General features: G+C 43.0%; 1 long non-coding RNA gene across 2 annotated transcripts; it reads right to left on the bottom strand.

The window, feature by feature from the left end:
- Positions 1–82831: 82831 nt before the first annotated feature.
- Positions 82832–249858, bottom strand: LOC142020833 (uncharacterized). Of its 2 annotated transcripts, none has more exons than XR_012647513.1 (4): positions 249788–249858; positions 214110–214212; positions 130000–130160; positions 82832–82926 (listed from the first exon to the last, which is right to left on the bottom strand). It is a non-coding gene; the product is annotated as an uncharacterized LOC142020833 (long non-coding RNA). The 2 variants fall into 2 exon arrangements; XR_012647514.1 differs by lacking the exons at positions 82832–82926; positions 130000–130160 and adding exons at positions 166907–167103; positions 167205–167255.
- Positions 249859–288358: the final 38500 nt, after the last annotated feature.

Here is a 288358-nt window from a genome sequence, read left to right as displayed (position 1 = left end):
TAGATGGTGTAACAGAGATAGACTCAGTGAATTTGGGATGATTCCTGATGAAAGGTGCTCTACAAAGCAGAGTTAGTAAGTCTGCCACTACACAACATTATTAGTGCAGTTTATTTCTCCTCCCACATCTCTTCTTCCCTGTTTGCTGTAATGTGCTCTAGTGGGGAAGCAAATTGTGGGATAGTTCCTGCTCCCTGCTTCGTCTGGTCCAGGAGCGAGGTGATTCCTTTCCTCTTCTTTACTGAGCATTGAACAATATGTCAGGAACTATCTAGCCTTAAATGAACCAAAAGGTTTTTTAGGTTCTGATTCTGAGTAATACCTTACTCTGCAAATATTTCTAGTCACCTAGTGAGCCACTTGTACAGTACACAAGGCTGGAAATAGAATTCACCAGGCCCTGACCAACAGGGGAGAGTTTGGCTCTGGGCATGGAAGGGGTGGGGTCTTGGAAAGAAGGGATGGGGCTAGGGGCAGCTGTGTGAGGCTCTGGCAGCAATTTAAATGGCCTGGGGCTCCAGCAGCTACTACTGCCATAGTAGCACAGTGACAGCCTGGAGCTCTGGGCCTTTTCAAATTGCTGGGTCCCAGGGCAACTGTCCTTTTGCCACCATGTCCCACAGCCCTGTACACTGTTATTCTATGATCACAAGTTTCTAAATGTTCTAAACTTAAGAAAACAGAGTAAAGACAAACATATACCAGCATGAAAGGAGCATGCAAGGGTGCTAAAATTAGGGCCTAAAACGATAACACCTTGAACAATAACACTGTCATAAACACTTTGGCTGGCAGTCTATTGCTTTTTTTTTTTTTTTATGTTCTCCAAGGTTATGTCTTCACTGCAGTTAAGCACCTGCTACAGTTCCATGCCAGCTGACTCAGGTTTGCAGGGCTCTGGCTAAGGGCTCTTTAATTGCAATGTAGACACATGGGCTTGGGCTAAAGTCTGAGCTTGGAATGTTCTCCACTCCTGGTACAGAAAGGTAAGTTTAGAAATGGATACAATACCATAGAGTAGACCAGAGCTGGATTCTGCTCTCCCCCACGTCAGTGTAAATGAGCTAATATGCCATTGTGCTCATTGGGGTCACCACAGGGCTCTGCATATTGCTTTGGCCATGATACACCCTGAACAGAGTCAATACATCAGAATTATTTGTGAGCAATAATGGTGCTGTCATGTAATAGATATATATCACTACTGGATCTGCTCTGCAAAGTAATTTAAAAGTATGTGATAGTCATGAAAAGCATCATGGGTAATGGAAGTACACTGTTATTCTATAATCGCAAGTTTCTAAACTTTCTAAAGTTAAGAAAAGAGAGTAAAGACAAGCATAATTTTAACAAGCTAATTATTATTCCTTTCATTTAACAACTACACTGCAACTGTTTTTGTCTTATTTTAAGAGCTGTGATTTCTCATTGACCTTAGATTTGTGAAAATTAGTTAGAATTAGGTATAGTCTGTCAAATGGGAACACCTGTTTAGTAGGATAAACATATTTAAATATCAACCTTTCTGTGTGATTGGTTTTTGTAGATGAAACTACTGATTAGGAACAGGCATTTCAAACCCTGACCTTCCAAGATGGTAGCTAATGAATGGTGAACATATGCCATTAAACTTCGTTATTATCAAACCATCTCATTAATTTAAAAGGGCAGTGTCAAGAGCTATATTTTGATTTATTTTTCTTTTTGTAACACATCACAACTTGTACTTTTCCTAAGGATCTTGAGAATAAAGTTTCTGGGCCATATTCTTAGCTAAAGTCAACAGAGATGCAAGAATGAGTTCAGCTGCTCAGGAATTCTTTTTATTAATCTTTTTTGTTCCTGTTAAAAAATATTGATTCACCAAAACTGGACCTGTTCATGGGAAAGGTCAGTTAAATGTCCATTCTTCAAAATGACTTTTCACTTTCAAATGTAATATAATTTCTATGTAGAAATATTTTAATATCAAGAGTAAAAGCCGATGTGGAAACAAACTCTTTAAAATTATTAAAAAAAAAGTTGTAAACTGACCCAGACTGAAATATTTTTTTGATTTGTCAGTTCTTAAATATTTTCAAGGTCTTAACTTTTTTACTTGATTCAGGACAGGGAAAAGTTCAGACTCTCAAAAATCCTCACAATGGGAAAACTATTTCTATGGATAATAAATAACACAACCTGAATGGGTCAACCAGATTCCTATTGACTTTTGTAGATGTCTTAACTAAGCAGTGTATTTTTTGGCCTATAAAATGTAATAATTTCTCTGTAGTAAGTCAGGATACATTTTCTGAATAATGTACTATAATAAAGTCCTTTTGTTAAATGTAAGGAAGAATCAGTTTAATGCTGTAGCTGAATATTTACTTCCACAAGCAAGTATAGCCATGTAATCACTATTTGACTGTGTAAGTTTCTAATAAATCTTTTCTTCAGGCTAAGGCTGAAATGTAGAACAAATCCATATGCAAAATTTGCTTCAGAAGAAATTACACATACTGGTTTTAGATATGCAGCTGTAATCTTGTCAGAGCAGATTATCAAATGATTGGAGCAATAAAAAAATGAATTGGGGTTTAAAGTTTTATGAAAAAGTGGTTATATTGTGGGATCAGATTTTTTAATGGACTGCAGGCATTAAACAGACCTTGTATTAGGCTTCGAAATTAATGGGTCACTATATAACATTCCAGTCTTCATAGCTTCATAAGATTAATGCTTGCTTATATAGAAAATTCAATGGCTCATTTAATTTCATATGAATGTTTAAAATTAAATTGCTTTTGGATTAAGTCTAAACTCATTATTCATTTTAATGTCTGAAAGAACTTTCATTTTTCTTTCATTTATTTAATCAAGTGCATCATCATTAAGTTTAAGCTATGAACCTAGATAGCTGAGAAATAAAAGGAAGTTTATTAATTTAGTTTAGAAAAAGATCAATTTGTTAAGCTTTATTTAATACTGGCCATTTTAAGCTCAATGTGATTTCAGGAAAAATAGTGATTTTTTTAGCTGTTCTGCTTTTTTTTGATAATATTAAATGCTTAGTTTGCTCTGAGATAATTTCTGCATCTGACATGCTATTCAGGCTGAGTATTTAGAATGCACAGCTTCTTGTTAAGTACACTTTTTAGTCACTTCTCTCTTTCTCATATAGAAAGACTTATTCTTCTACCACTAAAGTAAATAGGACTTCAGCTAGTGCTAGGTTCTTAAGTGGTGTAAATCAGGTTAACTCAGTTAACTTCAATGTGGCTACATCTATTTACTTCATCAGGGAACCCGCCTGATGTATGTCTGCTCGGGGTATGGACTGGGCTCATAGTGGATCTTTCCTGGTTTTTTTTTCCGATGACACAACCTTGGATAATATGCATAAAAAAGTAGTCTTTTGAACATTTTCAAAGAAGAAGACTCTAACTTAGTTATCAACAGATCACAGGGATCTGTTTCCTCTGCTGCTCCCTACAAATTCACTCTATTACCTGCCATGAGCATTCACGTTCATTACAGATTTATACAACACAGACTAATTTTAAGATACTGTATAAAAGCCTCTTTAAACACACACATACATTCCTTTTTAATATAAACCTTAATATGTTTTATGCAGAGCAATGGTTGAGGGAGCACAAAACCCACCCTAGCATTTACCTGGGACTGTTAGAGTTGAACAGAGAGTCAGCTGATGAATAATTCAAATGAAAGAAAAGCTTGAAGGGTCCTTATCCTACATGACACAACTTCAGCTTCTGTAGATAAGGGTTCTCAGCTGCTTCAGACAGAAACACGTTTCAGGCAGCAAACTCCACTTCCCTCTTTCAAAATAGATGCTACAATGTGCCATGTAGTAAGGACATATCTATATCCTATAAAAATAATCAGCAATCATACCCTGTTCTTTTATAGCTTTTTGCATCAATACATCTCGAACAGCTTTGCAGTACTAGTATTATCCCTGTTCTATAGATGATAAAACTGAGGTACAGTGACTGGGACAAGGAAACCAGCAGACAAGTGGCACAACCAGGGATAAAGCCCATTTGTCCTGAGCCCTCAAGAACACTGACCTGTCCCCTCCTTCTCTTTCTCTCCTGCTCTCTTCCAAAAGGAATATGCAGCATTTCAGCAAATTGTAAGACTGCAGTTACTTGCTCTTGAACCTTTCCCAATTATTACAGATGCAACCCAAACCAAAACAATAACAACAACAAAGAAATACTATATGTGACAGTTCTTATTTGTGGAGAAGTTTTCTTTTTTTTACTGGTGAGCTGCTGTAGAGGTTGGCTAGCATAATAGTAACGTCTTTTATTTGTTTACTGATTTATTTAATTAACAGGAGGAATCTGATTTCTTTATATGATTGACTCTCCATGGACTGCCTCCTGCCAGTATCTGATATCATTTACATATCGCGTGGTATGAAACTTTGGCACAAAGACTTGCACAAGCCTACAAAGATCTGTAGCAAGATTTCTTAGCTCTGTGATTTGCTTTAAATTATAAACCACGTGTAAATAAAATACCCTTTTACAACGCCAACTTTTACAGCATTTAAATCATTGTTAATCCTGCAGACTGGGAGTGAGTTTAAGTTGGATTTCCACTGTGTCTTGCTGCATGTTCTTTTACATATGGAGTGACCAGATGCCCCATGTTTAAAAGGGCAGTTCCATCTTTAAGCCCTCCTGCAAGTATCCTGACCAGTAGAAACACATGCTGCTGGCGGTGGGCGCTCTGCTAATCAGCTAGCAGCATCTGAATCTCTCCTGGGTGCCCACCCAAGGACTCAGCTTATAAGGAATGGTCTTCCCCTCCCGTCAGCAGTGGTGGGGCCTGCTGCTGTCTGGATCCTTGCTTGCAAGCTGCCCACTCACCAGCAGTGAGTTGGGGGTAGAGGGGCTGTGGCTGATGATGGAAGTGGGAGTACAAGGCTGGTGCCTGAGAAAAGCTGCAGTGCGTGGTGCAGGCTGCTTGTCCTGCTGCTCCATGAATGCAGTCCCTGCTGCATGCCCCCTCTTGGCCAGCAGGCTGTCACCCCACCCCACCCCACTGGTTTCAGCCAGCACTGGCTGCTTGCTGAGGTGGCTGGTGAGTGTGGTCCATCAGTGGCAAGTGATATGTCACCGCTGCTGCCCACCCATTGGCCCTTTGCATGCTTCTCCTCTCCTGTTCTCTCCCTTGCTGCATTCATTCAATCATCCCTGCCCCTAGCCCTGCTGCTCCTCCACATCCCTCCTGGTGGGTGTGTCCTGTACAGGTAGTGGGTATAACAGCCAGGGGAAGGCAATGACTTGTCAAGCTGCCAGGCTAGCCCTGTGCACACTCAAACCCTCCGATTCAGTGCAGCTTCTCCAGTCTCCTGGGGCCATATGGGCTTCACCCCTGCCTAGGCTGAGGCTGTGCGCTGCCAGCCTTCCCAGTCCTGTGGGGCCAGGAGGGCCACTCACACACACACACCATCCCTGTGCTACAAAGGGAAGGGGCCAGGCTAGGCTCATGGGCTGTCCATGCTCCTGCGAGGCCCAGGCCAGGCCACGAGCTGCAGGTGGTGTGTGTGTATGTGTGTGTGGGGGGGGGTGAACTGTGTTCCCCTGGCACCTCTTCTTGGGGATTGGTCTAGGGAGGCTGCCTGCCTTGGGTGACACCTGTGCTGGGCAGGCTACTCCTATATTGCAGGTTTTAGCTTCCACAGGGGCTGTGGGTGCTGGGGCAGTGTCTTGGATGGAAGGGCAAGGCTGGAGGCCTGCCTCCCCCAGCCCTAGATTCACCTACTGCCCATGGTGTCCTGTTCCAGGCACTGTGTGGAGAACTAGTCACAGGTCTGACTGTTCACTCACCAGCACCCTGGCTGACAGGCTTCTTTCTCCCACCATTTGCTCTGACTGGGCTTGCACCCAGGGAAAGCTCAATACCCTCTAGCACAGGGCACTGCCCACAAGGAGCCAAACCCTCCATGTGCCAAAGTCCCATTCAGTGCTCCATGGGCGAGCTTCTCTACCGCTCAACTAAGCTGTGTGGTGGTGAGGAAGAAGCAATTTCCAGCTGGTTTTATGCCTCAATCCTGCCAACTTTGCAGCAGGCCCCTATGTAAGGACACAGCACCCTCTCCACACACTGCCCTCTGCTCTAGGTCCTGCCTGCAGGGCACTTGGGGCTGCTTGTCCCTCAGGCACCCTCACCCGCTGTGCCACCTCTCAGGCTGGGTTAACTGAAGCCTCTGCAGGGGGATTCCTTGAGCCCTAGAGCATAAGGCAGCCTGAGGACTTAATCCCTTCCTGCCCATCCTTTAGTCAGGGGACAGGAGGTGGCTGGGTTATATCCGTGGCCAGCAGCAGCTTGGAGGTGTTAGCTGCCATTTGATACCATGTTGGCAGGAAGGGACAAGCTGCATTCAGGCACAGGAAAATGGTGGGGAGCGATGTGAGGGAGCAGATGACCTTTCCGATACATGGACCAGGTCATCCCTATGCCGACCCCATTCCCTGTGTCTGGAAGCAGATCCCACCCCTTCCCTGCCACACAGTGCTGAAAGGCTGCTGCTGGCAACTCACTGGTGTGAACCCCGACAGAAATCTGGGGAAGGAGCCCTGTGACTCCGCATGCCCCCCAACATTTTGCCTTGAGATGACACAATGCCAGGTACTAGGAAAGGGGGACGCAGCCGGGCATGGGGGTGGAGAGCACTCAACAGGTGGACTTGAGTCAGGTCTGTCAATTATCCTCTCCCCATGTGAGAGAGGTGTATGGGAATATTTGGGAGTCATCTTCCCCCAAGCAAACCTTAAGCAGAAGAAGGTACTTAAAGACTCCAGCTTTGCACCATTGCCGCCCGCATGCTAATGAAGCGCTGAATATGCATTTCAGCGCTTCATTAGTAAACTTCGAAAAGGCCATTTGCGTGGCCATTTCAAAGTTTGGGGCACGTGTAGACATGGCCTAAGTCATGAACAATGATAGAGCTCCAGAAACAGGTAGCATGATCTAGCTGATAAGCCAATGGACAAGCGGTCAGGATCTGTGCAAAATATGTGCCAAATCAGCTTATGAGTATTGTACATATATCTGCTTGACAGAGCTTAAGAATAGTTGTGGTATTTGCTTACAACATCATAAAGTTATGCATTGCTCACACTGCTCAGAATTGTGCTGTTTGAGCAATATTTGGAAAGCTTTAGCAAACAGTTGTATCAGCTGAACCTTTAACATCAATATAGATTCTACTAATCGCATGCATGTGCTAGCTGTAAGATTTATCACACATTATTGTGCGAACTTCTGATATTTTGCAGTCTTTTACAGTGAGACAGCTCAAATAGAGCTCTTTAGTGGCAATTTTCATGAAAATAACCAAAGGCAAAGTGAAGAATAATTTAAAAGTAATGAGAGGGGGCTAAAGGTAAGTGAGGAAATATACTTCCAGCTAGGTTGAGTCTCTGATTGGAATCCAAAGAAGCAATAATGCTAAAGGAACATTATCGGATTCAAATTACTGAAGAACTGATGTGATGTGTGGTCATCTTTTCTTTTAAATACTTCAGCATTCCCAAAGTGCAGGGGTGCACTTAAAAAGTACTCTGGGGCAGATCCACAGCTGATGTGAATTGGTGTATCTTGTGGTTGTGGAGCTCTGATATTTTACAGCAGCTGGAGATCTGTCCTGTATGTTGTTCTAGTCGCTTGACTTCAGTTGGTTTTAAAAATTTTCACTACATCTGAAATCTTTTATATTCTTCTTACAAAAATAAAGGGTAAACACCATGCTGTGTCGACACATGCCCCTGCCTTTTGGAAGGGGCATGTTAATGAGGCACTTCGGAATAGGTTAATGAGGTGCTGACATGTATATTCAGCACCTCATTAGTATAATGGTAGCCAGTGACATTTCAAAAGTGCTGCCTTTGAATTGCAGACTGGCTGTATAGACATGGGTGCTCACAATTCATTTTTGGAATAAGGGAATTTTGAAGTGTGGGGTTTATTTAGGAGCACCCACTTCAAAACAGCCAGTCTGTATTTCGAAAGCAGCACTTTTGAAGCAGGACTGGCAACTATTATGCTAATGAGGCACTGAATATGCATGTCAGCACCTCATTATCCTGTTCCAAAGTATCTCATTAATATGCCCTTTCCAAAAGGGAAGGGCACATGTAGACACAGCCTATTTGAAATATACCATATGCGTGTGTGTTTGCGTGTGTGTCCAAATATCACACACAAACCCTGTAAACCCTGTGTAAATTACATCCTCAGGCCATGACATGGTCTCTAGCTGCCTTTTTCTTTTGTCAGACACACAGATTCTGGACTTACAAAATCATCCCCTGAGGAGTGGCATGTAAAAATATCAAATAATCAATTGCCAGACTGGTGATGGACTAATGCAGACTTCATTATTATCTTCTTTCTTACAGTGCTTTGACTTTTTAGGAGCAAATATGCACTGCTCCCACCTGGACTAGTGCAAGACATGTAAAGAATAGTTGCTTTAACTTCCACTGTCCTCTGTGAATTATGACGCAGTAAGCACATTTTTAAATACAGCTTTTTAGCTGGTGAGACGCAGCTCTCCTCTGACAAATTGAAGCTCATTTATGAAAGTACCTCTAAAAATGCCAAGGGAGTAGACTTATCAAAGAGAAGACATCAGGTTGTCACTCATTCTTCCTACATGCACCTGTGATTGAGGAAAAATGTTTTCTTTAATATAACTTGATATTTGAAGAGAATAGGACATAAAGAAGTCTCCTCCCTTCAGCATTTACATTGTGCCTTAGGGTAGAAAGCTGATCTAAGACATTTTGATTTATTCCTATTAGTGAAGTTGTACCCAGATATGATCAGAAAATTCATTATGATTCCTATAAAATTCTCAGTTACGCAGTCAGGGAACCCTATTAGGCATAATTATAATACAGGTCCACAATGTTATAAATTTGTGGTAGTTCATGACATATAACTTTTGATATATCAGCCTTTTTGAAATTAGGAGGGGTTCCCACACCCCCTTACTGACTGCCCCTAAACTAGAAGACTGAAAACTGATACACATAAAAGGAAGCTCTCATGCATAGAGACTATATGGAGATAGCTAACTTACGAACATCAGTGCTTTCCCATTTTCCAACGTACAATGCTACATCATGAAAGGAAAACTATAATGAGATTATCTTTTTGTCTTTATTCAATCAGCTGTATCATTGTGATTAAAGATGTAATACAGTTGTCAGCAGGGGGGAATATGGGTATGTGTTGATATGGGGAATCTAGAAGAATTCAGCACATCATTGGTTAAAACTGACATAATTTTATATGCAGGAGAGAAGCTTTGGATAAGGACTGAGGACATGAAAGATATCCCAACATGCAAGAGGTCCTGTGTGACACATTCTTCCACATATAATAAATAAGAAAGAAGACAGGAGATAAGAATTTATAAACCACAATGAACCTGATTTGTGTGGAAGGTTTAAGGAGTAAGTTTAATAATAATAGTTTTTGTTGTTGTTACTATAATCACAGCAGCAAGGCAGATGCACAAAATATAAAGGGACAATGGGAAAACAAATTCAGAGTTCGTAGTGACATCAATGATGGTGGTAGGCAGTGAACACACATCAGAATTACCAAACTGGATCAGATCCAAGGTCTATCTAGTCCAGTATTCTGTCTCTGTCAGTGACCAGTAGCAGATGTTTCAGAAGAAGGTGTCAGAAATATCCTAATTTCTATTAATTAGTATTTGACACAAGCCCTGAAGTGAACCATGCTACCACTTAGATTTTGGATGAGAGCTCTATAAGCATGATCAAAGCTAATACACTCTCCAGCTTCAATGCCCTCCTTAAACTTTTCCATGACTCTTACAAAATACCAATGGCTAACTGGCTGGTATACCAAGACCACATTGCTCTTTGTATGCCCCCATTTATACATCTCCATCTGTTGTCCCTTGTCTCGTACTTTTAAACTATTTTTGTTCTGTATTTGTATAGCATTTGGCACATTGATGACCTGGACCGTGATGACTAGAGTGCTTACGCACTACAGTAAAATAAATAATAATAGTACTTTTTCAGAATGTTTGCTGGCGTTAGCAATTATAACCTTGGATCTTCTTTTTCTCCATTTAATGTTCAATCTGCTTTTAACTCTTGTTAAATCTTTAATTTCAGTAACACCCTGTGGCATTAAGTTCCACAGTTTAATTATGGTGAAAATATATGACAACAAATATAAAAAAGTATAGGAAACACGAAGGTGCATGGGGAAGAAGATGTGGTCAGTTCTGTAGTTTGGGAAACAACAACAAAAAATGGAGGGATAGAGGACTTGTGAGTTTTTGAGGAACTCCTCACCAGAATGTATTTAACAGCAGCCAGTATGTGGAGAGGAGCTATTGTCGTGTAATACAGTCACATACAGGCATACTGAACAAGGGACATACAGGTCAGTGGTATGAGAAAGGAGGAGTGGGTTTGAGGGAGGGAGTACAAAGCCAGTTGAAGGTATGTCTACATGGCACTTAAAAAGCTGTGGCTGATCAGGCTCAGGTTTGCAGGGCTTGGAATAAGGGGATATTGAATTGCAGTGTAGCTATGGCTCAGATGGTTGTGATCACTAGACTGTGGTCTGAGTCTATATCCACTCCTTGGAAAGTTTGGCACTGCTGTACTGATGTTATTTGTCTTCTTCTCATCAAAATCATATCTATTATGTTCTTGGACTTCCCATCATTCGATCGCCACATCCACTTCCTAGACTCCTTTTGTTGGAATCTCGTGTTGCAGATCACCATCTCATGCCCTGTAGCAAACAATGCAGAGGCAGTGGAGAGAACATGCGGGGAGTTGGGAAGTTGTTTTAAAACAAGTAGAGGTATGAGACAAGGAGATCCAATATCGCCAAGTATCTTCATCACACCTCTGGAGAGAGTGATGGACAAGATCAAGGAAGAGGTAGAAGGGGTATCTGTGCACGGGGAAAAGAATTAAAAACTTGAGGTTCACAGATGACATAGTTATCACTGAGGAAGATCAGGAGAAGCTAGCAAAAATGGTGCAGGTGTTAAACGAAGAAGGGAAGCGGTACAGACTGATTATAAACATCGATTAAAAACAATGGTATTTGGAAATAAGGAAATAGGAAGGAAGATTAGTTAGTGTCAGTAATATTGAACTAGAAAATGGAGAGAAGTTCACATATCTGGCGAGCAACATAACGTATGATGTAGACTGTAAGAAGGAAATAGCGACTAGAATAGAAAAAGCAAGTGCAAGTTTGAAGGTGATGGATAAGATTGGGAAAAGCAAAGCAATTAGCTTCAGAATGAAGCTGAGCATCTTGAAAACGTGTATTCAGCAGCACGTTGTATGGATGTGAGACATGGGTGATAACAAAAGATTTGAAAAGAAGAATATTGGCATTCGAAAGGAGTTGTTTTAGAAAGATTTTGGGAATAGGATGGATGCAGAAGGTCACCAATGAGGAATTATATAGATACAGCCAAACAAGAACCTGCTGCAGAAGGCTATAAAATGGAAGCTATAACTATTTGGGCATATTTGCAGAATGAACGATGAATGAAAAATCAAGACCCTGGTATTCGGCATAATGGATGGTCTGAATAGGAGAGGCAGACCCCACAGAGAATGGATAGATGATATAGTAGATTGCTACGAAGCTGGTCTACAGAAACTAAGCCACTCTGCACTGGACAGGGAAAGATGGAAGGAAATAGTGAGGGAGGCATCAGACACCAATGGGCACTGATCCCACGGTTATTGATGATGATGATATGGCTCAGATTCTGGGCTCCAGCCTGAGTATAACAGCCTGAGCCGACCACTTTAGTCCAAGTCCCATGAACCTAAATCAGCTGACACAGGCCAGTTGGTGGGTGTTTCATTGCAGCATAGGCATGCCCTCTGACAGCAACTTGTCTGTACAGATAGGCTTGTAAAAAGGTAGGAGTAATGCAACCATTTGAACTCTTAGCAGTTCAGTATATGCCACTTCACTAAGACCAGGTCTACACGAGACCTGAAAGTTGATTTGAGATACGCAATTCTCACTTCAGCAATTACATAGCTAGAATTGATGTAACAGAAATCGACTTTTGTGACTGTCTTCACGAAGAAAGTTAGACAGGAGCATTTCTCCCGAAAGCAAGGAGTACAGGGGTTGACTGCCGACCTCAGACAGATCAATTTCTTGCATCTCTTAGCAGATTCATGAAGTCGAACTCCGGAAGATTGACCTGACCTGACCCTGATCAGGTCAATCTTCCTGGCTGGGTAGAGAAGTCCTAAGCCATAATGACTAAGTCCCCAATTCAGCAAGATACTTAGGCACAAGTCTAGCTTTATTTATTTTCATTCTTGTGCTTAAAAGCAGGCACATGCTTCAGTATGTTAATGGCCTAGTGCCTAAAAGACTAACGATATAGGGTCATTTCAAATTTTAGGGCTAGTTTCTTAGGTCTTTTTGGAACATATAGTAGTGAGCCACTGAGCCCATGCAAGTTAATGACACTAAAACAAGGATGAGTTTGTCTGAATATGTTTAGATACTCCTCCTGTATTATGCTTTGTTCCTTGCCTTGATTTTTGTATTCTAATTTCTCACTTCACTACAAAATGTATGAGACAGAGTCTCCTCAGGGAGCAGCCAGAGATTTGAAATTCACTTTACTTTTGCCTTTAAGTCTGTCAGATAATCAGATAGCCAAGAAAGTGCTAATAGCTTATGCTGTGGTGAAATGTGTTTTTCTGTATATAATTACCTTGTATTTTGTTCCCCTTACCCCGATTGTCAGCATTTTAATTAAAAGAAGAGGTGAGAGAACATGGGAAAACCTGACTGTGGAAGAAGCCTACTTTTGTTTTAAGTTAGCCTATCAAGTATGCAAATATAAGGCCTCGTTTTGCTGCCTTTATTTGTTTTAAGAATATCTTACTGTGCAAGTAGTGGCATTGCAATCCATGAAATATCAGTTCAAATTAGCTAAGTGTTCAATGCCTGATACACCACAAGTAATGCATATTAGGCAGATGTTGTGCTGTGATTATTGCTTAATTACACTATTCTGGAGTGTCTCTCTGTTACTTTGTACCATCCCCCTGTTGTTCTATCCAACTATTGTTTCTTGTCTTTTAGGTTGTAAGCTCTTTGGGGGCAGTAACTGCCTTTTCCTTATTATTTATGTGCAGTGCCTTGCACAATGGGCAATTATCTGTGACGGGTAAGTTAAAACTGGATTGTGATGGTGGTTTTCTCAACAAAAAGAGCTCTCAGTCATGCTTGTAGCTGTTCCCATCACTTCACACTGACTCAAAAGACATGCCAGGTTTCAGAAAGACAACCCTGAAATCTTACAGACACTCAACCTTGAAATGGAAAAAGAAGGAAAAAACAACTTGGAAACTGCAGAAAGGGAGGATCTGTTTAGTAAATGTAAATACAGGTTGAACCTCTGCAGTCCAGCACTACCAAGATCCTACTGGTGCTGAACCAGAGGATTTGCTGAACCACAGGAGATCCATATTGTCTAGTGCATTACCAACACTTCCACTGCTTACTGGGCTCGTAGAAGACATGGAGGTAAAGTACAGCTAAATAACAGCACAGAACGCTGAGAGCCAGAGCTGATGGTTGGAAACAAACTTTATGGAACCACACGAACTTGGCCAACCTGAGATAAGTGGTCATCCCACTAGCTAACCACACTCAAGGCCAGGCTGGGGTGTGGGTGCGGGGGGAGGGGGCTTGGCTCCACACCCCAGAAGGGGTGGACCTATTGTGGAAGGGGCAGAGCCTAAGGCATTCGGCCTTCATTGACACTATCCCCAACTTGCTCCCTCCCAGCTGCACACAGATGGAGCAGTACTGTCATGGCAATTTAAAGGGGTTGGAGCTCTAGTCAGCACCACTGCTACCCACCAGAGAGTTTGTTTACCTGAGCATGGGCAGGAATGGTCCTGGCTCTAGCTTATACCTCCGGACAGGCCAGCTCACCAAAGCATAAAACATCTCCACATGAAGGACAGATGGTTTTGTGTGTGACCAGGAGCAAGGACAAGTAACAGTCCAAGTGAATGCTGTCGTGAATTCAAGCCCACTGGGGCCAGAATTTTGCACTGTGAGCATATCATTGTGTGTGCAACTTTCTGCCTAAATATAATCAATGGTAGGATCTCGAGCTAATTGTTTAAAAATTCTGTGGAGAGGAGCCTAAATAATTAAAATAACCAAGCAGATAAGAGAGATTTGCATATTTCCAGTATGATTATTAAAATTAACTAATCAGCGATTTTAAAAATCTTTGTATTCAGCGTTGAACAGCCAGTGAGAGTATGTGGATTTGCGTATACTATAGTTATTGAAAAATAATCACGTACTTATTGTACAAATAAGATCAACCAGAATGAAAGGAATTGCATAACTGGAAGAAAAAAAAATCAGGGTGATTATGAATCAGTAATAATACAACATCCCTGCACGCTGATTGATGGAGATAATTCCATTTCAGATTAATGCCACATTAATATTAATGGAGTTTTAAATCAACCAAATCTTGCACAATGAGAACATGTCCCCCAGTGTATGCACACACTTTGCAAAAGCACCACTGATGTGCACACCTGGCTGGATTAGGAGCACCTCTCCACATCTTTTCCATTCAAATTACCTCAGACAGGGTCTCATATACTGTGTGTGAAACAAGATGTGGTAATAATGGAAGGGGGTTCATGCCCATAAATATGTTCATGCTCTTGCCCTTGGCCAAAATTCTCATCAGCAGTTCTTTTGAGTGAGTGATGACTTATGGGATCTGAGATGGGGTTTAGACAGGGGCAGGGAGTGTGAGCCAACATTTCAGTGACCAATTTCCAGCCCAAACTCACGTTTCTGGGTGTGTGCTTACTCTGCACCAGTCTCTTTCATTTCATTATTAATGCTAAGTCCAATATTTATACCAGGAGTGAGCAACCTTTGGCACACCAACCACATGCAGTTCATCAGGGACAGCGGCTGGCAGGCAGCCAGACAGTTTCTTTGGCTGAGCATCTGCACGCATGGAATCCAGCAGGTCCCATGATTACCAGTGGCTGTGGTTTGCCATTCCCAGCCAATGGGAGATGCCAAAAGGACACAGGCTTGACACTACTTCCTGCCACTCTCATTGGCTGAAAATGGTGACCCATGGCCACTGGGAGCTGCGAGATTCTGTTCCTGCTGATGCTCAGGTAAACAAACTGTCTGACGGACTGGCAGAAGTTATCTCTGATGATCCATGTGTGGCCTGAGGGCTAGAAGGTTCTTCCCCTCATCATCTTCTCCCCTTCCCCAACCCCAGATCTATACTGTACTTCTCTAGCTATACACCAGTATAGATATATTTAATCTGCAGATTATTGCCATACTAAAATCAATTCAAGTGTTTTTTTTGTTAGACAAACCTTAGATTCAGCCTTTTTCATGGTTTTTAGGATGCCAGGTTTTCTTTTGCTTTAGAAAAAGTAGGTTGCTGATATTCTTGGTTCATCTTTGCTCACAGAGGTAAAATTCGAGGCCTCAAGACTCCTGCTGGTAGAACAAGCTCTCAATTTCTCACTGTTGAAATTCAATCTGATTTTTATCTTTTTCACTAAAAAGCTGTCAACAGAAAATAAGCAATCCCTATCAAAGAGCTATGTTAGTTTCTGAGATACAAATTCAGTTGATGGAAAAAAACCAGTAATTCAGATTTTCAGTCTTTTAATTTCCCTTTTTTAGGAAATGGAGCATAAAAACGTTAGGGTGGGATATAATTGCAACCCCAACTCCTTCAAAAGAAACTCTTCAATAACAATAAAAACAAAAAAGGAGCTGATTTATAGTAAGATTCCTAATAATTTGTTGTCAGCGGCTACGTCTACACGTGCACGCTACATCGGAATAGCTTATTTCGATGTAGTGACATCAAAATAGGCTATTTCGATGAATAACGTCTACATGTCCTCCAGGGCTGGCAACGTCGACGTTCAACTTCGACGTTGGGCAGCACCACATCGAAATAGGCGCTGCGAGGGAATGTCTACACACCAAAGTAGCACACATCGAAATAAGGGTGCCAGGAACAGCTGCAGACAGGGTCACAGGGCGGACTCAACAGCAAGCCGCTCCCTTAAAGGGCCCCTCCCAGACACAGTTGCACTAAACAACACAAGATCCACAGAGCCAACAACTGGTTGCAGACTCTGTGCATGCAGCATGGATCCCCAGCTGCAGCAGCAGCAGCCAGAAGCCCTGGACTAAGGGCTGCTGCACACAGTGACCATAAAGCCCCGCAGGGGCTGGAGAGAGAGCATCTCTCAACCCCTCAGCTGATGGCCGCCATGGCGGATCCCGCTATTTCGATGTTGCGGGACGCGGATCGTCTACACATGCCCTACTTCGATGTTCAACTTCGAAGTAGGGCGCTATTCCCATCCCCTCATGGGGTTAGCGACTTAGACGTCTCACCGCCTAACGTCGATTTCAACTTCGAAATAGCGCCCAACATGTGTAGCCGTGACGGGCACTATTTTGAAGTTGGCGCCGCTACTTTGAAGTAACATGCACGTGTAGACACGGCCAGCATCTGACATAATCTCCTCTTTCTTATGCTGGTGCAGTATCAGTGATATCAATGGAGTTACTCCTCATTTACAGCTGTGGAAGCAAGATGACCTATATATATGCAAACTACAATGCATGGCACAATGTTGCATTCTGAATCCTGGTTTGCTGTCTGTGATAATATCAGAACTGAAAAGATCCAAATGAGGTGTTCTTAATATGCCAAAAATAAAAAAATAATTTTTCAAAAGTGCAACACCTGTATCAACAGAGGTGAATGTGCACAGCAGGTCATATTCAGGTATTTTTAATATTTGTGCCTTACTTTTAAGTAGATTTATGTTTTGTTTAAAAAAGGATATTTATAAAGCAAACAAATTATTATCAAACTTTGAAAATAGCTATTCTTAGTTTTGAGGGATATGCTATCCAAATTTTTTCTTACCACCTTATTGTGCTGTCCCTTATATAGAAGAGAGATTCTGAAAACAGGCAGCTTGCAGTCTGAAATTCAATCTATGCTTTCTGGTGAGATGTCTTTTTAAAAAATAATATTTGCCTTTTACACAGTGTTCTTGATTTTGACTATGCCTGTCAGAACCAATATGTAAATTCTGGTTTCTTCTTCTTGATCTCTTTGTCAGATTACTGAACAGTAACCTTACTCAGTTTAGGATCTAAAGTCACTTAAGATTTCTCTTTAGTTCAACCCACAGCTTCATTAATGCCATTTCTCTTTCCATAGCTCAGGGACCACTGATGTGTATGGAAGATAAATTTCTGGTGTGTGATTATGCATTATATTAACTTTTTGAAAGATATAGGTTGCCCTAGATAATTAAGGGTTTGATTCAGTTACTCTTATATTGAGTTTGCTTCTCCTAATCTAGTAATGTTCCATTGAAATCACCATGGCTATGGCTACAAGAGCAAGTTTTGCTGACAAAACCCTGGTTTTGTTGGCAGAACTGATGGAACATCGACACACACAATGTTTTTTCAACAATGTGTCAACAAAAGTTGGCACTTCCGCTGACAACCTTCTGCCTCTCCCAGATGAGGAAGAGTACCTTTTGTCAACAGGTTCTGTTGACAAAAAAGCTGTGTGGATGATCTGGTGGGCCTTCTCTCAACAGACAGGGCATACCGAACAATGGGCAGCCCTGTCCGCTGTGTTTCTGGGTTCCTGTTTTGTCAAGAGAGCAGCCAAGCAATCCGGCTGCTCTGTCAACATAGCAGAGTGTTCTTCTGAGAGGCTTTTGTGTGTGGTCGCACTCTGTTGACAGAAGTTTTGTCGGAAAAATCTCTTCCAAGAGTGACTTCTGTCGACAGACTGCTGTAGTGTAACCATAGACCAAATGCCTGGAAGGCAGTTCAATCTAACACCAATATTTAACAAATGCTCTAGAGGCAATCCTGGAAGTTACAGGTTGATAAGTTTAACTTTAGTTCTGGGCAAATTGTTTGAAACTATAGTAAAGATCAGAATTGTCAGACAAATAGATGAGCATAATTTGTTGGGGATAAGTCAACATGGTTTCTGTAAAGGGAAAACATTCCTCACCAATCTATGAGAATTCTCTGATGGGGTCAACAAACATGTGGACAAGGGAGATCCAGTGGATATATTGTACTTAGATTTCCAGAAAGCCTTCAACAAGGTCCCTCACCAAAGGCTCTTAAGCAAAGTAAGGTGACATAGGATAAGAGGGAAGATCCTTATATGGATGGATAACTAGCTAAAAGATAAGAAAAAACAGTAGGAATAAATGGTCATTTCTCAGGATGGGGAGATATAACTAGTGGTGTCCCCCAGGGGTCCATACTGGGACCAATCTTATTCAACGTATATATAAATGATCTGGAGAAATGAGCAAACAGTGAAGTGGCAAAATTTGCATCGGCTACTAAACTGCTCAAGACAGTTGTGTCCAAAGCAGACTGTGACGAGCTTCAAAAGTATTTCACAAAACTAGGTGACTGGGTAACAAATAGCAGATGAATTTTAATGTTGCTAAATGAAAAGTAATGCATATTGGAAAACATAATCCCAACTATACATATAAAATGATGAGGACTAAATTAGCTGTTACCACGAGAGAGAGAGAGAGAGAGAGAGAGAGAGGGAAAGAGAGAGAGAGAGAGATTGAGATCTTGGAGTCATTGTGGATAATTCTCTGAAGACATCCACTCAATGTGCAGCAGCAATCAAAAAGCAAATGGAATGTTACAAAGCATTAAGAAAGGGATACAGCATAAAACAGAGCATATCTTTTTATCTCTGTATTAATTCATGATACCCCCAGATCTTGAATATTGCATGCAAATGTTGTCACCTCATCCCAAACATATATATTTTGGCATTGGAAAAAGTTCAGAAAAAGGCAGCAAAAATTATTATGGGTATGGACAGCTGCCATATGAGGAGAGATTCATGACTGGGAGTTTTCACCTTAGAAAACAGTAAGAAGAGGGGATATGATAGAGGTCTCTAAACTCATGACTTGTCTGGAGAAATAAAATAAGGGAAAGTTATTTACTTGTTCCCATAACACAAGGACTGGAGGTCACCAAATGAAATGAATAGGTACCAGGTTTAAAGCAAATAAAAGGAAGCATTTCTTCACACCACACAGTCAGCCTGCGGAACTCTTTGCCAGACGATTGTTGTGAAGGACAGGGCTTTAACAGGGTAAAAGAAAAAGAGCTAGATAAATTAATGAAGAATGGGTGCATCAATGGCTATTAACCAGGAGGGGCAGGAACGGTGTCCCTAGCCTCTCTTTGTCAGACCATAGGAATGGGTGACAGGAGATGGATCACTTGATGGTTGTTTGACAGTGCCCCACTGAGCCTGACAGGTGAAGTGGCACTCTGCCAGCTGCATGGAATAAACCCTCCTGCTTGATTCTACAGGTGTCAGATTCTGTGCCTATAGGGATGATTGCACTGCTTGTCAGTTGTCACCTGTGAACCCAAGATGGAGTGAGAAGAACTGGCCAAGTGGTGGGCTGAGGCACAAAAGCAGCAGCAGGCAGCACAGCTCCAGTAGCCGAAACAGCTGCTGCAACAGCTGGGGACCCAGCAGCATTCTGGAGCTGGTTGCCTAGCCTACAACACCCTTGTTTCACTTCCTTTTTAACTGTGCTTAATATAAAAGCAGAATAAAATGGAGCAGTAGATTCCCTAGATAGATGAAGAACTACAACTTTAGCTCCTTGCTACACAGAATAAACAAATCCTTCAGGAGGTCTGAAACAAGAATCCCTCCATGTTTTATAGTGTATCTCACCACGCACCCACTAGATCACCACATGATATGCAAGAATGAGATATTTTGGGATGCCTGCGCTCAGTGACATTTCCCAGTGGATCAGCACAAAGTTATTTAACACAGGTGTTTCATTTTGTACTTGTAATACGCTGAGAATGTTCACTGTATAGTGTTTAATGGCCCTTAAAATCACACTTCCCCTATGGCGTTTGCTGAGGTAGTGTCAGTATGCTAAGCTGCATAATCTAAAACCTGTAGAACTCGCTGTATCAACAGCTCCTCTGTGATTCTTTATTCATCTAAGCATATTGCTTTTTACCATCAGCATTTTTCACACATTGGAAAGACATGGTGGCACACCTTCCCAGAAGGGATTAGAATGACCACGAATCTCATAGTCTTCTGAACAAAATGTAAAATGTACTACTTCCACCTTGCTTTTTCATAACAATAATAATTCCCATCACCAGGGGGACTGAGATAGGAATACAAAACTTCCATTTGTATAACTGATAAAATGTTTCAGGTGCTCAGGTATCCTGATAAGCATACTACAACTGCACAGAATAACAGATACACCATGATAGGCAAGCTTCTGTAAATTCAGACATTTGGCTGGATTTAAGTATCAGAGAGGTAGCCGTGTTAGTCTGTATCTTCAAAAACAACAAGTCCTACAGTGTCTGTTAGTCTATAAGATACCACAGGGCTTCTTGTTGTTTTTGGTTGGATTTGTGATTTTTTCAAGAGAAAAAAGACAGTCTTGTGGTTAACAATGTGGACTTGACCTCATGAAATCTGGACATAAGTCCCAGATCTGCAACAGATACGTTCTGCCTTGTCTGAGTCATTTCGGTGTTTACAGTGTCTAAGAGTTGCAAATGAACGCAGAGTGGGATTTTCCAAAGTGTCTAGGGATTTCAATGGGATTTAGCCACCTAGACACTTTGAAAATCCCAGTAGGCATCTATTGGCATCTTTAGACAACTAAGTAACTTGAAAAGCATGGTCCTTAATCTCTCTCTTTCTCTCAATAAAATGGAGATTCTGTTTTCTTTTTACGACTATTTCACGTACATGGAAATTGTAAGGCAGGGACTATCTGTCATCATCTACAGAGCTGAGCACAAGCTTGATTGGGGCTTGTGGCTTTACTATCACACAAATAACATGTCTCAGAAGTTGAGCCATGTTAGTCTTTATCTGCAAAAACCACGAAGGTTCCTGGGGCACCTTAAAGACTAACACATTTATTTGGGCATAAGCTTTCCTGGATGAAACCCGCTTTGTCAGATGCATGGACATTTATTTGGACGTGATTTTCATGGGTAAAACCTGCTTCTTCAGATGCATCTGACAACATGGGTTTTACTCAAAAAAGCTTATATCTAATAAATAAATAAAAAAATCTTTTAGTCTTTCAGTGCCACAGGATTCCTTGTTATAAATGACAAATTATAGCTTTTAGTTATGTCCAAACTAAAGCAAGAGCATGTGGCTATCAAATGGCTCTAAAAATAAATCTTTCCCCCAAAATCCTATGCAGGATAATGGCAAAGATCATGCTGAAATCTACAAGCCCATCATTTCTACTTTGCCATGTACAGGCAGACTGCCAACATTTAACAGGCACACACAACACAACTGAGAGCATCACATGGAGTTGGGAAACATGTAGCCACGGGGGGCAGCAGATCTGAGGTCAGCTTTTGAACTGGGTTCTGCAAATAATCTGAAGGTATAGAACTCAAACTGACATTCTGAGAACTGAAAGCAATGAATCTTTAAGATGGCATGAAGAAAATGTGTGAGAAATGCCACTAAGTCCTCTGTCCCACCAGAAGAAATCAGAAGTTGGAAACATTAATAATTGTAATTCATTTAGCACTGCAAATGATAGATATTAATAACCACAGCTAAAAATTCCATGGGCAGTGACACTGCACAGAATACAATCTCTAATCCTTTACAATGCAAGGCGCCCAGTGTTGTGTAACTTGTGCCGTGCTCTTACTTCCCACCTGCTGAGAACTCTGTGCTTTGAGTACACTGTCCAACCATCTGATGAACCTTCACAGTAAAGCTCCTAATGTTTCAATAAATCTCACTACCTGCTCTGTCATACCTTCTGGGGATGGGGTTTCAGAACACTCACACATAGTATTTACATGGCTTCCATTACCATACTATCTCTGCACTCCACACTCTTTCATGTATTGATCTTCACAACATAAGTGAGAAAAGAAAGTGCTGTTGTTTCCATTTTACAGAGAGAAAATGAGGCATAGAGACACTTGCCCAAGGTCACACAGGGAGACAGCAATGCAGCAGAAAATTGAGCCCAGGTCTCCCAAATCCAATGCTAGGTCTCTAATCAATGGACCTTCCTTCTTCCCTCCAGACCCCTATATGCTTTTTGTCTAGCCCCTTCCAGAAAGGGCCATGGCCTATGTTTTACGGATTGGCTGCAGGAGTTATGGCTTTTTATCTTTTTGCTCAATTATCCAAATGTGCATAAAATAATGCCTGGGACAGGAGAAGATGGTGCAGCTATTTTGTCATTAGCGAGACAGTCTGGTTAGTTGCTAATTAGGATGAGGGATAAAAATTTGGCCACTCACCTGATTTTTTGAAAATGTGGATAAAAATGTATACAATTAACAAAAGCTGGATATATTAAACTGAAAATGCGTGTAGTAGAGGCAATGAAACTAATCAAAAGAATAACATACTTGCACATTTCAGTTCAAAATGCACAATGAAAGCTACAAAAAATGCATGTAACAGAGAATATTGGGAATTGCATACAACTGACTGTTTCAATTTGCCCACAAATCCTTTCAGTCTTAGTGTCTTCCTGACTCCTAAATTCCTCATGATGTCATATTAAATTCTACTAGATATTATAATTAATGAAAATACTGTGCCATCATTTAAAACTCTTCCTTGAATTCCACACTTGCTCTGTTTGCTTTCATTTGTATTTTCACTGCTCTTTCATTGATGGGAAAAAAATGATGCTTTGGAGAACTTTTTTACCTATGCAAATAAAATAACTGGGATCTGTGGTGAATAAGAAAATAATTCTAGCTAGTTAGATGTTGTGATTAGGTTACAAACAGTGCAGTTGATCAGAAGCAATTGGAAAACATAATGTAGAGTTCTGTGCAACAGAAGGTAAGTGATGGAACAATTTGACATGTACATGATAAAGATTCATCTGCAGTGCTCCTGAATAAGACAAAAATTAAAAGGACGTTCTTACATTCCAAACCACATATGGCACAGCTGGAATTGAGAAGACTCATTACAATTCCTTCTCTAAAGTTGCGCTATTCCATATATTATTGGGATTTAAGCTTTTTAATAATATATTCAATTTTCCCCCATAACCAGAGACACGCATGAGCCTAAATGGGCTAGAATGTCCATTCCAAAATGGTAATTTTTATGTTCATTGACATTTACATTTAAGGAATAGTTTCCTGAGGAGGCACTATGACCGTGTCTACACTTGGCCAAAATTTTGAAAGGGCCATGCTAATGGCCAAATTGGAGAATACTAATACTAATGAGGCATGAGCATGCTGCCAGCTGCGGCACTTCGAAAAGGGATTTTGATGTTTGCGGCGTCCTTTTTGAAAAGGGCCCATGTAGATGAACCGCACAAGATCGAAATGCATCACTTTTGAAGTGCCATGGCCGGCAGCATGCTAATGAGGCACTGAATATTCATTTCACTGCTGTCAAATGTCAGTTACGCCACATCAGCATGACCGACCTTGGGTGCATAGCTCAGGCACTCTGCTTGTAACCTTGGCTAAAGAAAAATGGGGAAGTGTCTCAAAAGAAACAAGAAAAAGGGAAATGCGGGGGGCCTCGTTGACAGCATGCAATAAGCGTGGAGCCTGGAGGAACAGGAGTGGTTATTAACACTTGACTTAATGAATATGATAATCAAGCTAAGGCTGGTGGGCCCTCCCCATTCCACTTCCCACATAAGGGACCAAGTGAAATGTGTTGAAATACCCCTCCCCTTTCCACATCCCATATAAGGGACCAACTGAAATGTGTTGTACAATGATGGGTGTACAGGCATACATCATCTCAGGAAGAAGTGACATCAGAAATCCCATAAAGGAGCATAACAGCAACCCCCAAGAGGGGGGATTCCCAATGCCCTGGAGAAGCTGAGTGTCACTTGCGCTGAGGACTGATCACTCTACGCTGCCTACCCTCCCCCCCATTGGCCTGCTCACAAGATAAACAGAGTAGTGCACAAATACCTATTGGTACCACGAAGAAACCTGTATAAGTATAGCTCTAGCAACATAATGCAACAGTTTGTTGTTTTAATTTTGTACCTGCTAAATTGCGTAAGTAAAAAAACATTGCTTGTGTTAAATTTGTCTGCGTCTTGTTATTTGTTCCTCGCCCATATCCTTGCTTTTACCCACTACCCTGACCAGTGGTTAAAGGGAAAGGTACCCTTAACTGTGTATCACGGCATGTTTATGTCTTAGTTCATGGGCCTGTAAGGGCCACGTGTAAGGCTGAGGCAAAGACACCCCAGGACCCCCCAAAAGGGCTCCGGCCCAATGACCAGGAAGTTCTCAAAGCAAGCTGCCTTAGCTGGGAAGCGTGCCCCGCTGAACCTCTGTGTTCTACAGGACAGAGTGTGGTGTGTTTGTATGTCGGTACTGACAGGTGGGCTGCAGGCAGACCCGCTACTGGGGCCCCGTTTTAGTTAACCCCCTTTTTAGTTAATCCCCTTTTTCAGTTAACCCCTTTTCAGTCAACCCCTTTTCAATTAGCCCCTTATTCCAACCAAACCCAGTTAGAGAGCACTAGACAAACCTGGGAATCTGTGTGTGTGACAGTAGAACCCTAGAAACTGCACACGTCAACCACCTCATTAGTATTCTCCAATTTTGCCATTAGCATGGCCCTTTCAAAATTTTGGCCAAGTATAGACATAGCCTACGTGAGTTCATGATGCACAAGAACACAAAGTCTCTTCTAATACATGCAGGACCAGTTCTTGTTAAAGTCAATGATCGCTCTGCTAAGGCTGCATTTGGTCTAAACTAAGGAAAGCATGGGTGCTCTGTGTTACAGAAAGGAGGCACCTAAGCTACATCTACATGGTGAGTGCTATTTTGGGATACAAAGGTTTTCCGAAATAGCAATGCCATGGCTCTTCACAGCGCCTGAAATAGCACTGCTATTTTGGGTGTGCTATTCCGGTTCTGGTACCCCTTGTTATACATAAGAACACAAGAACAGCCATCCTGGGTCAGACCATAGGCCCACCAAGCCCAGTATCCTGTGTTCCTACAGTGGCCAATGCCAAGCGCCCCAGAGGGAATGAACAGAACAGGTAATCATCAAGTGATCAATTTCCTGTCGCCCATTTCCAACCTCTTGCAAACAGAGGCTAGGAACACCATCAAGGCCCATCCTGGCTAGTAGCCATTGATGGGCCTATCCCCCATGAATTTAGCTAGTTCTTTTTTAAACTCTGTTATAGTCTTGGTCTTCACAACATTCTCTGGCAAGAAGTTCTGCAGGTTAACTGTGCATTTTGTGAAAAAATAGTTCCTATTGTTTGTTGTAAATCTGCTGCCTATTAATTTCATTTGGTGACCCCTAGTTCTTGTGTTGTGAGAAGGAGTACATAACAATTCCTTATTTATTTTCTTTACAACAGTCATGATTTTAAATAACTGTATCATATCCCCCCTTAATCATCTTTTTTCAAAGCTAAAAGTCCCAGTCTTATTAATCTCTCCCCATACAGCAGATGTTCCACACCCTTAATCATTTTTGTTGCCCTTTTCTGAACCTTATCCAACTCCAATTTTTTTTTTTTTGAGATTGGGGGACCACATCTGTACACAGTATTCCAGATGTGGACATACCATGACTTTATATAAAGGTAATATGACATTTTCTGTCTTATTATCTATTACGTTTTTAATGATTCCCAACATTTTCTTAGCTTTTTTGACTGCCACTGCACAGCGAGGGGATGTCTTCAAAGAACTATCCGCAATGACTCCAAGATCTCTTTCCTGAGTGGTAACAGCTAAGTCAGACCCCATCATTTTACATGTATAGTTGAATTATATTTTCCGAAGTGCATTACTTTCCATTTATCAACATTGAATTTCATCTGCCATTTTGTTGCCCAGTCACCCAATTTATTAAGATCCTTTGTAGCTCTTCACAGTCTGCTTGGGACTTAACTATTTGAAGTAGTCTTGTGTCATCTGCAAAGCAGTTTTGCGTCATGTATACGAAGAACAACACAATATTTGGATTAGCCCCTTATTTTGAAATTTAGTGCTGTCTTGATGGCACCAAATTCAGAATAATATATTTTGAAATAATTTATGCAATTTGTGCAGAGCAAATTGCGTGAATTATTTTGAAAAAATCTTGCAGTGTCGATGTAGTCCTACGAGCTCAGCCTTTAGCAAACCTCTCAAACTAGTTTATAGCTTCATTTGGTGATTTTTTTCTCTTCTTCAAATTCATGTTTTTTCCCCAAAGCTGAATTACAGAGCTGCAGATAAACCAGAGCTATGCCATAGAAATACAAGGACAATCCTGAAAAAGCAAAGGTGTCACTACTCAGTGCTCTATATACAATTGTCAAGATCTACAGATGATGTATATCAGCATAAATTTTACCAGCTAACCCAAAATTCTATATGTACACTACATTTTTTTCCTGTTAACACAGTAGGCCATTATGTTTCCGTCACTTGCTCCTGCATGCATCTGATGAAGTGAGTCTTTGCTCGTGAAAGCTTATGCTCCAATAAATTTGTTAGTCTAGAAGGTACAACAGGACTTGATGTTTTTGCGGATACAGACTAACACAGCTACCCCTTTGATACTTGTCACTTGCTCCTGTAATTCAGATCAAGGTAAGTGGAGTTGCAGTGATGTAAAACTGAGGAAAGTGAGAATAGAATGAGACCATACTATTTAAATGACAGCAGATAAATCCATTTTGAGACTGCTAATCCCTGTTTCTCATTGTCAAGAAATAGCCTTGGTTTTCTAACAAAAATATGATGGGTTAGGAATAATGTAGCTGATCATAATAAAAGGAAAACCTGACCAAGTGTTCTGCATGCTGAACACCTGATGATAGGGTATTTTTCTTAACCTACAGACAGTACCGTGACTCATGAATAAAAATTGTAGTCAAGGTTCATGCCTCTCTCCCTCCCTTTTTTCTGACCACACTTATGCAGTTAAATTTGCTGCCTTGCTTAATTCAAAAGTTTATTTGTAATGAACAGAAAATAGGTTAGCATGTTTGCATGCCCAACACAAGGAGTGAGATCGTGATTCTATTGAAGTCAATGGCAAAACTCCAACCAACTTCAGTGGGGACAGGAGTTCAACCACAGTTTCTTTTTATTTATTTATTTATTCGTTTGTTTATTTATATTTGGTGCACCCTATGGTCTAGACTTTTGGGTTTGCTGGCATCTCTGATCATGCTTTGATTCACGGCAGGCATTTTATTATTTGTCTGAAAAAAAATTCAACAGTCTTTCAAGAGTTTGCCTGAAGTGCACTGTGCAATTTATTTCAGATTGCCTGGAAGTGACAACTCATGTAAAGCATATCAAATAGTGATCTCTTGCTTATCTTGAGTGAAAAAAGAGAAGTCGCTTCAGGTAGGACAGGGGTGTCCTGGCATTGACTCGCTCAGTACAGCCTCTTTCATTTCATTCTTTCTGTTGTACTATTCAGATGTTACCTTTTCTTTTTGTGTCCTTGCTCACAAAGAATGTTGACATTATGCCAGTGGGATATGCGGCTCCAAATGCCAGTGTTATATCAAACCTTAATATTCATTTAAATGAAAGTGCAATAAAATTAAACAAGTGACTTGCATACACCTAATAAACAAGAGTTAAGTTTACCAAGCTTGCCATGTATAGTCACAGACAATTGTTACTCACTATAATGGTAGTAAAAATCCAATAACTTCCAGTTTCTGTTTAAGAAATAAGTTGTTTATCTTGCTTTATTTGCATTTCATTAGGAGAGGCAGTTAAGAGTTCCTAAAAGACTTTTCTCTGGGAAGCAGGGTGGCAAAAATTATCTTTCTGCTGGTTTTATATTGATGATAAGTTACAAATATATTACAGCCCAAGCAAAGCTATAATATGATGTGACTATTAGCATGTTATTGTATCATAAATAGAATAGCTGGATGAAAATTATACGATGGCATGAATATTAGATAAGGATTGATTAAAATGTTTACTCCAAAGCACACAGAGCTAAATGGAACGTAGAACTTTATAATATATAATATTGATTGTAATTCCTTATAACTATGGGTGCTGGAGGTTTCAGCATGTTGTATTGAGGTATCTTCCTGCCTTAAAGAAAAAAAAAAAGAGACAAATTCTGTTTTTAGTTTTACTGCTATAACTCTACATTTGCACTCGTATAACCTGAGAACTGAATTTGGTGCATAGTAGCTGTGTTCCTTTCTCATTGACCTTGGTGTTAGTATTTGTGATATATACAAAATTTAAATATTAGCAACTAAAGATAACACATACTGTGCTACCTCCTTTTTGTTACAAGAGATAGTTTCCCAATATGGGGCACCACAATACGATATTATGCTGTCATATAGGGTAATGTCTAGGGACTGAGAAAGTGGTATTTTCAGGAAGTGTTTGATGAGGCATGACAGTATATGTGGAAGCAGAAATAAAGCCTGAAAGTTGCACTGTCTTGGCTCACTCAGTTTTAACAGCAAACACTCAATAGTTCCTAACTCCATACTGAGCTATTAACATGGGTATTAGTTAAAGAGCAAATAATCTTTTCTCTCTGAACTTTACTCTTTTTGATTTCCAAATAAAACCTTATTTTAATCTATTTTGATGATGTTCTCACAGCAGAGTTCCTTATGTAAAGTTATAAGTAATGACCAATGTAGCACTTCATGAAACTGGAGTTTATACCTGGAGTACCAAAAAAAATGATATAGAATAAAAATGCTTAATGAAAAAAGCCAACCAATCCAAAAGTCAGTCTATTCTTCTAAGGAGATGAAGAAAAATAAGGGACTCAAGGACCTTTAAAGTTGATGACAATTTTTTACTTTGGGTATAGTTGTCTCTTCATTAAGATCTAAATTACAGATATGGGTCGTTCTGCATACACTTACAAATGTGTGAATTTTGATCAGTGTTTAGTTCTGTTTAAGTCAGTGCAACTCATCTCTGCTGTGTCTACAGTAGCATTACACCTTCAAAACAGGCATGCAAATAAGGACATCAAAAATGTAAATGAGGTGCAGATTTACATATCTTGCACCTTGTTTGCATATTCTTCTTTCTTAAGAAAAAAAAGCAGTGTAGACATGGCTTTTTCGAAAGTAAACCACATTTTGTTTCAGGAAGAAGGATTCTTTTGAAGATGGGGTTACTTTCAAAACAGCCACGTCTACACTGCTTTTTCTTCTTTTGAAACAAGCTCTTTTGAAAGAATATACAATGAGGCACCAGATATGTAAATCTGCACCTCATTTGCATTTCCATGTTCCTCATTTGCATGCCTCTTTCAAAAGTGCAATTCTAGTGTAGATGCAGCCCTCATAGGTAGATATATGTTGATGCTATGGGCTCCATTTATGTGATTAAGTACTTTGCTCATTTAGAATGGACTGACTGGGGCCTAAAAGTTTTCAGGGTTGCATGTCTTTGTAACTGGGGGAGGGCAGAGTGATATAATAAAATAATTAAAGGAACAGATTGGAATACACAAAGATAAAGCCAACAGGACTGTGAAAGATAATAGTTATCTGTAGCAGTAATCATGAAGTGAAAACAATATAAGCTTTCTGATAACATTTAATGTGAGAAAGTAAATTGGATGAAGAGAATACAATTGAAAAATTAAAAAAACAACAAAACGAAAACACATTAATGATCAAACACAGAAGTAAAAGAAAAAAATAAAGACCCTTTTGTTATCTTTACCCTGTAATTGAAATAATATTTATTTTTAATGGTTACTGCAGCTAACTGAAAGTCCACAACTAAGGTTTTGTCTACACTACCAATAAAGTGGCAAAACTTTTGTCATACATTTGTGCTATAACGCTCTCCCACGGTTAGGAAGTTGGCAGCCCCAGCCAAAGTTCCCTTTGGCTGGGGGGAAAATTGATTTATTTTAGCGGAGGTGCCAGTATGCTGTACTGGCACATATCACCAAAAAACAAGCACTGATTTCTATATATATTTAGTTTTTGTGCCCGTATAAACCATATTCCATTACTCTTACTGGACAGAGCAATTTGTTTGTGGCATTTCAAGAGTGCAAATATTTGTGGGGCCAAGTGAGGTGTATAAGTCCTGGAGGTGTGTATTTACTATATTCTAGTACTCACTGATTAGTGAGAAATTAAAAATATCACACTAAAGGGCCACATAGGCCAGTTAAAGCTAATGCTGAGATATTATGATGATTGAATTGGACTGGAGTTACTTTTGAGATAACTGTCCACTAACATTACAGAGAACATAAAATATGCCACAGTACTAATGCTGGGGGTGGGGAGCAGGTCTGTTTGATTCTGGGAACTGGAATATGTAACGCTGCCTTTTATTTCTGTTACTGGGTCAAATTTAGAGAAATTGAGAGGTAATTTTTTTAGCCATCTGATGACTCTTGAGTGGCTTAGAAGAAATTAATTTGAGGGGCCTCAATCCAGCTCACAGTGGATAAATATCCACATCTCAAATTCTGCCAGCACAGTAAGCACTATAATTGGTAATAAGGAAGGGACAGACAAGGTATGGAGTTTCCTGTTGTACTGCTAGTTTATGCTCAGTCAGGAACGTGTAAAAAGAAGTCCTGAGAGAAGTTTTTCCTGACATTGGCATTGGTATGGTTGTACTTCAGATAAAAAGGACTTCTATCTCCAGAGCTTTCAGTCTACTGCCTTTGACAGCCAATAAGACACACACTCACACACACAAAAGAAATCAGGAAATCAGTGTTAGTGAGACGGAATCCTTCACACTGTGAAATTCTAACCTGCAAAATGATTGAACAGTGAAGATTTAGATAAAGCTGATGAATTTAAGTGTAGCTTCACACATAGTTATCTTCTTTAGCAGAACTTCATGTTTAGTATCACTTCCACCAGACCAGCCGAATTTGCTGGTTTTGTATTCTCTAATGGATGGATGTGTAGAGGCTCCATTGCAAGCACACCTTTATACACAAGGCTGATATTTTCCATGCCAAGTGTTCATTTTCCTTGAAAAATAAAACAACTCCTAATGAAAGCAGAGATTCCCTGGAGAACAGCAATTTCACACCTGCCAGCCTAAGAAAAGAGCAAATCCACTGACCATTAGCAGTGCAAAGATCAACATACCTCCTCTGCCTGTTCCTTCTCTTCCTCCTCTGAATTAAATTCTAAAAGTACAAACACTGAGAGGAGTTTACCCAGATGCAGTAGTGACTGGTGAGACAGGTTCTGAGGGATGCTCTGCTCTGCCCGCTCCTAGCCCTTTTTCTGCCCATGACCCACCCATTCCCCTCCCCTGTTCTACCCATGTCTCCCTTCTCCCATCCCCATACCCCATACTCCTGCTCCCTCCCCCCACTCCTCTTCCTCCAGAAGCAGTGCACCGCTTCCGGTGAGTGGGAGAGCAGTCCTGCCCTTCCATAGGGTGTTATGGCCTGAGAACAGCACCAGCTAGGAAGCCCTCTCTGTTCTAGGGCCACACCACTCTGGGGGATAAATAGGACCAACCCTCATTCAACGGAAGCAGCGTGGTGCTGACTATGAGTGCACAGGGCAGGCAATCAGACGTTGGGCTGCACGTGACTCCCTGTGCACCCTCAACACATTGCCCCTGCTCAGAGGAACTCTACAAGAGCCACTAGGTGATACAGAAGATGACTGCAAAGAAATCAAAAGACAGCAGTATTTCCATTAAACAATACAGGTCATCACAAACACACTGCTCTAGGGTTCTGCTCTGTGCTCCAGCTCACCAGTTCAGTTTAAAATACAGAAGAACCTCAGGCTGTGTCTACACTTAGGAAAAACTTTGAAATGGCCATGCTAATGACCAAATCGAAGAATACTAATGAGGCACTGAAATGAATATTCAGCACCTCATTCACATGCTGCCAGCTGCAGCACTTCGAAAGTGTCACATTATGCTCGTGCACGGCTCGTCTACACAGGGGTCCTTTTCAAAAGGACCCTGTAAACATCTTAATCCCCTTATTCCTAGCTGCAGGATCCCCATGTAGATGGGCCGTGTGCAAGGAAAACGCAGCACTTTCGAAGTGCTGTATCTGGTGGCATGCCAATGAGGTGTCAAATATTCATTTCAGCGCCTCATTAGTATTGTTGGATTTGGCCATTAGCATAGCCATTTCAAAGTTTTTCCTAAGTGTAGATGTAGGCTCAGAGTTACAAACAGTGGACTTACAAATGACTGGTAAGCCACAAACTTCTTTGGAACCAGAAGCAGCAGGAGCAGTGAGAGAGAGAGAAATTGAGGAGAAAGGAAAAACAAACAAACACACAAACAGGTACAGTACTGTGTTTAAAATAAACTACTTAAAAATTTGACTAGGTAAGTGAACTGTTTTTGTACTTGTTTCATTTCAGTTAAGATGGTTTTAAGCAGCTTTTGTCTTTTGTATGATAGAGTTTCAAAGCAAAGTCAATGTTCAGTTATAAACTTTGAAAAGAATAACCATAATTTCTTGTTCAGCATTATGAACATTTCAGAGTTAGGAACTGCTTCCACTCCCAAGGGCTTCGCAGCTCTGAGGTTCTACTCTCAGAGAGCTTCAAGGACTTAATTAGCCCTAGCTATCTGCCAGATCATCTTTGACCTCTCATGCTAGCTGTATTGAGCAGGAATCATGAAACTATCATCTGATAAGGGAAGGCTCAAGAGGACGGAGGATAGCACTTTCACAGGCAAGAACTTAAGGTTCTATGGCTATGTCTATACTTGGCTTCCCCTTTCAAAAGAGGAACGCAAATGAAGCACGAGATGTGCATTTTTGATTTCCCTCATTTGCACTCCTCTTTGGAAAGACAAAGCCTATAACTTCCTCTCATTAAGTGATGAGCTTTCATGTGGCAGACCTGAAGAAGTGCATCTGCATCTGCCCCACAAAGGTCATCACCTAATAAATTATTTTGTTAGCCTTTAAAGTGCTATGTGGCTGCTTTTTTGCATTGTGAAGATAAAGACTAACACGACTGCCTATCTGTGACTCTTTTACTTATGACTTTAGAATGACCACTAATTTCAATGCTTTTGCAACCAAATGTAAACCATATTTCCTTCACTTAGCTTTCTCTCAGTAATTTCTCCAGACACAGATGCCCATCACAGTCATGTACACACTTTGGCTGGGTCTACACTTGCCCCCAACGTCGAAGGGGGCATGGTAATCAGGGTGAGGAGAGATTACTAATGAAGTGGTGTGACTAATACACATTACTTCATTAGGCTAATTCTCAACTTCGAAGTGTCAAACTTTGAAGTGCTGGCATGCCGTGTAGCTGTGGGCACACTGAAGTGCCCACGCTACTTCGAAGTACCTTTACTCTCCAAAATTTTGAGGAGTAAAGGCATGTCGAAGTAGCGCAGGCACTTTGAAGTGCCCACGGCTACACAGCATGCTGGCATTTCAAAGTTTGACACTTTGAAATTGCTGTGGGGGGAGAATTAGACTAATGATGTGCTGCATATTCACCGCAGCACTTCATTAGTAATCGCCCATCACCTTGATTAACATGCCCCCTTCGAAGCTGGGGGCAAGTGTAGACAAGCCCTTTGTAAAAACAACCAAAAAACTGCAGCTGAAGATGAAGGAGCAGAGACAGATAAAATGTTTTGGTAAGTCTAATATTTCTGAGTCACTTTGATACTGCACATAACTAGAGAAAAAATATGCAATTACTAGCTCTCAGCTGGTGTAAATCAGTTTAGCTCCACTGAAGTCAATGATTTCAATGGGAGTTAGTTACCTAATCTGTTTAGGTGCTTTTGAATCTGATCTGCAATACCATATGATATCTGCATCTTTCGTCTTTTAAAATACCTTTTGAAATTCTAGCCCTTAGGCTTTGCTGAAGATGCTCCCCACAGTTTATTTCCAGTTATCATTTTTTAGTCCACTTCTATTTATTTTCATTTCTCTAAACCACAGGTTTTGGATAAAGAGAAAATGGAAAGTGACAAGAGGAACTTGTTGTAGAAAAACTCCCCAAAGCAAACAGAATGTGATGTGACTCTTTTCCAGCTTGGCCAGCCAGATGAATCGAATCATGCAAGTGTTCTAATATGCTTATAGACATCTTATATGATCTTGTAAATAAAGCTCTACAGGTAATGTCATCCTATTCACATATTCTTTTTAACACGGTGTTTGATCAGCATCTTCTCCACATTTGTAGCTGTACTTGTCTGTATGTTTTACCTACTGCTCTGTAGCTATTCATTCATCATACACAAGAAACTACTGTTACCTCCTGACAACTCTTTTGAAGAATCACATGTACAGCACATAAAGTTTCGTTCAGTAAATTTTCACTAAACTCCTGCTTTTTTTTCTAAAGTGTGTCAACCAAATAACTGTGCTACATTTGTTCTCACTGACTCTACACTGAATTGTGAAAATGTCTGTAAAGACCTGCTGGTGAATTTTTGCTAACACTTTTTAATATAGTATCATCAACGAACATTTATTTCAAATCTACCAAGCTAGATATTGCTTTTTAATTAAATATAAGATAATGGTTAAAAGAAAACACTGAGCATTTGAAAGATAAATCTAATAGTCATGTAATTAGCTCAAAATTACATAAGCAAGAAATGCCTAATTTTATTCTTATTAGCACATGAACCTTGTAAGGGATTTGTAGATATTTAATTAACATTTATCAAAATAGCCTACAGCAAGTTAAATTTCAATTAATTGTTAAAAAGAGTGACATCTAATATGCATTAAATAGTAACACGCTGCAACCGTTTGATTTAGCTGCTAAATATTCTCTAAAATATGTCTATATCAATATGGCCAAGATGGTAAAAAATAACTAGTGATCTTGGGTGACATAATTTTAGGTGCCCAATTTAAGATGCCTTAAAAGAGCTGGTTTTAAGTGGATGGGCATTTAGGACACACTAAGGCAGTGGTGGACAGTCTGTAGCCCATCAGGGTAAGCCAGTGGAGGGCTGTGAGATAATATGTTTATACTGAGCATCCAGAGGCATGATCTCCCCTCCACTTCTCCTAGTGACTGCTGGGAGCTGCAGAAAGTGGCAGCCAGCATGTCCTTGTGGCACTGCTTCCCACAGCTCTCATTGGCTGGGAGTGGCTAACCAAGGCCACTGGGAGGTGTGAATGCTCAACGTAAACAAATTGTCTTGTGGCTTACCAGAGGATTACCCTGAAAGCCAAATGCAGCCCACCACTGCTCTAAGGTGTCTCAGGTTGGGTTCCCAATAAATTGGGTCTCCAATGTTCATGGTCACCTTGCAAATTGACTAACTAGGGATAGGTTGAGATAAGGGTTGGTTTTAGTTTGGCAAAATGTTGCCAATTAAGGTCCAAGTCCTGCTAAGCCTGTTCAAGGAAGGAGCCCATTACTGAGCAACTCATTTTCAGAATCTCATACATTGAATAGAATGATCTTATTCTCTTCAGGTTTGTCTACACTCAGAGGAAGATCGCCGTCGCCACGGTCAATCTTCCAGAAATCAATTTAGTGCATCTGGTAGAAATGCACTAAATCGAACTTAATGGGTGCCCCCATCAGCACCGGTATTCCTGCTCCTCACAGTTCTTAAGAGCCTTTTGCTTCTTACTCCATTTTTTGATGGAACACTTAGAACTAATCCTTTGAAAAACCAATTTACAACTAGTTCTGTGATACTACAAGATAGAGTCACAAGTAATGCCACTGTCATGTGCAGCCCTATTCTGGATTTATGCCAGAATGAGAACAGACTTTAGCTTTATGTCTTCTAACACTTATATAAAGTATTAAAGATGTAATTAAGGATGTGCTTATCCCCCTGGGTGAAATATAGTGATGATTATTCATTATTTCATGACCAGATTTCTGAGTCATTGAAAGAGAATTGTCCTTTGTAGACTCCAGTATTCCCAGGCCAATGTAATATGTTTTCATAAAGAAACTTTTACACCAAGAATCAAAAGAAGTCATATAAAGACAGATATAGGAAAGAAAAAAATATATTATTCAGCTGACTTCAGTGAGCCTGATAGTGGCAGATGAATAGTATGAAGGACAGAATGGACATAAAATAGAGGGAAAATAGAGAAATTGTTGAAGGAGTTAAGGTACAATACAAGATGTACAACGTAGTTCTTTGTCAATCTGATGGAATTGGGAGAGAATGGGAAATAACGTCGCTGTATCCAGAACAGAACATACACAGTGCTTGTGTGACTTCCATTACAATAAGCAGTTATGGGTCTTGATCCTTCTCCCACTGAGAAAAGTCTCAGGGAATTTTACAACACATTATGATGAACAGGGTAGAAAAATGCTAAAGAATTAAAATGACATATAAGGGGGGAAAGCCATTTCTGTGTGAAAATGATCTTAGACAATTCTTATATCAGAATAAGAGTGACTATGCAGGGGGTGTGTCTACACTAGCTCCCTGTTTTGAAGGGAGCATGGTAAGTAAGGTGTTGGAAGATTATTAACGAAGTGCTGTGGTGCGTATGCAGCCCTTCATTAAGCTAATTCTCCCCTGCAGCAACTTCGAAGTGTTAAACTTAGAAGTGCTGGCTCACACGTAGCTGCGGCTAACCTGCTGTTACTTTGACATACCCAGGTAGCTTTGAAGTCCCTTTACTCAAAACTTCGAAGTACTGGCGGGTTAGCCGTGGCTACAGTCAAGCTGGAACTTCAAAGTTAACACTTCAAAGTTGCCATGGGGGAGAATTAGCTTAATGAAGTACTGCAGATGCACCATAGCAGTTCATTAAGAATCTCCTGACACCCTACTTACCATGCTCCCTTTAAAGTAGGAAGCTAGTGTAGACACAGCCAGGGAGTTATTATGGAATAGCTCTGCTGGAATAGTTATGTCAGCATCACTATTCTGGACAATTACCCCACATAGAAAAAGTCCTTGATGAGACTATCTAAACAAACAAAGTATATCCATCTAAGGAGAAATAATTTAATATTTTTAAGAAATAGTAGGTCTATCTTCTCTAAAATCCAGCAGAATTTTTCTTGAATGGGTTTCATAACCAACTTAGTCTTAACAAAAGGAAGTAAAAGAAACTCATAGTTAATATATTTTCAGTTTCATAAAGGCTAATATTAAAAAAATGACTTTCATGAACCTATAGAAATAAACTTGTCTCCTTTCAGTTTCCTTCCTTCCAAAGATAAGAAGCAAACCCCAAATTAAAAACAATCCATTTATCACAGGAAACACACTTTTGGGACGGTGATATTAATTATACAATAGGTAGGAACTGTGGGTCCCCCTTTTCAGATTGATAATGGATTGTCTTTTAATGGATTTTCCTCCAATATAGCTCCTCTAAAATATATTAGCCAGATCCTCAACGGCTGTAAACAGGTGTAACTCCCTGGATGCTAAGCATATGTACACCAGTTGAGAATGTAGGCTCAATTATCTTGTCCAAAAACAAAACAAAAAAACTGACTAAATGGATTTTCTTCTGTTTTGATCTCCTATTTTTTATTTAAGAGTAAATAGATTATTAGTAACCCAAGAGTAGTAGATTGCTAGTAACCCAATAATCCATGGCTTTGTCACTATGTACATATATATAGGCCCCTGTCTCATGCTGAATAACAATAACCATTCCCAACATCGGATTTCCTTCTATAAATTACCTGTCTGCCATTCTGGATTTTCTTCTTAAATTTAACACAGATCCCAGACTCAGAACCTCAGGCTGGACCCTTGATGTCCACAGTTCACTATTATAGTCTCGCTATCTCCACATCTGAAGAAGCGGGTCTGTCCCACAAAAGTTCATTACCTAATAAATTATTTTGTTAGTCTTTAAAGTGCTACTTGACTGCTTTTTTATTTTGTTAGGATACAGACTAACACGGCTGTTACGATTCAACAAATGGAAAGTAGTGATGGAACTTCTAGTATTTGTACATGAAGAAATATTTTAAGAGTGACCACTAAAAATGATGTAAACAAATAACAAAGAAACTAACCACACTGTACTACAACAAGTGCTACATGACTGCTGATTTATTTTGTTAGTTTGTTACAGACTAACATGGTCAGCTCTGTGTTACTAAACAACAAATGTGATTAGAAAGAGATCTGTGTGATGAATTCTAATGCCAATTTGATAAAAAACACAAAACAAAAACAATAACAAAAAACCCTAATACTGTCTCCTAGCACTATGAACTGTGCTGTCCTGAGAATGACCTAAGTATTATATGCAACAATTTCCATTCAGATTGCTTAATGATGGGCATGCATTGCTCCAAAAGGGCATGCATTATTTCACAAGTAGAATATGACCCAGTGATGTGGTAATTCATTTAATTTGCTTAAGCTATTTAATACAGACAGAGTATACAAGTACTTGTCAGTCCATTAGCTGCTACAATTCTGGGGGTGATTCTCTGTCTAGTTAAGTACATTCTTTCCCTGAAATATTTACTACACAAGTAACACATATGAGGTGGCTAATTTACTAAATAAAAGAGTAAACATGATCTATTTTATTACTTCATTCCTTTGATACAAAACTGTGAAGTGATCAGGAATCTTCAGTGGTAAATTCATTAATGAATGGCAAAAAATCAAGCATTACTATGTGCTATAAGTATATGGCTATGAATATACTGAAATAATCCTACATTCTCTAGCTTATTCTGCCATAAATAATGATAGAATGAAGTAGTAAAACATTTTATCATCATGGATAGCACCCTTCTACCAGCAGCTATTTATGATAATAACAAGAAAAAAAAGATTTATGAGTTTGATAGTGTCTGGTGAATGGTCGTTATGGCAGCGGTAAAGTGTGTGTCTGGCGGTGGAGTAGTAAAAATATATAGTAATGTGTCTTCCCTTTTCATTTTCTGGCTTTTGAGGTTTGACATCAGACATGTTATATGTTTGGGAATCTTAACAATTTCATAACAGAGTGTGTGTGTGTGTGTGTGTGTGGCATCCTATGGGTTTTAATATATAAAGGAGAAGGGCGTGTGGGGTAGTTTTCAAATCTGTATCAAAGACCTGCAAGAACTGACAGTAGATTTTGTCTGCTAAGCAAGTGCAGTTGCTGATGGAGAAGAATTTATTTGTTAGCAGCTGCACATAAAACCTTCTCTGTTGCATTTTAAATGCAAAAAAAAAAAAAAAAAAGAGGCTGCTGATGTAGAAATTTTACCTGCCAGAGAAGTACAGGGGTTGCCAAAGCAGTTTTTATTGTGTGCTAACTGAAAAGATGCTACCTGTTAGCAAAGTGCAACTACTGATGAAGAAGATTTTATCATCAGTAGTGGAACTTCCCTGGCACATACAACTTTCTCTGTCAGCAGCTGCACACATTTTTTTTTCCATTTTAGGATTAAAAACTGACCAAAAATTTAGGTTACTGAAGAAAACTGTGAATGATGGAGACTATTTTATCTGTTTGCTACCTGTTGGGGCATAAATTTCACAGCTAAGTATTTTAGACCTATAATGTTAATGAAACATATTATGGTGGGAGACAAAACAATACTACACTTCTGAGAAGTAAGCTTATTATAACATTCTGTAATACCACAGTGTAATTGCTCAATTTTTCACAGGATGCTAAATTATTACTATTGTAGACTGAAGAACAGAGGTGACTAATGCAATATCATGGCACAAAAGAGTACCTTAATTTAATTTTCATGCTTTTATTCATGTCTCAACTTTGGGCTGATCTTCCTAAAGCAGTTACCTGAGTTCTGTCCCCCTTTTTGTGTGAATCTAGTGCATGCACAAAGCCATATTTGTATCCATGCCATTTGCACATAGAAGGCATGCTTGGGTGCCATTACCCACAAAGATCCATTTATACCTCTAGTCAGCTATATGTTACAAGCCCAGTTTAAGTGGCAACGTGCCAAGACAAAGCTCCTTGTGTAGTGCACCGTGGTTATTCCAACACTACATGAGAAACCTGAACAACAAGAAGTCTTGTGGCACCTGATAAATGAACAGATATTTTGGAGCATAAGCTTTCGTGGGCAAAGACCCGCTTCATCAGATGCATGAGTGGGTGGGTGGTTTCAGAGGGGCATTTAAAGAGTGGGGTCCCAGTAAAAGGGAGAGCCAGAGCTGACAAGGTCTATTCAGCAAGGTGGAAATGGCCCAGTATCAACAGTACTTATCGAAGGAGGAAAAACAAGTCAGCTCAGATGGGGGATGTGAGCCTTTGTCAGCATCTAATGGGGAGATATTAACAGAAGCTTCTTTGCTCTGGGTGTTAATATCTCCCTATTAGATGCTGACAAAGGCTCACATCCCCCTGTCTGATCTGACTTGTTTTTTCCTTCTTCGATAAGTACTGTTGATACTGGTCCATTTCCACCTTCCTGAATAGACCTTGTCAGCTCTGGCCCTCTCTTTTACTGGGACCCCACTCATTAAATACCCCTCTGAAACCACCACCCCCACTCATGCATCTGATGAAGTGGGTCTTTGCCCACGAAAACGTATGCTCCAAAATATCTGTTCATCTATCAGGTGCCACAAGACTTCTTGTTGTTCTCGAAGCTACAGACTAACATGGCTACCTCTCTGATATGAGAAACCTGGACAACATAGAAGTGTCATATGAATACACTTGAACAATATCATCAATATTGCTTCAGGAGAATCCCAAATATCTCTTGAGAGGATAGGTGCCCAAACACTAGGATAAATGGAAGATTTGAACATGATCAGCATTGAAGCAATTATTCATCAACAACTTTGTTGGACTGCTTGCATGGTTCAGGTATCTGATCAGCACTTCCCAAAACAGATTCTGTTTTCTGAGTTGGAGAAAGGACAGAGGAGTGTTGGTGGGCAAAGGAAGTGATATAAGGACATGCTGAAGGCACACATGAAAAAGTGCAGTATCAGTGTTGACACATGGGAGAAAGTTGCCCAAGACTGTCCCCAGTGGAGCACGGTAATCCATGAGGGGGTGGTGCAGTTGGAGAGATCCTGTCACAGTGCAGATGAGGAGAGGTGGAGAAGAAGAAAAGAACAGCAAAAACTGTTTCACGCTCCTCCAACAACTGCTAACACTTGCCCCTTCTGTGATAAGATCTGTGGCTCCAGAATTGGACTGATCAATGGACTCACAAATAGGACGGTGACATCCTACTTGATATTGAGTGACCCCCAAGAGAGAAAAGTGGCAATAGTTGAAAATTTAGTATCTGATGTTAATTTATCTAGAGATATATGTATTTTTCATGTAGCCCCATGTCCTTCTGGAGACATATATACCCATTGATCTATGGTTCTCTGGTATTCAGGCCCTTGGTTAGTTTGTTACAACGGTGGAGAAGACACATTTTAAACACGTTTTCTTCTTCAGAGTGAAAAAAAATATATAACTACAAAGGTATCCAAAATCTCCCAGACATTTGACAAACATTTGCATCTGTGAAATGTATTATAATAAAAGGCATTTCCCCTTCTTCTGTTATTTCAAATTCCTCCCACGTAAGCTACTGCCAGAGATGAAAATGGATAAATGTCCGCTTCATGCTACATAGTGAGCTACCATTTCATTAGTTTGAAGTTTTGAAATAATATAATCATAATGGAAGAAGGGAAATAAAATTCTCAAAAACTTCTCCGAGGAGTATTAAAAAGATGAGATTTGAATAAGACTGATCAAATGTTGGAATAGAAGCTGCAGATAGGTCATAAGCCTTTGCTTTTTTGATTGCCCATATTGTCTCGAAACTGTTCAGGAGAACAAAGAGTTTTGTGGATGAAAGACCGGTGTGAAGAAACATGAATGTCAACTTGAGTTCTGAAAGACATTCTGCTAATGAAATATTCTAAAAGTCATTTTCAAGGTGGTAGAAAGTTCTCATGCTGATGTGCACCAATGCTTCTGCTAAAATGCATCAAATAGTAATGCAAGTACTGGCTTTCAGGGCTGATAAAATAAAATAAGGTTTATCTGACTCTAAATGTTGCACAAAAGTATTTTGTGTTTTACACTTTACTTGCAAAAAGATTTAAAAAAATAATTGGAAGGTTACTTTAGATTTCAATTCAGGCAGCCAAAGCAATTATGGCTGAGTTTATTTTCAGGCTAAAATGAATAGATCAATATCAGATAGTACAAACCTGGATAGTCTAAAAATGAAATGAGAGATCTTAAATGCATTTGGTATTTGGAAAATATGAAGTTTGGATTGTTATATTTCTGTGAACAACATAGTTGCCTGGCTAAGCAGAATAGCAGAGTAAAGAACATATTTGGGTTCTCTTAGTAGAACATGATTTCTGAATGTGACATAGTGATATTTAATAAGTGTCAGCGTATTAATCTGTAAGAAAAATAGACTTAAAATGGTAAACATATTTCTAGCATAGCTTGGTGAACAGTGCTGATTAAATTTTGGAATAGGAAGGCTTTAGAAAGAATAGAGGTAATTCCCACATTCTTCCAGAGTTGCCTTCAGGATCAGGTTACAAAAGGGCTTGCACATGCTTTGCCTTGTTTTCCTGCAGTGTACATGGCCAAAACGAGAAACCAGGGTTATTAGTCTCAGTTAGGCTGCTAAATAAATGGTCGATTTAAAAAGGTGCCGAGCACACACTGACCTCTCTGCAAGCTCCTTCCCACAGGAATCTTGATTTCAGTGGGAGCTATTCAAACAAGGCTGTGAGACTGTATGTCTGATTCCAGAGTCTTAACAGGGGTGGGAAATCCCTGGCCCAGGGACTTGCCTGCATAGGTGAAGAAGAGGGGTGCATGGAGGGGCACATGCACCCTGGGTGCCACTGCTCCCCACACTCATCTTGAGTGCCACTTCCAATGATCATGGGGACAATCTGGCCCCTCCCCCACTGTGGCACAGTGCGAAAGCTCTACTCCTTGGCCGTGCTTTGTTCAGGGAGAGGAGGACTGCCCCTGCACCCGCTGGAAGCAGCATGGTGCTTCCATGGGAAGAGGCAGGCAGGGCCAGAATGAGGTTTTAGGGAGGGGGAGGGGCAGGGGCAAGAAGAGGGGCAGGGCAGGGACAGTGGCACTTGGCCAGTGCACCCCCCCTGCATCTTCCATTCCGGTCTCTTTTGCTTGCCTAGATCCAGACCCTGAGGCTTGGCAGCTCCCCTCCCAAACATCTGACCCATGGCAAGATGGAGCCCCAAGCCTCAAGGGCCAGATGAAACAAGTGGAACTCAGACCTGGCCCGTGGGTTCTGCTGGGCTGCGCGGGGGATGAAGTGGTTCCATGTGGTGGAGAAGCCAGGGGAAGGGACAGGGGAACGGCAGCTTCAGTGCTTCCTGGAGGCTTTATCCCACCAGCCTGATTTGCTGGAATTCTGGCAAATCAGAGCAGCAGAGGGAAGTGCCTGGGAGCAGCTGGGGAGGAGGAGGCAGAGCCACATGCATCCAGCGGTGCTGCCCAGGTAAGCTACACCCCTATTGCCCAAAGTCTACGTCCCTCAACTGCTCCTGTGCCCTTCGAATGCTCCTGCAGCCTCCGTTCCACCCAAACCCCAATCCTGTCCCCTTCTGCACCTTTCCACCCTGACTCCTCACCTCACCCTGCACTTGCTCTCTCCTTCCCAGACCCCTCAGCCCCACCCTGACCCTTCCCTTCCAGACCCCACTCCCCAATACCTCCTACCCTGCTGCCCAGACCCCGACCCTCCTCCTGCATTCCCACCTGTTGTGACCCCCACTCACAGCCCACTCCTATCTAGACCACCCAGTTCCCTGTCTGCTCCTGAATCCTCCCTGCTGCCCAGACCCACACCCCAAGTCCACTTCATAGCAGCCTCCTCCCATACTGAACCCTTCATTTTTGGACCACCTGAGAATCTAAAGAGGCCCACAAAATGTACTATCACTGCCCTCCAAAGAGGAATGAGGATAGCATCTCCCTCCTCTTTTTGCTTTGTTTTTCTGTTGTGGATGACATCAGTGAAGGTGGGCTTTCTTTTTCTCTCTCACTTGTGTGGACCCTGAATGATTTGTCTGTGGGTCAGTGGCCCCATGTGAAAAAGGTTCCCCACCCCATGTGAATGAACTGCAAAACTGAAGTCTTTTAACTTGTGGTCACTTCTACTTGGTAGCATTTCAATTTACATTTCCTTTGTTTCTGATCTGAACATGTGGAATAAATTGCCTAGTTTGTAGAATTTTCATCACTGGAGATATTTAAGAACGGGTTAGATAAACATCTAATAGGGATGACTTAGATGGTGCCTGGATCTGCTGTGAGGGCAGGGGACTGGACTTGATGACCTCTTGAAGTCCCTTTGAGTTCAGGTATTCTGTGATTTTTTTTTATTCTATCTGATCCAGAAACAGGGTTAGGTTATGTCTGTACTCCAAAAATGATAACAACCAACATATTACGCCAGGAGAGCCTTGGAATCTACAGGCAGCCCACAACCACAGAAGGGTTTTTTATGTAGTTGTAAGAATACAACCTCCCAGAATGACATCAGCAATTTCAGCAGAAGCAGGTACACAGAGCTGTGGCCATACTGGGGGTTATGTCACCATAGCTATGTCTGTCAGAGGTACAATTTTTGCGCATCCTGACTGATGTGGCTGAGCTGATCCAACTTTCAAGTCGAGACCAAACCTGTGTCTGTCAGTTAAAACAATGTAAGAGTTCCTTGATTCTACACTTAACGATTTTCATTTAGCATATTGGTAGGGCTACAGTAAAGATCTGCTATGGTCCCAGACAGTTAGCAGTGATACTAAGTTTTGTAAAAGATAATACATATTCTATGTTACTAGAATACATAGAGTGTTCGCTCTTAGCACATTCACCCTTGGAAAGAGAAGAATGACTAGTTGCTGTTGGCTGTTAACCTTTATGACTTAAAAGAAGCTCAGTACATAGGCTTTGCTGACTGGCCTTTGATTTTCTGTCAATGCAGTTTTGCCAGAAATTTAACCTTAATCCCCTGTCAAAGTAAGACATTAATCTATTCAGCCACTCAGTCCCTGGATAAGCCTTGGAAACTGTGCAAAATATTTACAACAAAGATATTATAACCCTTTGAATATTTCAAAGGATAATTACAAAGCATAGCATTCCCCATTAAGCTATTTAAGATGTGACAATACTGCCCTGAATCTGGATGAACAAATGAAAAGATATAGCCTATATTTTAAAGTTATTTAAACTTTGGTTGAATACTATCCTTAAATGAAATGCTTAAGTCCCTTTATACGTGACACCATCCATCACAATTTTATAGTTAGACACATAATAATATATAATCTTAGCTTGCTGTCCACTTGTTAAAATGGGAATAGACTTCAAGAAATAAGCAATTTCCCAACAGAAAATTGGAAATTCTGCCAACCAATTCCAGGTGACCTGCCATCAATCAGTGTTATATTCTCTGGAGCGATTGCTGCTGGGTATTGCCATCGCTGATGGGCTTCACCTGGTGACTAATGGTATATAACAAATACATTCAAGAACTATAGAAATCCTACGATTCTGTAATTGTCAGTTAACTTTCACCAAAGACCTTCTTAGGCAATTCAGAAATAAAGTGAGATTTTTATAACCTCCACACTCTTTGCTCTCTTTTTTTTAAAAAAGTCAGAATGGTTTGATCCCAAGCAACTTAATTGCCTTAGGTCATAAAATATGTCTTTATTATTGAATGAATTAATGGAGGTATATTTTGCCTTCTGCCCTGAGAATGTGCTAATGTGACAATAATTCTAAATCTGAACTTAAATAATAAGTTCAAACTTCCAGTAAAACTCAGTGTGTGATATTAATATTTATGATTAATGTTTGAAGTGTACTGTTCCAGGGAAATCATTTCCTTTATTTGCTTGAGAGTAAATTTAGAATTCATTAAGTATTCAAGCTGTTCAGTTACCCACATGCAGCCCAGTGTAGCTGTGAATTTCTTTCAGAGATGGGAAACATGCTCCAGATAAGAAATCTCAACTGTGTTAAACCAGTACGAGCTAGAGAAATTATGATGGATTTGTGATATGAAATCTGCGGGATAGGGAAATAGGTTTGTTAACTGTCATCACAACTGGAATCTATTAGGACTTGAAGCTCTGATTGTAAAGTGCACTAACTGCATTCTCATCTGAACTTATTAAAAAAAAAACAGAGAGAAAGCTGAAAAATTCAAAGCTCCTGATACCACAATCAGATCAGTTTGGAACATTTAATTTCACCCTAACAGAGCCACTTTGAAATTCTCAATCTTGAGTTCAAATTCTGCCTTTGTCACTGAATGCAGTGGGGCTGAACACAAGTATCCACCCACACTGCTATGACTGCAGCTTTAATCCCTGACTTCAAAGGAGTAACCTGTCTACGTAAAAGATAAGCATGTAAATGTTTGCAAGATCAGAGCCTAGTTTTGCAAACCTAAAACTTCAGATGTATAATTAACCACTGTGGGAGAATAGTGGATAACTGAGATGTGCCCAGAAAATAGCTGCTGCTTTTTCCTTTTGCAGATCAGCCCACTTCATACTACAGTAGTGCCTCGGTTTACGTGAGGGTTCCATTTCCAGGCACCCTCGTGTAACTCATATTTTGTGTGAATGGGGGGGGTGGCTTCTTCCCCAGTGGACAAACATTCTGCAGATGGGGAAGCAGCAGGTGCACCTGTAGCTCCTTTTGAAAGCTGTGGGGGGTTAAGCCTGGCGGTGGGTTGGGGCCATGGGAGGAGGCAGAGGGGATTAAGCCTGGGGTGGGTTAGGGCTGCAAGGGCCAGGGGGTGGAGCTGAGCCGGAGCCATGGGGGGTGGTTGAACCAGGGTGGGGGTGGGATTGAGCTAGAACCACACGCGGGACTGGCGAGCCAGAGTCGTGCTTGGGTGGTGAGCCAGGCCGTGGGCGATTTGAACTGGGGCTGCATGCATTGGGGTCTGAACTGGAGCTGTGTGTGGGGATGGTAAGCCAGAACCGTGCAGGCCAGGGGGTTGAGCTAGAGCCACGCGGGTGTGGAAGGCATTGACCTAGAGCCATCCACGGGTTGGTGAACCAGAGCTGTGCTTGGCTGGTTAGCCGTGCTGTGGAGGGTTTGAATCAGGGGCAGGGGGGAAGTGGGGGTTGAGCTGGAGACGTGTGTGAGGGGTGGTGAACTGGAGCTGCAGCCAGAGCCACAGCCGGGTGTAGGGGTGGGGGGTGAGTCGGGCGCAGATGATGTCCGGGGCTGCGGGGCTGAGCCAAGGCCAGGGGGAGCAAGATTTTGAGTTGCACTTAATTCACATTAATGCAAGTTAAGTGCAAGTCGAACTTGCGCGCTTCAAGGGTTTTCTTAAATGTCACCACAGAGTGGTAGCCATGTTAGTCTGTATCTTCACAATACAAAAAAAGCAGTCAAGAGCACTTCAAAAACTAACAAAGTAATTAGGTGATGAGCTTTTGTGAGTCACACGCACTTCTTCAGATTTGGAGCATAAGCTTTTGTGGGCAAAGACCCACTTCATCAGATGCATGGGAGTGGGGTGTTCAGAGAAGGATTTAAAAAGGATTTTGCCCAATCATGCATCTGATGATGGATTTTGCCCACTCATGCATCTGATGAAGCGGGTCTTTGCCCATTAAAGCTTATACTCCAAAATATCTGTTACTCTGTAAGGTGCCACAGGACTTCTTGTTGTTTTTGAAGGTACAGACTAGCATGGCTACCTCTTTGATATGTTCTCCATTTTTAATATTAATAATGATCCCAGGCAGACCACTTAATTTAATAGACACTTGCAGTAAGTATTTTTCTTCACAATTTCTCCCCTTTCTTCTGTCCTATCTAGCTGATTCATCAATTTTTATTTCTTCTATCTTTCTGTTAAAAATTCTCCTAGTCTCAGATTTCATTTAGCAGAATTTTCCAGATCTGAAGAAGTGGGTCTGTCCCATGAAAGCTCATCACCCAAAAAATTATTTTGTTAGTCTTTAAAGTGCTCCAGGACTGTTTTTTTGTCTTGTGTATGTCACCATGTTTGCATTGACAATGTAGAGCATCTGCTAGTTTTATTTGTATTACTGTATTGCCTAGGAACTTCAGTCATGATGCGAGGTACTATACAAATTACAGAACAAAACAAAGGTCCCTGTCTCAAATAATTTCCAATTTAAGGACAAAACAAAAGAGAACAGATAGATACTGATAGAAGGGGGAATACACAGAAACAATGGGTATGTCTACAGTTAAAATGCTACTGTGGCACTGCTGCATGAGCGGAGCTGGCTGACTGTAGCCTTCAGTATAGACACTACATATACTGATGGAATGGGTTCTGTCTGTCAACATAGGTAACTGACCTCCCCAAGGTATCTAGGTTGATGGAAGAATTCCATTGATCGAGCACTGCCTTGGGTTAACACTGCCTAGGAGTGTGAATTTTTTCTAGTGTAGACCAGGCCAATATTGGTGGTCACAGCACACAGGAGCCTAAATGTCATTAAGTTGTTGTGTGTATGTGTGGTGGGATATTTTTTTTTGGGAGGGGTGGTATCACAGAAAAGGAGAGGGGCAGTATTGGAAAGTGTATAGTAAGCTTTGTAGATGCCTACAAGGAATGCCTGGTACTTTAATACATTTCTACTAGGGAAAAGTTGCATTCTGACCATAATGTGCAAAGGAAATTAAGCCACCCCTAAAATGAAAATAGAACAAAATAATAATGGTGATCCTGTAGCCACACTTAAAAAGTGCCTTAGTGTGCAGAAACATGGACAATAATGAAAAGGAGGAAAGAATGGAAGATAAAAGTAGGAGAAAGGCAGCCTGTAAGTCAGCAACTTGTTTTCCAGATAGTAAGCTTTTTCATGTCACTCATCACAATGGAGCAGATGAGATGGATGCATTTTTACATGAAAGAGACACCTGGGTTATGTGGGGGGCTGTCCATATTGTATCATAACAGCATTTTGAGGTTTTTGCAAAGATGGCAATGACAGGATTCTGAGTCCTTGTTATATTCATCACCTGCAGTGTTTATGGCCTCTCTCATACTGTCAGAGTGGCTCTCTACTGTGAATGCCGACCTCAGACAGACACCCCTAACTGTTGTGTGTTCTGTGATTGGGTTTCATCAACCTAGTTATGAACATAAACTTCTGTGACTCATTGGAGTCACAGTCCCTTTAAGTCCTCTAGTCTATCTTGTCCCCAGACAAGTTGGACTTACCAATAGTTGGTCACCTATACCAGAGATCACAAAATAGTCAGGTTACTTCACACCCCAAGGGATCAGTCACATACCACAGCTCAATTTGTATCTCTGATCTCACTGGTATCCTTTCCTGTAATAACCTAACAAGAAAGGTAAGAAAAAGGAAATGACAATGTTATTTTACAGGTTAAAGCCAGAAAGTAGGTGTTACCAATGAGTTATCATCTAGGGTTCCTCAAAAGGATAGTGATGGAGTAATCTGCCAGTTCAAAGGGCCTCTCAGGGCAGACCCAGGGTCCCTTAGAATCTCTGCTTTACTGTATATCTTTGGCCTTGTGAGAATTCAAATAATAAAGAGATGAAAACTTCCCTTGTGACACTCTTTTATCATTTGCATTTAGCCTTCCAGTCTATGAGATGAGCTCCCTTGCACACAGCATTTCCAAGGAGCGGTAGGGCCACTCACCAAACCTTTGAATGGTGCTGTACTTTAATGGCCTGTTTAATCTCAGTAGCCCTCTTTAATGCAGGTGGGGAAGGTGAGGTGCATGGGGAGTGTGGGGTGGGAGGGAAGGAAGGATGATTTCAGAGCCTGGTTTCACCAGTTGAAAGCAAGCAGTAACTTACACCTGCTTGCTGTGACACTGATCTCATCTAGTGGCAGCTAGAGACCAATGAGCCTGGCTCAGTAGCACCTGGTTTTATCTTTCACATTTTCCATGCATCAACTTACAAAAATTCAACAGAGCCTGAACAATAAATACATCCTGATAAGATTAAGAACTATTCTGAATACAATTAACAATAGGTGAGTTGGTTTGGATTCTAAGTATGAGTTCGTCAGTTCTTAGCTAACGCCTGTCTCTTTGGCTAGAGCTGGCACTTGGTTAACCAGTGTCACAGCCTGCATCTTATTTATATACTGACCAGAAAATGACAGCAACAGCTGAAGATTTGACTTTCCAAAACCACCTGGCTAAGAAATAAATTGCTAAGCTACTCTCAAACGCAGCCTGTTTCCTTGCTCTTTCAACAATGTCAACAGACTTATTTATTCAGGGTTCACTTGCTGATGGGCTGGTCAAGTGGAGAAAAGCAAACTTTCCTAAAGGCAGCTAATTTTCCTGCAAATACAAAACCTAGCACGGTACATCACATACCTACCCTGGACATTTGTTTCCATTTAACAGAAATAGATGCAGACAGTCTACTGCCAGTCAATGACAGAAACGGTATTAGGAGCAAATTCTGGCTATGCATTTAGACCTGATCCTGGATAGGGCTGTGCTCCTCCACTCTCACTTAAGTCAGAAGGTTTTCATAGCACGAGGAAGGTCAATGGGCCATCTTCATTGTGATTTGCTAACATCCTCACATCTGCATGAGAAAGGTCTGTATTATTTATGCCCATTTTATAGTTGCACGTCTCTGACATGCAGAGATGTGAACTGACTTGTTCAATTCTTCAGCTGGAGTGAATGACAGAGAAGGAATTAGAAACCCAGACCATTTCTCCCCATGTGCCCTGATTTAAGTTGAGTAGCTTAAAAAAATAGCTCAGATTCTGAATTGGATTTTTTTTTAATAACTGAAATAGTCTCATGACAGACAAGGAAAAGAACAGAACACATTATCAAGCAACCTTTTGGATACTGATTTAATTATTGAATCTCCTTTAAGATCAGTGGATTTAATTTTGGACTTAAAGTTTGGAACAATCAGGAATCACACAACATAATCCCTTAGGTTACCTCAAGTATACATTAAAAAACATTGTATTGCCTTTCCTAATTAGAACAAGGTTCTTTCTGATCTGGCATCTTGTCAGTAACAGTGTTCAGGTGTCTAAATAAAATCAAATTCTTACTGATATAGGTGGCAGCACTAGCTGTGGGGTTGTGCATGATCCTCATGGGGTGGAGGAACTAGTGATCTCCCCATGTGACCTTCCATATGACTCTATCCCACCCTCAGCCTGGGGCGCCTTCACTTTCCTCCCTTCCCATGATCCATCCTGCATAACCAGGACAGGAGTAGGGTGCAGGATAGCCATCAGAGAAGCTGCTGGCTTTCTGCTCCTTTACCAGTTAGGAAAGAATCTGAATTGCCAGTACCACCCTGGGCCCCTCCACCTATCTGTGTTACCTCTGGCACTCTTTGTAAAGCAGCAGCCTGCTGGAGGATACAAATGGGGAGGTGGGGCTGTGGGGAAAAGGAACAGAACACTAGCAGGCCCTCCAGTGATCAATCCTGTTCTGGGCCATGGAGAGTGCTCCTGGCGTCCTGACACGTAGTGATAGCTAGACAGGCTTTGTTCTGTAACTTTATTTAGGTAGTTATATAGATTTTGTTTCATAAGCATTGTTTTAAAGCAGCTGCTAAGTATTAAAACATTGTATTAGGTATTATCAGTTATTGAGAAATTGTTTATAGAATAACTTGGTTTTTTTTTTTAAACTTTGTAAGTCTGTAAGAAATCCTGCTTGTTCCTTTATAAGAAGAATTGCTTTCTCCAAAATGAAATGTCCTTTGGCTAAGTTAGGAATGCATGAATGTGGGAAGACAAGAGACAGAAGATTCCAGCACCAGATGGTCAAAATAATTAACAAGGAGTTATGAATTTAGGCATTGGTCATATTTAGGATTAAGCAAGATGAGCAGGATTGATGACTCTAAAGTGAAGGCATACACATGAGAATGAGATGTGAATTAGATAAATCAGATGGACTGTATCTACACTACCCCCCTTTCAAAAGTGCTAATGAGACAGTGGGATATGCTAATGAGGCCCGCCAATTAATATGGAGCGTCTCATTAACATAATGGCGGCCATGGAACGCTATTTTCAATCACACACGGCTCATCTACACAGAGTCCTTTTCAAAAGGACCCCACAGACACTGAAATCCCCTTATTCTTATAACCAAATAGGAATAAGGGGATTTCGACATCTTCAGGGTCCTTTCGAAAAGGAGCTCGTGTAGATGAGCCACAGGATCGAAAGTGGCACTTTCGAAGTACCACAGCTGCCATTATGTTAATGAGGTGCTGTATATTCATTGCAGTACCTCATTAGCATATCCTGATGTGTCTCTTTAGCATCCCCCTTTCGACAGGGGGGTGCTAGTGTAGACGTAGCCATTGAGTCACTCCCAGGATATTCATTAAAGAACTGATAATAAGCTTATGATAATGGAAGCAGCCTTGAGGGACACACCAGTTAACAATTAGATGACTCCAGCATGACATTGCAAAATCCCATAGACTGAAGTTTGGACCTACAAGTATAAAAATGGGATTAGTAGCTATGAAGCTTCAGGTTAGTCCCATGAAAACAACTTTGGAGCTTTGGACCATGGCTGACAGAACCCAGCTCCTTCCTCATGTCCAGCCTAATCAGCCACTTGGCTGGCATGAAGACCATTTTGTTTTGCCTTTTTTGCATTGCTTATAAGAGGGCATAGTTTATGTTTGTATTTTCACTGGCAGGAAGTAAATAAAATATTACAGACTGAACCTCTCAAATCTGGCAAACTCCATAATCTGGCATGATTTTAATTAGCTGGATGACCACTTATCATGGAAATGGCCAAGTTTCCTGTGGTCTCATAAAGTTTGTTTACAGCCACAAGTCCTGGCTCTCAGTGTTCTGTGCTGTTATACAGCTCTAATTTACCTCTAAATATTTTCTAAGAGTCCAGCAAACAGTGTAAGTGTTGGTCATGCACTAGAAAATATTGACCTCCCATCATTTGGCAAATTCCCTCATCCGGCACTGGTCAGGTCCCAAGGGCGCGGGCTGGATTAGAGAGGTTCAATTTGTATTAAAGAAAAATATTAGTCTTATTCCTGATATTGAGTTGACGTTTTAAGTCATGACATTAGTATTCTCCCCTCCCACTTTATTTAACACCCTGGATTCCTGAGCACTTGATTTTAAATCAGTTTCACAACAGTGGCCTAGTATAGCTTTACGGGAGCCCATAAAGTCATCTCACTTCAAGCCACCTGAGGATTTTGTTCATGGTGATTCATTTCTCCATGTTATGTTTAATAGGTATAAAAATGATTATGAGCTATGAAAGGTATGGTGACTATGATGGAAGATATGCAGTAAATATCCTTACTAAGGGTCTGACTCATATGAGGTCTGCTAATGTGCGGAGGAACTGCCATGAGGCCCAGCAATTCAAAAGGGCCCACGGCTTCTGGCCCCCAAAAGCCAAGACCCATGGGTCATTTAAATTGCTGCTGGAGTGATGTATGAAGCGCTCTGGGCAGCTCTAAGGGCTGTCTGGGAATTGGGTAAGTATGGTGTGCTCTGGGCAGTGCTGAGGACTGACTCCCCACTCCCCCGTCAGCTTGCCCAGGGTCCAGCAATTCTGTTGGCCCCCTGCACGCGTGGGTGCTAATCCATGGGAATAAAAACTGCAGAATCAGACCCATCTATTTACAAATTATAAACAAGAAAATCAACTAATATATTTGTAGCAATGGATAATTCTACTCTAACAAAAACTCCAAAAACACAGATCACTGGTGGTGCATACCAATTACAGCTGCTCTCGCCTGAAGGTATGTGGCCTTTTCAAGCTTTACACAGCTCCTGCAAAGGCTGTTCCCTGTTGCTCAGACACATTTTATACTCACATCACCATCTGTGACACTTCTCAGCAATGAGACAGAGGTAGTAAGAACAAGCACTTCAGTTCAAACTACCAAAACAAAGGCACTGTCTTTAAAAAAAACACTGAAAAAGCCATAGAAAATAAAGCTTCTCGCTCCTAGGAGTTTGGTGGGAGGAGCTTTGTTTGCTGTCTGACACATCTCAGACTATATTAGCTTGGAAACTAAGGAAGGCCACTAATGCCATGGCATTGGATTATTAGTCACATCTCTGAAACATGACAGTGATTACTGATAAATCTTTAGATACAATACAGAAGCGGAATTTCTTCTTATTCCATTATATTGTATGGTGGAATGAATTGTATTACATTATTCATGAAGTATTTTTTTTTGGTTTGGAGGAGGGGAGGGAAGGGAAGCTAGTTTCTGTCACCCTGACACCATGATTGGTCTCACTGACTTCAATATCACTGCTTTATATCCATAGGGATGTTTTCCATTGTCATTCAGTAGCAGACAATCTTGCCGCCACCAGCAGAACAGTGTTACTAACCACACAAAAGGAAAAAAAAAGCATCAGACCTTGAAAAAGTGCCTTTGTTTGTATTTAGGGCAACAAACAGTGAAACATGGTTATGCACTTTAAAAGCAAGAGCGTGCCCCCTTGAAAAATGCAATGAGTGGGAAAAATGCTGAGGTGGTTTTGATAAATGCTCATCTCCACTAGATCTCTAAGGCAATTCTGAGGTTGAAAAGCTTATACCCTCTTTGAGATTTCTTTTCTCCTACTTCTCTACAAAAGAATGGTATGACCAATTAATATGTTAAAATGAATGGAGAGTGGCTCTCTGGAGCAATATTAAGTCGAGACGGGCAACATTTTTCAACTAAAACTTCTTTCCTTGAGGAAAGCATGTGAATGCATGTAGATTTTGCTGAAATACTTTGAAAAAAAAAGAAATCAGGAAAAATAGTTCTGTTTCAACATTTTATAAGTGAAACAATAGTTCACTTTGGTTCAAAAATGACATTTTTGTTTTGAAATTTCATTCAATATCTTTTTTAAAAATTTAAAATAAGATTTTTAAAGATACTCAAAATCAAAACAAAACTTTTCCTTACAAGTTGAACAAAATATTTCTTTTGGCCCAAAATAATTTGTTTTCAATTTTTTGGAATTGCCAGAAAACCAGAAAAAAAAAAAGCTCTTTTTTCAGCTTTTGTAGTCATGTGTAGACTAAAAAAAAAGTAGGCCTATATACAAGTGTTTATACAGTGGACTTCTTCCAAGGCAATCAAGTAAGGAAAACAAAACCATACTTCACTTTTCACAATAAATAAGAAAAGGAAATTCCAGTGGTTCAGTGAATTCCAATACATACTATAGAAAATGATTCAAGTGTCCGGAAATATTTTAAAACATGCGCAATTTTTATGCAAATAAAATGCACATAACCTCTGTGAGAACTGATGGCTGCTAAGCACATTGGAAAATTTGGCCCCAAAATGTCCAAACCATGTAAAACTTAATAGGAATTTCATAAATGATTTAATTTTTCTGGTGTCACTGTTCCTGTATTTCACCCCATAATTAAGGCATACGTCCATCTGCCAAATCCAAAGTCGGTTGAGCAGAGTTCTGCCAACAGCCCATCGCCTCTGAATCAGCTTGCTTCTAGACTTCATGTGTGGAATCTCTGCAGTTTTGAACAAACAACTAGATCCATAACAATCCAGAATTAAGAGTTCCACTGCCTATATTGCCTGATAGAAAGCTACCTCTCTAAGCTCTCCATTCTGCAGTTTGAGAAACCTCTCATTAAAAGGACACTCTCTCATCTCCTCTCTCCTACCCAACTCCAGGATGAAGGAATGTTTGAAAGTCAGAAGGTGAGTAGGTCTTAAGGAGCATACACACTATAGAATGGGCATTTCAAAAAGTGATGGATTTGGGTCTCATTCTTTAATCCCATAAATGTGTGACTTACTATTATTGCTGTGGAAGTCTTTTAGAAAGTCATTCTGTGTCCTTCTGCTGGACACAGGTTTTTTGATTTTTTTTTAAAGTGTAAGCCTTCAAAGTCCAAACAATAAGCAGTGAAACAAGGTGCATTTCTTTAGAAAGAGAAACTGAACTCCGAGGCTATGTCTACACTGGAGGGTTTTGTTGACAAACTGTTGACAAAACCCATGGGACATCCAGCTTCCCAAGGCATTCTGTCTACAGTACATTGACAAAACATGGCACCTTTGTCACCAGCATTCTGCTATTCCCTGATAAGGCTGAACAGCTTTGTTGACAGAGATCTGTCAACAGAAAACTGTTCTGAACATTCCAGAGGACCTTCTGTCAAAAAACAGGGCTTCCGGTACACCGAGCAACCCTGTCTGCAGTACTTTCGGTTGGCTGTTTTGTCAAGATAGCAGCTGGGCAGTCCAGCTGCTCTGTCATCAGACTGTATCATGTTTTTCAATCCGCTTTGCAGTCAGGCCACAATCTGTCAATGGACGTTTTGTTGGAAGATATCTTCCAGCAGTAACTTCTGTAGACAGATCACTGTGGCGTAGACATAGCCATAGAGTCCTTCCATGGCACCATCAGAGTTCATGCTCAGTACCTATTATACAGTTAAAAATTATGAGCTTGTTAATGTCAGAAACATATGCAAACTAAAGTTGAAAGAGTCTTAAGTTCTACTGCTGTCTGACAACTCACCTCTCACTATTAAATATTTTCTTTTCCTTCTGTCTAAATTAAAATACAATGGGAAGATTAGAAATGGACGCTGTCCTTTCCTGTGTTTCTATACAAGTCCCTTAATTTCTGTTCCTTCATCAGCTGTAATGCACACATCCAACAGACAGTTGTATAAATTGTTGTAGAGGTATTGGTCAGAAGGGCAGGTGTACATGCTTCATAGGTGCTTTTTATAAACTGACTACTACTATTTGTAAACTAATACAATTCTACAAAATGTAGAAGAATCCTGGAGCTTTGGTTTCCTGTGTAGCTCTTGTAGCCATGACCGTCATTATCCTGTCCTATGATGCCATACATCAGCCACACACCTTATCACGTCTTTGGATAATTATGTTTCCAATGAACAGGGCACAACTTTGAACTGCTAAGAGCTTAGGAGGATCCTGAACCTCACCATTTTTTCTGCATCCTTGATTATAGATCTGGTTATAGTTTGACCTCAATGGCTTTATTCATGGTTTTCACTGTCATCAGTAAAAGGATAAATTTTCTTGGCCTTGGGATGTTTCTGAAACACTAAAATCTCCCATTGGATACCAGCTTGATGGGGACAGTTTTCTAATAAATTTTAAGTAAAAGAGAGTAATAATTTTATCTGGGAATAATTTGGAAAGGTCTCTAGACAGGAGTGTGCCAGAGGAGGCTGGTTTCTAATACAGGCTCTGCTTTTGGTTAACAGTACACCCTTGACTATTTTTCTTCTATTTGAAGGTGGAAATCTCACAGTATTTTGTACCCTCTTATTTTTTAGAAATAAAGAAACAAGACAACTGAGACAGCACTGGAGAAGTGAAATTAATTAATTTTCTCTTTTATACCAGACTATAGAGAAATCAGAAGAAAATTTTCACTTTGTCTTTTAAAGAAACCCTGATGCTTCCTCAGGACCATATCCCAGATGTTGTTTTAATAAACTTCTGACTTCCTGGTGAAGCTGCAGTGTAGTTATTTGCCTTCCTACATGTATGCATGCCATAATGGGAAGATTTGGACTGTGCTGTGTCTTAATAAGCAACAGACTGAGGACTGAGAAATCCATGTGTTGATTTGAAATTTTTAAGAAGAGTTCTCATAATGAAGCAGCTCTAGTGAAACAGATCTTCTAATCAGACATTTAATAATGTTGCTTTGCAGTTTGGAGAATGTCTTTCATTTAAATTCACCTCCAAGGAGCTGTATGTCAGGCAATTATTCTTTAGCAGAGGATTTCAAAGCCCAAGTAAATTAAATGGGCTCTGTTCTTAAAGCAACAGTGACCTGAAAGCATCACTACTTAAGAAATAGCAAACCTGGAAGCACAAAGGTCTTTATTCTCTTCTCTGTGCACAGGTGAAATTTCTATAATGTTAACGGGAGCAATGTGGATGTGTTTTCAGGTCTGGCCCGAGTGTTTCATGAGCATGGAAGACATAGCTGAATTTCAGTAACACTCCCATGACAGAACCTATTCAAAATGAGAGCTATGTTCATGTTGCAGAGAAATGGGACCTTTGGAATTATTTATTATAATAGATGATGGCCTTCAGCTGGAACCATTCCAACTGTGATCTCCTCAGATGTGATCGGGCCTGGTGAGTAATAGGATCATAGATGTGATTGGGGGTGCAAAGGGTAGACTTACTAGAAACACTAACATCAAGGCAGTCTTGAAAAGGGAGACCAGATACTCCAAGACGATTCAGGTATCTGGGCCAAAGAGATATTTTTTTTAATCTCTCAGGGATGGTGATATGTTCTGCTGTCAGGGCAGACGACTGGGCTCAATCACCTCTGAAGGTTCCCTTCCATTTCTATGAGGTAGCTATATCTCCATGGCTACGTCTACACATGAAGCCTACATCGAAGTAGCCTATTTCGATGTAGCGACATCGAAATAGGCTATTTCGATGAATAGCGTCTACACTTCCTCCAGGGCCGGCAACGTCGATGTTCAACTTCGACGTTGCGCAGCCCAACATCGAAATAGGCGCAGCGAGGGAATGTCTACACGGCCAAGTAGCACACATCGAAATAGGGATGCCAGGCACAGGTGCATACAGGGTCACCGGGCGGACTAGTGCGTCCGGGGCAACAGCTAGCCGCTCCCTTAAAAGGCCTCTCCCAGACACACTCAGCCTGCACAGCACGCGGTCTGAGGAGCCATAGGCACACAGACCCCGGGCGCCGCAGTCATGGACCCCCAGCAGCAGCAGCAGCAGCAGCAGCAGCAGCTAGAGGTCCACCCAGCCCTCCCGGCAGGAGCAGGGCTTGCCCTGCTCCATGCCATGTGGGAGGCAGCTGAGCACCTCATTGCCCCAGAGGAGGAGATGCCCCCAGGGCAGCAGGGCTCAACCCCTACCCCTGCAGCACCCCCCCAACCGCTTCACACGCTGGCGGCTGTGGAGCTACCCCACCAGCACCGACTGGTGGGAGCGGCTGGTGCCTGGGGAGTGGGACGACGACCACTGGCTCAGGAACTTCAGGATGAGCCGGCAGACACTCCTGGAGCTGTGCCAGTGGCTCACCCCCACACTCAGGCACCAGGACACCACCATGCGGCGTGCCCTCACAGTGCAGAAACGGGTCGGCATCGCTGTCTGGAAGCTGGCCACTCCAGACAGCTACCGATCCGTGGGCCAGCAGTTTGGTGTCGGCAAGGCCACCGTCGGGGCTGTCTTCATGGAGGTAAGCGAACCCACGGGGGCAGGGCAGGGCAGGGCAGGGCAGGGCATGGGGGCCAGGGCAGGGGGGCCAGAGCAGGGCAGGGCAGGGCAGGGCCACACACACCCTGCTCACCCCTCATTGGTGCTGTCCCATGTGCTTTCTCTGCAGGTTGTGCGTGCCATCAACGCCATGCTCCTGCACAGGCTCGTGAGGCTGGGGGACCCAGATGCCACCATAGCTGCCTTTGCCACCCTGGGCTTCCCCAACTGCTTCGGGGCTCTGGATGGGACTCACATCCCCATCCGCACCCCGCATCACAGTGGAGGACGATACCTCAATCGAAAGGGCTACCATTCTGTTGTCCTCCAGGCCTTGGTGGACAGCCGGGGGCGTTTCCAGGACATTTACGTGGGCTGGCCTGGCAGCACCCACGACGTCCGGGTTTTCCGGAACTCGGGACTGTGCCGCCGGCTGGAGGCGGGGACCTACATCCCCCAGCGGGAGATCCCTCTGGGGGACACCACCATGCCCTTCTGCGTCATCGCAGATGCGGCCTACCCCTTCCGGACGCGGCTCATGCACCTCTACACGGGCCATCTCTCCGCTAGCCAGGAGCGCTTCAACGAGCGCCTGAACCACGCACGCCAGGTGATGGAGCGCTCATTTGGCCGCCTGAAGGGACGCTGGAGATGTCTCCTGACCCGCCTGGATGCGGGCCCCAACAACATCCCCCAGATTGTGGGTGCCTGCTGCGCCCTGCACAATTTGGTCGAGAGCAAGGGGGAGACCTTTTTCCAGGGCTGGGCTGCGGAGGCCGGCAGGGCACACGTCCAGCCACCTGCTGCCCCCAGTCGGCAGGTGGACCCCTAGGGGACCCGGGTCCGGGAGGCCCTGCGGGCCCACTTTGATGAACAGGCCGCGGGGTGAACTCTGCCCAGGCCCCCTACTGCCCGCCCCTTCCTCCCCCACACTCCTGCCCCAATGCCTACACCATGGAGCACCCCACCGCCCCCCCTTCCACTTGTCCTGGACAAATGACGGCACGCACTTGTGGCTGAACGTAAACCTTTTTTTTCTTTCCGAAGCTTTTTTTTTATGACTGTAAATAAATATGTGAACCACAAACCAAAAACTATGTACAAACATTGAACAAAAGCAATATGTACAAAAATAAAACAATACAAAGAAACAACTGTCCACAATAATAAAAAGAAAACCAGGGAGGATAAAGGGGAGAACTATTTACATGGGGAGGACGGGGCAAACTGGGGGCCGAAAAAAACAGGGTCCAACTATATAGAAGGGGGGGGCCACGTCCCAGGCCCCTCGCCCCTATAGCCCGGCACCGGGCGTTGGCGGCCGGGAGCCCCGCCGCGGTCGCAGCCTGGTCCGTGGCTGGGTGGGAGCGGGCTGGACCGGAAGGTACGGTGGCCGGCGAGTGTCAGGTGGCTCCAGGGGTCCCTCGGCGCTCCGGCCCTCGCTGGTGGGTGGCGGGGCGACGGCGGACGGGATGGCGACGGGCGGAGCAGCTGGTGGTGGGGCTGCAGGAGCAGGCAGGGCGGGCGATGTTGCGGCCGGCACGGCATGGGGGGCCAGGTAGTCCACTAAGCGGTTAAATGTGTCCATGTAGGCCCCCCATGCCTCTTGGCGCCAGGCCAGCGCCCGCTCCTGCAGCTGGAGGTGCTGCTCCGCGACCTCCAGCTGCCGACGGTGGATGGCCAGCAGCTGGGGGTCCGTCGCCGTCGGTGGTTGGTGGCGTGGGGTCCGCCATCTAGCCCGCCGTGGGGCTGGTCAGTCCTCGGCCGAGGGGCTTGCCTGGAGCGATGGCCCCGGAGGGGTCTCTGGGACCACTGATGCCTCGCCGGCGCTCTCTTCCGGTCCTTCTGATGGTGCAGGTGCGGGACACAGGAGAGGAGCGGGGGAAGAAGAATGGAGACAGGCATTAGTGTGGGCCCTGAGCCATGGCCTTTGTCCCCCCAGCCCTGTGCTGCAGGTTCCCCATCCCCGTCCCCGGGAGATGCTGCTGTGATGGATGGGGTTCAGGGGTCCCCCTGCACTGCACCCCGTCTCCTGGTGGGAGCGACTCTCACTTCACCCTGCAGGGTCTGAGAGCAGGAGAGGTTTCTTAGGCCACAGATGCCCAGTTTCTTCCAGGAGTGACAGCACCAGCTGTCGGAAGAGACAGTCCTTCCAACCCATCCTGGGGAGAAGACCCCAAAGGTTGCCCCTCTGGGATGCAGCTTTCCCCCTCCTCAGGCTGGCTGCCTTCCAGCTCTCCCTTCCCTTAGCCTCTACCTGTGGGCCCCGCCCTCGCCCCCCAAGTCCAAGCCAGCTCGGCTCCTCCCTCCTGTTTGTTCAGGGCAGAGGTGTCACCTGCCAGCTGTAGCCCCAGGATCCTCCTTTGCCCCTGGGAGCTATTCGGCTCTTGTTGCTCATATGTAGCCTGAGTCTCCCTTTGGCACTCCCCCCACTCCATCACATGCTGCTGCTGCGGGGTGTCCCACCCCCTCCTCCCGGGGGCCCCTCGAGGTTCTGCTCCCCCCTGGCCCGGGGATGGGGCATGGCACTGTCATGCGGGGTGGGGGGGGCAGGGGCTGATGGATGCAGTGCTGTGAGGGCCATGGCCCTGGTGTCCTTGGGGCCATGGCCACGTGAGCATGTGGGGGGCCCTGGACACATATCTTTTACCCCCGCCCCTCAAGCCCAGGGGTGTCCACCAGAGGGGGGTACCTACCTGTCGGTCCGCTCCCACGGTCCGGAGATCCCCGGGGGGCGGAGGCCCTGCTGCTGCTCCGGGATGGCAGGAAGAGGATCTGCAGCCCGGATTCTGCGGAGGAGGAGCCCCCCTCCTCCTCCTCCTCCTCCTCCCGCGATGTCCGGGGGGTGGCCTCCGGGGGGGTCCCCCGGGTGCGGGGCTTGCCTCCGGGGCGGACTCCGTCTGCAGGGCCTGCTGGGGCTCGTCGGCCGAGGTGTCAAGGGTGGCCAGAGGGGAGGAGGTGTGCCGGGAGCCCAGGATGTCCCTGAGCTCCCTGTAAAAGGGGCAAGTGATGGGGGCGGCCCCAGATCGGCTGGCCGCATCCCGGGCCCGGGAGTAACCCTGCCGCAGCTCCTTGATCTTACTCCTGACATGGTCAGGAATGTGGGCAGGGTGACCCCGGGCAGGCAGGCCGTCGGCTAGCTGAGCGAACGCATCCGCGTTCCGCCTCTTGCTCCCCATTACCTGGAGCACCTCCTCCTCACTCCAGAGCCCCAGCAGGTCCCGCAGCTCGGCCTCCGTCCAGGAGGGGCCCCGCTGCCGCTTGCCAGCCTGGCTGCCCTGGCTCCCCTTGCGGGGGGTCCCCTGGGGGAGCTGGGGAGGCTGCCGGCCAGCCATTGCAGCTGTGTGGGGCTGAGGGTGGTGCAGGCTGGCCGCGTGTGCAGGCTGCAGCCTGCACGTTCCCTCAGCTTCCTGCAGAGGAAGGGAGGGGGAGGGGACCTTTAAGGGGCCGCTCCACGTGGCCACCAGTGAGCTGAGGGGCTGGAGAGAGCGTCTCTCAACCCCCCAGCTGATGGCCGCCATGGAGGACCCGGCAATTTCGACATTGCGGGATGCGGATCGTCCACACGGTCCCTACTTCGACGTTGAACGTCGAAGTAGGGCGCTATTCCGATCCCCTCATGAGGTTAGTGACTTCGACGTCTTGCTGCCTAACGTCGAAGTTAACTTCGAAATAGCGCCCGACGCGTGTAGCCGTGACGGGCGCTATTTCGAAGTTAGTGCCGCTACTTCGAAGTAGCATGCACGTGTAGACACAGCTCATATGTAAAGACTAGTGGGTAAAACTAAAGATAATGTTAGGCTGCTGCTACACTACCATGGTCACATCAAAGAGGGGCCATGGTAATGAGGCATTTCAAAGCAAACTAATGAGGTGCTGAGATGCATATTCAGTGCCTCATTACATAATAGCAGCTGTGCAAACAAACGTCAATTTTCAGATTGACAGTGAAGTTGGGGACAGCTTCAAAATAAGTGCCCTGCTTTGACATTCCCATAATCTGATCTAGTTCTGTTGGAATAAGGGAATGTTGAGGAAGGGTGCTTATTTCAAAGATGCTCCCATCTTCACTGTTAATCTGAAATTCGACATTTGTTTATGCAGCCACCATTATGCCAATGAGGCACTGAATATGCACGTCACCACCTCATTAGCTTGCTTCAAATTGCCTGATTACCATGGCCCCTCCAACAGGACCATGGTAGTGTAGCAGCAGCCTTAGTCTTCCCAACAAACTGAGTCTAATCTTCCACACTGGTTATTGAGAAGCACCAAAATAAAAAAAAAAAAACCCCACACACCCCCCTGTGATGAGGTGGGGGGTTTGTGTTTTCTAAGGAACTGTGTGCAGAGGGGGTGGCGCTCACTGTTGTTGGGTATTACTGGTTTAACAAGGTGAGTGGAGTGAGAGCTTGTTGTTACAGGGACCAGCATGGAACTTGGGACTCCAGCCACTGGTCTGAAGAGAAAGGAAATTAGTAACTGGTGATGAGGAGATGCAGTTTGGAGAGCACAGATGATTCTGGCCAGTGGGAGAACAATAGGCCATGGAGAAAGGACCGTGGTGAACCAGCCAAGTTGAACAAAGAATGGGTGAGAAGACTGGGGACACAGATGACCCTGTGTACCTACAAAGAAGATAAATGAGAGAGAGAAAACTGAAGGGCTGGGATAGAAGAGGCTTTGCTGGAAAGAGGGGATGGAGCTTCTGGACTATGGAAAGAGAGCAGGAGGCATCTCCCTTGATACAGGAGGACTCCAGCCAGGTCTACACTAGACCTTAAAGTCAATCAACTCCTCGTGGCCATCCCCACTGAGGGAGCTTGATGGGAGAAACTCTCCCTTTGACTTCCCTTACCCCTCATGAGACTGAGGAGTACAGGGGTCAACTGTTAACTCCTAATAGCTCGATTCTGCACTTCTCCACTAGGTGCATGAAATCAAACCAGAGGAGATGGACCCTGATTGGGTTGATCTACTGGGTAGACTAGGCATACCCTCAGACATACTCTGCTCAAGGAGGCCAGACCTATGGGCCCTGAGAGTTACCATCCTTTGCTCACAGGCTAAACCTCCCCTCACCTACCTATTTCATGCTGGCTGAGAGTTGTTCCCTCTAGAGCACAGGGTTGCACTATTGCCTCTGGCAGTGGATTGCCTAAGGAGGCCCACAGTGAAAGATAGCTGTGCTGAAGGCTCTATAAGCTGCAGTTCCAGGAAATGGAGGGGCTAATCGCCCAAGAGAGTGGAACCCCAAGAAGGGCTTTCACACTGAAGGGGGCTCTCCTCAAGGACTATATGGACCAACGGTGGGCACAACCTGTATGTCTGTGATATGCCTTCATTATCTCCAGTCCTCTGGCTCAGAGGCAGCACCTCGGTCCAGTAGAGTAACGAGTTATTTTAAAACCCTGCTCACATGTATAAAATGTTCCTCTGACTGCAAAGGGACAGCCACAATAGCAACTAGGTATAAACCAGATTCTTCCCCAAAATACGATGCTACCAGCCAATCCTTTAGCATCTAAAACTAAAGGTTTATGGCAAAGAAAGAAAGAAAAAGAAGAGAACCCTGCATTCATGGAAAACTTGTTGCATGGAACTGATCATATTCTTAAAGATCAGCATATGCTAAAGTGTTTTGGTGGATTGAAGGCTTAGTGTCAGAGCTACTACTGGAACAAAGGAGTTCCTGAATTTCAGTCCCCAACTCTAACTGCTAGGCTATATTTCTCTGAACATGAGCACTTGAAGAAGTAAGCCAAGGTGATGGGTACTCATGACTGGACATTAATTTTAATATACTGTTTGACTGTTTGCCGAAGACCATATAATGTGCAATGTTTTCCTTGATAGTATCATGATCAATCCCTTTTTGTCTGTTCTATCATACCAAGCTCATACTTCCTTTACTACCAAGCCAAACACGTTCTTACTGTAACTGAAATATTTTCTTTTATCTGTCATAATAAATAGGGTGATCAGCCATCATCAATTAGGGACAGTCCCACATTTGGGACGGCAAAAAGGCATCCCTACTTATTTTTTAAAGGGGACTAATTGTCTCATGTTTGGGCTCTCTCCGGCTGACCTTTTCCATCACCAGCTGTGCAAGCACAACTGCTGGCAGGCGTTCTCCTAGCCTCAGAGAAGCCGGGGAGTGTGGGCAGCTGCTGCAATCCTGCTGCTTCCCTGGGGCTGGGGACGGGCGGTGGCTGTGGCTTCCCCAGGGTTCCTCGGAAGTGCCAGGGGCTGCCACTTCCACAGGGCTGGATGGGGGGTGGGCAGCAGATGCTGCTTTCCCAGGTCTTGGGGAAGCACCAGCTGCTGAGGCTTTTCTGGGGCTTCCAGGAAGCGCTGGGGGTTTGGGGCTTGGTGGATCCGCCCCTCCCCCCAATATCTCCCTGTCCCATATTTGGGACAGGGAGATATGGGCACCCAAATAATTAAGTACATAATTTAAAATACTGTATATCTTGTGTTTCAGGAGTTGATACAATTTTTACCTATTACAGGTCAGAACAAGACCTCTGTTGGGGGCTGATGAACTTATACCTTCCTTTACAGAAACAAAAAGCAGTCAAGTAATACTTTAAAGACTAGCAAAATAGTTTATTGGGTGAGCTTTCATGGGACAAACCCACTTCTTCAGACCATAGCTACTTCGATGTAGGCTTCACGTGTAGACGTAGCTTATAGGGGCTCGTCTGCATACTTGGCTTAATCTAATTCTTGAGCACCCCCCACCCCTCCACTCTCTGATTTGCTCACCTTGATTATCTTTTTCTGATTTATCCTCCTTGCTTACTGTTTTTGGTTCTCTGTGCCTTAAATATTGAGTCTGTTCTGGTCTGGCTATGGTCTGAAGAAGTGGGTCTGTCCCACAAAAGCTCACCCGATAAACCATTTTGCTAATCTTTAAAGTGCTACTTGACTGCTTTTTGTTTTGATAGTGTATAGACTAGCACGGCTTCCTCTCTGTTACTATCCTTCCTTTAAAGAATGTGGTGGTTACCACAGTCCAAGGTAGGACCTCAGCTCTGACCCAGTTTGGCAAGTTTTATATTCCTACAGCATCAATTCTGCAAAGGGTTTGGCTCTTCTCCGAGGTCAGTGAAGTATCATCCACTTGTAACCAGTTGCAGGATTTTGTGCTAAAACCTTCCTTCCTGTATAGTCTTTCTGCTGCAAAGAGACACGCCTCCTCTCCTCATCTTTCCTTAGTAAACCTATTTAAGGTAGGAAACAAAGTTGATATAAAATAAACAAAACTGAATGTCATTTGCAAAAGTAATACGTGAATCATTTCAAAGATAAATCATGATCCATGTATTATCTGTTTGTACCATGTCTAGAATTCTGGGATCTGGCTGCTACTGTAGTACAAATAATAATACATACCAAGGACTAAAATTAAAACACTATGCAAACCATGCATTACACAAATGCAAAAAAGTGGCTTGGGTAGTAAACAAGGCTACAGAAAAATCTATCTAGAGTCCAAGATAAGTGTACTGCAAGCCATAAAATTACCACATCAAAATTAATCGAGGGAAGCAGCTTGTCACTAATACAATTGTGCTTTAATAATTGAAACGGCATCTACATGAGCCCGTGAGAAAGGCCACTTTTGAAGAGATAAATGAAAACTTTCAGAGGGCTCAGACTCATTCTCTCAGCTCTTTGTGTTGTGCATCAGGCTGAAGTAATTGGACAGCATCATTTCAAAACATTCCATTTCTGCTTGAATGGGTCAGAAGGGCATCCTGCAGTTCACAGTAACCCACAGTTTGTTCTAGGGACCTTCAAAATTCCCCATGTGGTCCCCAGAGAAACAGCCCATGTTGTCTGATCTCCTGTTTCTTTTTCTCCCCCTGCCACCCCTGCCACAAATGCATATAGTATTTCAAGGTTGACATTGAGAAAACCATTTAGATCTTGTCTTGTTTTGCATGTCTAGCCTTAAGTGTCACAATAAATCAGCTATCTTGAAATGGAGGACCAGTCCAAGAATTGGTCAGAACTTCATTTAGATTCTTATTAGGGACTTATCAAGTAAAAAGGATTGAAACACAGAAGAATAAAACATTTTATTTCCCCACCTCCCCCACCTCCCACTCTGTTTAGTTTGAAGTCCTTTTGAGGTTACTGTTGCTTAAGCCTATAAAATGAAAATGTTACAAATCACAATCAAATAATGGTTGGGTGCCGTATTAGATTTCATTCAATTCCATACCAAACTCACCGTCTTCCAATTTAGGCAAGATTAAATAAAAGCTGATCAAAGATTTATGGAATTCTAAAGTGATACTAAACACAACATGCAATGCTCCAAGAACTTTCCCTGGTGCAGCAGAGTGAGAAGAGGTCTGCTTTCACAGTTTCATTGAAGTACTACATTCAATAACACAAAACATTAGCAGTTCACAAACACCTCATCAAAATAGTCAAATGTTACAAATTCACAGTAAACAGAGTTTTATATAGCAGTTGACATATCAAGTATTGATGTGCAAGAATAAAAGCAACAAAAACAAAATAAACACCTGCCCCCCACCTTCTTTTTTTATGCAGGAAAAACAAACATATCCACTTCCAGTAATTTTCCAGACTGGCAATTTCCAGCTAACTTTGAGATAGGTGGTGAGAACTAGATCATTACCCCAGGCTGACAAGACTGAAATCCTGGCCTCACTAGACTTCACATTCTATCTGAGATTTCCCATGGCTAAGCAACCCACAATACTAATGACTTTTGTCCTCCCAATGTCCCCTGTAAGGTAAGGATGTATTCTCCCCATTTTTTAAAAATTTGATTGAGGAGCAGTGTAGATTAAGTGACTCATCTAAAGTCATATAGGAAGTCTGTGAGTGAATAAGGATGAACTCAAGTTCTCATCTGGTATGCTAACTCTTTTGCCATCTACATTCACCACTAGAGTATCCATCCTTCTTATTCTACCTTGATAATAGGCCCTATATTTTCAAATCATCCTCGAGAATCATTAATACAGGCAGTCAGGGGAAAGACAGAAACAAGGAAGCTACATCTCCATTTCAGCCAGGACTGACGCTCCAGAGATCAGTGCATTGGGGTTTGATTTAGCATGTGTCCTGAAGACTCACCAAGTCAACAGCAGATCACTCTCCAGTCAATCTCTGTACTCTACCAAGACAAGAAGAGCAAAGTAAGTCAACAGAAGAATGTTTCCCATCAACCCAGCATGGTCTGGACACTGCAGTAAGTCAACCTAAGATACATCAATACAACCTAAGATACGTTATTCATATTGCTGGAGATGTATACCTAAGTTCAACTTATTGTGGCAGTGTAGACACAGCCTAAGAAAGCCATCTCATTGTTTTTCTTGAGGCAAGAGGAAAGCTGAATAATCCTAAGCATTTTTAAACATCTTTTTACGGAAATACAAAAATCACAGAAACAGTCAAAGTCACGTTAACAAGTACCTTTCCTATTTAACAACAAAACACTGAAAATCTCTCCTTTGAATTGTTTCTATAAATTTTAATTCTGCCACAGAATGTTCCCTTTATCATTTACCCAACTAGTGACATGCAATGGGAAAAGGTCTGCTTGCTGCAGTAGTTAAGGTTAGTCTGCTGTTGAATACATGTGGCTCAGACAATACAGAATGGCCCTGTCAGAGCAAGCCAGATTTGTCCCTGGTGCGACTCCTTTAAAGTCAATATACAGCTATACATGAGACACATTTAGTCCAATGGTGTCGACTGTATGTAAGTCAGGAGGTAGTTTCGGCCATTGTTTCATAGACTTTATCTGATGTATAGTCACAGAGAAGTAGCCGTGTTAGTTTGTGTCTTCAGAAAACAAAAAAGCAGTCATGTAGCACTTTGAAGACTAAAAAATAATTAGCTTTCATGGCGTAGACCCACTTCTTCAAATATGGAAGTAGTCCAGTCCTGTATTTCCAGGTCTGGAAAAGTGGGTCTGCCCCACAAAAGCTCACCACCTAATAAATTACTTCATTAGTCTTTAAAGTGCTCCATGATGGCTTTTTTGTTTTATCTGATGCATTCTGTCTAGTTATCTGAGTTCTTTTATTGGTGCCCACCAGCACAGCACACTACGCCCTGATGAACTCTTATTGAGCCTGCAAAGATATATGCCACAGAAAATCGAATCAAGGAGCAGAACCTCTGCCTTACCAAAAAAGAATCTGTGAGTAGTAAAAACCTGAATGGGGGCTAAAGATAAGGGCCCACATCCTTCCCCTACTATACCACTGATTTCAAGACACGTAAATAGAGGTAACAGCAACGAAGGGTCCTGTGGCACCTTATAGACTAACAGAAGTTAGACTTCTGTTAGTCTATAAGGTGCCACAGGACCCTTCGTTGCTGTTACAGATCCAGACTAACACGGCTACCCCTCCGATAAATAGAGGTAGACTTTCTGACACAAATATCTACAGAATGCATTTGTAACTCCTGTAATTTGTGATGCCTTGAACTTACATTCCTATCTACAATGTCTCAGAACACAAGCAATGCGGCTGAGATGTGAGACACAATGCCTTTTTTAGACCAATTTATGCTGGTGAAAGAGACAAGTCTTTGAGCATACTCAGGGTTCTTCTTCAAGTATCATTCACTTTGTCTGCCTATTATTCTGGGACCAACCTGACTACAACAACAATATGGCAAACACGTCAGGTAATTTAAGATTACACTCATTTATCAGTTCAGTTGTATGGCTGTGTATCTGGCTTACATTATAAACAGTGATGTCAGGGACAATGTTTGTATTTTTAACAAGTAGACAATGGTGTCAATAGTACTCCACAGAAATAAAGCAAGTTTCCTGGGCTATGCTTCTTACAGTCAACCACAAAAGAAATGACAATAAAAATGATTTACAATAAATACATCTACTTATTCCAGCAATTGGAACCTAAGGAGCTTCCCTCTATGTAGCAACATCAAAGGCAATTAAGCTAATAGCCTTTTGTCATGCATTTAAAAAAGTATATGTGATTAACCCTATTAAACATGACAGGAATCTTTGCCTGCTGATCATCAATTTCAGTGCTGGCATGACTAATTCATTTTGATACTACTTAAAATATACAATTTAAAATGATTTCTGAAGTGCCAAGGTACTTGTTTGTAGATACAGATTAGATGTCATTTAACAGGTCTTTTCTGAATATCCTTTCAAATGATCACATTTGTTGCTTTTTTCTGATTAGTATAGATAGAGATTAGAGAATAATGAATAAAAAAAAATAAGTGCCAGCAAAATGAACTGAAATGGAATCACATTGTATGTGACCCATTCATCTGCAAGGGATTTTGTTCCCACCCCCCTACCCCTGCCTTAAAGTAGGCACTCTCAAACTTGTGAAATGTAAATAAATTATGAAACATTTTAATTTTCCAGCTGTTAGTGTCAGAGAGCCCTCTTTACAAGCTTCTCCAGTGGGATTTGGGTCTGAGACAGAAGCTTCATCTGAATTCCAAAGCCTGGTTTGGTTTAATATTCCTTTTCTGGAACATCTCCAAAGAAATTGGTCGAGATGAATAGAGATGAGACAAAAACTTGAAAATGTCATTTCCCAACTTCTGTCACTTAGGTCACCTTAGTTACAAGCCAGATGCAGATGCTTATGGGGGAAAATGATGAGACACATTTGTCTGCTGTTTTAACTCAATGTACACAATCAATAGCTGTCCTGAGGGACATAACCCACATCACACTTTAAAGATGGCAGCCAAAATTTATACTTATACCAGCCACCCACTCACTTCTTTTTCAGTTCAAAGCTGGAGACAGTATTCCTTCATGATGCAAGAACGTGTGAAAATGCTTTCACCACAATTTGTTTTTCAAATGCTGCTTCAGGTGATTTCTTACAAGCAAAGTTTAATTTTACATGAAATTGCAAACACTGAGAATTTCATATGTAAGCAGAGCCAGGGCCCTGTAACGAGAACAAGCCTCTCTAAGTTAATCAGAAGTGTAACCTGTACTTTTCATGGCTCAGTCTATGGGTGTAAAGTAAGTGATGATGTTCCATTATCTGTGTTGGTTTCACGCAGCGCCAACAAAAGGTCTGATCATACTCGGAACCGTTGGTCCAGTGCCCATGTTTTTCCATTCATCTGTAAGAAGGGAGTTTGAAGAGGAGCTACCTGATTTGCCCTCCTACTGATGATTGGACATGGAATCGAAATGGGATCACTATTGCCCAAGAAGAGGGAGGGGGAATAGAGAGATGTGTGAGGGAAAGGGTATGAACAGAATGTCACCCATGTCTCTCAGTCATCCTGCAGAAATTACTTTCACTATTTTAACTCCTGCTGGCAAGCTCCTGCTACTCTACTATGTATTTGGGTAGAGCCAGTAGGAAACTGTTAGGGTCCAAGATCCTGCTTACTCTCTTATTGTTTCTAATGCTTTTCTTTTCAGTGAATGACACTTTCTACTGGATTTCCCAGCACCTGTCTCAGGGCACAAGAGGATTACTCAGCTAATTCTTACTCCAATACCTTCACCTATGTATAAAGCCTAAACCTGTTACACAGACCTTAATCTGAAATGTTTGGATGTTTTATTCTGGAGAAGACTATGCCCACCGTGAAAACTCAGCAGGAGAAATTTAAGTCTCATTTACACAGATTGACAGGATTTAACTCAGCTATGCATCGGGGGCCAGATCCTCTTGTTGATTATTGATGTCGATGTCCTATTTTTGATGTTGATTGTTCTAGCTTAGTTGACACCAAAGCTAGGACAGTGTTCATCAGTTTAGGATCTTCACCTGAACTTTCAGATGCTTAGTCACACTAACAAACCACCAAAGTGTTAACGCTACCAAGATTTTATGCTCTAGTGAAAATAAAATATTAGTAATATTAATATACATTTACTAATTAATGTGGTTTTCAAAATTTAAACCTTAATTGCAAATTTCTGCCATTAGGTGTGCACACACCTACATAAGCCATTGGGAGCCGTGGGCATACATTTCAGGAGGAAATTTGGCATGGACGATGTCCATTTGGGAAATGTTAACAGGAACAGCTAGTCATTTTATTTTTCCTTTGTGGATTCTGCATTTAAACAGAGAGATTGACAGACTAACAAACAAAAAGGATATGAAAGCTTCTGAACAAAATCTTGTCCATTAGGAAGATAAATTCACTCTTCAAACCTGTATACAATAGCACATTTGATAAAAGACACAAATAAAAAATACCTTTCAAGGGTTCTGTCCAAAAGCATTTAAAGCATCAAATCTTCCATGCAGAAACTTTGTGGTGTACCACTAAGTCATTTCTGACAAATCAAACAATATCTACTCATATGAATTGCTTCTGAAACAATGTCACATTTATTCATTGCAGCAGGAACCTTAATAGTCAGGCTTAGCCTCACAGTACCTTCTTTCATGCTTTAAAAAAGCAATTTCAATGACCTTCTGCTTTATTTAATTATTTGGAACCTATTAGTTTAACCACAGTAACAGACTGCAGCTGTAAAATCAAAGTGGTCTAAATTTTTGAAGCTGACTGGTCTTAGTTATGGGGGAAAACATTTGGAGACACATGTGAAGGGGTCTAATTTTCAGAAAGTGCTGAGTACTAGTGGGAGTTTGAAACCTAAAAAAAAAAACCAAACCAACTTTGGGTTACCAATTCTTCTAAAAGAAAAAAATTGAAAGCCTGAATATTTTGCTTTGCTTAATGTGCATTATTTTTCAGCAACTTTTTTCAGGCATTTACAGCATTTTCTTTGAGACCAAATACTCCTCTCCACATGAAAAGGAAAATGTTCAGTCCATATTTTTAAAATAAGGGCTTATGCACAGTGGAAAAGTTCACATGAATCTAAAAGTATTTAATAGACTATGGCATCTAGAAGCACAAAAAAGCCAAGACAGTCTCTTGGTAGCTTAAACATGTGACAACTCCATAGGCAGCGTCAAAGCTGCTGTCATAACTGCATCTGCCAAGGAGACAGATGTTCCTGCTACACAATCTTTTTTGTGATTTGTCATCTAGGTCTTCTGCTTGCCATTCATAAGCAACGGGAATTGTCTCATAGTATAATGGTGTAGGTAGCCACCACTCGCTCTCACAATCCTCATGAAGATAACAGCTGAGGTGATAAAACATACCTGGTTTTGAAAAGTTGAAAAATTGTTTTTGCTAAACAACAGTAATAGGACAATTTCTGTCTAGCTTAGGTACTGTCATAGCAAGGACACCTCACAATATCCCTGTGAGGTAACGTAGGGGTATTATCTCAATTTTAAAGAGAGCTGAAGCACAGGGAGACTAAGTGACATTCCAAAGGCCACTGAAAATGTTTGTGGCACAGCAGAACATTGAGTCTGTCTCTCAAAAATCCTAGGCTAGTGTGCTAACTAGTGATGCACCCTTTTCTTAAGTACAGGTTGTTTTTATTGTGTACAGCACAGATGTGCCCTTTCAGAAAAGTCCTATAAGATTTCACAGGTATGAAGCAAACAGGACCCAAATTATGAATTTATTCCTTAAAGCCCTTCATATACTTAATAAAGGAAAATATTATAATTTTGTAGAGGTTGCTTTAGGAAGGCTATAATTCACTATTAAATTCTCTCATCTGATCTCCAAAAGATTATCCTTTATTTATTAAATCATGTTGTAGGACTTTTTTTCATAAGGGTGGGAATATCTGCTTAATCCTATAACTAATTGCAAGGTATATATGTTATTTCTAGAGTTTTTAATTTTATGGGCCTCATAGGAATGAATAATTCTCTCTTCATCAACTTTCCTTCCCAAACCACCAGCACTGTCATGTTGCAAATCTCATTTGGCATTTGTGCTACTGCACAGGTAACCAGGCATAGATATTTTTAGAGTAACATGGTTAAGGGCTCAGCTTTATTTTCATGCTAGTTTGTTTCCTGGGGAATGATGATGGAAATCAAAGTGTACATCCTTTCTCAGCCTCCAGCTGGAAACAGGTCACTTGTTTTAATTGAGTTGGTTCCTAATTTCTGAAGGGTTGTGGTAGAACCTATCAATTATCTTCTTTGAAGTAAGCCCTTTATTATCCTGTACCCATAATACCTGCAAAATTTAGAGATGATATAAAATTTAAAGATCAATACTTGGGGACAGTGGCTTGTTATTAACTGATATACAAGTGTTAAGGAATAAAATCAATGGTGGTCTAAAGAAATTAAATGTGATTCCACATTCCTCTACAGATCTATTGAACTGAAAGGAAAATGTGTCATCTGTATAGAATATTTAAAACAAATGTAATAGAAAATTCTATCTCAGCAGTAGAAATGTTATAATTCACTGTTACATAAGACTGTTTCATAAAGGTGTGGGGGTGTACGTGTGTGTGTGAGACAGAGAGAGAGCAAAAGAGAGAGAGGAAACGAGAGAGAGAGAACTGAGGCAATGGGAAGGACGTGTTAAGATGGATTTTGACCTTCTTGTTCTCTTCTATTATTTGTATATTTTGGTGCCTTGAGAACCCAATCAATGATTGCACTGCGTTAGGCACAAGAAATGGAGAAGACCCCCTTCCCTCCATCCCTGCAGACTACTGAATCCCAAGAATTGAGAGCCCAAGGGCTTGGTCCAAAGGCATACTGAACTCATTGTAAAGCCTTACAGTGACTTCAATGGGTTTTGCATGAGGTCTTAAGGGTTGGACAGGGTGCAGCAAATGGACAAAAGGGACAAACAGGGTTGGGTAGAATAAAATAACAAACCAACAGTATATAATCTTTTATAGCACAGGGGCCAGCAAGCCCCGGCAGGTGACAAGAGTGACAAGAAAACGCAAGTCTATTTTCATTGGTATGCAAGGCAGGAGCTCAGCCCCACTCTCCTCCCCCATGTAGCTGGGAACTTGCTCAAAGCCAGCCTGCCTGTGGATTAACAAAAGACCAGCTAATGCTACCAGCCACCACCTACACAGTACAGCTCTGCATCTTAATTCATTTATTAATGAAGCTATTGTAAGTAAGACTATTAATGGCTTTAAAAGGTATCATCAACATTTGGACCATACATAGAGGCCAAAAGGTCAAATTTCGGCACTCTGCCTTGGAAATGTTGCTGATCCCGGTTATAGCATGTCCCTCTCTTTGTTGTTTTGCCATTGCATTCAGCTAACGAGGGGTGAAGATAATGGACTGGATACTATATATTTATGCCCCAGTTAAGAATATTACAGTAACCGGTTTCTGCAGATATGAACACTGTCTTGTGTTCTGAGACCTGAATTGATGGTAAGCTGCAATGTTCATTTGAAATCACAAAAATGAAACAGAAAAAAAATGCTAGTACTATAACTAAACAGTTGTAAGATAGTTAACTAAGTCCTCCAGAAGTACTTGATTGATACTTGGAGTGGGTTACCCTTTATTTTGGGAAGCAATTTCTTTCTAACATATCAAACTTTTTTAATGTGACTTCACTAGACTGCTACTCCATTGATAGAAAACTTCCCCTTCTCTTGTGAGACTCAGTTCTAAAATACACATCATACAGAAACCAAAATGACAAAAAGTTATTCAGATCATATGCTGCCAAGTATTGTATGCAATACTTATCTGTTGTAAGGATATTTCAACCATTCAGTTATGAGCAAAGCAACTCTAACTTTAGCAGTCAATGTATTACAAGCAAGGAACTAGAATCAATAGTGGAGAAGATAAGCCCTGTTCTGACACCTGTTTGTGGACTTGTTTTTCCACAGAATCTAATATAAATCTACTTATATTTGGAATTTATTTCACTCTCATGATAAAAGTATACAAGCAACTAGAAGTAATTTAAACTGGTGACTCACCAAATATGAAGTGCATTTTGAGATCTATTAAATCAGGATGTTTAAAAGAAGCAATACATTCCCATAATCCTATATAGACCCTTATTTCCCTTCCATGGTTGTAACGGGAGCCAATGCAAAGGTGAGTGGGAGTTGATCTCTGTGTGGGAACAGATTATCTCCCAGGCCAGTCATGTAGGGTTGAATCACGGTGGGAGAAAAGCAGAAATTGTAGTAATTTAACATTTCTATTTAATAAATAAAATAATAATAATAATACTCAGTTCTGTTCTTAGGGAAAAGTTTTCTAACCATTCTACAAAAGTCTCCTGACTTTATTTCCATATGTCTGACAGAAGGTATCACTTTCTATTACGTGTAAAGTTCTAGTCATCTTTCCAGAAGGTAACAATGGACATGATCTTCCATTATTGTAAATCAGCAAGTCTCTGTTGGCTTCACTGGAGCTTTGTCAGTTTACTCCATATAGGGATCTGGACCCATGTGTTCAAATAGCCATGTAACTTCCTCTTGCTCTAGCAATCCTAAGGAAGTGCATGAACCAGGCCCGGCCTGAGGGCAAGGTGAGGAAGGCAGTTGTCTGGGTCCCACACCTTCAGAGACCCGTGCTCCATTTGACTATAATATTTGCTGCCCACTGGCTGAACTCTGCTGTCAATGTGTCACCTTGGGCCACACCCACTGGCCAGGCCCCACTGCGCTGTCTCTGGCATGAACCTCCTGGGTCTCTATGAGAAAAACCAAATGAGATGTATACGTTTTTCTGAAAGAGCCTGCTAATTAAAAAGAAGCACTAATTATTAGAGCTATAGAGAGACATGACACAGCATGGCTCAATCGACAACAAACTGGAAACATGCTGGAAGGAAATGGGAACGCCAGCTCACCTGGCGCCGCTCTCTGTCAAGTTAAGCTGAGCTCTGGCAGAGAGCAGAGAGAGACACTGCCCCAGTGTGGCTCTCAGGCAGCTGATGCATTGCACAGAACAGTGACCCAGAGCAGGCAGCTTCAACCAGTGTGAGAAGCGGCTCCTCCTGCTCCCTGCCCAGGCCCAGCTGCAAGGGAGAGTTGCCAAACATGCCAGGGGGAGGCACAATGGGAGCACAATAGAGCCCTACCCAGTATATGTAACTCTGAGGAAGGAGTTGTTCCTGTGGTGGTCCAGGCTGGGCATAGATCGGGGGGGTTGCTGGGCAGCATATACGGTGGCCATTAAATTGTGTCTTTTACACCAGTATTGGGAGGCCTGAGTCCTCTATACACACAGTAAACACCCAGCCACTTCTGAGTTCCCATATTAGGGTACATCTGTGCTTACCAGAAGATTGACACTGTGGTGGTGATCTTCTGGGGTTCGATTTAGTGTGCTCAGTGAAGCCATACTAAATTGAACCATCAGGGCTCCACTGCTGACTCCGGTACTCCTCGCACTTGTGCGAAGTATGAGAAGTTGACAGGAGAATTTTTCCTGTTGGCCTCCCACAGTGGGGACAGCTGGAATAGTCATTTACAATATGTCGACTTCAGCTAAGCAATACATCTAGCTGCAGTTGTGTGTATTAAATTGATTTTTTCCCCATAGTGTAAACCTGGCCTTAATTCAAATAGAATTGAAAATAAATGCTTGATTTTTGCCAAGTATTAGTACCAAATCTTACTGTGCCTCGGTAGACTATGGTCTGGTCTACATTACAGAATTGGGTGACTTATGTCAACTTAACGATGGAAGTATCTACATTAAAATTTCATTCCTATTGACATAGCTGCCTGTCAACACCAGCTTAATAACACCACTTCCATGAGAGGCACTGAGACAATGTTAAGGTACTTAGTTGTATGCAGTATTGTGTTGCTTACATGGACTGTTACTAGCTTTCAGAAGTCATCCCATACTGTCACACATTTCGAGAACAGTTGGGCTGTGTCTACACGAGCAAATTCTTTAAAAAAATATGGGTCTTTTCTGAAAGAACCCATGGATCGTCTACACACAAAATGCACTCTTTTTATCTGAAATTGAAAGACAGCAGCATTTTTTCTGGAGGTCCTCTTCTTCTCCCAGAGGAGGAGGAACATGTTTTTCTGAAAGATTTTTTCAGAAAAAAATGTGTGTGGATGCCCTGGGGGCCCTTTTTTCAAAAGAACAGTCCTCATGGCACCAGATTTTTTTATCCCTGGCCCATTCTTTCAAAAGAGCAAAGGCTGTGTGTACGCTCTCTGAAGAAAGAGTAGATTGATCTTTAGATAGGCTCTTTTTGTGTTTGGATGTTTGATCTTTCAAAAGAAGTTTTTTTGGAAGATCTCTTCCAGAAGAACTTCTTTTGAAAGATTGCTGTAGTGTAGATGTACAAATGCTCCTGGTGTGAATGTGTAACAGCAACACAAGAAGCAAAGTTCAGACACACACAACCGTGGTACTTGTATAACTCATGATACTTCCTCATTCTGAATTATCCTCAGCTGAGTAGTTTTCTTTGGCTAATGGCAGTCGGAATGCACACACTCTGCAGTATTTCCTATTATATATGCATCCAGGCACATCACAAGTAATATCTTGGAAATGCAACATTTCTATTAGCATAGATAGCATCATCAAATTGAGGCAGAGAGAGTGACTGATCCAAATAAATACTGGTTGGAACAAGAGTGCATGATGAAGCACCTCTTGTTGATTAGCAGATTTGCTCTTGTATACGGTATTTCACAACATCCTTAATCAAGCCTCCTCTAAGGATTCCAGCAAGATATTTTTTAAAAAATAAAATCTTGATTGTGATGAATAGGTTGTCAAGTCAGTTAAATCTGCAGTGTTTTTAACCATCAGCTGGACCTCACATGCTGGTATTATGCACAAAAATGTCCTAATGACTATGCCAAATGTGTTTAAATATCATACCGTACTAGAGAAATCATGTTTCATTATCAAACTGTCAATGCTCTACTGCCTAGTAAAGCTGCTGCCAGCACATGAAGTGCACTCATTGTGGGAGAGCATATATGGCATAAAGCAAGTGTTTATGCAATAAAGTAAATATATATGGCAACAATGGGAAATGGTCATAACTATACCTTCAAATAATCAGCCTTACTTTGGCTATAATTCAGATACTCCATGTAAGCAAGAAGTGAACTGAGACATAGGGGCAGCTAAGGATGAGGTTTGGAAATGGGACCATCACGGCCACAAAATGGGAGTTTTTAATAAGCTTTTAATAGAGCTGGGTTGATGGGGTGTGTGTGTGTCTGTCTACGAAACGTGTCCTTCATTCAGCCTATAAATTGGGCTTGCTTCAGCTGTGCTTGCAAAGACATTAATTTCCCATAAACATCAATCAAGAATATTTTGTTCCTATTCTGAGCAAGTGCCAGTGCAAGAGCATAATCTACATATGAAACGGGACAAAAGGGCCTGGGGCTCCTGGCCATCACTGCTGCAAGTGTGGCAGCAGCAGTGGCCATTGCTCCCGGGCCCTTTAAATCACAGCTAGAGCCCTGTGTAGTGCACTGCAGGCAGTGCTGATGGGCTGGTAAGGAAGGCTACCCTCAACCCTGTCCTTTCCACCTGAGGCACCAGTGGAAGCCCCAATCAGCAAAGGGATTGAATTATTTAGAATGACTAGTATTTATACTAATGATCAAATTGTGGATCTCAGATGACTCACAGGACCCAGTAATCATCAGGTCAATGAAGCATTTATCATCTTTAAACTGTATCCACAATGAAGGAAACAACATGTATTTCTAGATAAGACCAAATATGATTCTGGATAGTGTTCTCTGTAAGCTGTGTGCTTGGGTGACCACCCAGGAGAGATTCAGGTACCACCCAGCTGATTAGCGGAGTGTCCATAGCCTCCCACAGTGGGCATGTGTTTCTATTGGTGGTGCACATTCTGGGTGCACATAACAAAATTTATTCCGCCCAGTTGTGGAAAAAAACCTAGAGAGAACACTGGTACTGGTAGGTAATTTTTGATCCTTTTCTGAATGGAGGACCCTGTGTTTGCTCCAATGTTTGTCTGTTGAATATCCAATAATTTTTCAGATGCTTAAAATAAACTAAGAAATATATTTCAGAATATGCAGCGGCAGTTTTTCAGTAGTTGTTTCTTTGTTATTTCTACAAATAACACTTGGATATGTCTGAGGCCAGCAAGACTGCAATACAAAACGCAAACACTATTATGAGAAAAACACCATTGCTTCTTTTTGTCCAAAAGAGGCTTCTCATGCAGAACTCCATAAATGAGCATTATCTTCCTACGCTCACGAGAGGATTTCAGCAAGCCCAAGTGAGTGGAATTAGCACTGCATCATTGGTATGTTGATTTTCCAACTATTAATCTTCTTTTTATTTAGAACTGATATCCACTTCATCCTTTATCCGCTCAATCCTAAGGTACATTTTAAGCATGGAGAATACAGGGCTCCAGGAAGCACTGAAATGAAGCAGTGCTCAAGAAGATGGGCAAGCTCCTACAGACATTAGAAATTTGATTTATTAGAAATGGTTCAAACATTTTCTCCTAATTAATGTGAGCAAAGTGCCTAACATAACTAGAAGAATGTCTGTAGTCTGGGCTCCACTGAGACTAATACTCATCCTTCACACTTCGAAGGGCAAAGCTGGATAGAAGATAATCATGAGCACTGGGTTTAGCCTCTATTACAACACTGAAAAGAACAATGCAGCTTTAATGTATGAGTCATGGATGATGAACAACTTCTATACTTTTCAGCATAAATTGTAAATAAGTCTTTTCAAGTCACAGCTAGAAAATGTTCCCTTAGCTTAGCAATTGAAGTCATACAGAGAAGTTATATTAGTACTTTATACCTTCAAAGCAATTTACACATATAAACTAATCTTCACAATGGTCGTGAGTGAGGAGTATGATCATTCCCTTTTAACTGATGGATAAATGGAGACAGGCACAGACATTGTGACATGCCAAAGGTCAAAGTGTAAGTTATTGTCAGAGCCAGAACTGGAATGCAATTGGTCCTGGCTTTCAGTCCTGTGCACAGAAATAACAGTTTTGAGGAAGATCAGATTTTCAAAATAGTATGTGCAGTACTGAAACCTGCATATTTGTATTGTTATGATAGTTAAGTGCCAAGCACTTTGTACCAAATCAGTGCTGTGCTGTAGGAAAGACTGTTGATAATTCAGTAAAGATGGACAATTTCTTCCAAGTACATCAGTGTCAGTGTAGGACTAATTCACACAGAAGGGTGCTACCTACTAAAATACCTATGGCTCCTTCATAAATATGATCCCATCCCTTGGACTGTCCTACTATTGAAGACATATCCAGTTCCAGTGCTTTTATTTATTTTACTTATTTTATTTTATTTATTTTGCTGGTACTTGCTGGTACTGAGCACCGACACCTTGGCAGCCCCAACCATGGGATTGGCTGTGGGGGGAGGGGGAGCTAGTTGAGTACTGGCTCCTCCTTTTTTTTTTTAAACAAAAAAAGCACTGTCAGCACTGTCTAGGTCTAAAGATAAACCACTGCTCCTCTCTTTACCTTTCCATGCTTTTTGTAATACAATTTGAGTTTTGATGGAAAATCTGTTTCCCATCTCGAAATACAGACTCCAAAACTCTGCAAGGCTAACTCCTTACATCTATCACTGAAAAAAAATCTGGAGCAGACTAATACCTTATCCTATTCCACTTAGCCCCAATGGCTATTGTGTGCTGCCATATTTAAAGCTCTGTGCCTACCCATTTCCTTTTCACCTGGCTGAACCTACTGGAGGTGGGATTGGTCTGATGGGGTAGGTCTGTCCCATGAGGGCTCATCACCAAATAAATAGTTTGATTAGTCTTTAAAGTACTACATTTCTGCTGTTTTGTTTCATACCAACAAAGTAGATTTGTTTCCTTATTTCCAAATGTTAATAAACATGAGGATCCAATCCAAATCTTGAGGCTTTTCATCCTCAGAATCCTCCCTGGAACTGGCCTTATACAGTTCAAAAAGTATGCTAAGCATTTTAATTTTAGCATTCACTCCAAGTGCATGTCTGTCTGTCAACCTGCCACGGGTATGTGAAGAAAACACCTTGTCTGAAAGCAAAACAAGGAGAGTTTTGAATGTGTAAATAACCAGACTCTCTGATGTGCTGTGTGTCAAGATTGTAGATCTTTGAGGAAACTTGACACTCTTCTAGTTGTTACTTTAATGAAGAGAAATAAAAATTGCCTTTATAGGTCTTTACATCAAGAATAATAGTATTGACAGCACTTGTGTGAATATTAAAAGGTCTGGTTTTGATTTGACAGCTAGTGCAGTCTTGCTCTCAACATGATGTACCATCATAAGTAAGTCACACTGACAACGGTAGCATGAAATAATTTAACAAAGTCTACTGAATTATCTTTTAACTTTCCCACATACACAATATGAGTTTCTAACAAAATGCATTAAAACCAGTTTAAGCAAATACATTCATGTCACACTTTCCTTGACTCTCTGCCTTCTTAAAGGCAAATACTGAACAGTTCTTAACAGATTAATAATTGTAGGATGTTTGTGTATCATAATTAACAGTCCAGACTTACATTGTCAATACCAGTCCAAAATGTAACAAAAGATGATTTTCGGTGGCACCTCAACCTTGTTTACACGTCTGTATACACAACTTTGTGCATCCACGCACCTGTTTATACAAGGTTGATCAATTAATATTTATGAGCTGAAAAGGTCTGCATGCCGATGTTGCAGCGTACAAAACACTTTTAGACAGCTTGATTTCAACTGTGTGCATTCTAATAGCTATGCATGAAGCCACTGGACACACACCTTTCTGTGCTAATGTTAGTGCTTATCCAACTGTGGACTTAAGGAACATGCATACACGCTTGCAGATGGGGGAGGGGGATCTAAAATAGTGAGCCAACTATATAAGAAATGCACATCCAGACAGACTCTTCTTTGGGATTTGAGAAGAAGATTTTATAATACCTTGATATTTTGCCTGGAGACACATTTGCTCTATTCTTTTTCTTAATAGAAAATACCACACACTTAACACTATTGTATTCCAGAGAAGCTGGATGAACTATTCATAGCAAATAGTTTGTCTGACAAATGTATTCTCTTCTTCTGTTCATAAATCACTAGTGGACAGGTTTTGATTTTTTACAAATGTATTTGATATTCAAAATCATTTGGTAAATGATTTATGAGAAAGTATTTCAGCCTGAGGATTGTTCATGAACTAATGCTCAGAGCACTCAGCTTTTGCAATTCATGGCTAGTACTGCCTGATTGAATCTGAGTTCTATAGGACGTTTTCATGTGTAATCTCTGATTTTGGATCCTTTGATGTTTGCATGCCCTGGCTCTGATTTCCAGAGACGGCGAGCAAGTCCATCTCCCATGGACATTAAATGCTGTTTCTGTGAATGTTCAGCTCTTCAGAGAGTAAAGGAGCATGTATGTACATACACGCCTGTGTATATATATGTATGTATGTATGCAGATGACTGGGGCTGTTGGCATTATACAAACACTATTCGGAGTTAAAATGTGCTAACGTGATTGTTCTCCGGAAATGAATAGAGTGGCATGCAAATGCTGTCATAGTGAACTTGCAGTTTTTGTTCAATCATGTTCTCATGCCTCCTTGTCCCCACCATAACTTCCACTGATTAGTCTTGCTCAGAGTTAAGAGATGAGAGAGCTGTATATGGCTGCTCACCCCACACCTATTCAGTGAAGAAAAAAAAAAAAGAGAGAGAGAGAGGGATCTGAAGCCTGTGGAGCTCTCAATCTGCCCTAAATTCACTTACTTTATACACAGATTAGTGCTCTCAGCTAAAACGTGCAGATGAAGAGAAATGGTTTTATTTGGGTACCTCAGAAACTTCATACATCACGCTTTGGCACCTGTGAGCTACTAATGCTTGGAATCCTCTTGCTGCACTAAAGACTCTTGCAGCTTTATATGTAGCTATTGGAAGAAAGATGACAACATAAATTAAGTGGAAAAATAGGCAAAATAACAGTTGAACACTGACTTGTATCATTCTGTAATCATCTGTTTGAAAATATTCAAGGTCTAAAACTCTCCCTTTCAGGTTTACTACAGAAAAAAAGTATGTTTAGAATTTAAATTTCTGTTCTATGAGTAAAGATACTTTGAAGGGAACTATAAGTTGGCTACCAGTGAGCTGACCTTGTCCTTACAAAACTCTTCTTGTGCAAAGTAGTCATAGTTTTAATTAGTGTGGGATTTTTTTTGTAAAAAAAGAGGAGCCAGTACTCAACCAGCTCCCCCGCACTCCTCTGCGAGCCAATCTCCCGGCTGAGGCTGCTGAGGTGCTGGTACTCAGCACCAGCAAGTACTGGCACAAAAAAGCCCCACTGGTTTAATTCCAAGGAATTTATTTTCTCCTCTCTTCTTGTCACAAGGATCCATGAAATCCATTGATTAGCCAAACATCCTTACTTAAGTGTTCTAAACACAGGAAATTTGTAAGAGTTAATAGAAGGAATGATCAGATGTATAAATTTTATTTTTTATTGTCTTTTCTTATAGACAAAATTGATTCAGTTGTATAATTCAAAACTGTAATTTACAGCCTGGACACTCTGTTTTAAAGCTTCATTTTACTGACCTCCACCAGGACAGTAATCACTTTCATGGTGTGGCAGAGATAATTGTACGGAATTTTTATGCTATCTTCATGCTTTTGCATAAAGTTTTTATTTCTTCCTGTCCTTCCTTTGTGTAATGGGTATTATTTATGCCAGCCATACACTTTTCCTGTCATAGCATGATTCACAGAACCATAAAAGAAATGTAAAATTGATCAACAAGCAAGGGGGTAATTATAAACTGCTAAACTACATTTCCATTGACCTCTATTTTTACGACAGCCACATTTTGCCACACTGTGAAATTAGCTGAACTAATTTCTTTATTGCATGATATTTCTTTCCATTTTTTTAACTGCATCAGTGTGCCAGGACTTTCGTTTTCAGCCAAGTAATTAAATTTCTTCGACTTTTTTCTATCCACTATGATTTTCAGGAATGTAGTATTGTATGTATTCTTGCCACATTGCTTTTATGTGACAAAAGGCTGTGAGTATATTTCAACCGTGAATAAATGAAGTTATGAATGAGAGAACTTCATGCACTTTTGGCTTTGGTTCAAGTTTCACTTTTAGTAAAGCATTCCTGATAGTATTTTATGGTGCATCATAGAAACAAGATCATCACAAAAATAATTCAAATTCTGGCCTTAAAACCCATTCAGTTTACTAATTCTTGCCATTACAGTTGCTTTGCAGACTCCCAGGAGTTCTCAATTTTTACTTGATCTTCATCTGAAAGCCTACACCATATATATGTGTTTTCATTATTAGTGAATATAGAAAAAGATTTGATTTAATTTCTTAGAGTTAAGAAATTAAAACAATTTTATTTGATCATTAAACTAAAAATAGTTTGATGGTTACATTAAAAATAAAATAACCACATTTACTATGTTTTCTTTCTACTTTTGCAAAAAAGTGAGCTAAAGAGGCTACATAAGCAAATAAATAGCCAAAAGGGATTCTATTAAACAATTGTATGCTGAAAGCACACATGAAAAAGTGCATCAGTGTCAACACTTGGGAGAACATTTGCCCAGGACTGTCCCTAGTGGAGATCAGTGATACGTGAGGGGGTAGCATAATTTGAGAGTTCCTACCACACTGCAGATGAGGAGAGGCAGAGAAGAAGAAAAGAGTCTCATGAACTCTCCTGTGTCCCTGAAACAGCTTCCATCACCTGCCCCTTCTGTGATAAGATCTGTGGCTCAAGAATCAGGATGATTGGCCATCAGTGGACTCACAAGCAGGAGGGTGACATGAAGACATCCTACTCATTATCAAGTGACCACCAAGAGATACAAAAATCAATAAAATTTTTTATATTCAATGCCACAAATGAGATCGAGGAAAGCATAAGGCTGTTGCAAAAATGTTCTTTTCCTTCAAAAATGAGTTTGCTTCATTATTTATAGTGATATGAGTGATCTATCCATAAAGTCATGATGAAGACTGAGTTGGAACCATATTTTCCATTTATTAGGAAATTGCACAATTTTGAAATTTTCTATTCTGAAACAGAGTGTTTTAAAAAATTAAAATTCCCAGTGATAAAAAATCTGTATGTGTGTGTGTGCTGGTATCAAAGTAAATGTTTTGTTAAAAGATTTTTTTCAATCATAGTGAAAAGTTTCATTCTCAGTTCAATTTGTTTTCTATATATTATGTAATATTACATTTTAAAGGAATGAAATGAAAAATTTCAAAATGGACAATTAGAATGTCTTTTCATCAAAAGGTCAAAACAACTTGTTTCAACCTTATTGAAATGCTTCATTTCTTTTTTTTCTCCAGAATAAAAATTTCCAAAATCTGAGTTTCTGACAAATTGGCATTTTTAAGTGGGGTAAAAAAGGTTTTGTGTGACTATTTCCAGACATTTGTAACGATGACAAATATCCACATTCTATTATATAAACTTACTGGCAGCACAGACTGCCTTCACATGTTATCAGACATGACTACCTCAATGTGCAAGGAAGTTTCAGCCTACTTAGATCACCTCAGAACTCGAGAGCTAGAGAAAACTCTTTGGATCAAGGAGATAGAAATTCTGCACCAGGCAGCTAATAAAGTACACTCCTGAGATTGATGACCCATTCAAGCAACCAGGAATTTTTCAAGCACTGAAAGTATAGGCCACCCCATCTGACTCAGACACATGCCCCTTGTGAGTAGTGAAAGACAGTAAGAAGATCTTGATCCCTCTGGTAACATCCGTTCTCAAGATCTTTCCTTGAAAGGACAGTGCACAGTCCATGTAAAATATGCAATAGTTCATTTGGGTGATCAAAATGCCACCTATTGGCATAACCTCCTTAATTACAACCCAGTGTCTAAAGTTTCATTTGTGGTCAGCATCTCATACACCTGCAGAGCCCTGTAAAGCTTGATTCTATCTCCCATCCCACTGAACATGTACATTAACACCCTATATCAAAAAACTTTGGCTCACGGCCCATGAGGGTAATCTGCTGGTGGGTCTCAAAACAATTTGTTTATGTTGCACGTCCCCAGGTACAGCTCCCTGCAGCACCCAAAGGCTGTGATTCCCCATTCTCAATCAATGGGAGCTGTGCAAAGTAGTGCATGCTGCAGGGACAAGCTGGCCACTGCTTTCTGTAGCTTTCATTGGCTGGGAACTGTGAACCATATGCAGTACCCAGAGGCACTGAGACCTCATCTGGGGTAAGTGAAGTCTCTGCTCTACAGCCTCAGCTGAGAGCCAGCTGGCCTTTAGCTCATGTGGTAGAGTGCAGGGCTTTAGCCTCTATGCTCCCAGGTTCTATCCCTACAGCTGGCAGCCCAGGTCTGTTGGCATTATGCATAACCACTAGGAGCTAAGGAGGGCGGTGCCTGTGGATATTCAATGTAAAACTATCTTGTGAATTACCCCAATGGCTATCACGACTCAAATGAGAAACAGCTAAAATGAAGACAAGACAAAGGATGGTATCAGTAAGAAGAGGGGAATGTTTTGTGGAACTTGTCAAACTGAGAACACCATTCTCCTTCTGCGTGTTCTCCTCCTAGTGTGGTCTCATGTTTCTTCCAGGCACTTCGCTACTCCTGCTCATCAAAATAATAGCAGTGGCCAAAAATTCCTTCTAACAGAGTGCCTGTCCAGCTGGCAGTTCACCCTGCTGTCAGAGGGGGAACTGGTTATGGTAATATACATTTTTCACTCTACTCCTCCATGCTTGACTACTGCAATGTGCTGTATCTTGATCTGAAAGGGAATGCTACAAAATGGTCCTGATACTACACTATGCAGGAGCCCATTACCTGAATAACCTAAGGGACAATAGTGAGAACATACATCACTCTGCTAATCTGTATGTTGTGCTGACCCACTGGACAATAACTAACCATATGTAAGGGGCTGATGCTGATCTTATAGGAGCTTTACAGATTAGACCAAGGATCCCATTTCCCTCTATAACCATGACCTGCCATACTTGTATTCTTAAAATAAGCTGCAACTGACAGGGTGAAATTTATGTGCCCAGAGGACTGGACTTTCTCTGAAGCAGAAAAATGCATGAGAGCTCTTTTCTATCAAGCATCACAATTACCACAGATCTCAGCACTTGCAGAACTCAATACAATATTTTCTTCCCATAGCAAAACCAAGGGAGTGGAAGTTGCTTAACACCTCTCTGAACCAATTAATAATGTGCTTACTAAGAGACAATCAGTCCCTTGTGAGATTATTTCGGTAGAATAGTTCCACACTGTATAACAGGAATTCACAGTGCTGCAGGGAAAGAAGAGACAATGCATAATAGTTCACTGTTCTAAATGAGTAATAATCTGTCATGGACTAAGGTACTTAGTCTATACCAGGAGATAAAGTAGAATTGAAGGCTCTATGGATGATATAAAAAAACCTCTCCATCTACACCCCAGTGCTCAATAAGTTGATTCTAAGCTGAAGTAATGCTGACTTTTGTACTGCTGACTTCCCTATAAAGTTACTCAAAAAACTGAATTTGCAATGTTGAGCTAAAATAGCGTAGATTAACCAGGGTTAAAATCACTATTACTAGCCCCAGAAACGGTTCCACAGTGCCCTTTGAGGTGTCCTTTCTGGTCATTGCTCTGCCCCTGCTGCACTCCAGGTGGGCCAGAACTAGGCGACACGAAGCAGTGGTCATCAGCCTGGGAATTTTGATTAGATTTCCTTTCCTCTCTCGCTAGCATGGTGAGCAGACATATGGACCACATCTTTGCAGCACACCTAGCACACCTTTTAGCCATGACTTCCCAGGAGCAGAAAAGGGCCCCATCATGGAGCCATCAGGAGATCTTGGACCTCTTTTCAGTGTGGGGCAAAGATGTCATTGTAGTCCATCTCAAATCCAGAAAAAGGAATGCTGATATTTATGGAAAATATTGTGAGGCATGATTCATGTTCCTCCATGGCTCCAGCAATAATGAGCCCATTCTGCATAGGTATTATGTTCAGAAGATACTGCATCACAGTGCAGGACCAGAGCACAAAACACTGCATCAAACTTTGAAGCATATCAGGATCCACGTTACTGTCTGTAATAGTGGCTGGCAGTCAAGATGAAAAGTGTGCAAAATGCATTTTTTTTTCCAGGTGGAAAATGCACTCTGGGATGGTGACATCAGAAACCCAGAAACACTTGTAGTGACATTTTTCCCCATAAGACATGAGCACAAAATCCCAAAATGCAACAGGGGGCAGGAACTGTGGTATAGGTACCCCGAATGTACTGCTTCCACAGTCATACTCAGGTACCCTCATGGGGACACACTAAATCAACTTTCATAGCTGGTCTCGACACTCAACCTTGACTTTATAAAATCTAGTGTTAAAAATTCAACTTTAACAAATTCAACTTTATTCCCAAGTGCAGACATACCCTTAGGTCCATCACAAAAGCTATTATTTAATATTTAGCACAGCGTAACCACAACCTTCCCCATGGTGCATTTATCACATTAAAACACTAATGTGTGAATGTGATTAACTATAAGAATTACGTTTCTTTTGTTCTACTCCAACTTCTCAGTTTCCTGTAACTTTCCTGTCTCTGTAAGGTTTTGTCTTAAATCACTCCAAGAGCCTAACTCCTTTGCAATATTTGCCTTCAGTTGTCACAGTATGTTCTTGTTTGCTCAACTACCATTTCAAAGAATGCAGTTCTAATTTCCAGCATCAATGCTTGAATGTCAGACTTCCATATGCTTACAGAATGATGTAACATTCATTTTGAGTACATATGCCCCCATCAGAGTCACCTTTATATAATAACTCCCCTTCACAGTACCACGATATGTTGAGGAGCAGATGTTTTTGAGAGTCTTTGCAATTATTGCTGGGGTGTTTGTTTTAGGGGACCCTGGTTCCTTATAACAGCAAGTTATTTCTACGTTTTCAGAAAAGATTTTATGATGTGCTCCAATCAGGGAGCCTGAGTACATACTGCCACTTAATGCTTATGCATTGAAGTGCAAGTTTGAGGCCAGAATTTTAAGACATAATAGCTTGGTTAAGCCTTGGGAGAAAATATGAGAGATCATACTTCTTACAAAATCCTTTAAATTTGTCATGGCTTTAACATAAACTTTTAATATTAAAAGTCTCCTGATGGACGATTTTCATCTTATCGCTTCCTGAAATGACACACAATAACAGGCTTCTCCAATTCTCCTTCAATGGGACTATGCAGGGATTTTGGTGATAAAACAGGGAGGGCACATGCACTGCAATGCAAAGTTTCTTAGGAAACATTCCCAGTTTGGGTAATAAAAAACTTCACTCTTATGGAAGAGTTTTTTTTCTTTTCCTTCCCTTTATTATCAACAAATCGCCAGTGTAGACTCCGCTGCTCATTTTGTTGACAGAACTGGTTTCTGCCAATATCCCACAATGCCTGCACTTATGGCTATGTCAGTGTTTTGATCTCTGCTGATCTGCAGGCATGTGCCCATCCCCTTTCAAAGCTCTGGGAAGTACTTGACCACTGGCTGTGCTGCTACATTTGGGGAACAAAGAACAAATCATTGGAATGCTCCCGTTCTGCCCTGCACTAGGATCGAAGGGGCAGGCAGACTGTTGCTGCAGGGTGAGGTGGAGGAGAGGCTGCTATGCTGCTTTAATGTTCAGCCCAGAGAGCTCATAGAGCTACTTCTGGCAGCTGAGGAGGCTGTGGGATGTCTTGGAGGGAACCCCCAAATGACCAGGGATCAGCTTTTGCTTTCCCACAGTGCTTTTCTCACACTGCTGATGAGGGAGCCCTCCACCTCTCCCATGTGGCCATGGTATGTTGAAAGAGGGAACAAGGAATGGTAGAAGGGAGAACAGCAAAATAAAGACAATGGATTTCAAAAAGGCAGACGTTAGCAAACTGAGGCTGCACCTACACATGCCACCTCCTGTTGGAGGTGTCATGGTAATGAGGCAGTTCGAAGCAGGCTAATGAGGCATATTCAGCACCTCATTAGCATAATAGCGGTCACGTGAATCTCAAAGGGCAGATGGGAGGTGGCATGTGTAGAAGCAGCCTTAAGGAGGTGGTAGGAAAGGTTCCATGGGAAGCCGCACTCAGAAGGGAAGCAAATGAAGATTGTTGGACTTTTTTTTTTTTTTTTCAAAAGGATGCTATTCCACTGCTTAGGAAATATAGGAAGTATAGCAAGAGACCACCCTGGCTTAACCAGAAGATCCTGAATGGTCTTATAAAAAGGGGAAAGTAGGTCAAATTAGAAAGGACGAATATAAACAAATAACACAGTTATGTAGAAGAAAAATTAGACAGGCAAAGAATTAAAATGATCTCAGACTAGTGACAAGCATAAAGGACAATGAGAAAATATTCTACAAATTTATTAGAAACAAAACAAAGACCAAGGATAGGGTAGGTCCACCGCTCAGTGAAGAGGAGAAAAACAATAAAAGAAAATGTTGAAATGGCAGACACGCATAATGTCTTTTTTGTTTCAGTGTTCACTAAGAAGGTGGTGGTGACTGGATACCTTTAACAGTGAATGTTGGTGAAAAGAAGGTAGGGTCAGATGTTAAAATAAGAAGAGAAAAAAAATTATAAAACACACTTAGAAAAGTTAGATGTCTTCAAGTAACCAGGGCCTGATGAAATACATCCCAGAATACTCAAGGAGTGATAGAGAAGGTATCTGAGCCATTAGCCACCATCTTTGAAAAATTCTGGAAAATGGGAGAGATTCCAATAGACTGAAAAAGGGCAAAAAATGCCCATCTATAAGAAGAGAAATAATGGCAACCCAGGAAACTACAGACTAATCATCTTAACTTCTGCGCCAAGTACGATAATGGAGGAAATAATTAAGGAATCCATCTGCAAACGTCTGGAAGATAAAAAGGTAATATGTTACAGTCGCATGGATTTGTCAAAAACAAATCGTATTAAATGTGATAGCTTTATTTGATAGAAGAACAATTCTTGTGGATAAGGGAAAAGTAGTAGACATGGTATGCCCAGACTTTACTGAAACATTTGTTAGGGTGTCACACGACCTTCTTATCAATAAACTAGGGAAAGACAACATAGATGGTACTACTGTAAGGTGGCTGCATCGCTGGTTGGATAATCATTCTCAGCAGGTAGTTATCAATAATTCACAGTCATCCTGGAAGGGCATAACAAGTGGGTTTCTGCATGGACTTGTTTTGGGATCAGTTCAGTTCAATATCTTCATAAATGATTTAGATGACCTCACAGAAAATACCCTTATAAAGCTTGTGGATGATACCAAGCTGGGAGGGATTGCAAGTGCTTTTGAGGACAAGATGAAAATTCAAAATGATCTGGGCAAAGTGGAAAAATGGTCTGAGGCAAAGAGGAGGAAATTTAGGAAGAAATTTAGGTCTGAGGCAAAGAGGATGAAGACAAATGCAGAATATTCCACTTAGGGAAAAAGAAAAACAATTTATTGAATGCATACAAAACGGGAAGTAACTGTTTAGGAAGGAGCACTGCAGAAAGGGATCTAGGGGTCATAGTACACCACATGCTAAATATGAGCCAACAGACTGATACTGTTGCAAGAAAAACAAACATCATACCGGGATGCATTAAGAGTAGTGTCTTAAGCAAGACATGGGATGTAATTCTTGTACTCTGCTCTGATTATACCTCAGCTGGAGTATTGTGTTCAGTTCAAGATACCAAATTTCAAGAGTGATGGGGAGAAATTGGAGAAGGTCCAGAGAAGAGCAACAAAAATGATTAATGGTCTGGAAAACATGACCTATGAGGGATGTTTGAAAGAATTAGGCTTGTTTAGTTTGGAAAAGAGAAGACTGAGAGGGGACAGATTTCAAGTATCAACTTGAAAGTGATAGCTTTCAAGTATCTACAAGGGTGTTTACAAGGAGGTGTGAGAAACATTCTTCTTCTTAAACTTAGAGGGTAGAGCAAGAAGCAATGGGCTTAAATTGCAGCAAGGAAGGTGTTGTTTGCACATTAGGAAAAACTTCCTGTCAGGGTGGTTAAGCACTGGAATAAATTGACTAGGGAGATGGTTGATGCTTTATCATTGGAGATATTTAAGGGCAGGTTAGATAAACACATGTCAGGAATGATCTAGATGGTGCTCAGCTGTGTCATGAGTGCAAGGGACTGGAGCGTCCTTCCAAATCTAGAATTCTATGCTCCTATGACCACCCTATGGTGAGATTTGTTTTGTTGACTTCTGGGCATTGACTTAAGCTTTATTACATAAAAGAGATAGCAAAAGAGATAAATGCAGTGGGTCCACTTCCCGTTGGTGTCCTGCCACAAGAGAATATGGTCCAATATGCTTATGACACATCCCATCTAGTTCAATGGGGTTCAGGTATTCATAAAAGTGTGAATAAAGACCTCAGGATTTGCCTGGCAGCAAATAAACACAAATGCAGAATGTTCCCATCATGAATGACAGTTGCAACATACTTTATCCCAAACAATTTCACTTCATTCATGACTTTATTCCTTAATATTGCTCCTTGTCAGAAGGTCCAACTTAACTGTTGGGCCCTGGGTAAGGTGTGTGTGTTGGGGGACAGGGGATGGGACTGGTCTTGTGGTCCTGAAAGAGCAGGGCCTCAGGCAGAAGGGGCAGGGCTAGGGGTAGCATACCATACCCATCCCAGGTGGCCAACCAGGCCTCAGAGCTGCCCAGAGAGTGTGGTTAGCCTCTCCCCTGCAAGCTGCCTAGAAGCAGAGTATAGGGCTCTTTTTCTTGCAACAAAACCCACTGCCAGCTTTGTCCACATATCTATTCCAGAAATACCATCACTGGACCTAACCAGGTTATTCACAGAATCACAGGCACATTCTCATGTTCTTCAACTAACATCATATACGCCATCATGTGCCAACAATGCCAAGATGTTTTGTATCTTGGACAGACTTCAAACTCTCTTAGACATAGAGTTAATGGGCACAAAAGAGACACAAAAACACTCCTGATCCACAAACTGGTCAGCCAGCATTTTAATGGAGTGGGCCATTCTGTTAATGGCTTAAAAGTTTGCGTCTTACTGAAGAGGAATTTTCACAACATTCTTGAAAGAGAAGCTGCTGAACTCTCTTTTATATTCAAATTTAACACATTAGCATGTGGTTTGAACCGGGCTGGAGCTTGTTTGCATACTTGGCTTAATCTAATTCTTGACTACCACTCCTCTTTCTGCCCCTCTATTCTCTAATTTGCTCACCTTGATAATTTTTTTCTTCTGATTTGTCCACCTTGATTACTATTTTTGGTTCTCTGTGCCTTAAATATTGAGTCTGTTCTGGTATGGCTATGGTCTGAAGAAGTGGGTCTGTCCCACGAAAGCTCACCTAATAAATTATTTTGTTAGTCTTTAAAGTGCTAATTGATTGTTTTTTTGTTTTGTAAGTATGCGGCTCTAGAGGAGATTTAAAGGGTTCAGGTCTCCATCCACCACCACTGCTGTGGTTACAGTGGTGGTGGCTGGGAGCACTTGGCCCTTTTGAATTGACAAGCCACAGGACAATTACCTTCTTTGTTCCCCATCTCCCCCTGCCCCAGCAGTAGTCCTCCCTGCTCAATCTACTGAAGAGAGGGGAATGAATAATGAAACTCAAAAAGCAAGAAAAGAGACAGCACAGTCCAACAGTATCATTTTTAGCCTTAAAGAACTGAGATGCTTGTAAGTAGGTAAATCACATCAGTTTGTTCAATACAATGTAAACTAGTTAAACTGCTGGCAATTATAATAGGGAGTTCTGCATGGCTGATTATATTGGCAGCAGAGCAGAAAAAAAAGAAAAAAAAACACTTCAGTAGCCTACGTAATTCTTATAATTTATCTTTTGTATTTTGGTATCGCCTCATGAGCCTCTTTCTAGTAGATGAAGTTCGTACTCATAGTAAAAACCTGCCCCTGCCCTGACAAGTTTAATATCTTCACAGATCAGAGAAGCAGTAAGTATTGTGTTCTCTGTTTTACAGACAGAGAGTTGAAGCACAGAAAGATTATGTGATTTATTCCATATTAGATAGACGTTTCTGGCAGAGGCAGAAAATTAACTCAGGGTATGTCTTCACTTACTAGAAAGGTCTATCTTCTGGGGTCTGATTTAGCACACCTAGGCTACGTCTACACGTGAACGCTACATCGAAATAACTTATTTCGAAATAGCGACATCGAAATAAGCTATTTCGATGAATAATGCCTACATGTCCTCCAGGGCTGGTGCCGTCGACGTTGAACGTCGACGTTGGGCAGCACCACCTCGAAGTAGGCGCTGCAGGGGAATGTCTACACACCAAAGTAACACGCATCGAAATAAGGGTGCCAGGAACAGCTGCAGAAAGGGTAACAGGGCGGACTAACACTTCCGGGGCAACAGCTAGCCGCTCCCTTAAAGGGCCTCTCCCAGACGCAACTCAGCCTGCACAGCACGTGGTCTGCAGAGCCATAGGCACGCACACCTCAGGCGATGCAGTCATGGACCCCCCAGCAGCAGCAGCAGTAGCAGCAGCAGCAGCAGCAGCAGCAGCCAGAGGTCCACCCAGCCGCCCCTGTAGGAGCAGTGCTCGCCCTGCTCGATGCCATGCAGGAGGCAGCTGATCACATCCTAGCCACAGAGGAGGAGCTGCCTGCAGTGGAGGAGGAAGCAACCCCAAACCCTGCAGCCCCCTGCCCCCTCCCCGCCATACACACCGCCGGTTGTGGAGCTACCCCACGAGCACCGACTGATGGGAGTGGCTGGTGCTCGGAGAGTGGGACGACGACCGCTAGCTCCAGAACTTTCGTATGAGCCGGCAGACATTTCTGGAGCTATGCCAGTGGCTCACCCCCGCGCTGAGGCACCAGGACACCGTGATGCGGCATGCCCTCAGCGTCGAGAAACGGGTCGGCATCGCTGTCTGGAATCTGGCCACTCCAGACAGCTACCGATCCGTGGGCCAGCAGTTTGGCGTTGGCGAGGCCACCGCCGGGGCTGTCCTCATGGAGGTAAGAGGACCCACAGGGGGAGGGGGAGGCAGCCCTGGGATGGGAGGGGATCCCTGGCAGGGGATGGGAGGGGAGGGGAGCCCTGGCAGGGGAGGGCCACACACACCCTGCACACCCCTCATTGGTGGTCTCCCATGTGCTTCCTCTGCAGGTTGTCCGCACCATCAACGCCCTGCTCCTCCACAGGCTCATGCGGCTTGGGGACCCGGATGCCGCCATCGTGGGGTTTGCCACTCTGGGCTTCTGCAATTGCTTCGGGGCTCTGGATGGGACCCACATCCCCATCCATGCCCCGGAGCACAGTGGAGGACGCTACTTAAACAGGAAGGGCTACCACTCAGTGGTCCTCCAGGCCTTGGTGGACAGCCGGGGCCGCTTCCTGGACATATATGTTGGCTGGCCTGGCAGCACCCACGACGCCTGGGTATTCCGATATTCGGGCTTGTGCCGCCGGCTGGAGGTGGGGACCTACGTCCCCCAGTGGGAGAACCCTGTGGAGGACACCACCATGCCCCTCTGCGTCATCGCAGACGTGGCATACCCCCTCCGACCCTGGCTCATGCACCCTTACACGGGCCACCTGTCAGCCAGCCAGGAGCGCTTCAACATGCGCCTGAACCACGCGCGCCAGGTGGTGGAGCGTACATTTGGCCACCTCTAAGGGCGCTGGAGGTGTCTTCTCACCCACCTTGATGCGGGCCCCACCAACATCCCCCAGACTGTGGGTGCGTGCAGCGCCCTCCACAACCTCGTTGAGAACAAGGGGGAGGCATTCTTTCAGGGCTGGGCTGGGGAGGCTGGCAGGGCCGATGTGCAGCCACCTGCTGCCCCCAGTCGCCAGGTGGACCCCGAAGGGACCCGGGTCCAGGAGGCCCTGCGGGCCCAGTTCGATGAGGCCGCGGGGTGAACGCTGGCAGGCCCCCCACTGCACCCCCCACATCCTCCACAACACTCCTTGCCTCTACGCCCACACCACAGAGCACCCAAGAGCACCCCCCCCCCACTTTTCTTGTAAATAAAAACAGACATGTTGTTCGTCAAACCAGAATATGTAGAACTCTTATTATTATCATAACTATTTACAGGCAAAATAAATATTATATATATATATATGTATCATAAGATAAGATGACAGGAAAAAAGGGGAAGACAAGGAAGGGGAGAACTATTTACATGGGGGGGCAGGTATCATCATAACAACATAACAGGGGTCTAATACAAACTATTTACAAAAGACAAGTGAAGGGGATATATACAAAGCAGGGGGGGGCACGTCCTGGGCCCCACACCCCCTAATGTCCAGCGCTGGGGGTGGGCGGCCGCAACCTGCACCTCGGCCTCAGCCCTGGCTGGGGCTGGCTGGGGGCTGGGTGTACTGGGAGATATGGCCGGCGGGTGTCAGCTGGCCCCAGGTCCCCCTCGGCGGAATGACCCTCAGTGGTGGATGCCGGTGCAACGGCGGGTGGAGCAGCGGGTGGAGCAGCAGGTGAAGCAGAGGGTGGAGCGGCGGGTGGAGCAGGCAGGGCGGGCACAGTGGCGGCCAGCGTGGCATGGGGGGCCAGGTAGTCCGTGACACGCTCGAACGTGCGCATAAAGGCCCCCCATGCCTCCTGGCACCAGGCCAGTGCCCGCTCCTGAAGGTCGAGGTGCCGCTCCTCCACCCACAGGCGCTGCTCAGAGACCTCCAGCTCCCGACGGAGGATCGTCAGCAGCTGGGGGTCCATCACCGTCCGGGAGTGCCGGCTCCGCCGTCATCCCCGCCCTGGGGCTGGTCGGTGCTCTGCCGAGGGGTTGGCCTGGACTGATGGCCCCGGTGGGCTCTCCAGGACCACTGACACCTCGCCGGCGCTCTCCGGTCCCTCCGATGGTGCAGCTGCGGAACACGGGGGGGAAGAAGAGTGGAGACAGCCGTTAGTGTGGTCCCCGAGCCGTGGCCCTTTTCCCCCCACCCCTCTGCTGCTGGTTCCCCATCCTCATCCCTGGGAGATGCTGCTGCTGCTGATGGGTGTCCCACCCCCTCCCTCAGGGGACCCTAGGTTCCGCTCCCCCCATCCCCAGGGATGGGGCATGGCACTGTCGTGCTGTGGGGGCAGGGGCTGATGCACTCCTCTGAGGGACATGCCACTGCTGTCCTTGGGGCCATGGTCATCTGGGCATGTGGAGGGCCCTGGTCATGTCTGTTACCCCCGCCCCTCAACACCAGGGGTGTGCACCGGGTGGGTACATACCTGATGGTCCGCTCCCACAGTCAGGGGACACCCGGTGGGCGGATGCCCTGCTGGAGCTTTGGGATGGGATGTCTATCCAGAGTCCCCCATCGCTGAAGGAGGATCCCCCCTCCTCCTCCTCTTCCGGTGCCCCAGGGGTAGGCTTCTGGGGGGACCCCTGGGGTGTGGGGCTTACCTCCAGGGTGGACTCCAACTCCGGGGCCTGCTGGGGCTCATCGGCTGAGGTATCAAGAGTGGCCGGAGGGGAGTTGGTGTGCCGGGGGCCCAGGATTTCCCTGAGCTCCCTGTAAAAGGGGCAAGTGACGGGGGCGGCCCCAGATCGGCCGGCCGCATCCCGGGCCCGGGAGTAACCCTGCCGCAGCTCCTTCACTTTACTCCTGACGTGGTCAGGAGTGCGGGCAGGGTGACCCCGGGTGGCCAGGCCCTCGGCCAGCCAAGCGAACGCATCTGTGTTCCGCCTCTTGCTCCCCATTACCTGGAGCACCTCCTCCTCGCTCCAGAGCCCCAGCAGGTCCCGAAGCTCCGCCTCCGTCCAGGAGGGGCCCCGCTGCCTCTTCCCGGCCTGGCTGCTGGGCTGGGAGCCCTGACTCCCCTTGGGGAGGTGCACTGGGGGCGCTTGGGGGGCTGGAGGGCAGCCATCGCAGCGGCGTGGGGGGTGTCTGTGGCTGCAGAGGGGCGTGCAGGCTGGCTGCATGGCTGGGCTGCCGCCTGCACGCTCTCTCAGCTTCCTGCACAGGAAGGCAGGGGGTGGGGACCTTTAAGGGGCCACTGCACGCAGCGACCATAGAGCTCAGGGGCTGGAGAGAGCGTCTCTCAACCCCTCAGATGATGGCCGCCATGGCGGACCCCGCTATTTCGATGTTGCGGGACGCGCAATGGCTACACGTGCCCTAGTTCGACGTTGAACGTCGGAGTAGGGCACTATTCCCATCTCCTGATGGGGATAGCGACTTTGACGTCTCGCTGCCTTACGTCGATGTCAACTTCGAAATAGCGCCCGCCATGTGTAGCGGTGGCGGGTGCTATTTCGAAGTTGGCGCGGCTACTTCGAAGTAGCCAGCACGTGTAGACGCGGCCCTAGTGTGGACATGCTAAATTGAACAATCACAGCTTGACAGTTAGCCTGGTACTTCTCATTCTCACGAGGAGTAATGGAAGTTGACAGGAGAAACACTCCTGTCGACCTTCTGTGTGGATGGCCAGAAAAACTGATCTTTTATATATCGATTCCAGCTGTTGTAGCTGGAATTGTGTATTTTAAATTGACTTTTTGGTCTAGTATAGACCTGACCCTAGATCTCCTGAAGTCAAGCCACTACATTAACCACAAGAGTATTCTACTTCTAACATTAAAATAGGGTAGTCACACATACGCATGTGAATGTAAGAATTGTCGGTGGTTGTGACTGAATGGACCAACACCCATAATACAAAGCCATAGCCTCACTTGGACCTAATGTTCTCTCTTGCAAATAGGTCTAAGATGGCATATTCAGGAAGTCAGGGTGAAAGCATAACACTATGGCCCACTGTGTCACTAATTCCCATGCTATGCTGAGCCTCTGGATAAAAGACTGGATTTCAATCTCCAAGGCTATTCATCCAGCATGTTTGGAAGCAATAAAGTCACTTACAAATTAACATACCACACTAATGTAAATTCCAAATGCAAATTTCAAAACTGTTTAACTTTAATGTTTCTCAGTACCTTTGGAAAACAAATACCTCTTTTGCAAAACTGCAGATGAAAAGCTTTGAACTCCTAGAAGTGTTTTTTAAATGTAAAGTGCTAACAATCACTGTGGACCATGAGAAAAGTGCCACAGAAAACAAAAACAAACTGCAGGATATAAATGAAATAAATAATAAAAATCCTCCTCTGTGATTTCTTTACTGGCTTGGCAGAAACTTACACTTGATACGTGAAGAGCTCTGTCTGAAATCATTAATAACAAAAACAATCACCAAATGAAAGAGCAGCCTTGCAAGCAACCATCCATAAAAAGAAAGCCAGTTAATTAAACAAATCACAAGCTATCTCCAGGCTGTCTCTCTCACTTTAAAGTCCACATTGCAAAAAGAAAAGAAAAATCTCATCAAATGATATAATCATAACAACCTCAAAATAACTCACACATTTCCAGATAAATCACTTCTGAAATACCAAGTGCTTGAAGAGGCTAGAAATGAAAAGCTTTTCCATCCACCACCTTGGGTCCAATTTCTCCTTCTCCAAGGGGCACTGAGAATAATGGGCCATTTTCCCTCTACAGAACATTCCTCCTCATTCTTCAAAGTGTCACTTTTTCATAAAAAAAACCTTTTAATTAATTTCTGTATCCATCCCACTTAGTGTTGCAGGAACATTCTACTACGTCCAATAACTTGACACTTAATTGTCAGTGAAGGATCATAGGGCAGGTCTACACTGTGGGGGCAGGTTGATCTAAGAACGTAATTCAAAATTGATGTAGCTTAAATCTACTTAGCATGGGTCTACACCACACTGGGTTGACAGAAAAGCTCTCCTGTCAATTCTCCTCACTCTTCTCTTTCTGATTGAGTACTGAAGTTGACGAGAAAGAGATCAGCAGTTGATTTATCGTGTCTAGCATAGACACGATAAATCAACCCCTGCTGGATTGATCATTGCCCCATTGTTCCAGCTCATAATGAAGACATGCCCTCAGACTCAACACTATTCCATTGCTGAGACCCACAAAGCCTCCTCCATAGGCCAGGGATGCAGAGCAGCAGGTGTAAGGCAGCTGGAGAAGTGAAGGAGGAGGGTCAAAGGGATGAGCAGATGTGCATTGTCACACTCAAATCACAGGGAAAAGGCAACAGTTACTGGGACTGGATCTGCATTAACCGTTGTGAGATGATCTCTGCATTGTGGCACTGCTTCTTCCAGCCCTATTGAAAGAAGTTTCGGGGTCACTGCAGCTTGGTAAAAGTTTTTACGGGGCGGCTATATTATAAGTCCCCTTCAAATTTAAAGTCCAATTTGAAGACCAATTTGGACTTGAATCAGAAGCTAATAAAAGGATGATACTAACATAAATATGATGTATTTTCTCCTGTGGGTATCAGAAAGCAATTTCTGGCCATCTGAGATGAGCCAGCTGCCATTGCAGCAAAAAGATATCGGATAATGTGCAAATAAGTAATTATAGTTGTCCAATCTGCATGTTACGAAAGCTCAGAAAATAGACTCCACGTCTATGTGAGCTAAACAAAATTTAACGCCAGATAAATATCTCAGAGGATGACAAGATGGTTTCTTAGTATTTCTGATGCCTAAAAAACCCCACCCTCTGGATTCAAAGTAACACCATGGCTATGTCTACACTAGCACCCCCCTTTCAAAATGGGGGTGCTAATAAGACACTTCAGGATATGCCAATGAGGCACTGCAATGAATATGCAGTGCCTCATTAACATAATAGAGGCCACTGAACTTTGAAAGTACCATTTTTGATTGCACGTGGCTCGTCTACACTAAGTCCTTTTCAAAAGGACCCCGCACATGTCGAAATCCCCTTATTCCTATTTGGTTATAGGAATAAGGGGATTTCAATGTTTGCGGGGTCCCTTTAAAAGGACTCCATGCAGACGAGCCACATGCGATCAAAAGCAGAACTTTCAATGTGCCGCAGCCCCCATTGTGCTAATGAAGCACTGCATATTCATTGTAGTGCCTCAGTAGCATATCCTGAAGTGTCTCATTAGCATCCCCCTTTCGAAAGAGGGGTGCTAGTGTAGACAGAGCCCATGTGTCCTATAGCGTTATTTGGAAAGAGAGTATAATGGAAACCTACTTATGCATCACAGGGGCATGATTTCCAAAGTGCATTAATGAACTGTGCATTAACTAGCCAGTGTAGACTGCGTTAGTGCATACTAAATATTACCTACTGGTTTCCATTTATTACCTACTGGGCTCCAGTATTTATTTGCACCAGCAATGTCTGCACAGACTGATTAATGAAGGGCATCTTAAAGCGCTTTGGAAATCTCACTCCCCATAGCACACTTTTCAGCCTCACATAGACAGCCCTTACACAACTATTACTGTTATTACAGCTGCACTTAAAAGCAGTGTTCGCTATGACCTGAGCACCTGGGCACCCACCCAGGAGAAATTCAGGTGTTGCCCAGTTGATTAACAGAGTGTTTAACAGCGGGCAACATGTATTTCTATTGGTGGTGCATATGTGCACATGCCTTCATGCACATGAGAAAATTTATTCCACCCATGGATGGAAAAAAAAAAAGAGAGGGAACCCTGCTTAGCAGGCCCAGCTGAGACTTCAGCTGAATGGAGACAGTCTCCTGCTCCCCCTTCTCCCACCCCCAGAACTTGCATTCTGAATAGACAAGATGAAAGGGGAAAGAGACTGAAAGAGAGAGGTGAAGAGGTGACTTCTTTGAGAAGCTTTGGTCAAGGGAAGACCCACGATTTAATTTATTCTCTACAGAGCTTGCACTTAAAAACTTCCCACTCTTCCTAAGTACAGTACAGCAGTCCTGCAGAGATGTGAAGAATGTTACCTAGTCATCTAAACCAAAACCAGAAGGGTTTTTTTGTAGGCAGCAATTGTTGAATCAGTTTTATTCTGATTTCACCTTAATCAAAGCAAGGCTTAAGTTGAATTTAACTCCAACAGTAATTAATTGTGGGGGAAAAGGGTATCGATGTAAAACTCCTACATAATATGGTGGAAAAATATTGACATCGTATGGTATTCACTCTGCTCTTGGAAAGGACACAAATTACTTGAGTAAAAACATCCATTAAGTAAAGGACAAAATGTACCTATTGCTTTTTGATTAGAGAGAGAAAAACCCATAAAGTGCGGTTTTAAAGTCATGTAATAAGAAAGTGCTGTGAAATCAGGGAAGACCGATAAAATGTCTCAGCTGAAATTCCAAGCATGACTACAACCAACATTGGTGAATATGGGCTGTGCCTTTTGTGATGGCTCACAAGGAAAATTGCTCCTGCTAACAAAAATCAAACCAAACTAAAATTGCATGATCAGCTGTAAGTTCAAAACTGATTCCTAAACACTTCCATCACATCACAGTTGCTGGAACCTCTGGACATATAGGCTATATCTACACAAGAAGCCTCTGTCAACAGAAGTCGCCGTTGGAAGGGATTTCCCAGCAAAACTTCTGTCGACGGATTGTGTCTACACGTAAAAGAAGATTGACAGAGAGATCTGCTGTGTCAACAGAGAGCAGACCTCTCTTGATTGAATGGCTGACTGGAAGCTCTGTATACCGGTCTGCCCAGAGAATCAGAAGCCCTGTCTGTTGACAAAAGGGCCCTGGAGTGTCTATGTGGCTGTTCTGTAGGCAGAACACTGTTGAGAGAGGCTTTATACCTGAACAGGGAGAGCTATAATGCTGCTGGCAGATGTGCTGGGTTTTTGACAAAGTGCATTTTGCATGTAGACAGTCAGCATTTTTTTCTGACAAAAGCCCAGTTTTGCCGGAAAAAGCCTCTTGTGTAGAGTTGAATCTGAAATTTAAATCAGCTTTTGCTACCTCAGTCCTGCGGCCACTGGAAGCTAAACTAGCTTCTGGCATAAATCGGAGCAGCTGGTTTAAATTATGCTTATTTCTGCCATATTATATTTAGTGTCATGGTGTACCAGCCTTAGCCCCAATGTGCCCCGTCCCTGACTCTGGCACAGCCTGTATGGACAGGAAAGACTAAGTAACATAGAAATGCTATACCAACCTTGTGTCACACAGTTTTCTTTACATCAGGGGACACCCTGTCCTTCTCGTTAAGGCAGATTCCCAAGCATTGTGCACCCTTTGCATAAAGCAGCCCAAAAATGTCTGGGACAGACCGAGGTTTTGGCTTAACAGGCCTCATTGCAGATTCCAATCACTTCTGTCTTTAGAGGGATCGGGATCTGGCTCTTCAGACTCTCCTTCTATTTTTCAACCCAGATGATGGTGATGAAACATTTAGGAATAGCAGCAGCACACAGCAAACACAAAGGCCATCAGAGAACAGAATGTGGCTTCATTTTTGACATACCTTTGCCTCTTTTTTACATTTTCAGCCTGTGGTACCCCATCCCTCCTTCCTTTTGTTCACCTCTAAACTGTTCCACTCGTTCCCTCTCAGATCCATGTCTGGTTTTGAGTTATTCTTTTTAATGGAATGATAGTTCAAACCAACCTATGTTCACTCTCCTCCACTGTCCAAAACTATCTGAAAGCGTGCACACCCTCCCCGACAATCTCACCTCTGCACTCCAAACGGCATAGAAGATTTATCTTCAGTGTTATGCAGGGATACCAATGAGACTGATGGGATTAAGTGGAAGAGAAATGGAGTATTAGTACAGGGGAAAATTATGAGAATGTATTGTATTCGCTTGCCAAATGTCTCCCTAAGAAAATATGGAAGGTTTGTCTGTAGAAAGCTTTGAGGCACAGAACATGAGACAGACATGCAGAATTATGATTGCAGAATTATATAGACAGGATATATTCTTACTGGAGACATTTCTACCTCTAATTCCTATTTCTAGGGACTCTATAATTCCAAGCCCTGTATCGTACTGCATGCATACAGTATTTTAGTGTTTGTGATAAAACACCAGGCGCAAAACATGCACATGTATCGTACTGCACATGTATCATACTGCATGTATACAGCATTTTAGTGTGTGTGATAAGACACCATGACATGTACAAAGTCAATAATAAATAGCCACAATACACTACCATGAAAGAAAGTATGTATATGTTAGGGGTCACACCTGTGTGTCAACACTCACTCCTAACCAGTTCCAAGTCTTTTTGCCCATCAGCCATACAACAATTGGAGAAATATTTTGTCAGCCCCACAGCAGGCCCTCCATTCAGAGACTGACTTCTCCTGCAATGGTAGCTTGTATGGACATCATAGCATCAGCACTGATTTAAAATGTACAGTAACAAATAAGCGGGACTGTATCCAGATGTCATTTGCTCCAGACCGCAAATCAGTGTTCCCTGCAAGCTGTGCACTTGGGTGGCTGCTAAGAAGAAACTGAAATGCCTCCCAGCTGATTGGCACAGCACCCATAGCCACCAGCATGTGTCACTACTACTGGTGGTGCACATCTGTCTGCCTTGGTGCACATAACAAAATTTATTCTGAAAATGGATGAAAAAAATTGGAGGGGACATTGGCCGTATTGTATGCAGTAATGAAACCTATGATTCATCAGGGCTAGAGATTCTTGTACATCTTGATGGAATCCATTTGCTGTTTTCTGATGAATTTGATTGAACATAATTTCTCTGGCTTTTCACCCTTCCCCCTGTTTGTTTTGGATCAGCGCTGTAGACATGAGACGAACAGAATTACAGATGAGGGCATAATGGATATGTATTCTGTAGGGACTGTGTGTTTTGACCACAGATAATCAATTATTTATGTATTGTTGCATAATTCTCCCTCTTTGGGGAATTGTATGCTGCCCGGATACTGACAGCTGCAAAGCACTTCCAAATTCCACTTAGACATAGTACAATCTGATTATGGTATTAGGGCTAAGGTGCAGTGGTGACCTATATTAACCCTCTTAGATTTCTCCGATTGGCTGCACTGGAGTGAGCATTTTATATTCTAGAAGAACCTGCAAGTCAATACTGAAACTAGAACCAAAATAAATGAGCAGTACCTTAAAATACATATTTCTTTGTAGAAATACCACAATAAATGACTCACACTTCTGCAGTGTAAAGACCTGACCCAGAACTTACTGAAGTCAATGAGTCTTTCTACGGGGCTCAGTAGGCACTGGAAGAAACCATACATGGTCGGGATGTGAAATTCATATGGGCCAAATTCTACAGACTCATAGAAATGTAGGGCAGAAAGAAACCCGAGAGGTCCTCTAGTCCAGCCCTCTGTGCTGAGGCAGGACCAGACTTCTCCTTACTGGAGTTTGTCTAACCTGTCTTTAAAAGCATATGAGGGAGATTCCACAACCTCCCTTGGAAGCTTATTCAAGTAATTAACAATCTTCACAGTTACCCGGTTTTTTTCCCCCAATACCAAACCTAAATCCCCTTGCTGCAGATCAAAGCCTATTACATCTTTTACGTTCAGTGAACATGAAGTTGTTCTTGATTACCACCTTTTTATAGTGGCTCTTAGCTTATTTGAAGACTTACCAGGTCTCCCGCAGTCTTTTTTCTCAGGCCCATTTTTTTTGGCCCAGTTTTTTAACCTTTCCTCATAGGTCAGATTTTCTGAACCATTTATCATTTGCGTTCCTCCCCTCTGGACTTTCTCCAGTTTGTCTGCGTCTTTTTCTTAAAATATGGCATTCACAACTGGACACACTGCTCTGGCTGGGCCATGGCCGTGATGAACCGAGTAAGACAGATCCTCTGATGTGTGGATGCAAAGGCGATAGTTATCCTGGGGCACAGTGTTTTAAAGGGGCCCGGAGCTCTAGCTGCCATTGCAGCTACTTCAGCAGTGGCAGTGACCAGAGCTCAGGGTTCCTTTTAGTGTTGCAGCAGCACTGTTCTGGCTGTACATGGCTGTGAAGTGACAGCACTATGGTCCTGATGGTGCTGCAAGCTGAATGCCCTTGGCCCTGCCCCTTCCACTCTTGGCTCCACCCCTTCTGGGGGGGCAGAGCTGGGGCCTCCTGTTCCCACCTTGCCCTGGGACCCATGGCAGCTGTTGGCCCCTCCAGAGTAAGATAATTACCCAGCAAGTCCTACTTATGACACTCCTTTTAATAAACCTAGAATATTAGCCTTCTTTGCAAATGAATCGCACTGTTGGATAATATCCAATTTGTGATCCACTATAAACCCACAAAGATCCTTTGCTACCAAGATCAAGAGGCAAATTTGTCCTTTCTGTTGTAACTAAACCTTTATGCTTTGTTTACTCAGCATCTTACTGTCACATAGAGCAGCAATCAGTAGGAAAACTGTCTCACTGTCCGGTTCCCCAGTACCTGTGCCTAACAACAAGAGGATCACAGCAGCCTATTAGACTTTCTACCCAGGAAGCTCTGTCCTTAAAGAAACAGTTCCGAGTATCTGCAGCTACTCACAGTTACAACCCCTCATAGGATTCACTGCTACGCCCTGACCCTTTGTATCTGCCAAAATGATCCGTGTTGAAGTAATTAATATTGACACTCAGATGTTAGCATTGGATTTTAGAGGTGACACCTCAGTAAGATTAATTAATAAGGTGCAGAGGAGTTTCATACTTCTGAGTCATATCTATATTTATATATTTGGTTATATTTATACTATTCTATTCTTTTCCCCAGAGAGTGCTGTCAGGAAAGGAGTTATGAAAGTTTATAAGTCTCCTCTTGCCTCAGCTCCTTTTTCCCGCTCTTAAATATTTATCACACCATAAGCAAAGGCAAACTTACTCAAGCCAGTTCCACTGTGCCCTTTGGTCATGTCTACAGGGGCAGCTTCTGTCAACAGAACCGCCCTTTGTCAACAAAACTTGATGAGCGTCCACATGACTAAAGCACTCTGTCACGAGTTTGTTGACAAAACTCATCTGTTCAGCTGGCAGTGTTATCCCTGTTCCCGATCTGTAATAGTGCCTCTGTCGACAGTGTTTTATTGATAGAAGCCGTGTCTACACGTGCACGCTACTTCGACGTAACGGCACTAACTTCGAAATAGCGCCCGTCACGGCTACATGCGCCGGGCACTATTTCGAAGTTAACTTCGACATTAGGCGGCGAGACGTTGAAGTCGCTAACCCCATGAGGGGATAGGAATAGCGCCCTACTTCGACGTTCAACGTCGAAGTAGGGACCGTGTAGTCGTTGCGCGTCCCGCAACTTCGAAATAGCGGGGTCCACCATGGTGGCCGTCAGCTGAGGGGTTGAGAGACACTCTCTCTCCAGCCCCTGCAGGGCTCTATGGTCACCGTGTGCAGCAGCCCTTAGCCCAGGGCTTCTGGCTGCTGTTGCTGCAGCTGGGGATCCATGCTGCATGCACAGGGTCTGCAACCAGTTGTCGGCTCTGTGGATCTTGTGTTGTTTAGTGCAACTGTGTCTGGGAGCGGCCCTTTAAGGGAGCGGCTTGCTGTTGAGTCCGCCCTGTGACCCTGTCTGCAGCTGTGCCTGGCACCCTTATTTCGATGTGTGCTACTTTGGCGTGTAGACGTTCCCTCGCAGCGCCTATTTCGATGTGGTGCCGTGCAACGTCGAAGTTGAACATCGACGTTGCCAGCCCTGGAGGATGTGTAAACGTTACTCATTGAAATAGCCTATTTTGATGTTGCTACATCGAAATAAGCTATTTCGATGTTGGCTTCATGTGTAGACATAGCCAGAGTGTCTGTGTAGACAGTTCTGTCGACAGAGTGGGTTTCTGGTTCCCCAAGCAGCCCAGTCTGCAGAGCTTCTGGTCAGCCATTCTGTCAAGAGAGGGCAGGGCTGTGCATCTGCTTTCTATCGATAGAGCAGATTGCTCTTTCAAGGTGCTTTTATGTGTAGATGTAACCTGTCGACAGAGGTACTGCCTAGGTTTCTCCGTCAACAGAGGCCACCCATGTAGAGGTAGCCTTCTTGAGGTATTCACTATATGTATGGAAAATGTGAGATAATCTATCAACATTTAGATGTAGAAGGGGAAAGGGATGGGATAAGGGCCCCCAAGTACACCATGCTGTTTGACTGAATCTGCCCAGGAAGATTATGAAGGGCTAATTGAGAAATCTGATTCTGAAAGAGTTTTAGTCTGGCTAAAACAAAATATATAAGAAGGGGGAAAAAATAAGTTGAAGAGGGAACTTTACTCGAGTGCATGTTCACTAGGCCTGAATGTGCTTTTAGATATGCTTGTGTAAAAGCAGAGTAAACATCGGGAATTCTGAGGTATATAAGGAAAACAAGAATAGGGCTGAATGATTTCATTGGTTTTAGTCCTCATTAGTGTAGTATCAAATCTTTACACAGCAAGCACTGAATGTATGCAGTTTTGGTGCCACAGTGCACCTGGTAATGAGTTTGATGGACCTTCAAATCAGAGACTACGCTTTCCTTCAGGCTGCTCACCACTGCTCGTCCTTTGACCCTGGCCAGAAATGGAAAAAGGTCCAGAATCAAGGAGCTGCCATGCTCTGCAAGATCCAGCTGACAGCAGGGAGCTGGAGAGAAGCCCCAGGAACTAATGACAGAGCATCATGTGGAACAGGCTGTGACTGTCAAACAATGTAGTTGGCCTTATGAGGGAGCAGAAGCAATTAGTCAGAGAGCCAGTACATGCAACAGGAGACTGTAATTGAGACTGGCTTGGACACCCATACACACCTAATTGCTTGTAAAGAGACTAGACTCGAAGGGGCACATCAAACACTAAGCCTGCAGAACCCTAAATCTCAGTTGTATTGCCCTGGGATCTACAAAGGAAACACTCTCTTTAAGTTGTAACTGTTTAAACCTCTGAACGTAGAGTACCTGCACCATTTCCCTTTCCGGACACCCAAAGTAAAATACGCTTTCACTGAGCCATATAGCTATGTGGTTATTGGACCCCTCCAGCACTAGCACCTGCGAGATTTAGTTATTGAAGCACTAAGGGCACTTGGATCCAAGCTGTGGTACAGCTAAGCACACTCCTGGCGAGGGATGTGGTGTACTGGAGATAGCCTCACTAGACACACTTGGATAAAAGAGGGTTTTGTTGGCCCTAACAGTTGCTATTTCAACTATTTCTTAATATAGCCTTTGCAACTCCTCAGCTGGAATTTGCTAATTCAGAATTCTGCACTGAGATTCTAAGGGAACCTACTCTGTGAACTACAATAACGGACATCAGAGCTCCCTAATACCATTTCTTAGCATGTTTGGCAGCGAGGTGGGAACAGAAATATCTAGCAATCACCAGCTGAGGCCAACAGGGAGGCTTCAGCATAAGTTGAGCTGGACAAGTAGTTTGCTGGGCCAATACTGAGTCAGGGCTGCTCAGCCACTCAGTGAGAGGGAACAGCCTGTGAATGAGTTTTGCTCACCTTCCCCCATTTCAAGGTCAAAAAGGAATGTGTATGAAAAAACCACAGCTATTATTGGCTCATAAGAAGGCTCCTTTTGCAAGGCTGTGGCTGTGAATGGGAACGCTCTGTTTCACACTGCTGTGGCTGTGTGAATGCAATTTTCCAACATTACTTATTTAGACATTAGAATGCCAAAAAAACTAATGTTGAAAAAAATCTGCAATGTAGACATAGCCTAGGTTTACTTTTGGTTTTGATTTCAGAGTATGGATGTAAGGAAAGCAGAACAGGCACTGAATCTCTGATAACTTCTCCTCCCTACAAACCAAGTATTTGAACTGCTTTGGGACCAAGATCAAAGGTGAGGCAATGCCAGCCCTGCAGATGCAACCCAACACATACCTCCTGGGTGTGGATCACTGTCCTATGTAGTGGTACTTAGACCACTTCCAAAGAGAAAGAATGAGCCTGTCTACTGCCTCAGTTGAGTGCTGGCTGTCAGCTCAAGGTGTAGAGGCTCATGCTCTAAGCTCCAGAGGTCCCAGGTATGGGTCCACCTTTTGGCATTGCACAGAGACCAAAACAGCTACTGAGAACCAGCCAAGACCTCCACAGAACTCCAGAGCAGGGAGCCAGGAGGGGACTTTGCCCCAGCGAGCAGTGGAAGTAAATGTCAGAGGACCCTTTCTGTGATTAAAGTGGTTAAAGTTCACAGAACTGCAGCATGCGTCACCAGACTTGTACTGTATTTTTTGTCTTGTGTGCTGATTCTCATACTGGCTGTGTAGCGTACTCCCTGCAAGCAGTGGTAGCACTATTTCTTTCCCAAAGGAACAGCAGTCCTGGGGTGCCTCAGGCACAGAGAGGCATCACCTTGGGCAGAGGCACTAGGTTTCACAAAAAAGACACCAGGACCAGCCCAGGAAAGGAAAGGGGAGAAACCTCTCCAAGTCACAAGCATCAAGAAAGAGATTTGCTTTAGCTCTGTTTTCGGGGAAGAGTCCACACAAAATGGTAATATTGTACTATTTGTGAGTGGCATACAAACAAATCCAGATGCATGTGGATGTTAAACAACTATCATTTGAACTTACAGTTTAGATCCACTACATAAACATAAATCCAATTGGATGACTTTAGAAACATTATAGTTAATAATGAGTATGAATATTTATTGTACAATTTTTAAACTTTGTTATACTCACTGATCTCATCTATCTAGTTCCCCTTCTATTACAGCTTATAGAAGAAAATATCTTGTACTGTCAAAAGTACAACTTTACATCTAATAAAGAATAAAGCTAGAGTGAAACATTAAATTAGTTTCTCAGAACTGTCCAACTAGGAAAAGGACAGTCAGATTTAGAAACCACATAATCATAAAACAAATTCTATGAAAAAGAGGAAGATGGTATTTTTATCCATACTTCTCTATCCAGACATTATTCAGCTTGCTGGAACATTAGTTCTCCAAATTGTTTTTAATTATAGGGCTTACGATAAATACTCACCACCATTATCACTCTCAAGTTGAATATAAGGGGGTACTCACTTTTATTCCAGTCAAGGCACTATTCCAAGGTGATTTATACTCTCATTATAAAATGTTGCCTTTCCTATGTAAATTTGTAATCAAATATTCTAAATGGGTAATGATAAATAATTTGAGAAACCAAATCACAGTCAGAGGACTTCATGAGTCTAATTGGTGAATTACACAACACACACACATTCTCCCACCACCATGTATATTTTCCAAATTATTAAATCTAATATCTGAAAACATGGAACAAACCACAACTAACTGGTGACAAAAAACTTTTCCTACCTTAACATATAGCAAACTTCTTTTTCATTACATGAACTATTAGACAAAGGAACTTTAATTAACTTACTGAATTGTTGGTCATATATTTGCACTCATAATCGATCATTTTAATAGGCTGTCCTATAAGTGGATTTTCGTTATAAATGTTTCACCAAGTGAACCAACAAAACAGTATCTAATAATCACCTATTCATGGTTCAAATATTTCACATCATTCTATATTGCTTAATTTCTATTTTATTACAGTTGTAGAAGAGACAAATGTCTTTTCATGATGGCCAAGTTCTCAGCTAGCCTAATATCACTAAAATTAGTGGATATACATTGTCACAGGACTTGAATCATAATATTTAGTCAGGTTAATATTTTTAAGAAATGGAAGCAAATAAGCTTATGAACTAACATCAAACAGCATCTTATACTAATACCTACATTTCCAAAATTGATGCTTTGGTTGCCTGGGGACAACTCATAGGGAACTGCATTTTTGCAAAGTGCTGAATATCTACCCTCACGTCCCTTTAAAATGAAATGTCACAGCTTAGGTACCCACAAATTGACACACCCCATATCCTTAGTCCCCTCTAATAATTTAGGCCTAAGAATGTTTACATCTATAATACTTTTGGACTCCATTCCCAGCTTTCTCTTTCCAGAAAGTTGTGTGGGAGAATAAACAAACACTGCCTTTTTTTGCTTTGCTTTCTCTCCCTCCCACCTTTCCATTATCAACACTGTGCACAAGAAAGATACAACAGAACCATCTTCCCTCTGAGACAGAATGAGATGGACTTGATGACCTACTAGCTCTTTTCCATTTCTAATTTTTGTGATCCTATGAAGCAAGAATGACTTTGTGAAAATAGAGAAACTTACAGATATGTTGTAGAGTTGACAAAAAAACCCCAAACAACAACAACAACAAAAACTGTAAGATGTTTATAATAGCATTCAGCTTTTGATCTTTCTCCTTCTGTAGAACAAAATGTGCTCTGTATTCTATAAGACTTTGACATACAGGGACTCACAGTCCTGGAAAGTTCATGAACGGGAATCCAGACACTGAATCCTGAAAAAGGTATCATGATGAACTATGGAGGCTATTAAAGGAATCAAAGGAAAGATGGCTATATATATTGGTGTGCGCATCAGCGTGCACACACAGTGAGTTTCAGGAAGAAGTTCTCTTTCCGGATTATTTCTAAGTATGGAAACTTCAACAGCAAACGTAGTAAAGAAAACGTGATCGATGAAATGGTATATTAAAATGCTCTTCCAACTCCTCAGTAGTCAACAGATCATAAAGAGAAAGGCTGGTGGTGTGAGCACATTATTCAGAGTTTGTCTACACCTGAAATGCTGCAACAGCACTGCTGTAATACTTCAGTGAATATGTTCCATAGATTGATGGAAGGTTCCGCTGTTGGCAGAGACACTCCACCACCCAGAGACACATCTAGGCCAGGCCTGCCAACACGGGTGGGAAGATGCAAAGGGGGCAATTGCTATAGGGCCCAGTGATTTAAAAAGGGTCAGGCCTTTTAAATGACTGCTGGAGCCCTGCACAGCATGCTCTGGGAAGCACGAATGGCTGCCTGGTGTAGGCATGGTGTATTCTGGGAGGTGCTGAGGCTGCCGTAACCCACATAGCTAGGTGTGGTTAACTGTCCCATGTAGTGGTAGCTAGACCACTTCATAGAGAAAGAATAGGTGTCCTGTACAGACTAAGCTGAGAGCCAGCTGGCCTTTAGCTCAAGCTGTCGAGACTCCTGCACTAAGCTCCTATGGGCCCAAGTTTGAGCCTGTCGGTGGGCAGTTGTATTGCCTCTGGAAAGTTAGCCCCATCCTGGTCCCTTCTGGAGCACATGGAGCTGGCTCCTCCGCCACCCCACTGACCAAGGGTCTGGTGAATCTGTTGGTTACATTGATCTAGGTAATGGAAGAATTCTGTTGACCTAACTCCTTCTACACTAGGAGTGAGACTGGATTAACTATGCTGGATTTTGCATACCCCTCAGCAGTATAGTGTCAGGATAGAGACAGAAGGCTCCAGAATTCAGCTAGGCTGCTTAGCCAAAGGCTTTATGTGTATGAGCTAGGCTGCAGTCTACAGAAACTCATGCATATAAGCTAAGCCGCAGGCTACAGAAACTCGTGTGACAAGCTAGGCTGCAGGCAAGCAGGAAGCATGCTAAATCACATATGTAACCACAAGCTACAGAAGTTATGTTGTGATAAGACTTTATCAGTTAAAGCTTTCTGTACTTGCTGATGTTATCACCCTAACCCTGACCCTGGGCTTTTATACTTGCTGATGTTATAATTTTATATAATGATTAGAACGTAGTAAGCGAGAAAGCAGAGGCCAGCCAATGAGGATAAGAGCGCCTAACTGGGTGATCATACCAACTTTAAACCACCAATTGAAAAATGCCATCACAGCAAAAATTAGCATGGAAAGTAAAAAAACAGAATAATAAATTAAGTAATTAGCATGAGAAGTGAAAAAACAGAATATTAAGTTAAGAGATTAGCATGATGAGTGAAAAAATGGCATAACGAGGGGGAAGAACCTGGAATATGATTATGAGCCATGAGTAAAAAAGGCCTCACCGTCCAGTCACTCATTGGAAGCTTGAGGACAAGTTACATTAAGGCCATTTGGGGACATTGAATAGGACAGCGGAGCACTGCCATTGACGGTCCAAACAACAAGATGTGGGGACCATCAGCAACGTTCGTACAGGAGATTGCCTAAGTACCTCTACGCTCCGTGAGGATCGGCTTAGGTAAGACCTCGCCTGGCAGGGGATCAGGCCCCAGTCATTAGTAATGGCTGTATGGAGCAATAAAATAGGCCTAAATAAATGTAACCTGGAACCAAAATTGCTCGCGGGGACAATGGAATTAAGGGAACCTCCTGTTGAGGGTCCCCACTGTAAAAGCTGGTAATGATCACCAAGAGGTAGGTCTCTTTAGCCCACCATGGTCCTGGAACCTCTGTATCTCCAGCTGTGATGTTAACTATAGCCTGGTTAGAAAAAATTAAATGTCCAACGTAACTAGGGATGACCTGGAATGCATTCTCTCTGCTGGTATTATAAACACCTGCATATCTTTAATTGTTCTTCTCCTGTTCTTCTCCATAATAAGCTTTATAAAGAATAAATAACAAACCTTAGCCGCGTTTACACGTGCCGGCTACTTCGAAGTAGCTGCGCCAACTTCAAAATAGCGCCCGCCACTGCTACACATGGTGGGCGCTATTTCGAAGTTGACATCGACGTAAGGTAGCGAGACGTTGAAGTCGCTATCCCCATCAGGAGATGGGAATAGCGTCCTACTTCAACGTTGAACATCGAAGTAGGGCACGTGTAGCCGATGCGCATCCTGCAACATCGAAATAGCGGGGTCCGCCATGGCAGCCATCAGCTGAGGGGTTGAGAGACGCTTTCTCCAGCCCCTGAGCTCGATGGTCGCCGTGTGCAGCGGCCCCTTAAAGGTCCCCGCCCCCTGCCTTCCTGTGCAGGAAGCTGAGAGAGCATGCAGGCGGCAGCACAGCCACGCGGCCAGCCTGCACACCCCTCTGCAGCCGCAGTCCAACACCCCACAGCGATGGCTGCCTGCCAGCCCCCCAAGTGACCCCAGAGCACCACCCCCAAGGGGAGCCAGGGCTCCCAGGCTGGCAGCCAGCTGGGGAAGAGGCAGCAGGGCCCCTCCTGGACAGAGGCCGAGCTCCAGGACCTGCTGGGGCTCTGGAGTGAGGAGGAGGTGCTCCAGGTAATGGGGAGCAAGAGGCAGAACGCGGATACGTTCGCTCGGCTGGCTGAGGGCCTGGCTGCCCGGGGTCACCCTGCCCACACTCCTGACCATGTCAGGAGTAAGGTCAAGGAGCTGTGGCAGGGTTACGCCCGGGCCCAGGATGCGGCCAGCCGATCTGGGGCCGCCCCCATCACTTGTCCCTTTTACAGGGAGCTCAGCGAAATCCTGGGCCCCCGGCACACCTCCTCCCCACCGGCCACTCTTGACACCTCAGCCGATGAGCCCCAGCAGGCCCCAGAGGCGGAGTCTGCCCCGGAGGCAAGCCCCGCACCACAGGGACCTCCCCAGGAGCCCACCCCAGGACACCGGAGGAGGAGGAGGAGGGGGGATCCTCCTCCAGTGATGGGGGGCTCCGGATCGCCATCCTGTCCCGGAGCTCCAGCAGGGCATCCGCCCACAGGGTGTCCCCCGACTGTGGGAGCGGACCGTCAGGTATGTACCCGCCCCGGTGCACACCCCCGGGGTTGAGGGGCAGAGGTAACAGACATGACCAGGGCCCTCCACATGCCCAGATGACCATGGCCCCAAGGACAGCAGTGGCATGTCCCTCAGAGAAGTGCATCAGCCCCTGCCCCCCCAGCACGACAGTGCCATGCCCCATCCCTGGGGATGGGGGGAGCGGAACCTAGGGTCCCCCGGGGGGAGGGGGTGGGACACCCAGCAGCAGCAGCAGCATCTCCCGGGGACGGGGATGGGGAACCAGCAGCAGAGGGGTGGGGGGGACAAGGGCCATGGCTCGGGGGCCACACTAACGGCTGTCTCCACTCTTCTTCCCCCCTGTGTTCCGCAGCTGCACCATCGGAGGGACCGGAGAGCGCCGGCGAGGTGTCAGTGGTCCCGGAGAGCCCACCAGGACCCCATCACTCCAGGCCAGCCCCTCGGCGGAGCACCGACCAGCCCCAGGGCGAGGACAACAGCGGACCCAGCACCACCCCCAGACGGCGACAGACCCCCAGCTGCTGGCGATCCTCCGTCGGCAGCTGGAGGTCTCCGAGCAGCGCCTGCGGGTGGAGAAGCGGCACCTCCATCTGCAGGAGCGGGCGCTGGCCTGGCGCCAGGAGGCATGGGGGGCCTTTAGGAGCACATTTGAGCACACTGCGGACTACCTGGCCCCCCATGCCGCGCTGGCCGCCGCTCTGCCCGCCCTGCCTGCTCCACCCGCCGCTCCACCCGTTGCTCCACCCGCCATCGCACCGCCATCCACCACCGAGGGGACTTCCGCTGAGGGGGACCTGGGGTCTGCTGACACCCGTCGGCCACATCTGCCGGTCCGCCAGGCCCCCAGCCAGCCCCGGCCAGGGCTGAGGCCGAAGCGCGGGTCACGGCCGCCCAGCCCCAGTGCTGGACATTAGGGGGTGCGGGGCCCAGGACGTGCCCCCCCCACTTTGTACATATCCCCTTTTACTTGTGTTGTATATAGTTTGTATGAGACCCCTGTTATTTTATGATACCTGCCCCCCATGTAAATAGTTCTCCCCTTCCTTGTGTTCCACTGTTTTTTCCTTATCATAATCATATAATATATAATATTTATGTTTGTTGTAACTAATATAATAATAAGAATTCAATGTTTGGTGGTTTCACGAACAACAGGTCTATTTTTATTTGCAAGAAAAGTTGGGGGGGTGCTCATGGGTGCTCTGTGGTGTGGGAGTAGGGGCACGGAGTGTTGTGGAGGATGGGGGGGTGCAGTGGGGGGCCTGCCAGCGTTCACCCCGCAGCCTCATCGAAATGGGCCCGAAGGGCCTTCTGGACCCGGATCCCCTAGGGGTCCACCTGGCGACTGGGGGCAGTGGGTGGCTGCACATCGGCCCTGCCAGCCTCCACAGCCCAGCCCTGAAAGAATGCTTCCCCCTTGCTCTCCACCAGGTTGTGGAAGGCACTGCACACGCCCACAATCTGGGGGATGTTGGTGGGGCCCGCATCCAGGTGGGTCAGGAGACACCTCCAGCGCCCTTTGAGGTGGCCAAATGTGCACTCAACCACCCAGCGCGCGTGGTTCAGGCGCATGTTGAAGTGCTCCTGGCTGGCTGACAGATGGCCAGTGTAAGAGTGCATGAGCCAGGGCCAGAGGGGCTACGCCGCGTCTGCGATGATGCAGAGGGGCATGGTGGTGTCCCCCACAGGGATCTCCCACTGGGGGATGTAGGTCCCCACCTCCAGCCGGTGGCACAGGCCCGAATTCCGGAATACCCAGGCGTCGTGGGTGCTGCCAGGCCAGCCAACATATATGTCCAGGAAGCGGCCCCGGCTGTCCACCAAGGCCTGGAGGACCACTGAATGGTAGCCCTTCCTGTTCAAGAAGCATCTTGAACTGTGCTCCGGGGCATGGATGGGGATATGGGTCCCATCCAGAGCCCCAAAGCAACTGGGGAAGCGCAGGGTGGCAAACCCCGCGATGGCGGCATCCGGGTCCCCAAGCCGCACGAGCCTGTGGAGGAGCAGGGCGTTGATGGTGCGGACGACCTGCAGGGGAAGGACGTGGGAGAGCACCAATGAGGGGTGTGCAGGGTGTGTGTGGCCCTCCCCTGCCAGGGCTCCTCTCCACCCCCAGGGCTGCCTCCCCCTCCCCGTGGGTCCTCTTACCTCCATGAGGACAGCCCCGACAGTGGCCTTGCCGACGCCAAACTTCTGGCCCACAGATCAGTAGTTGTCTGGAGTGGCCAGCTTCCAGACAGCGATGCCGACCCATTTCTCCACACTGAGGGCATGCCGCGTGGCGGTGTCCTGGTGCCTCAGTGCGGGGGTGAGCCACTGGCAGAGCTCCAGAAATGTCTGCCGGCTCATACGAAAGTTCTGGAGCCAGCGGTCATCGTCCCACTCTCCGAGCACCAGCCACTCCCACCAGTAGGTGCTCATGGGGTAGCTCCACAGCCGGCGGCGTGTGCGCCGGGGGAGGGGGCAGGGGGGCTGCAGGGTCTGTGGTTGCTTCCTCCTCCCCTGGGGGCAGCTCCTCTTCTGTGACTAGAAGGTGGTCAGCTGCCTCCTGCATGGCATTGAGCAGGGCGAGCACTGCTCCTGCAGGGGTGGCTGGGTGGACCTCTGGCTGCTGCTGCTGCTGCTGCTGCTGGGGGTCCATAACTGCTTCGCCGAGGTGTGCATGCCTATGGCTCTGCAAACCACGTGCTGTGCAGGCTGAGTGTGTCTGGGAGGGGTCCTTTAAGGGAGAGGCTAGCTGTTGCCCTAGAAGTGCTAGTCCACCCTGTGACCCTGTCTACAGCTGTTCCTGGCACCCTTATTTCGATGTGTGCTACTTTGGCATGTAGATACTCCCCTGCAGCGCCTACTTCGATGTGGTGCTGCCCAACGTCGACGTCGAACGTCAACGGCACCAGCCCTGAAGGACGTGTAGACGATATTCATCTAAATAGCTTATTTTGATGTCGCATACACGTGTAGACGTAGCCCTTAAGGTGTAATCTCTGGAATTCCAAGTCAATACATAATAATAAATTATTATTATAAACAAACAAATAATATAAATAAATATTAGCAATAAATAATGTTGAGGTAAAAGTCCATGCTCGGCTACATGGCTAATAAGACCCCCGAATTTTACCTCTCCCTGGCTGCGTCTACACGTGCACGCTACTTCGAAGTAGCGGCAGTAACTTCGAAATAGCGCCCGTCACGTCTACACGTGTTGGGCGCTATTTCGAAGTTGAAATCGACGTTAGGCGGCGAGACGTCGAAGTCGCTAACCCCATGAGCGGATGGGAATAGCGCCCTACTTCGACGTTCAACATCGAAGTAGGGACGTGTAGACGATCCGCGTCCCGCAACATCGAAATAGCGGGGTCCTCCATGGCGGCCATCAGCTGGGGGGTTAAGAGATACTCTCTCTCCAGCCCTTGCGGGGCTCTGTGGTCACCGTGGGCAGCAGCCCTTAGCCCAGGGCTTCTGGCTGCTGCTGCTGCAGCTGGGGGTCCGTGCTGCATATACAGGGTCTGCAACTAGTTGTTGGCTCTGTGTATCTTGCACTGTTTAATGAAAGTGTGTCTGGGAGGGGCCCTTTAAGGGAGCGACTTGCTGTTGAGTCCGCCCCGTGACCCTGTCTGCAGCTGTGCCTGGCTCCCTTATTTCGATGTGTGCTACTTTGGCGTGTAGACGTTCCCTCGCTGTGCCTATTTCGATGTTGGGCTGAGCAACGTCGAAGTTGAACATCGACGTTGCCAGCCCTGGAGGACGTGTAGACGTTATTCATCGAAATAGCCTATTTCGATGTCGCAACATCGAAATAAACTATTTCGAAGTTGGGTGCACGTGTAGACGTAGCCCCTTATAGCTGTACTGATTTAATTCCGTAGTGTAGACCAGGCCTCAGTTAACCATATTAGCAAGGGACAAGATGGTGTGATCTACCCGTAGCCTTCACACACAAAGGCTGTATCTACACTAGCCCCAAACTTCGAAATGGCCATGTAAATGGCCATTTTGAAGTTTACTAACGAAGCGCTGAAATACATATTCAGAGCCTCATTAGCATGCGGGCGGCCGCAGCACTTCAAAGTTGACGCGGCTCGCCACTGCACGGCTCGTCCCAATGGGGCTCCTTTTCGAAGGGACCCTGCCTACTTCGAAGTCCCCTTACTCTTATGAGCAGATGGGAATAAGGGGACTTCAAAGTAGGTGGGGTCCATTCGAAAAGGAACCCCATCGGGACGAGCTGCGTGGCGGCGAGTCGCGTCAATTTCGAAGTGCTGCGGCCGCCCGCATGCTAATGAGGTGCTGAATATGTATTTCAGAGCTTCATTAGTAAATTTTGAAATGGCCATTTAGATGGCCATTTTGAAGTTTGGGGCTAGTGTAGACATAGCCAAAGGGAGATATAATTCTTTCCTGAGTGTTTGCTGCCAGAAATGGGGAGCTTAGAATAATAAGGATCATATGGGTCTTTGAGGACACAAGGACAAAAAGATCCTCCCCAACCACACAAGCACAGACTATTCACAACCTAGACTATGAATGCTTCTTTCCTGTGTGCCTGGGGAACAAAATTAAAAAAAACAACAACAACCAGAGGTCATTTGTATACAGAACCAAAGAGCTGTCATCAATATTCAGAAACTTGGCTGCTAACACCTTCAGAATCACAAAGGCATGATTATATCTAAAAAGAAATTCAGAAATAAGAAAATAAAAGGGAACAGAATAAAAACTCTTTCTACATTTTAGACCTTTTCTGGAATGCTGTGCACATTCTCCACAGGTGGGCAAACAACTTCAGATAGCAAAGAATTGATCAGGACCACATCTGAAAATCAAACAGTATCTGGGCCAGACCTTGTCACAGTTCAGTTAACTTTGTCTTCACCCTCATCTACCTCTGCACTTTCTGCTGTCAGCTGAGGCCTGGAAGAGAAATGAAGCACTGTCAGAGAGGCTGCTCTTTTGTATTACATCCTGCTCACCCGGGACTCAGAAGAACAAAAAAAATCCCTGGAGAAAACCTCATCTTGCGAGATTTCCAGATCTTTGGACCAAAGCAGTTGGGATAATTTCAGATAAGCCTCCAAGCTTTTCTATGCTTATCTGAGTTGAAGCAGTGAACCTTTAAGCATTTGTCCATTTATAGTCATCGTGCCAGAGAGATGGTTTTGGAGAAAACTTAGATGGAAGGCAGCATAAAAGACTTAAAATGAGACTTTCTTTTCTTAAGAAAGTTTATTTGGAAATTTGAAGGCAGTTGCATCTTTCCACCATTGGCATGGAAGAGATTAAAAGGACTTAATGGAAGGTTTCTACGGATATGATTATCTTCTGTCCCATGCACAGGGGAACTAGAGCTGCAATTCATCTCCTTACCCATCTTTGTGAGCTATCGGCATTGCAAGTCACAGTACATAACACTGCTTGTCCTCCTCCAGCTCAAGTGGCTGGAGAGGGGAGGGAAATGGGTGCAGGCAGTATGGAGAGGACATATACTGGTAAAACACAACCTGCACCAAAAGAGAACTCAGTCCCAGGGTATGGGTGCTTGGCCTGCAGTGCATGGCCAAAGGGCTTTCGGACTGATCATGCCCGGCCAGGGAAAAAGAAAATAGGGACCTAAGGAAAGAGGATAAGGCCCAACCCCATAGCACTGTTCAGGCTCATTTCCCTAACTGTATGCTCTCAGAGAGAGTAGAGAATATGAATTCAAGCAGTTTTAAGCCTACAGAGGGCAAATCACAGCCTCAATGACAAAGCAATGGAAGGAAAGCAGATTTTAGTGTTTATAGGGAAGAGCATCTGATGGTTATATAACAGATGAGACACACAGGAGAGTTCCTGGATAAGAGTGGGACCAGCCTCTGCCTCTTTATACACTCTAACTCCCTTGTGCACCTATTCCAAGGCCATCTGACTCTGTATGAACTATTTGGTAATTCCAGCAATGCACAGGCAGCGTAAAGGAGGTGGTTACTGGTCCTGTCTGGCCAGCTGAAAATTCTCTTTGCATGAGAGTCATAGCTGGTGTAAAGTCATGGGAGCAAGTTACTTTGCTACCCCATCCTGAGTATTCTGGGAACAGGACGAGGGTGAATGGACATGCTATTCTCTATTCTAATTCTCAAGTAATCCCGAGGTTGGCTGAACCTATGCTAGGACTGGGGTGAGTGGTGAATCAGAGAGCTCTAACTTGCTTTTCTGTGCTGAGTGGATCTAGATACAGGAAAGAATGCAATTATATTGAAATGGCAAACCATGGAACTTCATGCACTCAACAGACTGGATGCCACAGAGACATTAATGGAAAAAGACTGTCCTTTCAAATAACATTGTACAATTTAGACAGGAACGCACTCTCCAGATTTCACACTTTCCTCCCAGCTCCATTCCCAGCTTCCACATGCAATCACTAGACTTTTAAAATTCCAGCCTTAATGAAATAGGTAAGCTGCTGAAAAGATTAAACTCGAAAATACAGCAGGAATACAGAATGAGGACAGGTGATTGATCTTTAAGAGGGTATCCAACAGTGCAATGAAATTCTCAGGCAGGTTCTTTTTTATTTCTAAATGGGTTTGATTCAGAAGAGTTTTATAGCAGCTAAATCATGCAGTTGGCAGGGATTGTTCAAGCTTTTCAGAGTGTTATACTCTGAAAGATGTCACATTTGGCAGAAGCAGTAAAGCTTCATGAATTTATTGTTGTTTTCCGCTGAATGCTAAAATCCAGAGCATCTAGAGATGACATGGCAAAAGCTACAACACAATAGCTGCGTCTACACGTGCACGCTACTTCGAAGTAGCGGCACCAACTTCGAAATAGCGCCCATCACGTCTACACGCGTCGGGCGCTATTTCGAAGTTAACTTCGACGTTAGGCGGCGAGACGTCGAAGCCGCTAACCTCATGACGAGATAGGAATAGCGCCCTACTTTGACGTTCAACATCGAAGTAGGGACAGTGTACACGATCCGCGTCCCACAACGTCGAAATTGCCGGGTCCTCCATGGCGGCCATCAGCTGGGGGGTTGAGAGACGCTTTCTCCAGCCCCTCAGCTCACTGGTGGCCGCGTGGAGCGGCCCCTTAAAGGTCCCCTCCCCTGCCCTGACTGCAGGAGGCTGAGGCAACGTGCAGGCTCCTGCCTGCACATGCGGCGAGCCTGCACAGCCCTCAGCCCCTGACACCGGCCATGGCTGCCCAGCAGCCCCCCCAGCACCCCCAGGGGACCCCCCCAAGGGGAGCCAGGGCAGCCAGCCGAGCCAGAGGACCAGCCAGTCCGGGAAGCGGCAGCGGGGCCCCTCCTGGACGGAGGCCGAGCTGCGGGACCTGCTGGGGCTCTGGAGCGAGGAGGAGGTGCTCCAGGTAATGGGGAGCAAGAGGCGGAACGCGGATGCGTTCGCTCGGCTGGCCGACGGCCTGGCTGCCCGGGGTCACCCTGCCCACACTCCTGACCATGTGCGCAGTAAGGTCAAGGAGCTGCGGCAGGGTTATGCCCGGGCCCAGGATGTGGCCAGCTGATCTGGGGCCGCCCCCGTCACTTGCCCCTTTTACAGGGAGCTCAGGGACATCCTGGGCTCCCGGCACACCTCCTCCCCTCCGGCCACCCTTGACACCTCGGCTGACGAGCCCCAGCAGGCCCTGCAGCCGGAGTCCGACCCGGAGGCAAGCCCCGCACCCCGGGGGCCCCCCCCGGAGGCCATCCCCGGGACATCGCGGCAGGAAGAGGAGGAGGAGGAGGAGGGGGGCTCCTCCTCCACAGAATCCAGCCTGCAGATCCTCCTCCTGCCATCCCGGAGCAGCAGCAGGGCCTCCAACCCCCGGGGATCTCCGGACCGTGGGAGCGGACCCACAGGTAGGTACCCCTCTCTGGTGGACACCCCGGGGCTGGAGGGGCGGAGGTAACAGAGATGTGTCCAGGGCCCCCCACACGCTCACATGGCCATGGCCCCAAGGACACCAGGGCCATGGCCCTCACACCACTGCAGCCATCAGCCCCTGCCCCCCCCCCCCCCCCTGCATGACAGTGCCATGCCCCATCCCCGGGCCAGGGGGGAGTGGAACCTCGAGGGGCCCCCGGGCGGAGGGGGTGGGACACCCCGCAGCAGCAGCATGTGATGGAGTGGGGGGAGTGCCAAAGGGAGACTCAGGCTACATATGAGCTACCAGAGCCGAGGAGCTCCCAGGGCCAAAGGAGGATCCTGGTGCTACAGCTGGCAGGTGACACCTCTGCCCTGAGCAAACAGGAGGGAGGAGCCGAGCTGGCTTGGAATTGGGGGGCGAGGGCGGGGGCCACAGGTAGAGGCTAGGGGAAGGGAGAGCTTGTAGGCAGCCAGCCTGAGGAGGGTGAAAGCTGCATCCCAGAGGGGCCCCCCTTGGGGTCTTCTCCCCACGACGGGTTGGAAGGACTGTCTCTTCCGACAGCTGGTGCTGTCACTCCTGCCAGAAACTGGCCATCTGTGGCCTAAGAAAGCTCTCCTGCTCTCAGACCCTGTGGGGTGAAGTGAGAGTCGCTCCCACCAGGGGACGGGGTGCAGGGCAGGGGGACCCCTGAATCCCATCCATCACAGCGGCATCTCCCGGGGACGGGGATGGGGAACCTGCAGCACAGGGCGGGGGCGACAAAGGCCACGGCTCGGGGCCCACACTAACGCCTGTCTCCATTCTTCTTTCCCCCCTCCTCTCCTGTGTCCTGCACCTGCACCTGCACCATCCGAAGGACCGGAAGAGAGCGCCGGCGAGGCCTCGGTTGTCCCGGAGAGCCCTCCGGGACCCTCGCTCCAGGGCAGCCCCTCGGCCGAGGAACGACCGGCCCCGCGGAGGGCCAGACGGCGGACCCCGCGCCTGCTACCGGCGGCGGCCACGGACCCCCAGCTGCTGGCCATCCTCCGCCGGCAGCTGGAGGTGTCGGAGCAGCACCTCCGGCTGCAGGAGCAGGTGCTGGCCTGGCGCAGGGAGGCATGGGGGCCCTATATGCAGACCATCAACTGGCTGGTTGACTACCTGGCCCCCCGTGCCGCGCCGGCCGAGCCACCGCCCGCCATGCCCGCTCCTGCAGCCCCACCACCAGCTGCTCCAGCCGTCGCCAGGCCGTCCGCCGTCGCCCCACCACCTCCCCGCGAGGGCCACCGCACCGAGGGACCCCTGGAGCCACCCGAGACTCGCCGGCGCCGTTACCTTCCAGTCCAGCCCGCTCCCAGCCAGCCGCGGACCAGACTGCAGACCCGGCGGAGCTCCCGGCCGGGCACGCCCACTGCTGGGCTGTAGGGGCGAGGGGCCCGGGACGTGGCCCCCCCCCCTTGTTGGACATACTTTTGTTGGACTGGTTTATTTTGGGTTCCCCTGTTTGCCCCGTCCCCCCTCTGTAAATAGTTCGCCCCATTCTCCTCCCTGCTTTTCTTTTTTGTTGATGGTGCACACTTTTATTTGCTTTGTGGTTGTATTGTTTTATTTTTGCCCATCTTGATTTGGTTGAACGTTTGTCCCTCCTTTTTGGTTTCTGTGTCAGATATTTATTTATGTACAACAAAAAAAAAATATTCGTTAAGACAAAAAAGACGTTTACGTTCACCCACAAGTTCGTGCTGTCATTTCTCCTGGAGAAGTGGGGGGGGAGCGGTGGGGTGCTCCATGGTGTGGGCGTTGGGGCAGGAGTGTGGGGGAGGAAGGGGCGGGCAGTAGGGGGCCTGGGCAGAGTTCACCCCGTGGCCTGTTGCTCGAAGTGGGCCCGCAGGGCCTCCCGGACCCGGGTCCCCTCTGGGTCCACCTGCTGACTGGGGGCAGCAGGTGGCTGCACGTGTGCCCTGCCGGCCTCTGCGGCCCAGCCCTGCACAAAGGTCTCCCCCTTGCTCTCCACGAGGTTGTGCAGGGCGCAGCAGGCACCCACAATCTGGGGGATGTTGTTGGGGCTGGCATCCAGGCGGGTCAGGAGACATTGCCAGCGTCCCTTGAGGCGGCCAAATAAGTGCTCCACCACCTGGCGCGCACGGTTCAGGCGCTCGTTGAAGCGCTCCTGGCTGGCGGAGAGGTGGCCCGTGTAGGGGCGCATGAGCCACGGCCGGAGCGGGTATGCCGCATCTGCGATGACGCAGAAGGGCATGGTGGTGTCCCCCAGAGGGATCTCCCGCTGGGGGATGTAGGTCCCCGCCTCCAGCCGGCAGCACAGGCCCGAGTTCTGGAAAACCCGGGCGTCGTGGGTGCTGCCAGGCCAGCCCACGTAAATGTCCTGGAACCGTCCCTGGCTGTCCACCAAGGCCTGCAGGACGACTGAATGGTAGCCCTTCCGATTGAGGTATCGGCCTCCACTGTGGTCCGGGGCGCGGATGGGGATGTGAGTCCCATCCAGAGCCCCGAAGCAGTTGGGGAAGCCCAGGGTGGCAAAGGCGGCGACAGTGGCATGTGGGTCCCCCAGCCTCACGAGCCTGTGCAGGAGCATGGCGTTGATGGCATGCACGACCTGCAGAGAAAGCACATGGGACAGCCCCAATGAGGGGTGAGCAGGGTGTGCGTGGCCCTGCCCTGCCCTACCCTGGCCTGGCCTGCCCTGCCCTGCCCTGGCCCCCCTGCTTTGCCCTGCCCTGCCCTGCCCTGGCCTACCCTGGCCCCCCTGCCCTGCCCTGCTCTGCCCTGCCCTGCCCTGGCCCCCCTGCCCTGCCCTGCCCTGCTCTGGCCCCCCTGCCCTGCCCTGCCCTTCCTTGCTCTTCCCTGCCCTGCTCTGGCCCCCCTGCCCTGCCCTGCCCTACCCTGCCCTGCCCTGCTCTGCCCTGCCCTGCCCTGGCCCCCCTGCCCTGCTCTGGCCCCCCTGCCCTGCCCTGGCCTCCCCCTGTGGGTTCTCTTACCTCCATGAAGACAGCCCCGACGGTGGCCTTTCCGACACCAAACTGCTGTCCCACGGATCGGTAGCTGTCCGGAGTGGCCAGCTTCCAGACAGCGAGGCCGACCCGTTTCTCCACAGGGAGGGCATGCCGCATGGCAGTGTCCCGGTGCCTGAGTGAGGGGGTGAGCCACTGGCACAGCTCCAGGAATGTCTGGCGGGTCATCCTGAAGTTCCTGAGCCAGTGGTCGTCATCCCACTCCCCAAGCACCAGCCGCTCCCACCAGTCGGTGCTGGTGGGGTAGCTCCACAGCCGCCGGCGTGTGAGGCGGGGGGGGGGCGGGGTGCTGCAGCGGTAGGGGCTGAGCCCTGCTGCCCTGGGGGCATCTCCTCCCCTGGGGCAAGAAGGTGCTCACCTGCCCCCAACATGGCATGAGCCAGGGCAAGCCCTGCTCCTGCCGGGAGGGCTGGGTGGACCTCTAGCTGCTGCTGCTGCTGCTGCTGCTGCTGGGGGTCCATGACTGCGGCGCTCGGGGTCTGTGTGCCTATATGGCTCCTCAGACCGCGTGCTGTGCAGGCTGAGTGTATGTGGGATGGGCCTTTTAAGGGAGCGGCTAGCTGTTGCCCCGGAAGCGCTAGTCCGCCCGTTGACCCTGTCTGCAGCTGTGCCTGGCATCCCTATTTCGATGTGTGCTACTTGGGCGTGTAGACGTTCCCTCGCTGCGCCTATTTCGATGTTGGGCTGAGCAACATCGAAGTTGAACATCGACGTTGCCGGCCCTGGAGGACGTGTAGACGTTATTCATCGAAATAGGCTATTTCGATGTCGCTACTTCGAAATAAGCTATTTCGATGTTGGCTGCACGTGTAGACGTAGCCAATTTGTGTGGACTCACCTGTTAGCCCAGTGAGCGCAAGACAGACATGTCACACGTACCCATCACAAATGGAAACCACTAGGGTATGGAAAATAAAATGTTCAGTTGTGTGTAAACTAGTGCATAACTAGTGGAAGGAATTCTAGTTGAAAATACAGACCCCGAGCTTGCATATATGTAAACATATGAGTACGTTTACTCCTGTAAGTAACACTATTGTGTAACAGTACAACCAGTATGGTTTCTCTCGCCATATTGAGAGGCCTATGGCTTGTCTGCAACCAGACTAAAGAGCAGCAGCCATTAACTGTGAAGCTACAAGTCACATCCTCACACTCCATCTACATTTCAGTACAACAATATCATACCAGGCTGTTAAGAAGACCACATCCTAATGTCACCCACTATTAAACAGATCTCAAGATGAGTAAAAACAACAAGAAGTCCTGCTGCACCTTATAGACTAACAGATATTTTGGAGCATAAGCTTTCATGGGCAAAGACCCACTTCATCAGATGCATCTGATGAAGTGGGTCTTTGCCCACGAAAATTTATGGTCCAAAATATGTTGGTGCCGCAGGACCTCTTGTTGTTTTTGAAGATACAGACTAACACGGCTACCCCTCTGATACTTGTCACCATGCAAGATGACTAAAGAAAACTTAGTTAACAGCATTTCATCTGGCAGGCAATAACTTATCAATAGCTGAGGTTGTGGGATTACTATTCTCTGATGATTGTCTTCACCTTTCTATTGTTTTTTGGTTTGTTTTTTTTTGTATAATCTCTGTCTGGTTTGTAATTGCTCCCATCTGCTATATAATTAATTTTGTTAGGTGTAAATCAGTTAAGGTGGTGGGTTATGATTGCTTAGGCAATTCTGTTACTGTAGGTTATGACTAGTTAGTAAAATTGTACTAAAATAATTGGTGAAGGTATAGCTAAGCAGGACTCAAGTTTCACTAGTTAAAATGGGGCACAGGAAGGAAAATGCAGGGGAGAAAGAAGAACAGAACATCAAGCAGCAAAGAAAGGAAAGAATATCAAGCAGGAAAGATGAAAGAGGGAACACCTTAAGGAGAATTCACCCCCCAAGACCCTGAGGTGCAGCAACCAGCATCCAGAGAGTGACTTTGTCTGTCCCAACAGTGGAAGTCTGCCTGCCTGCCTTATCAGGATTGGTGAGCATAATACTGTGTGCTTAGCAAGTATTCTGTTTTCTTGGTAATTGTAAATAAATACAGAATAAGAATATTACTGTGTAACGCTTTTTCAGTGGCACAGATCCTGCATAACCACAGGGAATTACACCCTGAACCCTAGGAATTGGGTAAAGGTGGGAGTTTAAATTAACAGGCCCATGCCTTGAGCCATATGACTTGGGTAAAGGTGTGTATGGCCCTGAGTGTGGAAGGGATGAGAAATTTGTGTGGGTAACAACTGTAGATGGTAAAAGTATACACATGATCAAGGGTTGGAGCCTAGTTAGGGTGTTAACCACTTAAAATACACTGTCTACAGACATTTGACATTTTCAGGGCAAACCGGAACACTTTTATCTAAACTTTTGCAAAACTAGTGCTAATTATTTCTATGCAAAATATGGACATATTAAAATCAGGCCAAACCTGTGAATCTTCTATTGTCTCTTTTTATTGTTGGACTTGGGTATGCTTCTGGGTTTCTTGTCTGTTTGCATTAAACAAACTTGAAACTTCACTTAGATTTATGGAGCTTCAGGCAAATCTTAGTCACATTCCAAGTGAGATGGGCAAGTATTTGAGTGAACCTGGAACAGAGAAGCAGTTATGATTTTGAGTGGAAGTCAGAATCAGTGAATTCTCCAATAAACTTTTCACTTTGCTCTTGGTTGGTAATTTGAAATTTTGCCAATTGAAAAACAATTAATGTTTTTATAGCGTAAAATTTTTATGAACATTTTGAAATTAAAAAAAAAAATCCACTACCGCTGGGTCAAAGGCACTCGTAAACAAATAAATACAGTACCTGTCCAGCCTATTTAAAAATGTATGTGGTGCTTGTGAAATGAACATTTGTGAAACCAAAATTCCTCCAGAAATTACTCAAAAGTCCTAAACATTTTGATTCTTAGATAAAATTCCTTTTAGATACAGTACCAATTTTTTTTACATTAAAGGCATTAATAAATGTTCCATGTCTGCTTTTTTTCATTTTCCTGTTGCCTATATGGTCATTACAAAGTCAAGTTCTACAAATATACTCATACATTCCACGTAAGTGGGTTACATAATAACAATTTCCACATGAAAGTTCTAAGGGTGTTCAGACCTTTCGTTTAACCTTGCAAGGAATCTATTCTTGCTGCCACATGATACATTTATCGATGTTAATTTTTCTGTGTGGTGATCACAATAGCAAGCTCTCATGTACATTACAAACAGATAAAATATATCCAACTCTGACTTATCATGGTGGAAAGAGAAATGATAGAAGATTGTTATTCACAAGCAAGGAATGTCATACTCTTGTATATACTCTAGTTCAGCATCTTTCTAATTTTATAGACCTTGATTTACATGAGTCAGTATTTGAACTCTAATGATATTGGTCTACTCAAGAAATGGGATGGAGGTCATGCACCTTTCGGGCAATACAATGCATAAATAAATTGCAGCACTGGCATGTCAGCAGAAATACATGTCCTACAGACCTTTGATGCCAAGAGCGATGTCTGTTAGGAAAAAAAAGTTACAGCTGTAAAAAAAAAAATTGCAAAGATGCAATGATGATGTGAAAGGAATCTGGCTGAAATCTTTAGCATGAGTCTACATTATTGTTTGTTATAAACCCATAGAAATGGAGGTTATGATAGCTTCTCTGTATACATTAGTGGATTCTGCATGGGAATTACCTTTTATAGTAAACTCGTTCATATTTGTCTTCCCTGTGTCCAGAAGCTTTACAGATATTCAAATGTTCTGGATAATAGAGAAGTATATCTAGCAATGTATAACACGAAAGAAAAACAAGATTAGATATTAAGATGTACTTTATAGACCTAAGCCAAAGCACATTGAAATCAACAGGACTCTGTTCATTGACTTTAAGAGTCTTCAGATAATGCTCAAATGATGGTCTCAGTGACAAGAATTACTGCACAGTGCACTTCACTAAGTTGTCCTCTTTGGCTACGTCTGTACTACAGAGGTATTCTGGAATAGCTTATTCTGGAGTTATTATTCCAAAATAAAATATTCTGAATAATGCATCTACACGTACTCTAGAATAACTTATTGCGGAATAGCGTGTCCACGCACAGTAGAGCCTGTTTTGGATTAGAGCCCCTGAAAGCTCTGCTCTGCTTCCATGGGCTCTAATTTGAAATACTGTGTCTATACACAGACTTTATTTTAAAATAAACTATTCCAGAATAACTTCTTGTGAAATAGCCCCTATTCTCTGTCTATGCAACCCATATTTCAAAATAGGTGCTAGTCCATGTGGAATGAGGTTTACCGATTTTGAAATAAGCTGATGGCTATTTGAGAATTATTTTGAAATAGCATTTGTGTTGTGTGGACATTTGCAAAGTTATTTTGAAATAGTAGCCATTATTTTGAAGTAACTTTGCTGTGTAGACACACCCTTTGAGAGACCAGCTATCCATTCAGGATTTTTTATGATTGAAGATACTTTATGAGTGCTGGGATGCACTTAGAAACATAGGACCTACATCTATACCACAGTGACTTTTCGAAAGATTGCAAGAGTGTCCTTCAAAAGAGCACATCCACACGCAAAAAATGGATTGAAAAACCAATTTGCTCTTTTGAAAGATTGATCTGCTCTTTTGCGAGAGAGTGGCCACACAGCCCTGGCCACTGTTTTGAAAGAAGGGAGCAGGAAATACCATGGGTGGGGTTACATGGCCAGCAAGCCCTTCTTGGAGGGCCCACCCAGTCGCTCCCTTAAAGGACCCCTCCCAAAAACCCTCTCCCTGCACATACTGCTGATGCCTTGGGACCTCTCTGCAGCAGAGCTGAGCCAGTGCAGGAACCAGATGGCCATTCAACAGCCACATGGATCCCCAGCAGCACTCAGACCTAGACATCATTAATGCCATGGTCAGCCTGATGGCTGTGGCTACCCTCCACCTCCTCTGGTGGGTGAGCCTCCCCAGGACCCTGCTGGCACCTACCCTGGGTGCCCCGGTGACCCTGAAGCCATCCCAGCAGCTCATACTTGTGACACTGGCTCATGATGGGAGAGTGGGATGAAGTACAATAGCTCCAGAACTTTTGGATGAGCAAGCAGACCTTCCTGAAGCTCTGCAACTGGCTTGCCCCCACCCTCAGACACCAGGACACTCCTGTGCATCCAGATCTGCCCCTCGAGAAGCAGGCCACTATCGCCATGTGGAAGCTGGACACCCTGGACAGCTACTGGTCTGTGGGGCACCAGTTCAGGGTGGGCAAGGCCATCACTGGGGCTGATCTCGTGGAGGTAAGGCATGCTCAGGTCAGACACCTGCTATGGGGAGTGGGGAGGATATTCCCAGGCAATGGGGACCCTCAGCAGCTGGGGGCATGGAGGGAGGAGACTCAGATGGGGCCTGTAGGGAGAGAGCCAGGTGCACCCCTGTCAAGCACTAATGATTGCATACATTCTCCATCCCATGCAGGTTGTCAGGGCCATCAACTTCATGCTGCTGTAGAGGGTCATCTGCGTGGGGGAGCTGGATTTGGTCACCACAGGATTCGCGGTGGTCAGATTCCTGAACTGTTTTGGCACCCTGGATGGAACCCATAACCCCAAACCACAGCACAGGCTAATACATAAACGGCAAAGGCTACCACTTGGTAGTACTTCAGGCCTAAAATTACTCTAAAGGATGGTTCATGGACATCTACATGGGCTGGTTGGGCCAGACACACAATGAATATGTGTTCTGGAATTCCAGCCTCTGCCAGCTCATAGAGGCTACGTCTACACGTGCAGCCAACATCGAAATAGTCTATTTCGATGAATAACGTCTACACGTCCTCCAGGGCCGGCAACGTCGATGTTCAACTTCGACGTTGCTCAGCCCAACATCGAAATAGGCTCAGCGAGGGAATGTCTACAGGTCAAAGTAGCACACATCGAAATAGGGATGCCAGGCACAGCTGCAGACAGGGTCACAGGGCGGACTCAACAGCCAGCCGCTCCCTTAAAGGGCCCCTCCCAGACACAGTTGCACTAAACAACACAAGATACACAGAGCTGACAACTGGTTGCAGACCCTGTGCCTGCAGCATAGATCCCCAGCTGCTGCAGAAGCAGCCAGAAGCCCTGGGCTAAGGGCTGCTGCCCACGGTGACCATAGAGCCCCGCAGGGGCTGGAGAGAGAGCATCTCTCAACCCCCCAGCTGATGGCCGCCATGGAGGACCCAGCAATTTTGATGTTGCGGGACGCGGATCGTCTACACGGTCCCTACTTCGACGTTGAACGTCGAAGTAGGGCGCTATTCCTATCTCCTCATCAGGTTAGCGACTTCGACGTCTCGCCGCCTAACGTCGAAGTTAACTTCGAAATAGCGCCCGACACGTGTAGACGCGACGGGCGCTATTTTGAAGTTGGTGCCGCTACTTCGAAGTAGCGTGCACGTGTAGACGCAGCTAGAGGGAGAGACCTACATCTGCCAGCAGGAGCTCCCGATCAGAGACATCACTATGCCTCTGGGCATGTGGACGCTGCCTACCCACTGCAGCCATGGCTCATGCAGCCTTACACCAGCCACACAGACCCCGCACAGAAGCTATTTAACATTCGGCTCAACTAGGCCCACAAAGCAGTGGAGCATTCATTTGGGTGCCTGAAGAGCTGGTTTAGGAGCCTCCTAATGTGCCTGTAGGTTGGGCTGCACAATGTCCCCCAAGGTGGTGGGGGCCTGCTGCACCCCCAACAATGTGGTGGAGAGAAAGAATGAGATATTCATGCGGGGGTGGCGGCTGAGTCCAGACCCAGCTATGAATAGCTGGCTGCTGCCCCGAGTCGCCAGGCTCACCAGGACAGGGTATGCATCAGGGAGGCCCTGTGCAAGACCTTTGCCCATAGGCCACAGTGACCCTCCCCTAGGTATGCCATGCAGGCCCCCCCCCCGCACACCCTCCCCTCACCACAACTCCCCCCATCAGCACATCCACTCCTCACCATCCCTCCACCACGAACACGGGACACAGGGATGGTGAAACAACAAAAACTGTTGAACATAATGAACCTGTTGAAGACTACAATATGTGCAACCAACTACATACGGGGGCAGAGGGGCTAACTATATACATTGGCGGGTTGGGAAAGGGGGTGCAGCTCAACCTTGAGGGGGACTGGGGAAGTAAGGGCATTAGTTCAGGGAGGGTGTGTAGGGCTGCAAGCCCCATTGGCCCTCGGATCCCCTCCCACCCTGGGTTTGGGGTCCCCAGTAGGGCTGGGATGGGGATGGGATACGGGGAGGTAGGGCCGTGACAGGGCTTGGGCTGGGTGGCAGGGATGGGGGGAGAGTGGTAAAGGGGATGACAGCGTAGGAAGCTAGTCCAGGTTCTCCTGCAGGATGGCCATAATGTCCCACAGATTCTCCATCCGTTCTGCCCAGGCCTATCACTGCCAGGACAGGAGCACCTCCTCCACACCCTGAGCTTCTGCTCTGCCACATCCTTCTGGTGGTGGATGGAGGCAGTGTAGACAGTGTCACCCACTGTGTACCTCCAGGTCCTCCAGACGCAGGTCTGCCGTGGTGCTGGGGATGGGGAGTGCTCAGCCCTGTCCACTGCCTGCAGTGGGGTGTCCAGCCTCAGGGATGGGAAGGGACTTGCCTGGCCCTTGGATAGTGCAGCTGTATGGATGGAAGGGAAGAGCTGGACAGCATGTCAGTCTTGCACCACTGCCCCAAGGGCTGTGTCCCCACCTCCCGGAGGCAGCAGATCTCCACCCCCTTGTCCAATGGCATAGCAGCCATGAGGGATAACCTGGGCACTGAGGGGGTCCTGCATGTGTGGGGCATGCACCAGGTGCAGTCTGGCCCCACCCATCCCAGTGTGCTCATGGCACTGTCTGCAGGAACAGGTGCTGAGTGTTGCCAGTGGCCTTTAAGGCATGCCAGGAGGCGTGACCATCAGTGGAGTGTGCGGGCTGTGGCCAACAGCTGTGTGGCTGGCCTGCTGCCAGCTTTGGCAGAGGCAGGCACCTCTTCCCCACTCCCCGGGGGGGCACATACCAGAGGGTCCTTTGCTGCGGTCCAGTGACACCTTTCTGGCTGTCACCTGGCTGGACGACCATGACAGCCCATGCATTACAAGCTCCCTATTGCTGGAGTAGTCTGAGCATGGCTCTGGCTCTATATCTGGCACAATGGTTCAGCTGTGGGGTCCCAGCTATGCATCTGCCTCTGCCTACACCTCGGCCTCACCTCAGGGTGCAGATCAACTGCCATTGTGTTCAGAACCGTGGGTGGTGGGGAGGTGTCCTGGGCCCAAGGAGGCTCGGTAGTCCCTGGTAGAAGGGGCAGGTGGCAGGTCCTACCCCGACCAGCTAGCTGCATCTGGGCCTGGGCATCCCCCTGCCTGAGCTTCTTAACTTTGGAATGCAGGTGCTCCTGGTTCTGTGGTATCCCCAGGTGGTCACGCTGGCAGCCAGGTGGGCGAAGGCTGACGCATTTTGCCGCTTCTCAGTCATCTCCCAGAGGACCGTCTTGTTCCACCACAGACTGATGGGGCCCATTTTTTTGTGAGCCAGCAGGCTCCTATGACCCCTTCAAGGGCTCGGTGCGGGGTGGTCCTTCAACCTCATGTGGGGGCTGGCTGGTGGCCATAGTTCTGCTTGTGGCTGCAGGGGGTGGCCATGAGAGCTTGCAGCAGGAGGCTTGTGCCTTTGCTGCCAGCATGTTCTCAGCTTCCTGCCACGGGTTTTCTGGGTCCCTGCATCTTTAAATGCAGCAGATTCAGGGAGCATAGAGGTATGTTGTCAATGGCAAGGACATCTCCCTGTGCCAGCTAGCTGGTGCCATGAAGGACCCCTCTTCTAAAAGAACACCATGCAGATCATCGACACACTTTTTTTTGAAAGTCTTTTGGAAGAAGGTGCTCTTCCTGATCTAGGACCGGAAGAGCACCTCTGAAAGCAGTTCTGCATTCTTTCAATTTACTTTCAAAAGAATGCATTTTGTGTGTAGACGTTCCGTGGGATCTTTTGAAAGAGCCCCATCTCTTCCAGAAGATCTTGCTAATATAGATGCAGCCAGTCATTTTGGTAGATGTATGGTTTGCTCACTGAATATTGGACAGAGGTAAAGCAACTTTCAAATTTAAGAAATCTGTTCTTCTACACAGTAAGGAGCTATTTCATTATGGAGTTAAGTGCTTGAATTATCTGAGTCCAGACTGATCTCGCATATGCCCAAAGTCACTAATGAAATTTTGGTACATGCAGGTAACAGAATACCTAACACTTCTGCATCCAAGAGAGAGAATTGGTATGAGCAATGCATATGTAACAGCTATTGCTTACATTTTTAGGTAAAAATGCAAGCACAAAAGGGGGCCATTTCTCATCATTTTATTTCAGTGGGCAAAGAACTTCATAAAGGCTGGGGGGTGCGGTTCTTCAAATCACTGAGTACACTAGTGACTTCAAAAGGCTAACTGGTACCAATAAGCAAGAAAAAATTTGGATGCCTAAGTGAATTTATCCAAACAATAACCTCTAAGCTCTCCCCACTCTGCCCCACCAATTTCTGCTTTGGTTTCATTTAGGCCGTTTCTACATGTGCTACTTGGTCCGAGAGCGACATGTTAATAAATGGCCCAGAAAATGCTAATAAGTTGTGGATGTAAATTTCCGGTGTCTCATTTGCATATGGTCACATGATTCAGAGTCCAGACGAAGCTCTTCCAGACTCCAAAACATCATGTAGAAGTGCAGCCCCTGGGGATTCTCCCGGAAGGAAATCCTCCTTTTGGAAGCCCCTTTTTCCTGAAAATTTTCAGGAAATGGCCTTCAATACTAGGACAAAGTGTAGAATCAGCTCTTATTTAATTTAACCTACTATAATAACCTATCGAAGATCAACTTGCTATGAGTTTTTGCTCGACCTGGAATTATATATTTGCATAAAGCAAACTTCGATCTATTTAGTTTCAATGTGCAAATCAGCATCTTAACACACCCAATTTGCTTGTCCATAAATGTATTAGAAAACAGTTTGGGGCTGCATCAACTATACAAAATCAAAGATGATTAGGGTTAGAAGAGACTTCTTTCAGAAGGTCATCTCGTCCAACCCTCTGCTTGAACAGGACCAACCCCACATAAATCATTGCAGCCAGAGCTTTGACAAGCCTGGTCTTAAAAACCACTAAGGATGGAGAGATACCACCACCTCCCTAGATAACCCATTCCAGTGTTTCTCCTCCCTTCTAGGGAAATAGATTTTCTTAATAGCTAACCTAGAACTCCCACACTACAACTTGTGTCCATTGCTCTATTTTCTGTCATTTGCCACCACAGAGAAGAGCCTTCCTCTATCTTCTTTGGAATTCCATGTTAGGTATATGAAGGCTGGTATCGAAACCCACCTGACTCTTCTCTTCTGCAGACTAATTAAACCCATTTCCTTCAGACCCTCTTCATGAGGCAGGTGCCCTCACTCCCTAATCATGTTTGTTGCCCACTGCTGGATTCTCCAATTTGCCACACCCTTTACAGAGGAGTGGACTGGATGCTATACTCCAGGTATGGCCTCTCCAATGCTGAATAGAGGGGAATAATAGCTTCCCTTGCTCTGCTGACAAAGTTCCTCCTCATGCAGCTCAATATGCCACCAGTCTTCTTGGGAACAAAAACATAACATTGCATTGCATTGCAAAAGGGAATACAGAGAATCTTGTTTCCAAAAAGGAGAATGTCATGAAAATCATTAAAAGTCAACTTTTGTGTTAAAAAATGAAATTAATTAAACAAACATAAAAGAAACTGTTAAAACAAGGCATTTGAAAGTAACAGCTGTGAAAATGGGCCCTCAAATCTCAATGCAACATGAGATTTTTATTGGCAAACAATTAAATCTGTCTTTAAGTGCACCTTCTCTGTAGAAGCTAATTTATAATCTTATCAGGCATTTCTCTCAGAAGAATTTGCTACCAACGTAAGTCTTTATCTGCACTATGCAGAATACTAACAATTGCCTTGGATGTTTGTTTCCAGCGTCAAAATCTGAAATTCCAATATGAGATTCTGACCGCTTTCTGAATCTGATGTTTTTAAGGTGCTGTCGCTTTGTTCATGTGATCTGTCAGAAAAGAAAAATATAAGAAGAAAAAAAGGAAGAGGGAAAAGGTGACAAAATGAAGAACCAGTTTCCTACAGCTCATTTTCAGTTTTATAATTTTCCTGTTAACCCCCAGGGACCTTGTTTAATTTTAGCACTAGTCATTAGGCTATTAAGTTTTATTATAAGAATTAAGGTAAAGAAAGTTAGAGGCAAGGTGAAACTGTCAATGTGTGTACGTGTGTGTGTGTGTGTGTGTGTGTGTGTGTAACTCAACTGTGAAATTCTTGTGACTTGTAAAATTTATGAATGTTTATATACAGCTTAATTTGTATTGTTGGTTCTCATACGCATTTGTTTTTGCTTTTTCTGCAATGCTAGGTGTAAATCAATAATAAATTTGCTTTCTCAACCATAACATGCAAAGAGATTTTTGCCTTCAACAGGAACAAATAATAATTTCTCTTTTAAATCGAACTTACTACACCCCCTTTTTGTTAGAATCAAAGCAGGAAGGTAACAGAGGCAGAGACTCAGAGAGACAAAGAAGAGGAAATGAAGAAAGGGAAAAAAAGTAAAAGGGAAATGGTTATGAAGAAGAGAGAAGTAAGAATTTTGAAAGTCAAACAAAATAAAGAGGAGTTATAATAGTCTGGACTGGGGTGAGTAAAGTGTTGGGTGGGCCCTCTCGAGGGGCTTGAAATTTCATAAGGGAGATGCAGCAAAATTGGCAGCTGGATCTCAGGCTCATCCATCTTATTAAAAATGCTGAAATATGTTACTGTGTTTATGTGTGTACATTCACATTTATATATTGACTAATAAAAGTTTTTACATTTTACAAAATTATTTTCTTACATGTGCCAAAAGTTTTTTAATTTTTTTTTCATATGAAAATAACCAAAATTTCCATCAGGTTGGATTACATTAGACAGATTGGGGGAGCCCTCCTAATTGTTGGGGAAAAAAGGTGGGGCTGACATAAAAAGTTTGCTCACCCTTGGTCTAGATTATGGGGGTCATGGGTGAGCTACAGATAAATTATTTGATCCCATGGGCCACTGTTGTATTCTAGCTACTTATTCATCTTAACAAAATTCACAAGAGAACAAAAATGAAAGTTTGCTTTTTCACAAGCAAATCACAACACTGAACTGGTGATTCCTGCCCTGCCTTACAGCTAAAATTCTGATGATAAGCAAGACACTGAAGCACAGCAGTCACACGAAATGGTGTGTTATGCTAACAGAGCCAGGACAATTCCCTTGCCCCCACTGTGAAAGCCCATGCCATTCAAAGCTTGGACTCCTCAACCACATGTGAGTCCACAACCGATAAGCCTGTGCTAGCTGAAGACGCCATTATCAGACACAACGGATTACCTACAGTACACTTGCGTTTCATTGACCAAACTTGTGTTGTTCATGGGTACTTAAGCCCCCTCCCCGACTCCCGGCACCCAATGAATAATAAACTTTTGCTCTGGCAAGTTGAAGTCTGAATGCTGGTTAGATGGCAAGAATGCTCCTTCCGACAAAGTGAAACCCCCTCACTGGAGGCAGAAGTATTTTTGTTGGCAAAAGTGCAGACGAACGGTGCTCACAGGCACTGACTTTCAGTGACCAGGTTATCTCGATGCAGCCATGTCACTAAAAGCTGACTGGTGCAGACATACCCTTAGATATACATTACTCTGGCTTCTGCCAATGCTTTCACCATGAACAACCAGTGCTGCTGTCCTGGTATCTCCTTTGATTTGGCTCAGAATACCTGATAGCAAATTCATAGTTAAGATAATTAGCCTTCCATTATCACCAGTTACATTGTCATCTATTCAACATGCAAATGCCTGGAACATAGAGCTTTTCCAATTGGCACATTCTGGTACATGCACTAGTAACATGCAGCTGGAAGGCAACCTGTCTACAAAGGGGTTAACTCTTGCAAACTGTTCTGCTATGTCTCATACAAGAGCCCCATCTGAATGTTATGCCTCCTACTCTGGCACAGCTACCTAACACTATGGAAGGGGAGAAACAGAAAGTATACAGGAAATTCCCCTTAAATATCCAAGCCAGTCATTCTACAGGTTGAACCTCTCATCCAGCACCTTCCAGAATCTGCTGGATCATGGGAGGTCAATATTGTCTAGCGCATTACCAACACTTCCACTGCCTACTGGGCTCTTAGAAGACATTTAGGTGTAAATTACAGCTAAATTGTAGCTCAGAACACTGAGGGCCAGGACTGGTGGCTGTAAACAACCTTTATGAAACCACGGGAAACATGGCCACACCCATGATAAGTGGTCATCTGGCTAACTAACATCAGGCCAGAATATGCATGTTTCTGGATGAGAGAATTTTGGATTAGAGAGTTTCAATCTCTACCTCATTTCCACATGCCCCAGCGCTAAGGCACAAAGAAAACTGTAATAAAGGCACTACAGTTACAATAAATAGAGCAAGGCTTTAGGAATTACTTTTAATTTATATGTATCAGGTGACTGGGAAAAGATACTGCAGGCTGTATTCAGTGTGTTAGGCCCTTCACAGTTACTAAGCTGTCCAGATATATCTGGGTGCAGGTATTATTCTTGACTCCCAACTCATTGACTAGCTGGCCTCCTACCTAGAAACATTATAATACCCTTTCCATACCATTCTGTTGGTTCACAGGACAGAAGTAGTCTCTTCCATTTTACTCTTTGTCATTTGCTGCTGCTGTTCCCATTGGGTACGTGGTGTTGAGACTGACACTTCTGCCCTTCCTGCTAATCAAATCTCATGATTTTGTCATGAGTGTCATGATAATGCGTGTGGCCCTCGAAACCCCAGCTGTTGAAGCACACGTGGATACATGATGATTTTAACCTTCATTCATGAAGGAAAAGTACATTCCTTGTCTTCATGGTTATAGGCAGAGCTTCCAAACATGACCCCAGTGCACCTAAAAGGCATGAAAAGCAATCATCATAGAGAAAGAACCCAAGATCTACTATTCTTACATAATCTCCTGGGTTTTGGTGTGCCTGAGTCATGACGTTTTGACCCTCTGACATTAACAATGTTGATTCTTAAGGTTTCTCTTGGATGTCCTTGTTTCCTTGTTACTTGATAGCTTTACGTAGGAGTCTTGAGTTGGCATCTAATTTCATGGCCTAAACATGTCCAGTGTTTCCTTCTGATTCTTGTGGAAATGGCATGGGTGGTGGGTGATCCCACGACTTGGGGAGGTAAGCACTCCTACCCCTTCTCCCTGAGACCCCGTTCTCCCACTGTGACCACTGGCCTCTGCCCAGCCACCTCCCGCTCCCTCCCACATATAGCAAGACTGCTGGCCCACAGCCCTGGAGCACCAGGGAGCCAGCATGCACAGCACAGCTATAGCTAGCCCAAACTCTGGAGCTCCAGGGAGTCAGTGGGCTGCATGGTGCAGCCCTCAGCCTGCCTGCCCCAACCTCTGTTACCAAGTTGGGGAAGACAGCCTGGTGGCCTCTGGTGGAGCAGGGGCAGTATCAGGTGAAGTATTTTCAGAAGACACTGCCTTCCCCAGCCTAGGCTATCTGCCACCAGTGCTTTTTTTTGCGCCAGTACTTGCTGGTACTAAAGTACCAGCACCTCAGCAGCCACAGCCATGGGATTGGCTGGACAGCGGAGTGGGGAGCCAGTTGAGTAATGGCTCCTCTTTAAACAAAACAAAACAAAACAAAACACTGTCCACCACCATAGGACACAGAGCTGCTGGTTGGTAATTAATTAAATATCTTTCCACTGGTAATGAAGGCTCTCCAACTAATGAAGAGAATCTTTCATAAGCACTTATTTTTCAAAGAGATGTAGTTTTCTGTCTAACATCTTCATAGATCTTCAGGTTTTGCAGCCTTGTGTTAGCACTGAAATTACACTTGAATCGACACACAAGGAAACATGAATTTCACCAGATGGCAAAATGAAAAACCCAATCAACTACATCTGCATTAGTTTGAAATTCAGGTAATCAGCCCAAGAAGCAAGGGCATATGGAGCAACAGATGTCAGCAGCAAGCATAATCTTTGGATTGCTAAACTTATATTAAATGAGAAAGATAAACTTAAAGCAGCAAGCAATAAAAAAAGCCAATGGCAAAAACCTGAAAACGAAAGAGTACTGCAAGAAACTCCAGCTTGCAGCAAGGAACAAGTTTGACACGCTGCCAAAGGCAGAGGAAAGCGAGATACAGACAGGAGCTGAAGAAAACAGTCCCATCTCAAAGACTGTGTGATTCAAGTTGCAGCCTTCACAGCTGCATATAAACATAGTGCAAGAATAGGATAAATCAGAATATCTGGCGCCTCTTCAAAGACTCAAAGTACCAAAAGGAAAATTCCCGAAAGCGATGACCAACAAAATATTGAAAAAAGCAAAAACGTACAAGAAATCAGAGAAAGCACTGAAAAGCAACAAAAGGAAAGAAAAACAGATATATGGTGAAGACTTAGCACTTGAAGCTGCTCATGCGATAGGAAACCACAGAGCCATTTACCAAGTGACTAAACCCTGTGTGGAAATTTCAGAATTGGAAATGGGCCAATAAACAGCAGCGATGGAAAATGTTTACGTAACATATTACAACAGAATTCCTCCAGTTCCAAAGAGGAACTTCCGAAACTGCTGTTTTGAAGCAGTAGGGCAGCTACGGCACAGATGCAAAGATATTTTAATACATGTGCTACTTTTTTCCTTCTGACATCTGATCTGGATTTATGGTCGTTCAGGGGAGGTGATTAAGGCACAAAGTCTCCAGTTCTAAAATGAAAAATGGACTCTGGTTCTTAGAACTCATTAAGACTGAGGTTACCTTAGAAGTCTTGATACTATCTTCTGAGCACTCTTTCTAGTGGCTACATGAGCACAATGCATATACAATACCTCTGAAACTGTGAAATGGAACTGCGTGTACATAAAAGGAAAAACATGTTGAACCAGCACAACAGAGAAAGTAAAACATGTAGGGTTTAAAAGATGAAATCACTCTTTTAATTAATTATATCCATCCATATGACATTATGTAACCTCATGAATTGTGACCATTTTTGGATTAATTTGTTAATAGCCTGTTAAGAATTACCTTGCAAGAATCTGTTATTGCAACTTTCTTTCACATTGTAATTGACACTCAATTTTAAAATCTCTGCACGGCATTGACTCTGTCTGAAGTTAGGTGAATGTCCGTAATTTCATCCAGAAGAGGAAATGTGGGTGTGAGTGCAATAGAATCAGCCTGTCTGGACAAAGGACTCTGTCCTTGCTGGCTGAAGGACAAAGCAAGTGAGCCCTGCAAAAGAACACAACCAAGCAAGAGAGACAAAAGTTCCATGGAGAAAAGAAAAGAAAAGCAAAGCAAATAAATAATTGGAGGTCTGTGAATGGTTTGCAGGGGGTGTGGCAGGGGTGATTGGAGGCCTTCACTAGTGGAAAGACTGGGAACCACTGTTCTAGGCTAACAATCTCTTGATCTGTAGCTTGAACTGCCAAAAATGCTATGTGACTATAAAGAAGTCATATGCACTCTCTAGCAATACTAGAGTCTGTAAACGGTATGGAATTATGGGTCAGTTATATGACAGAGGTTTAGAATATTTTAACAAGATTAGCGAGTACTGCAGTAAGGTACAGTAAAGGGTAAATGAAACACACTTCTGAAATTGTAGCAATCCCATCTTTTCATTGCTGATAGGTTCATTAAATACAGGTTAAACCTCTGAAATCCAGGACCAGAGAATGCTGGTGGCCTGGAGCAGGCACTAGCTGAGAGTCTCGTGGCAGCCAGGCAGCTGCAGTGAGGGTGGGAAGCCAATGGAGGCAGTGGGAGGGCAGGGAGGCCAGAAAACCAGCAGGGGGTGGGGCATAGAGATGAGGCCAAGCAGCAGTGGCTGGGGAATGGGAAGCCTACGGGGAACTGTGGAATGGTCAGGCAGATGGGGCTCCTCCGCAGCTGGGAGCAGGGCTGGGAAGCCAGAGGCAGCTGGGGAGCAGGAAATGGACTGGGGCCAGGATGCTGGAGGCTGGGAAGACCAGCGGTGGGCTGGCAGCTGACAGCGGGTCAATAGGCAAGAGGGGAGCCCCGGAGTTGTGTCTGGCAGACACAAGGGGAACACTGACCTCCCCTGGTATGGCAAAATTCCTGGTTTGGGGCCACTCAGATCCTGCGGGTGCCAGACCAGGGAGGCGTAACGTGGAGTAATTTTACTCACAAAAGTTCCCTGACATCCTATATCCACTGCAGATGACAACATTTCCAAATTTCCAGCTACCAGATAGACTAGGAAGTGGAGACAAGACTAGCTCCATACTCTTGCTCTCTCTGCTCAAGTGGTCTGGGGAAGGATGTTGATGATCATGCAGTGACTGCTTACTGCTTCATGTCCCTAAGATCCAGAGATTCCACCCTTCCTGGGAATGGGATGTTATTCCACTGCATGGGTAGGCAACCACAGTGACAATCTGACCCTTAGTGCTCAAGACAGAAAGAACATCATGAAGATTTAAAGTAGTTAAAGGAGTTTATAGTCCAGGTGGGAAATTCAAGTGTCTGAAGTAGAGCAACCATAAATTTTGCACTCCGGCTTCCTGTAAAGCTATTTGGTGCACAAAGCAAGCTCAGAATGAACTGTGGCTGATAACAGGGGATAAGGTATGATGAGTGGTTTTAAGTTGTGGCTGGGGATATGTCTGAGCTGAAGCAGGCTGGCTGGAACAGAAAAAAAAATATCCAGGTCTCTTATATGGGTGTTTCATGCCTTTTTTTGTGACGGTCAAATAAAGTTCATTTGTACAGAATGATTGTTACTTTGTATTAGTGATGTGTGTGGAAGTGCTGAACATATCTGCCAGAATGCTTTGTTCAAGAGATTGAATAGTATTTCAGAGGGCAATGATTTCTAAAGCTCTGCCTAAAATAAAACACTTCTTTAAAAAGGAGGGAAAATTAAAAAAAAAAAAGATTTTGATTTTTCAGTATTTCAGTTGAAGATGAAGAAGTGACTATTTGAGTGAGCCTATTATGCTCATGCTTTGTTGATCTTTAAAAACTTGGGAGAGCTGTAAGCACCGTGAACACCAGCAAAGGAGTCCGATTAGCTCAGTACTGGCACATTTTACTTCTTTTCTTCATTTTGTGGGGACTTCATGATAGGTGGGGACATCACCTAAAAGCTTTTGAAAGGCTGGAAAATTAATTTCCTATACAATTATTGCAATGGTAGTGCAATGCAGGAACTGTGTGGTCGTAGCTGGTCAATCCTTCATTTTTAAAATACTAGTACAATGTGAATAGTAACAGAGAGAGTACAATGTGATTTCTCTACCATCCAAGGGCTAGATTCTAACACCTCCCGAAGAGTCCCATTGGTAACTACTCTGTACCTGCAACTTAACATGAAGAAGGGCAGGAGATGAGGCTGGAAGGAGCAGTCCGCCTGAGCAGTCCCAGAGAAACTGTTAAAATCCACTCCTCTATCAGCATGCAGTCTCTTGCAAGATCGGCAAACTGGCCCTACTAGGACTCAGTTTTGGAAGAACAGAGGTGATTTGAGGACTGCATTAGGTTATCAAATGAAGACAAGATGGAAATTGGTTTTCCATTCTGTTAGCTAAACTTAACAGAGAAAAACAAAATTTGTAAAAAGCAATTAAAGATTTGGAGGTTTTGCTTTGTTTCTGTAAGCTGAAATTTCTCACGTAATTTGTACCGAAGTGTGGAATGTCTGCTGACTCTTCCAGTCAAATGACTTGAGTTCAGTATATTCTCTGTTTTGTTCTTATATTGCCCTCATCTCCATAACATTGGAACAACTTTTAGTCACTCGTGCACCCACTGATGAGTTTGGAGGATAAAGGAAGCAACTGCCTCAGAGCCTGGTGCTTGAAAAGGGCTCAGGGCTCCAGACTGCCACTTCCACTACAGCAGGAGAGGTGGTAGCTAGAGTCCCCAGGCCCTTTAAATCACCACCAGAGTGCTGCGTGACACACCTCAAGTAGCTCTGAGGACTGGGGGGAGCACAGTACACTCCAGACAGCACTGAGGGGTGGATGTGCTAGCCCCGTCCCTTCTGCCTGAGACCACACACCTTCAAAGCAATTGCTTGCAGACAAAGATAATACACACCTGGCACCACCCTCTCCCTGGACCCTGTGCCCTTTGTCATACTTTAAGTGACACAACTAACTGGGTTCATTCTCTTTCTCCTTCTTTCCCCAGGGACAGAGGGGAGAGAGAAGACATGAGAGTGATGTGTAGTATATTTTCAGTATTCTTTTTTAAACATGCTGCTATCTACCATTGGTGTGTGAGACAATTTTCATCAGCACACGAGGCAGGAGTTCAGCTCCATCCCTCCTCTCCTATGCAGCTGGGAGCTTGCTTAAAGTCATGCCATCTGTGGATTAACAAAAGACCAGCTAATGCTACCAGCCACCACCTACACGGTGAAGCTCTGCATCTTAATTTATTTATTAATGAAGCTGTTGCAAGTCGGACTATTAGTGTCTTTAAAAAGTATCACCAATGCTCTGACTGTACTTAGAGGTCAAAAGCTCCAATTTCAGCACTCTGCCTCAGAAAGATTGCTGACCCCTGTGTTAGGGAAAACAAGGTTAAAGAAGTGAGCCTTACACTAGGAGCATTATGTGAAGTGGCTTGTGATGGCCGTATGTTCCCATGGGAGGTCATTCTATAGTATAGGGCTGGCCCCTGAAAAAGCATTGCCTTTAGTTATGTGGCAGTGAGCTACAGTGTATCCAAGCAGTGGAATTATTGACCGCAGTCTTTGTTTCCATCTGAGGTTACTGCATAGGCAAATGGAAGATGATGTGCCTCCCACAGGGCAGAAAAACTGGACCAAAAGGAAGAATGGGTCTAAAGCATATATGTGTGATTTAAATAGGATCATATAGATGTGCTTTAGACATGAATACATGTGTAAGTGTTCATGTGCATTTTCTGCTCTCTAAAACCATTTTGGAGTAATTTAGAAATGAGCTGAGCCTGCTTGATCTTGAAGAAATGCTTTTGGATGCCTGATGCATTAGAGAAATTGTTCAAGAGCATTCATCCTTGTGAAAATATGACCTCTGTAAGACTGCCAGAGAGAGAGAGAGAGAGAGTGTGTTTGTGTGAGAGAGACCACACTAATGTAGGGCTGATCTGCTGAGTAAGTGCTAGGCACACAAGACTGCTACACAGCTTTAATGGAAGTCTCTTTGTCTCATTTCAAATATTTTGCAACACTGAAAGAATAACTTGTCCATCTGGGACAGTTACTTCCCTCTTCCACAAGGAAAAGTCAAGGACGGGGACCCTTCCTCCAAAAGTCCTTGTTTGTGACCTTGGGGGATTAGCAAACAGTTGTCAGGCTATCAAGACTATCCTGCCCTTATTGCTAAATGGGAAGAATCCAGTGCAGGAGTTAGGAACAGCCAAAAATACTACGAAAACTATCTTTGGATGGAAAATTGGGCTTTCAATAAAACAAAAAAATGTCATGGAAATCATCTGCTTCCCAAGGAAAATTTACACTTTTCATTAGAGTTAAAATTTTCCAGAGAAGAAGGGATGGGAGGAAGCATGTGGGCAGCTGTAGTCCTGCTAGGAAAAAAGGCTGATAAACCATTTCATTAGAACAATGGTTTTAAGTGTTTAGTCTGGAATTTCAAGCTTCATAGTAAGTCCTGGGAACATACTTATTGTTCTATGTGAAGGATTTGTTTTAACAAAAATGATTGCCCAAAATACAGTCATTCTTCTTTGCCACCTCACCAACCCCTTCTGTTTGTGCTGATAGCCAGATGTGAAATCCGGCCTTGCCTGATATTGATTTTAAGTTGGCATGCCATTATGCATGACAAAGTAATTGTTTAGACACACACTGTTAATATGCACCTGGAGCCATCACACACTTTCCTAATGGATACAACCAATGAAGCTATTAATTATACAGGAGTCCTACGCACTGCTGGAGTTGGAGCTAAAGTAGCTAGTTTTTTGACATGACACAGAGGGAACAGAGTTGCTGCATTATCCATTTCTTATTAGTTTAGTTAACTAATTAGGATCTTTTACTGGAGAACACCAGTTCAGTCTTAGAGTTAAATGTGGCCTTTATTTTCTGCTGAAGTTGTAGGTCTTGCAAACTTTCTTCCTTAAATCTCCTTTCTGCCTTATAAGCAGAGCTGCTTGAAATTTTACTGTTTTTTATTGCATGTGTGTAAGAAAATGTTTTAAAGGAAATGAATAGGTTTAGTTCTATTTGCAATGTTTCACTTTTCTCCCTTTTCAATTAACGGCATCAGAAGTTTTGTTTAGAAAATGCTGTTTTTTATAAATCTTTCATTTGCTCTCTCTCATTTCTTTCCACTGTAAAAGTGAACAGAAAAATAATACCAGAGTTTCAAAAGCAGGGAAAAAGTAAATATGGGAGTGAAAGTGATTTTTGATTGCCCTCCTCTTCTCTGTTTTTGGCATTTTGGCCTTCTCTTAATAAGTTAGTTTATGAAGTCACTTTAACCAAGAAAGTACACAATGTGGTGGTAAGCATCAGAGGGGTAGCCAAGTCAGTCTGTATATTCAAAAACAACAAGTCCTGTGGCACCTTATAGACTAAACAGATATCTTAGAGCATAAGCTTTCACGGGCAAAGACCCTGTGTTGATATATTTTAATGTAACACTTTGTTTGGGTTTGGGGACATCATCCTAGCTACCATTTATCTAAACAGAAGAGGATCTTGGTAACAAACTTGGAAAACAGGCTTATGAGACTCTCTCATGAGTAACATAGTAGCACGCTTTGCAAGGGGTGGGGGTGGGAGGAGGAATTTCTCCATCATGATTTTAGCTGAATTCCTGAGGTGAAGTTCTGGACTTACTGAAGTCAATGGAACACTAGCTGTTGTTATCTGAGGCACTAATACAGAATGTGCTTAATTTTACTCATTCTGAGTAGACCCCCTGAAGCTTCAAACTGTGTTCACGGGTGATTGACAAATAAGTGTTCCGAATTCTTGGGTTATGGTAAAATAGCATTTTATGGGCTAAACTTTTTCCAAAAGTTGTATTTTGTGAATAGGAACCTAAACTGATCAACTCACATTCCTAAAGTTTACACGACAGTGGAGGAAATAAAAAAAACAAAAAAAACCAAAACCCTCTGTTTTCCACACTTGGATTTAAGAAAACTACCTACTTCCAATAACAATTACAGAAGTACCTTGCCTCTGCTCAGATTTTACACCAAGATCACTATCTCAATATAAAAACACCCTTTTAAAAAAAAAAATATCCCCCCCCAGTGATGACATAGCCCCAGAGACAATTAACTTTGAAAGCAAAACTCCAGATGTATTTACTGCATTTTAATATGGCATTCAGCTTAATTAGCTCTTGGGAAATTCCTTTTGTTCTTCATAAAGGAAAGTAAGAACTGTTTAGAGAAGGAAGTGTACATGCTGCTTTCACAAGCCACTCAAACTAGCCTATCACCAAACCAAACTAATACTTTCTTCACACTAATTTCTGCTAAACACTGCGATTTTAAGTCCTAAAATGGCAGGTTTTCCCAGGGTTGCATGTGATATCAAAAATCAAGGTTTATTAACATTACAAAGAGCACAGCTGTCCTATGGTGCCCCTTTTAACATTCTATGCAGCTGCCTTGAGGCGATGCATTTAACCTTGGGAAATGTGATAGGAATTCTGGAATGTCAGAAATCATTGACAGCTAAAGCCTTTTACCTCTCCAAGAATCTACTGTATGGCTTTATTTCTCACACTCAAAGAAGATGAGGCCCTTATTTTCATTTGATGTTTATCAGTTCCATTCATTGCACTTAAAATCGAAAGATATGGAGGCTTTACTTATAAACAGTGATATTCCATTTATACTTAAAACGGCCCCACAATGAAAATATTCCTTTCCCCCTCACTGAGAAAGTTATTAGGAAGAAAACACTCTGAAAAATGTGTGTGCTGACTGTTTAAAAATTGTTCTGTAGATTATCTATCCCTTCCTGCTGTTTTATAGCAAAATGATACATTTCACATTCTATCTTCCTACCTCATCGCATGTTGCCTTCACTACACCGAAGGGGCTGTCACTGCTTCAGTTATAAGCTGTATTTGTCAGGGGTTTAGAGCCTGGTTGTAACAATTTAATTCATGCTGATGCTTCACACACCAAAGCCGTGTCTACACGTGCATGCTACTTTAAAGTAGCGGCACTAACTTCGAAATAGCGCCCATCACGGCTACACGTGTTGGGCGCTATTTCGATGTTAACATCAACGTTAGGCGGTGAGACGTTGAAGCCGCTAACCCCATGAGGGGATGGGAATAGCACCCTACTTCGAAGTTGAAAGTCGAAGTAGGGCACGTGTAGACGATCCGCATCCTGCAACATCGAAATAGTGGGGTCCGCCATGGTGGCCATCAGCTGAGGGGTTGAGAGACGCTCTCTCTCCAGCCCCTGCAGGGCTCTATGGTCACCGTGTGCAGCAGCCCTTAGCCCAGGGCTTCTGGCTGCTGCTGCTGCAGCTGGGGATCCATGCTGCATGCACAGGGTCTGCAACCAGTTGTCGGCTCTGTGGATCTTGTGTTGTTTAGTGCAACTGTGTCTGGGAGTGGCCCTTTAAGGGAGCGGCTTGCTGTTGAGTCCGCCCTGTGACCCTGTCTGCAGCTGTTCCTGGCACCCTTATTTCGATGTTTGCTACTTTGGCGTGTAGACGTTCCCTTGCAGCGCCTATTTCGATGTGGTGCTGCGCAACGTCGATGTTGAACGTCGACGTTGCCAGCCCTGGAGGACGTGTAGATGTTATTCATCGAAATAGCCTATTTTGATGTCGCTACATCGAAATAAGCTACTTCGATGTAGGCTTCACGTGTAGACGTAGCTCAAGTCTCACTTTGGGACCTTCGGAAAGGAAAGGTGCCACACCAAGCACTTCACAGACTATAAACTGTCATCACCTGTGAAATGCAGCCTTTTCTGAGAGTGGCAGGGGAGGTAAGGAGATAGAAGGGTAGCCACATGGACCATAGTACACTGCACAACAGTAATAGTGTGGAGGACATATTGGTTCAGGACACTGGACAATCATTACAATTAAAAAAACAAAACAAAAAACTTTAATGTATGTGAGGGTCAAACAAGGGTTTTTTTTCCCACCCAAGGTCTCTGCTGATACTCTGGGCCGTCTTTCAGAGGTTAAATTAAGAGTTTAAGGCTATGTCTATACTAGACATAGCAGCTGACTGCTGGTATGCAATTTTACCTACACCAATTGCATGGTTAAAATGGACTTATCAGCGGTTGGCTGCTATGACTGTCTACATGGAAGAAGTTTCTTCCTTCCTTAATCCTCATCACTCACTAGCAGTTCTGTGGTTGACTTTGACCCCAGAATGCACTGTTTTGCATTTGCATGAAACAAAACCACAGAAGATCAACCCTGAGCAGGTCGATCTTCTGCGGTAGTGTGGCTGTAGGCTAAGGCTTTGTCTACACTGGTACTTGAGCGACAAAGCTTTTCTTCTGGACAGATGATTACCCCACCCCACCCTCTTGAGCAACAATAACTTTATTGCAGCAAGCCCTTGTGTAAAGATGGCTTGAAGAGTGGGGTAGAAGATTTTGTTGGCAAAAGTGCTGACAGAGAGTGTTGACAGAACTTGATTTTTAGCAAAATGACTGTGCCGATGCAGTTGTGTCACTAAACGCTGTATATTATATAAACATACCCTAAAATAGACAGGCAAAGCTAATGTAACATGCAACAAATAAGACTCCTTCCAGACAATTTACAAAATAAACATATTTAGATTCTTGTGGGCATACTTATAATCTCTTTGATTCTGCCCACTTACCAACGTATACCTGTCACCTCTAGGCATGAATTTAACCTGCTGCTCAAAGTCACAGAAAATATGTAAGTTAGTTCCCTACACAAACATGCTCCCACTCTGTATAGACCTAGAGCTCTTTAAATACATGTTAGTGGTGTATAAGAGAGTCTGCACGTGTACAACAGACTGTATGGTGTAAAAATATGCAAGACAATGTAGGTGCCCCTCTTCTTTAAGCTGCACCTCCCAGCCATTCAGAATGTAATTTACACCAGCTTAAATTCGCTTACACATCGGTAAGTAGATCTAATGGAATCTACCTGACTGACTTATGCACATTTTTGAATCTGCCCTGCAGTACTCAGGTATATAACTATGAGCTCCCTTGAGTGAATCTGTCCTACAAGGGTAGTTTAAAATACCCTCTCCTGGCATGCCTTGAGCTTGTGCAACCAGGATTTGAAATTATTGGACTGGTCTTTTCAACATTTTCCCCTAGCCCTATTGAGGACCCTGGAGGGGATGGTTTCAGGACATAACATCAATATATCTATTGATAAGAATCTGAATGAGAGAGCTGAATCTGCTGATATTTGGTTCCAAGGAAGCTAGAAATTTCACCTAATGCAAGGAACATTTAAGCTCTACCCATCAGCTAAACTTTTTTGAAATAGGTACTTTTAAAATTTCATATTTGGGCAGCATCTTGGCAAATCAAATTGAAGTTTACTGCTCTGGGGCACTTTTTAAATCTTATTATTTAATATGACTCAGATTTTCAAATTGAATTTTTAGGCCCTATTACTTAGCTTATAAGCTCTTGGTAGAAGATAGCATTTCTTGTACATGTTCTTTATTCAGAGCTATCTCCACCTAATGAGACTCTTGCTCAGGTGAATTTCTCTAATAGTCTTTCCATAAGCAGCTTCTGTGCTGCCTGCTCTGAATGATAGAGGAATAGTCTGTTGATTCCATTTACCACTTGCTATTTGTGGAGTCAGAAATATGGATTTTTAAATTGTGGAGTCTTACATTACCATTGGAGCTGTCCTAATTTTGAGCATGTTAAGGGCTCAGTTCTGACTTGTGTTTTCACAAAAAGGAAAGAAGTTAAATAGTCGTAAGTTTCCCCTCTTCCATAATATAAAAAGTGCAACATACAGCTCCATCTGTTGCGAGAGATGCTTTTGTGCAGCTTTGCATCTCAAAATGAGGATTCCTCGTTCATGTAAGCTTAATAAAATATTGTCAATGTAAAATCCATGTATAGGTTTCTTTTAAAAGTTGTGTTTGTCCTCTGTGTACCTAATCCTGACCATTTTCTCCAGAGCCCATGCCTTTCCCAGCAGTTTTCAGTAGGCAATAATAACAACAAAGCATGACAACTGCAGTACACTCGCAAGCATCTAACAGCAGTATGAGAGATCAGTTTCTGCTGATGCTACAGGGGCCAATCATCTTAGCTAACATATGTCTGAGCAGGAATATTTACTTCTATTTCCATATGGTGCAGCCATCTCACTTGACAACGTGATCTTGGCAGCTCTTACAACATGAGCAGGGTGTCCAAGAAGTGATGCCGGTGCTCAGTTAGTGATACTCTTCCTTCCAAGTGGGTACAGTTTCAGTGGGATTGTCATGGTTCTGTACTGACTTGCAAGAAACAGATTGTCAGGAAGATGTGGTGAATAATTCTACTCAGTTACTTTGCTCCTTATTCCTTCCCATTATAACTTAGCCTAAACACACTGTTTAGTTTCACTGTCCCCTCTTAAGAAAATTATTGCATTGTTTATACGTCAAAGGTAGTGTTTTATGTATATACTTATCCAGATAGATGAATAAGTGCATTTATTACTGATCTATGATATATAGATTGTTACTTACTGTTATATAATACGTAAACAAAGTACACTAAAAGGTTAAGGTCACATAACTAAGCACTTAACTACTGGGAAATGCCAGAATTCCAGTGGCCTGTGCAACCTTAATTTGGCTGCCTTTTGTGTGTGTGCACTAATTACATAATAACAGAGTACTGTACCCTCAGTGACACCAGCATCATCCACTGCATAGGATAACAGTACATTAGGAAAATTTCCAACTATAAGGGATACACTATAGATAGGCAAGGTTGCAGAGCAGAGATAGTTTGAGGAGGTGGGTGCACTGGCATGTTGTTTAGAAAGCATTACATTACATTCTACCCTATGTGCACCAGTGGCTTCAGAGCTGTGTTTTGTATCCTATATGATATGCTTCCTGTAACTCGTTTCTGTGGTACCTCCTGCTGGTCACTTGGGCTAGGGTTAAACTGACCCAAACTGCCAGCAGCAGTATGCAAATAGGCAGTCTCAAAATGCAAATGGACACTCATTCGCATATTTGCTCACTGGCAAATGCTGCCGCCGGCACAAAAAAAGCTGTGTGAAGGTGGTTCTGTTGGCAAAACTTCCCCCCTTTGTTGACAGCCTCTAATGCCTGATTTCTTCCAGGCATAAGAGGCTGCTGACAAAAGGGAGACGGTTTTGCCAGCAGAACCACATTTACACAGCTTTTTTTTGCACCAGTGGCAGCATCCACCAGTGAGCAAATATGCAAATGGGTGTCCATTTGCATTTTTGGGACCACCTATATGCATACTGCTGCTGGCGGTTCTGGTAGGGTACTGGAGTTGATGAGAGAGCACTCAGCAGTTGACAAATAGACACCCACCTGCTGGCTCAATCGCTGCCCATCAATCTGGTGGATAGCAAAGACATGCTTGATGTAAGTTTAGTTGTCCTCAGCAGCTAGATATGAGTGTTCTCTGAGCAGGTATGTAGTTGCAGGTACTTCAGTTAGGGATGCCCTCTAACTTTGATTGGTTTGATTCTGGTAAGTCTGATGTCTTTCTGATCAGCTCACGCCACCTGTTCACTCATGCCTCTCAGACTGCCATCTCAATTGGCATTACTAAGCTGTTTTGTCAAATGTAGAGATGTACTGTTCAATGAGGAACTGAGCATGGAAGGTGACATTTGACAACTTGTCAAGCTAACTTATTACCATGGTGTCACAGGGACCAAATTAAATGTGTTCTCTCCCATGCAGATGCCAAGATTCTTGTTCATGCTGTTATTATATCCAGCCTTGCCTAGTGCAATTTACTTTTCTCTGTGCCAAAGAACAAAATTTTCATGTCATAGCTTTGCCAGAATGCTTTTCCAGATATTAAGGGCTACATTCTGACAACTAATAACTCCAATGGCTACCAGTTACAGGGAATCAATAAGTGAGTATGCTGTGTTTCTAGTAGTCGTACATTTAGTTGGTATCTTTAAATACATATTTTCAGTTACAGTGCATATTAGCACAATGAGCCAAATGTAACTCATTGAGCTAATGTGGACTGTAACTGAAAATATATATTTAAAAATATCAACTAAATGTACGACTACTACAAACACAGCATGCTCAGTTTATCACCAGAGATAAATTCACTTATTTTAAAAGTATTTTCAAACAGCTTATTCCCATCTAAATTCTAAGACACAGTTTGGTTCCAGTGGTTCTTGAATACGGTGAAAAGTTTCAGTGTTTAATTTTGAACGAGCACTTACATATTCATGCCCAAACCTCTTCCCTTCTGACTCAAGGGAGAAGATACCACTCTTGTACGTTCATTGGTATTCTTCAGTCTAATGTCATACTTTGATGAATTCCTTGATATTCAGCCTAAATATTCCTTTGCTAAATTCCATCTCATTAGTTCTAGTTATATCCCCATGGACCATGCAAAACAATTCATCTCCCTCTTTCATGTTTATACCCTTTTAATACTTCCAGATAATTATCAGTATCCCCCTTTGTCATTCTTCAGCCAAGCCATGCATAGTTAGCCTTCTTAATCATCCATTAAAATTAGTCCCTCCAGCCCCCTTCCCATTTTCTGTTGCTCCTTCTTGAAATCTCTCCAGTTTGCCAGCAGCTTTCTGATGGGATGCCAGAAGGGTACTCAATATTCCAGGCAAAATCTACCAATGCCACCTAGAAAAGGGCTTTCACCAGAAGCAATCTGACTTGTACAGGGAACATATGGCATCATGTGACCTCTCCTCTCCAAAATCCAGATCCAAAAGCAGTTGAAATCAATGGAAAAAGCTTCTAAAATCCTTTGATCAGGCCCCATTTGAGCTTCCTCTTCATTGATGAAAACACATGGGACATCAAGGCTGCCATTAGTGACATAACTGTAGTAGACGCAGGTCCATCCTTGCAAAAAAACCTTTATTTGGACTAGTAATGTACCTTTTGCCAGAATGTTCTTTGTTCCAGGCCAAATGATGTTTGTGGGAAAAGAATTCTAAAATCCTCCCTTCAAGTAGTGGCTGGTCTTTCAGATCCAGAACAGAAAGACAAAAAGCAAGTGACCCTGGAGGTAGGTTATATGTGTATTTTGGAGGTGTACCCGTCCCTTTTCAGCAAAACACTTGTGCTTAAAGTATGTGCTTTAGCTACATTAAATATGACAACACTTCAGTTCATGGTAAAGGATAAGTGTGTGCAGAGGTGATTTCCCAAAGAGGGGTGGACATCCCTCAATTTGTTGAATGGCAGCCAACGTAATATTGGCCAGTGCTGCCATGACTGTATATTTCTCTCCCACCCTCACATTTGTTTCATTATTTTTCTAGGTATCTAAAGCTAATCTTACAAGATGGCCCTTTGTAGTTTTTTTTTTTTAATATATATTGTATTTACATGCAATGAAGAACCACTTAAAAGCACAACTATGAAAAGGAACTCTTGAAAACTGTAACTTAGCTTCATATAAAGGAATCAGTTTACAGACCACAATGCTCATCAGGGGAACCAGTAAAGAGTGAGCTGGGAAGCCAGGCAAGCAGGACACAAAGGGTATTTCCCCTTTCTCTCACATTCCAAACCCCTTTTAAAAAAGTTCAGTACTTCTGTCATTTTAGAAGTTAATTCAGTTATGCTCTTATTTCTTCAGTGGGATTCTTTCCACTCTAATATTTCTTTCACAACAGGCATATCTGTGAAAGAATCTTTTATTTTCTCTGCCCCACCCCCTCGCTATTATTAACTTTTTATATCTTTTTGCAGCTTCTCCTTTCCCCTCAAAGCCTTTACTTTGGTTCCCTCCCCAATTCTCCTTTTCTTTTGCTGTTTTCTCTTACTCTTGAATCTTTGTCAAGTGTCACTATAGAACAGCCATGCCAGTAACTCCTCATTCCTTTCATTATACCTAGGGAGCTACACATTTTTTCCCTTCATAGCCATACATGGAGTGTAAGAATGACCCTTTTTGTTTGCCATCTTCTAGTACTACACTCTAAGAAACCTAAGGCCATCCCTGTGCTCTGCCAGTTCTCCTTAGACTCTATGATACATGCTAGTTCTTTTCGTATCTCATTATATGTGTCATCGATATCTTGCTTGGCCTAAAGCCACATGGCAGCCTGACAAGATGTACTGCAGTTTGGCAGTTCCCATACAGGGCACAGCTGTCAGCATCTCTTATCCTCCATTTCAGAAAACCAGCCGGCACTGGCAAGCAATCAGAAGCTACGAGTAAGAAGTAACAGTGCATCCCTTTTAGGAACACAGAAATGGAAAAATCATTTCAGATATCGTTTTCTGTCCTGGCTTTTTTGGCTTCTCTTTCTTGCTGATGGGAAATCAGATAGTTCTTTTGCTGTTTTAGTTTTTCAAATCATAGAGAGGCTTTCCCATCTCCACTGTATTACTTGCTGCTAAAGCACAGCACACCGCTTGAAGGCACATAAAAGAAAGGGCTCCCCTTACATAGATGAACATATGCTCTGCCTGTGAAGAGCATGTACTTCATGTGCTTCCGTAAGCCGCTGTCAGGAAGGCAGGGTATTAGCCTATTGAAAGTGAACAGGGAGGTTTTCTATCATGTTGCCTTTTGTCTATGCTATTAACTTTTGTTTCTAAAAGTGTGGCGATCAGGCAATGTATTGAAAGCTGGGTAGGGGAAGGAAAAGAGGAGGGAACCTGCAGGGGAGAGAAGGGAAGTGTAAAGGGAGGAAAAAGAAGTGAAAATAAGGAAGAGGAAGAAATGTTTAATTTGCAATGCTCATCAAATGAAGAGTTTCTGTGTACATACATATGCCTGTAAGTACAAGGAGACTCACAAGTAGAGGAAACCTGAGATACGTGGGACTACCTGTGTGAATAACCAGCATTAGTAACCTGGCCCTTATTGTCAAGAGTCGGGGGCACATAAGGATAATTTGTATTTATTAGAAAATCTTCCCGCCCATAAACAGTCCCATTGCGTTCAAATATTAATGCAAGTGCACCACTGCAGACACGGGTATTAGACCCTTTGGAAAATCTGAGTCTAATGCTAGCAGCAAATGTGCATTTTCTATATTCAGTTATGCACATTAGCCAAATGTGAGTATACTCGGGGAAGAAGTTCGCAGCAATATGAATAAGGATTGTACAATCAGATCCAAATCATCACTGCTGTCTTTAGTGATCTCCATGAATCAAAATGAATACCCCTGCCTTCCCCCAGGACATGCAAAAATGTAGCAAAATGTGTAAGGAGCACATACAACTTTTGAAAAAGGATAGTTTGATAATAAAGAAGAGACCTACATTTGGGTGGATTGAGCTGTAAGATGCCTACTGTGGAAGAAGCCAATGAAATGCATTATAGTCACGTTGCATGTACAGTATAAAAATCCCTGGATTGATCTAACCTTGAGAACTTCATCTCCTAAGTGAAATTACATCTCTCGGTACCTTGGATGGTGAGACTTCTTAAAACCCATATCCCTTTGGAGAAAAACCCACCGACAGCAGAGGGCAAAGGAGACAACTGCTCTGAGATTTGGTGAGTTGAAAGGGCCCAGGGTTGCCAGACATTGCTACCACAGCAATGTCAGCAGCCAGACCACCGAGCCCTTTAAGTTATCACTGATGCCCTGTGCTTCAGGCAGCTCTCAGGGCTGCCTGGGGAAAGGGAGTGCAGGGGAAGCAGTGTGGCACACTCTGGGCAGCAGAGTACTGGCTGCCTCCATCTCTGTCCTTCCACCTAAGGCCCTGCTCCTTCCAAAAGTATGGAGCTGCCCCGCCCCTGCCACGCTTGCTAAGGGTCCAATGAGTCTGCCAGTCCCCAGCCTTGAAGGTTATACAGGCATTTTAATGCCTGTTATGGATAATAAATGAAATGGGATTAGAGATGCATGCGGTCCTAATCAGTCTTAGTTTCTCCTTCATATTTTTCTTTTATGCCCCATCTGTGAGTTTCCACATTCCTTTCTCATATTTTTTGCTTCATTTTTCTTTGTGTTATTCAGACACCCTGCTTCCAACCCTGCGGGACAGGCTGCACAAGAAAAGAAAAGGCTGTACAATGGGGCAGTCTAACAAATCTATGCAGTAAATGATCAACTGTAATGCCTGGCAGGCAACATAACAGATCATAGAAATGAGGCCTTTGTTAGACTATTACACAATACTGAGGCTGTATGGAGTTATTGCCTGTGGTTGAAATGGTGACAAAAGACGACTTCAAAATGTATACATGATCAGTGTATTTACACATAGCAAGAACGTATGTGCATCGATCCCATTTCTAAACTGCACTACCATAACAGAATCAAAGATTGTTTTGTCCTCTTGAAATTCACTGACAATGTATTTTCTTCTGCCAGTTTGCCATCAAGAATAATGCATTTTGTCAAAGAAAAAAATATTATGTAAACGGCTAGTTTCAGAGGCTACGTTACCTTCCAAAGTCATATATGTCAGAGTTGCAGAAGATGGTGGATTGGTGTCTGTTAGCACTTGACTGAAAGGCCTAGCTTTGGATCCTTATAGATCTTTAAATTAACTTCTGTACATTTCTTCTGCTTCAATGGCACATGCACATGAGACATTTGCACAGGCAAGTGTGATAACTACATGTTCAAAAGCAGGCATGCAATACATGTGGATCTTGCACTTTGTACTGGGAAAATCTGTGCCAAAGGGGCAAAATGCTAAATAGACCTATTTACACAAGCTAGCCAGTTATGCAGTTTTCTTTAGCTTTTATTTCATTTTCTAACTTGAAAGGACAAAAGCACCTGAAATCTGTTTGTGACTCAACTGAAAGCCAGATGGTATTAAAAAACCCACAGTCGCAGATTCTTAAAATAAGTGACAATTCATAGAGATTTTATCTGGGGGGATGTAGTGGATAGCCCTGAAATGAACAGGCTGTGATGCAATCTATATATCTCACAAATGTTTTGCATATTTGAGCCTCTTTCACAAGATGTGCTTCTACCATCCTGATGTTTTACTAGCAGGGACATGCCCTCTTAAAATGTCTGATTTAGCCTGAGTATAGCCTGAGCTGGGTATGATCCCTAAATTTTGAAATCTTATCTGAGCTTTATGCTGTTAGAATATCTCTGAGGCCCTAATTCAGCCAAATGCTTAAATATGTGCTTAACTTTAAGCATTGGGATGACTTTGGTGTTTAAAGTTAGAGACACACATAAGTACCCTGCTGAGCTTGGGGTCTAATCCAGTAAATAGGATATCAACATCTGTCAAGAACTGAATTTCTTGTGGTATTTTGGAAATTCTACTTCTATTTTTGGGGAAGTGGTTTGATACATTAACGTTCCTATCTTCAAAAATAATATTTAAAAAGAGTTCAGCTGGAATTGTAGAGTCTGTCACTTATTAATACACCCACACAATTTTGCCCTGGTGTAATTTTGACTCTGTCCCTTGTAATTAAAGAAGAGCATCTAATTACTGCAGCATATTAATAAAAATACTTCTTTGTGTTTTGAGATTTATCTGGTTTTGCATTTATGAATTAATGACATTCTTTCTTTCCAGTAATATTTGTACTTATTCTGATTGTATCCTGTCTTTGGATATGTCAGATAATGTGTTACGGAAAATGACCTGCAGAACCAACAAAGCTTAATTCTTTCACTGCTTTTACTTATGATCTCTGCAGAATCATTCAAAGATACTACATAAGGATAAAACAATGGCAGCAAATAATGACAGGCAGCTGTGTACTTTTCTCAGTCAGGTTGAAGAATGTTGTTCCAGTGAATGCATAAGAGCCCACAGAAAGAATAGGTACATGAAAATCAAACTGAACCAAGGAATCACTAAAATTATATTAGCTGGAAAGGGGAGCTGCTTTGGCGTAATGTCCCTGTACCCTCAGCTGATGGTGCCTATCCTATTGTAGTTAAGATGGAAAACAACAGAATTAGACTCATTACTGAGGCTGTAGTATTAAAGTCACCAAAAGCAAATTCTTCCCTCTCCAGCTAGCAGAAGACTGTCTCACCTTCTCAGGTGATGGCCTGGTCACTGTAGCTTTCACCTTTGTCACTTCTAGGCCATGTCTACACTAGCCCCAAACTTCAAAATGGCCATGTAAATGGCCGTTTCGAAGTTTACTAATGAAGTGCTGAAATACATATTCAGAGCCTCATTAGCATGAGGGCGGCTGCGGCACTTCGAAATTGACGTGGCTCGCCACCGCACGGCTCGTCCCGACAGGGCTCCTTTTCGAAAGGACCCCGCCTACTTCGAATTCCCCTTATTCCTGTGAGCAGATGGGAACAAGGGGACTTCGAAGTAGGTGGTGTCCTTTCGAAAAGGAGCCCCATCGGGACGAGCCACGGAGCAGCGAGCCACATCAATTTCGAAGTGCCTCGGCCGCCCGCATGCTCATGAGGCGCTGAATATGTATTTCAGCGCTTCATTAGTAAACTTCGAAACGGCCATTTACACGGCCATTTCAAAGTTTGGGGCTAGTGTAGACATAGCCCTAGAGTGAAATATTGTAATTTAGTTTGTCTGTACCTAGAGAACTTTCACAAGAAAGTTGCAGGTGACACATAAAGCAACAGCCTGTCACCAAACAGGCACGAGCTGAAGAGAGTACGTAACAGTGTTTCACAACTGGCATTCTCTCCACATTCAATACTAGATTCATTTCAGGCTGCACCACACAGCCTTTAATAACGTAGACCCAAGACATCTGAAATACTTGCACTCCTTTCAGAACTCAGCAGGCAAATATGATTGCCTCACACTGTGCTACTAAGAGTGAAAGAATAAATGTAAGGGAGCTAAAGAAACTGCCTGCTGCATGGGAGGCTCAAGTCTTTCAAGGGAGATGACAACAAACCCTGTCCCTGTCATCTTCATCTCATAGTTTAAAAGGAAGACCACATTTTTCAAATTTAGGACCCTTAAGTTAGCCTCCTAAATCCTTATTTAGCTCTTCTGAAAATTAAAGGGCTAAATATAGATTTAGGAGACTAACTTTAGGTTTCTATTTGTAAAACACTGACCTCACTTCAAGAAAGTACTGTCCAAAGAACCAGAGCTAAGGAATACAGTATAGCATTCAAAAGTGCAGGTGTCTGTGCTATACAGATCCCACCATTTTCTAGAATCACCGTACAATCCCTAGATGTTACAGAGACATGAACTTTAGAAATGCTTGTTGATTGACGTACATCATGCTTTCTACATCCGGAGTGTTCAACACTTAGATCTCAAGTCTGGAAGATTATTAGCACTTGGCAAAACCAATGAACACATACTGAGCTAGCTCCCCAGGTACTGCAGAGCTCATGTCAGCTTTTTACCACCTGTCTCCCTATTTACCCCCCAATCCTTCCAGTGGCTAGGAGCTGGCTTGGCTAGCTAGAGCACACCTGAGACTGCTCATACTCCTGCAGAACAACAAGACATCTTGTGGCACCTTATAGACTAACAGATATTTTGGAGCATAAGCTGTTGTGGGCAAAGACCCGCTTTATCAGATGCATGAGTGGAGGGGGTTGGTTTCAGAGAAGTATTTAAAGAATGGGGTCCCAGAAAAAGGGAGGGCCAGAGCTGACCACATCTATTCAGCAAGGGGGAAATGGCCCATTATCAATAATAGGCATCAAAAGAGAAAAAATAAGTCAGATCAGACAGGGGGATATGAGCCACTGTCAGAGTCTAATAGGGAGATCTCAACACCCAGGGCAGAGAAGCTGCCTTTGTAAGCTGCGAGCCACTCCCAGTCTCTGTTTAATCCTTGGTTAATGGAGTCAAATTTGCAAATAAATTGCAGCTCAGAGATTTCTCTCTCCATTGGCTTTTAAAGATTGCTTTGTTTCAGGACTGCCACCCCTAAATCTAATACTGAGTGTCGAGGGAGATTGAAGTGTCCCCCGCAGGCTTCTGTACATTACAGTTCCTGATGTCCGATTTATGTCCATTTATTCTTTGATATAGAGACTGTCCAGTTTGGCCAATGTAAATTGCAGTGGGGCATTGCTGGCACATAGTGGCATATATTATATTAGTAGATGTGCAGATAAAGGAGCCCCTGATGGTATGGTTGATGTTAGGTCCTGTGATGATGTCACTGGTGTAGATATGTGGACAGAGTTGGAAGCGAGGACCATTGCAGGGGCTGGTTCCAGGCCTAGAGCCACTGGTTTGTGATTTGTAGTGGCTGGTGAGGATTTGTTTAAGGTTGTCAGGCTGCCTGTAGGCGAGGACAGGCCTGCCTCCCAAGGTCTGTGAGAGTGAAAGATCACTGTTCAGGATGGGTTGCAGATCACCGATGATGCATTGGAGAGGCCTTAGGTGGGGGCTGTATGTGATGGTCAGTGGTGTTCTCTTGTTTTCCTTGTGAGGCCTGTCTTGCAGCAGGTGTCTTCTGGGTACCCATCTGGTTCTGTCAATCTGTTTTCTCACTGACCCCATTCTTTAAATACCCCTCTGAAACCACCCCCCCGCAATTCCTGCATCTGATGAAGCGGGTCTTTGCCCACGAACGCTTATGCTCCAAAATATCTGTTAGTCTATAAGGTGCCATAAGACTTCTTGTTGTTCTTGAAGCTACAGACTAACACGGCTACCTCTCTGATACTTACTCCTGCAGGAAGTAAGGCCCCATTTGATCAGAGCAGGGTTCCTTGAGCACAGCTTGCTCTGTTGAATTCCTATAAAACTGGGAAGGAAAATAGGTGAAGGCAATATGGAGATAACTACAGAGCTATTTTGTAAGCTCTACTATGCAAGGAGAATCCCCATCTTGATAATTAAGAAAGGCACACAGGGATAGAGCAGATTTGAAGATCTGGCCCAATATTTAGAGTCAGCATGAACTAAGTGCACACAAAAAGGCTGTGTCTATACTAGCTCAAAACTTTGAAATGGCCATGCAAATGGCCATTTCCAAGTTTACTGATGAAGTGCTGAAATACGTATTCAGCGCCTCATTAGAATGCCAGCAGTCACGGCACTTCGAAATTGACGCAGCTCGCCGCCGCGCAGCTCATCCAGACGTGGCTCCTTTTTGAAAGGACCCCAGCAACTTCGAAATCCCCGTATTCCTAACAGCAGATAGGAATAAGGGGATTTCGAAGTTGCCGGGGTCCTTTGAAAAAGGAGCCCCATCTGGACGATCCGCGTGATGGCCAGCCGTGTCATTTTCAAAGTGCCGTGGCTGCCGGCATTCTAATGAGGTGCTGAATATGTATTTCAGCGCTTCATTAGTAAACTTCGAAATGGCCATTTGCATGGCCATTTCAAAGTTTTGGGCTAGTGCAGACACAGCCAAAATGTTTCATAAAGTGGTTGTTCATGCCATGATAGAGAATTTTTAAATCCATTGTGAATTTAAATGTTTAGTATACATTACAACTTTAGCTATCTCCAGCAAATCTTGTCACAGGAAAGATACCAAATGTTTCTGCTCAGCAAAAAATTAACTATTATTACAGAATGGAGGCAGAATATCAATCTTGTTCCAATAAAATTGGCTGGCATGCATGTTTGTATTTGCCAGGCAAGAGGTCATTATAGAAGTAGAAAAACAAACTTGTTCACAATTCTTGTTCCAGCACAATGAATTTAGGTTTAAAAGTCATAACTGTTGGATACCTCTCCTGAAGCGATGAGTAAGACCTACTATGCCAGAATCTATGTTTGTTCATGAAATTAATGCTCTAACTCTTTCTCGATACCAATTTCAATGTAAACAAACTTTAACAGTTCTGTAGACAATGCCAAATCTCCTTCATTCCTAATTAAGATGAAGGCAGATTGTACAATTCTCTAATTATCTTTTATGTTGTATTTTGTTTTTGTTGAACTATTAAATAATGATTAATAACCTATATTCCAGTTGTATACCTGCTAATTCGGGGGAAAAATATTAACCCTTTCTACTCATTCACTTAATGGGCATCACTAATTGAAAAAAATGTTCTTTGCACGTATCACTAACTTTCCAATCATTTACTTATTGAAAAGTTTGACAACTGAAATAAAATGAATGACACATTAATGGAACTCTGTGGAGTGTTCACACCAATGTGTGAAGCATGCATTCTCCTCTTTTGCAGACAACAGTCTAGTGCAGTGACAGATAGCTATCACCATCTATCAAACTCTGCAAAAAATAGAATATGTCAACAATAGCAGCTGAAGTTTGGGGATACTGATTACATCCCAGATATGTTAGTTTTGTGACAGAATTTCCTTCCTGTTTTCTGCAGTGGGATAGATAGCATATTGACAACCTGACTTGAAAGTGTATTACTCTCTGAGGATCACAAAGGCCTGAGGAGACGTGTGGTTAGGACAATATCATCCCTGCATATTTGTTAATATCTGGCAACTGGTGTTGGGGAACTTGTTTACAAAGTATTAAAAGGAGTGGGGCAGGGATTACTGCTCCCATGTTACCCTAAAGCATTCTGGCCCATGCTCAGGGAACCTTTTTTCTGTTGCTGAAGCTCCAATCTGTCACCCCGAGAGTAAATCAGGAGTTGTCAGAAGTTGTCTGACAACGTGCATAAGTGCTGCAAGCTCTAACAACCAGCTGTTTTCTACAGCTACATATTTTTAAATGATGTTCTGTCTATAGACAGTACTAGAAAATTCAGGATAGCTGTCATACCCATGCTGCCATCACACAAATTATGCATTCTAGCTACAGTATTCTTACAGCTAAATTTCACCACACATTTACATAAAGTGGTAAAAATATAACTAAAGCTAGTAGATGACCTAGCTATTAGACTCAGAAGACAGAAAAAAAAAAAAAACGAAAACAAGAAACAACTGCCTCTCTATTTATAATAGAATGCCAGAGTGTTTACTATACAATATGTTTCTGACACCAAACTTCATAATCATTATGATCCCATTGCTAGCACTTTATTACAACATACAAAGAACCATTGTTTAAAAAGGAAGAAAGAAGAATCTCTAGTATGTAATTGAATTTAAAGACAAGAATTAGTCAGTCCATAAACTCCCATACATTAATCTCATTGAACAGTTGCAGGAGTCTAACCTCTAAAGTTAATACAAAGGTAACTGGAATCCCCCAGTGAGAACTAGTCATGCCCATTAATTGTTTCAATACAAGATACTGTAGGTCTGAGTCCGTTGCCTGGTCTTCAGTATCTGAAATGTGCTTCTCGGCAGAGCGGAGGACACCGCTGGGACTCATTTGCCTCTGACTTTCACATTAATTTCGCTGTGCTGTGAAGAGCAAAGACAAAATCAATGTCCATCAGTGATTATTCAAGGTAAAATATCTAGTGATATTGAATACCAATGCCAGTAATAAGCATTAAACTTACTTAAGGTTTGTTGAGTTGACAAAGCCATTTATTCCAATTCCACTTCATTGTCTATGATGCATGAGTACAGAAAAAATAACACCATTACAATTACAATTTTTGGCAATATAGCTGTTACAGTAACTAATGTATTGTGTATAAAACTGTGGAAGCATACAGCTCAAGAAAAGACTGAACCCTGCTAGGATGCAATATACTTCTATGCTAAGAGCATGCTACACTTTGGCTGTGTCAACGCTAATTCCCAACTTCAAAGGGAGCATGGTAAGTGGGGTGTTGGGAAAGTATTAATGAAGTGCTGTGGTGAATATGCAGCACTTCATTAAGCTAATTATCCCCCATAACAACTTTGAAGTGTTAAACTTCAAAGTGCCAGCTCGCGGGTAGCCACAGCTAACCTGCCAGTACTCCAAAGTGCCTGGGCAACTTTGAAGTGCCTTTACTCCTCAAAATTTTGCCCAGGCACTTCGAAGTACTGATGCATTAGCCGTGGCTACACGCAAGTCGGCACTTCAAAATTTAACATTTCACAGTTGCTACGGGGGATAATTAGCTTAATGAAGTGCTGCGTGTTCACCGCAGCACTTCATTAATAATTTCCCAACACCCTACTTACCATGCTCCCTTTGAAGTAGGGAGCTAGTGTAGACACAACCTCAGACAGTATTAATGTTTGATAATGGGAAATTTACTTGCAGTTTGTGGCTGATCTGTACACAGAAAAATATGCAAGAAGAGTGGAAGCTCTCCTGTCTCATTCCTACCCACCCTCTTCTCTCATTGCTTCCCAGTGAACAGTGACTAAAGGCCTGGTCTCACTGTAGTCAATGGGAGTTTTTCCACTGCTTGTAATAGACCAAGGTTTCATTTTATAACTTATAAAATTTTTGCAAGAATAACAACAAAAGCATGAACTCAAGGATGATGATGCTTTTGTTGCCAGTTGTTGTGAGCACTTCTCAAAAGTTTTCCCTGGGATACTTATACAATCATTCTCCTTTTCCCCCAAAATTGCACTGTTATTTTGAAGATGGTATCAGTTATTGTTTATATTCAGAAAGTGATTAAAGCACCTATTTAGCTTGGCAGTAGGAGATTTGATTCTCCCATCACTGCAGACTAAATCAGAAATTACTAGAATCACTGGAGAGAAAGATGGTTATAAAATGTTCCTCACACTCCAAAAATATTATTTTAAAAACTATTCTTTTTCTCAAAAACACAATTTTTTCCAACTGTAAATTTGCTGTTTGAGCTACAGATAAATAAATTCAATGGAGGAGATGATAAAGGGGTATGTTTTCCCATGGGATATAGACTTTTGTCAAGCAAAAAAAAATCATTTTTTTTTACCAGTGCTAAATAGCACAATATTGGTGTGAGATGAGGGGTTAATTATTCTAACTATACCAGGATGAAAAGGTTATTTTCTCTAATTCTAATAGCCATATACAAGCATTGGTAGAGAATACAGGAAACATGCCGCTGAAGAGTTTTCTGTCAGGTTCTTCTACTCTGTGTCCAAGAGATGACAGATATCTAACTTGCAGAGTGGTACTTCTTGACAAGTCAAATAGATACAGAACACAACTAGGTTCACATGTGAATATCACATGAGATTCAAAACAGACATTTCATCCAGAAATGCTATTGACTAATGCAAACACTGAATCAGTTAAGCGTCTACAAACCCTAACAACAGCATCAGGATTTGTAAGGGGATTCATCTACTCAAAATGACATTCCTGACAGTGAACATTGGAAGTAGTTTGACAGTACAGTGCTTGGATAGTACATACATGTCCAAATAAATAAAAAAAGGAATATACAGTTGGGGTTAAATAAAAAAGTAACAAAATTTCTTAGGCTGTGTCTACACTTGGCCAAAATTTCAAAATGGCTATGCTAATGGCCAAATTGGAGAATACTAATGAGCTGCTGTAATGAATATTCAGCACCTCATTAGCACGCTGCCAGCTGCGGCACTATTTTGATCACACACAGCTCATCTACATGGGGGTCCTTTTCGAAAGGACCCTTCAAATGTTGAAATCCCCTTATTCCTATCAGCTGACCAGGGCAATAAACTGTTTGTGGTTAACAGGTATCTTGTCAGTGTGTTTTGTACTCAGAGAACCCAGTGTCAAACCTGAGATACCTCTTGACTGCAAGAGAGATTGTCTAGCAGGGTTAGGAATAAGGGGATTTTGACATTGGCAGGGTCCTTTTGAAAAGGACGACTATGTAGACGAAACGTAGCACTTTTGAAGTGCCGTGGCCAGAAGCACGCTAACGTGGCACTGAATATTCATGTCAGCACCTCATTAGTATTCTCCGATTTGGCCATTAGCATGGTCATTTTGAAGTTTTTCCGTAGTGTAGACGTAGCCTTAGTGTAGAGCTTGAATATGCTAGTTATGTATTAGGAATGGTAAAGAAATCACTGCTGATCAATATACTACTTTTCAGTGTTAGATATAAAAGTAGCATGCATCCATAAAATGAAATCAGAGACGCCCGACTTGTATTGTGCTGAGCACTTTCCACAAAGTGCTGGGGAATCTCAGATTTCAGTGGAAATTGAAGGCAATCCACACCACACACAGGATCCGGTCTTTTTCTCCTCTAGTGCTGTCATTGTGATCTGAATGACTGTTCAGTACCATCTTGGATTCTCTCCCAAAACCCTGATCACGGAGACAACCATCTGAAACTGAGAAACTAGATTTCCTCAAAATCTGTACCCACATGGACCTGAAATACTTCCCAATAATGATCCTAACTAACCCTGCTAGATTCCCTCTGTTGCACTCAAAAGTTATCTCAGGTTCGACACTGGGTTCTCTGGGTACAAAACATGCTCATCACCCGAAGCCTTCACATACAAACTTCTTCCGCAGTTGACCACTACACCCTCTAAATAAAAACATCTACCTCGGTGGCCTATCTATATTTCCAGTGCTGTAGGATCAGGTCCCAAAGCAACCAGGGACTAGATCACATACTAACAGCCTTCCTTCCCCATATTATATGCAGGGGAAATAATTACATTAGGAAACAGAAGAGGTTACTGTGATGAGAAGGTCATGAACACAGGAGAAAATGTTTTACAGGTATGTATACCTTCTGATTGACGAATGAAAACAAGCCTAGCTTCTAAATGGGAATCACCAGAACGTTTCGTTAACACAAAATCTTTGTTTTTCCCCATTTGTAGAGGAAATGCTATTCTCTGTTTTGACCTACAGCAAAGAGACGCAAGGAAAGGAGATTTAGAATGGAATGTAAATGAATAAAACTTCTGAAAAATATAAGACATAGCTGAAGGGAATTTTCTTTGTGTTTTATGTTCACATTTTATTTTTATTTCCTATTTTGGCCTCATTGTCATTATATGGAATAAAATTCTTTTATTTAAGTAAAATTGCTAATTAATATTTATTTATAACCCAATTATAATGTTGCATTGTCCCATAAAAAGACAAGCAGTATTTGTATATATGTTAATCTCTGCAGTTGAACATACAATAAAATCCCAATAGTGTCTCTTTGGTACCATAACAGTTTTTATTGTCCTGAAATAGCACAAGCTTTCAATCTTCTATCTGCAGAGGACAAAATAAAACCCCTGTCCTACACTGAAATGTGCCCAGAAAGAAGATACAGCAGTTTGGAGGTGTGAATCAGAATAAGAAATCAAAGCCCCCTAAGGGGTTTTAACACAGAAGTAGAGTTTTATACATAGGTTTACTTTAAATTTAACTTTCAGAAAGTTGCATAGGAAACCTTAACCATTTAGCTGTTAGGAAATGACAAAAAGTGAGAGAACTATGTTGGAGAATTCAGTTAAGCTAAAGGAGAGAGAGTGAAATCACGTGACTAATAGAAAATAATCTTTTTTACTATAATTACTGATATGCCAGAAAAACTGGATTTGTTACCGCAAGAAGTAAAATTATTTAAAGATAATTCTTTTGTAAAGTTATTGGCCATCTACAAATGTCAAAGCTCATTTACAAAGCAGGGTAGGTTTAAAGAATAAAAGTGAGGCACATAACATAAAATGGCTTGCCTATGGCCATAATTCATCAGTGACGGAGTCAGACCTAGAGCAGAAAATAACGTTCTCCAAACTCCACTCACAATATGCTGAACTGTGGCTTCCCACAGTAGCACAGTGGTGGTTGATGTAAAATCTTTTAGCTACTAGTGACTGCCTGGTACGGTTGCCAACCCTCCAGGATTGTCCTGGAGTCTTGAAGAATTAAAGATTCATATTTAAATAAGGTTGTCATTTGATGGAACCTCTAGGAATATATCCAGCCAAAACTGGCAACTGGCTGGCCAGTTGCCTAAATTACAACCAAAGGTGTCCTTACTGTGAGTGAAAATATTTTGTCAATTGATTTTTGTTTACCCTTGTAATCTAAAATCAACCATGCAGATACAGTCCCCATCAGTTTAAAATGTCATGCAGCACAGCACAACAATCACTCAAGTGACATTGTCATTCAGGTGATTTCATAAGTTAAAGGGCATTCTAAGGACAGTCTTGTCCAATGATATGAAATTAATATTTCAAATAGCATCCCCTATAAAAATGTCCACCCCTAGATTATTTTTTTAAGTGTGCACAAACATGTGTATTCTTAGAGTACAGAAAAGGTTAGAAGAACTGTGGAGGCTGTTCATTTGTTTTCCCATGGGATCACACTCCCTACCTTTTAGCCACAGCCGAAGGAGGGAAGCAGCACCACTGGGCAAATACACTTGGATTAAGCTCATTCGTTAAAACACTTTTTATGATGTCCCTAAAAATTTCACTGAATATATTGAGAATTGCATGACTTGTGTCCTTTGACATGGGAGTAGGTCCTTCAAGGTGATGTTGAAGGCTTCCAGGTGGCATCTTGGCACAATCTATTGATGTTTAAATGTAGAAGAAAAGCAGTGCTCTTCACAGTTATGTTTATCAAAGGGTTTTAAATGGGGTATTTTGACAGTGTCTGCGGAATGGGCAAACTCCTTCAGACTCACCTTTTTATGACCTTCTTCAAACTGATGGTAGAATTGTAGCTACTGTCCTTCCTTCCTCTACCCTCCAAATACCACTACATCTATACAGCAGAGTTTTTCTGAGATAATAGCCGTTATTTTGAAATAACTTTGCGAGCACCTACACTACGCATGCTATTTCAAAATAAATTTGAAATAGTAGGCACATTATGTCAAACCTCACTGCAGGAGGAATAACATCTATTTCAAAATAAGCACTGTGAAGACACAGAATAGTGCTATTTTGCAATAAGCCACAATGGAGTCCAATGACGCTGTGTCCCCAGACATACTGTTTCAAAATGCTTTCTTGTGTGTAGCTGTGTTCTTTCAAAATCAGCTATTTGGGGATGGATTATTTTGAAATAATTCTGCTGTGTAGATGTAACTCAACAGTACTTTCCATAGCTCTGATCTCCTTAGAAACAAACATTCAAGACATGCAGCCATGTTGTTACTGGAATAACACATTTGAGCTGAAGAGGGAAGGTGGCCCCTCATTGCTCTCACCACTGACTGAGGTTACCATGTTGGTAGGTTCTTCAGCACATTCAGCCAAAGACAAGTTTATGCAATTGATTTGCATCTACCATCTAATAAGCTGCTTCAGACTTACCCATGACTGTGATTTACAAGCCACCTAAAATGCCTATGTTCTTCCAGTCTTTGTCTCAATGATTACTGTTTCAACAGCTCTACTTAGAAGAGATTCCCACTTAAACAAACTCTGTCACATGTACTGTTGTAAAAATGGTAATAGTAGAGAGAGTTCTGTACTGCTATCTATCCTAAAATTGTGGACTATTTTGCTGGACAAACAGTCTGAAACCATAAGGAAAGCAGGGACAGTGGAGACCAGTTTTAATAAATTGTCATCAGACTCTCAAGTCAATGAAATATTTTCCAGGAATGAGTATTCACAGTCATTGCTGCTTGCACCACAACTCAATGGCCGAATTAAAACATACAGTATTTCTAACCCAGACAGACATAAAGAAAAGACTCTTAAAGAAAAAAAAACAGAAAAAAAGGCTGAAGGCTCTGTCATAAAACACCTCCACTTCTTCCTCCTCTTTGTTTGTCATCTTCCTGACAAGGTGAATTTTCTGACAAATAATTTATTTTGAGAGCAGTCAAGAATGCAAAACAGATTAGCAGAAAGAAAAGGAGCCATCTTGGCATTACCAAGATCAACGACAGCAGTAAAATTGGGAAAAATGCCCAGTTTACACCACTTTAAAGCACCACAGAGCTTACAATATACTTTGACCTTTTCTTAGCACTAAGAGATGTCAGTCTATGTCTTTTTTTAACTAAAGTTGATTCAAGAATGTAAGTTTTTAAGTTACACCACACTCAGTGAACTCTGTGTGTGTGTGTGTGTTAAAGAGCAAATGTTGATTACGATCCATGAGTATAGCTTCTACATAGCTAACTGATACTTTCTACTTGCTTGCACTACCTAAAAGCTCCAGAAACGTTCATTTACTTTAAAACATTAGCTTGAGTGGGAGCACAGCCATCTCCAATAAATGATTTTCCCTTCTACATATATTCCACGGTAGCAAATATTTTGACATTTCCTGTTCATTTCCTGTATATTCTAATTCACTTAACCTGTGTACCCAGCATTCCTGAACAGCCGAGATTAGTTTAGGATTTCCTATCTCCAGTTTTCTTTTCCTCATCAAAATCTCAAGCCACTGTCCTCTGATGTTGTACTTTTTGATATCCATTTATGAAGAAACCCACAGATGTTCTTCGTCTCCAGCTTTACACAGGTATTCGCTGAAATCAATCACTAACTAGTTTCAGTCTTTCACCTAAATCAGTGATCACAGGTGTTTTTAAAAAGACTTAGAAAAAATGCATTCTTCAAAGAATTGTGGAGGATGCTTGTACAGATTTTTTTTACATATATTTTGCTTTTAAAAATAGTTAAAATGAAAAAAAATTGGGCCCCAAAATCTATGTAACGGATCCAAAGTATGAACAGGAGGGCACTCTACTTTTAATGAAAATAGCAGTATCCAGGATTGTTACTGTCCTGGCCCACATCTTGACCATGCTCTGGAAAATGTTCTCATTTCAGGCATTTCACAGTTTCCTGGCACAAACAAACCCTCATCTTGCTTTAAGTTCAGGTAAGAAGAAGCTGCATACCAAATTTGGTGGTCCTAGCTCTTAGTATTTAGGAGGAGTACTTGAACAAACAGACTCACAGGCCCACAGATGGACTCCCAGACAGACAAATGCACTCTAAATATAGCGAAAGCTATAGAGACGTTACAAAATAAATAGTGATTGAAACTTCTAGCAGTCAGAGATGTGCTTTCATACAGGTTCATCCTGAGTTGCCTACTGACAAGTAAATAAAACATTAGTTGTGCTACACAACCAGCCGTTTCAGCATTCATACCATTGAGCACATACATAGCTTAAAATAAGAAAAATCCCGGACAACGGATGAAGCCGGTAGATTGACACTTTGTCTTTGATTCAGTGATGAGATACACCTCCGGATGACATTTGGCCTCTGGCCCACAATTCACCTGAATGGTGTTTTACCACACTCAGTCCCACTATCTGTAATGAAATGCAACCCACAGCTTCAGTCTAGATTTCCCCACCCCATTGCACCCTGCCAACAGCTCTGTCTCCTTCCTAAAGGGCTGTGCTGGACCTGACTGCTGATCAATACGTCTAAAATGTTGTATCCTTGAGAACTTACTTTTGACTAATAAGGAGAGTACAACTTCTAAAGTGAATTCATAAGAACATTGGAGAAGAGTGTAAAATGCTGGTATAACCACCTTTTTGCCCCTTGATGTTCAGTAAAAAAACAAATCCAAAACACCTTATTCTTACAATTACAACAACTTTTTGTACTTGCTCTGAGTTGATATGGAAACATTCCCAGACAGGGCAGCATAGGAGTGACATGGTGTCCAACACAACAGCCAGATGTAGCTAGCTGGTTGGTTGAGTGTGTCTAATTCAGAATAGTGTGGTTAGTTTGTTATAGCAATAGCCGGTACAGTGGCTACTCTTTCAGAACTGGTTGGACAACACAGGTTTAGAGCCTTGAGTGAGCACACACAAGTAGTTGCTATTTCAGCACAGCAGGAGTTCAGGAAGTCGTTAACATTAACTGCTCTCCTCGGTCAAGGTTGAGTCAGATTCTGTGTTGTGGGAAGTCACTTGGAATAAATATCCATGCAGATACACGCACTAGATCTGCTCCCCTGCCCACTTAGCTAAGCTTTATTATTAATTCAAGGGGCATCCTGGTGCAGAGAGCCAGCGCAAATCATATGTATCTTTTGATCTGTTAAGTCGTACATGGATCTTCTGCTGAGCCTTTGCAGGTATGAATTGCACCTTCAGTAGGTTCATATTCATGAGACAGCTATGAATATCCACAGATGACTTGTGAACAACATTAACAAATACTATTCTACAACTTACGTGACTCACATGGTGAAAATAGATAAACTGGGAATATTCGTTGAGAACACCAACTGATTTGCTCACACAAACTACTCCTTGTACACGTACAAATAATTAATTTTTAATCAAAAGCTTGTTTACATGAAATACCTGAACAGAGAAGTGTGTCTTCCCCACGCAAGCTCATCACTTAATAAATTATTTTGTTAGTCTTTGAAGTGCTATATGACTGCTCTTTTGTTTTGTGAAGATAAAGACTAATACGGTTACCTCTCTGTAACTATTCACCAGAGAAGAGATTATTCATTCTTTATGCATCCATTGAACTTATCAGCTCTGTTTATTCTCCAAGGCTATGTCTACATGGTGGGTGCAATCTCATGATATAGCAGTATCCCAAAATAGCTGCTGTCTCTAAGAAAAGCACCTGTTGTCTCAAAACAATTTTCAAGATAATGGATGTGCTATTCCAGCATCCCTGTACACCTCACTGCAGAAGATACACATCTCATAGAGCTGGAAGGGACCTTCAGAGGTCAAGTTCAATCCCGTGCCCTCTCAGCGGGAACAAGCACCAACCCCCCTTTTATACCTAATTACCCCAGCTCCCTAAATGGCCTCCACAAGAATTGAACTCATAACCCTGGGTTCAGCAGACCAACACTCAAACCACTGAGCTAGTAGAGCACAGAAGCCTCAAAACAGTGTTTTGTTTTGACAGTGCCACATGCCAAAATAGCCTATTTCAAAATCTATGCTAAAAAAGCTATGCAATTTGCATAATGTGAATTGCATAGCTTATTTTGAGGTTATGGTACTGGGTAGACATAGCCTAAGTGAAGTACAACAACATGTTACATACAACCTTTTTTTAAATGTAACAAGATGGTTGGGGGCTGGGGGGGTGTTTTGTTTTTTTAAGTAGGCTTTGTTTTCTTTTATTCACAAAGAATATTTGCCTACTTTCATAGCAAAAAAATATTTGCCATACAAGCAAATAAGAAAAATGGTTTCAGATGCTGCATTTTTATTTGCTGAAGCTTCAGTACAGAGAGTGACAACACTAAATTGTTTTAATTTGGAATGAATTCTTTGTGTGATTACTTTGTTTTGCTGTAATTTAGACCTGCCAGCTTGGAAATGGCTATTTAAAGGTTTGTGGAGGTTGTCAGTATTGTTTTATCACTGCATAAGCTTATATTAGTGCAGACTGCTTTCACAATCAGCTTCTATCTTGAAAGCTTAATACACCTTATATTACTAGGCAGCTTAGATATTTAAGGGTATATTTTCCACTTGGGTGAGGCCTGAAGTTGCTTTCTGCTGGCACAAGTTGCCCATGCAAAATGCATGGGTACAAAATGAATTGTCCCCATGGTCGAATTCTAAAATATGTATCCCTGATGATTTAAATAAAATTTATTGACTGAATTTGAAGTATTTTGTTTCAAATTGCTTGACAGAAAAAAAATGTTGTGGCAAAATTGACGTTTTCCCACAACCACTTCTTGCCCCGATCCAATCAAGGAACTTGAATGATACCATGCCCGTTATGTCATGAATTATAGCTCTAAAAATACAAAGTTCATGCATGGGCTGACTCACCTGTCTACCATGTAACTCCCATATGAGCTCTCTTTTACAGTGTCAGGTGAACCTTATGCGATGCAAGACTTGTATGAGTCTACAGTAGAAGGATTAATTTAACCCATAGGCCGTGTCTACACGTGCCCCAAACTTCGAAATGGCCACGCAAATGGCCATTTCGAAGTTTACTAATGAAGCGCTGAAATGCATATTCAGCGCTTCATTAGTATGCGGGTGGCAGCGGCGCTTCGAAATTGACGCAGCTTGCTGCCGCGGGTCTCGTCCAGACGGCCTCCTTTTCGAAAGGACTCCAGCTACTTCGAAGTCCCCTTATTCCTATGAGCTCATGGGAATAAGGGGACATTGAAGTAGGCGGGGTCCTTTCGAAAAGGAGCCCCGTCTGGACGAGACGCGCGGCGGCGAGGCGCGTCAATTTTGAAGCGCCGCTGCCGCCCGCATGCTAATGAAGCACTGAATATGCATTTCAGCGCTTCATTAGTAAACTTCGAAATGGCCATTTGCATGGCCATTTCGAAGTTTGGGGCACGTGTAGACGTAGCCATAGTGAATACTGGCAGGCAATCCATAGTGGGCTTTTAGATCAAATAATAAATGTATCTGAGGACATTGTGATCAGCTCAGGGATAAGTCAAAAGTAGGGGAGAAAAGTTCATTTAATAAATGTACTGCAAATTAACTTAGATATAGTATGGAGAAGCTTACACCTGATGAGAGAATACATGAGATAGAAGTATTCTTTCTCTGAAAGCAGAAAAGGTTAAAAATATCCAAGTCCACTGAACAGGTAAAAATTAGTCCTTTTACTGTCTTTCAGAAATCAGAACAAACCATTTATGCAAACCCTGTGCATTTAATCTGATCCGCACCATATACCTACCGTTATTTTTATTGTACCACCCAAGGACAGGCACAGACATGGACCAAAAATGCTCTGTGGCAGACTAGATTCCTTATCTGCTTCTACTTTCAAACAAAGATCCCTCTCAGATCCTATGACTAATTTATTGATTTCTTTGCCTCCTTGCCATTCCAGTTAGGGAAGATGGATGAACCGACAGAAAACAGTAGGATTGGAGAAATACACTCATCAACATTTTATGTCAGACAGAAATAAACCCATCTGCCCTTCATTTACAGCCACTAAAGCTTGAGGGAACTCCTGGAGTTGAAGAATATACATCTACAGTGTTTTCATTCTTTATTTTCCATCTCAAAGTCTTCCTGTGCTTGCTATTTAGACCTCTGTTTGGGGGGGTTTCCCCTGCTCACATCCATTAGTGTATACACCAGTTGTTCCACTGAAATCATGAAGTTATTACATGGTAAAATGTTCTGCAGTATGATAGGATTGCAGAATCTTTCCTCTGCTGTTTCCTACAGTTGTTAGGTACTGCAGCTTACATCTGTTGTAGTTTTAGGCATTGACATATTGGTAGAACCCTACATATTCAGAAGAATTCACTCTTGCTTTTGTTTCATTACAAAGAATTCTTTAGGAACTAAACTTTTCACTTCTACAAACCCAAGAATCCTAGCATGCATTTATGCTGTGGAATGCAAAGAAGTAAACCCCTGTTAGCAAAGTCCTTTTATAAAATGAACAATCCATTAAAGCACTGATCTTATCTTCAGTTCTGAGGTAAGATTTGTCCCAACTTTCCAACTCACATGTCACAGCAGGTAATTTTGTCCACATTGAACAATAGATGGTGATAGTGTATAACTCTAGAGTACGTCACCCAACAATAGACTTAACGATTTCACTAGACTTTATGAAGAAAGGGTTTTTTTTAAACAGCCTTCATTGGATGATCCCCTTGCCAGACAAGGTTCTTTACTGCTTTGCAATAACTGTAGATAGCAAATAAAATGAACTCAGGTTAAAATGGGCCTTCTGAGATAGCACTGAGTATGGGTGGTATGTAGCTTCTGGAATAGTGCAGCTACACCAGATATGCACTGTCACACACAGGCACATTTCTTCCAGAGTTTCCTTTTTCTACAAAAGGCGTTTAGAGCATGTCAGCAACCTTTCCAAGGTGGAGCGCTGAAATTTGACCTTTTTTACTTGTATGTACAGTCCGAGTGCTGGGGATCCTTTTTAAAGTCACTAATAGTCCAACTAGCAACAGCTTTGTTAATAAATCAATTAAGATGCAGAGTTTTACCATTTAGGTAGTGGTTGGCTGACCTTTTGCTAATCCACAGGCAGCATGGGTTTGAGCCAGTCCCAGCTGCATGGGGGAGGAGGGGCAGGGCTGAGGTCCTGCCTCATGTGCTGATGAAAATCGGCTCATGTGCCTCCCTTGGCACCTGTGTTGAGGATTGCTGACCCTTGGTGTAGAGAACATACTGTACCAGCCCTTTACGAGATGCAGCGTGCACCTGTCCCTCACAACCAGAAATCCCCATTCCTAACCTGCTCTCTCTTTCTCTCTGACCATTTACTTGCAAAGGGGAACATCAGATGTGCAGCCCCACCATACAGTCACACCTCACTACAGCTCAGATGCACAGGAATGTTGAACTGGGAACCTTTCACAGAGGGAACTCCTTCTTTATGCATTACTCTCCACAGACAGTCCTCCCATACACTCCACTGGAGGTCCAACATCATGTGTATTACTAATAATGTCTCATACAAGCTCATGTCCCCATAGCATAAAGCTTTCCCCAAGCTCTAAACTGCTTTCTAGACATAGTGTGAAATGGAAGAAGAGCTCTCACCTCTCTGAGATCCTGGACTTCTTTACCATTCTTCCCCCACTTCCTTCCCGTCTCCTTTTTAACTATACCCAACTGTGCAAGCCAATGGACTTGCTGGGCCACTGGGCAAGTGAGTGGGCGGGCAGGCTCTGTGCTCCCAGAAGGGGCAGGTTCAGGGTTACCAGCCCTCAGTGCCTCTCAGACTAAACTGCTCCCCCCACTCCTGGTGCTGTCTGCGGGAAGGGAAGTTCTGGGTGCCAGTGCGATTTAAAGGGCATGGAGCTCTGACTGCCACCCCTTTGAACTATGTCACCCCCTCCTCCCCCACTGTCAGCAGGCCTGTCTCCAGTTAATGAGTTGAATGCCTTATGTTACTGGTTAATTGTCCAGTCCTTAATTACCTCCTCTGTTTGGCTCCTGAGGGGAAGCTTACAGGGTGATCAAGTCAGTGTTGGGCTGCTCCCACTCTGTCACAGGGCCTTATTTATGAGCAAAGGGCATAATCTAACCACTAGGTCAGTGGTCCTTCATTTGATTTTTTTTTTGGTAGACCACTTGAAATCCCCGAGGGTCTCAGTGGACCACTTAATGATCTTTCCCAACGTTTGTACTATTAGCTAACTACTGGAAAGCACTTTGGACAAAAGCAAAGTATTTAAACCTGAATAATTGTTTTTGCTCTCCAAATAAAAAACCAAACCCACAACCCTTATTTTATTATCAGTGGGGAGTTGCTCTCCCCCCACAGCAGACACAGAGCTGAGGCTGGAAGGAACAGGCATCTCTCCGCAGCTGCCACAGCCCTGAAAAGTTGCCTCTTTCTGTGGCAACCACAGCCATCCCTGTCCCAAACTCTCCCACCCCTCCTTCTTACCCTGCTGCTCCCCACCTCCTATTTCCACTAGGCCACTATCTCACCTCACATGTGAAGGGCCTGGCACCTAATTAGCAGAGAGGTATGCCTGTGAGCCACTGCTTAGTCAGGCAGCCCTTCCTTCTCTTGTGTGCAGATGCCCAGGTGAACACACTAGAGGGAACTATTTATGGAGCACCTGAATGGAACTCTCAGATCACTGATGGTCCATACACCACAGTTTGAGAACCTCTGCACTAGGTAGTATGTGGGAGGTGTATTACATTTTATATATGTACTAATCTAAATTAATATATGTAAAAGCAACCACTCTATGACAGGGATACTTTCTGTTTCAATTTAGTTGCCCAGCAAAGTTCTCCTTGCACAGTGGAAGCTTGAAATGTTTTATTCCATTGGGTTTGTTAAAGCAATACACACTAAGGAAAACTATGGTAAATAAAACACTAATAATACTAGATCAATGCAGAGTAGAAGCCTGCATTCACTCACGTTAATCATTATTGATGTGTGGGATACATGAAGCCAAGAATACTGGATACCATGATGGCCCTGCCATGACCAGTCCTACTCCAGTTACAGCAAAAATATTACCTCTGCCAAACTAAATCCAGATCAATGGGGGACTGAAACAAAACTAGCTATTAACTGTTTATTAGTACAGCAGACAATGATCTGCCTCATGTTGTCACTATCAGATGCTGGACTAACATCTGCAGCAGTGGCAGTGGGAGCACAAGGAAAACAGAATATTGCATCTTATTTAGACGGGGTCCCAATGCCACTGGACCCATAATGATCAATGCTTCTGTGACTCAGCAATAACAGACAGTGAAAAGGTATGAAGCATTTCAATCAGAGATTTCTTTTGGACTTACTAAAGAGCTAAATTACTGGTGGCACATTGGGGTGTACCACGGAAAAAGGATTAGACAACATATATTTATGGAACAGCATTAAAGAACCCTCCTCTGAACGGTGTTAAATTTTAAATCCATGCATGCATTATTTTCACTTATTACCTTTACTTGGAGCTGTTAAGGAAATCTATACTCATCCCTCTCTACAAATGGAGATTCTAGAAAAATGTCACCCAGCAGGCAGCTATAGTGTAATAGAAAAGAAACCTTTAGTCAACTTAAGGATAAATGCATTTCTTCTAACAAAAGCTTGTTTTTTGAGGTTTTCCTAGACAAACTCTTTGAGATTAGCAGGACTTCTGTTTGTTTGTTTAAAACAAGTGTAAACTTGAGATTTTGTGTTGGATAATCTGATTTGTTTGTCCGGTATCAACAGACAAGTGGCCCACTTGGAAAATTTCATGGGTTAAGATGTGTGTTTTTCAAATCAGGAGGCAGTTGGGGTAGGAAAGAGATTTTGTGCATAAAATCTCAAGCTTAGCATACTTTTCATTTTTTGGACTTGTGTAGTTCAACTGCAGTAAGCCCATATACAGCAAAGCTTCCTATAATTTCAGTAGGAAAGATCTGAACAGTTTCATTACATTTGATGGTCCCAGTTCTTGTTTGGGGTGGTAACAAACATAGCATGAAGGTTAGAAACAATTTTATTGTTAAAGTACAAAATACTTTTTGTGCTGAATGTATAGAAATATCTTTGAGTTATAACCTGTAATAAAATAGATGTTCATTATCTTTTAGAAACAAAAACTGAGGATCAAATCACAATTATGTTATACAGATACAGAAATTACTGTAACAAGAGTTAAAAATGTGGACTGACATTGTTTCCAAAATTAAAACAAATAAGACATACTGCATATTGAACACAATCCCCTATAAAATTTGCAATTTCAGTGCATTACTTATTTGTTAATCAAAGTCACCTTTCTGGTAACCTTATCTGTTGGAATATATTTTCTGTTTGAGTGTCAATACAAGTCAATAGAGAAGGTCACTGAGGCTGCTTCACGGTTCACACAGTGTCCTTTATCATCACAGTGTACTTGCTGAAAAGCCAAACAGCTGAAGCACTAAGCAAAATCAGCAAAACTGGCATCTGCGGAATTGCAAAAACAATAATCTGAATTAAAAATAGAGCTTGTTGACAGATTACATGAAACCCTGATAATTATCATGGGGATGAGATACTAAGAGGTACAACTGTCCTGATGCAACATGACATTGTCAGTAGACAAATAGTGTCTTCTTTTGATTGAATAAGGAGTATTAACCTTTGGCAGCTTTATGGTCATGCTTAAATGCCTAACACTTAAATGATTTTGGCACAGATGCCTACTGACTTTCTAAAACCCTAGCCATCATGAGGAAAGGCACTAAAAGTCCATCCAATAGCTGGAAGAGCCTGAAATATTGTAGAACTGTAATTCAGCTGCACAAATACTAGGGCTTAGTCCTTCTAAAGACCAGAACTGCTTTTCCTGGGTTCCTTCACCAAAACCAATGGAAATAGCTGCAGTGCTGCCCTTATTACAGGTTCCATCTCTCTGGTCTGGCATGATCAGGATCTGAAGGGTCCTGAACAAGAGGATTTGCTGGACTACAAGAGGTGCCCAGCCACGAGCCCCCAAGCTTGCTGCCTGCTATAGGTAGGCACCATGCTTGGTTCTCCCCCACTCCCACACAGGGCCACTTGTCCAGATACTGCATGAGGCTGCTTGATAATGTCTTCTACTGCCCTGGCAGCCCCATGATTGCAGAGGCTGCCATGGTCCTAGCCCATGCTCCATAGGGATGCCACTCCAGCTTGAGTTCCCTGGGGCTGCTGCAGGACTCCATCCTTGACCTTGCGTGGCTTCAAGGCAGCTGTAGAACCCCCACTCCATGCCATCTCAGGGAAGCTGGGGAATCCGGGCAAGGGCCGGTGCTCTGGCCCTGTGCCACTGTGCAGCAACTGGGAAATCCTGGTCCCAGTCAGGTCCGGTCCTGACCCTGACCATGCGTGGCCCCATGCGCTGCAGTGGAGTAGCCAGGAACCCTGGTCTGGCCCCAGCCCCAGCCCCAGGCTGCCATAGGGCAGCCAGGGGACTCTGGCCTCAGCCCACAGCTAGGGGTGCTCTTCTCCTAGCCAGCATATCAAGGCTGCTGTCCCTCCTGCCCATAGGCTTCTGGGTGATATGGTCCAGACCATGGATGTTGCTGTACCAGAGAGTGCTGGTTTCCAGAGGTGCAACCTGCACTTACTTTGCTATAGGGTCCAAAATGCAAGAGACCTTTTCCAAACACATGGTTTCCTGGACCAAAGAGTTCATAACGAAATGGCAGACCTGGTACAACAACAATTCTCAAACATTTGAGTGGTGGCCAGTGTTTCCTGTAAGCTGACTGCTTGGGCAGCTGCCCAGGAGAGATGCAGGTGCCACCCAGGTGATAAGCAGAGAGCTCACAGCTGACAGAATGTGTTCCTATTGGTGGTGCACATCCACACATGCCCCAAGGTCCATAATAAAATGTATTTTGCACACGGATGGAAAAAATTAGAGGGACCCTTGTAGGTGACCCCTGTAATGCTGACAGGCCCAGGTCACCAGCACCAGGGACTGAACCTGCAAACAGAGGGGCTAAAGCCCTGTGCTCTACCGCATGAGCTAAAGGCCAGCTGGATCTCAGCTGCAACTGTAGAGCAGAGACGTCACTCACCCTAGTATGAGGTCTCAGTTCCTCTGGGTACTACTACACCCCTTTCACACAGCAACCTCTGAGCATGACTCCCCCTTATAAGTTGTAAACACAGTTTTTTATGTATTAGCACCTTTATAAATGCCAGAGGCAAAAGAAGGCTTTGGGGTGAAGGTTGACAGCTTGTGACCTTCCCCCACATATAGGAATCTCAAGACCCTTTGAGGGTTCCCGACCCCAAGTTTGAGAACCCCTGTGGTACAACAAGTTGGTGCTAATTCCCAGAGTACCCTTTTACAACGCAGCATGGAACTGCAGCTGCTCTAATTCCCTCCACTCTTCAGCCTGCTACTGCCAGCTATATAACTTGGCCCTCTAGCCAGGCCACTTTAGATTGTAGAGAAAGAACAAAACAAAAGGATCTTCAGCCCAGCCAAGATCAGCATCCAGACCGCTTCCATGCAAGGTGCCCATTATAAAAAATCTGTGTTCAAAAGTATAGTGACAAACAAACTGCACATGCCAGGTACATATAAGGAGCACAACCAGTAGGCTTTCAGGACTTTTTACCAGGTGTTAAATGCCTTAACTCAGCAGAAGGTGAAGGCATTTAACAATTTGCAGAAAAACACTCAGCAATCTGCATAACTGATCCTTAAATTTATTTTGTTTTTTCTCTGCTGGAATATTCAAAGGACCCTAACATCCAAATCATTTTCGCACCAACTCCTACTGTCTTTCAAAGATACTAGCCTTGATGAGTAAAGGCACCAAAAATCCAGAAGGAAAAACCCCAGATATTCTAGTAGAATGAAACAGGAAATGAACATGTATTTTCTATATAACTGTCCTAGTTTGTCCATTTAAGCTTAAGAACATTCCTAGGTTAAGATTAATATTTCATAACCAGTAGTTACAAATCTGGATCTGTTATCATTTTCACTTGTATCTAGTATAACAACACTCAAACCACAACAGGAAATCTATAAAAAGCAGACATCCCTAAAAGATGTAAATGGGCTACTTTGATTTGCTTTGATACAGGACTATAAAAATAAATGCAGGTAACCTAAGTTTTAAAACTTTACTGCACTGCAGGATTTTATGCAGTGAGGACTCATTTTAATTAAAACAGCCTCTCTTTGGTTCTGCAGAATCTGTGCTTATGGCCTGATGGAAGAAGCATTTAGTCAATTAACTATTTTATTAACTAATTGATTTTTTTCTGTAGGTTCTTAACTCCTTGTACCTGTTAGGAATGGTCATGAAAGCTGAATAAATTGGCTTCTTTCATCTCTAAAAGGCAACAATAAATATTAAAACAGTTTGAACAAGGGTTTAGTGGGGAACCTAAAAATGAATAAAAAATACCTGCCGTGTATTATACAATGTAAAATACTAACTGCTTGGAGCAGCACAGTATTTCAATAAATCATTTTGTCATCCTGACCTTTATTAATATACCGTTTCCCAACTTAAAGCATCAGTCCTGCTGCTTTAAAAGATCTTTTGCTGTGAAAGACCTGAGGAGTCATCAGGTAATAAAGTAATGATTTGTTATCCTAAGGCTTCACTAAATCAATATTTTAAGAGGAAACAAAAAATACAAAAATTATCATAGGAGCAATTCAATTTTTGAAACTTATCTGATATCACAAGAGGACAAACACATATTCTTGAAACAAATAGAACATGTGATTTATATTACCAGTTAGTGAACTCATAGGAAAAACAAACCACCAACAGCACAACTTCCATTTCCAGTAGATAATAAACTGCTTAATTTTATAGAACATCCTGCTGTTATGAAGTGTTGAAATGTTGCAATCACAATATGGCATTATAAACTGCAATTCACCACACAGGCTGAAATGCAGCAGATTTATTAGTTCCTTTGTACCAAGGGTCTAATTAGATAGATTATTGCTGTGAGTTTGAGGCAGCATTTGTGCAGTTATAGAAAAAGACACTCTTACCATAGTGCGTCACTGTGTGTTCCTCCACAGAGTACCCTCACAGTTTAAATACAAAAAAGAAAGAAGAAAACAGCTTTCAGCTCTAGTGAAAGATCAGTGGTTCCCAACTGTTTCAGTAGTGTGGACCCCCAATCGCTCCCCGCAAACCATTTGTGGATGCCCAATCACGTCCCCAAACTGTTCACAGACGCCATCAACGCCACTTCTAGCCATTATGTACACTTTATTAAATGAAAGGAAATCACAACATAGATTTTTGGACAGCCATTAATAACATTGATGGGAAGAGACTTACTTTGAAAATAATAATTGAAACATTGCAATTTATTTAAAACTTATTTTCTATGATTGTTTCTGTTTATCTTTTATTTTTTAATGGACACCCTGCCGTACCCTCACAGATCCCCTGATCTAGATTGTACTTGTGCTAAGACTGGAGTTCAGCTGGAGGGTGAATGTGACCAAGGGTATCAGATGGGATTGAAGACCACAAGTATAACATTTGCATGAGACTTCTTTAGTTGGAATAATAGGGACAGTGTGGGATCCCATGCAGTCTTGGATCTCAGAAATGCTGACTCACCTGTTTTTTGCATACAGCTCAGAACCAAGAAGTACAGGAAGAAAAGGAGCAAAAAAATTCCAGTGATCAACTAAAAACAATGGTTTTGTGATCCATTTTCCTACTCCCATCTGCCCCTCCATTTATAAGGATGTGTCAAAGAAGTGTGTAGCCTGAAAGAAGAGATATATGCTTAGGGAGCTGCTTGTTCGATGTTTCCATTGTTGGGAGCATATCTTCTTTATTCACTGGGCTGACATCTCCAGCCAACATGTATTCCATGGACTGTGATCTCTCCCCTTTCCTGGTTACTGCTGCCTCTGCATATGAGGTAGCAACAGAGGACTTAGAAGATTGGGCAGTAATGGTTAGATGTTCCTGACACTGCAGAATTTCCCCCCATAAGATTTTTCCCTTTCCACGTGTTTTTGTGCAGATGGGTTTCTAGCAACATAGTAACCCTGAAGTGCTACAATAGCAATTAATCATATTTTTGGTGAAATCAAAGGGCTTGCTGTATTCCTCAGAAATCTGACTGGGGAGTTGCTCTCATCTCCTCCTGTATGTGTCCTGCCCCACCTTCCGATCCCTTGTGCACTGCAGGCACAGCTCCCTCTGAAGCCCCTTCACTCATCTGCCTCCCTCTCTCTAGGCCTTCTTTGATGTTCCTAGTTCCCCTTCTCACTAACTTCTCTCCTCCTCTTTCTGGCTCCCCCCAGCCTGCTCACCTTTGCCACTTTCCCTAACCACCTACTTCCCTACCCACATCCCAGGCCATGCCTCCATGCCATTACTGTCCCCAAAACCCCACCCAGTCCCTGCTATACCCCCTTCCCCACCTCCCCCAACATTACCCTCTCTCTGCTCCACCTCCCCCAGTTAGTGCCTGCTGCCCACCACTGAATTGCTGATCACAGCAGGTGGGTGGTGCTGTGAGGGAGAAGGGGAGGAGCTGATTGGCAGGACTGCCAGTGAGTGCTGAAGACTCCCTGTTTTTCCAATGGGTATTTCAGTCCCAGAGAACCCACAGAGGTGGGGCCTATACCACTATTCTTCTCCCATTCTTCTCCACACCTATACCTCTATCCCTTGCAACTGCCAGGGAAATTCTCTCCTCACTTCCACCTGAGATGCTCACACCTACCTCCTTTCTCCTTACTGCTCCATTCTAAAACAACCCAAATCAGGAATGGAAGGATCAAAATCAGCAACCATTGCATTAAAATACCAAATGAAAATGCCATTATTTTTTCATATTCAAATGCCATTTTATCAAAATAAACAAAGGTGATGCACTACTTTTCCCAGCATGGCCCAGCTGCAATACATACCTGACGTTGCTGTGTTAGTAGTGATTACATTAGGCAATGTCAGAATGCTGGAGACGCTAGATTTGCTGACATTTTTGAAAGCGGCTATGCTGCACCCTGTCTTACCAGTCCTAGAGCTCTACAGGAGAAGTAAGGTATAATATAAAGTCGATTGATTTATGTTTGTCACTCATTCAAAGGCCTTCTAGTTTGATGTTTGCCACTATCGTTTTCTTACTGTCATTTCAAACTCCGAAATTTCAAATTGTACAGAGTCCAAGCTGTTGGGTTGTCAGCTAGTTCAAAACATCTGCACAGCATGAACAAAATTTACTGTCCTCTGTGCAAACTGTTTTGCTAGTGCTGATAGAGAGCACAGCTCTCTCTCTTTTATGCTCTGGCAGGTAACATTCTGCCTTTTCTCATGAGATGAAAAGTTTTTATTTGATAGACTTTTTTTCTATTAAAAAACAAAACGAAAGCCTCAACTGCCATAGCAGCACATGGCCATGGGAGTTTAAAGTGAATTTGAAACAATGCATATATTTATTATAGTCTCTTCTAAGTTTTAAAATCTCAGTGACAAAAAGCGTGGGTCTCTGAAACAGCTACGACTGACGTGTGACTCAACTATTATGTAATATGACTCATGAAGCATCGTATTCTTAATTGGAACATTAATAACATCATTTCTTTTGTTTGTATTTGCCAGTCCAAAAGTCTTCACCCATTGAAATATATTATCTGTGAATTGGCTTGCTACTATCAACTTGCCAAACAATTGCATTCTAGTAGAATGCTTGACATCCCAGCTAAATTTACCAGGCTTGGCCAAAGAGTTTTTATGGGCTAGGCATTTAAACAAAACTTGATTTTTTCTTTTTTGTTATAAGCTTTATATACACGGCATGTTTTGTTGTTGTTAGTCCAGAAGGGTCCTGATGGGACACGCAAGGTCACTGCAGCTGAAAAGAGCTATTTCACAAGTAGCTACGATGAAAAGAAATCCCACTGGGCCTTTGGACTTACTATTTCCTGGCTAGAGAGGCTCAAATGTATTTCTGTCTGGAGCTGCCAGACATATTCTAACATTACTGTCAGAATTAAACAGGTGAAGTGGATGAGACTGTTATGTATTACACATACATTGTCAGTGACTTGGTTGCTACACATGAGAGGACTGATTATCCTGAAACGTCCACAGAGCAGAGGGGATTGAATTCAAAGAGGTCAGGATTTCACCATCAAAATGTTTTAGGAGACACTTTCTGATTTCACTTTCTTCAGAAGGTAAACAGTTGCATAGATTTCTGGATATTTAGAGGAGGAAAATGATGGTGGTGATTCAGAAGGAATAAATATTACATCTGCCATTAAATTGTCTTTTCCCTAAGCAAAGTTTATTTCATTTTCCTCAGAGGAGCACATGGTTCCATTGGGAGAAAAAAAATCCTTCAGGACTGGGTAAAACCAGCATTGAGATTTGAGAGAATAACCATCGGGTGCAGGAGCCCCAGATGGGCTTGGAACCAGAGTCCCTGCCCATGTCGCAGCTGCAGGACAGGAGGCTGCCGTGGGTTGGGAATGGGAACCCCTTGGCAGCAGGGGCTGGGAATTGGAGCCCTTGCCTGCCCCACAGCAGTGGGAGCTGGGAGGCTGCTGCAGACCTGAGCTGGAGCCCATCCTTGCCCCATGGCAGCATGGGCCCAGGAGCCCAAGAGTCCACTTGTCGTGTAGCAGTGGAGATGGGAAAATGCCATGGGCCGAGAACGGGAGCCCTCCAGCAGCACGGTACCAGGAGCTGGAGCTGCCATGTGCCCCGCAGCAGTGGGAGCCTGAAGGCTGCCATGGGCAGGAGTTGCACCCCCACTTGCTCTGGGAAGAAGTGGGGGCAGGGAATAGCTGGAAACCTGTGGCAGCCCCCAGGGTTCAGGGCTGGGGACAGAGACCCAGGTGAGGGAGGCTGGAGCCTGAGCACAGCCCAGCACTTTTCCTTATCCTGCAAATTCTCTTGTTCAGGACACATCAAGTTCCAAACATACTGGATAATGGTGGTACAACCTGTAATTCTTCCCATCGATTGTGAAACGTGGTAATGGTTTAAATAAGCAACTGAATAAAGAGGGAATTTTACTATGACTTGAGAAAATTTGGTACTTAAACTTTCTGATGCTTAATATTGTGCTGAGCCTGCAATATTATGTCCAACATTGTCTGTCATTGTATCACTGATTCAGCTGGTCGTGATCTAACACATAGTCAGACAATCATCCATTAGAGTTCAAAAGAAAGCTTTTATTTTAAAACGGGAGTCCTCCAAAGTTATCTGCTAAGATTCAAAGTGCAGTTAAACTCCTCACCACATTTTCATGCTCTCTAAGGCTGCGTCTACACGTGCACGCTACTTCGAAGTAGCGGCAGTAACTTCGAAATAGCGCCCGTCACGTCTACACGTGTTGGGCGCTATTTCGAAGTTGAAATCGACATTAGGCGGCGAGACGTCGAAGTCGCTAACCCCATGAGCGGATGGGAATAGCGCCCTACTTCGACGTTCAACATCGAAGTAGGGACGTGTAGACGATCCGCGTCCCGCAACATCGAAATAGCGGGGTCCTCCATGGCGGCCATCAGCTGGGGGGTTGAGAGATACTCTCTCTCTAGCCCTTGCGGGGCTCTGTGGTCACCGTGGGCAGCAGCCCTTAGCCCAGGGCTTCTGGCTGCTGCTGCTGCAGCTGGGGGTCCGTGCTGCATATACAGGGTCTGCAACTAGTTGTTGGCTCTGTGTATCTTGCACTGTTTAATGAAAGTGTGTCTGGGAGGGGCCCTTTAAGGGAGCGACTTGCTGTTGAGTCCGCCCCGTGACCCTGTCTGCAGCTGTGCCTGGCTCCCTTATTTCGATGTGTGCTACTTTGCCGTGTAGACGTTCCCTCGCTGTGCCTATTTCGATGTTGGGCTGAGCAACGTCGAAGTTGAACATCGACGTTGCCAGCCCTGGAGGACGTGTAGACGTTATTCATCGAAATAGCCTATTTCGATGTCGCAACATCGAAATAAGCTATTTCGAAGTTGGGTGCACGTGTAGATGTAGCCTAAGTCCCCCCAGTCTTACAAAAAGTTGACTGCTGAACAGACACTGGACTTATAAGAACAAGTCAAAAATATATTTCGTCTGTGAGGCTCATGATGAAAAGTGACCTTTAAAAAGAAATCTACCTAAATTCTTGCCACTGATCCCCTGAGAAATTCAGCCAACTTCAATGCAGAATTCATCAGATCATCTGAAACCTCAAGGTAACAATCCAAATAAGATCATTGAATCATCACCTTGCTCTGAATATCAGTACTGTGAAGTTTGACCATGTCTGACGCAAACACACAAAGTTGAGTTTTGAAATGAGCTGTAAATGCCAAATTTAGCGGCTGTATGTTACCTTTGAACTGCATAGACAGCCCTCTTGACGTTAACTGGAGTTGCTTCTATTGGGACTGAGGGAGGAGATATGGTTCTGAATGCCTTGACAATCAAAGAACACTGAATGGAAGGACAGAGATAGGACGTGGATAAGCTTTAGTGTAGGGGTGGGGAACCTGTGGAGGGTCAGGGTTTCCCCATCTGGCATCCGGCCTGCTGCAGGGTGGACGGTGTAGGAGCCATGAGATTCATGGGCCAGAATAAAGCAAGCCAGAGCTGAATCCAGCTGAGGGGTTCAACCCTCCCAGGGGGAAGAAGTGGCTCCACACCTGGCTGTTGCTGCTGGTCTCCCTCCCCTGACTGGGGAAATGGCAGTGACAAGCAGCTCTGTCCGGAGACTTTTTCACCGCTACTGTGGTAAGTTGTTGTCCACTGGTTTCCTGGTGTTTCTAGTTGCCTCAGGCTTATGGTGTTATGGCCTTTCCCCTTAAAAGGTAGGGACTAAAACTAATTTAATAGGCTTATGTGACTAGGTATGAGTAACTTGGTGTAAGATTAGCTATAACTGTTCATCTGTACCCATCACCTTGATACCTTAACCAGCCCTTTCCTCTTCTCTTCTTCCCCCCTCCCTCAAAGCATGAAGTTCCATATTGTTCTTCCTTTGTTTCATCCTCCTCCTCCTCCTCAGGATACTATGGTGGACTCATTGGGTTTCTTTTGCATTTCAGTGGTGGGGAGCTCTACAGCAGAGATGCAGCCATGATTGATCCCATTGCCTTGAGTCTAACTCTGTTTTGGCCAAGAATGCTCTTCTGATTAGACAGTGAAGCTCTCACACTAAATCATTGTGGAAAGAAAGACATCTTAGTCTCAGAGAAAACCTAACTTCAGCCCACCGACTGCTTAGTCTGCCACTGGATTAGGGGCCCACAAGCCGCCACTGCACTAAAGAGGTGTGTCAGAGTATTCTTATGTTCCAGCTATACTCTGAACCAGCTTTGCTGAGGTTCTTGTAAGCATTCTTATGGTCACAATCTGACGGAATGAATTCAAGGATCACTGTGCCTAGGACTGTACCCATTAAGCAGAGGCAGAATTTGCCTACCCCTGGGCTACCGTTACACTACAGCGATCTGTCCACAGAAGATAGTGTGTTAGAAGAGATGTTCCAACAAAAGTTCTGTGGACAGATCACGTCTACACATAAAAGTGGATCGATCTTTTGATATGCTCTGTTGAGAAAAGGGTCCCCGGGAGTGCCTACACAGCTTTCTTGTTTACCGTTTCAGTTGACAAAATGCATTGTGTGTGTAGATGCTCTGCGAGTTTTGTTTGCAAAACTCTCTAGTGTAGATGTAGCCACATAAACAGGGAGGTGCTTCTAACAGCTGTTGCTGTCTTAATAATCCAGAAGCAATGTGAAAGCTGGGTGGACAGCCTGGTTTTACTGTCATCTGTTTCCCCATTTCATCCAGTGAAGTCTTAGCCATATTTAGCTTCAGCCTGCTGCCCTTCAGGCAATCACTGATCTCATGGAGACATCCAGGAAACAGTATAGTTTGCCTGCGTAAAAGATACATATAGCTTGGTGTTTTGCCTTAGTTGCTTTCTTAGTGACTTTACATATTTGATACATTTTAGAAGACAGCAGAATTCCACACAAGAGCTCTTGAGGCACAACTGCTTATCAAAGACGACATTTGAACAAACTCAGCAGTGCATCAGTGTTCATCCGTTGCTGTAGGAAGACTATACATCAGGATGACCGAGGCAATGGCTATCTCAGTCAGATGTAAGGCCTGAGGAGTAAAAGGGACTTCAAAGTACCCCAGGCACTTCAAACTACCGGCGGGTGAGCCGCGGCTAGATGTGAGCTGACACTTTGAAGTTGACACGGGAGAATTTGCTTAATGAAGTGCTGCATATGCACTGCAGCACTTCATTTATAAACTCCCAACGCCCCACTTACGATGCTCCCTTCGCAGTAGGGAGCTAGTGTAGACAAGCCCGTACTGAGGGCAGCTTGCTTATGATCCTCAGAAACAAATTCGTTCTCTGTGGCTTTTTTTTGTTTAAAAGAATATGCCTTTTGTAAACACTGGATGGAGCCCTAAATTGCATTTACAGTAGCGGCCATATAGTGTAGTCCTCACTTGGTGAAGAAAGGGGACCTAAAATATAAGGTTTGGCGAAGTACTGATAAATGCTGATAAATGAAGTACTTGGAAACCAGGTTGTACACAAACTGAGGAAAATGCACTTTACAGATAAGATAAATATGAATGTGCAAAATAAAAAACAGTACAACAGTAAATAAAGATTTATGCACAAGTCCCTCAGAGGATAAAGTTAAGCACGTTAAGTGTTTGCAGAAACATAGTTGTGACTTGTGTCCTCCTCCCCCAAATAATATGTTCAACATCAACCTTGCAAGTTTGCACATGCTAATTTACCAGCCAAACTCATCTAGTTACCTATTTCTTCCAAGATGATAATGAATAAAATTACATTAAAATAAACTACCTGCCCTCAGTGAGTGGACAAACAGATATGAAAATTTGCATTAGACAAGTAAACCTTGTGAAAGCCTAAACACATTTTTCTAGCCAAATCCAGACCCTCTTAAGCTGAACAAGTTAATATTTTTTTTTTTAAATTTCCTTTTCCTCTGACGCATTGGAGGGATGGCCATAGCTGATGATGGAACATGGGTTTGGTGGTGGCACCAACAAGTCTCTCTTTTAGCTGCTTGGGGTAACAGATTCTTATTAATGTGCTCATTGTTGTGCCAGACATGATAATTTCCTGCAATATTTCTGAGAGAGCTCATTGAATTAAGTTTACATAGCTTTAGAGTGTTATAAAGGAAAAGTTTGTTGTATGGCCAATGTAAACCCTGGGGAAGTGTTATCAGAGTCAAAGGGCTATTGTAAATGTTATGCCAGACACAGAGGATATCTTGGGACAAAAGTGAGTTCATAGTAACACCCAGAGGGAGAGGAATGCAAATTCCCATTTATGGGCCCATAATTCCTGAGGAGAGAACAGTTGATCACCTGTTCATTGTCTCTGGAGATCGAACACCCAGAGGATAAAGGAAAGGTTAACCTATCTTGTTCTGAGCCAAAGCAGTTATTAAACGTATAACCAGGGAAAAATCCCTGTTGTGGTTTGAAACACTGATCACCTCTATGAGCCCTTGTTGGGGTTTCTGGAGTGATTTCTTGGGAGCTTAATAGCAGGTGTAAAAGCTTTTCTATTATTTTAATATGTTTTCTCTGTAGTCCTTTGTAAGCAAGCATGTTCTTCCTCGGGTGAAAGATCTTTGTGGTAAGTTATAACTGTGGAGAACTATGGTGTTTATAGCTGCTGGAGAGGAAGCAAAACACAGATATGGGTCATTTACACCACCTTTCTTGTTGGGGAATTACTAGTGTAGGTAGGAAACTGCATGCTGGAAAAATCCTGGTCAGGCTGGTGAGAGACATGGGTTTCAGGTCAACAGAGGTGGCAGATGAGGAGGCAGGAAACCAGAGTGGGTGCTCTTGCTGGACTATAAGGGGAGAAAGAAATACAGTGGCAGTTCCGCTGCATTGTGATAAGTGTCTTGCATGGGGTCAGCAAGGAATTTACCTCTAGGTCACTTTTTTTTGGGTGGGGGGTATCTCTCTGTAGCAAAAGGGCTGGGAGTTGCTTGTCAGAACTGTATAGCTGTCTCTCACTCCTGTACTCCATGCTCAAACTGGAGCACCTCAATTCCTCCTTTTCTCTGCCTGTGGCAAATAACAATTTAGTCGTCTGTGTAATACTTTGGACTAATTTTGGTTGCTGCATTTAGCATGCAGGAGGTCGGTGGTTACGAGGGTAAACGATATGGCCTGGTGGTCCCTTCTGGCCTTACACCCTATGAGATCTGCCTCAACAGTTCAATAAAAGACCTCAACAAGATAGGGTCTTTATGGCTTATGGAGTTCTGGAACAATTTGTATAGTGAGGATGCTAAGAGCCACTGAACCAAACTGTAAGGTTTGTGTAAAATAGAAATCACGTCAAGCCAGGGGTTTCAGACACTCCCTTAGTTACAGCACCTGTGCATGGCTTTGATGTTGTTGAAGACATCCATTGCATTTTTCAGTGAATAAGCTGGTAGTGTAAGTTTAAGGGCTGAGCCTCTCCCATAGCAAGCCAGGAAAAAGAAAAATGAGCCCACAATAATATTACCACAGAGCAAGACCTGAGATATAAATTTAAGAAAGAAATTGGACTCCAATTTCAACTAAACACCAACACCAGGGGTAACTACTGTATCTAAAAAATAAAAAACCTGTAGACCTGATGGCTTTGTGCCTCTTTATAACCCACACCTCTTATTATTGTATCCATTACACATAAATTAGAGTATAGATTTTGTGTTCTTTTGTATAAGAGTACAAGAAAGCTAATTCAATACTCTGTTTTTCTTCCAATATGGATTTTCCCCAACAATCTTTTAGATGCTGACATCTGATTTAATAATTTCATGGTAATTAGCCAAAACATCCAGAGAGGTCATGGAACTTGTTTCAGTTAGTCCATATTTCTTTAAAGAAGAGAAGAGATTTAAGTATTTCTGTAAAGGCTACTCTATTCCTGCAATTTACTGTTTCGGCAGACTATGCAAATAATTTAATGTCTCTTGTTTCGTTAGTGATTGGCAATTATAGTGATATAGGACATTTCCTCTGAAAAGGTTACGTTATGCAGCGATGTATTACCCAGACAGTCATGAGCAGGTACAGATCATTCCTGAGGATTTTTCTTCAGTATGGTCAAAAGAAATCACCAGTCATCATTCATTTTCTTATGTATCTTTTGGACTCAGTTCAGAATTCCGAATTGAGAATGTGGAAGGGTGGTGACAGACTTTGCTGGGCCCTGGGCAATGACAGGGATTAGCTTCAGGTCCCCTGGAAAGGGTGGAGCCTTGGGCAGAAGAATCAGGGCTGGAAACAGCCTTGCCCTCAATATCATCCAGACCCTGCTATGGCATCCTCCAGCTAGCTCTCAGCACCAAATGGACTGCACCACACAGGGTCCAGTGGTTGCATAAAGGGCCCAAATCCCCAGACTCTTTTACACAGCCAGGCCCCAGGTAACTGTCCCATTTGCCTGCATCCCCCATTGGTGGACCTGAGGCTGTGGGTAGTTCAGAGAGGTATTGTCTGATCAGATCCTCAGAGGCTCTGTACTAAGGCAGAGACAATTCTTTCCACAACAAGGGCAAAGAGGAGAGTGTGGATGTATAGACACTTCAGGTCACGGCTGTGGCTTTAACTCTAGGAAGTTAGTACAGACAGACATGTAAGCTTAGAACAGTCCTTGTATCTAGGGGAGGACAAGGACCTCCATATTATGCATGATGTGTCCCAGAGGAATTTCTCCAGTATCCAACCCCTCTTTCACACCTGCACATGGCTAAGCACAACCAAGTCCTTAAGCTTCCAAGTTATATGGTCTGATCGATACTGCAGTCTTTGTCTAAGTGCACAGCCCCATTTACTTTACTAAGATTTCTCTCGCTACCACAGTACAAAGAATCATTATTGTAAGAGAATTCGAAGCATCTAAAACGTGACAAGGCTGATGACTGACAATTCAGATTAGTAATTCCTCATGTACCCTCTCATTTGAGAGTGTTTGAATCCAGCTCATCATACAGTGATAAGTGAAGAGCTTTTGTTCTTAATCATAAGAAATAGGATCTGATTATTCTTTGCATTGCCCTTGAGTGTAAAATGTGACTGCCATTTTGACTGAGCATACAATTCTTTTTTGGAAGGGACTCTGCAGCAGGAAGAGACATACAATCTGGCTGAGGAAGTTGTTCTTCTTAACTTCACAAACTTGGCTAGGTGCATTCAATATATTGTAGTAGTAACTATTTAATGATTATGATAATTGTAAAATGCCAGGACTATCTGCATACTATCGTAGTTTTCTCTGATTAATTGGTGACTTCTAAAATTAAATGAGAAAAAAAATGGAGTTTTCAAGCCTAACCGTAACTTGAGAAGATATTTGGCTCAATTGTAAAGCATTTAAAAACCCTTAAACACACAGCTCATGGAATACATGTATTGGAAAAGTGGTTAGCAAAGCACAGTGCAAGGCTCAATAGTTATCAGTTTCATTAAGAAATATTTTATAACCCTTTTTAAGCAATTTTAGATTAATAATAAAGCTGCCAGCAAACAGTTTTAAGTCGCATAATGCTTATCTTAAAGGTAATTACTCTCATCAGCATGGGGTCTTAAAAAATTAGCCATGAGGACCCTGAAACCTGGTCTCAGTTATAATGATTTCTAAGTGGACATGTCCCACCACAGCAATTTGCTATCAGTGATGATGCTTCTCTATCAGTTACTTATAAGACACATTTGTTAAGTTTATGCAATGCAGACATAACTTGATAACACAGATAATACCATACTTGCAAATTCTCAGAGAAAGAGCCCATTGGCTCTTCAAACTTTTTGATCTGGGACTCAAAGCTCCCCTGTTGTACAACAAAATCCTCTGGCCAAAGAAAGAAGCTTAGACAAGATGAATCATTATACCAGATCATTCCAGTTTCTAATTTTTAATACAGGTTGAACATCTCCAAACTTGCACTCTTTCATCTGGCAACATTCATAATCCATCACGATTTTAGTTAGCCAGATGGCCACTTATCATGGGTGGGACCAAGTTTCCTGTGATCCCATAAAGTTATTTCCAGTCTGAGAGCCAGGACTGGTGGCTATGTCTAAATTACAGCAATTTTCTTGAAAGACGTTTTTGTCGGAAGATATCAGCGTCTTATAAAACTAAACAGAAAAGGCAGTCACCACATCACTCCTGGGCCCCAAAACTGATATAGCTGAGTAAATGCTGAAAAGAGATTGGGCCAAAATCAGTTAGAAATATAGGATGAATCTGGAATAGGATTGCTTTTCAATAAATCTCACAGAAAAGAGATAAAACAGAGGCGTTTAGACTAGTGTTCTGTATTGGCACAGCTAAATTAATGCTTAAGGTTTGAAAACAAGAAGAAAATGTTATTGAAACCAAGTTGACTATAGCCCTTTTTTTGGTTAAAATGTAGCAAATGGTAAGTTTATAGGGATGAAGAAAAAATACACTTGATGAAATTTCCGTTAAAAAAGTATAAATTAAAACAGACAAATCTTAACAATCCCCTATGAAATCTGAAATAAAAATTAACCTAATAAAAACAACACATTTTGAAAAATATAATGATTTAAATAAAGCACACACACATTTAAAAAAAAAACTTTAAGCAAGTTAGGGATCTGAACAGCTCCAGGTAAATATGCTAGTTAATAATAATTTGCAAAGAATGTTCAAAAATTGCACATAATGTTCAACAATAATGGGTATCACACACAATAATTTGGACTTCCATGCATTAATAAATTCTTATCCTTTATGACTGCTGTCATCATGGATGGTCTGTCAGCCTTTTGGGCTCTGTAGTTTCTGAAAATAATCATAATTCCTGAGAGGGAAATTTACATATTATTTAGCAACAATGGACTTTCTGACTATGCCCAGAGACAAATTATGCTCTTTGTAATAACAGCTCTCAGAAAAATTCCACTGAGAATTAACTTTCGCTGTCTCTCTCCAGTGCGCACTAAAACAGCAAATATAATTATGTCTTTGAACACACAAATATAGTAAAAGCTTTACTATCTGGCATCCTCGGGGAACAGGGAATGCCGGATAATAAAATGTGTGAGACATGCAAGCTGGGGCCAGCATCTGGCCTTGCTCCACCGGACAGCTGGGAAATGGGCATTTGGCCCTGCTACGACGGCCCTGCCAGGGCATCTGGCCCTGCTACAACGGCCCTGCCAGGGCATCTGGCCCTGCTACACTAGTCCCAACCAGGTAACCAGCCCCACAGCAGCCAGCCCCAGCCCGTCAGCCATCCTGCAGCATGCAAGTTAACCAAATGTACTGGTTATTCAGGTGTCTGGTAACTGAGATGTACTGAAAAGTGACTCTCAAAACCAGGGTTCTAATAGATATTAATTTTTTTCAATACTTGGCAAGATGGTCAAATAAAGCGTGATATGGGGAGGTCAAATCCCTTGGCTAATATTGGAGGCTGTTGTCTATGTTTCATTTGTTCTTCAGACAGCTGTTCCAAAACCAATTATGTTTTGTATGGATGGGTGTGTGTTCTGACAGACGCACAATTATATTTTTCTCTCTCTCTCTCTCCCCCCACATTATAAAATCAATCATCATCATTCCAAAATCCCAATATAAAAACACATCATTATTTTGTTTATCTAATCCTAGTAAAGACAAATGGGCCAACTTCCAGCCCAGTAACAAGCAGTATCTCTGATTTAAGAATCTACAGCAAAGTGAGGGAAGTACTGACTCTGCTCAGCGCTCATTACTTTATACTTATATCTGCAGAAGAACTGAGGACCTGATGTTGTAGTGCTAATACAGATAAAATTCTATTGAAGTTCAAAGGGGTTCTGCCACAGATGGCAGGATTGCCAGAGTAAAAAAAATGACGTTAGGGGCAGGACTTCGTTACACTTTGAAATGGATTCGCTCAACAGATTCAAGAAGGGAAAAATCAGCATCATTTTATTAGCCGCCTCACTTAGGCAATTTGTTTTTTATTTCAATAACATGTCTGTGTGTGCTGCATTATTAAGGTGTGAGGCAAGGTTACCTTTAACCGCTGTAGAATGTCAGCTTGTTTCCACCCCATCAGCTGATTCCTCTCTCTTATGAGCCTCAAATGCATAAGGTGAGTTAATTAAATCATTTATTTTTGTCAAGATATCATAATTTTTTAAAATCCAGTATTTCTAATTATAGAAGAAGGCAACAAGCAGGCCCCAATGTCTTCTGCTTATTTAATAAACACCAGATTTGATTAACTGAAACACCCGTAGTTTATATATTAGGAAAGAAAGCGGCTTTTGAATAGTTCAGTCATTTCATTTCCTTCATTGCACAAAAGGTAGTTTTTCAATTTCAAGTGATTTTCAAATATAACTTGTCCAAAGAAAAGCAATGATATGTAAAGTACAGGAGGAGACGGCCTCCTAAAAATAATTACATTTAAGATTTTATGCTGATGAACATAAAGCATCCAGCCTGAAGGAAAAAAAAAAAGCCAAATAATGCCATGATAGATCCAGTACTGTATATTGTAAAATTAAAATCAGGTTAAAAAAGCTTGGTAGAATTACCTATCATATTGTGCAATGAAGGACACTAACTCAGGCCAGATTAAGTCTTGAAAGAACATTCTTTCTGAAGCCAAAAGATGAAATGTTAGAGGAAGAAGAAAGTCCCTTAAAATATTTAAAATGCACTCTAGAAGATCATTACAGGAAACAAATATAAGAACAGCCATGCAGGTCTGTCATGAGATTCTGGCAATCATTAACAATAATTAGTTGTCCTAACTTATCTCCTGGTTTTAGTGTTACACAATTGAGGGACGGTGGTGGCGTAAGCTGTGACACCGACACAGCCTTTCTTCCTAACCTAGGATGTCTCAGATTTGTATTTACTTACATAAATACGATTTGGGAAAAGAGGAGAAAAGTTGATAAGATTTTTTTCAGGTTAATGATCTGAAGCAGAGAAAAAAACGTTATTTAGTCTGTCTCACTCATTCAGCTCTTTAAGCCTACAGTCACACTAACACGGAAGATCTACCCGCTCAGGGTCAATCTTCCATGGTGTTATACACCACATGTGTGAAATGGCATTTTCTGGGGTCAAAGTCAATCCCAGAAATCCTCACAAGTGGTGAAGAATAAGGAAGGTTGACAGGAGAAATGCTCCAGTCATCGACCGTCTTCCATGTAGACAGCAAATGGCATAGCTAAAATTGCATATCAGCAGTCAACTGCTATGTCTAGAATAGACACATCCTAAGATTCCCTCCTCCTGAATCACAGTGAATAATACCTTGGTTAATGCACAGGCCCACAGAAATCAATAACCATGATGGATGAATTTAGTAGAGATGGTTAGGAATTGTCTATCCAAATCTTTTTGCCAACAGACAGTATGGGTTTTGACAAAATCTTGCCCAGTCCCAAGATCTATTTCCAGGACACTCTGGATTTGGGCCACTGTTGCTAATGCTAAAAAGAAGCTAATTAAAATATTTGGTTCAAGGCAAAATTGGAGACATTTATATAGTAATGAAGTAAAATAATAAGTTATTTTGTTTTCAGGCTATATTTTTCTTCCAATGGATATTTTAAGGACTAATGACTAGGAGTGAAGTCCTGTGCACATTGAAGCTGATTGCAAAAGAAACTTCAACTGACTTCGGTGGGACCAGGATTTCATCTTGCAGGTATTTTGAAATAAAGATTAAAATGTGCTAAAATATCTATTTTAAATGGAGGATCCAGGCCATCAGCTGATGAAAATTAGTACAGCTTTATTGAAGTCAAAGGAGTTACACTGCCTTACACAACTCATAATTAGGCTTATGAGTTTAAACGTTTCAATGTAATTCACTACTAGAAAATATTCTTTTTTTTTAATACTTCTATCTCAAAATGTTTGACCTACAAACTTAATATCTACATATGTGACTCTGCTTTGTAAATAAGTTCCGTAATTTTTAAGGTGAATTTGTATTTTGTGTGGAAGAATTACAAAGATTCATAAATTCAAAGTCCTTCTGATAGCTTGGCAATGACCCCCAGAAAAATGTGTGTTCCAATAATCCATGTTAGAAGTGATAGGAGCATGTGTGAAATTCTCAGCTTACTTTCAAGACAATATGGGTCATTCTTAGCCTAGAGAAGCTCCTATGGCAATATAATAACTTTGTGTCTTGAGAAAAAAGCCCCAATGAAATATCACCAAAAGACTGCTTTACCAAAGAGTATGAGTGATGATATATCATCAATAGGACATCCAGAAAGGAAGGAGGACACTGACTGAAGTTACAAAAATCCAGTTTTATCTTTATGCATTATTAGACAGTTAGGTTCCCATGCCTTTTGAATCTGTGTTTCTTCTGAGACAAGTAGACCCTAGATCTAAAGCTACATCTTCACTGCTTGCAGATCTGTAAATTAATCTGTTAGCCTGTCCCATAATTGCGCAACTGCATCACTGTGCTGTCATATGCAATGTCCACACTGGTGCTTAACAAGGTTGTGACAATCAATACAGCCAGTTAGGCATATATTCCAAGACTCATAATGAACTGTGCCACTCTTTGCCTGGATTTGCAAGGTGTTAAGAGATAATTTGCTAGTCTAGTCTGTAGATTGTGAAAAGAAATTGTTTGGGCTCTCAAAATTCATCTTCTGGAAGGATCCATGCTATAGCAATGGTGGTGTGCCAGAAATATGGATCTTGCACTCCATAATAAGCAGGACTAACAAATTCTACTTTTAATGGAGTCCCTGTTTTCTCTTCTGGCTGGACGTCCCTCTAAACTTTGGAGCCTAAAAGCATTCTAAACAATGTTCAGGCCTTACTCTGGCATCCAATCCTGTTTTACTGAGTACAGGATTGTCCAACACTCAGTTAAACCATGGTCTCTTAATAGAAAATAAACTGGGTCTGGCTATGACTGAGGAAGCAGCCATATGCACAATATCCATCTTGAGTAAAACACCTAAGGTGAGAAACTGAATAGGAATTACATATTGTGCTGCCTTACCTGCCTCAATTTTCCCACTTTCAACTGAAATCTGAGGTATGGCAAACTCTGAGACATGAATCAGTTTTCCCAACTTCAGCCAGTGTCTGAGCCACAGCACCACTCAGCTGTGCCACATTTACTTCATAAGAAAAGGCACTTAGCTCCTCTCAATAGGGATATGGGTAGGTTTCCTTCCTGCTGAGCACCAGAGTCATCAGCATGAAGTGGTCAATGTTTAGACCTGCCTAACGCAAGACAAACTACTATCTAAAAGGGGTACTCCACCTTCCACGAAAGGGGAGTTCTCTCAATGGTCCTGCATTTCCTCTCTGAGGAGAATCAGGAGTGTTCTATGTCTTTTTGAGGAGGCTTGTATTCGTTTGGCTGCTGTTTTCACCCAATCCCACATACACGTATAATCTTCAGATGTGAGTGGGGAACACTTGTCTACCCTTCTGTTTCTAAACACTAGGGCTAAAGGATGGCTACCCTCTCATTCCCAGAATAATGGACTTTTTTGTACTTTCTGGAATGATGCAGGCTTGCCCCTACCACAATGACTCTGGCCCCACTGTCCTAAGTGGGTATGTTAGGACATACCAACAGGGCACCAACTTTTTAGAGTGTACCCACCACCATCCTGACTTTGTATGAATGGTGTGTGCCAAGTAATACCGCACTGTTGGTGCTATTTTGAAGTATAATGGGGGAAGAGTGGTATCAGAGAAAACCACACTCAGTTCCAAACAAGGGACAAACGTCTCAAAACCAGGACCATCCAAGTCAAGTACTGGATGAGCAGCTTCCCTCTTATGACTTGAAGTATCCCAAATCTCTGATTCTAAACTTTAGGAATGCCTTGGACCATCCTGGCATTCTCCCTTCTGGTCCTCATATGTTATCCTGGAGCAAACAACTGAGTACATCAGCCACCTATTCTGCCTCCAATCATCAAGGGGTCACTAACATATAGCACTATGTTGTGAGGTGACATAAAGCCAGAATGCTGCTCTTCTAGGCACCACTAGAACACACTTCTGGTCTGAGCTCTTATGGAAATGGATTGGAAGGCCATTATGGCACTGCTGCCATGACTGCCCATCTTCATGAAGTGCAGATACCTCAAAATAGCACTATGTATTAATGCTTCTTCAGGGTCTACCCTACAGTTCAAGGAGTAGCATTTGTACAGCACTGGTAGAAACATGGATTTTTGAAAACTCTGCATGTCAATAGGCTCAACTGTAGGTCTTCCCAAGTTAACCCTGTAGTGAAGACACGTCCTGACAGGAAAACACAAAACCAAAAAGAAAAAAAAAACACACCCTACTCTTTGTTTTTTATCAATGCCTTTATGAGTATCACTCAAGAATGGCCATATTGGTTCAGACCAAAGGTCTAGCTAGCCTAGTATCCTGCCTTCCAACAGAGGACAATGCCTGATGCCCCAAAGGGAGTGAACAGAACTTTGGTAACTACCAAAGTGATGCCTCTCCTGACACACATTTCCAACCTCTGACAAACAGAGGCTAGGGACACCATTCCTACCCCATCCTGGCTAATAACTTCATGGAGTTTAGGTCCATCAGTGGCTATATATTTCTTTTTTGAACCCTGTTAAAGTCTTGGTCTTCACAACCTCCTCTGGCAATGAGTTCCACAGACCTCCTATGTGCTACGTGAAGAAAAGCTTCCTTTTGTAGGTTTTAAACCTGCTACCCATTCATTTCATTTGGAGACTCCCGGTTTCTTTTGTTATGGGAACCAGTAAATAACTTCTCCTTATTCACTTTTTCCATGCCAGTTATCACTATCTGAATAAGTATGTGATGAACTAACTAATAACATTTTTGAATCGAGGAAGCATCCACTGGGGTTTCTCAAGCTGGTGTAAATCGCAACTCCATGACCTTAAGAAAGCAGAATAAACTCAATGGAACTATACTAATTTATATGAGAAGCTGAAACTCCCCATCTTTAGCTGAAGTTTCTGTACAATTTAACTACCCAATACTAAGCTTTTCTTTCCCTATTCTGACCACAAAATCAGCAACAACAGGCATCTGATTTTAACCTGAGATACCATTAATAGATATATTTTAGGGCAGTTTGAATTCATATTGCCTTAAGGCTAGTAAAGCAGCACAGCTATGCACAAAATCACTTGATAACCTAGGGTCTGATTGTGAAACCCGTACTCACATGGGTGAACAACTATATGCATAAGAAGCTTCTCCAATGTTTACAGGTTGCACAGTTTAGCTCTCTGTGAGCAGAGGGAAATGGCCCTGGATAGTATACCTTTGTTTCTAATGAATAAATTCATGCTAACAAGAGAAAAAAGGTGTATTTCCTGTAGCATTCTCTTCTTCCCTGAATCCCAAGTGAAAATTAAACCAACATTTTTAACTGCCTGTCATAACATTGCCATAATGTAACTGAAGAGTTATGCCTAAGCTTTGGAATAACAAAAGCTAATCTAGTGGTTGGTAAACCAAATTTGCTGAAATTTGTACACAGTATACTGTGTGGCTGAGCCTGGGGATGTCAGTAATTGTAGACTGAGTCCTTTATATTTGTTTATTTTAATACAGATTTCCAGCCTGCTAAAATGTCATATGGATAAAGAAGTAAATTCTGACAGCTGTGACAGGATTATTGTTGCTCAAGAAATCACATCCCTGGTATTCATATGTTCAGTACATCTATTTTGCTTTGTCTTTGGCTCTGACTAAACCAAAATTACTTTTCCAGACAAGTAGAAAAAATTAAAAATCAATTTACTTCTGTTTTTATTGCAACAATAGGAAACTAATTGTTTAGGGGTCATATTAATGGATTTTTTTAAAGACTTTGGGGGCAAGACCAGACTTATCCCATCAGAGACATGGCCAAAATCTATTTCATTTGTGCACAAGTGGCAACTGTGGGATTTTGCTTGCAAATACACGAGATGAGAAGTATCACAGAAGCCTGCACTAGTATTCAGCACTCAATCTGTTCATCCATGTGTATTATGGTAAAGGATGACCCCAAAATGATATTTGCAATGCTCTAAAAATTACTCTGATCTTTAGGACCACAGGAATTACCAGACTGGAACAGACTACTGGTCCAGCTAATCTAGCACCCTCTCTTCAGAAGACATTTCAAGGACCCTGCACTGGACAAATGTCTCTACTCTCCACCCCCTTTCTCTCCTTCCAACATCAAACTGAAATAGTTTAGGGACAAATAAATGACAGCAACTGTTATCAGTGCTGGCACTAGGATATCCTGTTTCCTAGGATTAACTGCTGAATTTAGCCAAAGGACATACGCAACTTCTATCGCCTGAAATCATGCCTTGTGTGCTAAGGAACACCATCTTCCGGTTCTGTATAGATTCTATTTATGCAGAGAAGATATCAGTTGTAATAATCAACGATGCTAGTAGGGTGCATCTAAAGGAGTAGAAGCTTGAGAAAATATTTACAATTATACAAGCACTCATAAGCAGACTTCATTGAAGTTCTAGTATGCTTTGGGGACAGGCAACATTTTATTGTGGTTCTTTTCTACTTGGTAGTTATTTTGTTGAAACCAGGCAGGACAGGGTACTTTGAACTATCTGGAAGTCCACAAAAGAATGTCCAAGGCAGCTTATTCTAGTGTATAAGACTAACTTAAACAGGGCATTTTTCAATTTTTTAAGTTCTCAAGCTCACCGAGCCTGTCATGTAGACTTAAGGAGATGTGCAGAAACCACCCTGACTCACCTTCTTAGGTCTGCTTTACACAAAAAATGTGTACTGCATAAACTATCCCACTACCCACTACAAAACGATACAAACTCCCCAGCATGAATACAGTTATACCATGACTATAAGATTTACCCAGCATTTCTTAGGTCCTGCATGGGTGGCAGCACCCCAAGCCTGTCTGCAGCTGCGGTTGTGTGGGCTAGGCAGTGGCTTCCTAGGACTGGCCACAGCAGGAGCCATGCTGCCCTACCCCGGCCCCTTGCTGTCCCAAAGAGGTTATAGATGTCTTGGTTCCCCTCTCTGGGCCATTGCTGTCAGCTTATGGTCATTATATAGACTAACTATCCCTGCTAGCAGCCCCCCCATCCCCATTTCCATGGTTTGAAAAATAGCAGCATGCCAGGCACATCCTATTGTTCTGGCACAACCAAAACCTCTCACCTTGCTTTACATTACGATAAGAGGAAGCTGAATAGCAAATTTGGTGGTCGTAACGCTTACTATTTAGGAGTTATTGAACATACAAACAGATGGATAAACAGACTCGTTCATTTGCTCATAGACAAAATTCACTCAGATATACAGCAGATTAAGGTACTTACAGCAGAATAGCGTATCCCAGCAAGGGAAATGGAACAAACCATAAAAGAGCATAAAAGCATCTGCATAGTGGTATATCAGCATGCATAGCATGGACTGTTCCACTATAGCTATCAGCAAAAACTTACACCCCATGCCAACACAGTTAAAACAGTACAAAAACCTATCAAACAGTCCCTAAATGATGACATGGGACAGCATATGCTCTCTCTAATCAGTCAGAAAGTTCACCACTGTGATAATGTGTCTTTAAGGAGAATGGTCTGCTGCCCTATTGCCATTTGACAGTCCCTTGCGTATTCAGGCTGGAAATCAGTGTACATTTCCAATGCTTGTGATACTAAGCTTGACATAATTTATTATTCTTATTATACTGAAGTTATAGGGAAACATTCCCTTGAGGAAAAAATAATCAGTATTCTGCTCTGTTGTTTCATCAAAGGACTAGTGTCTCTGTTTATTTATTGAGACATTTGATATTCTGTTTTTCCCATCACTTCCCCCGCATCTCGGTACAGAAGATCAAAATAAACCACATTATCACCACTCTGTCTTATGAGGGTGCCCCAAAGAATGAAGGAGAGCTCAATCCCAGATACACCTGGCCATTTGTGAAACACTTGTCCTTTTCCAGTCAAAGTAGCTTTGCATTTGAAACAAACAAAACATTTGCCCATTAAAACAGCCACAATATTCACTATTTAATGGAAACCTTATGTCTGAGGGGCACAAAATTGACAAAAGAAGTGTCAAAGATGTCATCATGAGGGTGCATGAAACAAGTCATACCTTTCATAGCTCTAGTTATTGCTACTCTCAAAGCAAAAAAAAAAAAAAAAAAAAAATTCACAACTCAGAATAAATCTGGTAACCCTGACTGCAGGTTGCTTAATGTATTTAGGTGCCTAACAACTGCCAACAGATTGTAGTCAATGAGAGTTGTGTACCTAAATTGTTTTTTCTCCACAAATCCTACCGGTGCTTGTCTACACTTTAAATACTTTGAAAATCTAGCCCCTAATGTCTAAAATGCATCACATGTAAACATGGCTTTATAGCATGTGTCAGATAATAAATACTGCTGCACTATGGGCCAAATTATCAGTGATTACATTTCATTCCATTCCCAAACCTTGCAGTGGCTATCTGCATCCATTTTGTTTTTGCAGAACTCACATTTCCACTTGCTAACAGGCATTTCATGCTCTATTAACCAATTTGCATTTGTGACTGTAGAGCTTTGCATTAGCAAACAGGTGCACTCACAACACTGATGATCACACTTTGAAAGGTTCATTTAGAGATGTCAGATACTGATCTCCTTATACTTGAAATGAACTTCAATCTCCCCCACTCTTTCCCTGATTAACCAGTTTTATTTAAAGGACAAAGCAGGCATAGGATCTGATCCAAAGCCCTTTTAAATGAATGGCATGACACAAACATTGGTGGCTTTTGACTTGGTTTTCAATGCACACAACATACAAGAATATTAATAGTCAGTGTTAGTTTTTCAGTAATATAGTCTGTCAACTTTTAAGTACATAGTATGACAGCATCTTTTGGGTTCTCTTTGGGTCACACTACATCACAGAAAGTCACATTGGAAACTGACCATCATTGCTGTTACTGTACATTACATATCTTGTACTTGTTAGTCATGGAAAATGTTACTTAGATTAGTGAAATTAATCCCACATTGCTTCATTTTTTTGGTAACTATTGTTTGTGTCCTTCATCTTGGATGCATGTCCTTTTGTAGTGAGCCTTGACTTGTGCTATGGTAATAGAGTCTTTTTGTTTATGTGCAAAACACAAATGATACCACTATATGCTAAACAGATTTTGATGCGTGTGCTAAAATTTAAATAAGCCTTTCAGGGTTTGTATATTCCATCATAGAAAACAACATATCGAGTGGCTTAAATAAAGTGGCGGAAGAGAACAAACAGGCTTGAATAAGTTCAAGGGTGACAGAAAGGTACCTTCAGCACCAGCTAAATGGATGAAGATGGGAATTCAGGTATCTTGTCTAACTCATCAGGACAATCCATGTTATTACATTTCTCACAAAAACTTTATTGCTGGAACACATCCGGTTTTGAAATGGAAAAAAAAAAAGCACACGGTCTTTGTTCAGTTCTTTTTTGTAGCAGATATTTAGCTGCATTTGAACCTATTTAAACTGTTCCACCTGGTTTTCCTCATTTCTTCATTTCAAATTTAGCAAATACAAAGAGAAACCATGCACTTGTAAACAAGCAAACATGATTCTGGGATGCATTACAAAAGAGTGTTGAGAGCAATACACAAAAAATCATTATTCTGCTCTGTGCTGATTCAGCCTTAATTGGAGCATTGTGTCCAGTCCTGGGCACCACATTTCAAGAAAGATGGGGAGAAACTGGAGGTCCTGAGAAGAGCAACAAGAATGATTAAACAAACATAAGCAGAGAGATCATGAGTAAAATTTAGGATGACCATCCATCCCATTTTTACCAGGCCAGTCCCTTATGTGAGCTGTCTCACAGGCATCCAAACTTCTTTAAGAAGATGGGCCAATTGTTCCATATTTTGCATGGCTACTGTTCCCTGGTGCCCAGTGTCTCGAGGTGGTAGTCCCTTCTCCCAGGGAGCTCTTCCAGTGGGTGGTTGCCCCATTCCCTGGCACCCCACGAAGGCAGCCGCCACGGCAGGTGAGCTCCGCACTATGGGGGAAGCCTCTTAATTATCTGGCATCACCCTATTGGGAGGTTGTAGAATCCCCATCCTCCACCCCCTTCCCCAGGAGCCTGCTGAGCTCCTATCCCTGGTGCCTCACTGTGGGGCAGCTGCCCCCATCGCTGAGGAGCCCTGACATGGAACAGCAGCCCCCCATCCCCAGAGGCAGGTGTCCCATATTTGCCATAGGGCAATGCGGACACCCTAGTAAAAGTATGGGAGTGATCTAATCAGTTTCTCAGAGAAAAAGGGCAAGTTGACGCATCAGCCAGCTGCAAACAAGGCTGATAGGACCTGCTAAGTGGCTGTACTTTGACGGGCAAGGCGGCTGGGGCAGAAAGCTACATTTGAGCAAAGAAACAACCTGGAATTGCCCTCCACACGGACTGCCTAGCACCGTGCTTCTCAGAGTGGGGAGAAGAGGTACACCCCGCCTCAGTTCCATTACCTTAAGGAACAAAAGCAGCATCTATTGGACTGTGTCATTACTTCTACAAAGCAGTCAGCTTTAACAAACATAAAATCAGACACTCTTATTTGAATGACTTAAAGACATACGGTCTTTATGATGTTATTCTACTAGGACTTGGTATAGCTAAACATAAACTTAAAATATTATGCCTGGCTAAATCCACTATATTCAGGCCATATTAATTTCTTAGCATAACATTTTTAGGGTTTCTTATTTTGCTTCTTGAGGGGAAAAACAAACATTTATCTGTCTATTGGGATTATTAATGGCAAGTGATTTGCATGTTAACATCAATAGCAATAATAAAGATGTCTTTTTCAATTTATCCTGGGGAACCCTGAGTGAGAACTGTTATTTGACTCTGGCTTCATCTTTTAATAGAGTCCAAAGATAATTGACTATTGAAAATTCTATCAACCAAATAAATCTTTCAGTTACCAAATTAATAATTTCACTGATGCCATCAGCCTTCAATTTTCACTCCATTAAATTCCTAAATTCATGTTAGAATGGAATAGCAAACAAATTAAAATTAGATTCTTATAAAAATGAGAGATAAGATTGTGCCTTCTAAAAAAGCAATTTAACGCCAATAAATTATTTTTAAATTATTAAATGAGACATTGCATTAACTATAAAAAGGAGTATAAAAGGGCACTGGTCTATGAATAGTGAGACAACTATAGACCTCTACAACCCTGAACAATTATATCTGTAATAATTGCACCATAAAACTTTATAATGTCTCATAAAATATTTATTTTTCTCCTAAGCCAGTATTCTCATCAGTGAAATGATTAGACAACAAAAAGACTGGATCAAATTTTCTCTCTAGAGCACATGGCTAAATACTTTCAAACAGATGCTTGCTCAACCTACAGCATTAAAGAAAAGCATTGTTTGAACAGTGTGGGTTACTGAGTCACTCAAACTGAAAATATTGCATTGTTATAGTAAGGCAGCTAAGTGTTAAGAAGGGCCATTGTAAAAATTCAGCGTAGAAGCAAGAAGATTCTGAAACTCTTTTCTTTAGACTGTAGGCCTGGAATACAAAAAGCTTAACTCCTCAGCTGAGATGCCAGGTCCGATTATGCTCTCTGCTTTAGTTCCTTGGTCCAGTCAGCACCACAAGGTCACTAGGATGCTGGAAGGTCAACAAAAACTGAACGAGAAAATGCCTCTTGCAAGAGGGACACAGAAAACACAGCATTTCCATGTGTATGTAGAGTAATTCTCTGAAAGGACCAACTACTGTGCTCCATTCAGGCCCCCCGACAGATGGCAGGGGAAGGGGCGAAGGCAGTCGCCCCAAGGCCCAGTGTTTCAAAGGGGCCCAGAGCTATGGCGGCTGCTGCTATTTTGGCAGCAGTGGCGGCTGGATCTCCAGGCACCTTTGAAGTACTGTGGCAGCATTGCTCCATGTGACTGTAAGGGGCCACCCAGCACCCCGGTGTGAGTGAAGCTGAGGGCTGCATGCCCTAGGCCCTGCCCTTTTCAGGGGGATGGAGCTTGGGTCCTCTCCCATCATGCCACGGGGCCTGTATTTGCCATCAGCCCCACTGGCTCCACTTGTGGAAGCACCCCATATTGACGCACCTAGATAATGAACTTCCAGCCACATACAAAGAGTGTTTTGGTGCCTTTTTTCCCTGTCCAGAATTTCATACGCTATCATCACAGGCTACATGTGGTGAGTGCACAGGGGGCTGCACACCCCCTGCTTTGCCACACACACCCCTCACTCACCATCCGTGTCATGCCCTGCTTGCAATGAATGTGTGGGCCTCCCCTGGAGTAGTGCAGTGCGAGCTTCCTAGTTTGCACTACTCCTAAGCTGCGCTACTCCAGCAGAGGGGAGGATACTTCCCTGCATGCTTCAGAAGTGATGGGCAGGGGCAGAGTGGGGGGAAGGGCATGGGCAGAGAAAAGGTGGAGCATGGGTGGGGTAGAAACATGTGGCCGGTGCCCCCACTACAATCCCCAAATCAGTTGCCGCTCTGTATTATTATTACTACTACCACCACTATTACAAACATTATGTATAAAGTCATCTTGTGGTGAATGAACAGTTGCAGACATGAACTAGGCTCCTACGCAATGTGACCACTGTACCACAAGATGTGTGCCCCCAATCTCTACACCATTGATTTCCCAGTGATGTCCAAAATAATCCTTCGTAAAAAAGTTATGAAGCCAATACATTAAGATCAAGTACACTGAAGCTTCCAATTCAGCCTTTGATTTTGTCTGACAGAAAATTAATAATGAATGAACAAAAATTAATAATAAATGTATTCATGGCCTTACTGGGATTCACATCTCTTTCCCCAATGTTAAACAACTACAACCAATTGTTCCTCTTAAAGGGAAATAACATCAGAGATATTAAATTGCACAGTCTCCACACACCATTGTAATGTATTTGAGCTAAGATGCAGGAGACAGAATATCAACACGAGAGCTCACATGCTTGCCTCAGGATGCTTCAGGCTTTAATGTTAGGATTTGCAGGAAAGCATTGGAAGAAAGTTAGACTTCCCCATCCCATTAAATAATAGTAGTACTTAGCCCTTACTACTTCAAAATGCAGCTAAACCATTTAGGGCTAGATTTTAGTATCCATTCTTACACTGGATAGTACTTTTGCCTGACAGCAGGTTTATTCAAATGACTGTGATCATTTGTGCAGCTATGGGCTTCTCAACTTGATTTTCAAAACTCCCTATTTTTCATAATGGCATTTGTGATGCATTATCATATCTGTTTGGAAGATACAGAAACTGAGCCACAAACAGGGTAAATGAAGTGTCTATTGGAATTCAGAGAGCCTGTGCCAGGGATAAATTTAGAAATCCTGTGCTCATGACCTGCCTGGACAATGCTGCCTACATATAAAATTTTAAACAAGTGGGAACAGATTTGTTTCACTACTTATATTTAGTTGCATCTTTCACCAAGAATTGTCAGTGCATCTACTTATGGAGGAATGTGTTCCCAAGCTTCAGATAGGTCATCAGAATCTCAGCTCAGCTACATTTCCATTGCCCCATTGTTCAGAGAGTTGGCAAATTTGTGCATTTTCTTATATTTGAAATATGGATTATTCCTACCCTTCACAAAATGAATCTTCTCCCATAGATTGATCAAAAACTTTCAAGTATGCTCCACTTCTCACCAGAGATGTCCTATCCAGAGCAGGGAGAAAGTAATCACCTGAAATAAAACAAAATAGATGAAAATCCAATTTTTAAAAATAAACAAAAGAAATCCCCTACTACATACAAAAAGAACCCATAGTTCTTTGAACAAATACTATGGTGGATTGAGATTGAAAGATTTAAAAGCAAAGTGCACGAAATACTCTCTTAGTTCCAGACACGGATTAACACCTATAGAAATTCCTTACCATCAAACGCCTATTACGTTTAACATAAAATGGGGTTGTTTCCAGTGGGATTCTGCCAAGATTAGTAGGAGGCTGAAGTCTATTCAACATTTTCATCAGCAATTTGAAAGTAAATATCAAATCACTGAGAAAACATGTGGATTATTAAAAGACTGGCAAAATGGCAAGCTATGAGGACGTAGTAATCAAAGTCATCTGGGTCGCTTAGGGCACATCTATACATCATGTTATTTCGAAATTATAGTGCATATATTATTTTGAAATTGGTAACGCTCATTTCATAAGGACTAGTGCCTATTTTGAAATAAGCCATTGTGCGTGTCCAAAAGCTCTCTTTTGAAATAGGAGCTATATGTTTAGAGGATGTATTTTGAAACACCTAAGTGCTATTTCAAAACGCATTTTTGTGTGTGGCAGCATTATTTTGAAGTAAGTGATTCCAGAATAAGGCTGCTGTATAGACATACCATTGGTGAGCTTTGCCTTTCAAACAAAATGGTTTCAAAACATCCTAAATCAAGAAAGAAAAAAGAATGTAAGCCACCTTTTGAGCATGGAAGACTATCTCCTGAAAAGTAATTACTCTGAAAATAATCTAGGATTCATAATGAACATGAATTGCTGGGGTGTGATTCTGGGGAAAAAAGGGCTAATGGGATCTTTGGCTGTACGATCCATGATACAGTGTGTAGAAGAGAAGTGACCTTATCATCATATGACATTTGTGAGGCAGAACATTGTGTCCAGTTCTAGTATCAATATAAAAAGAGATGCTGAAAAGTTGGAGAGGGTGCAGAAGAGAGACACATATTATTTGAGGGCTGAAGTAAATACCATAGAGTGAAAGAACTAAACCTGCTCAGCTCATTAAAATAAGATTCAGAAGAGACTTGATTATTGTTTAAGGGCTTAGCTACACGATTGCAGAAGATCGATCCTCTCAGAGTTGAATGTCCGGGGTTCGATTTTGTGCATCTAGTTTGGACATATGAACTCAAGCTTACAGGCATCATAGTCAGCCTCTGTACTCCTCACGAGGAGTAAGGGAGGTCAAAGGGAGAAATTCTCCCATTGACCTTCCCCTGTAAAGACAGGCTAGCTAGCCAAGCACAGATACACAACTCGCATAGCTAAAATTGCGTATCTTGTACAGACATAACCTTAGTATCTTCACAGGTAGAAGACACCAAATACTAAGGGATTATTCAGTAAATTATATTAATCTCACCCCTTCAACCCCCCTAGACTTCCCCACAGGCCTGCCCATCTCCTTTCATAGTCTTATAATGTCACCAGATGTTGTTATATTTTCACAAAGGCAGCAAAAATCTATGTGGAGGTCATATCCAAGAGACAAATCACAGGGTCATGATAAACTATATTTCTTATGCAGTGGAATATCTGCTAGTGCTTTGAACTCCAGCCCCCCAGCACTGCAGATCGTTGCAGGCCAGTTGTGCTAGGCTCTGTAGGTGCACATAGAAAGAACAATTTCTTACCCTGAAAAAAAGCTTACAATCTAAACCAGTGATGGACAACCTAAGCTAACGAGTGGGCTGCAGGAGTGGCCCTCCGTCTCAGTGGGCCACAAGACTGTCATGACCAAGCACTCTCTTGGGATAAGGTAGTTTTGCTAACAGCACTTCCATACCTAGAATTTGTGGGATGTACTGAACGAACTGTAGCTGCACTTTCATTGGCCGCAGATGGAGTGCATGGCACTCACGGTCCATGTTGTATTCAACCAGCATGTTTTTGCTCTGTGTGTGTGTGTGAGGGAGAGAGATTTTAGTGACACTGGAAGGGGACTATGTGGACGGAAAGCAGAAGAATCTAGCAACCCTGCATGTGGGAAAGTTAAACAAATGGTCTCACGGGCCACACACAGAACTTTGATGGACTGTATGTGGTCTGTAGGCTGCCCCCAACTGATCTAAATAGACAGAGCATGTGAGAAAAGCAGTATTAGTATTTACATTGCATGTGTAGAGAATAAGTAAAGAGTGAAGTTGCAGCATGATAGTCTCCAAGTTAGGATTCTGCATTGTGAATGCTGATAGTCTTGACCTGGTGCAGAGTAGATATTTGTCTATTTAAAAAAAAAAACCCACAGAATTTGGGTTCTCTTTAGTTTGGCTTATGGGTAACAGAGCAAGCTTGCTCCCCAAGGGTCAGATTGTGAAAGGTCTTAGCGGTTCAGAGCAGTATCAGAGGAAGCATAGGACTTTTTTATGCCTTTTCCCAACTCCCTCCCTGTGCCCGCATAGAGAAAAGCAGCTTATCGTGGTAGTGTGGCTATGCATGGAAGGGCTGTGGCATTGAAGCAAGCCATTAGTCCTAGTTCACCCTGTTGCCCTCCAGAGCACAGCACGTGTGGAGTGTTAATGAAGAAGCTCAGATTAATGCTGATTTATTAGCCTGAGCTCAGAAGCCTTAAATCAGAATCAGTAAACAGTGGAGTGGACTGTCTAATATGCCAGCCTTTTTATTGTCATGTATATTCTCTCACGTTTTAATTTATATCAGACATTAACTCCGATTGACTTTTCAATGCACTTGTTTGTTTAGGGTTGACATTTTATCCTATGTGACTGTGTTTACTGTTTAGATCTAAAGTTAAAAGGAAAATGAATACAAATGAAGCATATTGGTCTAATCACAGCAAGGTTGCTAGACACTTAAAAGTTCCTTTCCATCTCTATAGCTGCTTCCTCCAAAGTAGGCTCTCAAAACACACTATTAAAACAATGATAAATCCCAGCAGGGGCTGGAAGGAGGAGAATTTCTGGGAAAACCAATATCTGCACAGCTGGTGAGAAAAATGATTGTCCAGACTCCAGCACCAATGCTTCAACACATCACAGGATATCCAGATATAGGGTCCTGTTGAATTACAAGAGCCTGCTATAATCCAGCTCATTCAAGAAAATCAAGCAAAATTTGCACTGGTATCAAAGAATGGTACCATAAATAACTGCTGCCAAATTAGTAGCAAAGGGAAAAAAGCTTAATAATTTAACGTATATGGTTTCATGGCTCAGAGGAATGTCAAAACGTGGGAAAAAAACCACACTTCATATTAGAACAGAGCAATGGAAGAAAAGAGGTTACACATGGGATTGTTATTCTTACAGTACTAATCTCACCCTAAACCTTCACAGCATTAATTCAATAGTTTGCATATGGACCACATGTATGAGTGGTGTAATTCCATTGAACTTCAAAGAAATTTCCAAAGGGAAAAATTTTATCCTACACAACTAGGCTATGTCTACATGGCATGCTGCTGCCACCAGGGCCATGCAAATGAGGGCACTCAACAATGCAAATGAGGCACTCATTTACAAATCATGTGCCTTATTTGCATATTCTTGCATGATCACTTTCCCAACAGAGATTTCAGTCGCTACAAAAGAAGCCATGTAGAGTGGGTTCTGTGAACCAAAACCTGCCTTGTTGCCAGTCCTTAATTCTTACTTTTGTCAGGGATAAGGGACTGTTGACAAGAGGAGTTTTGCTTGACACAACCCAGTCTGCATGCCTTGTTTTGTGGCAACTGAAACCTCTTCCAGGACAGTAATTACACGAGAATATGAAACTGAGGTGCACGATTTGTAAATGAGTGCCTCACTTGCATAGTTGAGTGCCCTCGTTCACATGACCTTGCAGGCAACAGCATGCCATGTAGATGTAGCACTACAGGGAAGAAAAAAAAAAAATCTGGAGTCTTTCCATTGACTTCAATGGCCTTTGGATCAGCTCCTATATGCTAATTTACACCAACTTGTAAACCATTCCAGATTAGGCTCATTGGGATCCATAAAATTTAAATTCTTGTCAAATCCACGCACTGTTTCCAATCCATAAAATTAAACAGAAGCTCATAAACTTATAAATATGTTTATTAGTCTTTCACAGACAGACATAGACTAGTAAACATTTCAAAGTCTGCATCCCTCTAGCCCCTAGGGTGTCTTCTTTAAAGGAGTCATTGATTTTTGTCATCAAAAACCAAGTATTCAAGTAACAGTCTCAAACACAGGCTGATGGTAAAGTACCAAGATTCCCAAAGGTGCCATCTGTAAAAGGATCATTGATTTTGACCTTTTGGGTGGATTTGTCTTTTTTTCTTTTCCTAGTGTTTTATTATGTGCATCAATAACAGGCAGGGAAAGGAAGACAAAATGAGAGAGAGAAAATCTAGCTTTTTGGAGCTTTACATTTGGAGTTCAGCCAAGAAAACATTCTGTGTTAAATTATCCCAGTGTTACCAGTTCTAATCCAAGGAAATCTCTGAAAACTAAAGATGATTTAGACCAAATTATATGCTCAAGGATTAGTACAATTGTCTTTTCTGCCCTGAGTGTTCCATTTAACGGCCTTATCAGGTGGTGTAATATAGTCACTAAATTAACACATTCTTCACTGGTTGGGATATTCTTTACCAAAAATCTAAAAATTCTGCACTCAATATTTTGAAATTCTGCATATTTCATTTGTCAAAATAACACTACATATATCATGTCAGTTTCCAATTATTTTGGTAATTTATTTTAAAAACCCTGCCAGCAAGTATGTTTGTAATAATATGTGTGCGCACACGTGCATGCACAAAACACACACTCTCTCTCTCCCCCCATAGTTCAGAGTTAAAAGAACCCCCTAGGACATCCCCATACTGTTTCTCTGTCCTCTATTCAACCCCAGAGCCCAGCCAGGGGCTACACACCCACAACCTCTCCTCCCCTGAGCTCAGCTGTGGTGCCTATCCTCGCCAATCAACCCAACTCCTCTCTTTCATAGCCCAGGCACAGGGATCTCCTGGCTGAGATTCGCACATGTCCTTCCACCCCCTCCCCAGAGTCCAGCTGCATAATCCCCTGTGCCCAGATACCCGCACCCCTCCTATCCCTCCAGAGCCCAGCCAGCCCCCACCCCCAACTCAGACGCAGGCCCCTCTAACCCCTGCAGCCAAGGGACCCAGAGACAGAAACAGTCTGATGCTGAGTTCCAGGCTTGTGCAAAGTCTCCTGCATACCACTGTCTGCTTCGCTCAAAAGCGTGGTGAAATGCAGCTGCCCAGAACCCTGTGGCTTCCCACAGCAGTGTCTTCTATGTGAGAGCCAGGCTTGGTGAAATCCAGCAGCTCCTAGTGCTGCTTAGCAGCATTGCAGCCATTTTTGGGGGCGGGGGGGCGGGGGAAGGAAATTATGTGCATACAACAGCATTTCCCAAAGTGTGGTCTGCAGCCCAATACCAGTCCTTGTTAAAAAAAGATAGTGGTCCTTACAAAATATACAACTTATTGCTATGTATTATTTATTCACAATAATAATAGTAACCAGTGAAAATCTGTTTTTTTTAAAATGTGTTTATATTTTTGGTCTGCAAAAAAAAACTACTGAAAAAAAAAACTGGATCCCAAAGTTTCAGAAACCCTGGCATACAACATTCATTTTTGCAAAATTCTGCACTGCGGTGCCGAATTCCCCCAGAGGTAATTGATAAAGCATAGCTCTTAACGGTTTGCAGCGGTGCAATGAACTTTCAGTGAAGAGAAGGCACTATTCAAAGGGTCAGCTTGTGCTGCAAACCTTGAGCACTGCTGCTGAAGTCCAGGCAGTTATTCCATAGTCTCACTTGTGTGATTAAAACCAGATTTTGGCCCGAGATATCTTGCATACAGAATGCTTTAACGTAACTTTCAGTCACTGTGGGTGTGGCTACTCTGTCCTGCCCTTCAGTGTCCCTTCTCCCCTGACACACATGCCAGGGTGGAAGACAGAAATGCCCATCTTCAGACTGAACATTTGTGGAAGCGACCTCCAATTCTAGATTTGTAGGGAGAGGGGCGTGTCAATGTGCAATCATATCTGCTGAGTTGCCAGTCATGATCTTTGGCAAATTCTCCTGAGGAAGCGTCTGAAAAGAGTGAAAACCCTATTCACTGCAGCTGGTTTGCTTATTCTGGCTGGTAGAAACCTGCATACAGTCTGACTGGTCTGCCTTTGTCTCCCCAGCACCACAGCCATTCTGCAAGTGCAGGAAGGAACATGGAAGAGCACCTGGACTGGTGCCAGATACTGCTTGGCAGGAGACCAGACCAGAAAGTGAAAATATGGTCTCTGGCACTGGATGAGCATGGAGGAGCACTCGCTACTTGCAAGCCCTCTGTATCATGAGCTGAGCCTATTCAGAACAATTAGGGCTACATTTTACTGCCACCTGTATACCATGTGACACCCTTTTAATGAACGCCAAACAGGACCGCCATGTAACCTCTGTTTTCTAGTGTATACTACGTCCTGTGGATATTCTGCCATTGCTACTTATATGCATCTTGGGTCACATTAGGCTTGTATAAAGAGGGAGTGCAGTGTCCAAATGTGAAGTCATTAAGGTAAAATGGATGTGGTTTGCCCCATTAAGCAAGTTTCATCTGTTCTTGACTCCCCAGGCATATGGTGCTTGTGAAAAATGAGGAGTGTAAGTTACAGCCACTGTGCCTATCTGCATTCCAGCTGCGGAGCATTAAATGAGTGTTCCTTTTCAGCTCCTACAATGGATTTAAGAAAAGGCAGTTTTGCCCATTAATAAATTTTGTCTAAACAAAGCAATCTTTTCAGCGTGGGTGAAGAGGTTTTGAATATGATTGCAAAGTGGGTTAGGATCACTTACAGTAGATAGCTGTTGACAGGATATTGCTTGCAATTGCCATGAACATACATTGATAGATGCCTGAGAGGATGTTACTCACTGAAATAATACGGACATTTCAACATATGCACTAACATAAGATATGGGAATGCCAGGAATTCTGTAACATAAGGACATTTCCTTTGGCTATTGACCAACACATATTCAAAACAGTCCATGGGTAATTTCATACTCTGTGTCACCAAAATTATTCTAATCCACTTTGGAAAGAAGTAGTCTTATCCTACAGATTGTAACAGAGAAAGCCGTGCTAGTCTATATACTATCAAAACAAAAAAGCAGTAAAGTAGCACTTTAAAGACTAGCAAAATAATTTATTAGGTGAGCTTTCATGGGACAGACCCACTTCTTCAGACCAAAACAGTCTCAATATTTAAGGCACAGAGAACCAAGAATAGTAATCAAGGTTGACAAATCAGAAAAAAATTATCAAGGTGAACAAATCAGAGAATAGAGGGGCTGGGGGGTGTGAGTCAAGAATTAGATTAGATTGTGTTTGCACACATTCATTTTACAGGTAAAAGCAGATAGATGTTCACTCACAGAGCAATTTTACTGAATAGAAGCAAAGTCAGCCAGCAGAATACAGGATTGTCATCATGCTCTGATGTGAGGTACCTTGTATTTAGCTATCAGCCAAAACTAGACTAGACTTGTTTTTAATGCTTCAGCTGCATTTGTTCCAATGATCATATATCCCTGAAACTGTAACCCAGTAAAGGCAGTGAGCTTCCCAATCATGGCATTTTATATCTAGTCATCTGTGCTCCAGATAAAGCAAAACCTGCCAGATTGAAATGATCACGAGAAATACAACAAAGAAAGGATTTTCTACTGTCCCTTTTGGCGTGTGCATGCACATGCGCGTGCACAGGTCAAGCGAATGAAAGGGAGAATTCATTTAGGTGCACGTGACATTGTTGTTGTAGACTGGAAGGAAATCCAGAATTTGCAGTGGTGCGTTTTTAATTTGTTCTGTATCACTTAATGGTTAAATCTCTGTCTGACCCTGCATTAACTTCAGAAGAACCAAAGTGCTGAGTTTTCCTCCACTATTGTTGCAGCTCAGGGATTGGATAAGAGAACCATGAAGAAAGTGGTGGTCTGGATGCAGACTGTTTGATCAGATCTCCATTGTTATGAGTAGCTTTGCTCAACAGCTGTCTTTGCTGCAAATGAGACGTTTTTACTTCTTTTGCCAACCCAATGAGTCTTCAAGTCTAGCAGTGACCTTGACAGCTAAATTATTGGTGCTTCCCTATCCTTCTGGGCAATTCTACCCTTCTTGGTACCTCTTCTCCTATCTCTATCCCTTCCCCCTCTTCTACTTCTGTGTTTCTTCCAGCACTTCTTTCCTTCTGATCCTGTGACTTCATCTGTTCCCCTCGCCCCCACCACCTATTTCTTTTGCTGGGATTCTATGCGAAATTCAGGTTATATGCTTGCAGAGATTTCAATGGAATTTTCACCTGCTTACTCGAGCTGTGAATTTCACCTCTTAACTCTCCCCTTGCTCAGCTCAGGCTCCATTCACCTCTTTCCTATCTGCATCCCTGAGAGATATCATTCCTTCTCTCTCTCTCTCTCCCCCCTCACTACCTACTTGGGAGTCTACTTCCCTCTGCTGCTAGCTCTGAGGGTGTGTCTTCACTACCCACAAGATTGACCTGCTCAGGGTCGATCTTCTGGGGGTCGATTTTGCATACCTAGTGGGGATGCATGAAATCAAAACTATTGGGGTTGACATTTGACCTCTGTACACCTCAATCTCATGAGGAGTAAGGGAGGTCAATGGGAAAAACTCTCAGTCAACCTCCCTCAGTGAGGGCGGCCAGGCAAATCGATTACAACTACAACACTTGCTTTAGCGAGAATTAGGTTATCTACAATAACTTTAAGGTCCATTGTAGACCTGGCCTGAGTTCCCCCACACTCATGCTCCCATTCCAGGTCTCCCCCTTTCCAGACTCCACCATTCTCTCGTACATGTCACCATCCATGCTTCTTTCACTCTCACCCCTCTGAATTTTTGTTCCCTGCTGAGACTAATCCGGTTAAGCTGATGATTATATGAGAGAAAATCTTACCATACTCATCTGACAAGAGAGAGTATAGTAGCACAGACCAACGCAGTGTTACTGCAGAGGAGATGCATGATAAAAAGAAGAGGGAAATCTAGTGCTCTCTGGAGTGTGGTATCTTAAACCATTTCCCAGGACACTTTGACCTATCACAGAGACAAAGAAAGTTGTCCCTGGAGTTGCCTAGATTCCCAAAGGAGACAAGCAGTCAGTGACACAGCGGCTCCCCTGAACCCCAGATCAGAAGAAGAGCCTGGGTTCCAGGCAGAAGCAGGAGTAATATGAGTATTCAGAAAGGTACTTTATAAGCGTTGGCCCACATGCTGCTGTTATTTTGTGCAAATTTGGAGCACGATGCTGGAAAATCATTGTTGTGAGCTGCTGGAGTTTGCTTCATTCTGGCATTGCCATTCCTCCTTTTTGAGATGCAATTATGTCTGCCTACTGGTGGTCAGAAACTAGAGGAGACTGACCAATTAGTGGAGTCCTCATCTGGTGCAAGGTCACGCTGTGGGTTTGGTCTACGCAGCGGTGCATGTGGAATTCAAAATGGGATTCATGCAGTGCACTGGAAGCAGCTGTGCCTAAGGAGCCAAAAGGGAGCCTCCCACTGGGTAAGCCAGCAGGTGTTAAGTATATGCTAAGCCGGTCTCAGCTGGAAGTCACTCTTTCAATGGCAGGGGATTGTCTTGCATATTCAACACTCTGCTGCGCTGTTTAAACCGGAACCATTGAAGGAATAATGTTTCTTTTATCCATTCCAACCTATCATTAGTGATAAAGGTAGTCTGTGTCTCTGTTCAGGCAAGATCAGTAATACTGCACAATAAATTTAAGTGAAGCTGCTAATGTGAAAGCTGTTCTCATTCAGTTCCTATTTATCACCATGGTCAGCACAAATAATGAGTTTGTCACCAAACTGATTTTCAGCTGAGCAGACAACGCACAGTTTCATGCCACAAGAGAATGGGTTAAGTCACTTGATTTTTCTAATGGATCTAGGATCAAGTGATTTCTCTTCTAACAAATAAAATCCCTTCTTTCTGTATTGAGAGCTTTGTGTTTGAGGGGTCAGATGCACTTCTTTTGTCGGTGAGAGGCCACCGACTAAATTATAGATTTACTATTTATTCTGAATCCTGATTTTCCATATTTCAGCCCATAGGTTTAATGATACACTCTGTACTTTGCATATGTTCAGGTATGAATTTTTGTTCTCTCTTGCAATCTTAAAGGACGAAGTGTGAGCTTACATATTTACATAGTACTACACTTATTGAGCATGAACTATCATTCACTACTAGGCATTTTATACAATTCCTTCCATCTTAAAACTCCTTTGATGCAAGACAGATGTGTATTATGTCTAAATTTCAGGCACACAGAGGTATTATTTGAACCACCTTAGCTCATGATTAAATAATACTTGTTTTGTTGGTATTGGGGGGTGTATCTTCTTGTACCATTTGATGTTTATGAGACAAAATAATTATGTTATGTCACAGTAAAGGTCAACCATCACCAGTTCTTAATGTTCACCCATCCACCTCTCCCTGTCCCTGCTACAGCCTGGGGAGTTTTCCTCCAGAGAGAAGCTAGTTATTTTAAAAGTGAAATAGTTTTCTAATTGGCGTATTAGCAAAACCTTGACTTTGTTGTCACTTGATGGTCTCTTTCAGGGGTTCAATTAAGAGGTTTGTGCTATCAGCTCCTGAATTTGTGTTAGTCTTCAGGACCTTAATTTAAAATTTGCATTAAAAATATTAGTGTTCATGGGTGACATATGGGAGTGCACAAGGGGTCACAGGCACCCCAAATCCCCCCTCCCCGCTCTCACTGGCAGTGGCGCAGCTCAAGAGTAGCGTGAGCTAGAGTAGCCCGTGCTCCTCTCTGTCTGTCCCATGCTACTCCAAGGGAGGGACCAGAGGGCCTCTGCACTCCTCAGAAGTGGCAGGGCACTTCCTGAGGAAGAATCAAGCAGGGTGGAGCAGGGGCAGAAGCAGAGAGAAGGTAGGGTGGGGGAAGGGCAAGAGCATGGAGAGGAGGGTTTTAGGGTGGAGGGTGGGAACATAACCAGTGTCCCGCAGAACCTCTGTCTCCAGTTGCCCCTGTTAGGATATTGCTGAAGATGATAAAATCATTTCTTTAAAAATCATCCCTTCTCTCTGGGCTGCCATTGGGCACAGGGGCACCAGTTTAATAGCACTGTACAGGGCCCCATAAATCCTAACGATGGCCCTGAAGGGACAGTGAACTTGAAGATGGAACGATTCAGCTGCCTCATCCTAACAGTCGAGTCAAATTATCTCACCAGCCTAAGAAAGGGGGTTGCAGGACACCAGGGCTACGTCTACACGTGAAGCCTACATCGAAGTAGCTTATTTCGATGTTGCGACATCGAAAGAGCCTATTTCGATGAATAGCGTCTACACGTCCTCCAGGGCCGGCAACGTCGATGTTCAACTTCGACGTTGCTCAGCCCAACATCGAAATAGGCGCAGCGAGGGTACGTCTACACGTCAAAGTAGCACACATCGAAATAGGGATGCCAGGCACAGCTGCAGACAGGGTCAACGGGCGGACTAGCGCTTCCGGGGCAACAGCTAGCCGCTCCCTTAAAGGGCCCCTCCCACATACACTCAGCCTGCACAGCACGCGGTCTGAGGAGCCATAGGCACACAGACCCCGGGCACCGCAGTCATAGACCCCCAGCAGCAGCAGCAGCAGCAGCAGCAGCAGCTAGAGGTCCACCCAGCCCTCCCGGCAGGAGCAGGACTTGCCCTGGCCCATGTCATGTGGGAGGCAGCTGAGTACCTCCTTGCCCCAGGGGAGGAGATGCCCCCAGGGCAGCAGGGCTCAACCCCTACCCCTGCAGCACCCCGCTCCACCCCCCGCCTCACACACCGGCGGCTGTGGAGCTACCCCACCAGCACCGACTGGTGGGAGCGGCTGGTGCCTGGGGAGTGGGACGACGACCACTGGCTCAGGAACTTCAGGATGAGCCGGCGGACATTCCTGGAGCTGTGCCAGTGGCTCACCCCCACACTCAGGCACCGGGACACTGCCATGCGGCATGCCCTCCCTGTGGAGAAACGGGTCGGCATCGCTGTCTGGAAGCTGGCCACTCCGGACAGCTACCGATCCGTGGGGCAGCAGTTTGGTGTTGGAAAGGCCACCGTCGGGGCTGTCTTCATGGAGGTAAGAGAACCCACAGGGGGAGGCCAGGGCAGCGCAGGGGAGCCAGAGCAGAGCAGGGGGGCCAGAGCAGGGCAGGGCCACGCACACCCTGCTCACCCCTCATTGGGGCTGTCCCATGTGCTTTCTCTGCAGGTCGTGCGTGCCATCAACGCCATGCTCCTGCACAGGCTCGTGAGGCTGGGAGACCCACATACCACTGTCGCCGCCTTTGCCACCCTGGGCTTCCCCAACTGCTTCGGGGCTCTGGATGGGACTCACATCCCCATCCGCGCCCCGCATCACAGTGGAGGACGATACCTCAATCGAAAGGGCTACCATTCTGTCGTTCTGCAGGCCTTGGTGGACAGCCGGGGACGTTTCCAGGACATTTACGTGGGCTGGCCTGGCAGCACCCACGACGCCCGGGTTTTTCAGAACTCAGGCCTGTGCCGCCGGCTGGAGGTGGGGACCTACATCCCCAAGCGGGAGATCCCTCTGGGGGACACCACCATGCCCTTCTGCATCATCGCAGATGCGGCATACCCGCTCCGGCCGTGGCTCATGCACCCCTACACGGGCCATTTCTCCGCTAGCCAGGAGCGCTTCAACCAGCGCCTGAACCGTGCGCGCCAGGTGGTGGAGCACTTATTTGGCCGCCTCAAGGGACGCTGGAGATGTCTCCTGACCCACCTGGATGCGGGCCCCAACAACATCCCCCAGATTGTGGGTGCCTGCTGTGCCCTGCACAACCTCGTGGAGAGCAAGGGGGAGACCTTTCTGCAGGGCTGGGCCGCGGAGGCTGGCAGGGCACACGTCCAGCCACCTGCTGCCCCCAGTCGGCAGGTGGACCCCGAGGGGACCCAGGTCCGGGAGGCCCTGCGGGCCTACTTGGACCAACAGGCCGCGGGGTGAACTCTGCCCAGGCCCCCTACTGCCCGCCCCTTCTTCCCCCACATTCCTGCCCCAACGCCCACACCATGGAGCACCCCAACGCCCCCCCCACTTGTCCTGGACAAATGACAGCACGAACTTGTGGGTGAACATAATTTTTTTTTTTTCTGGCTGAACCTTTTTTTTGGGGGTGTAAATAAATATGTGAAGCACAAACAGAAAACTAAGTACAAACGTTCAACCAAAGCAATATGTACACAAATAAAACAAACCAAAGAAACAACTGTGTGGCATACATAATAAAAAGAAAACCAGGGAGGAGAAAGGGGAGAACTATTTACATGGGGGGGACGGGGCAAATGGGGGCACCAAAAAACAGGGTCCAACTATATACAGCAAGGGGGGGGCCACGTCCCGGGCCCCTCGCCCCTATAGCCCGGCACTGGGCGTGCCCGGCCGGGAGCCCCACCGCGCCTGCAGTCTGGTCTGCGGCTGGGTGGGAGCAGGCTGGACCGGAAGGTATCGGTGCCGGCGAGTCTCAGGTGGCTCCACGGGTCCCTCGGCGCTCTGGCCCTCGCGGGTGGGTGGTGGGGCGACGGCGGACGGGCTGGCGACGGCTGGAGCAGCTGGTGGTGGGGCTGCAGGAGTGGGCAGGGCGGGCGGTGGCTCGGCCGGCGCGGCATGGGGGGCCAGGTAGTCCACGAGCTGGTTAAATGTCTGCATATAGGCCCCCCATGCCTCCTGGCGCCAGGCCAGCGCCTGCTCCTGCAGCTGGAGGTGCTGCTCCGAGACCTCCAGCTGCCGGCGGAGGATGGCCAGCAGCTGGGGGTCCGTCACCGTCGGCGGTAGTAGGCACGGGGTCCGCCGTCTAGCCCTCCGCAGGGCCGGTCGTTCCTCGGCCGAGGGGCTGCCCTGGAGCGATGGTCCCGGAGGGCTCTCCGGGACAACTGAGGCCTCGCCGGCGCTCTCTTCCGGTCCTTCTGATGGTGCAGGTGCAGGTGCAGGACACAGGAGAGGAGGGGGGAAAGAAGAATGGAGACAGGCGTTAGTGTGGGCCCCGAGCCGTGGCCTCTGTCCCCCCCGCCCTGTGCTGCAGGTTCCCCATCCCCATGAGATGCTGCTGTGATGGATGGGGTTCAGGGGTCCCCCTGCCCTGCACCCCGTCCCCTGGTGGGAGCGACTCTCACTTCACCCCACAGGGTCTGAGAGCAGGAGAGGTTTCTTAGGCCACAGATGCCCAGTTTCTGGCAGGAGTGTGACAGTACCAGCTGTCGGAAGAGACAGTCCTTCCAACCCGTCGTGGGGAGAAGACCCCAAGGGGGGCCCCTCTGGGATGCAGCTTTCCCCCTCCTCTGGCTGGCTGCCTACCAGCTCTCCCTTCCCCTCGCCTCTACATGTGGCCCCCGCCCTCGCCCCCCAATTCCAAGCCAGCTCGGCTCCTCCCTCCTGTTTGTTCAGGGCAGAGGTGTCACCTGCCAGCTGTAGCACCAAGATCCTCCTTTGGCCCTGGGAGCTCTTCGGCTCTTGTGGCTCATATGTAGCCTAAGTCTCCCTTTCGCACTCCCCCCACTCCATCACATGCTGCTGCGGGGTGTCCCACCCACTCCGCCCGGGGGCCCCTCGAGGTTCCGCTCCCCCCTGGCCCGGGGATGGGGCATGGCACTGTCATGCAGGGTGGGGGGGCAGGGGCTGATGGCTGCAGTGCTGTGAGGGCCATGGCCCTGGTGTCCTTGGGGCCATGGCCATGTGAGCATGTGGGGGGCCCTGGACACATCTCTCTTACCCCCGCCCCTCAAGCCCAGGGGTGTCCACCAGAGTGGGGTACCTACCTGTGGGTCCGCTCCCACGGTCCGGAGATCCCCGGGGGTCGGAGGCCCTGCTGCTGCTCCGGGATGGCAGGAGGAGGATCTGCAGGCTGGATTCTGCGGAGGAGGAGCCCCCCTCCTCCTCCTGCCGCGATGTCCCAGGGATGGCCTCCAGGGGGGGGCCCCCGGGGTGCGGGGCTTGCCTCCGGGGCGGACTCTGGCTGCAGGGCCTGCTGGGGCTCATCAGCCAAGGTGTCAAGGGTGGCCGGAGGGGAGGAGGTGTGCCAGGAGCCTAGGATGTCCCTGAGCTCCCTGTAAAAGGGGCAAGTGACGGGGGCGGCCCCAGATCGGCTGGCCACATCCCGGGCCCGGGCATAACCCTGCCGCAGCTCCTTCACCTTACTCCTCACATGATCAGGAGTGCGGGCAGGGTGACCCCGGGCAGCCAGGCCATCGGCCAGCTGAGCGAACGCTTCCGCGTTCCGCCTCTTGCTCCCCATTACCTGGAGCACCTCCTCCTCGCTCCAGAGCCCCAGCAGGTCCCGCAGCTCGGCCTCTGTCCAGGAGGGGCCCCGCTGCTGCTTTCCAGACTGGCTGGCCCTCTGGCTGGGCTGGCTGCCCTGGCTCCCCTTGTGGGGGGTCCCCTGGGGGCGCTGGGGGGCTGCCGGGCAGCCATCGCCGCTGGGTGGGTGCCTGAGGGTTGTGCAGGCTGCCCGCGTGTGCAGGCTGCAGCCTGCACGTTGCCTCAGCTTCCTGCAGAGTCAGGGAGGGGGAGGGGACCTTTAAGGGGCCGCTCCACGCGGCCACCAGTGAGCTGAGGGGCTGGAGAGAGCGTCTCTCAACCCCCCAGCTGATGGCCGCCATGGAGGACCCGGCAATTTCGACGTTGCAGGATGCGGATCGTCTACACTGTCCCTACTTCGACATTGAACGTCGAAGTAGGGCGCTATTCCTATCTCCTCATGGGGTTAGCGACTTCGACGTCTCGCCGCCTAACATCGAAGTTAACTTCGAAATAGCGCCCGACGCGTGTAGCCGCGACGGGTGCTATTTTGAATTTAGTGCCGCTACTTCGAAGTAGCGTGCATGTGTAGACACAGCTCAGGAAGGCAGAGGGGAAAGAACAGGGACTACCATGAAAGGAAGCAGAAGTGGTAGGCACACCCAAGTGCAGGACAAAGATCAACCTGTATATTGTCAGGTTATTCTTGAATTGTGAATATAGGAAATAAGGAAAAATGGATGAGTTCTGGGCATTATTAGCATCCTCATTAACTGAGTGGGTGGAGACTGCCAGTTCGGGGAGCACAAGGGGAATGTATTCACTTTATAACCCACTGTACTGGTAGACAACCTGCCCAAAACTGGACTGTCATTTTAATAAACATATGATCCAGGAACAATAAGAGTACATCTACACTTGGGAATCAAGTCAAATTTTTAACACTAGATTTTATAAAGTTGAGATTGAGCATCCTGACCAACTAAGAAGGTCGATTTAGCTTATCCCCATGAGAATCCCTGTGTCTGAGAGGATAGATTTGCTGCCACGAGGTTCCCTAACTGTGGTGGGGCCCACAGATGGAACACATTCCCATCCTGGCACCGGACCACCAGGTCTCAAAGCACATGAACCATAAGAGGTACTTCTCTACGTTATTGCAGGTGTTGGTGGATCACAAAGGTCGTTTCACCAATATCAATGTGGAATGATCAGGAAGCGTTCATGACGTGTGAATCTTTAGCAATTCTGGCCTGTTTAGATGGATCCAGAGTGGGACTTTCTTCCCAGACTACAAAATTAACATCGAGAGCATGGGAAAGCCTATAGTGATTTTGGGTGACCCTGCTTACCCTTTGTTCCCTTTGCTCATGAAACCCTACAAAGGACACCTTGAAGGGCAATGTGGGGCAGGTTGTGGGGCTAATAAAATCGATTTTAATCCTGGTTAATCTACACTGTTTTAGCTCAATATTGCAAATTTGATTTTTCAAGTAACTTCTTTGGGAAGACTTCTCTACTGCTGCTAAAGTTACAGCCACTAAAAACTGACTTAGAGCTCTGGGGTGTAGATGAGTTTTTTAGAAACAAAAATCCAACCATTGAGCCTTAAACTCGACTTTATCTGCTCGTGCAGACCAGGCCTAAGATTACGATTTGATACCAAGACTCCTGCTAACTTCAATCATTTTTGGATCAGGCCCTGTGCTAAGAGACTTTAGAATCAAGACTACAAGACAGATTTCAAATGTATTGCTTGAAAAATCTTTCCAATTAATTAATCTTTCATGGCCAGAAAACAATATTTGGAGTAATAATAATTATCTGTAACAAGTTTAAAAATAAATAATCAAGATTCTATTCTCTCTTCTAAAATGGACCTGATCTGTACTCACTCCTCCAAGCTCTTTGCCTAATGAAAAAACCCTAGCTGCTGTCATTTAAAAAGAGGACAAAAGAAACAGGAGACTGGAAGACAAAGGCAGACAAAAGGCATTAGTGGGATTGTCTACAAAAGCAGTTGTTAAAATGAAAAGCTTTTCCGTAATTGAAGAGTCCTGGCTGCTGTCTCTGTGCAGCAAAACAAAAGAGAGGGCCAAGTTAGAGACAAAGAAAGGAGATCTTCATTAGGAGAATTATCTGCCCAATGTTTCCTCAAACAAAAGCTTTCTACGGGACTGACAATTCCATTAAAAGGGCAGTGCGCTGATGGAAAAAAATGTTCAGTTTTTGAGATTAAGTCCCTTCTCACCCTATATTTTTTATTATTCTAAATTACTGTATGTACAGTTCTTTCCAAAGTCATATACTGACAGGATTTATGGTGATAGCAATTGGTTTCAATGGGACAGGACTGCTAGCTCCTTTTGCAAAAGTTTACAGCCCCTTGACTTGATTCCAATTTACATCAAGGCTCCTTTCTTTTGAGCAATTTGCATAGATAGTTATATTCACAACCACATTAAGACCCTTTTACAATGCCAGAGTGATTTAAAGAGATTTTAGTGTAACAAAAATTGGGCCCCTTAGGCTTATTGGGTAGAAAAGTTGGTTTCAAGCATCCTTCAGCCCTTGCCTTCTTCTTTTTCAGTTTTGAGAGAAATGTACAGGCATTTTCGCCAAATGTAACTGGTTCCTATAACCTTCCACTTCTGCTCCTATAATCAGGACCACTCGGCCTCTGTTAACCTCACAGGAGTCTTGCTGGGTGTTTCTTCATCCTTAAAAGGCAGAGACATAAATTAGCTTCGAAATCAACTTTTTAAAAGTAGGATTTAATAAGCTTGGCCACTCCTCAGGAGCTCCTTGGTGCCATTCTGTCTTGCTGTGACACTCAGCAGCAATTGAAAAGTGGCTGGGCTTACTTAAAATGCTGAATTGAAAGCTGATTTAGCAGTCTTCTCCCGCCTGGTCTAGCAGCCCACATTCACAAATGGACAGAGATTTCAATGACAAGATGAAAAAAAAAAAAAGAGTTACCAAGAAAAAAAAATGTCAGCTAAACTTTATATTATAAAGTGAGTTTTACTGGTCACTTCTCCCTCTCAGAAAGGAAGAAGTGATCAGTAAAGCAGGAACTCTCTCTCTAAACACTGCTATAGGAATAATGGAATAGAAGTACTGGTTATACTTGCCTTTTTATCCTTGAGTCTAATGGGAAAAATTACAGGAGAGCTGTGGTCTTTTCCAAGTTTCTTGCAAGATCTTGTGAACAGCTTTCTCCAGCTCATCATGAACTGCTAAACATTACTATATAACTGCAAATAGACTTAGGTCTTGCATTTCTTAGGAAGGCATAGTAAGGTAGCTAGCGACACAGCTACATCTATAACATGGCACTAAGGCCAGGTCTACACTAGATATTAAAGTTGATTGTAGATACATAATGTTAGCGACAGCAATTGCAGAGCTAAAATTGACTTCTGGACTTACCAGGCCGTCCCCACAGAGGAACATCAATGGGGTAAACTCTCACGTCAACCTCCCTTACTCCTCACAATACTGAGGAATTCATGGGTGGACTGTTGACCCCAGATAGTTTCATTTTACTGCAGAAAATTGATCCTGATCAGGTCAATCTTCCACATAGTGAAGACATACCCATAGGTCCTATGAGCAAGAATTTTAAGGCGTCCTTGAAGTAAGTCTAAATATGGCAAATAGAAAAAAATCTGTTTTTCTACCAAAGATGTGAAGTTTGGACAGCTAATTTGTAAATCTCAGCCCATCCTTATGCTCATGTGAGCAGCGCCATCCTGTCTACAGGATGGTTGAGGGCAATTGCCCTAGGGCCTGCACTTTGGGAGACCCCATGACAAAGCTGAGGTCAGCCTGGAGAGTAGCACGATGCCTGGTGTTAGCAGCAGGGGTTGGGCCCTCCTCTGCATTTACTGTTAGTGGCATGAAGCAGAGTGACCTGATCACAACCTGTTCTGCTGGCTCCCAGCATTGCGCAGGGGTGGAACTTGAAGGAAGGGGTGGAGTGGGGGCGTGGCAAGGACAGCAAGAGGCACGGTGGAGGCTGGGGTTAAGGGATGGGGGAAGAGAATTGTCCCAGGACCCACACCCTCATATGGAAGGCCCTGCATGTGAACTCTAACAGATGTCTTTGTCCAGTGCAACCCAGAAGGCTAGGACATTCTCCACAAGTCTTGCCTGACTTTTAACTGGGAAAGCTAAAAGAAGTGAGTGAATTGAGATGTACCAGTTGGAACAAAGGACTCTGATGGGAAGAGATTTGGAGCTTGTCCAGAAAGTAGTTATTATACTGTGCACTAATTATTGCCGAACTAAACTGATGTCACATGCAAAAGTTTGATGAAAGTACAAGAGAAGATTGAAAAGGGCCATTATTGATCACGACAGGAAGGAGCACAACTGATGCCAGTTTTCCACTATGAATTCTCATGGTGATGTTCAGAGAATCATAAGACTGGAAAGGGCATCTGGAGGTGGTGTACCTCCAGCAATCAGGGCGCGAATGAGTATTATCTAGACCACCCACAAAAGGTGTTTGTTGCCCACTTTTAAAAATCTCCAGTGCTAGAAATTTCACAACCTCCCTAAGCAGTTTATTGTAGTGATTAATATTCAGAGACTAACAAACAGCAGCTGAGCTTGGTTTTTGTGGACCTGGAGAAGATCTATGGTCACGTATAATGGTCAAAGTACTTAATTTGGCAGAGTTTATGACTGAGATGTGTCAGAACGACATATCAAGGATATATATATCATGGATTTAAAACTACCATCGTCAAATTAAATGGGGCTACAGTAGAAACTCTCCAGTTAGTGCCGGCCTGCACCAGGAGCAAGCCCCTGTTCATGTGTGGCTTTCAGAAGATATGTGAAAGAAGCAGCCTTGAAACACACTATTTACCAGCAACTTAGCTCAGATATGTGCTGAAGATAGAGGCCTGGTTTACACTAGGACTTTAGGTCGAACATAGCTGTCTTGGAAAAATCAATCTAAGAATCAGTTCACACTACAGTATACCCTCAGAATGCACCACTTTGAGAAGCACTTAACTTGTATTAACATGAGTTACGCACAATTCAAAGCTGCTCTGCAGCTGTCTGCCCCCCTGGTTTCCCCTCTGAGGGAAGCCAGGTAGGCAGACAGCCACTGCCACTGGGGCAAGCCAGGGAAAAGCGGTGTCTGGCTCCCAGAGTGGCAGGGAGTGGGGAGCCAGGTGGCACTCTGGGAGCCAGGACACTGACCAGCCCTGTTGGGGTGGTCAGTTTTTCAGGTCCTGCTAGTGGCAGGGAGATGGGAATCAAGTGGAAACCTTGTTCCCAGCTCCCCTGTGCTGGTGGGACCAGGGAAACTGACCAGTCACGTACTCAGGAAAATTCAACTGTTACAAAACTGCTCCACGGTTGCAGTTTTGGGAAGATCTATTTGTGATAGATCACAGAATCATCGAACTGGAAGGGATCTTGAAAGGCATTCTAGTCCAGGTCTCTGCACTCATGAAAGGATTAAATATTATCCAGGCCATGCCTGACAGGTGTTTGTCTAACCTGCTCTTAAAATCACCAGTGACAGGTACTACAACCTACCTGAGCAATCTATTTAAATGCTTAACTACCTATACTGTTAGGAATTTTTTCCTAGCATCCTACCTTAGCTGTCCTTGCTAAAGTTTGCTGCTTCTCCTACCCTCACAAGTTAAGGAGAATTAATCTTCTCTCTCTTCCTTCTAACAACCTTTTATGTACTTGACAACTTCTCTCTTCTTCAGACTAAACAAACCAAAATTTTCATTTTTCCCTAATAGGTCATGTTTTCTAGACTTTCTCCAGTTTGTCCACATCTTTCCTGAAATGTGGTTTCCATAACTGGATCTAGTACTCCAGCTGAGGACAAATCACTGTAGAGTGGGATAATTACCTCTTGTGTATTTCTTAACACTCTCCTTTTTTTCCCGGGGGGCGCATTCCATCCATCTGCAGCCCTGCTCCTCCTGTTCCCCATTTTCTGTGGAAGCCCAAATAACACAAATATGTAGAGATGAAATTAGAAAGACCAATGCCCATAATCAAGATTAAACTAGCTAGAGATATAAAGGGAAACCAGAAGCCAATCAGTAAATATACTGGAAGCAAGAGGAAGACCAGGGATAGGGCAGGCCCCTTACTCAATAAGAGGAGAAAGCCAATAACAAAAAAAAAATAAATATAGAAATGGCACCACTGCTAAATGAGTTTTGTTTGTTTTTACCAAATGTTTAGTAGAGATTGCATGTTTGATATAATGAAAGACAGTGAAAATGATCAGATAGGTAGCTGAGTTAGTCTGTATCTTCAAAAACAACAAGAAGTTCTGTGGCACCTTATAGACTAAACAGATATAGGGGATCAGATCTAAAGCTAAGATAGGGAAAGAATAATTAAAAATTACTTCAACAAGTCAGATGCCTACAGGTCACTGGGACCTGATGAAATACATTCTAGAATAAATGAAGAGCTGAGCTTATCTTTTCAGGTTCTGAAGATAATGGAACAAATAATTAAGCAATCAATTTGCAAACATGAAGAAAATAATAAAAGATGCAAAGTAATAGAATAGATTTGTCAAGAACAAATCATGTCAAACCAACCTAACAACAGTCTTTGACAGGGTAACAAGCTTTGTGGATGGAGAAAAGCAGTCGATGTGGTACATATTGACTTCACTCAGGGTTTTAATACTAACTGACATGACTTTCTCATAAACAAAATAAGGAAATACAACCTAGATGGAGCTTCTAAGGTGGGTACAATACTGCTAGGAAAACTACTCCCAGAGAGTACTTTACTTCACTATCAAGCTTGAAGGGCATGTCAAGTGAGAACTCACAGGAATCAGTACTGCATCTGGTTCCATTCAACATCCTCACATAGAATCATAGAACACTAGGGGTGCATCTATACTTACATTCCTATTTCAAAAGAGGTATGCAAATGAGGTAAATCAAAATGCAAATGAGGTATGAATGTGCATATTTAACACCTCCTTTGCAAATTCTAATTTCAAAAGAAGAAAGCCAATGGAGACGCTGCTCTTTCGAAAGTAAACCCCATCTTCAAAAGAATCCTTCTTCCCTTTATTTAATGGAAGAGACCTCAAGAGGTTGAGTCCAGTCTCCTGCACTCACAGCAGGACCAAGCACCGTCTAGATTGTCCTTGACAGGTGTTTGGCTAACCTGTTCCTAAGAATCTCCTGTGATGGAGATTCCACAACCCTTCCCTTTTCTGTCAAAGTAAGAAAAGGTGAAAAAACCTCTCGTGTCCCACTCACCCAACTGAACCAAACAAGAGAAAGTGCAAAATAAAAGCTCACCAGTAAATAAGATCAAAACTCAGAAAAATATTACAGTTTAAGAAGGCATGAAAGCTTTTCTTAGTTATTTAGATTATGACATAGAAATTACACTCACAGTTTGGAGAGAAGGTGTAGCAAGTGCTTTGTAGGTAGAATGAGAATTCAGAATAATGTGGACAAACTGGAGAAATGGCCTGAATGAATTCCATCCTATTTACATCAGATTACTTGAATTTCATTCAAGGATACCCATCAAATGGGAGCAAGAAAGAAACAAGGATATTGACAATGTTCAAGACCATCTTTACTTTCTCAAGAAAATGATCATTCAGAAGAGATTATGGACAATGATAAAAGGGATAGAAGAGAAAAACCAGGAAATAATAAGGTATCACAGAGTAGATGTCAGAGCTTGATATTAAAAGACAGACATTCTATAAAATCAATATCCATTACGAGATGGATTAGGCCTCTCAAATACACTTTCTCTCCTCTAAAATCTTCTGGTAACTTTGATAATTCTGTGTCCTTTAGAGAATTTTATTACGTAAAGCCAATGTAATATTTATTGGAGCACAAGATAGGCTGACTTATTTTTTCCTCTTTTCAATTTACCTCAAAAACTTCTGTAAATTTATGTACCATTCCACTGAAATATTTATGCAAGAAAGTTCCAGAGGGAAAGAAACAATCTTGTTTTCACAGGTTGTAGTTAGTGCTCTGAGACAACCCCACAGACTAAGCCAACAGTGAGAATCAGAATATATTTTTGAAAATACTTGTCTATAGCACATACTCCCCACCATTTCAGTCTATATTTGGAATTTGAAGCTACAGAATTAAAGGGGTTGATCCTCAGCTGTTGTAAATTAGTGTAGCTCCATTGAAGTCAGAGCTACAAGCCTTCTGGGAACAGCTTTAAATTACTGTTCTGGTTCTTTATCATATTTTGATTTGAAAGAATAAAATCCCAAACATGAGAAACGGATCAGGTCATCTGCCATGTTGATCCAAAGTTAAGCTACTTCATTAAACAAGCTATTCATGGTGTTTAATTAAAAATGTTTCAGCTTTGAATGCAATAAGGAAAATGAATCTCACCGTTGAGAGTGAACATTAGTCAACTTTCCTGCACAAACACTGGAAGAAAACAGCAGACATTTGGGGAAACGAATTATGAAACAAAATGACACCAGCTTTTCACTCTAGGTTATGTGCTGGAAGTTTGCCCATCTCAGTGTCAAAGTTGTAGGTCAATCCAATTTAGGTGAAATCAATTTATAGTGATCTCTGTACAATTACTAGTCTCAAATTACCTTCCACCCTCTCTGAAATCTGTCACTCTTTCATGAGGAGTCCAAGGATCCACTGACTATGGAGAATTAAATGACCTCTTACCCCCTAAAGTTGGCTTCCTTATTTCAGAGTTGACTTACTTTAATAATGCTATGTGGAATATTTTATTCTGTCTCTGCTTTTATTGCATTTGGTATATCATATTAAACTGAATACCTCATCTTCTTTTTCATATTCTGCACAGTTTTTACCTGGGCTTTTATCTTGCATCTTGTTCCCCCACCACAGTTGGTCTCATGTTCCCACTCTGCACTTCATCACTAACATAAGTTACATTGTCTTACTTGGCTTAAGCCCTTGTGCTCTGAGCGGAGCATGGATCATCTACGAGTCTCCTCCACTTCACCCTGTCTCGGGACAAATCTTCCAGCTGACTCCAGGAGTAACCTAGTTGTCATCCCTTCAATCTCAGTAGATTTTCTCCACATTGTCCAAGGTCTTCCTCTTTTGCATTTTCCTTGCAGATTCCATTTGAGAGCTTGATGGACTGTGCTGGATAATGGTTTTCTGAGAGCGTGGCCTAGCCATTCCCACTTTCTTCTTTTGATTTGAACATCAAATTGTTCTTGTCCTGCTCTGTTCCAAGGTCCTCATATGCAACAAATTCTTGTCATTTGATCCAAAGGATGTACCTCAAGGCATCTGTTTATGAATATCTGTAGCTTGTGATTTGAAGACTTTTTAGTACACCAGGTTTTGCATACTACCTCACAGATTTTCTTCTCCCACTCTTATTTTCTTTCTTTCTTCCATGATTCTCTCAAGGTATGGATCCTATCCCTTAACCCAGTTTCAGCATCCGCCCTTTCCTCATTCAAATGCTTCATAAGGAAATGTCTATGAGGCTCACAAATGGTAATCCACAATAGTCAAATGCCCCCCTTCCCCTAGACAGCCCCTCCTTTCTCTCCCTCCTTCTGCAAAGGAAGGAAAGAACTACTGGGGGGCAGGGAGAAACAGATGTTCACTGAGTCTCCTAGCAATTGCCATTGAAATATACTATAAGGTCTCAATACACAGAATGCCTTTTTGTATGTCTTGAAAACTGAAGAGAATGTTATGCTTAACACAGAACAGGCCGGCTCCTCAGCTAGGGTATTTTGACCTAATTTTATTGAAGCCCATAGATTAATTCTGATATATACAAGTAGAAATCCCCCTTCCTCCCCAAATAATGACAAAATCCTCCAAAATAAAGAAAATTAGGAAAAATTCTTAAGTAAGTCCTGATACAGTATGCACAGGCTGCCCTGAATGCCAATTTCTTCACTGTAATATTGTAGGTAGCTGAATGTTCAAGTAACTTCCCTTGGAGAATTCCATCTCTCTCATATAGACAGAAAAACAAGAACAATAAACAGTTGAAAAGGTCACCAAGATACACAAACATCACAGGTGGCATAGGTGAAAGCACTGCAAAAAGCAAAGCAAAAGAAGAATGTTGTTGGAATGTCAGTTTTTAATTGGCAGAATTGAAGGCATGCTACCTTATTACTATTAAAAGGATTACTCTAAATACATCTTAGAACTTACTTGCAATTGGTCCTTACTCTAACAGAGAGATTAAATAAACCTTTACTGACATTCCACACTCAATCCCCATTTAATGGGTGTTACAGGTAACCAAGAGCCGGAGGTCACATAACTGCATAAGTCTTTTGTCCTACACGGTAAAAGGTCCTAGTCTTTCTTCTCCCAGCCATTTCACCTACAGATTTACTTCACAGAAACATAGATTGGGATGCAATGTTTTCAATTACTCTTCCAGAGCTGGAACAAAAACCATTTCCTGACTTACATGGGTCTAAAAATCCCCAGCTCCTTGCAGAGAACGTTAAAGAAACAGAGGAAAACACCCACAACTGCATTCCTAATTTCCACAGTAACTCTGGCCTTTATCACCTGACCCAATTTTTTAGGATTAGATTCCACCACACTCAGAATAGCAAGACTTATAGACATCATGTTATTTAAAGATCTTGACCGAAGTGAAGGAGAAGTGGAAACCTTACTGAAGGTAGCTGTTTAAATAGCTCAGCTTGGCAAAGTTAGCTGAGTATATCCAGTCTTAGCATCAGATTCTTGAGTTTGTCAAGAGGTCTTTAGTCTTGAAAAGCAGCAAAATGGTCTGTTTCCTGGAAAATGACAAGTGCAATCACCATTAAAAATATTCAACATAGCCATTGAGCTACAACAGACCTTCTCTGTAATTGAAACAGAAAAGAATTGTGGTATTTCAGACAACACTGTGCTGGAAACCTAACTGACTATAGATATGTAAATGATCAAGGCTAGTCAAATGAAGATGAGACTTTGTCACTTAAACATAAGCTTGAGTGCCTCTGGTGCTATGTGGGATAGGGCACAAAGACATTCTCTCTAACATTATCAGCAAGTCTGTGTTACACTGAGTCTCATATTACCTTGATATCAAGATTCCTCCAGGCTAATGTCAGCCATGCTATTATCTCTCCCAAAGTGGGTAGAAAAGGGCTCAGCGCCAAGATTTCAGATTACTTTGCAACAGCCAGCAGAATGTGGTCTTCTAGCAAGGATTCTTCTGAACTCATTGGACCTACTTTACATGCTATCCTACACAAATTTCCCAGCAGAGTGGTGCCTGAGTTACAAATTTCTTCCACTTGGAATAGAACAAAAATTTGAACACCTTAACAGAATGTATGGAATTCATTGTTCATCCCATAGCCACAAAAAAAACCCAAAACCAAACCAAAACCATGCCTTGGACAAAAATAACCCAATAGCATCTTATATTCATATGCCAGCCAGAGGGGCTGGACAGTTGTAAAGTAAGACACAGACTCATCTTCATATGTGGATGACGGATGAGCTGGGCCAAGGATGTGCTATACATTTGGAGAAACTGACAGCAGAGTCATGACAAATTCACAGTAGTTTCTTTAGGAAGGCTGTTGATCGAAACATGCCAAATTCCCACTTGCTGGAATAGTTTTGTTCATACTAAGTACCAACCTCAAGGCAAAAAATGAAGCCCATATATATCACAAACATCTGTCAGATCATACTGTAAACTAAAAGACCTAATAAAGTTTCTTAAGGAAGCAAGCAGAGATAACCAGAAGAGTCAGGCGATCAAAAGAAAGAAAAGATAAAACCAAACATGTCTTCTTGTATGAAGTCTGGTATATTCTTAAGTCAGTGCGTACTTGAAGGGTAAATATTACCCTTTTATTGACTCAGAGCAAATTCCAGCTTTCATAGCTGCATGGTCATTATATTGGATATTCTATTTTCTTAATAGACATTCACACAAGTGTGGAGTATTAAGATCAAAATCCATCTTGTAGATATGAAATCATAATTTCAACATCTCAAAGTTTCAGATGAGGAACCCAACACAGTTTAACATTTTTTAGCCTAAAACACTTGCTTTAGGAAAGCGTGTGCAGGAGAGGATTACAAAAATATCAAATAAAAGGAAACCAATTGGAAAGAATTCTTTCTAACCACTAAATCTAGTGTGGCTCAGTAGTGCTGTGGGCCCTCAGATAAAACACAGTGGTTTAAACGAAGGGTCATGGTCATTGCATTAAAAGGTATAGGCTTACAAAACATAAAAAGGAAAAAAAAACTTTTATGTTTAAAAAAAATGTTTCTTCAAAGCCTTCCTGAAGATCTAAGGGACACGGAAGAGAAAAGGTGCTCTCTCACTGTCACTTATTTTTTCCCCCTTTCATGTCCTTTTTCCTTTTTTATTAAGGAGGAGGAGTTACAGGAAGGATCAGACTTTGTGTTCCTTACTGTAACTATACCTCGATTAGCCTTCATACAAGCCTTCTCCTGGAGCACCGCTGTTCATTTAGAGCCCTAACTAGGGGTTTACTAAAGATTCTAATTGTGACAAAGCACTCCAAGCTGAGGAGATCACTGTGGTTCCCTGACTAAACCAGAGATGAAGAGCAAAGAACAATTTTAAAATAGTAAGAAAAGTCACCTTTTGTGCAAGTCAGAAGAGCTGCTGAAGTCAGGGCACCATTCAAAGTTAGATCTCGGCATTATGAGCCTACTGAGAACATAGCCTCGTGTGTTGGGTGGAGTTTCAATGTCAAGGTAAGAGGAAGAAAGGGATGATGAGCACAGGTAAAACTGAAAACATTATTTTAAAACTCCCTTTTTTCCCTTTGAGTTTCAAAAGGGATAAGAAACCAGAGCCACAAAATGAAACCTGACCCCAAGACGTAAGTGACAAGGGCATTCCACCACACACAGATTCTAACATAAAACAGCCAGATTCTGGGAAACCACTGTACAGTGTTTGACAAACTGGTCAATTGTATACCATATGTACTATATCTTCTGCACACTCATGCCCCATGTAATCCTGCTTTAGCTTCAATTATGTTGTTAGGTAATGTAATTACTAAAAGAATCTCTTTCCAAGTCTTAGCAGTGAAGCAATAAATTCAGATCATTGAGTTCAGCAGAGAAGTTCTTTAAGCATTCCTACCACCTGCTTTCATACCAAGAAAAGAATGACTATTATCCTTGGAAAATCATGGGAGACAGGAGAGATTCCAGAAGACTGGAAAAGGATAAATATAGTGTCCATCAATAGAAAGGGGAATAAGAACAACACAGGAAACTACAGACCGGTCAGTTTAACTTCTGTGCCAGGAAAGATAATGGAACAAGTAATTAAGGAAATCATCTGCAAACACTTGGAAGGTGGTAAGCTGAGAGAGAGCAGCCAGCATGGATTTGCAAAAAACAAATCATGTCAGATGAACCTGATAGCTTTCTTTGATAGGATAATGAGCCTTGTGGATAAGGGAGAAGTGGTGGATGTGGTATACCTAGATTTTAGTAAGGCATCTGATACCATCTCACATGATATTCTTATCAATAAACTAGGCAAATGCAACTTAGATGGGGCTACTATAAGGTGGGTGCAAAACTAGCTGGATAACCATACTCAGCGAGTAGTTATACCTTTCCAGTAGGATTGAGAACCATTAACAACAAGTGGGGTTCCGCAGGGGTCTGTATTGGTACCAGTTCTGTTCAATATCTTCATCAACGATTTAGATATTGCCATAGACAGTACGCTTTTTAAGTCTGTAGATGATACCAAGCTAGGAGGCATTGCAACTGCTTTGGAGCATAGGGTCAAAATTCAAAATGATCTGGACAAATTGGAGAAGTGGTCTGAAGTAAACAAGATGAAATTTAATAAAGACAAATGCAAAGTGATCCACTTGGGAAGGAACAATCCATTTCACACATACAGAATGGGAAGTGACTGTCTTAGAAGGAATATGGCAGAAAGGGATCTAGGGTTTATAGTGGACCACAAGTTAAATATGAGTCAAGTGTGATGCTGTTTCAAAAAAAGTAAACATGATTCTGGGATACATTAACAGGTATGATATGAACAAGACATGAGAAGTCATTCTTCTGCTCTACTCTGCACTGGTTAGGCCTTAGTTGGAGTACTGTGTCCAGTTCTGGGCACCGCATTTCAAGAAAGATGTGGAGAAATTGGGAAGGGTCCACAAAAGAGCAACAAGAATGATCAAAAGACTAGAGAACATGACCTGTGAAGAAAGGCTGAAAGAATTGGGCTTGTTTAGTTTGGGAAAAAGAAGATTAAGGGTGGACATGATAGCGGTTTTCAGGTATCTACAAGGGTGTCATAAGGAGGAGAGAGAAAACTTGTTCTATCCCAAGAAGCAATGGGCTTAAACTGCAGCAAGGGAGGTTTACGTTGGATATTAGGAAAAAGTTCCTAACTGTCAGGGTGGTCAACCACAGGAATAAATTGCCTAGGGAGGTTGTGGAATCTCCATCTCTGGAGATATTTAAGAGCAGGTTAGATAAATGTCTATCAGGGATGGTCTAGACAGTACTTGGTCCTGCCATGAGGGCAGGGGGCTGGACTCAATGACTTCTCAAGGTCCCTTCCAGGCCTAGCATTCTATGATTCTCTGAATCCACTGACCTCCCACTCTGGGGATCGTGGAGAAATTCAACCTAAGGCACATCGGTGACAGCTATGCTATTTTCATAACTAGAGTCACATAGGCTAGGTTGGCTCTCTCTCCTAGTGTAGGCCTGGCCTCTACCCGGGAAAAAAGAGCATTCTTTCTATGAAAAGATTGTGAGTGTCCATGGTGAGTTCTTTGCTCCATGCTGCCTGCTGACAGGGACACAGATACAACAGGTCTCTAAATGGAGAACCCTGGCATCCTACTGAGATCCCAGGATATGGGTGGAGGACAAGCCTGGTGCAGGAGATATGGTGTTATGGAAAGGACTGGATGGGCAAATCCTTCTTTCATACTAAAATGGTAAAAAGGACAAGTTTTTGTGAGGAAGAACTCTCCTCACAAAAAGTTTCCTCTTCTTCTGCCAATTCCCCAGTTTTCCCACTGAATAGTCAGGTCCTATGTCAAATGACTCACATCATATTCTACTTCTATAGAACTTGATATCATGACATATTTCTGGTGGAAAAAAGCACATGCTTTTTCTCTACTAGATGACACCAAAAAGACTTCTGAGGTGATTACTCACAGATGCCTGGACTGCAGTTACTGGGAAAAACACGGGACACATGCTCCGTTCTACTGGCTCTGATTCTCTCCCCCTCACCTACCTTCTTCTTCAATCAGTTAAAAAGACTATCTTTGAAACAAGGAAGAAGGAGATGTGTTAATGACCTCCAGTACAATGCTAACTGAGGGAATGGTCTGAGACCACCCTGTTAGTTTATATCTTCTAGCTCAGTAGCTCTCCAGTTTCATTGCACTGCAATCTCCTTCTGACAACAAAAATTACTACATGATCTCTGGAGGAGGGCCTGAAGCCCACACTAACCCAAGTCCCATCCTCTGGATGGGGTCCAGCATGTAACCTTAGCTCCCCTGCCCAGGGCTAAAGCCTTGGGGCCCCAGAAAGTCTAACAGCAGCCTGGGTAACCACAGTAAAATGGGGTCCCAAACCAAATTTTGAGAACCCCTGTTCTAGGTCAACTACCTATTCAGACTGCATTAGAAACACTAGAGGAACTGCATTCAGGATTAGAGATCAAATGAAAACTGACAGCTAAAATAATAATATGCGAGAAAGTCTAAGTAAAGCTATTGATTTTGTTTACTTGTTTGTTTATAAAGAATGATTGCCAAGACTAGGACAAGCACACAAGTCACATAGAGCAAACCAAAGAGGACCACAAATCAAACACTGGTATAAAAGGAGGGATATAAAAAAAAATGAAAATTAAATTGGGGGAAATACAATATGAGAAAGAAAAAAAAGAAAACTAAATCACAGATCTAGAGCTAAAATGGGTAACGTAATTTCTTTTCCCTCTGACAGTAACAGAGACAACCTTTCAAATTTACACAGGGTTCTTCTTCAGGTCTTCATCCCATCACCTCTCTGATGTTCTGGGAGTGCTACAGCTACAACACTGCATATAAAGCTAAAGCTAGTCAAAAAAGTTTTGATGGAACCATATTCCATGGGAATATGGAATTCCATCCAAACAGAAGTGGATCATGAAATCATTTTTGTAGAAGGGAAAAAACCCCAACATCATCAAAATGACCCATTTCAGCATTTTCCAAAAAAAAAAAAAAAAATTGATTTCTCTTATGAAGCATCTTTGATATTTTGTTTATTTTACTAGTTCAAAATAAAAAGAATAAAAACCAAACCTATCCAATCTGATTCTGTCAAAACAAAACATTTTGAATGACCTGACACAAATTGTCTTGGGGAATTTTCTTCACATGGCATTCCAGTTTTTTTTAATTGATTGTGCTCCAATTCAGGATGAAGACAAACTTTGATAACTTCCATGATATGTAATGTCCACCCCCACGCAGCTCTATTACATTTTAAAAAACAAAACAAGCCACAAAAAACCTCTCAAAGAGAGAGGCAGCTGAATTTCACATTTCTCTGCACCTTGTGCAGTCACTGAGCGAAGTGGGAGTAAAACACTACTACATCAGAATGGTAGTATTTCACATTGACCTTGCACTAATCAAAGTGCTCTGCATCTTTTCATTAATGAACAAAAGAGACTCAAGTCCAGGATGCTCTCCACAGCCAGTTACCCTTAAACTCAGATTATTTTAAATTTAGCATATAACTTCTGCGAGACACACAATTCTAGTCTGTGTTGCAAATTGTGGGCTTGAGCTGATGCTTTGGTTCCTGTCAACCTACTCCTTAACCCGTGAGTAATTCCTTGAATAAAGCAGTGAAAGAAAAATATAGGTAGAGTCTTTAGCTTGATAATCTTCCTTGATTTTCTATAAAATTTAATACTTCAGTTCATGTACATTTGAAAACAGACACATCAAAACATAATCCCAGGAGTAAGGAGCTGCCATTCCCTCCACCCCACCCCGCACAAACCAAAGGCTAAATAAATGTTGGCAAACAGAAATGTGATGAGTTATAAGTGTGATGAGTTATAGTATTTTCATTCCTGCAGTAGCCAGAAGGGGAAAAATTCTTCTAGAAAGCTTAAGCAGCAAACATAAAATAGGCCTGGAAATTCTTATTTGTTGATGCTCCAGGGCAGGTACTTTTAACACCTATTTTTGAAAAGTACCTGCCCAGTGAGGCTCCTAAGTCATTAAGCACAGGGCTATTTTCAGATATAGACTCTCCAACTCAGTTGGTGCAGTGAAGTTTACTAGTGTTTCTCCCATCAGGATAAATCTCAGACCTAAAGAGGGTCCAAGAAAGTATTTTTTGAAATATCATTGAAATTTCCTGTGATTTTATACAGCAGGAGTGTACTGAACAGGAACTGGGCATTAACCTCAAAGTGATTCCCCATTTTAAAGCCATCTAAACTGCTGATTCCACATCAGGAGACTTGCATGAGCTGTCTAAATTCCATCCACTCGAAAGCTGGTTATATAGGTTTAATCCACTTATGTAAAGATCTTTTTTCTTTAATATATCTGACATTCAGTGTATGAATTTCCCATTTGTGGTATATATGCAATCAGGAATGATATTAGTCCCTAATGGTCAGAACATGCTGTTCTCCTAATTGTTAGTTTTTAGGGAAACAGTCACAGGATTACTTTACCCCCTGCTTACTGTTATTCTCACTCCCATCAAGAGGGAAGCCTTCATTTAGTGCTTACCTTTTTTTTTTTTTGAGACACTCAATTCTTAGAACCTCAAAGGCTTTGCTGCCTCACTTAAAATGTACAGGTTTACAGTAAAATGCCAGGCATATTGAGATGAATCAAACGCACCTGAGCATGAATGAAATGAAGTGAGAAAGTCCCTTCTGGCATAGTTTCTGGAATTAGTAATTTGTGGAACTGTGGTGATGCAAGGGAACAGCATGAGAAAGCCATTTCCTTCCCCTTTGTCCAGTCTAAATGCAAATCTGAACTTTCTTGGCAGTTCATTTGCATATTAATGCAGGTACCATTCCACCCCAGAGATCACTTTAGATTTTTAAATTAAATTGGGTGGGTGGGTGGATGGGTGGGTGGGGGTTGAGGAAAAGGGTCTTTTTTAAAAAAAATACACTGCTCTGCTCATTGCTAGACCCTGTGCACAAAGACAGACAGTGTGGTATTATTTTAGTAGCTTGACCACAGTTGCCATTTGCCATCTACCTCAGAGAGACAGCAGGGCAGGGAGGGAACAGATGACCAGAAGCAGGGGAGCAATTCATCTTGCTCTGATGAATTAAAAAACATGATGAAGTTAAGAAAGGGTAAGAGAGCACTCTGGGCTAATTAGCATTTCCTCCTGGTAGTTTGGGAAATGTCAGGCACCAGTTGGTGGCAAAATAAAGATGTAATGCCAGTGATAATGAATTAAATCATGTCTATTTGCATTGGAATGCTAAGATAATGATCCAAAATTACTATTGTAAATATTCCTCTTGACAATCCAAAATTGGACTTAAAGCTAATGGCACTTTGGATGAAGTTTAAGCCATGAAATCACTTTTAATGCATTGCACGCTTCTTGGCTATGACAACGGGTTTCAGAAAGTTCATTTACCTCTGTTTTGTTCAAGCTCTTTGGTAACTGATACATATCTCATGTAAGTTTTAATGAACAACTACAGGGACTATTTAGCGTATTTACTAAGTATAACTGAACCACCTGATTATTACTTCTAATTTGAATAGACAAATGGAATTGAGCACAACAATTGCTGGTGTAAGAAAAAGAGGAGTCTGACTATGTGCAACAGAGGACAAATATTTTCAGAAATTTTGAGTACCTTTTCTTGCATTAACTGTGGTTTATGGCTCTGCTATAAGAATTTAGAGTCAGTTAGGGATAATTTGTATAGGAATCCTGTGTATACAGGCTAAAAGTCCAGCAACATAGAATCAAATATTTTTGCAGCACCTATTGTATGAATAGCTCTCCATTACCAGTCTATTATAATAATGAATTTAAATAAGAAGTTATCGTCCCCAGAATGTGGTGGCAAATTCCATTCCTAAAATAAATTCTTTATTTAAAGTTAGATAATGAAAAATAATTTCACATTGCCTAGAACTAAGACATAAATATGAAAGGCACTTTTACTTTAGCATGCTTAAAAATAATAGGGAAGATTTTATTTAAAAAAATGCTCATGGGTGGCCAGCTTGAGCTATTTTTAAGAGGCCTTTTATTTATTTTTTGCAACCCTCCATCCAAATAATGAGGCCATCCACAAATGGGTGACAGTATGAAACTCTGTGGGATGACTGAGAGCCAGAAGAGGAACCATCCATTTATACCTTAACTTAGTGGACTTAAGTGTCAGTTTCTGCTTCTGCAGCAGACGCTACACCCAAGGCAAGCTCTATCTCTACCAGTAGCCCTTACATTTTCAATCCCACCTCTGTTCCTCATTGGTTGAAAGGAGGAGGCTGAAGTGAAAATAAGCAGGTGCACAGCTCCAGCAAATGTTGGGTGAGCTGTGGCAAAAACCAGCAGGGGGCATTTAAAAAACTGGCAGGGATGTGAGTTGCAGCAGAACAGTAACTAAGAAAGTTTCAGTTACTTTCACCCCTGAGAGTAGCCCTGTAAGACCCTGGCAACAGGCTCTTCAGAAACCAGTTAACTGATTGTTTTTGCCTACAATCTCCAAGCCAAGGCAGATTAAATTTTTTTCCCCTTTACCTACAGTTGCTGTCCTGCCTCCCTCCCCCAGACCTTTAACTCTCTTGAACATTGCTTGAATCACATATGTTTTCTCTCTGGGTGTACACCCACAGTTAGCAGCTACAGAAAATTAAATGCCAAAACACAAACAAGACTTAAGACAAAACCATGGCTTGCAAAGTTTAAAAAAAAAAAAACCACAAGAAGGCCAAATGCACAAAATGCATAGTAATATTTGGCTTTCCAGAGCCATGGTCATGTTTTCATGCTGGGTTTGCAGAGTACCCAGTATAATAGGGAACTGGTCCATGTGTAAAGGACGCAAGCCAAAATAAAGAACTAATTATGTCTTCTTTACAACAGTCATCTGGAAGAAGTCCTAACAAAGTTAACAGGCCTGTCCTTACCTTAATGCACTCAACCAGCACTCATAATAAAGTTGCAGTGAGCAGTCTCTGAGACACAGTTTGCATTGCTTCTAGTCAGATACTCAGCCTCCCCTTCCTATTCCATAACCTGATTACTTACCACGAGGGTGGTGCCCCGGGAAATTCATTGCTTTCAGGCTTGCTTCAGCTGTAAACGCCAGACTGTTTTTTAAAGGGGTATGACGCTCCACAGCCATAAGACTCCCGAATGCTACAATAATAATGACTGTGTCACATTATCCACTGCATTTTATATGTGTGGTGCTATATAACTAATACAGGAGCCATTGTGAGGCAGCAGGTACAAAATGTTAATGAGTCATTGCATTTTCTCTATCTCTGAGCTTTAATATGCTTTCTTTCTGTATTTCTGGTCTGGCTATGGTCTGAAGAAGTTGGTCTGTCCCACGAAAGCTCACCTAATAAACTATATTTTGCTAGTCTTTAAAGTGCTACTTGACTGCTTTTTCTTTCTGTATTGTTTTCCTGCATCTGAAATGAGCAATCTAGCTGGAAACTTGCACATTAGGTTATCCTGTGTCCTATTTTGTGCATCTCCACATTTTGTTTCTCTCTGAAGAGAGAATATCAGAGGTTTCCCAACATGTGCCTTTCTCCTGCAGTTGCAAAGGTAAGACACAAAGCTGCACAGCATCTGCCAGCTCTGGTTGAGGGAGGTAAGTGGAAGCTGGAGGGCGGAAGGTGCTAATTAGCAGAGTGATGTTCATCTGCCGCAACAGCCACCCAGGGCTTGGTGGGAAGGGGGATATTACACTCTACACCCATGGGACTCCTGAATGCTACAGCAGAGGCAGGGCCAAGGGCAGAAGGGGTGGGGTATGGGGCAGTCATCCCTCCTCCCTATGCTCCCTCAGAGCCATGCACAGGCTGGCACATTGCTTCCACAGCCTTTCAAAGGGTTCTGGAGCTCCAAACCCCTTTGAAAAGCCAGACCCTGGGACAACTGTGCCTTTTGCATCACTCGGCTTGTTGACACTTGTATGCCTCAGGCATTCATAGGCTTCAAGGCCCAGATGTGAGCTGCAACACATGACAGAGGCACCCCTCACCTGGGTAAGGAACATCAAGCTTATCACAGGAATGGTATTTAAGGCAGATGGAATTATTTTCTTTGGTGTTAAATGTGTCTTGGTATAACACTGGGGTCAACATTCTCCATAGTGGCAAATACGTAACTTTGGGACCAAAGTGAGTGGCACTTGAAAAGAGGTGCTCTGAGGGGGATATGGTAACTGGCTTGTGTCCAGAGCTGGAAGTAATGTGATGCACCCAGTGCACCCCTCCAGCAGCAGCTGGCTGGGGTGCTCTGCAGAGAGCTGGCAGGCATGAAGCACAGCCTGTGACGAGCTCTGCCAGCTGGGTTCCTGTTGCAGGCTGGCACTGGTGACCTGGCACTTGCAGCAGGTGAGGCAGGCAGGTTAAAGGGGCCTGCTGAGGGGATGTGTGTCTACTCCTAGCCTGGTTACTGATGTACCCATGCCTATCCTGCTGCTCCCCTCAGCAGACAGTGGACAAAACATATGCAGGCCGTGATGTACGCTGTTGCCAGCGACCCCTGGGAAGAAGCCAGCAGAAGGGAATTAAAAGCCTGGGGGTGTATTGCATTGCTGATGGTTTCCCTGCCAGCCCGCAGCTCCCTTGTGGCAGTGGTAGAGAACAGGAGCAGCAGGGCAGGGACCTGTCCAGCAGCTGTATAAGATAACCTGGCCCCAGTGCCCTCACAGACTATCCTCACCAACCCAACCCCCAGCCCTGACTCCTGTACCTCTCCCATGTCCTCCCAGCCCCTTGCCCTGATTCCTACGCCCTCAGCCCCATGGTCTGAGTCCTGAAGCTCCCACATACACCCCAGCCCTCTGCCTTAACTCCTGAACCCTCCGCACCTCCAAGCCCTCTTCCCTGACTCTTAAACCGCCCATTCAAATTTCATACTCGTAATGTTGTACCACAACCTCCTACCCCACCCCGTTCCTCTTCTCCACCCCAGCCCATCCCCCAAAGGTGGGCAGGCTGTGCTAGGACAGGACCTGTAAGAAACTAAAGTTACTTTCGCCCCCTGGTTCTGTCTGAGGGCTCCTAGTTTCTCCTTCCCCTTTCAGATGCCCCAGGGGTGGTATTGGAGGTGGGGTGGCAGAGGGGCTGTCTATCCACCTTCAGAGCTGAACAGGAGAAGATGATGCTGGGGTCCAACATAATCTGTGAGATCTGGGCCCAGGGGACAGACTGATATTGCTCAGCTCTGATTTTATGCCCAGGAAAATAAAACACAACAATACATTTATTTTTACTAGTCAGTGAGTAAGTATCTATTGCTGTGTGCTTATCCATAACAACAGGGATGGAAAATGCTATCACTGTGCAACTAAAAGAAGCTGTGTTTGCTGATGGATACCTCTCTTTTGACTTTTCTATTTTCATGAGGCACCACTTGCCTTTTGCATTTGCAGAGCTTTTGTCATGTAATTGCCTGTTGTTTTGTTTTGTTTTTTTCCTAGATAGGAAGGAAAGGAGTTACCCTTTGTTAACAATACTACCACTTAAAAAGTAGCAGTTAAGTTTTGAAATGTTTATTCCCTTCAGGTTAATGGAGTGGTTGTGGGCTAGGGTTCCAAGATTGTCCTGGAGTCTTCAGCTTATAAAAATTGTCAGGTGATGAAACCTCCAGGAATTGGTCCAGCCAAACCTGGCACTCTTGCTGTGGTCCATTTTGGTTCATGTGTGTTCTCTGGCTAGTGACAGTTTTCTCCTTGACAAATTTGACAGGGAAGCAGCACATAGTTCACACTCTGCTGGGTCTGGACTAGGCTTCACCTTATCAGCTAATATGCTTCATGCTTTGTCTGCATGATGTCTTTAAAATGTTTTGGCTACAGTCTTTCAACTAATATGCCTTTTATCCTAGGCCCTAGTATAGGCAGGACTTCTGGGGCTAGCCAGCACCAGGATAGCAGTAAAGGCAGCATTCCTCAGAGAGGATCATGATAAAAGAGAAACCATCAGCATGGTTTGTCCAAATCTTTAGATATGCTAAATAAGACCCAAAATCTTAGCCAAGTGGGCAGCCCATATAGTTGGGCAAAACAACAAAGAAGTCGCGTTGTACAGCAAACAGAGCAATCCTGCAGCCAGAGCCCTACTCCTAAATTATATTACAGCTTTATCTAACAAAGCCTCCTGCAGGATTCCAGCTTTTTTTGCCGCCAGAAGGCATGATGATCCATCTAGCACCAAAGGATTCCTGCAGTGACACTTGAGCAGGCTCTGAGGAGCTGAGCACATGTGTATGACCTCCGTACATTCTGATGGTTACAGAATAGAACTGCACCAGTTGGGCTGTCCATGCTGGCGTGGGGCTCTGCACGTGAAGATGAAGGAGGTGGGGGCTGGTTTTACCCCCTAAATGGTGACATTAGCAGCAGCTAGTGTCTACAGAAAAAAAGGAAAGTGGGGCCAGATGATGTTTCAAAATCACAGGGCAGAATGGTGTATGCCAGAATGCGCAGAATGCTGGGACACACAGCAAATCTTCTGAGAAAGGAGTGGGAACAGCATGAGAAGCAAAGCTGATTGAGAGATGACAAGGAACGGGTGATGGAGAAACCCTGGAAAGGATACAGATCCTATTCAGAACCTAAGTCAGCCTCCTATATGTAAAGAGATGTTGCAATATGTTGCAACACTTCTGCTAGAAACTACTTCTATAGCTTTCTCTCTTTCCTATATGGAACAAAGATCAAGGACAGGCACCTTCTGTTGCTCTTGGCTATTCCAAGCAGGGCCTTGGAAAGGGCCCATTGCAAAATAAAAATGAATGGCTCTAGGTCAGTGGTTCCCAAACTTTTTGGCATCATGACCCCCTTTTGATTTTTGAGAAACCCTCATGCCCTACATCTCTTCTTTACTATCATCCAACCCCCCTTATAACAAAAATTCAATTCATTTAAAATAAACATAAAAACTTGATAAAAATATTTAAAATTAAAAAAGCACAAATAGTTTTTCTTGGCCTCTTGCAGGTGCCTGGTACAGCCCTAGCTGGCCAGCTACGTGTGCCCTGTGTCAGCCTCCAGAACTTCCCATGCCAGCTGCACACCTGCCCGACCCATCTGCTCCAGCTGACTGAGCCCTTTGCTGCCAGGGCTCTGCACTGCTGGGGCCAGTCACCCGAGCCCCACGGGCCAGCTGCCCGAGTTGCTCACCTGAGCCCTGCACTGCTGCGGCCAGCCACCTGCCAGCCAGCTGCCCAAGCCATGGGCTAGCCACCTGAGTTACACACCTGAGTTGCCCACCTGAGCCCTGCACTGCTGCTGCCAGCCACCTGCCCCAGCCATGGGCCAGCCAGCCACCCCACACTGCCCAAGCTGCCAGAGCCCCGTGCTTCTGGGGCCAGCTGCCCACCTGAGCCCCATGCTGCCAGGGCCAGTCAGCCACTTACAAGCCTGAGCCCCATGATGCCAGGGCTAGCTGCCCAAGCCCTGCAAGCTGCCCACCAGAGTCCCATGAGCCGCCTGCCCAAGCCCCTCCTCTCTCCCAAAGCCAGACAGCATCGCCCCCTGCTCTTAGCCCATCCCCCTCCCCCAATAGAGGCACACCCGGTCCCTCATCTAACCCCATCCTACTCCTCCTCTCCCCATCCCACACTCACCTTTGCAGGAGGCAGCTATCTCCATGTGGATCTTTGCTAGCTGCCTGCTTTTTATAGTGGCTGTGCCAGGTTGCCCACATAAATGGCAGGGGCTGAGATTAGGAAGCAAAGGCTAGCTCTTTCTTGGGGTGGGAAAATGATGGGGTGGTCTGGGTTGTCTTGTGCCCCCCCAGAAGTTCTTCATGCCCCCCAGTTTGGAAACCATGCTCTGGGACAAGCAATAGGAAGGCAATGGACCCACAAAGATAGTATGGTAGTAAAGCATTTAATCTCTTGGCTTCTTCTACCCTTATTTTTGGATAGAAGCTGGTGTTTTAAGGGCTTTCATATTCATCCATGATCAGGAAATAAAGTCAACTGATTGAAAAGTAGCTGTCTGAAACAGATTTGTTCTCTGTCAAGCCCTGCTAGAGCTTCAAATAGGCTGGCAATAGCGGAAGAGGCAAATGTAGTCTTTTAAAAGTGCAAATGGGTTTCTTTACTTCAAAGTGATTGTATTGTTCAGTAGACTGACATATGCCAGTTGAGGCAATAGATTGGGCACTAGCATGGAAGCTGGAAAACCTGAGTTTTATTTCTGCCTCTGCCAGTAACTTGCTACATGACCCTGGGCAAGTCACTTTATTTTATGGTGCTTTTCTCCCCTTCCTCACCTTTACACCAAATTTTTGGTCTGGTCTTCACTGGGAACCTACATCAGGATAACTACAGCTCTCTAAGATAATTCTTCCTTCCAAGAGACATTGCTGTGTCAGTCTAACCCACCATGTGGACAGCATTACGTTAATGGAGCAATTTTTCCATGGACGTACTATCATCTCTTTCTGGAGACGGATTAGCTACACTGATGGAAGAATCTTGCCTGCTGATACCCATGGTGTCTACACCAATGGTGGGCAACTTGCATTCCATCAGCATTTTTTACGTGGCCCACAGCATATTTTGTTTACTGTTGCCCAAATTCCATTGCAAGATTCCATTAGTTTCCTTCCAGATCAGTCCCCCCCACACATGTGCAGTGAGGTTCATGCTGATTGCATGCAACATTGAGACCACAATTACAGTACAACGATCTTTCCATAGATGAACTTCCGGAAGATCTCCTTTCAAAAGAACACCTTCACGCACAAAAAAAAAAAAAAAAAAACCGAATCAAGAGAGTGAGAGAGAGAGCACGAGCATCCATCCCCTGCTCTTTCAAAAGAATGGACCAGGGATCAAAAAATCTGGCGCCAAAAGGACTGATCTTCAAAAAAAAACAAACAAACCCAAACGGTGGGGGTGTAAAGAGCATCTACACATGCTTCTCCCACTCCGGGCACCCCCTGACCACAGGCTCTGTTCCTAATCTGGAAGCAGAAGAGGACTTCTGGAAGAAGAGCTGCATTCTTTGGATTTTGGATTGAAAGTGCATATTTTTTGTGTGTATGTTCCATGTTTTCTTTCAAAAAAGGCCCAGTTTTCCAAAAGAATTTGCTAGTATAGATGCAACGTGATTGTGAGAGCAGGGTACTCCTTCTGCTTCCAATCAACGTGCTGCTACAATTCAGTTGGCACACCCTGCAAATTCCTGGTATGCACGCACAGTTAGCAAAACTACACTATCCCTAGAGACGAGCTTCATCACAACAGTTTTGCAGCCCACTGAGATAAGGAGGAGCCACGCATGCCTACTCACTAATGTAGATTGTCCATCGCTGGTCTACACTGAAACAAGACAGTGACATAGCTATAGTGGCTTAAGTATAGATATGAACTCTGTTTGGTTTTGTGTGTTTCCTATCAGACTATAATCTGTTTGGTGGCATGGACTGTCTCATAGAAAGTGTACCTACAGTACTGAGTACAATAGATCTACTTTGTGGCCTTTAGGCACTACCATAAGGCAATCACCTTATAATAATTAATTCTCATCTTTCTGTTCCCAAATAGGTTGGCAGGACTGGCAAACACAACCCATTCATTACAGCTGGTACACAATTTCATTCCACTAAGATATCTAATTGTATTTTTTTTCCCCTGACAATCCCTTACATCACCACCTTGTAATTTGGGTCATCTTCTTCCCACTATTTAGAAGTCAGAAGCTCTATTAATATCCCATCCAGAAAACAGCCTGCCCTTCACACTATTCAGTCAAACTAAAAGTTAGCTATTGTACAGGGATTTTTGTAGGACTCATCTTCAAGACTCTGCAAATAAAGATTGTTTTTCATTTGTCTTCACTGTGTCCTTATGGAAGTTGAAAGTGATGTATTATTACTGTAATGAGAATATTCTTCTCAGATTTTTTTTTCCCCACGGAGTTACTCTCTGTTGTCTGTGCTGTTGCTGAGACTGATAAATTTCATGGTTCCTGCTACTGATCTTGTAATTTGCAGCACAGAGTTTATTGACCAGTTTCATTTTTAAAAGGGACTTATGGATTCCATAAAATTAAAGTAAATTAGTAAATTTTCTTCCACTTCATAAAATCTTTGGAAGCGAAATAGTTCTCATGGTAAGTGTTTAACCTTTCTTGAAATGATTAACCCAAGTGAGAGAGGGCTCAAGGAAATATATAAAGGTTTCAAAACTAACTTAATAACCTGCAGCCATCAAGACATGCTCTTATATAATGAAGTAAGAGTAACAAAGAGCAAATTCAAAGTAAGGCAATTTGCCAGGCTAATTAGGTAAACCATTATATTTCAATACTTTTAATTTAAGTTACTATATTTTCATCTCTGGGCACTGATGATTATGCCTGGTAGTCTTTTTGTATCCAGATTTGTGTGCATAACATATTCCTTGTTCAATTTATGCCTCCTACAGCTAACATTCTCCTGAAGTGGTAGAAAACATTAACAAAGAGAAATCCAACAGGTTAATGATACCCAAGAGAATAACAGGTGTTTCTGATATGTTTTACAAAACTGTATTACAGAAGGATTTATCAAAATCATCTGTTTAAGAATCACTTTTTAGGTTTGCAGAACAACATTCATTAGTTTGATTACAAACATTTTATTCCTTTGTGTCCTATCTTCCATTGCTCTGTATAGACCAAGTTAAAAATTCCTGTGCTTATTACAATTGCTCAGCATTTTTGTGTATGTCTAGAACTGGTATTCCATCAGTATGGAAACAGTTCTTCAAATACAAAAGGGAAAATGCAGAGCCGTTCAACATATATGTCCTCCAAGACTATAAACATTTTTTGTGTCCCACATTCCAGAGAATCTGCTATGTGAAAAAAGTATCACGCAATTCCATGAAAAAGTAACCCTGAAAATTGTGATGTATACAGTAAACCCTTAATTTAATGGGCTAATGGGGGGAAGGGGTGTCCATTAATGTCAAAAGTCCATTATATCCTAATGGTTATACTGTATGACAATGCACTGACCTTCCCAGCCCATCACTCACTCCTGTCCTCTGCCCTCTTCCTTTCCCCACCCCTGCTCTATTCTTCCCCTCAAACCTCTATCTCCCCCTCACAATTACCAGGTTAGGAACTGAATGCCAGCCTGGCTTCCTCCTGTGACTTTCAGTGCTGCGGCTCCTCCAGCCCCTAGCTGTCCACACAAAGGTGGCCGCCCCAAGCCTGCCAGCAGGCAGAAAGCTTCTGACACCATGGCTGCTGCTCAATGCCATTGTAGGCAGTGGTGGCTGGGCACTGGCATGCTCCAGGCACACAGGGCTGTGGAAGGAAATATGCTCCATCATTAGAATGTATGAGTAGGTGTCAGCAGTAAGGGATTCTATTCCCTGTCCTGTCAACACCTTGTTCTGTGGCATTGGGTAAGGACCCTGACCTTTTGGTCAGTTGTCTAATTGACTAATTCTTCCCTTAAAAAACAAAACCAGAAAGCTAAATGAAACAACCAATCAACAGCTATCAAACATACCAATTTACAAGGTGCAAGTGCCTTTAAGTGGGAAGAACCATCATGGCATATGAAGAATCATATACTGCAGATACTGAGATACAGTGATACTTTGTCACTTGTAGTTTATTGCACTATCTTTGCAAATATAACAGGTTGAGCCTCTATAATCCAGAGCTCTCTTATCTGGCAACATCCACAATCCAGCATGATTTTAGTTAGCTGGATGACCACTTATCCTGGGTATGATCAAATTTCCTGTGGTCCCATAAAGTTTGTTTCTAGACACAACTCCTGTCTCTCAGTGCTCTGTGCTGTTATTTAGCTGTAGTTTACCACTACATGATACGTCTACACGTGCCCCAAACTTCGGAATGGCCACACAAATGGCCATTTCGAAGTTTACTAATGAAGCGCTGAAATGCATATTCAGTGCTTCATTAGCACGCGGGTGGCCGCGGCACTTCGAAATTGACGCGCCTCGCCGCCACGCGTCTTGTCCAGACGGGGCTCCTTTTCGAAAGGACGCCACCTACTTCAAAGTCCCCTTATTCCCATCAGCTGAAAAGGAACCCCGTCTGCATGAGACGCGCGGTGGCGAGGCGCATCAATTTCGAAGTGCTTCTGGGGCATTGAGCAGTACTGTCCGTTGTGCTTCCAGTTAACCATTTTGTTGATGAAGCAGACAGGCAGTCTGACCACTCTCCATCAATGGGAAGGATGACTCTTGCAATCCACTTGCCAGTTTGTCTGCGATCTGTCGCCAGAAGTTTTGCTGGAATATATCGTCTGGCAAATTTCTGTTGACAAATCCCTGTAATCTAGACATAGCCACAGGCTAAAAGTTTGCATTGGTAATTGGATCTAAAGTAGTCCAAATCTGCACACCTGTAATTTAAATGCCAAAGCATCCAAATGAAGGTGTAAATCACATGATTTTAGACTTGCTGAAGTGACCTCTCATAAGTTGGGGGTATAGGGAGATGTCTTTGTCGAGTAGGGGTTATAAGTACACACAGGGAAAGAAGGTTCTCACTGCATTGACAATAGTAAGAAAATAGACAGAATACAGATTTAGAAAGTAATGAGGATGAATGGAGATATCAGATGGTGTGATAAGAACCAGAATTGTTCACAGCTTATCTGAACAGAGTTTCAGAACATTCTTAAGTTCACCCATTATTTAATAATATTTTAAGAATGGAGAGTAGAACAGGAAATTAAGGGGAGAGTCTAGTAATAAAAAACCCTCTATATCACAGCCAATGCATGTGCACTATATAAAAACCCTTTAATAAGGCATCCGAGTAACACAAATCTCTTTATGTAATGCTCAGACAGCAGAGCTCACGTGTGCACCACTTCAGTTTTACCTTGGGTCTGATGTTGCTATTGGATAATTCTGGCTGTGTCTACACTTGCATTCCTCTTTCAAAAGAGATATGCAAATGAGGTAAATTGAAAATGCAAATGAGACACAAATTTGAATATTTGACAGCTCATTTGCATATTCTTATTTCAGAAGATAAAAACCAGTATAGAAACTGCTCTTTCGAAAATAAACCTTCCCATAAAAAAAGAATCTTTCGAAGATGGGCTTTACTTTTGAAAGAGCAGTGTCTACACTGGTTTTCTTCTTTCAAAAGAAGCTATTTCAAAATAAGAATATGCAAATGAGGTATTGCATATGGAAATTTGTACTCCATTTGCATTTTCAATTTACCTCATTTGCATACCTCTTTTGAAAGAGGAGTGCAAGTGTAGACACAGCCTCTGTGAATTCCTAATTCCAGCCTTCAGTTCTTGAGAAAGAAGAAACTATGAGTTGCTCACCTGTTTCAAGCTACTTTTTCCTTAATAGCATGAGACTGTCAACTTGTAGGATTTCCAATCATTGGATACTGGTGTCAAGGTTTGTGAATCAGAGGTGATCATCTAAGTAGTCTGATATCAATACCTGGTACCTCCAATATCCTTTGGGCATCCTGCCAATTATGCATTCACACACACACACACACACACACACACACACACACACATTGAGAAAGTTCTGCCAGTCTGAGTCACTCTAGTGTTTCCTGCTATTAGCCTAGGTCAGACAGATTTAGACTCTTTGACAAGTAATCCATGTTTAGACAAACCAAGCAAAATCTTGATGAGCATCTGTGTTCATGTGTGTTCTCTCTCTCCCATTCCATTCATAGACAGACAAACATATCATGAGATGTTAGCTTTTTTTCCCTCTAGGTTCAAATAGGGATGGAAATACTGGAAGAGAAAGGAGCTGGATATTTCATGAGAAGAGGCACCTTAATCTTTAGTAACAGAGAGACTCTGAACAGAAAAAAAAATCTATGTAGTCATATCATCATTATTTGCATCCCAAAGTAAAGAAGAAAACAATTGTTTAGAATGTGCTGTATCTAACCTTCACAAAAGATGAAGAAATATGCGTGAGGTACAACTACTCTTTGCACATCTGGAGTTCTTGTAATTGGAATCAAAGCATTTTAAAACAGCAAGTAATTAAGCCTTTTGACATCGCTATGAATCAGGTAACCTTCCTATCTACATGAACCAAAGCCCAGAAAAGTTAAGGGGAAGAAATCAAACTGGAGTGTCTAAAGTCAAGCACTTAAGTCCATAATTAGGCATGTAAACAAATAGTCTGATTTTCAGAGGTGCTCAGAACTTGAACACCTGCTGAAGCAGTGTTCCACAGATATTCACATTCTACCTTGATCTGCAGTCATGTCCCATACACTATTATTCCAAGATGAATCCCAATATTGCCATAGACTATTGAACAGAATCTCCTGGTCCAACACCTGGAATTGACATTGGGCTGTTCTTCGTTCCAATTTTGTTGTACACAGAATCATCAACTGCACCAATAAAAACTTCTTAGTCCTTCTAACTATCTCAACTTATTAGCTTATTCCACCTATGTGCAGTAGGCAGTAATACAAATTCAACATTTGTAAGCAGTTTACCACATAATTTCATCTATTGTCTTGATAGACTTGGGATGTGTCCTGGCAACTGGATCATCAGTGTTGGGAAATGTCAACTTTTTAAATAACTTCTAGCATGCTGTGTAGATGACGTGTCACACCACATCATTATAATAAAAGAGGTGCTGCCATTAAATTCCAGATCCAGCAGGATAGAAAAAAAAATATTGCATACTGAGCACTACTACATCTACAGTAGTAGCATCTGTCTACAGAAGTTACTATTGGAAGAGTTGTTCCAACAAAACTTCTGTCAACAGATCATGTCTACACATAAAAGAAGGTTGAACTTCTGATCTGTTCTGTTGACGAAAGAGCCCCCTAGAGCACCTACAAAGCTTTTTTGCCAACGGTTTCTATCAACAAAATGCATTTTGCATGTAGATGCTCCTGCAGTTTTATTGACAAAACTCTCTGGTGTTGATGTAGCCTAATGGTGAACAGGGTACTTGGTTCACTGTCCCAAACATCATTAATTGTGAAAGAATATCAAAGGGGGAAAAAAGAACATTCTATGCCACAGTTGGGAGACATGAAGGGAAACTGTCACTTGGAAAGAAAGCACTGGGAGTATAATTGGGTGTGACTCATCACTCGCACATCCTTCTGGGAATGAGCACAGTCCAGACTTCAGAGTGGTGCCCTCTCCTGGTGGTGTATTGCTCACTGTTGCAAATTAATGGTGAACAGACAGATATTAGGACCCATGATCCCCTTGGACCACAATGTGCTTCTCACAGTGTACTGCCCCATAGCAGTGTTCCACACTCAGAGGCCCTCCCTTCTCAGGGAACCCCAAACTCCTACACTCAGCTTGCTGCAGTGACCCACAGCCAGTCATCATCTGGCCCCTGAACTCAGGGGTGAACTGCAGTCTGAAATAGCTGCTTATCATTGGCAAGGAGTTTGGATCTGCTGTCTTTTCCTAGCCTGACTGCTTCCCTGCAGCTCTAGTACCCTCAGGCCCCATCTCAGTCCCTGCAGCCTGTCAGTGGGGTCAGGCCAGAGTGCCTCAGCTCTGCCTGCCTTTCCCCGGCAGTAGTCAGTCTCAGAAAGCCTCTGTATCTTCCCCAGCTTCCAGGTCCCTCCTTCACCACAGTTGGAGCAAGAGTTCCTCTCCTCCTTTCCTGGAACCCCTATTTATCCAGCCCCAGCTGGGCCCTAACTGGCAGCTAATTGCCTCTGCCAGGGCTGGGTTTAATTCTAATAGGGACAGTGTGGGGCAGATGTCTCATCAAATGGGACAAAAGGATATTTTCAAATTCAGAATCAAGACTATATCATTTTTTGTCTTAATAAAGTGTAAATCCAATGAACTTTAATTCATAAGAAAACAAACATATAAAAATAAAGTCCTGAGCTACAACATTCAGACACAGGCAGAGATTCAGATCTAAATTGTTCCATTCCTAAGTTCTGCTGAAAGGGCCATTACCTAGGTAAGGAGTAGCTGCTCATTCAGACCTGGAAAAGAGAAAAAAAGGAAACTTGAGACCCAGAGCATTTCTCAATTGGCCCAAGTTTTAGATTGTAAACTCCATAGGTGCACAAACTGAGCCTTTAAATCTGATGGGACATGCGCACGTACTAGAGGCCTTGGTCCATGCAGTTGGGTCCTTACACCTATGTGGAAATTAATTGCCAGTGTGACAGGAGCAGCCCTAGCTGTCTTGCCAGCCTATCAGAGCAGAGGAAAAAAAGCTCAGTGGCACAGTGGTTCAGCACCTCCTACCAGTAGGATCCTGGAGTGGGATTCCATGAGCACAGAGGGGTTTACCCACACCATTCAGATTACAAGAGTAATGATATAGGTATAGTAAACAGCACATAATAACAGGAATGACAGTCTCCCTCATTCTCTGTGTTGCCTCCAAGCACTGTGAGGATTTTCTGCACAAAATAGAATTGTCTGTGGAGGTTTCTCAAAGGCAGTGCCTCTCCTTTAAAAAAATACAAGACACAGCTTATTTTTAAGTCTTCATATTTGTCACAAAGTGACAGCAAAGTCATAGCTTTAAATTAGCAAAATAAGGTAAAAATATATTTGATAGTTCAATAGTGTCTGGTACATGCATTGTGCAGTTGTACACATCAAAAGCTAGGCTGACAGCTTTTTTCATATCAAGTAAAGGGAAAATATAATTATTTGTTTATATTTGAAAGTTCTTAGAACACTGTGTATATATTTCATTTGACTATATCACAAAAGAATAATTTATTGCAACTACCTAACAAAAAGCTCCCCCCACACCCTGGCTCTTTCAATTCCTCACTCATTTCCTTTTGTATGTCTCCTATACTGCAGTGAAATCTCATCTCCCCAGCCCTCTGCTGTACACTTCTAGGCTGTAACAAACGTCAGTCTCAAAAATGTCAAACAATGAAAAATGGAAATCACAAAGGAGAAAGTTGTGCTCAGTGCTCCTCTGGGCCTCACTATTTCCAGTTTCTGGGTCACTGGCTGAACCACGTATGCAAGGCTAGCACTACCACCTGCATTGTTGCTGATACTCTATGCAGTGTCACTGGAGTGCAGTTCACAGACAGAGAGTAAAAAAAAAAAATCTCCCTCCTCTGCTCGCCCCTTGTCTTGCTTCCTCAAAATGCCACATAGCAACAGAGGTAGCTGTCAATATGAGAAAGGAGTTACATTGTTGAACCAGGCCCATCAAAGGCATAATAATAGTAAAAATAATAATAATTAATAAGAGGCTCTTGGATTAATTTTTACTTTAAGCAACATCCCCCAGATTTATTCTTTAAACGTAAATGACAGTTGCCGTGGCATAGTTACCTACAAGATCTATTTTTGGGTACCTTTTGATTTCCAGTGTTAATTGTTCAAAGTAATGCCCACAGCTCTAAGCAAGAAGGAGGATTTGGTCTTCCAGACCAGAATTCCCTCTATTTTTTTCATCCATAGGCAAAATAAATTTTGCATGTGCACCTAGGCATATATGGCTGTTCACCAACAATAGAAACAAATGTTGCTGGCTCTGGGTGGTGTGGGTGCTCTGCTAGTCGGCTGAGCAGCACCTGACTCTCTCCTTGGTGGTCACCCAAGTGCCCAGCTTCCAGGGAATACTGCTCTAGACCAACTTTAGAGTTCCGATGAAGAGAGTTCAGTCTGCATTCCCAATGTCCTTCAGCATCTGTACAGCTCAAAAGCTTAAGCCCTATTATCCTAATAAATTTGTTCGTCTTTAAAGTGCCACTGGATTTCTTGTTTTGTTCTTTCACAGGATGCTTCTGTAGGAGGACTGGAACATCACATACTCAGGTTTCACTTTCCATAGCAATAAGGTGAGCAATAGGTACAAAGGGGGTTTTGCAAAAGCCTCAGATTGGCACCAACGCTTCTCTATTTTTTGGGTCCACTTTCTTCTCTCCCATTAAGTGAATTACAGAAAAAGGCTGCCATGAAAGGCCATTAGCCTTTTGGTAGCCGCAGAGTGATGGGGATTCAGGATGAGAAAAGAAACAATTGGAGTATGAAGTTCAAGGCATGCAAATGGCTGCTAATCTGAAGTGTTCATTGGCACATACAAATGGAGTATGACTTCTATGGTCATATTTAATTACCTGATTTCTGCTGAGAGAACTTTAAGGGAAAGTCAGTTGGTGGTCATAGTGAGAGTTATGAAACAAATTGAATTTAAAAACCAACAAGAGTCACAAGGAATTTTTTTGGGAAGAAGGGTGCTTTCAAAATCAGGGCACCCTTTCGAAGGAACCCGGCTACAAGAGTATTTTTATTTGAAAATCAGCACTTTCAATGGGCTGGGAGGCCACCATTATGCAAATTAAGTGCTGAGTATTTAAATCAGCGCCTCATTTGCATTTTTGAATGGCTATATTTACATGCCCCTTCCAAAAGGGAGCGCAAGTGTAGCCATGGTCCATGGGTATGTCTACACAGCAGCCTTATTTCAAAATACAGTAAACCCTTGAGTCACGTGGGGGTTGTGTTTCTGCAACCACCACGTAAGTCGAATTTTCTTACAAGTTGATGGGGGAGAAGAGAACTAGGCTGCAGCCTGGTTCCTGGCTCCCCTGGGCTTGCAGGAGCCAGGAAACTGACCAACCCAGCAGGATTAGTCTGTTTTCCTAGCTCCCACAGTGGCAGGGAGCCAGGAACCACGAGGCATCCTTGTGCCCATCTCCCCACTGCTTGCAGGACCTGGGAAACTGACCAGCTGATCAGTACCCTGGGTCATGAAGTGGCAGGGAGATGAGAATCAGGCAGTAGTCTAGCTCCCAGCTCCCCTCCACTTGCAGAGAAGGGAAACTGACCAGGGCAGAAACCTTGTTCAGTTTCCTGGCTCCAGCCACTGAAGGGGTTCGGGAACCGAGGGCAGCCTGGCTCATGGCTCCCCTCTTCTCCTTGGAGCTAGGAAACTAACCTGGGCTGCTGCCTGGCTCAGTTTTCCAGCTCTGCAAGCAGAGGGGAGACGGGAGCCAGGCTGCCACCTGGTTCCCAGCTCCCCACCACTCTGGAGACAGGGAAACTGCTCCTGTCAGGGGTGGCAGCCTGACTCATGGCTACTGCCCATGACAGCAGCAGCTGCTGCCCTTGACAGGAGCAGGAAACCACTCCTGTTAGGGCAGCAAGAGTCAGGCTGCTGCCGGTGACAGGAGAGGTTTCCCCGCTGCCATCAGGGATGACAGCCTGACTCGTGGCTGCCACCTGTGACAGGAGCGGTTTCCTGTTCCTGTCAGGGGCAGCAGTTGCATTAACTGGAGAGGCGCAATTGGATTGCATGTATCTCGAGGGTTTACTGTAAGTTGTTCATGAAGAGCTATCCCAGAATAGCTTATTTTGAAATAACACAGCTATGCGCAAATTGCATTTCTAAATAGCACTTGGCTGTTTCAAAATACAGCATCTACACAGGTGAAGCCTCTTTTGAAATAAAGCCATTGAACACACTATGGCTTATTTCAAAATAAAACAGGAAATAGAGCCTAACAGCACCTATTTCAAAATAGGTGCTATTCCTTATGCAATGAGGTTTACAAATTTTGAAATACATCAACTTCTATTTTGAAATTATTGTGTAGCATTGTGTAGATGCTAGGATAGTTATTTAGAAGTAACTTTTGCTGTGTAGACATACTCCAAGGTGTCATAGGACCGCTTGTTATTTGTCTACCTTTTTTCCACTGGCAAAATTCGTAGCTACCTGGACATAAAACCACTCTAGATCATTGGATTCTCCTAGTATATTGCTTGTGAAAAGAGATTTTCCTTTTTCTTTAAACCAAATTTGCTTTAGCTCTCTTTCCCAACATGTACTTTTTGAGTTATATCCAATAAGTAATGATAAAGCCCTGTGAAGCTGAGAGCTATGGTGACTTACATGAGCTGAGTATCTCCCCCTACTAGTATAGCTATCATTATGTTACAGTAAAGTGAGCTGTTTGAAGTATACGGAATCCTATTCGTTCCTCATAATTGCAATGCATTTGCACACTTTCTGACACAAAGTTTAGTTTGGTCAAATCAACATTTAGCATCATTTCAATGTGCACAGTCATAAGTTGTAGATAAATGTTTCCCACTGCACAAAAAGCAACTTTCTAAAGTGCAGTGACTGGCAAAGGAACAATTAATTCTAACATCCAAGGTTTTTTTTCTCAGTGTGTGCTCTTTTAAATTATTGATAGTGATCTGGAGGAAACAGAGCCGTGAAGAAAGTGCAGCTGTCTGAGTTATTTTTTATGGTGAGGAAAAAAAGAATCAGAAATTAAGATGCTTTAAGTAACAGTCTATGAAGATTAAAGGTAATTTACCTCCTCAAATCTAAAGCTTTAAAAAAAATAAAGCCAATAACAACTTCATATCAATGTCTGAAATCAGTGAACAATGAAAGTACCTGGAACCCTGCTGATAGCTATTACAGATTCCCAGCCACACAATAAACAGCCATAATTTGAATCAGATAACTTTTTTTAGAATGCCCAGATGTGACTGCAATGTTTATAACTAAGTAGCAGACAGCAATATTTCTGAAGATCAGCTATGTGTCCCACCTGCTGCATGAAATAAGAAATGTAAAAGCAGCAGGACAGGTGCGATTTTAAACAATCTAATGCAAATATATTTCCAGCTGATATGGCTTCCCTGACTAAAAGCATTATAATATAAAACAATCAATGACAGTTTACTTTTAATTTACCTTTTAATCAGATTTATTTTAATCAGAAAGCTGTATCTAGGAAAACTCAGTAAATTATATCTGGAAGGATTGCTTTTACATAATGTTTAGTATTTGTTTATGCCCAATAAGCAGGATATACAGTAAGATTCCTATGAAAAATAATTAAAATGATGAAATCCAAACATTGATATGAAGTTGTTTCAGTTGTGTACTATAATGAACCCCATTAAGATACTTAGAGACTGACAGTTTATTAGCCATTTTAAGTAAATGAAAAAAGTATATTATCCTGCATCTTATTTATCTTTACAAATATTTGTGTACAGTTAAGCTAAATGCTGTTTGGTGTTTAACTCTAATTGCTTCTTCGAGACCATGGCTTATTACTACTTCTTAGCTGATCTTCCTGTGGTTTATTCTGGCTGACTTTCATAATTATCTTCATCAGTAGGGATTAGAGCTGGACAAAAACAAAAAAACAAAAAACAAAAAAACAAAAAACTTTTTTCCCCAGTGGAAAACAGTGTTTCACTAAAACCAACATTATTTTTAGAAATGAGCCAGTTTCAACATTTCTGTTTTGAAGATATCTCAGCCCCAGGATTGGTGGGGCTGAGGGTTGTGGGAGGCAGGAAAGAGGCAGAGAGAGGAGGAAAACTGAAAGGTTTCCCCCCCACCCCCCATTATAAAATGGAAAAAAATTCTAAAACTTCAATTTTGTTCATTAAAACTAAATTATTTTCGGGCCAGTTCTATTAGGCTATGTATACATGGCCAAGTTATCTTGAAACAACAACAGATATTTCCAAGTAACTTTGACAGTGTCTACATGATGCACACACTATGTCGAAATAAATCTGAAATAATGGGTGCATTATTTCAATTCTGGTGAGAATATTTCAATTCAATTATTTCAATTCTGGTGAACCTCGTTTCCTGAGGAATAATGCCTATCTGAAATAGGCCATAATGGGCTGCAATGGCACGATTTCGAAATAGCGTTATGGCCTCAGAAATGGCATTTTGAAATAGCTGGGTTCTGTTTTGAAGTGCATTTTGTGTGTGGTTGTGTTATTTTGAAATAAGATATTGGGTATTTCAAAACATCTTATTTTGAAATAGGTCTGTTGTGTAAATGTAGCCTCAGTGACTAGTGACTTGGGGTGTCTATATTTATGGACTCCCCGTTGTGACATGTTAAAGAAGCCTTACTTGGAAAAAAAAAAGCATACTGCATTGCCAAAATAAGACCATAGAACTGGAAGCAACCTCTAGTAGCCACCAGGTCCAGGCTCCTGCACTCATGGTAGGACCAAGCACCACTTACACTGTCCCTGACATGTATTTCTGCAAGCTGCTGTTAAAAATCTCCAATGACAGAGATTCCACAACCTCCCTAGGTAATTTATTCCAGTGCTTAATCACCCTGACAGTGAGGAAATTTTAACTAATGTCCAACCTAGACTGCCGTTGCTGCAATTTCAGCCCATTTCTTCTTCTCTTATCCTCTGTAGCTATGGAGAAAAAAAAATTCTCTCCTCTCCATGTAACAGGTTACGCTTGCATCCTCTACAGGTCACAAAGAGTAACAGAGAGGGAGCCGTGCTACTCTATATACTATAAAAACAAAAAAGCAGTCAAGTAGCACCTGAAAGACTAACAAAATAATTTGTTAGGTGAGCTTTCGTGGGACAGACCCACTTCTTCAGACCATAGCCATACCAGAACAGACTCAATATTTAAGGCACAGAGAACCAAAAACAGTAATCAAAGTTGATAAATCAGAAAAAAATTGTCAAGGTGACAAATCAGAGAGCAGGGGGGCAGGGTGCGGGGGGAAGTCAAGAATTAGATTAAGCCAAGTATACCAAAGAGCCCCTATAGTGTCCCTCAAAATGGTTTGAACCAGGATGCAAATTTTCTGGGACACTATAGGGGCTCTTTGGCATACTTGGCTTAATCTAATTCTTGACTCCCCCGCCCCCTGCCCCTCTGCACTCTAATTTGCTCACCTTGATAATTTTTTTCTGATTTGTCAACTTGTATTACTGTTTTGGTTCTCTGTGCCCTAAATATTGAGTCTGTTCTGGTCTGGCTATGGTCTGAAGCAGTGGGTCTGTCCCATGAAAGCTCACCTAATAAATTATTTTATAGGTCACAAATAGGGATAGTGGGAAGACTGAGGAGAATGGGGGAAAGCAGTTGAATAGTGAGAGGAGGGAATGAGTAAGGTGACATTTTTCCCTGGGGGGAGATTTTAGCACATCCTTTTTAACAAGATATATATTAAAAAATCTCAGGCCCCAATTCAGCAAAGCATTGGCTTCAGTGAGTTTACTCATTTTAAAAGTACTCTGTTGGATCGGAGCCTAAGTAACCATGTGATCTTATTTTTGTAACAATCATATGCCTATCTTCCACATCTATGATTGTAGCTCCTACTTGTTTCATATTTGTCATTAGATTGTACCCTCTTGGATCAAGAGGTACATCTTCTTATATTTCTGGAAACCTCCTTGCACATTTAATTAATACTACAGTATAAATAATTAGGATTTAATCATGAAAATTCCATTGGACACAAATCATCTTATTCCCTGGAGAGGCACAAGAAAATAGTCAATGTACATTTTCATTTCTATGAATGAATTCCATGGAAAATATTCTTATTTCATGGCATCATGTGTTACGCATAGAGTTTTCTTTTTATGGATTTAGCTTTGGACAGAGAACTTGATTCTACAAATAAATTAATTCAAATCTATAATGTGATTATGTGATTCAGTGGCTAAACACATGCTTCATACTGCATCTTCAGAATCCAGGCTATGACAAAAGCCCTCTGACTATCATGGTGCAAGAAATCCTTCCTATGTACTTTCCTGTAAGTCAAGATTGAATTGCAGTAACTGTGTCACAAAGACTGAATGAAGCACAGTCAGAGAGAAAATGTACATTGGCAGATGAGAGAATCTTGAAGATTAAGAATATAATTTATATTCTTTTTTTTGGAGAACTAACTTGTTATTCTGTTATAGTTAAAATGCAGACTTAGAATGGACAATTCAGTGTGGAAAAATAGTTTTAAAAATATCTATTATGGTGTGCTAGTTGTGATACCACTATGTACACACCTCTCCTTCTTAAGATTTTTTTTCTGAAATTCTCAAGCTAATTGGGAAAGTATTAACAATTTTGTAAAGTTACATAATTGGGGTCAGATATTTCCCAAGTTTCTAATTTTCGAAATTTCTACTGGCACATTGATTATGAAGGATAGATGCTTTTACTCAGAGGAACAATTATCATATTGATTTCTGTTGATTTTTGAAATTATTTTACTTTACTAAACCCACTTTTGTGTGATTTGTATGAAAAAAAGTAAGGAGAGTGATTTTTATTTGTTAAATATTTCTTCGACGGTCTGGAAAGACTTAATAATCTTTCAGTGCAGTTTGATACAGGCTAAATTGAACCAAATGGATTTTAGAGGGATTAAAGAATATTATCCACACATCATTCGATTAATCACATTGTAACCTCTCAAGCTTTCCAACACTTCCATACTTTGTTGACCCACTTTTCTGTGGTCCAGAGGATAAGGAATAAGATGGGGTTTGTTCACTGTAGATTTCCTGCTAACCAGTGATTTTATCTCTGATCACCTAACTATTATTTAAGCTTTTCAAAGATGGCAATCACCCATACTTCCAAAGCTACATAAATGCACAGTTATCGCTAAATACAAGGTATCAAACTGCAATTACCCAGTCCCTTGAGTGCAGCAAAAGGTTGACAAATCTTTTTGTGATGTTGTCCATTTATATAACAATTTCTCCTTCCAGAGATTGGAAACTGGACTGAGAAAATTCCCCTTCTTTTCCTTGTAAGAGTGCAAATTGGGACTTAGGAAACAAAGGGACAGCCAACTATTAATCCAAAGTGAACCAAGAGAAAATGGTAAATGGAGTTTGATTAATAGGAAACAGATTCAACCAATTACAAGAGACAGATTAAGTTTGTTCTTTCATCAATTCCTTTGACCAACTTGATCTGATAATTAATTTCAATACTAACACTATATAGATATGGAATTTCTGGGAAGTTCTTTCACCTGAACATTTCACAGAACATTAGATTAAATTATCACACCAGTGCATATGGCCTTGGAGAATGTGGCCCATTATGTCCGCAATACCCCAATGCAATATACATTGGCCAAATTGGACAGTCTGTACATAAAAGAATAAATGAACACAAAGCAGGTACCAAGAACAGTAACATACAAAAGCCTTTAGGAGAACATTTCAATCTCCTTGGACAATCAGTAACAGATTAAAAAGTAGCCATCCCGCACAAAAAAAATAAAAAAAATTCAAAAACAGACTCCAAAGAGAAACTGCAGAGCAGCAAGTCATTTGCAAACTTGACACCATAAACCAAGGATTGAACAGAGACTGGTAGTGGCTGGCCAATTACAAAAGCACTTTCTCCTCTCTTGATGTTCACAGCTCCACAGTAGCTGCTGATAATGGGCCACATCCTCCATGACTGAACTGATCTGCTCAGCTCTAGCCCTCCTCTTTACTGGGACTCCCTCCTTTTCATGACCTTCCTCTGGAACCCCCACTCATGCATCTGATGAAGTGGGTCCTTGCTCAAGAAAGCTTATGCTCCAAAATACCTGTTAGATATAAAACAGAATCCTTTGCCCAAGAGTGTTTCCAAAGCTGCTGTGGATAGTCCTCTCACTAAGTAGGTTCTTCTATGACCTCCAGTGCCTTTATACCTCCCTTCATTAAAAGGAGCTGTTTGAATCCTCAACCCGTTCAACTCTCCAACCATCTGAACACTTTTGGGTACTTTATAACAAAATAAATGATTGCATCTATTCTCTGTTTCGATCACTGATCTGCTGAGCATTGGTAACATGCCCTACCGTTCTGTAAAGATAAGCAGTTCTGTAGCACTGTAAACATTAATAAATGTATTAGGTAATATGCCTTTGTGGGTAAGACTCACTTCTTCAGATTATTGGAAGTAGATACTCTCTGTAATGATTTATTTCTCCTATATACTTGATTTGCTGTCTATGGTGAGTTTGTTTGTCTCCTAATATTTTCTCATCTGAAATTAACAATGGTCCAATTTCATCTGCTAATACAACTCTATATAAACTTTTCTACTGTTACCATAGAGATGGAATCGGGCTAGCATGTTTTATTTGCAACTTCCTTTTACTATTTATGATTGCTATTCATAAATATTTTTATTCTGAACTCTTTGTCACTGGTATATTCATGGCTTATGTTTCTATTAACTCATGCTGAGTTTATATATCAAAGCAAAATATAACCTAATTTATGAGTCTAATATTATTTTATGCTTATTTTAATAACATTATTTGTTTTTACATTTTTTCTTTCTCCCAATTTTGAAACATTTTTAAAATTAGATTTTTAGACACATTGAATATCCCCCCTCAAAGTCAGATGAAGTAACATTTTGGTAAAATTGCATATATGCTGTTGTAATGTATCTGTGTATGATTATCTGGCTGGGATTTTACAAGGCTTGGAAAAAGTCCACAGAAAGTCACAAGCCATCTATTCGGATGGAGATTAAGTGGAACATGTTTTCTGACTGCTTGAGCTAGGTGACATTGAGAATTTTGAATGAACTTGAACTATAAATTTAAAACTTCGTTTACCCTTTAGCTTTAATCTGAGGTTAGGGCAAACAAAAATGGATTTACAATGAAAAGATAAGACACTACTTTGCTCAGTGTCTCTGGGGTAAGGTGATTAAAGGGACATTAAAAGTTCTGCACATTATGATTTACCACTGGAAGGAGCTAGAGCAATGGTGTTGAATTACTGAAGAAAATAGCAACAGACCAGCAATATGGTTAACCATTTAGAAAGAGAAAAAATACAACCCTCATGTTGCCCGTTTCCAGGAGTCTTCCCCAAAAGCAGGAAAAGGAATCTGTTACTTTCTGACATGTGAGGACTCATGGTTGTGAAGTGTGCAAGACATTCATCAACATCAAAAAGTGGCTCTTATACATGAAAAACATATGGAAAAATCAAAATCTTGGAGGCTTTTTTTTTTTTTTGATTGGGACATTAGTGAATAGTGAGTAAGAATGAAACATTCAGATAGTACTGAGTGATTGTTTTCTTTGGCCAAACAGCCATGGTCATGGCTAGGGGCTCTGGATGAAGGATTCAGCTCACTATTAGAGAGGCTTTGACAAGTTTAGCAAACAAAAATCATCACTTCCTGTGTTCACTTGTCACAATGATGGTTAGAATACAAGAAATGACCTGAATGTTAAGTTTAGAACTTGAGCAACATTAGATTTAAACTCATTTAGGTTGTGTCTAGACTACAAGCTGCTGATGGCAGCTTGATGCAAACGAGGGCTCATGAAATTGCAAATAGCTGCTTATTTGTATATTTATATGACTAATTTGCATATTCGATTGAGATAGCCCTGCCAGCAAGAAACAAGCAGTGCAGATGTGGCTCTGCTGGCAAAATCCCCCTCTTTGTCAGCAGCCCCTTATGCCTTGAAAAAATCAGGGATAAGGACGGCTGACAAAAGTAGATATCTCACACAGATATGCAAATTAGCTGTGAGAATATGCAAATTGTGGCCATTTGAAATTTCATGAGCCCTCATTTGCATCACTTTCTTAGTTGGTTTTAAACCCAAACAAGGGCCAGGGGAAAGTGGGGAGTGGGATTATGTTGGATGCTAATCCAAATCCACTGGAAAAACTGAGAGCTAATTATCTCACACCTCTTAATCAGTCCTGGAACACGTACACAAAGCACCATGCAGATATGCAAGTTGATCATAGCACTAATGTTCAAATGAGAAGACAGTGAAAAATGCAAAACTGTGATGTTGCTTTGTGAACAAGGAATGCTTCAAAGTGGTGCCGCACCTTACTGTCATTCCAGGGGGCTGATCCTCCCCCTCTGTTCCAAACTTTCACCCTTCAGAGTGTGGGAGACTAGGATTCAAAGTGAATTGTGCTCTGAATCATGAATCGGGAATCTGAAAAGAAGATTAATTTTCACCAGTCTGAGTAACTTTTGTTGTCACTATTATGCTTAGATAGAAATTCTGTTGCCTTTTTCCTCATTGTGAAAAATATTGAAATAATTTTCCAGTATAGGAATGGCTAACAGTTTAATATCTGCCTCCCACCAGTCTACTTCTTTTTGAAGTTTGGATTTATTAAGGAGCCAGACTCAGCTCCCATTCAAACCAAAAATACAACTTCTGCTTTCTTCCATGGGAGCAGTGCACAGTGGCTGCACCTACACGAGCAAGTTCTTCAGGAAAATAAGTCCCTTTTTTGAAAGAACAGGTGAAGCATTCACACACAAAGTGCACTCTTTTGAGCTGAAATCGAAAGAACACAGCTCTTCTTCTGGAAGCCATCTTCTGTTCCTGGATCAGGAAGGGTGCCTCTTTTCGAATGCTTCTTTCAAAAAAAAAAAAAAAAGTGGTGTGTAGATGCTCCATGAACCCTTCTGTCAAAAGAGCAGTCCTCATGGTGCCAGATTTTTCAGTTCCTGACCCATTCCTTTGAAAAAACAGGGGCTGTGTGGATGCTCTGTATTGAAAGAGTGGATTGATCTTTTGATCCGCTTTTCTGTGTGCAGCTGCACTCTATTGAAAGAAGATGTTATGCTCATGTTTCGAAAGATTGCTATCGTGTAGATGCAACCAGTGGTTTTCAAAAAAATTGTACTAGTGACCCCCTTCACTCAGCTTGCCTCTGAAATTAAAAATGGGAGGCTAATTAAATTTACTGGGTGCTTGGGACTGTCAGCCCCACCGAACTGACAGCACACAGTGCCATGAAACCAACTTGTGACCCCCTGAAGAAATTTAGGGGCTGCCCAGCTCATTGGCACAGCTCCCTTAGCTACCCACAGAGGGTAGCGGGTGTTTCTATTGGTGGTGGATAACCACACATCTCTTGATGCACATAACAAAATGTAATCTGCCCAGGGATGGAAATGATTAGAAGGATGGAAATGAATCTGAAATGACAATGGTCATGACCCACAGTTGGAGAATCCCCAAAATCAGGAGTTGTTTTGCTTCCTTAGCTGGAATTACTCTCCTTATTTGCTGGTGATCACTTACTCAAAAACATCCCATTGAGCTTGATTCTCTTCTGCCTTGTGTCTATGCAGATTGCAAAACTCTACTGAATCAGAATTTTAGCGTCTGCACGCCTGCCCTGTGTCCACACGAGCCCCTTCCTTTCAAAAGGGGCATATTAATGAGCAGGTTCGAAAGACGCTAATGAGGTGCTGCCATGAATATGCAGTGCCTCATTAGCATAATGGCGGCTGCGGCAATTCGAAAGTGCGGCTTTTCGAATCGCACGCTGCCCATGGAGACGGGACCTTCCGAAAGGACCCCCCCAGTTTTCGAAAGCTCTTCTTCCTATCTGGTGATTGGAACAAGGGCTTTCAAAAACTGGGGGGGTCTTTTTGGAAGGTCCTGTCTCCACAGGTGGCATGTGATTCGAAAAGCCGCACTTTTGAATCTCCGTGGCCACCATTATGCTAATGAGGCACTTCATATTCACTGCACAGCCTAATTAGCATATTTTGAACCTGCTCATTAACATGTCCCTTTCGAAAGGAAGGGGCATCTGTAGACCCAGCCCTGCTGTGCAGAATGACTCTGCAAGGTGAAAGGCAGTAGTTAATCCAGCCCATCACATTTAAAAGCTGTGCTCCCACATCAACTTAACTTGTCAATTGTGTCTGATCCTCTCTTGTTCTGCTGGTTGTTGATGATTGCCCAAGGAAAACACTTCGCTAAACTTGCTCTTTTAAATTATGGTATTCTCGAGCTGTGGCTATAACCCTGTCTTTCAGGTTACTGACTTTTAATAACAAATCCTTGGGATGGTAGGAACTGCAATGGCTTAGGTGCTGCCCTAATGCCTTAACATAACAAGTATTTTAAAGATTGTTTGCGTGGGTTATTTAAAAAGCTGGTTCCTTTTTCAACTGTGTCATTTCCTATTGTACTAGCTAAAAGCACTCACCTGTAAAACGTCCTTGTTGAAAATTGTTCCTTTTAATCAGGCTTGTATATTTCTGTTAGCACCTGCTCTAGTAATCCTCAGTAGAATTCTCTTAACTCTGTAATGAAAAATAAAATTGCAAGCTTGTCAGAAACCATTTTAGTTGCAAACAAGTAATGAAACAGCAAAAGATAGCTAAAAATGCTGGTCTAGAATAATGACAATTTTCATCTACTGTGTTTATCAAAACAAATGTCATAAAATACTCTGACGAGGCTATTGACTGATCTGTCCATAATACATAATACTTCAGGACAATATAATAATAATAATAAAAAAGGAGTAACACATTTGAAAGAAAATCATGTTTGAGCTTCAAGAGCCAGATGCTATTCGTTCACAATATGGTTTTATGTGACATATTCCAACTCACTCTACAATGGTCACTCTGGCTGGTCAGTCTGGGAATTAGCTCAGTCCAGCCTCAGAGTGCTGTCTTGCTGGTCATTTGGTGCTCTTTCAGATCTCCACTACAACACTATGATGCCCCACCCCCTTGGTATTTCCCTTCAGCAGTGCCCACATTCTGGGGTCTCCCCTTTCCAGTGAATCCAGTTACATCAAAGACCACCACTTGCCTCAATGTCCCACTGCTGTTCTTCATCTAGTCCCTTCCCCCAATCTGAAATGACCACTCATGATTGAGAAGTGGGAGTGGACCTGATGTTTATTACTTCCCTGGCTTCCCTGTACTTCTTTGGGCCCTTTTATCAGGTCCTCGGTCTGCCCCCCGACCCTCCCTGACCTTTTCTAGCCCTTCTCTGTCCAGGCCATCTCTCCACATGTCTCCAAAATGTGACTGAGATTGAGCTCCTTTGCTTTGCAGTCCTTTTTATATAGCCCAGACTGGGCCCTTATTGGCTGCCTTTAGCCTCCCTCTGATTTACTCCCCAACCCAGCCCTCTCCGAGGGCTGTTTTAACCCTTTTTTACTCCAATGTGGGGCAGTAGCCCAATCGTATATACAAATAGATGTTTTGTATATAAAGGCAGCAGACTTTGTCACCAGCAAGACAACGTAATTCCATACTGTATGTTTACTGGTGTTTTCAACTATTTCAATCTAAGGTACCTAAGGTCTAATTTGAATGTGCCTATTAATTGGAATGCTGCCACTTACTCTGGACACTAGCCAAAAGCCTGTCCCTGGTCTTCGCTTGTAGAATAGCCAAGAGATGGAATTATGTCTCAGTGGTTAAAACATAGAACTGGAAGTCTGAAAGTGCCATAGATTTGCTGGCTGTGTCTACACTAGGTCCCAACTTCAAAGTGAGCATGGTAAGTAGGGTGTCAGGAAATTATTAATGAAGTGCTGTGGTGCATATACAGCACTTCATTAAGCTAATTCTCCCCCCGCAGCAACTTGGAAGTGTTAAACTTTGAAGTGCCAGCTTGCGTGTACCTGCGGCTAACCCGCCGGTACTTCAAAGTGCCTGGACAACTTTGAAGTCCCTTTACACCTCAAAAATTTGCTCCGCAGTACTTCATTATTAATTTCCCGACACCCTACTTACCATGCTCCCTTTGAAGTTGGGACCTAGTGTAGACACAGCCATTGTGTTTCTTTCTTAGCACCTTCTGTTTATACTTACAAATACAACACTCTGCTAGAAGCCTGTGCAAGATTAAACCCTCTGTTTTTAGTGGATTATCATAGATCTGTAACTCGAGAAGTGTATTTCCACAGTACACTATCACATGATTCAGAAAGGCAGTGGCTCAAATGCTATTACAATTTTAATGGTGAGATAACAAAAGTATGTTGATATTTGTGATGTGTTCTGAAAATTGGAGTTGCATATGAATCACAATTTCAACCTAAGGTATACACAACACTAGCTGATGCTGTCATAATATGTGTATTTTATAGAACCTGTCCCTATACATATTTATATAAGCCATACTAGGCTGACTTCACAAATGTACTGTGCTAAAATTAGCTATATATTATTGGAATTTGATTTGTCTATTTATGACCACCTGAAATGTCAAATTTCCTTGATTCATAAAACTGTTGACAGGGAAGCATCACTAGTGGATTACTTTAGCTTTCCAGATGAAATCTACAAGCATAGAAGCTGAATTAGTGAAATTTGCTCAAGACCTCGGAATCCATCCAGAATTTTTCCACTGAAGCCACTTCTACTGAATGAACAGTAAGCTATTCTTGACAGTGAACAATGGACCCAGAAGATCTTAATTCAGCTGTAACTAAACCCCATTATTAGGGTCCAATGGATAAAACATATACATTGTTTTTTATTATTATTTGCCACAGCATTATTGCTTGAGAAGCTCTTTCTTTATGAAAGTAATACTTCTTTTCTTGTAATGTCAGCAAAAATTCCTTTGACCCCATGGTTTGCCAAACTGTTTTTATAACTTTAGTCAAAATTGAACTCGACTCTGATCCATCAATTGTCAATTATTCAGGCTTAATGCTGTTTTCACTGAGGCCAGTGACAAAACTCCCATGTAACATTACAGAATCAGACCTTTAGTTTCTTTCCTTTTAAATTCTCAGCCATGTAAACAATCTACTCTAAATTATTTTGGTTTGTCTAAAGGTTGAGTAGTAGAAGCAAGGAAGATTTTTATTTTGTTGAAGCAACAATAAAAAGGGCACTAAAATTGCTTATTTTCCATAATATGTACATTCTCAAACAAGGAACTGCACCAATTATTATTTTGCTTGCAGCTTCCAGAATATTTCCTTGTCTTCATTTTAAAATGAAGTACAACAACTGCTCTACTACTCACTGCAGCAAACAGGAAAGACTTCCATACCCCTATGGTGTATGTAGTCCATATCCACTCTTTGACAGGGACCATGAACTGATGTGCCCCAGAAAAAGGCAAAAATACCCCCAACCCTATTAGTCCTTCTTGGGAGAAATTAGTTAATGCCCTAAAACACAAGGTTTTTCTCTCTCTGGGTCCTTAGTGAATACAGTTAATCTAAATTATCTTTTTTATTTTATTAGCTAATTCTTTCAATCAGTATTTTCTCAATATTGAAATGTTATGTTCAAGTTCATTTGTATCAGACATCAACCTTTGGTCAAATGAATAAATAAAATAATACCTACACCCTTCCATTTTCTCCTCTTCCTTAAAAAGAAAAATTAGGCTGAATTCAAAATACATTTTCAAAATAGCATTATGGTGACATACTTAAGACTGAGAGCTCAAAGTGAGAATCATGAGCTTACAATTTTTAAAATTTCCCTTGCAACGTTTACTTGACTATTTTGCAGTTACTGCGTATAACATTTTATCTTCCTGGTGTCCTTGTTAAATGTCAAATTTTGTGCCATCGTGTTAGATTTTGTAAGGTGCAGCGCACTTAGGCTATATCTACACAGTGACTGTTTTCAAAATAATTTACGGAATTTGCCCTACACAAATTGTGTAAATGATTTTCAATTAACTTATTCCGAACTTGATGCCACCCAAAGATACCATATTTTGGAATAAAGGGCTATTCTGAACGTTTCATTACTTTTTGTACAATGAGGGGTACCAGAACTGGAATAGCATGCCCAAAATAGCAGTGCTATTTCAGGCGCTATGAAATCCACAGCAGTTGCATGTCACTATAGCATTACATGTCTGACTTAACCTGGGTGCCTAACCTCCATTTGTGACTTTCATATTTCCCCCTCTCTTGTTTATGTTTTTAATCTAAAGCAGTACACATATAATTATGTGTTGCATCTGAGATAAGAAGGTAAAATATTTTTGGCAGTGTTCTGAATTCTTGATTCTTCAAATTTTATGTTGCATTAACAAGAAGCCTGGGGGAAGGTTGGTTGCATTTTATAGAAAAGTTATTACACAGTTCTGTTGTGAGGATACAAAGAGAGAGAAAATATCAGGAAGCAGCAAGCCATTATTAAAAAAATAAGCTTTCTTTTTGTGTGAAGTTCCTTAGAACAGTTCTGGGCTCAGACCTCATTAGCCATCTTTGAATTCTGAATACTTTCCTTCTGTTTTTACAGCTTTATTTTCATTACCAAAGGGATTAAAAACATAACACTGTAGCCCTGTTTTATGATTGTGATAAACCCTTGAATACTGCATAAGAGTTTGTAACTAGAAATGCTGACACAAACCTAACTAGAGTGGCATGAATAGTAGTGCTCTAATAAGATTCTTAAAGGAAAGAAAGGCAGTGATGCCAATAAAGTGCTCATGATAATATCTAATTGAAAAGGGTTTGTGGACTGATGTTAAGGAGCAGACTAACCTTTAAGTGATTCTCTCTGAATTTCTCAACACAAAGGGCACAGAGAAAGGCAATTACAGTAATATATATCTGGTTAACAAAAGAAAGAACTGGTTCCAAAGAATGAGTATTGTGTTGATGGATGGTACCTGTGGAGAAATGTGGAAAGAGAGGTAGGCAGGTGGACCAATGAAGTGCAGCTAGCAATTTGAAATAGGAAAATGGTGCAAACAAGAAAAATAAATGAATCCACCTGGAAAGTGAAAGTGAATACCAAAAAGGAAGGTGAGATGCCAACTGGACAGTAAAGAAAACCAAAGACAATACACTAGATGGGCTATACACCGATCTTGTAATCTGGCTGGCAAAAGCTTATAGCACTGCAAAAGCAAGACTCAAAAGAAAAATATTGAAATCTCATTTTTAAGTGATGACCAGAGAGAACTACAATTGGAGCCTCTCTAACCTGTTACCCTGGAGACCTGACTGATGCCAGACGAGACAATTTGCTGGACTACGGTGGTCAACATTGTTTAGCGTATTACCAATACTTCCACTGGTTAGTGGTTTCTTAGAAGATATTTAGTGGTAAATTACAACTAAACAACAGCACAGAACACTGAGAACTAGGACTGGCGGCTGGAAACAAACTTTATGGGACTGCGGGAAACTTGGCCACACCCATGATAAATGGTCATCCAGCTAACTAAAATCATGCCGGATTATGGATGTTGTCGATGAGTGAGTGCTGGATTAGAGAGTTTCAACCTATATTTGTAGCACCTGAATAAGCGAAAGCAGTGGAAATAGTACAGCAAGAGTCTCTTAAATTAGGCAAATCCTTTTCTTGGTGGATTGAAGACCTAGTAAGAATGCTGGGTGAGAGGGGCATAAAATGACTGTGTTTAAAGCCAACAGAATAGCTTCTGAGCTTTTATAGACATAGAAAGGCATGTGATCATGTGGACAGAAGGATGCTTACACCAGTGCTGAGGGCACATGGAGCATCTGAGGATTTAAAAACTAATATAAGTCACCAGAAACAATGAACCAAAGATAATTTGGAACAAACCTCCTTGGAGTAAAATTTGAATGGCATCATGGGTTGGCCCTCAGTCCACCTCTATTATGTTTTTGGACTACATCATTAGGAAGATCTCCATGGGATAATGTCAGAAGCTGCTATATGCAGTTGACATAGCAATAAAGACACCCTCAAATTAAAACTTGGAGGAAATAGCAGCCAGTGGTATGAACAGCTAAGCAGACCTGGGATGAAAATGAACATGTCTAAATTTCAGAGCACATGGATGAGTAAAGGTGTCTTTATAGTCAGGGAAATAGACTATAAAGATTAATGGAATACAACAAAACCAGACTGGGCTGCTCATCTATCTAGCAAGCTGGGTTACAGAATATAATGAGCTTGATCACAAGACATAGCTCAGACTAGAAAGAGCAGAGAATGTTTAGAATAATATTTTGTGTGTTGTATATGAAAAGCATACACTGCTGAGACTGACAACCACATTGTATAGAACAGTGATGCACCACACATTGCTGCAGGGTGCAGAAGTATGGGCAGTAAAAATAGGCATTTTGAATGTGTGCAGGCATTTGAGATGAGTCGTCTTCATTTCACAACCTCTCCCTTGTGTAACTCCTCCTATTGCATGAAAACTTAAGGATGGACATCAGTGTCCTCGATGTGGCTGACAAAATCAAGGGAGTCTAACTATGTTGGCTCAGGCACACAAAGAATGATTGAAGATGACCTTCTGATGATAGCACAGCTGGAAAGCATGGTAGGAAAGAGACCCTGAGGAGAGCAGAGGAAACAATGGATGGATTGCATTAAAGAAGATAAGAACAGGTGGATGTCAGTGCCACCTATGATAGATGAAGACGGTGACTAACTGTGCGACAACCTAATCTCAGATGTTGGGAGAAAAGAAAGTGAGAGAGAACCGGAGAGTGCATTTTGGCCCTGGTCCAACCTTCTCACATTTAAGTCATTAGAGATTTTAAATTAGAAAGAAATGTAGCATTATGCACTATGTTAACGTTTTTAAAAAAATTCTTCTCTCATCCTCTCTACCACCACTCATGCACCCACACAGGATCAGAAAAGTTCCTTTCTTAATCAAAAAGCTTTATTTTAATAAATCACATAGGCATATGGGAAATGGAAACAAGACAAATGTATATTTTGCATTCAACTTATTCATGTGAGCTATCTACCAGCATTGATGAAGCATCTATTGCCATAATATCTAACTGCTTTTTCAAATTACAGTCTAATCCAAAACCCAGTGAAGTAAATGGAAAGGCTCCAAGTGCTCATGAAAAGTCTATGTGTTACACTGTATGATGTGTTAATAGCACCGTGAAAAGTAAGCTACTGGTAACATCATAGATGAGACTTTATGGCAGGTGAATTGCTGGGCAAACTTTGCATGCAACTTTGCTGCTGTTCATATCCTATTTCTAGGCTGCAGCATCTTTGTTCTTCCTGACCCAGTCTTAGCTTAATCACAGAATCACAGAACCATAGGGCTGGAAGGGGCCTCAGGAGGTCATCTAGTCCAGCCCCCTGGTTCAAGCAGGATCAACCCCCACTAATTCATCCCAGCCAGGATCTTGTCAAGCTGGTACTTAAAAACCTCGAGGGATGGAGAATCCACCACCTCTCCAGGCAACACATTCCAATGCTTCACCACCCTCCTGGTGAAGTAGTTTTTCCTAGTATCTAACCTACACCTCTCCCTCTTCAACTTCAGACCATTACTCCTTGTTCTGCCATCTGTCACTAATGAGAACAGTTTCTCGCCCTCCTCTTTAGACTGCCCCTTCAGTAAGTTGCAAGCTGCTATTAAATCACCCCTAAGTCTTCTCTTCTGTAAACTAAACATGCCCAAATCCTTCAGCCTCACCTCATAGGTCTTGCACTCCAGCCCTTAATCATTTTTGTTGCCTTCCGCTGAACCTGCTCCAGCAAATCCACATCCTTTTTATACTGAGGACCCCAAAACCGGACACAATATTCCAGATGTGGCCTCACCAGTGCCAAATAGAGGGGAGTAACTACTTCTCTAGATCTGCTCGAAATGCTCTCCTAATGCACCCCAGTATGCCGTTAGCCTTCTTGGCTACAAGGGCACACTTTACTCATATCCAGCCTTTCATTCACCATAACCCCTAGGTCCCTTTCCATCGTACTGCTGCTGAGCCAGTTGGTCCCCAGCCTATAACAATGCTTGGGATTCTTCCGCTCCAGGTACAGGACTCTACTCTTCTCCTTGTTGAACCACATCAGATTTCTTTTGGCCCAGTCCTCCAATTTATCCAGGTCCCTCTGGATTCTCTCTCTACCCTCCAATGTATCTCCCTCTCCCCCTAGTTAAACAGAGACTAATGTTGCTGCTTTTGTGGTGAGTGTCTGTAGACAAATATCTACTGGTTTTTCTAATAGGAAGAAACTTCTGTACATACAGGAGAAATCTCCTTCAGTTGCATTTGGGAAAAATGATCAAAAGCTACCATAACATTATTTCAGGGGAATTTTCATATTCTTGCTATTTGATTGACAAGGCTATTTCACAAAGTGCACCAATTATTATTACTGGGGACATTTTCTCAAGGGATGTTTCTTTGGGAATTTTTTTCTCATTACCACACACTTAGCTGGTGAAGTCTGCTGATATTCCTAGCTCAGTTCTGAAGACCAAAGACGCTTGAGTAAATCAGGTCATCTGTGGATTAGCAATTACAGTTTGGGGTTCTCCTCATTGCCAGTTCTTTTGCCAATCACTAATTCACATAGGCCTGGTGAGGCCTCATACTTCTGGGAGACAGAATTAAGAAGATAAATGGTGCAACAGGCTGGAAAGAGGATGTCTGTACTAGCTAAGATAAGGTTGTGTACTCAAAGAACTATTTACAATGGCAAGATAACAATGGATAAAATAAGACTGAAACACAAGAGGAGATAAAAAGTGACACTTCCATGGACAGGGTTAAGACAGAGCATGCTGTACAGGGATGTGTTCCTACAAAGTGACTATGCCACTCCTAGAATGTATAATGGCACATATCAAATACAGTGTAATGTGTAATATGTAAGGAAAGATGTCTACTGTGTAACTGGCTATATGGTATCTCTTGAACAGCTCAAATGCAGTTTAATTGTATGACAATAAAGACAACTGAGTGATGAGTTTGAAGCTGAGCTGAGTTCTTGGGAACTGAGTGGATAGGGCCTGGGATAGTACTGAATGAGTGAGGTTTCAGAAGTCATATGTGTGCCAGTAGTTTGTGTGCCATGATTCAGCAGGTAATAGATATGCCCATTGGTGTGAGCATTAACGGAAATGACATTGTAAGGGCACAAGAGTTTAAAGACATTGCAAAACAGTGGAGAAGTAGACTAAATCCAAAGGGTGGACATTTTGGATTCACTGGAAGAAAAATATTAAAGTTGGACAGAAATTGGATAAAAAAAGAACTCCAGTGACTAATATTAGGGAAAAAAACAAAGAATGGCTCACAGAGCACAGCAGGAGTCTGCTGAATGCCACTTAAGGTATTTTTGTTTGTTAGTTTAAATGGGAACCATTTGCAGCCAAGGGAAAAACAGTATCTAAGGATTTCTTTTTCTTTTTCTTTTTTTTTTTTACTGAAGGCAAAGAAAATCTATATGAAGGCACATAAGGATAATGTTCAGTAGTTAAAACTTTACAATCACTTGAGGCATGAATGTAAAAAGCATAGTGAAAAAATGAAAGATGTAAAAGAGGAAACAAGTTATCAGAGACAAAACAATGTTCTGCTACCTATATGTATAAACCCAAAATAAAAACCAGTGGTGTAATTACTGAGTACCACTTAGCAGCCAAAGTGTACTAAATTAAGAAATAAGTGCAAAAAACATAGAAGCTAAGCTTAAGAGTCACCAGAAACATATGGCTAAGAAATTTATCACTTTGGCAGATAAGTAATTTAAGAACAGAGAATGAGGAGCTGAAAGAAACTTTTGCACAGATGAACAGTGAGGAGTCAGGAGGGAATAAAACAGAAGGGGGCTGTAGAAATGTCAAAGAGTGAAAGTGCTAAAGAAGATATTGGTGTTAAAGAAGACAATGCTTCATTTAATAAAGAAACTTATTATGACAGTATAACTCAATGTAGCCCACCCTGTGAAAGCCTTAGTAATAGAACAAAATATGCAAACATAATCACCCAGAAGCCAGCTAGAGCCTGGGACCTCTGGAGTTTAGCCTCAGAGCCTCTATCATTTGAGCTGAAACTGTACGGGCTTGTATGCTAAGTTCTATAATGCCCAGGTTCAGGTCCCCCTTCTGTCAGTTACAAGAGGGGGCTCATCCTGGATTTCAACTGGATCCCTGAAGCTCAGGTTGTGCCTCTTCAGCGTGGTGAAGTATGAAACCCACACACCTACTAGGTGTGATTGGTTGTCCCATGTAGTGGCACCGGGACCACTTACACAAAGAAAGGATGTCTTCCATACAACCTTACATGACAGGCAACTGGCTTTTAGCTGTAACTGTAAAGGCTCATACACTATGCTACAGAGGTCTGCGGTCCACATCTGTGTGTTGCAGTTACACACACAGCTACCACACTATATGCTTCCATCTCTCCATGCCAAGTGTTTATGACCATTCAAAGAAAGGGGCCCTTCCAGATGAACGTGTCTTTAAATAACCAATTGTGCTGTTTGCTGCAGGTAGAGTAATAGTCTGGTCTGAGTGACTGGACTATGGAAGATTCAGTCAAAATCACTAAAAAGGGAATAGAGATTTCTATATGACTTGACTGCTTCAAGATGTATTAGTGGTAATGTAACCTGGGTTCAGTTGTGTAGAAAAATAATGGAGAGCTGTACAAATCATCTCAGATTAAGAGAAAAAGGCAGGGGTGGGGAGTGAGAAACACCCTAGTATGTTGAGAAGATGAAGAAAAGAAAAACTGCTTGACAGAAAAAAAAATTGTAACAATAGTAAAAACAAGAAGTCCTGTGGCATCTTATAGAACTAACAGATTTTTTGCAGCATAAGCTTTTGTGGGCAAAGATCCGCTTTATCAGAAGCATGCAATGAAGTAGGTCTTTGCACATGAAAACTAATACTCCAAAAATTTGTTAGTCTGTAAGTTGCCACAGGACTTCTCATTGTTTTTGCAGATACAGACTAACACAGCTACCCCTCTGACAACAGTCTTACTAAAGCATTAACTAAATAAGACACAGGCAAAAAATAGAAGATAAAATAATAATAACATAATTTTTGCTAGAATACAGCAGTTATCAGAGCTCCAGCCAAATATATAAACATTCACCTGAAAAAAAAACTTATTCAAAGCTTTAGTGTGAAATTCTAAATGCAGTGTAAAAAATTAAGCAGCTTAATTTGATCATTTTCTTATTTGCTTGCTATTTACAAAAGGAAAATATCAAGAGTATAAAATCATTTTAGGAAAGAAGACAGTTCAAAGGCCAAGATGAGTAAGTTTAAAATATTTGGTTTCTCTTAAACTGTTTACAATGTAGCAAAAGACTGCAGATTTCTTTTTAAAGTCCAACCTCTATTTTTAATAAATACACAATAGCTCTGGTTACACTAGCACGTTTTGTAGAAAAAACTGCGGGGGGGGGGTGTTGTAGACAAAACTCATGGAGCATCTACACACAAAATGCATTTTGTCAAGAGAAACTGTCAAAAAAAAGCTATGTAGATGCTCCAGGGGCCCTTTGTAGACAGAGCTTTACAAAAGATTGATCTGCTTTTATGTGTAGATATGATTTGTCAACAGAAGTTTGGTTGGAACATCTCTTCCAACAGTAACTTCTGTAGACAGACTGCTGTAGTGTAACTGTAGCATGTGCACGAGTGTTTGTGTGTAAAATGAATTGGCTTAAAAAAACCCCCCACCAAAAGTCCACCCAACTCATCCATTCAAGGTTGCTACAGACACTCTTGGGCATTGGTCAATTTGCTTACTAGCACATCTCAATTTGTTACTTAACCCTTTGGGTGCTTTTACAAAACTTAACTTTAAAAAAACCAGTTATAAACAATAATTAGAACTTAGTAACTAAAAAGAAGTCATAATCAGCATTGTGGGACAAGACCCTGGATCCCTTTTCCAGTAATGCAGCAATAGCGAAAGAAACTGCAAAAGGAAAATAAGTAATGATGTAAAATAAATTAACAGTTCATCTCCAGAGCGACATCAAGTACAGGGCACAAGAAAAGCAATGATAGAAACACTGAGCTTTAAAGTGGCTCCAAGTCAGCAGTTCTCAAACTGTAAGTCATGACTCCAAAGTGGGGCCTGACCCCATTTTAAAGTGGTTTCCAGGGCTGACGTTAGACTTGCTGTGACCTGGGGTAAAGCTGACACCCAGGCTTCACCTCCTAGGACCCAGCACTGGATTGCAGGACTCAGGCTTTGGCTTTAGCC

The sequence above is a fragment of the Carettochelys insculpta genome, chromosome 14 (assembly GCF_033958435.1).
Source record: "Carettochelys insculpta isolate YL-2023 chromosome 14, ASM3395843v1, whole genome shotgun sequence".
NCBI classification, from domain to species: domain Eukaryota; kingdom Metazoa; phylum Chordata; order Testudines; family Carettochelyidae; genus Carettochelys; species Carettochelys insculpta.
Note: the sequence above shows the minus strand (reverse complement) of the source record. Positions and strands in the feature narration are given on the sequence as shown.